Raw genomic sequence first — 277434 nt, 5'->3', positions numbered from 1 at the left:
ATGATTTAAGTGTAATATAGGTGTTCACTGAGCATATATAGGTATACATGAGCATACCCTTTGCCCCACCCCAGATATTGGATCCTTGGACAGATTTTTTTTTTGAGCTCATCTAGAAGTATGGTGGTCATTTACACATTGCCAAAGTGGATGAAATTTGTCACTCCCCCAAAGGACAAAGATAGATTTGCATGTGTTAATTTGCATTCCCTTTTGGGAAAGACCTTAGCTTAGTGGTAGAGCATCTGCTTTGCATGCAGAAGGTCCAAGGTCCAATCCTTGACATCTCTCCAGGTAGGCCTGGTAAAGATTCTCTGTCGGAAATCTTGGAGAGTTGATGCCAGTAAATGTAGACAATACTGGGTAGAGGGACTCATGGCCTGACTCAGCATAAGGCAGTTTCCTATGTAAATATATAAATAATTCCTATTATTTCAATAGAAATACAATGCACCCCACCATAATGAGGAAGGCTGTGGCCAGGTGGCCTGTGTGTGCCTGTTCAGTCTGCTGCCTGGGGGCTGTTGATGGGCAACTTCAACGCCCTCCTCCCTTCTTTCCCTGCTTTGTCTTCAAACTGGGCTTGGACTGGCCAGCCCACCCAACAGAGGATGCCTTCAAAGAGAGGAGTGTGAAAGGGCGCATGGGCAGCCTGTCTTGAAGAGAGATCTATATAAATGATGAATAATAATGAGAGCAATAAGTGTAATGTTTGCTGAAACCAACTGATGGCAGCGTCTCCAGATGAACAGGTCAAATAGCATCATGAACTGTAACTCACCTCCTGCTAGCAATTTCGTTGTGGTTCTTACCAGTACTTCCAGATAAGATAAACAACCAATCTTGCCTCCACACCTGCGTTTTTGAATCTTTGCCAGGCTAAGCTTGCATTTTTAACTCTTTGCCAGGCTAAGGAAGCTTCCCAACCCTTTCCCACCATCTCAAACCATCCCAAGTTCATCCGCCTGTTATTTGTGCCTCTACTTGAGTATCTCACCATCCTTAATGCTTTTCTCCTGGATGGTGACCTGTGAGACACTTGAAATCGTTCCTTTAATTCTATAGGTAGGAAATTGAGGACAGCAGAAAACACTATCTGGTGTATATTATAGATCCATGATCCTAATACAGCTGCAAACATATATCTCCCCACTAGACCATTCATGTTTCTCCAAGCCAAAGTTAGCTTTAATGGTGGGTTATATCTCAATCTAAGCATAGAAAATTTGACACTGGAGCTATCAGGTAAGAGTATTATCAACTTTTTTACAAAGAGAAAAGAGAGGCCTGGATCAGGTGGGAGCCTAGTAAGGCTTGGAATGCAAAAAATAAAAGAAGAAGAGTATTTTCTTTGTAATGATGCATTACTGAATAGCAAAACAAACTACAAACAACCCTCCCCCCCCTAAAAAACTAAAAAGGCAGCCATGCCAAGTCACCGCCTCCACTGCAGATTCCAATCTGCCCTTTCATCTCCATGTTTCCTTAACTGTCATGGCTGAATGACAGCCAGCCTCCACCCAAAGCCACCACGAGGCTAGTCCTTGCTTCTGACTTTCTCCTGCTGCCCAGTGCCTGAGGTTAACCTGAGCAGGGGCTCTGCAGGCCAGCAAGGGGAGGCTGTGGTGCATCCTAGGATTCCTCCATGTGATCTTCCATCAAGGAGCCATTCGGATAGAAACTGCACTTGCGGTCTCCTGGCTCTCATGTCTGCCTGATGTCCGTTTCTGTAGACAGCTTTATCTTCCTCAGGCTCTCTTTGACGAGGATGAACTCAGGCCGGCCATCTTGCTCGCCCTTCAAGACCAGCTCCCTTTCATACTGTAAAGGAGGGGAAATGTTCAACATCTTTTCATTGGTTCTAGCCAGAGAGACAATTCTGCACAAACATTGAGGCTGCAGCCTATTGCAAAACCAACGCCCCTATTGTTTGATTAAATGAAAGTCGTACACTCACACCTGAGCTTCATTGACACTGGATTTAGCAGCAATTTTGATAGGACTGAAAATGCTTGAGGGAGGCATTGCTCCCCATGGTTTACACACACGCACACACACACATACACAGCTTTTGTCCCATTGTCACTTCTTTTTTTTTATTTTATTTTTTGCATTTTCAAAAACAGCATATTTAACTCCCTCCCCTCCCCCTGTCCCACTTACGACGTGTGTGTGTGTGTGTGTGTGTGTGTGTGTGTGTACACACACACACACACACCATATGACTTCCCTTCCACCCTTTTCCTGGTTCCTTTGCTTTTCTACTACTCCGCTTAATCCGCATCTTTTTAATCATCCAATTTGTTATCTATTAAATACTCTATTTCAACTCTGCTGGATTTACTGGAGACCTGCTAAGCTATGTTTTTGCTTATATTGGTTCTTAACATATTCAGTAAACATTGTCCATTCCTCCTTGTATTCCTTATCTTCATTTTTTCTTATCCTGTTCGTCAGACCAGCCAGTTCAGCATATTTAAACGTTTTACACTTCCTTTCTTCCTTAGTGGGTTCTATACTTGCTCTCCACCTTTGTGTCCCATTGTCACTTCTGATTAAAACTGATTTGGTATGTTTTTGAAACAGTAAAAACACAGCAATATCTGCTTACCAGAAGGGAAGAGGTGCTTGGAGGACAGGGTCTGCGTAATATCAAAATTGTGTGTGTGTGTTTGGGCCTGGAAGGAGAACTGGCTATCTTTACTTCTGAAGATGAACGATGGAGAAGGAACTGAGAGAGGAGATGCTGGTCACACCTGAGGGGAAGGCTGCCACAAGGGAGAAGGGTTCTATACAATGTAGATACTACATCCCCTAATAATCCTGGGAACTGTAGTTTAAGGGTGCTGGGAATTGTATCTCTATGGGGGTAAAATGGATTCTTTGTGATTAGATGCTGTTTTTGCTAGGAAGACAAATAAGCCTTGATGAGCTGGGTGTGTGTTAGGGATTAATAATATGGACTGATCACAGTAGGATGAAGGAGGTTATAAGACAAACTTGATGTTGTGATACATCCACAAAAACTAACTGGGGAACGGATGGTAAAGACCTGGTCAAGCTTCTGCTGTCGTTTTCTTAGCTCTTCTTCCAGATCTGTCAAGGGCTTTTGGGTTTCTTCCTGCTGCTTCAGCTGCTTGATTCTTCTGGCTTCTAGAACTCTCTGAAGCTCGGGCTTGTGTTCTGGAAGGATCCCCCTACAGAAAGGACAACACAGCACAAAAGCAGAAGTTGATGAGCCTTTCTTCTCTTCCACAATGCCTGTTATTCTACACCCCCTCCTTCATCCCATTGACTTTCACCAGATTCCATGATAACCCAGGGTTCTCCTGACAAAATATTATATTTGGGCACATGCTTAACTTATGGGCTCTGTAAGAATTGGACTGTTATATTCCAAGCCCTCCTCCTCCAGTGCCCAGTCAAGTCGATTGGGAGTCCCAGTGTGGTTTCTCTCCTGTGTATTGGGCAAAAATCCCTTTCTTATTTGGCTTAGTGGATACCCCGAGTTGCCATACTAGATGCTAGATTTAAGTGCTTTTGAGAGATATCTCATGGGCCCACACCCAACAGAGATTGTGCTACTAAACCACAGAGCCTAGGGCTTCCCAATCGGAAGGTCGGCAGTTCGAATCCCCACGACGGGGTGAGCTCCCGTTGTTCGGTCCCAGCTCCTGCCAACCTAGAAGTTCGAAAGCACATCAAAGTACAAGTAGATAAATAGGTACTGCTCTGGCGGGAAGGTAAATGGCGTTTCCGTGCGCTGCTCTGGTTTGCCAGAAGTGCCTTAGTCATGCTGGCCACATGACCTGGATGCTGTCTGCGGACAAACGCCGGCTCTCTCGGCCTATAGAGCAAGATGAGCGTGCAACCTCAGAGTCGTCCACAACTGGACCTAACGGTCAGAGGTACCTTTACCTTTACTTATAACTATGACAACTCTACCCATGAAAAAGAGGACACATCCTGGAAAAAGAGGACATATGGCAACCCTCTGGAATCTCCTAGGTTCTACACCACCCTGGTATGATTCAGAGCAGCCCCTGCCCTCTGGCAGCCTTGGATTCTCACGCCAACGGTCATGTAAGATTGATTTGATTCGCCGCCTTGTTCCCAATGCAGATCTTCACTCAACTTTTCTTCCCTGGCCAGGGAGGCACCATTTTGTGGTACACCTCAGGGGCCAATGCATGGTATGTTCTCTGTTCAAAGCTTTAGTGCCTAAACTACTGCAATTCCTGGATTAAAGACACTCTCACCTCCTTTGAGTGAAAATCAGTTCCCGGTGCAACTCGCGATGGTGCTTGGACTCCCTCACTGGGTTTGGCAGTTTCTTAGGCTCAATGAGGCTCCTGTGGCTTTCAGATGCCTGGTAGGTGCCATGCTCAAAGCTTCTGCTGTCTCCTTCTGGAACATAATGGCATGACAACAGTTTTGAAGCCTTCAGAAAATTCATTACAAATTTTCCTCTCTGCTTTCATACTGTAAATTGGCTACAAAGCTGTTCAGCATCAATTTGTTGAAAGTATTTTTAACCTCTTCTTTAAGGGTTCCAGACTGGTGTAAAGTAGGACCTAATGTCAACAGCACTCTCCCCACAGAGAGTCATTCTCTCTTCCCCTCTGAATCCCTGGCCTCACCCACTGAAGTTGGGGGAGTCTGACCCCCAGCGTCATAACACCCTGAAGCTGCTCCCTCTCTGGTCCGTGGGTGGGGCTAGGTTGCTCTTCCATTTCTGAGATCCTTTAAGACAGGGTTGGCATTGTAATGCAAATGACACATCAGGTCAGTCACAGATGGTCCACCAAGACTTCTGTTATGTTAAGTCTTCCACACAGATTATTATTATACAAATGCACCCCCATGTGGCGAAACCACAAATTCCACCACTGAACATTTCAGTACCTGAAATCTATGGTTGCTACCTCTTTTTTCACCACTCCGGGGCACATTTATACCATTATTTAACCATGAAAACCTTGATAAACTGTTTATAACTCCATTAAAAAATGACCATGTGAATGACATTTAAAAGAGGAAATTTTATGTGGGTTTTAAAAAGGTTTCACAAGGTGATGGAAAAGCTGAACAGAACGGAATGAACACACGCAGTACTGGCAAGGACCTGGAAGAGAATCACCCAGCATTCCCTACCTCTAACAAGGCAGCCCCCCCCCACTAGCACAGAGCTAACAAGAAGCTAAATAAAGGGGCACACTTATTTTGATCATATGCAAAAACCCTTTAGACTCCAAAAGAGTACTTGGGGCAAGTTCCAATAGTCACAGGCTGAATAGACGCCATCCTTCTATGCATCATACAACAGACTTTTGCTGCTATGGCCAATTAATACATTCAGTGAGTAAGAGGAACACAACCCCCATTTTCCCACCCCCCAGGTCGTAATGCTTGCATAGTTTCTCCCCATATTTATAACTACTCCCTCTGCTTTTTGCTTAGGACTGTAGGACAGACAGCTGGCCCCCACCCATGCATAAAGGTAAACGCCACATGCACTTCACTGCCCACTTTTATCCTTGGCCACAGCCACCACTGGCATGCACTCCCCACATAAAAGAATGTAGCCCTTGGATTGAAGAAGGTACCCCCAGCCTGCTGTGAAATACTCTTACCTGGGTTCAGACTGCTCTTCTGAGTTCTGTATTCACCCTGGAACAGAAAAGGCAGCATTTCAAAAAGCAATGGATCAACAAATGCTTGCACTTCTGCTTTCACCACACTTGCGTCCCGGGAGTATAGTGCTCACCCTGGTTTGGTTTCCTTTGAAAGGAGATCATGGGAGGCTTATGACATTTTATAATATTGCAGTTTGTTTAAAAATATACAAGTGGAGGCAAACAGCTGAAACACTCCAGTTCCTGGTGCTCAATCTCCAGCTCTTTCACTGGCCAATGCATGAAGGTTTTATACCAAAGTCTCTGTGAAAAATAAAGCTCTTTGCCAATGTTACTAAAGTGCTGTGAAATTAGCAGGTGAAATGAGCCCGACAGAATAAAATGAAGCATATTTGGGCCAGTCACTATAACATACCCTCTAGCTGAACCCAAAATCATTAGAATAACCCTCATAATCACCTGCCTGCCTTCTATTGGAAAGGAGTCCAGATACTACAGTTCGCTTCTGGCTCTGGAATACCCACCTGCCGCTCACAGACCTTCCTTCCTTTGCAAATCAAGCTTTTCCGTCATCCACAGTGCTAATAGGCTGCCTTACGTCTGTTGCCTGTGCATTTTCCTAACCCCATGTTACTTTCTGTATGACATTAATTTGCCCAACTCTTCTATTTTGCTCTGATCATTCACACAGGATCATCTCAACCTGATGAAGCTATTATGGATCCCTCGGTCTCTCTGTGCAGCTTTGAAAGATTAGGTTTTCCATCTCCGATGAGATTTCCCTTTTAAGCCACTGCTGATTAGCCTGTCATCTGTCAGGCTCAGGTTTGTGGCCGCCTCATCCAAAGTAAACAATGCAAGACTATTATAATGGCATAGATGCCAGCAGGCCTACCCTGCCTGTTCCCAGGCATTTAATGGACACTGAGAAGATACTAACAACACATGGGGGGGCATTATACAAGAGCGTTCTGAGCTTCTGCCCAGGCATCCTCATTACTTTTCCCCTGCATGGTCTTACAGAGGAGCAAATGAGTACTTCTGTTAATGTACCTGCACATAGACTTTCAGCAGGTCAGACAAAACCAACCTCTATTTCTTCTACATCCTAATCATATGGAGCTGCGGGCAAAGCAGAACATCCCTAACACGTATCCTGGGCCCGTCCAATACATTTTGCTGCCTGAGGCAAAGGATATGATAACACAAACAATCTCCCCACCACATATTCCACCATAGAGAAGCTGACCAGACAGGCAGTCAAATCTTACTTCAACACTTGTGGTGAGGCAGTGTCCACCATTGAAACTGAGGGCAACAGGCTAGCTCAGAGCATGCTCTGTCCTCCAAAACCTTGCTGCTGCCTGTTCAGTCACTGCCCTGCCTGGTACCCATTTGCTGCCTGCTCAGACAAAGGATGCCTCAGCATCAGTCATGTGTGCCAAGAAATGCATTCACATACATAGTGCCTACTGGGGTGTGTAGCCTGGGCTGGCTGCCTCTCTTCCTGTTTGCTAGGTCAAGGCTCTGCACTGGGAGATAACTAGGTGAGACTGCTGGCCACTGCCAGTGTCAGTTCAGGAGGATGGAAGAAATGGCTGGGGGGGGGGTTCAGGAGCAATTGGGGGTGGGGCAGTTGCATTCACTACCTGAGACAGCTGCTTCCCTCCACCTAATCATAGGGTTGGCCCTGCCTGATCCTTACAGGTTTAAATCTCCAAAGACAAACAACACATTTGCTAGAGGAATGTACTGCAGCAGCAGCAGATTGAATGCATCATTCAGGGAAAAGACAAACATTCCTGTTAGGGATTTCTTAGATGCCAAGTTTTAGCAGTTATGCTGAAAGAATAGCATGTGCTGCTCCCCTTCACCTGATGTGGCTCTTTCCCTGGAAAACTAGCTCAGCTGCTTTAAAGTTGTCCTCAAAACCATCATCTCCATGCCTATGAAGTTCAGGAACATAAATGCAGCTTCATCAGTATTACTTCTGCCTTTAGACCCAATCTCTCCCCTTTTATTGAAATGTTGATCAGTGTTGCTTTGCTCTGCGCTGATTAAAAGCTCATCCATACTGTTGCTTTATGTGGATAATGTGCCCTCATTAATTCTCCATTGTCCATATGATGTTATCCTTCCCACACGTTCCCCTCCCTTGATCTGGATTTTTTCATACTCTCTCATTTTCAGAGCATTCCTATGAGCAAATCCAGGTTGAGGGAGGGGAACTTGTGGGAAGGAAGTGATACGGAGATAGTCCTATGGATGGTGGAGAATTCATGGAGGTACAGGAAACTTACTACCCACATTAAGCGACAGTTTGAGCAAGCCCTAAGAAGGACAAAGTTTCATCTTGCTTCAGCTGAAGTGTGAACAAACCATCTCTAAAAGTAGCCTTTCTGGCAGATCTACCTCATCCTTTTCAATTAGGATTTTGGTTAGGTGGCTGTGGAGAGGAAAGGGGATAGGTTCAGTAGATCAACTTAAGAGTGAAAATGATGACTAGACATAGAAGCAGGATTAAGTATAATCTAGGAGTTTATCCCTGCAGGAGGTTGTTTTGCGGGGGCAAGAACTGTTTCCTTCACCTGTATGTAACAGGACAGGTCTGACACAATTACTTTTTGCACCATAACAGCCCTGTGTTGAAGAGAGGTCACCAGAGGATTAACACAAAGCATGTGTATGATACTATGTCCATCTGCACTGTGGGTGAACAACAGTTCCCATCTTTTGCACTTCTGAGAAATATGACAGCACCATTTTCCAGTGTGTGAGATGCCACATCATCTACATAGTCCAGATGTAATGGAGGGTTTAGTCTTTCTGTGAGTAGCATAACAATTGAGCAATACGTTTATTCCCTATCTTGGCTTGTCAGTAAATGTAAGAGAAATGTGTGGTTCAGTGCTAGAGGAGGGTAAAGGTAAAGGACCCCTGGATGGTTAAGTCCAGTCAAAGGCGACTATGGGGTGCAGCACTCATGAGAGGGAGATACAGGAGACAGAGGAGGAGAGGAAATATAAAGAGAAATTGCTTCTGAGGCAGAAGCAGCCTTGTTGGTGCTCACATTTTTTTTAAAAAATGCCTTTGCTCCCACACTGTAGGACACCTGTGGGGGGAGTACTTAGCCCCTAATGAAGCTCGAATAGTGAAATGGTGCAGCTATAGGGAGTACAGACTGCCCTGTAGTCCATACGGTGCCTGTTCCATCCCCAGTAGTCAAGGAAGATTCAGTGGCCAGGCTGGGTGGCTGCTGTTCATGGAATAGAAGGGATGGCATCTTGTCCTTCACTTCAGGAAGCAAAATGACTTGGGCCAGCCCTGAGGTCTAATTTACAGTATATTGTTCATTTCAGATTTAAATTATTATATTTATTTAGTTAATTATTCATTCAGACTACACAAAGCCCATCCACTCATCAGTTTAGAAGCAGTCAAGATGAAACAATTAAGCCCAAATAAAAAGGTCATATAGTATTTCTTAAGAAAAGCTCAGGGTTAAGCTTCCAAGAGCCCCCAGCAGATGAATATTCCACAGTTGTCAGCCATCAGAAACACCTCTGCCTCTCAAGAGATTGCTTTATAGATTGCCGTATTGCCATGCTTCTGTTGTCATATAGACTTAGTTCAAAGACTGTATACGCAACAGAATGTGACAGACTGATCAAAAAGATCTCGTCATGATGTCAGGGATATGACAGACACAGGCTTCATCCCCTTTATCAGACCATCAACAAGAAAGCTACTCACCCGTTTTGACTGGGAGGCCCCCATGGCACTGACTGGAGGAAGCTTTTCCCTCCTCACTTTCCTTTCCTTTAAAGCTGTGGAACTTTGTCTCTGAAGTACTTACTGTGCCAGAACAGTTTAGCACTGGGCTTCACTTTCTTCTAGAAAAACACCTGTGAACTAAGTCCTCCTGTTGATTTTCTTGGCAGTGGAGACGGTAATGTGATTGTGGATGGGCCCTGCTTCTTTTAGCAGGCTCTTCACAAAACCTATTAAAGCCCTTAGACTAATCCCTGGGTGTGTTGTTGGATGTAAAAAAGAAAGGGGGGGGGGACAGGTGTCATGTGACCTGTTCCTTTAAGAACCTTTAGCTGATTAAGCAGAGGATGTCATTTTCCAAGTCTGGAACGCTGAAACATTTCCTAGGGTGTCAACAAGGTTCAGCAGAAAATGGATTATTGAATTATGTACCCTTTAGATTATTACAAATCAGATAAAGTTGTTTGGGCTAACATCTTAACAGAGCAACCCTAAACACCTATTACGTTGCTGGGTCTGATGATTTGCTATTACTGCTACAGCTCAGCTGAGAAAGGGGAGCACACATGAGTAGAAAATACAAAATTGGTGGGAACATGGCAGACATGCCCATAGCATCTCTAGAAGCTTCACCAGTGCTGCTGCCAATGCCCACCTGCTGCCCCCATACGGTGGCTACCAATTAACTCACTACGGACCTGACCCCAGTGCAGGAATTTTTTGTTCATGCCATTTATGAAGATTACATTCTGTTACACTGCATTTTGTGATTCTGTACCAGTGTATGAAAAATTGCCATTCCTAAATGAATCCAGAATCTTTGGAATTCTGGAACTGCTTCCAGTTTCTTTTCAACAAATAAAATTCTCAATAAAGAGAGGATGGGGAAGCAGCTTGTATAACCCACATATTTTATTTTATAGCACATTCCTATACACACCCACTCAAAAGTCACAGTAAGGCTGTAACCTTATTCACAAGGGGACTTCCTTCTGAGTTCTTATTGATAAGACTGGACACTCCATTAGTAGTTTTGTGCATGTGGTAGCATAGCAGTGTGACTAGAGATTAGAATGCTACTGCTACAGCACTATTTTTAGTGTTGTGGGGCGGGGGCGGGGGCGGGGGGAGGTGTCTGCTTACCATTTCCCTACCAGATGAGCCTTCTGTTTTGGCCAGATGGCTTAAATTGGAGATGCACAATTACCGGTACCCATCCCTCTAGTGAAAGCATAATTTCTATTGTGTCCATTATCCCTTCTCTTCTTTGTCCCACTAGTATTTGCCCTATCCATAGAACTTCTATGAGGAAAAGGTTTCACATGTTCTGAGCCCTTTACGCTACCCCATGAAGATAAGAAAGCAGCCTTGCCTAGTTAAAAACATCATTAAAAAAACCAGTCAATCTTGGAATGATGTGGATCCCTATTGACCTCTTTTAGAATGGTAAGAATGCACTGTATCTTCATACAAGTAAGCAGTGGATTTGGGGAATGGGGCTGACTGGATGGTTGAGATTGCTCTGAATCTTTGGAACTCCCTATTGATATTTAAGCTGACACACTTTATTGCTTTAGACACCTGCTGAAAATGTTTGTATTCCAGCAAGCCTACCCAGACATTACTGTGTGTGTGTCCTGATTTTGTTTTTTATTAGTAATTGCTTTTTATTATTCTTACACACTGCTTAATTTTTTTAATTAGTTTTATATTTTTTAAGTATCCCACCCTTTTATGCTGGTCTATGACGCGGGTGGCACTGTGGTCTAAACCACAGAGCCTAGGGCTTGCTGATCAGGTCGGTGGTTTGAATCCCCGCGACAGGGTGAGCTCCCGTTGCTCGGTCCTTGCTCCTGCCGACCTAGCAGTTCGAAAGCACGTCAAAGTGCAAGTAGATAAATAGGCACCGCTCCAGCGGGAAGGTAAACAACGTTTACGGGTGCTGCTCTGGTTCACCAGAAGCAGCTTAGTCATGCTGGCCACATGACCCAGAAGCTGTACACCGGCTCCCTCGGCCAATAAAGCAAGATGAGTGCTGCAACCCCAGAGTCGTCCGTGACTGGACCTAACAGTCAGAGGTCTCTTATGACCATAATAAAGATTTGTATTGTATTGTAAGTGGTTTATATATTTTTTGTTTTTGCTTTAATTGTATGTGAATATTGAGCAGCATTGCAGTCTGTTAGATTATTTCATCAGTAGTGCTCGATTAGGTGACAGCTCTTGGAAGTACAGTGTAAGTCCCTGTCTGAGGAACGATTATAATGCACTGTAACTCCTGTCTATAATATGGAGGTAAGTAGCACTGGACTACATGGCAGGGTTGTTGTAAGCGTCGCTCCCCGCATTAGCTATGAGAAAATTATAACAATATTGAGCAGTTTATTTTTCTGCTACTACAGAATCATCTGCATGGCGATTAAGAAAAAATAGCTAGAAGAAAGGTGAGCCCGCCCCATTCACATGTTCGCATCCCACAAGAAGATCGAGTTTAAAATACTCCCGTCCCCTTTTTTGTGTGTGTGGCTGCCAAACAGCACTTCAACAACACAGTTCCGGATTTCTGCACTTTTTTTTCAAACAAAAGACAGCACGAAAACAAAAGATAGCAGGAAATCCGGTCGCGAGACGCGCCCCTGACAAGCCAGGGCGCTCTCGAAACAAATCGACCAGCCGTCCTTCTGCTAGTGCTGCCTTGATGCCGCGACACGCGCACCCACCTTTCTAGGAAGAGGCGAACCATAGAGAGCGCTCCATCGCCGGAGCTCTATTGGCGGCACTGGAAGTTCCGGTGCCGCGCTGGCCGTTCGTTCATTCTGGGCGATGCGGTGACGAGACCTGGTCTGGGCCTTGCGGGTTTCCGTCATGGCTAACGGTGAGACGGGTGGGGTGGGGGTTTGCCTCAGCGGGGGCTGCCCCGCAAAGTGACCCTGCGCCTTGTTCCTCCTCCCTGACTAACTGCCACCCCCACCTTCCAGAGCGGGGCGGCGCCCTCGGGGCGAGGACCAGAGGCTGGCCTGGGGGCTTCTTCGCTAGACACCCCCCCCCCGCTGCCCGCCACCCTCAAGAGCCGGGAGGCCCTGACTCAAGACGGCCTCTCTCTCTCTCCTCCCTTGCAGTGTATTCGCTGGACGGGCTGCTGGTGTTCGGGTTGCTCTTCGTGTGCACCTGCGCCTACTTCCGGAAGGTGCCTCGGCTGAAAGTCTGGCTGCTCTCGGAGAAGAGGGGCGTCTGGGGGGTATTCTACAAAGGTAATCCTCTTGCTCTCAACCCCAGGGGTCAACCGGGAGGGAAGGCGAAATGGGTGGGGGGAAGTCTGGGCAGCCTTCACAAACTGCCAGGAGAGGAGGACGTTCTTTGCCTATTTCATGCCATAAAATGTTAAACGAACAAACAAACCTTCAAGGAAATGTTCCTGACAGTTGGTAGAATGGAGTTAAGCTTAGGAAGCGTCTGCATTGTGAGTTGGGATGCATCACAACAGGCTTGTTTATGCGATCGGTCGCTTCAGAGAGTGGGGGTTTGTTGATTGGTTCTATGGTGAGTTTTGATAGCTGGTTTTTTGAGGAACTTGGGGAACCACTTGTTCCTAGGATCTCTAGGTTACAACAGGACAAGTGCATAATAAATCTTGGTTCTCAGCTTCATTCTTTTAATTGCTTAAGAGCAAACAAAATTGTTAAAGCTGCTGTAAAAAAAATACTAACTTTAGTAGAACAGAACTTAGTAAGTGGTAAGCAACAAGTACTCAGTGAGGTAGAACTTCTTACTGTTTAATTCAGACAGAATTTGCATCTCTCCCCACCCCTATTAACCATTTCTAATATGGTCACTAGGCAATTACTTGGTGGGGAATTTGGATTTCCAGCATAGTTGAGTTTGATGCCCTTGCTTTAGTTTATGTGGTAATAAAGATGATCTAGTGCTTATGCTGAATTCTCACAAAAATTCTAAGAAGTAATGTGTGCTCTATACTGTTACAACTTGTAAATGTCTCTCTTGTTTTCCAGCGGCAGTGATTGGTACTAGACTCCATGCAGCAGTGGCAATATCCTGCATTGTAATGGCTTTTTATGTCCTCTTTATAAAATGAATCTCAGCACTTCAGATGGACAGTGTTGTTTGAATGAAGATGCTAAAGAAGGCATATCTCTTTTGCTTCAGAGGACAAAATATCTCTTAGAGGAACTGACACAGAACCCTGCACAGATGTCAAGGGGAAATTCTTCTATGACCAAGCCTTTTTTGAGACCAAGGGAGTGGCTTTTATAACAGCAACCATCGTCTGTGCTTCTAGTAAGCTTGAAAATGATCAACAAAGATTGTTTTATGTGCAGATTCTTAAAATCAATACTACAATTTGCAGAAGGAAAACCATCAAATGTTTGTGGCAAATGGAAGTGAATAATTATGTTTCCAGAGTCTGGCACAGTATAGAGGGGGGAAGGATTTGCATTCCTGGTGTTTTAAAGGGAATTGCTCTAAATCCCAAAAATGTAATAATGAACAGCAAAGTACAGGTGTGGATTTTGCTTTCATTGGCTTTTTTTCTTTTATTAATGCACTTTTAAGATTGGAGGATAAAGCTATCATAAAAATTAGTAACTGGATATGGTAAACTAGCTAGTAATAGAGTAAAATCTTTGCACAGTTCAAAGAAGTGTTTATGCACTTTTTACCCTTGAAGGAAAAAAACAATCTGAATCACAAAGGAAATGAAATGTTGTTTGGTGATATATTTGCACCACCTTGGCATAATTAACAGCCTTACCACCTCTTGCAAACAGCCAAGAATGGCTGAAATGCTGCAAGTTCTGTAGCACACAATTAACAATTGACAACAATTCAAACATACCCGGTTTTTGGATGTTGCTGTGTAGGAGGAAGCAATGGGGACATATGCTGTTACATAAGTTAATAGATGTTAAAATGTTTAAATTACATTTAAAGATCGTAACTTGTATATTTTGGAAAGTGTATAGACTTTAAAGATGAAAGATTTATGTTTGCTTTCTTTTTTTAATGATTCCCTTTTATGTTCTTTTTCTTCTTCACTGTCCTTATTTGAATTGTACTCCCTTTTAACCTTGTCCTTACATTATAGGAAGTCATCATCTAGAGTAGAAGCAGCTACAGTAGAAGCAGTAAAAGTGCATGTTTTATTTTCAGTGTTGAAAACACTTGATGGACAGAAATTCACAAGTAACTTCAGGACTGGGGCATTTTTTTTAAAATCCATAGTTTGCATAAAACTAAAAAGGCAAGTTTGTATGTCATCACAGACAGGAACTGTCTCTTACCGCATTTTTATAAATTGGCAAGAAGTACACTGGAACCCTAACTGGGCCTTTGGGTATTTCAGAAGTATGTGTGTGAATAAACCTGCCTTATTTTTCTTCCCCATACTTTGTATCTAATAGCCTCTTGACATTTTATTTCTTATTTTCATGGGTGGGAACTGAAGGAATATGAATAAATTCTACCAGCTGCATGTTCCAGGGAACTGAGAAAGCAAAAACCAAGTTTAGTGCTCACATAATGTTCAATTCCTGTTTAGAGTGGTATTTGATTTGAGAGTGGTTTTCTGATACTAAAATTAAGATTTTTTCAACTTCAAAATAAGTATAAAAGCACAGACTCAATGCAATACAGAACAAATAAAATTGTATCTAAAAAAGGTAAAGGACCCCTGACAGTTAAGTCCAGTTGCGGTGCTCATCTCGCTTTACAGGCTGAAGGAGCTGGCATTTGTCCGCAGACAGTTTTTCCAGGTCATGTGGCCAGCATGACTAAGCTGCTTCTGCACAACGGAACATCGAAACCAGAGCAGCGCACGGAAACACCGTTTACCTTCCCGCCGGAGCAGTACCTATTTATCTACTTGCACTTACGGCGTGCTCTCAAACTGCTAGGTTGGCAGGAGCTGGGACCGAGCAACGGGAGCTCACCCCGTTGCGGGGATTCGAACCGCTGACCTTCTGATCGGCAAGCCCAAGAGGCTCAGTGGTTTAGACCACAGTGCCACCCGTGTATAAATTGTATCTACCAATTGATAAAACAGTACTATTATCCAAACATTTCTGCTGCAGTTTAGGATGCAGTGCTGCAAATAAGGCAAGTTTTTTCTTTGCCTGCTAATCAATATTCTAATTTCTGCTATGTAAGCCAAATACCTATATTTATCTAGTGACTGGAGGAAAGATTTGGGCCTTAAGTCCTTGTAAAGATGATCATTTGCTTTCTAGTTCTGTTTTTTCCAAGGAATGTAAGTAACTTTACAAGAGATTGAGAACCCATAACAACAAGTTTAGTTAATGCGTACATGTTCTGGGGATGTGTAAATCACAACACCAACCAAAAATCTAACTAAGAAGCAAAGACTGCTGTTGGTGGGAGTGTTCCATAAATGTGCCAGGGACAAATCTGAAATATCCTGTCTTCCTTTACTTCTATTCTTTCCTTCTGAGAGGACATGAAGTGTAGGAATTGAACACAGCATTCAGCTTGTCAGGCTTTTAGAAAACAGTATTTTTATACTAATGGCGCTATATAATAATTTATGACATGTAAAAAAATGTAGTTTAATATTACATTAGAATTTACGTTTCCCAATATATTTCGTGTGTCCAACTTGAGAGAAACCATGCCAAAGGAGTCATGATGCCATGGGTTGTGGTTTTGGAAATGTTTTTATAAGGAAGAAAGCATAACTGTAATAGATCTGTTTGGTGCTCTTAAGAAAATGTAAAGTTTTGGTACTCTTTCAAAATTTATCCCTAGTAACAAAGTGTGATACTTTATGAACAAAGCCATGCTATGTACAAAATCATTTTGATCTGCTAACAGAAAGTGCTGTTGAGTTGTCAATATTGTGTGAGTTTCCAAGCAGTTAAAGTTACAGGAAAAATAGTCTTCCTAGCATACTGCTTTGATTCTAATTTTCGTTGCATAAAAATGCAAGAAAGGGAAATATAAATTGAAGAGCCACCTATCCAGTAAGCCTGCTTAAAGAGGTGCAGAATCTGTAAGGCAGGTGTTGGAATCATTTGGCCCTCCAAATGTTGCTGAACTTGGAGGAGCCATCTTGTGTCTGATGTGTCATGTGTGTGTGATGTCACATGCACAATGTATATCTGTGACGTCACATTGTTGGGAGGAGGCTGAGTGGGGAGCCCAGAGCAGCATGGCTTCCTCTCGTGTACTCAGGAGGAGCTAGCCATTGGACAGTGTTGCAGCCTGCTTCCTCAAACTTCCCAACATCAAGGGGGCCCTGCCAGCAAATATTGAGGGGGGTGAAGACTCCTCCACCCCTAGGTGTTGGCACACCTGGCTGAACTGCAACTCCCATCAAACCCAGCAAACATGGGCAATGACCAGGGATAATAAGAGTTGTAGTTCAGCAACATCTGGAGGGTTAAAGCTTCCCCAAATCTCTTTGGGGAATTGGCAAGGGGAAATTGGCATGCTTTGCCACTGTGTGAGAAGGTTATGTGCACAATTATACTGTAGGCATGTGTTTAGTGAACTGCTGGAAAAGTAAATATAAAATTATATAAAAATGGGAATAGATGGTGTTTTTCTGTTTTATTCACAGTGCACTAGCCTGTTCAGCTGCATCCGTATTTTCAGTTCAGTTTTCAACCAATATATCAGGAAAGCGTATTGGAATCTTTACTCATGAAAAAAATCTTCAAGAAATTCAAGACATGTTCACTTCAAGGGAGCATGAATTGATATAGCAGTGAGAGCATCCCTAAATATGTCTGTACTTTAAAAAAAAATCTCTTGGTTTTTATAGCTCAACATACTGAATTCTATCTAGTTAAATAGTCTTTAACACCTTAAAGACTAACAGTTGTATTATGGCTTAAGCTATAGTGTCATTCATGTTGTATAGTGTGGTTACTTGTAAAATCAGTATGAACTACTATGTATCTCTTTTATCAAATCTTTATTCTAGCCTTCCTCTATGAGCTCAGTATGGCAAGCATGTTCTCCACAAGAACCCTGCAATGTAGTTCAGGCTGGGAGAGTGGACCAAGATCATTGTGTGAGCCATTCTATTACTCTTGAAAAGCTTTTATTGCTTGACTTTATACTCCTGATTTCTTGTATGGAGTGGAATGTCAACTTCACACACAACCACACATTGAAAGGGCAGGACATAAGCTGGAACTAATTGTTAGCAAGAGAAGGTGGGTATGTAAAGGGTGTTAGGCAATTAAATGTGTACTACCTTAAAACTATTTCTAAACTTTTTTTTACTAAAATAATGCAGGAATATTGAGAAGAGACCTCAAATGTGCATTCGTGATGGTGGTAGCACATATTTTTGATCTTCTGGTTTGTTTGCTTTTACAAGCATAAAAGCTGCCTCTGAGAAAGTCAACAAGCTAGAAATATATTGGGCAAATAAACCATCCTCAGTTCACCATTGGAGGCCATCTGTTTATGTTCTTTATTTTGGTGTTATTCCATCTGCCCTTCCATTGAAAAGTTAGCACTGCATTGCAAAATTCTATGAGTTGTATCTAAAGATGTCCATGCACGATCAGAATGGACTCTACCTTTCTTTGCCCTTCTGACAGCCCTTTGTGTGCCCTCAAAATTTGTTCTGGAAAGTTTTAGCATTCCCAGAGGCAGATTTCAAGAGGAGGATATGGAATATCTTTTCGGAGTTTTGGAATATAATACTAAACCAGGGCTGCTAAATTTAGTAGAGTGAGTATAGTTAGAATTGTAACTCTAGTTATAGCAAATGAAATATTGCACTACATGCCATTTAAGTGTTCACTTACAGCCCCTCAGCTCTTTATGCAGTGGGTCTTTTTCCATTTCCCGTTGTGGATAATTGGAAAGTGATATTCTGCAGGAATGGATATGAAAACAGCTGTAGCTTCTAATATATTTTACTGTTATTACAGAGACTTCAGCCACAAGCCCAAGTACATTTATTATTAGAATTTACTAGGAAACCAATTTTATATAACATAAAGAGACTTTTGTTCTGATTATGTTTGTATCTCTTGTAATAGTGAAAGCAAGCCCAGTTCTTGCAGCTAAGGCAAACAATGGCTAAGTGAACAAGAGTGTGTGTGTGTGCTTGGAAATAAAATAGGGCTTTCTTGCTCCAGACAAACCATGGCCCATAGCCAAGATTTGTTCTTGGCTAACAGTGCGTTGTATGGGAGACGAATCACAAGCTGGTTTGGGATGCAAGGATAACTCAGACCATGGCTTTCCTCTCGGTACCATGGCAACGGACGAAGAAAAAGATTTCTAAAGTTTGCCCCCCGAGTCTTCAGTAAAAATGCAGGGCAGCGAATCTGCGGCTGACTAGCTTGTCTACCATAACTTTATTCCCATAAAGGTCAGTTGTTTTGCCCTCGGTGGTGACAGCAGCTGGCGAAGAGGGGGGGGGGAATCATTCTTTAAGCAGCACGAGCGCTTCCAAGTTTTACTGCTGTTTTGGGGGCTGGGAGGGAACACAAGCCGCTGCCCAGCCACAGATTACGCCACAATTCTGAATATCACCCCGATTTCCTTCAGGAAACTTCCCCACTTGCACCCCGGAATCTCCGGGGTTGGGGATACTTCCACAGGGAAACCTATAAACGAACAGGGTCTGCGAATCCACAAACCCCGCCCCTCTCTTGATAGTTGAGGGTGACTCGAAAGAGGCGGGGCACTCAGCAGGGACCGCGAGAATGCGATCTGCGCGGTTCCCATCATGCAACGGGGCAGGGGTATAAAAGCCGGAGGCGGGGCGCGAGCCGGTTCTTCAGAGAGTAGCCAGGGGCAGAGCGAGTGGGGGGGGCTGTGGTGGGGCGTGGAAGGTATGTGTGGGGATGCTAGGAGGTACGTGCGCTGCGTGAGGCGTGTGCGTGGGTTGAGTGGCGCGCGTGTGGAGCCCCTGCGCTACGGCACTTCTTTCCCTCATTTACACGTTGATCTTATTTGATCGGGCCGGGATGTTGCCGCCTCCCCAGGCCTGAGATGAGAAGAACCCTTCTCCCTGCGAAGCCCTCGGGCGCTGTGCAGTGAAGCAGGTGAAGCGAGCGGGCGGCCGTTTTAAGCCGGAGGTGATGAACTGATCAGATAGACGAGGCTGGAGGCTGCGGGGGGGGGGGTTCCCTTCCCCCTCCTCCTGGCCAATGTGTATCGGAGCGATTCTGATCCGGCTCGACCGCTCCTTTGTTCCTGCCTCAGGCGTCTTCCTTTGCTGCGACAACGCCTCCCGCTCTCCATCCCCGTCCCTCGCACAAGGCCGCTGGCTTTCTTAAAAAGGCCTTCCCAATAAATGCTAATGGAATGCGCGGTGCGAAAACAACTTGGAACAATTAATTCTGGCATGCTTCCCCCACCCCCCCGACTTCATTCCATCTAATGGACTGATGGTGAGATGGGTTGTAGTCCAAGAAAGCTCTTTGTTAAGTCCTTAAGGTGCCATAAGCCTCTTCCTTGTGCTATAAACGGACACTTGCAGGCTCTGTTCAAAGAGTTCATGATGCTTGCATGTTGCGTGGTTCCTTCTGTGGAGCCGTGCAATGTTTCCCAAGCTGTGCCCGTGTCTTATAGGGCTGCTGCTCAAATTATTGCCACCATGTGGAGGCTGATAATACAGTAACAATTAAAATGGCCTCTGGTGGTTAAAATTACAGAAAGCAGGCCTCCCCTATGACTCAAAATTTAAGTTCTCAAAATGACAAAGGGAATCTACAATTCCTTCTACCTGTCAGCATTTTCATGTGCTTTTGGAGTCGAGAGGAGGAAGACATACTTATGAAGATTGCTTGCTAGGCTAAATTGGGAAATAATTGGCATGTTCTCATTTGAGTGTATTTTTTCTTGAAAAATACTATTGGCTTTAATTCTGTAAGGGTTCAGCCCCTGGGCTTGTTTGCACAGCCAAGACTCACTAGTAATAAAGATGGGGATTCCTGTCCATATGGGCAGTACCTTTTTAAAACATAGTGAAACTAGCCAGCCGCCTGGATTAGTAGAGAAATGGCTTTTACAGCAGTTTAACCTTTGCATCTTTCATTGTGAGAGTGTACTGCCTGCCTAAAGTAATAGTTTCTAAATGCTATCCTTTTAGGACTTCATTTCAGATTAACTGATTCAATTCCTAACCAAAATCTCTGGATTTACTTGGCCTGATAACTTGGACTTTGCTCATAGGCAAGAAGCAGTTTATTCCTCTCAAGTACAGTACTGGGGAACAGTATAGATGTGCTGCTACTAGAATTCAGTGAAGCTGGGTGGTTTAATCAAGGATCCTAAAATGAAAGCAAACATTGAAGACTTAACTCAGGTACACGTAAACACAGACTGAAAGGACAGAAGCAGCATCATGGCCATGCAAAACTCTTAGTGGTAGAAGATCCCACCATTCTCTTTGCGTGAGTATCCACTGTTAGTGGCTGCAGTGTGATGAGACTCTGAAAAGACAAAAGTCACAGTCAACTTTCTGAGTATTCCATACACTGAGAAATTTTCCAATCAGAGCTCTAAATAGTACCACACATCAGTTTAAGAGGAAGCTCTTAATTTCTTGTGGTAAATTGAAAACCATCAATTCAAAAGTTTCCAGATGATGTTAAGCAGCATAACAGAAAAAAATGGAGATCTAAATGAATGCACAAAACCTACACGTGTTCTGCTTAGCTCTAAATTTCTTATCAATTAGTGGCCAACAATGTTTTTGAAGACTTTTCTCCAGTCTAGTTTAAAGTGTGATCCACACCATTCATTTCAGTGGTTTCTCAAGCAGAATATAAACGTAGAGGAGCTTTCATCGCCCTAATTTTAAAAGTATATCTACTCTGAATGAATTAGTTTTTAACACAGGGATAGGTTGAAGAATATGATTAGATAATGTAAATAAAAAAAGCTTGATATTCAAAATAATTAAAAAGGACCTGGGACAGTAGGGTATCTAGGTAGGAGTTAGATTTGCTGAACATGAGCTGGTCACTATGGATTTATGTTCTTACTCTTTAAAGGTAAAGGGACCCCTGACCATTAGGTCCAGTCGTGACCGACTCTGGGGTTGCTTTATTGGCCGAGGGAGCCGGCGTACAGCTTCTGGGTCATGTGGCCAGCATGACTAAGCCGCTCCTGGCGAACCAGAGCAATGCACGGAAACGCCATTTATCTTACCGCCTGGAGCGGTACCTATTTATCTACTTGCACTTTGACGTGCTTTCGAACTGCTAGGTTGGCAGGAGCAGGGACCGAGCAACGGGAGCTCACCCCGTTGCGGGGATTCAGGGTAATTCTTTAGGAGAGGTAAAATGAATGTCTACAACTTGTGCTTACCGATAGCTCCTTCAATGTTGTGGATTGACTCTCTTACTGGGTTGACCCAATGTCTCACAGATATACCCTTGGAAGTAGGATGCTGAATCAGAGATGCTGTGCGTTCCTTCACAGGCTCTAAACCCTTCAGTTGTCTCAAAAACAAGAGTGAGAACATGTGTTAACATGTAAGAAAGTAATAAATTCCAGGGCATCACTCCCATATTCTGTGCATTGGAGTATGGATTTTGTTTTGTATCTGTAAGCATTAAAGTGATTTAAGATCTGTAGGCGTGCTCTCACTGAGAAGCACCCTAAGACAATAGAGAGTGATAAGTAAGTAGAGACCCATATTTTGCCAAGGTAATATTCACTGGCTTGGGTTTCCAGTGTGCAGTGCAAAGTTGCTTGCTTCAGCATTGTCTGCACTTGCCTATTATTGCAAGTGCAGATGGATAAGATGGGATACCCATGCAATACAAGCCAAAGCAGAAGCACTTCCTGCATTGTTTTTGTGTTGTATACTGTGGCAGGAGATTGGTGTGTCTCATCTGCGCATAGATGAAGAAATGTTTTCAGTAAAGTACAGAAACAACCTGCCTCATAGCTACACATGTTGCACCTTTGGCTCATGCAAATTCTGTGGAGAGTCATGCTGTTTGCTGAATTCTACAAGAACAATGAATTCCACTTACCCATGGTCATCAAATAGGGTCTCCTTATGGAGAACTACCTTGCTCTTGTCTTTAAGCAGATCTTCGTGGTGATTGTACAGAGCACTGAGGTTAAAATCGAGACTGTCTTTGGAAACCTAGCCATGAGTTTAAGAAGGGATGGGGAAATCAGTATTGATGTTTTTATAAGTCTGCTTTAAGTACACAGTGCAACTACAGGTGTTGAGGGGTCAAAGTGTAGCCCATTTAAAAGCAAACCTGACAGTGTATTAAAGCCAACTTATTTCGATTGAGGGCAGAGCAAAAGAGCCTTGCAACACAAGCAGCAAAAGAGCCTTGCAACACAAGCAAAGGATGGTAGCATCAGATGAATATTTTTACCTCAGGTTCTGTATACCAAATTTCTCTTCTGATGCTTGCTAGCGTAGGTGTCCCATGTAGTCGATTCCAGGGGTCTCGTTGCTGTGCAAGATGGGTAGGAATACAGTATGGAGTTTTCTGGATCAATGAGAAGTATAAGAGACTTAAAGGAGTGATTGCAAACTTGTTCAGTCTGAGGAGATGGACCCTGCCAGCCAAGTTACTTGTGAGGTGGGCCAACCCTGTGCCAGTGCTATTTCAGAATGACCAATCTGAAACCAAAATGAGGCATTTTGCCTCATTGAGTACAGTAGTATAATTGTTCAAATTCTAAAGTCACACTTCCGCTTATGCCCCTTTCTCATAGTTACCCAGTGAGCAACTAAAGTAGTCGGGATGTGCATTTGGAGCTCTTGTTAAGTGCATATAGAAGCTGCTGTAGAAGAGGTGGTATATTGGGTGCTGCTTTTACCCCTTTCTCCCACTGCCTTTAGGACCCAGGCCCTACGCTGTTTTAGACATTTCTGTTTTCCACAAGTTCTTGGTATGGATGCTGTGTCTGTGTTCTGGGGAACTGATGCCACATTTGCTAATCTTCAGCCATCAGCAAATTTTGGGTAACAGTTGGTGCAGTTTAGCGCTCATTATCAGTATTTTTTCTGGGTGAACAGTAACCCATGCTCATTCGTAAAGCTTTGTGCAAGAGGGAACATGGCTGTGAGTAAGCTAAGTGTATAAAATCATATCTATAAAGCTAAAATTGATATGCCTGACACTGCTGCCTGTGCTAGATTAGGGTCCATGGGATGATTTACATGAGGTTAAAAATGTGTTGTTGTCTTCTGAACTGTAGCTAAAATGACCTTCCTCCTATCAACGAACACACTCCCAACCTGCTGGTTCTCATATTTTCAGAGCAGAGGACAGCTCATTGTCGGAAGAGGCAGCATCATGAGTTCTTTCACCTCACATCATTTCTCTTCTATACTCTGAGACGGGAACACAGGAAGCTACATTATATTAAATTAGACCCTCCGTCCATTTAGCTTAGCATTGCCTACATGGACTGGCAGAGGGTCTTCAGTGTTTTAGGCAGAGGTCTGTGTCTCTGTCTGGAAATTAAACCTGGGACCCTCTGCATGCAAAGCGGCTGGAGGAGTAGGACAGAGCAAGAGGGTGAAGGAACAACTGGGGAGGCTTTTTCCATCCTCTAGACACCCTGGGAAACTCAACAAACTTACTGTACCTGGAACTGGGGTGGAGAATGCAGCTGAAGGGGACACAGCTGTGGCAGTGGATGCTAGCCAGCCATCCTTTGTACACCGCTTAGATATATTTTAATATACTAAGCGGTAGAAATATTTTTAATATATTAAGTGGTATAGAAAACCAGTCAATCAATCAGAGTAGAATCTCTACCACTGAGCCACTGTTCTTCCTCAAAAGGAGTGAGCAAAGCCTGGCAAGACAGCCTTGGCATGGCAACAGGCTGCAGCAGATGGACCACGTGCTGTGGATTTGCTGCTGTGTGCAGGCCACCAGGAAGCAGTCTCTGCTTTAAAGAGAAAGGCGAGAAGTGTTTTAAGCGAGGAGCACTTATATATTGCTGAGGCTACATTTATTTGTAGAGAATAGTAGTCTTGTCGTCTAGAGTCTCCCAAGTTACTCTTAAAAGTACTTTTTCATAAAGTGCGTTTGTGTAAAATTAGTGGCTTCAGCAGTCCCAAAATATATTGTGGCACTTTGAGATTTTAGAACCATCCTTTGATAAAATTTGGTATTCTCTCTATTCCCACAATCTTCCTTGCAAGGTACTTACACTTTCTTCCATTATTGGAAAGAGTATAATGTATGGGGTAGGGAGCTTCTCTGGGCTCCCTCACCCAAGTTGTTGAAAGGGAATGGATGTGGTCCTTTATCTTGCTTGGAAAAGGAATGTATTGATAATGTGCATTCTTATCTGAGGTTACTGCATTGTGACAACATCTTCCAGTATTGCCTTCTGTCTTCCAAAGTGCCACCAGGCACTCAAAAGCCAGTTTAAATAGCTGCTTCCTTATGTTGATGTGCCCTCCAGTCAATCTGACCAGGAACATACAAGTCACGGCTGATTCACACCTGGAGCCAGCCGGTCAAACGTAACTGAGGTTAAGGTAGATTTGTGGGATAGGTGGGTCAGATGGGTTCTCTTAGATGTTCCCAGGACTACCAGTAATGTGCATCCTAATCTGAGGGTGCAGAGAGGTAGATTTATGATCACATGAAAATAGATTTCCTGGTGAGTGACAGTGGAGAAAAAGGAAAGTGCTGCCTGTGTCATTGGGCCACTTCTCCCAGCCCCCTTTTTTATTTTGCAGCAAATAAAGAGTGTGGAGGAAGAAAGTGGCTGCAGGCTCCTCTCTGGGAGCCTGCATTTTTGCGCAAAGACAAAGATTGGCTTAGTGTGGCCAGTGTTGTTGTTGTTTAGTCATGTCTGACTCTTCGTGACCCCATGGACCAGAGCACGCCAGGCACTCCTGTCTTCCACTGCCTCCCGCAGTTTGGTCAAACTCATGTTGGTAGCTTCAAGAACACTATCCAACCATCTCGTCCTCTGTCGTCCCCTTCTCCTTGTGCCCTCCATCTTTCCCAACATCAGGGTCTTTTCCAGGGAGTCTTCTCTTCTCATGAGGTGGCCAAAGTATTGGAGCCTCAGCTTCACAATCTGTCCTTCCAGTGAGCACTCAGGACTGATTTCCTTAAGAATGGATGCGTTTGATCTTCTTGCAGTCCATGGGACTCTCAAGAGTCTCCTCCAGCACCATAATTCAAAAGCATCAATTCTTTGGCAATCAGCCTTCTTTATGGTCCAGCTCTCACTTCCATACATCACTACTGGGAAAACCATAGCTTTTACTATACGGACCTTTGTTGGCAAGGTGATGTCTCTACTTTTTAAGATGCTTTAAGTGCGGCCAGTAAAGGTACCCCTGCCTGTGCGGGCCAGTCGTGACCGACTCGGGTTGCGCGCCCGTCTCGCTTAAGAGGCCAGGGGCCAGCACTGTCCGAAGACACTTCCGGGTCACGTGGCCAGCGTGACGAAGCTGCTCTGGCGAGCCTGCACCAGCGCAGCACACGGAAACGCTGTTTACCTTCCCGCTATAAAGCGGTACCTATTTATCTACTTGCACTTAAGGGTGCTTTCGAACTGCTAGGTGGGCAGGAGCTGGGACCGAACGACGGGAGCTCACCCCGCCGCGGGGATTCGAACCACCGACCATACGATCGGCAAGTCCTAGGTGCTGAGGTTTTACCCACAGCGCCACCCGCGTCCCACCAGTGCGGCTAGTAAACCAGGACAAATACTCCTTGGCAGGAGTAGGGAATCTTCTTTCTTAGCCCAAGGGACACATTCCCTTCTTTGCAACCTTCTGAGGGCCATATGCCAATGGTGGCTGGAGGCAGAGACAAAAGTAGGCAAAGCAACATATGCACATTTTACCTTTCTACAATAGGATGGTTTGCGCACACAAGCAAGCAAGAGGCATTATCAGAGTTCCAGGACAAACTGCAATCGGGAAAATGCTCAGGGAGCCAAGTAAGGGGGTGGCCCGTGAGAGGGGAGTGGCTTGAGGAGAGGTCCAAGGGCCAGTTAAATCTTTAAATGGGGGGGGGTCTTCTCTAGTTGCTTTCCAGATTATGGTGTATTGAAAGCATTTTATTATTGTTAGTCCTAATGGTTTTGGTGATTTGATCCTCAATGCCTTACTTTTGCATTGTCTGCATTTGTTTTGCCAAAATTTGTCTTTTTTTGTTTTGTTTTGTTCTCATTTGCTAATCACTCTGGCCTTATTTTGGATTTTGTGACGTCTTTCCTGATCTGCAGTATAAGTAGTAGCTCAGCTTCTATTACTGTAGTTTTGGATAACCCTTCCTCCCCCATTCCCAAGTGTTCTGAAGATATCTAACCCTCCTGCTTTGGCTTTCCCTCTCAGTTTCCTTTTTATCAATCTTTATTTTTTATAAGAAGTTTCCTCTACCCAGTGAAAGTTAAGCAGGACTATAACATTCCTCCCATTCAAAACCCTTTTAATCCAGGTTAATAGTTTGGTTGAACTTCAGCATAAATGGGCTCTTTTTGCATCCTTCCTTTGCATTTCTGTGAAAAACACCACAAGCGAAGAATGGCCTGGCCCAAATGTGTGTATAAATGCCTGGTTTGAAACTATTGTGTATCTCCCCCCCCTTTTTTGTTGTTGTTTTGTTTGTAAGCCTGAGTCTTGTGTCTCTTTAAAAATAATTCAAACACAACAAAAGGCCTTTTTCCATTGTGTTCTTGTCTATGGAATGCTGTTGCTAGGGAGAGATGCCTGCCACCATCTTCGTCAGTTTTTATTTATTTGTTTGTTACATAAAATTAGTACACTGCTTGACCGTAAAAAACCTCAAAGCAATTTACAAAAAAACCAAAGCAATAAAATCTGTTAGTTGCCAGGTTCAGACTTCTCTGCTAGTGTTTTTTCCTCTCTGCTTTTAAATAGTTTATACGTGCTGTATTTTATTGTCAAACTGTTTTGAGACTTTTTCTTCTGAAAGCTGCTGAGAAATGAAACAAACAATAGACCTGAGCTTCTTTAGGTGGCAATATTTGTCTGAAAAGCAGGATTAAAAAAATACAATCAAATAACATTTCTCACCTGACCGTAGAGCAATGAGGTCAGGTAGAAGCAAGAGTTGCATTAATGCCAAAGAGGTTCAATAGCATGAGTCCTCCGATGAGGATGACTTTAGGCACTTTGTTAATACAAATGTAAAGGGGTGCATTTAAAAATGTTTTTAAGTGGGTGAGGGCATTCTTAATAGCCCTCTTACCTGGGTACATCTGTTGTTGCCCGTGCAGGTCTCTTCATTTTCATAGTGTGGGAATGGAAAGGGGTCCCTGGTGGTTGGCATGCTCCAGAGGATGGGCGATCCAGTGGCGGCAGCAAAAGCAGATCGCGGGTTCCCTCTCGCCGCGTGTCAGGTTTGTTTAGGAACCGGCGGCGGTTGCTAAGCGACCGTCTTCCCGGGCTTTTAGAGCCCGCAGCACAGTCTCTAAGGCGCCCTCTAATGGCTGGAAATGGTAGCACAAAAAGCGGCGCAGGGAAGGAAACGTCAGAATTTTCCCGGAGGGATAAACAGCAGGAAAGGAGGACGGTGCAAATGGGAGGGCGCAAGGCTATTGGTCTTCTGAGAGAGCAACGTGTAATTAGCTGACTAGTCAGCACAGAGATCGGGAGAGGCGGGGGCGGGGAGGAGAGAAGATGCTCCAGATTTGACGCCGCGATCCCCAGAAATAAAAGACGGCGGATTATTATTTTATTTACCAAAATAGGTTTGGGTTTTTTTAGGATTTTATATAGCTGGTAGTTCAAGTGCACCGAATAGTTAATCTCGCTCTTAATTGTATATGTAGTTTTCCTATTTAAAGACTTGCAAGTGGGTTCCCTGTTAATAACGTTTGCGAGGAAAACCGGTTTATAACAGCCGCGTGGGTATGCTAAAAGCGGGAAGGAACATTTGCCCTCTTAAGTTTAAAACAACATCCCGGCCGCCTACCTCTCGGGAAAAGAAAGGAAGAGACATCAGGGAGGGCCTGGTGCAAAGACACGCGCCATTCCAAGCAGCACGCTCGTGCAACAGATGCACGCGGCCGTGCAATAGCATGAAGAGTTAGAAACGACGGGCTTTTGGTGAGACCCAAGAGACAGGACCTCCTCGCTGGCGGCAAATAGCAGCTGCATGGAAAATACTCTTCCAATATAGATACTTTCCCCCCCTAATTTGTGTTTATTTGTACTTTGTATTTGTAAAACCCAATAAAAATGATTTATGAAAAATAAATAAAAATGAAATACTTTTCCAATTCAGAGTGGTCAGGCTTTTTCCTTGCTGTTTTCCAGACAAAAACTGATTTTTAAAACACCCCCCCCCGCGCGCGCGCGCTTTCAATGTTCAGTTTCGCTGCTGTTTTAAACTGGCTTTCCGTGGTTTGCTGCTTTTCTGTGGTGCTCTCGAATAAACCACCAACTAGGGAAAGATCATGGTACATCTGCGCTGCAAATAGATCGGTACCCAGTTCTAAGCTTCCTACACCGAAAGCACCCCATTTATACCAACCACATCAGTGGGCATAGTCGTTCTGTAAACGTAGTTGGGAGGCCCCTTAGAACAGAAGAAGAGGAAAAATCTGAGCTGTCACAACAAACCTATAATATTCAAGGTCCTTTTAAGCCTAAAGAGCGGGAGTGTTTTGCCAGTGATTCACAGCAGATACCGTAGTTCCCAGGGGCCGGGCCCCGAGATTCCTTCGCCCTTTCCAATGAGATATTTGAGGGGGCTGAAGGGGGCTGGATTTAGGTTTGATGAGGCCCTAAGCTACTGAAGGTAATGGGGCCCTTTATACGTCCAGCTGTCCTTTGTCAACAACAAATTGTCGCTGTTTTTTGTGTTGAATATATGCTATATGGTAATTTATGGACCTAATAGGTATCTAAAGCCATTTGCACATAAAATATGTATTTAATCAAAGCAATTGTTGAACTGAAATACATTTAAGAAGTATATTAATAGTGAAATAATTATTAAGCTCTAACTTAAAATGATTGGGGGCCCATTGCTTGCATCATAGAAGCCTACACAACACGAAACACTTGCTGTATGTAGGTTTTATTTTATGTTTTTTATCTTATATTTTGGAAATGTACATCCAGTCCCCCCCCCTTTAAATATTTCGGGGGGGGGGGCAAGCTATATCTTATTTAGTTTATACATAAATCCGGCACTGGGAACGGCCCCCGCTGAGTTGATGTGCGTCGTCATTCAAATAGTGTGTATGCCATGTGATCGATTATGTGGGGTGGGGCTTGATCGCCCCCCTTCCAAATTCAAGTTGTTCGCCCCGTGGAGTGGTTTCAGCAGGTGGTGCGGCCTAGTCGTTCCCCGCGTCTACTCAGAAGCAACTCTTGCTGAATCCAGCGCGGCTGACTCCCAGGCCAACGACGTTAGGCTTGCACCCTAACCCTTGAACCTCTTTCCCTCAGGCTACGCCGTTTCCTATTGTTCAAAATTAGGCGGGCTTTTGTTTGTTATGGTCGCGCGGCCTGTCACGCGGCGGCGAGCGCGCCAAGAGGCTCTCGCGCCCTTCGAAAGACGCGCGCGCCAGCAGCAAACGGCCTCTGTCCCCCGGGCGCATCTTTCAAGCCGCCTCAGGTGCGCGGGAGCCGGAGGCTGGCGCGGCGGAGGCAGCTGCGGTTGCTAGGCAGCGAGGTGTAGGCGGTGCGAGGCGGGCAGGGGGCGGGGCTCCCGCATCCCATCTCCGCCTGAGAGCGCTGCTTGCTGCTTCTGCTGCTGCTGCTCCTCTTGCCGCCGCCGCTGCACCTGTGAGTCGGTGGCCGCCTCATCCAGACGCGCGGGGAAGCTGCTCAGTGCCGCTCCTGCGCCACGATGGCTGGGGCCGCTGGCGGTGTCCATCCTCCTCGGCCGGATACAGCTGGGTGCTGGCGGTGCCTCCCTGGTGCCGAGCTCGGGCGGAGGCGCCTGCCGCTTCTGCTGCTTTCTCTGCTGTTGCTGCTTTGGGCAGGCGCCGCTACTCCGGGAGAGGAGCTGCACGCCTGCAAAGAGGTACCGGCGGGGAAGAGCAGGGGGCTTTCATATCCTGGAGTAGAGGAGGGGGGGGTCTACATTTGAAATGCCTTAGAAAAAAACACTTGGCTTCAATCAAATCAAATTGTGTTGACTAGAATAAAACTCGACGCCAAAGTAGTCTGCGATGCTCGTGGAGCAAAAGGCACGCTAGAAGAGCATTGTTTCTTCGGCATCAATTAATGTTGTAGCCCCAGGAAGGGTTGGAGCAAGGCAGGCACACCTCAGAAGTGCACTTGGCTACCTTTTGCCTAGGGGGTCTTGTGGGGGCCAGTACACTACCTAGCCAGCATGTTAACAGCTTGCTGTGAGCAAAACCTCCTTGGAGGGCTGGCAGGCCATTTGTGGGAATGCTTAAATGGGGGCTGGAGAGGCTAACTTCAAGCCACCACCAGGGAAGGTGGAGGAAATCTCTAGTTTTCCTGGAACAGACTGAAGCCAGGGCAGTAGTATAGCGGGTAGTGATTTTCATTGTTGGATCATTATCCTCCATGTTTCCTATATGCTGGACATGATGCTCTTTTTGTTGTTGGTGCCTCTTAGTGACCCATTCCAGAGGGTAGCCTCTGTTGTAACAAAAAAAGGTACATTTATGGGATGAACACACTTGGCGTGCCATAGGCTTACACTTTGATCAGTTTTAGTCTTTAAAATACCACAGGATTATTATTTTAGTAGCTATCAAACCAGATTATCTGTTCTAACTAGTTCTAAACTGTCCCTTAGGGACTTCTAGCACCACCACCACCTGCATTTCGCTTTAACTAAAGAGTAACGATAAAGACACATCTCACAAACCTGAAGAAGAGTGTTTGTCTTTAAATTGGAGGATCAGGGCTGTCTAACCTTCTGGCACTGTAGTACTCCCTTTCCTGCACCCCCATTGACCGCTGACTGGAATCTACCTTGGGAAACTGACTGTTTGCTCCTCCCCCCCCTCCTATGTAACATGGCAGGTTGCCTGCAAGTCAGATCGCAGTAACTTTCTAGTATGTCAACAAAGAGTGACTTTAATTTCTCCTGTGCATGCCTGTTTTTCCTTAATGAAAACTGATATGAACAGTATAGACAATGGAAACAAAAATCAAAGGCAATGAAACAAAGCAGAGGAAAATTGCACATAAATAGCTGCCAGGTGCGTGGGTATTAATACTTTTTAATCTCTGGTCATTGTACAGACCATTGTTACATTCCATTGGCTGAAATGGGTGAGGTAGTTCACCACGCTTGTCATATACGGTACTTGCATTTGTGTGTTGTGTGTGCTTTTTAAAGATCTGGGAATGTCAAGGCTTTCCGAATTTAACTTGTAGTCTGTAAAAGTACATTTTCTCTCTTGCAATTTTGTTACTGGTTTATCCTTTTTTTTTTTTTGGTATCTTGTTACACCCGAAATTGCACCTGCAAAGAGCTGGTACAACAGCCAGAATGCTGTTTTTGTTCCATTTTTGTATGGCTTCTTGTACTGTATGTATGCTGTGGGTGTAACTACTGTATTTTTTGCACCATAACACTCACTTTTTTCCTCCTAGAAAGTAAGGGGAAATGTCTGTGCGTGTTATGGAGGGAATGCCTACGGGTGGCATGCCTACGGATTTTCCTCCTCTAAAAACTACGTGCGTGTTATGGTCGGGTGCGTGTTATAGAGCGAAAAATACGGTATATGTCTGAGCTCCACCCTTGATCGTTCTTTCTCAGTTAAGAACAAAGATGGCCTTATGGATCAAACCAAACATTTATCTAATGCCATCATCCTGTTTTCCCTGAGTGACCAAACAAATTCCTTCTGGAAACCAACCAGCAAGACCTGAAGGCAAGAGACCTCACAACTGATTGTCCCTCCAGCAACTGGTATTTCATGGCATATAGTCTCTGGACTTAGGAATTCCATTTCGGCTGTCATAGCCGTGGGTAGGGCTCTTCTTCATTCTAATTCCTTCTTCAAAATGACCAAGAAATACCATTTTGATGTTTTAATTGTAGCTTTTGTCTGTGCCAAAATGTAGCAACAATGGTGTTCTATTGGGGGTGCAGTGCTGTGCATAATTGTTTGTGCCTGCAGCTCCCAAGACTTAAACAATACAAACAAAATTGATTATTTTGGAACTCTTGAAAAAGAACTTGAGAAGAAACTAAAGCAGGCAATTTTAAGTTACCATTATTGAGCCATCTGTTATCAAAGTGAGCACCCCATAGGTGGCTGATTCCCCCAAATAACACCAGGAGCAGCAAACCTACCATCCAACAGTTCCCTCGGGGTCCAAGGGAGGCATAGGCCTCTGTCCTAAGTGGTCATTGGAGGTGAGGAGGATGAATGTTCTCCCCAATTCTTTCTCCTTCAGATTTAGGTAGAGTGAGAAGCACGTGACTTCAACTATGTGAAATGGCTGAATGATATATTTATAGGTGGCAAGCCGAGGTGTTCTTTGCACTTCCCCATCTCTTCACAAGCATGAATCTCAGGGAATGAATGCTGATTATGCATTCAAAAATGCCGCGTGGCCCATCCCTGCTAGAAGTCAATCTCATAGGTGTTGGTGGAACTTGCTCCAGCAGGAGGATTATTCTCACAGCCAAACAGTTAGAGACGAACCTGGCAATAACACTGCTTTAGGCCTGTCAGCCAATTAAATCATGTTTAGTTGATTAATCAACTGCCTTTTAACTGAAGGTTGAATCTAGTCATACTCAAGAGTAGACTCTTTGAAATCAAAGGATTTAAGTTAGTCTTGCTTAACCAATTACACGAAGAGTAAGCTGAATGATCCACTCAGCCAAAGGCAACCCAACAGCCAGATATTTGACTACCCTCACATTTTTGCCATCCCAGGCAGGTAGCAAAACATCCCTCTTCCTCGAGATGCAGTGGGGCTTATTTCACTTTATTCATTTGCTCATCTTTCCAGGAGGCCCACAGCTACCATTTTAAAGTATCATACCTTGAGGCAGTTTATCGCACTAGTACATTGCATATGTAGCACAGCCATGAAAAGAAACCTCACAAACACAAACTTGTCTAAACTTATATATAACACAACCCTTTCTGCAGTCCAGTTTCAGGCAGCTCTTGTGACTGAGGGGGGAAATCACCCAGGGGTGAGCTAAAACAAGATAACCTCTGGGTGTCCAGAGTAAAGATGGAGCAAGCAAGGTGGGAGCTTGTGACAGTTAGTTGCCACTCACGCATTCAGAGGCTGGAGTGTGGGTGGTGCTTTTTGCCTCCCTTCTCATAGAATGGAATTGTGGTGTTGAAGAGTTTGCAGCAGCAGTGGGAGATCTCTGGCTCATAGGCCTAATTATGCCCACCAGCCCATTTAGGGAAAAAACACGTCAGCCAGTTAATCACCTGGCATCATATGATTTGATGTGCTGCACAGGTAAAGTTGAGATGCCAGCTTGAAAAAGAAGACTTAGGAGTGCTCTCTTATGATTCTTCCTTCCCAGCGTCTGCTTGAATTGGGCACTCTCTGAATCCAGCACCCTTTTCTGTTGCCCTGCATAGCAACAGAAAGTGCCAGGTTCAAAAAGCGCCAAACTCAAGCTGACTAATTTCTCTATTTTTAACTTTTATTATTAATTCTGTGCATGTTTTATTTAAATGTATAATCTCCTGCAGCCCTCACTGGAGCAGTGTTTCTGGTTTTAATGTGCAGTGTTCTGGAGGAGAGAGAAGGAAGGAATAATAAATGTATTCAAGGGTAGAGTGTCGTTGAAGGTTTCCAGAATATCAGCAAAATTAGTTCTGCCTTAGAAGTGATACATTTCGGACAAACTGGAGATTGGCATCAGGTTTGCTGCCTAGGTTTTGAAAGAGCAACTCCTGAAAAGGAAGCTGTTATGCATCCCTGGTTGGTAGAACATGGAGTGATATGTGATGATTGAAATTAAATGTGGCTTCAGGTTTTAAATGTTAGTTCCCAACTTACCCAGGACCAGAGTCCAGAGCCGTGGGAGTGACTAATGGGGGTGGGGTCAGACAACCTTAGGAAAATTCCCTGCTAAAAGACTCATTGAATATAATGGACTGAACTGAACTGTGTGTGAAACTTAGTTGACTACCACCCTCTATTTTGTGTGTGTGTTAAGCAAGGATGGGAGGAGCCTTCAGCCCACTCATCTTATTGAGACATTATAATTGGGCTCCCATGCAGCTGCTATTTGCTGAAGTTTAATAAAACTGGGATTCTATTTCTGCATCTCGTCTGGTCTGCTTTGGCCCTAGGCATTTTGGGCAGGCTGTAGCCAACCATTTGACAGAGGAGGAGGTACAAAATAGTATGTAGCTAATTATAGGTAGTCTAAGAAATTCAAAATAAAGTTATGTCAGCTGTAATGCTGCATACACTTTCTTTGGACTAAGTCCCACTGAGCTCAGTGGGGCTTACTTTTGAGTAAACGTGCATAGGATTGGAGCATTCATTCAATTAGCATTTTAAAGATATTCCCATTTTAATATTAATAAGCATAAGTACCAAGAGCTTGTCAAATATCCCCAAAGCTTTTGCATTTATTGCTCAGGAGCCTGGAAGCAGTTTTTCTTCTTAATGAGCAATTTGGTAGAATACCGCATGTGAGTTTTTTTTGTTATCTCTCCTAAAAGTGAAAGGCCTGCTAAAGGCTTACAGTGTAACCCTACCCTTATCTATTTAGAAGTCCTGTTGAATTCAGTAGGACTTACTCCCATGTAAATGAGATTAGGGCTGCATCCTTAGTGTTTTTCTTCTTTCAATATGAAAGCCCAGCATCAAGGGAAAGGCCTTTGAACAGACAAAGCCTGACCATGGTTAGGGACTTGGGTAAGTTGTGAAATAACATTTAAAAAATGAGTTGGTATTTCATTCCAGTCATCATGTATAATTCCATGTCCCACCCCTGGGGTACATATGAAGTGCATTTTCATATATGCAAGTGTTGCTCTTTCAGACCCCACCCACCAGAAAATCATTTTCTAGAAATGACCAGTTCTCCCAGTGTGATCTTTGAGAGCACGGAGCATGCTGAAACTCCTTCATCTCTTTGCATTTGCTCACTGGGAACAGTAATAGCTGCAGAACAGAATAGCTGTATTTTTATTTAATTTATGCTGATATAGATCCTGACTATTGGCTCCAGGAGACTCATACCTGTTTTTTGCCTAAAGTAATTAGGATCAGTTGCTGCTGCTGCTCGGTACTTCTAGCTAGCAGTGTCGCATCTACGAATTTTGCCAAAGGGGGCAAAAGTCTGTACTGCCGCCCACCCCGGCAAGAAGGAAGCCTGCCTGGGGCCCCCTACACCTCAACTTGGCAGGCAGGTGGGACCTCAAGTGCTTCCCCAGCCTCATCCAGACAGTCTTGAAGGCAGCATCTTGCCCTCCTCCAACTCTTTGCAACACTGAGAAATGGTGGGTTGCTCTGTCATGGGAAATGGCATGCAGGGATTGGGGGTGAGCAAAGACCCCGATAGGCAGTGATCAATGGATGGAGGAGCTGGTTTGCTTGAGGCTCTTTTTCCTCCTCCCCCCCTTCCCTGTTTTTGTATGGTGGAACCTCAACACACACACACAAGCTGGGAAGCTCTGACTCTGAGCTTGTCCTGGTCTGCTGGCCAAGTTCAGGTTCAGCTTCCCTAGCAGGACTTGAGTAGCAGCAGAGGTGGATTTAGCCAAGCATGACTGGTTCACCTACACTGAATGTCGAAACAATGACTTAGAACAGAAGGCAAGAGGCTCTGTGTGTGTGTGCATGTGCTGAATTTCAGCATGGCACAGGGCACTGCTGAAATTTGAAAACCCAAAGTCTGCCACTGGCACCAGGCCCCTCTTTCTCCCCTTTGCGTCCCATCCTGCTTCAGCTTCTCACCTTCCTCTTCTTGGGGTGGGCAAGGAGGAAGGACTTTCTATAGCCACTCAGCAGTTTTTCCTCTCCGCTAACCTGCCACGCAGGGCATATGCTCCTTTTCACCACCCCGTTTGATTCAGGCTTGTCAGTTAATGCTTAGGCAGATGCTTATGATGGAACAAAAAAACCCAAACCCCTCAACCAATTCCTTTTTGTATTACTCAATAGTCCCACAGAGGTTTGCAAAGTACTCTTTTTATGTCTTTGCTATAGGCAGCAAGAAATGGGATAAAGCATATGTCCCTGTAGCTCAGAGGTAGAACACATGCCTTGCAACAGACCCTAGATTCAGACCCTGACATTTCCAGGTTAGGATGAGAAATACTCTTGTCTGAAGCCGCCTCTGTAGACCAGGGATGGGGCCCTTGTGCTCTTCAGATCTCATTGGACTCCATCAACCCCACCCAGCATAACCAGTGGTCAAGGACGATGGGAGCTGTAGTCGAACAACATTTAAAGGGTCACAGGTTCCCCTCCCTGGCCTAAGGCCAGATAAAACCTCAGACTAATTCCTATATTTCTGAATTAAGAGGACTCTTTTAAAGAAACAAAAATGGTTGTTTTTGCTTGCTTTTGTAGATCGTAAATATTGAGGTGAGACAAAAAGTGTCCTGTATTGGAAACACTGATAAAAGCTCCTGCTGATGTATAGGACAATTACATTGAGAAATATTTGATGCTGCATTTATAAGTCTTAATATCGCCCTTTTCACTGTACATCTTGTGCATCAATGAGTTTTCAGCTTCTCCTCACTCTTTTATAACCTTGGTCTAGTAAGGCAACTGTAATTGGTTATGTGCTACAGTTATCACCCGTACACTGATGACTGTGTGTTTCCTCTTACCGGAAGCCTGGACTTAGCTGTCCTTGCTTTACTAGATTTATTTGATATTCAGATAAACACCTGCATTTCCCACTCCACTCCCACCCCCATTAGCCTCACCACATGCTGTATGAGTAAACTCTTGAATATGTAAGTACAGTGGTACCTCGGTTTACGAACTTAATCCATTCTGGAAGTCCATTCTTAAACCAAAACCATTCTTAAACTGAGGCGCGCTTTCCCTAATGAGGCCTCCCGCTGCCGGTGCCCTTCCACCGTTCAGATTCTGTTCTTAGACTGAGGTAAAGTTCTCAAACCAAGACACTGTTTCCGGTTTTGCAGAGTTTGTAAACCAAATTGTTCTTAAACCGGACTGTTCTTAAACCGAGGTACCACTGTACTGTGACAGAGGAGCACTGGTCTCCTGCTTCTCTATTTCTGTGAGCAAAGCCCCCGCAGCTTCCCCACCCAGCTGGCTATCTCACAAGAGAAAGATTAAAACTGTCTGACGGAAAGTTGGGAAAATCTGGGTCTTAATTTAAACCCTAAACGACTCCTCAGCCTCTCACCTTACTCTGACAAAGTATCTCCCATTTACCTATAAAATGTGACTTGAGGTCTGATTGGTCATTGGGCAGGAATCCCATGAAAAGGTACGCTAGGATCATTCCCTTTGTTCTTGCTTCCCCACCTCGGGGCCTGTGACCTTTCTGCATCAGGGCCAGACAGCATTTTGCTATGCACTGGGAAGCTGACCATTCTTGCAGCTTACTCATAAGCAACTAGAAATACAGTGCTGACTGGTTAGATCAGTTAGGGGTTTGAGCCACCGGGCTCTCATTTTGTTTATAGTATTCTGTTGAACATTTGCCTACTCCCCTCTTTCTTTTATTCTTAATAGAGTTTCATAACTTGATCACTGAAGTGTGTGCATTTGCCGACCTCAGGATTCTAGTCATCCCCATGCATCCAGACTGCTTGGAAGTAATGCTACAAGGAATTTAGGATCAGAGTTCTTATAGACTAGTACATTAATCTATCCTCTGGGAGACACCAGGAGCAGGGGATTGGCTGGAGGCACAAGGTGCATTGGCCCGGGATCCCAGGATCTAATAGTTAATGGGGCATCCCCAGATCCCTCCTTGTTTGGGGTGGCAGGACAGGCTGCAGACTGAAATAGGTGGTGGCAACCATAAATCAAGAAGGCATAACTACTGGGCTGTTGAGTACCCACATACAAGGAAGGGGATCTGTTACATAGTGCTACTTCAGATTCTTGATCATGAGGTCAGTTTCTGTAGAGCTAAGAACATAGGAAGAGCCCTGCTGGATCAGGCTAAAGGTCCATCTACTCCAACATCCTGTTATCTCAGTGATGGTGCCTGTTGGAAAGTTTACAAGCAAGAAATGAGCACTAGAGCAATCTCTGCACTTATATTCCTCGGTGATGGGTATTCAGAGACATGGAAGTAGCATACAGCTTTCATGGCTGTTTGCCATGGATAGCCTTATCCACCATGAATTTATCAAATCACCCCTTTAAAGCTGGTTGCAGCCATCACCATCACCATACTCTATTTATCTGCTGTGCGAATAAGTATTTTATTTTGCTGTTCTGAAATTTCCAACGTGCATCATCATTGAGTGGCCCAAGGTTCTAGGAATATATTAGAGTGAGGAAAGCAAGGTAAAAAATTGTCGTCAAACATCAGGCTTATTAGTCTCATTCTGCCCCCACAATGCTTCATCAGCTCCCTTACCTGTTCACCCCTTTCCACTAATAGCCAGGCTTGTCTTTCAGTTGGAGTTGTGTTTTTTTCTGGTCATCATTTTTGATTGGCTGCTTGTCCCACCTGCTTCCTCCTTCTCAGCTCTCTTCCAGAAGTCCCTCTGCCCTGTGTAAACGTTTCTCCTACACAAACTGACATTTTACTTCCTTCACATAATTTGCTGCTCAATTGGAACCTGCAGAAGATAAATGATAGCAATTTATTTTCTAGGTAATGTGCCATTTTTCAAGCCATAATCCCAGCTACTTCCCTTTTGGAACTATGTATATCGCTGTATATTTACACTGCACCACCCTCTTCTGCTTTTTGAGATGACTCAGGTCCATATACCTCAATTAAAATCATTCCATTCTGTGGAAATCCTTATCCTCATTTATAAAAGAAGCAGGAGGTCCTGGGCGCTATACTCAGTTTTGCAGTGTGTGCTGCTTTTGGCTGCCAAAACATCCTGTACAACTGGATTTGGCTTGCTGTCCTCAAGTTTTAGGAATCTCTTTAGACAAGCCACACTGCAGCTTCCAAACTCTAAATAGGTAAGAGTCTTGGAGCCTCAGGGGACTGAAAACCCCCTGGTAATTTATTTTAAATAATACAGGTATTTCCTAATTTACATCATTTTTCTGCATAGATGTCAATCAGCAGTACTGTAGTGCTGATGTAACTTTCATGCTTTATGATTTTGTATTGCTGGCACATCTTTCCTAACATTTAAGTGCTGCTGGAGCTAGTCTTTAGATCAGGTGTTTTGGCATAAAGAAGCTGAACTGAAAAGGCTGCCAATCACCGTTGCTATACATGCAATGTTTTATAATTTGCAAGTCTTTGACTTTGTAATGAAGAGCAGCCATGTAGTGGCTGCTTTTAAATCCAGGCACATGAGTGCTGCTCCTTGTGGGTGAGCATCACGTGCAGTCCCCATTGTGTACCACGTTATTGCAAGACACAGAGGTGTGTAGCAGCCTGTAAGGCAAAGTGTTACAAATAACTGATGTGCCAACACTGGACATTCTGCATGAGACACCAGTTTAAAGTGCTCTCTATGTAATGTGTCTGCTTATCATTTGCATCCACGCTCAGAGCTTAGGTATGAAAAGGTATGGAGCCATAGCAAACCGGAGAATGGATCTTGCTGAATTCACTCTGTTGTGGCGTGTCATGGACAATAGCATGAACAGCCTAATTAGCACTCTTCTTTGTTTTACATATGTGCAATTATTGCCTGATTAATGAGGCACTGTCCTTTCCAGGATAATGTTTTATTGTTTGAGCTGAAGCCCCATAGCAATGAATGAACAATACAGATGACCAACTTATAATAATTATAATAATAATAATAATTTTTTATTTATACCCCGCCCTCCCCAGCCAAGGTCGGGCTCAGAGCGGCTTACAAGCAATAATAAAAAGAAGATGAATGATTACAACTTAAAAACAAAAATAAAATACAACATTAAAATAATGGAACATTAAAATATTAAAATGTAGCCTCATTGCAGGAGGAGAAGGAAAAGAAAAAAGAAAGAGAGGGAGGGAGGGAATCAAATTGGCTCCAAGCCAAAGGCCAGGTGGAACAACTCTGTCTTACAGGCCCTGCGGAATGAAATCAGATCCTACAGGGCCCTGGTCTCATGAGGCAGAGCGTTCCACCAGGCCGGAGCCAGAGTTGAAAAGGCCCTGGATCTGGTTGAGGCCAATCTAACTTCCTTAGGGCCTGGGACCACTAGGGTGTTGTTATTTATGGACCTTGAGGCTCTCCGTGGGGTATACCAGGAGAGGCAGTCCCATAGGTACGAGGGTCCTAGGCCGTGAAGGGCTTTAAAGGTCAAAAGCAGCACCTTAAATCTGACCCTGTACTCCACCGGGAGCCAGTGCAGCTTGAAAAGCACTGGGTGAATATGCTCCCATGGCAGAGACCACGTGAGGAGCCTCGCTGCAGCATTCTGTACCCGCTGGAGTTTCTGGGACAGCTTCAAGGGCAGCCCGGCGTAGAGCGAATTACAGTAGTCAAGCCTGGAGATGACCGTCGCATGGATCACTGTGGCCAGGTCGGGGCGGGAAAGGTAAGGGACCAACTGCTTGATGCGGCGAAGGTGGAAAAATGTCGCCTTGGCTGTTGCTGTAACTTGCGCCTCCATGGAAAGGGAGGCATCAAGGATTACACCCAAACTCTTAACGGAAGGCAATGGCACTAATTGGGCCCCCGCAAGAGAAGGGAGTTGGTCCCTCATCCCCATGCCATCCCGACCTAGCCATAGGACCTCTGTCTTTGAAGGATTTAGTTTCAATTGGCTCCCACAAAACCATCCAGCCACAGCTTCCAAGCATCTGGTCAGTGTGTTCGGGGCCGAGTCGGTGTGGCCATCCATCAGCAGATAGAGCTGAGTGTCATCAGCATATTGGTGACAGCCCAGCCCAAAGCTCCGGATAATCTGGGCAAGGGGGTGCATAAAGATGTTAAAAAGCATCGGGGAGAGAATTGCGCCCTGCGGCACTCCGCACACCAAGGAGTGGCGCGACGACATTTCCCTCCCTAGTGCCACCCTCTGTCCCCGACCAGAGATAAAAGAGCACAGCCAGTTACGGGCTATGCCCTGTATCCCCACGTCTGCGAGGCGGTGGTCCAGAAGATCATGATCGACCATGTCAAGGGCTGCTGACAAATCTAAAAGGATCAGCAGTCCTGACCCGCCTCGATCCAGTTGTCTACGGAGGTCATCTGTTAGGGCAACCAGAGCCGTCTCCGTCCCAAAACCAGGACGGAAACCGGACTGAAATGGATCTAATGCCGATGTTTCCTCCAGAAACCTACCAAGCTGTTCAGCAACCGCTCTCTCAATTACCTTACCCAGGTATGGAAGATTTGAAACTGGGCGGTAATTGGATAGGTCTAAGGGATCTAATGAAGTTTTCTTTAAGAGTGGACACACCACTGCTTCCTTCAGTGATTAATCAGGCAACTTAGCAACTGGCAAACGTGTGCAAGTTCGCCTGTTTCTTAAATGTTGTGCTGAAGTGCTACAATGGTTGGCTTGGTCTGCGGTAATTGTTGCTTCACCAGTAGATACTTATACATTCTGTGATATATCCACCTGCCCCACCTAGCCCCCTTGTTGCACAACACAGAGCTGTAACTTCTGTTTCTCACTTAAAAAAAAATTATCCACCCTGAAACACATTGTAGTAATCCTACCACTATGGAGTTAAATTTAGAACCATTTGTATCCACATTTAGATTTTTCTTTTCAGTTCCTTTCAGTTTCTGCCCTGTGTATTCCAGCAAAAATTAGTCATTTTTCCTTAAGCCCTATTCAGATGTTTAGAATGCATCAGGGCCCAAAGTGTGTGCATGACTGCATCTTCTCCTAACCTTTCTTTAGAGTGAATGCCTGAAGGGAGGATCCAGCTATATTCAACAGACACTAAACCTGTGGAGATTGGGAGTGAATATTGGGATAGGAGCAACACATGCTGTTTGGGCAGTGGCGGCGGCGGGGGGGGGGGTACAGTGTACACAGCCCAGCACATGGGTGCCAACTCTGTGAGGCCCTGGTCCCTTTGGTCCTCCAATAGAATATTTAGGGGGAGCTGAACCCTCCCTATTTTCCACAAGTTGGCACCTTCCTCCCTTGAACAGCCACCTCCCTTCTAGCTGGACACCACCCTCTTTTACAGGCTTGTGTCCTCATGGTGAAGGAAGGTGGTGTGGAGAGAGGGGAGAAGTGAGGAGAGGCACACCCCCACCCCAATATTTTCTTCAAGTTGGCATCTGTGACCAGCATCTTGTGCACCTATTCACCACAGACCCCCTTGCTAATTTCTTCTGGTAGAGACAAGAAAAGGGTGTTTTTGACCTTTGTAAAATCCAGTTTGCAAATATCTCAAGGTAGTGCATGCATTTTACACACACACACGCACACACACACACACACACACACACCACTGTGCTCGCACACGTTTTCAAAGTTGTTGCTACAGAGATGAAAAGCCATACTTTCAATCTCTTCAATTAAATGAAGAAGTGGTTTAGAGAGGAAACACATATAGAAAGAAAATGCTGGAAATTAGTGCTAGAAGAAAGCGAAGCGAAGAATCAACCTGATAAGGAGAGCAGGTGGTGAACACGCAATAAATGAAACTTAAAATGTTGATTTTGCCTTTTACAGGCTGCTGGTTTCAGAGGCTGAGTGGCGGTTTATGTGTACATGAAGTAAAACTGGAAAAACCAGTAGCTTGGAGGATTTGTAACGACAGGGGCCTAGGCTATCTAACATTGTGAGGCTCAGCTGAGTTGGAAAAGCCACTTTTAATCCATAAACGGTTGCCCAGGGGTTTCTGAGGATGTATGTGGAGAAATGAGTATAGTGGATGCCCTAGATATGTTTTGTACTATGTGGCCCAGAAAGTCCTAATCCTGCATCAGAAATGTTTCCCCGCTAGCAAAGCAAGAGAGGAGGGAACACAGGTTAATACTAAAGTACAAGCTTTGTGTGAAACAAGTATCTGGGTTTAGTCCCTGGCATCTGGGCTGGGAAGGACATGTGCCAGCCAGGATAGAGAATCCCAGCTTGCTTGGACCAGCAGTTTTATTTGCTGTTAAGCAGCATTCCATGAACTTGCTATTGTTCCATCTCAGACAGGGAAGTTAGTGAAGAGATCTGATTCTGATAATCGAGGGATGAGGAGAGTTGCCAGCAGAAGTACAGTGAAACCAGAAGATTGCAAACAAGATTGGGCTTCTAACACAGTTCCAGGAAACGGACCACTTTTGCTTCATAATAGGCATGTGTCTAATCTTCTCAAAGAATGTCTGCATGCCTCTTAAAGACAGATTGAATTGCTCATTTAAAAAAGCAAAATGTTCTGAGGAAATAGAACTTGTTTATATGGTCATCAGTGACAAAACCACTTGTAAAATCGTATTGAGAGCCACTGCAAACAGCAGAGATACTTTGGGCACGGGGGAGAAGGAAGTGGAGTTGGAATGGCAGGTACACTCCCAGTGCCAGATGGCAGCCTTGTTTGCTTCCTGGTTCAGAATGCCCGAAGGAGGAGTACATGGTGAATCCAGATAAGAACTCCTTGTTATTCCTTAGCTGCTTTTACAACCTGTTCCTTACAGAGGCAGCTGGACGGCTTTTAAGACTGGCCAATATTTCAACTATGCTTCAGTTATTATTATTCAGTACAAGGTTCTGGGTCCAGCTTTCTGGAGGTAGAATTATTCTGAGTGCATTGGAAGAATGCTGCAGTTTCCTGAAAATACCCATTTCCACATTTGTGATAAACTTAGCATTCCTTACAGCAGCTAAGTGACCTTTACTGGTATGAAAGCACTTTCTGCTTAAAAGGGTCTCTTTACTATTGATTGATCATCGCAGGTGGGAGAAAGCAGGGTCTGAGAACATGGAAAGCTGCCTTATACCAACCAACTCAGACCACTGTTCATCCAGCTCAGAGTCATCTACATTGTACACCAGGGGAGGGTGGTCTTGCAGGATCTACCATATTATTGTACTAGAACTCATGAGATCCCCCAACCAGAGCCAGGTGCAAAATAAATTTAGCTAAGGGCTTATCCACTTCCTGTTGTCCCACTGCTTTCCCCTGGGGAAAAAATGCTCTTTTGTTATCAGTCAGAACAAATGGCACAGGTTTTTCGTGAACTGCCATTTGTTCCAATTTAAAGCTAAAGAGCAGGTTTTTCTTGGGAAATGAGTGGGGCAAGGGGAAACTTGCTTAGACCCATGCTTTCTAGGCATGGGGCAAGCAGAAGTGTGGACAAGGCCTAAGAATTAAGGACAAGGTGCCCCTTAACATATGTTCAGCCTAGATTTCCCTGCAGGCTTTCTTTGTTTCAGCAGCCTAATTTAGGATTTGTGTGTGTGTGTGATATTTTATTTTTATTTTATTTATTTTTTTATTTATACCCCACCCATCTGGCTGGGTTGCCCCACCTATTTCTGGTGTTGCTATTACAGTGGTTCCTCGGGTTAAGAACTTAATTCGTTCTGGACATCCGTTCTTAACCTGAAACTGTTCTTAATCTGAGGTACCACTTTAGCTAATGGTGCTTCCTACTGCTGTCGCGCCGCTGGAGCATGATTTCTGTTCTCATCCTGAAGCAAAGTTCTTAACCTGAGGTACAATTTATGGGTTAGCGGAGTCTGTAACCTGAAGCGTCTGTAACCTGAAGCGTCTGTAACCCGAGGTACCACTGTACTAGACAGTTGGAATCCCTTACCAAGCTCCTGGAAATCACCCAGAGATCTGCCAGTAGTTTCCAATGTACCGCCACACCTGCTTGATACTGTCTGGCAGGGTTTCAGACAGAAGTCTTTCCCAGCTCTGCTTGGAGACACTGGGAGGGTTTTTTTTTAAAAAGCAACTGCACCAATTCCCCATTGTAAACCCCCCCCCCCAAAAATAGCAAAGGCTGAACAAACACAAAGCGTGCTTTACACTCTGTATCAATGGCAGTTTCTCCATAGGAGATACTAGTTCTTATAAATGAACCTTCACTATATGGTAGATGAGTCTGCCTTAGTTTGGTGACAGGTGCAAAAACAGGAATATTTTAAGAGTAACTACAAGGATAAAATGAAGTGTTACCTGCCAAAAGGTGAAGGTGAAGAAGAGGTGGTTCCCGCCCAAAAGAAGATGTTTTAATCTGGTTTGGGCAGTTTATTTTAAGTATGGAAATGGAGCACATTCTACCCTGATACAATTTGGGTACATGCTGTCCCTGACATTTCATGCCAATTAACTGCTTAATAAACACTTATGCCTCACATGTCTAATTTCCCCCTTTTTTTTCAAACTTCACATTATTAGTTGTCTAATGGTACAGTTTCCCCCCAACTCCTCATTTCTGTCCAACTGCACACTGAAGAAAAGGCTTTGACATAGGGGGTTGAATCTGGGACGTTTTGTATGTAAAACGTAGAGCCGAACAATAGCCCTTCCTCATTGTGTTAGACCAAATGTGTGTGTGTGTTTTAAATTTATCTACCATCTATTTTCTACAGAAGAAAAGTATCTTTTCTTTACATGACTGTTAATTATTTTTCATAATATACCCCTCATTTGTGTTTTAATTTTTTTTTCATATTTAGTATATGTTCTTGTCTGGAAAAGTGGTTTGTCAGTAGAATTCTTTTTACCGGTATTTCTCCCCCTTTTTCTGACTTACCTGCTATTCATTGCACTCGGGTAGGTTATCCTTACAATGTGCCAAATAAAGAACAGCTCAGGCAAGTGCCAGGAGCAAATGTCAGTCCCTTGCCAAGGAAAATAAATGGATATGTACAGTAAGCTTATGTCGAGGAGAATTGTCTTGAATCGCACAGAAGTTCTTGCTCATTAAAAGTGGAATTTCCTTAATAGCCTGGAAATGTCAGACTCTGTGCTAATCTATTGCTCTTGAGTGATGGGTGTGCACACATACTTGCAGATAGAGGGATCGTGAGCAGACAGAATCATGTATGCCTTACAGAAAATGGGAAGGCAATGACCAAGTTCAGATGTAACATTAGACTGTGGTTTAACACTGCATGAATCAGCCTCCTCTCTTCCTGAGCAACTCTGTTCCTCCCATACAGCCAAGAACATGAGTCCACAGGCTGTTCCTTTTTTGTAAATTGTGACTTTGTGTGCTATCTGAAGCAGGGATAATGTTTTCCCACTAACTGCACTTAGTTTTCAAACAAGTCAACTTCAAATTGTGAGTTATGAAGCTGTATTGATTTTATATAAAAACCCTAACCATAGTTAGTGTTAAACTACTATTCTCAGTTTTGACAACGCAGGAAGTCATAGTTTACTGAAAGCAAAGCAAGAGCTTATATGTTCCTTCTTTTAGCTGTGGGTAGGTGGGGAGAGCCCTGAAGGAAGGTAGACTCATTCACATTGCTTTTAAACAGTGGTTTAGTGTAACATCCAGACACGACTGAATATATGTGAGCTGCTAATGGCTTGTCCTTCGGTGTTTTGCCAGGTAAAAACATACATTTCTCTGCAATCAAAAAAGCACAGGTTGCAATCTCAGTTGGGTGTTTAAGTGACAGAATGCATGAAACTGAGTGCTTGACTTTGTGTTCCCACATATTTTTTACATCCAACAAACAGTTAGCTTTAAAAGCATTGTAGGCTGCTCTAGCTCCATATCTAATTCAAAATGCTGAATGCTGCTGCATATAAGACTGAAGCAAAAATTAAAGCAAACCCCGCCCCCCACAAAACCCCCTGGCATTCAAAGAGGCAAATTGATAGGTCTGGAGGATATTCTGACAATAGCTTGAATTAAGCAGACAGAGTGAAGGGTGGGAGGGAAGGCACTGTACCCATTAAACAAGTGCAGGTGGTTGGGATGCAGCGGTGCATCTCACTCAGCATCATTAACCGTGACTGGGAATTGCTCTCCCACAGAGGCCTTTCTCGGTCTTGGGGTGGCACGTTTGCAAAGCAAGTGCTCAGCAGCTGAGCCTCTGCAGGTTCAGTTAAAAGACGGTGGATCCAGCCTGGAAGCTCAACTTGTAGCTGTTACACTTGAGACCCCTTGGACTTGAATTTCATTACAGAAAAGTAGCACTTGTTGTAGCCCTTCTGAGCTTCATCTGGAATTGTACTTACTACGTAATTTTTCCTCCTTCAAGAATTTTACTATCCCAGTGAAATGTTTTAAAAATACTGGAAGCTGGCTGCCGGGAATTGCTTGCATAGGCTGAAAGAGAGCAATGCACTGCCCTGTTCTCTGCTTCAACCAGTAATGAGAATTCTGTGCCACTGTGCATACAGATAAGGGCAGGGATCTGGGCCAAATCTCTTGGGCTGAGCCCAAACGATTGCCTTTTGTTCCATGTTAGTTTGTTTTTTGTCCTTTTCCATTCTTGTATTTCTCTTTACATGTTTGCAGGGTACACGTGCAGACATCAGTACAGGGATGGAAAGGGACACGAGACATGACAAGGAGGGAAGCTTCCCTTTGATGCCAGTAGCACTTTCCCTCCTGGTTCAAATAGCAGCTTTTGGGGCACGGGGCAAGAACGATTTTTGCCAGGAACATGGCTGACAGACACTGTTAACTGCCCCTTGGTACAGGGTCCAAATCCTGATCACCCCTCGGCCACAAATTATAAGAAAGCTAGGCACATTAATTTCAACCATCCGTTGCCAAGTTTGGCCCCCAGCTTTGCACTGCTGACCATAGTTTCAAGCGCCACCTCCAAGTGACATTCTGCACATCTCTATTTGGAGGGTGATGTTTAGCCCTGTTGAGTGCCTGTGATTTGGAAGACTGGGGGTTCCACTCAGCATTGTTCCATGGGCAGATGTGCAGTCCACTTACACCACACAGAGCAAGTACTGAAAAAGTGTGTGTGTTTTTGTCACTGGGTCATGCATTTTCCATGGCTCTGCTCCTGAGTAGTTCACTCTCTAGGTTCAGCCTCTGTCCCTCTCCCTTCTTGAACACATTCATTAACCTTTTTCTATTATGTACGTTGTGATGGTAGACGTGATGAAACTAAAATGAAGCCAAGTACATAATCTCCAACACTTTTTGGTTGCGGGGACAGGGAGCAGAGTAGTGACATACTCCCTGCAGAAGTTTTACATGGCAAAAGTTTTGCAGTCCTTGGTGGTGCACATATTTGTATTTGGTTGAGGAAAATACTGGGTGCTTTTTTAAAAGCACAAAACCCATAGCATTTTCTCCTGTATTAAAATGCATTTTCTTCCAAAGTCTGATAGTTCTTCTGTGATCAAGTGGCATATACTGCTCTAGAAGAAAATGTGTGTGGCTGCACCTTTCTGTAAAAACTGGATGTGCTGAGAAAGATCAAGGGATTTCAAAAACCTTCCCTGTCAAACAGTCTTAATATAATAACTCTTGTCTTACCTTTTCCCTTCCCTGATATTCAAGTGCTGTGAAACTTCAAAGGCTTGGCTTGTTTTCAATTGCTATTTTGAACCACTTGCTGTTCATCAGCCTAGGAACAAAATCACTTTTTACACACTAGCTAGATCTAATTTAAATGGTGTTTGAGAAAGGCTCTATATTTTCATGAGCCCTTTGTCTCTTATTAGTTTAAGAAAATGCTAATAGAGTGCCAAAACATTGTTTAACATGTCACAAAACTCCAAAGCTTGTTCTGCAACAAAGCTAAATAAGCCTTCTGAATTTAAGTTAAGCAGGAGGAAAAATATATCATGTTTGCACTATAAATGAAGGTGCTGAAGAACTAAACTTTTTCCTTGAACAAGTTCAGCAAAATCCTTTGATTTACCGTACTCATTTTTTCTCTCCTTTTTGCTCTGTATAAAAGAAGAGCAAAACCCTCTCATGCTTGTTTATAGCCTTGCCAACAGAGTTGGAAAGGAGTGCCTGGCCTTTGCCAATGAAGAGTTCACCTGGGTGTGAGAATGAGTACCTCCTCTATGTAGAGAGCACTGATCTTGGGGAGGGCAAGACGGTTCAAACAAGACACAGTATTTATGTACTATGAAAGGCGTGGGGGAGACATGGGAGGCCGCTGCAACGGTTATACATTACAGGAAGGGTTTTTCTTTAACTTGCTTACCTGTGTGGGGTGCTGTGTCCTTGCATCTCCAGTTGTGGGAGCAGAAGGTAACTTGGCATTTGGGCCTGAAGTTCCAAGGTGAGATACTGTACCAGATAAGGTTCTGGGAAGAGAGGTGGAGGCTTCTGCCAAAGTCGAAAGCTGTCAAATCTTCAGTATGGGATTGCATCCTAATTAAATTGCAATTCATTATTTATGTTTGCTTACCATTTTTGAGCTTTTCTTTTGATATACTTCCATGCTTGTCTTTATCAGCGCTGAATTTCTCCTGCTGTTTTATTGTCTCTCTCACAGCCCTTTAAAGTTAGCTTCTTTGAGAAATCTTGCATCCTTTTGCCTGACTTGTGTGTGCTTTTGCCTCATTTGACAGCTCCCTTTCTGATTAATTTATGCTTATGTCAAACAGAGGCCCCATTATTTGCTTCAGATTCTTTCTTTCTGTCAGTTGCTTCATCAGATCTTTAAAAGATTTGATTCTCGTACCACTTCTTGGTTTTCATAGGAGCCTCTTAGTTTGGGAGCTCTGGGTTTGCATGTACAGATTGTGCAGAGGTCTGTGCATATTAAGTTGATTGCAAGCAAGCTTTTTTGCATACACTGCCTTAAGTCAAACATGTGGATGGCAGGTGGAACCAGCAGGTGCTCCATGAAGGGGATGGTGGTAATCCTGTTTGTCACTGTGCAGGCACTTTGAAGGTCTGCAGAGGACTGCAGTTTGACACTACACAGGCTGTAAGAACAAAAGCAGGGGTTTCTCAGCAACATCATTGCTCTTATGCAGCTGCCCTACGTGTCTTTGTTCAAATGCAGAGCTTTTTCTCAGGTATATAGATTTGGGTGTTAGAAATAATTAGGTGTTTTTTTTAAAAAAAAAGAAATAATGAGGAAATCTTAGAACCTTATTTCTAAACAGATTATAATCTATTCATTTCCTTACTATTTAAATTGGGGGGGGGGAGTGGGAAGATAAGGTGCTCAACTTGCAGCTTAACACAAAAGGTGATTTTTGCCAGGCTTTAAGGCTAACTCTTCCAGCCGGCTGCATTTGCTTTGAGCATTAGCTTAACTTCTGCATAAACATCCCTCCCTGGCCTCTGCACAGAGGAAGGTGTCAGGTTTTCAAGGTGATTAGCAGGGAACACTTTACCCATGTAGCAGCTGTTCCTCCATATGGATGTGTGGAACACAGTCAAAGATAAGTGAAGGGCAGGGCAGGAGGTGTCCACAGAAAGCAAAAAACCGGCTTTCATCAATCCTGATAAAATTAACATCTGGGAAACTTTTACAAAAGGCTGCCTTTTTGTTGCCGCTGTTTCACGTAGGGCTACTTCATGTATTACAAACAGAAAAGAGATTAATCTACATGTCAGGTGATGCGTGAGCAAACTGCCAACCTGGACCTAATCGCTGCGTGGAATTATGCTTAACACCAAAGCACCTTTGTCCACAAAATGGCACAGCCAACTCTGACCCTGAATGGTATGGGGATGGTGTGGTGCATTTTTTTTCCTTTCAAAGAAGCCTCCCTTCCCCACATTACCGTAAATGCTGGAATTCTGGGATGAACTGGGAATTGGGAGTGCACGCCTGGTTCTCTGACTCCAGTCCTCTACATTCCAAGATACTTTAATATTTTGAAGGGTCTTCCCTCCTATTATGCATTATTTTTTTACATTTATATCCCAACAGTCCAAAGAGTGGAAGGTGCTGTACATAGTTCTCCTCCCTCATTTTATCCTCACAACAACCCTGTGAGGTAGGTTAGGCAGCGACTGACCCCAAGGTCAGCACCCAGTGAGCTTCATAGCTGGGAGGGGGGGCATATTTGAACCCTGATTTCCCCGGTTTTCGTGCAACGCTCTCTCGACTACACTACATTGGCTCATAAATATTGCTGTATCCAAATAATGCAATCCCAAGCCAGAATGCGATTTTCTGGCTCGCTGTAGCTTTTAGAAGAATGCAGCTACAAATGAAATGAGTAGCATTAGATCACAAGGAAGGTAGTTGGGGACCAGAATCTGACGTTAGGCAGAGTGAGGCAGCCGCCTCAGGTAGCACATGCTGTGTGGGTGGTGGTGTGGCAGTGAGAAGCTGGAGGATAGAGGTAGGTGTGCACCACGTGGTCTACCCTGCATGCCCCATGGGATGTGGTGGAGCGCGCCATCTTTGCTAGTGTTGAAGTCAGATTCAAGAGACGGTCCAGTTGGCTTCTCTACATAGAATGGACAGCACCAGAGTGCCTTTTACCCCAGGCAGCAAAATGTCTTGGGCCAGCCCTTTCAGGGACAATAGAACACATTATAAAGAATTTTTTTATAAGAAAAACATATAAAAAGCATGTTAACCTAGCCACTCGGGGACTTAGCTGGAGATTGCATTTGCTATTAAGCAAATGTATGATATTAATTACATTTGTTCCTAAGAAAGTTAGCAATGCATTTGCAAGCAGGCCTTTGTTCTTGTCGGGGAGCAGAACAAGCTTCTCTCTTACAGCATCTAGATTCTGAAGCAAGATAGATCCTAAACAAGGTAGTTTGCTGTATTTTTGTCCCAAGCAAAAGTCAAGATTGTTTTTATGGGAAGGATTTTTGATTTATTTGATTTGTTTGCGTGTTGGCTGCTCTTCGGCCAAGGCTCTCAGAGCAGCTCATAAGAATTAAAACAATAATATACAATGACAGTGTGATAGCTCAGCCAGTAGAGCATGCAACTTAACCTCAGAGTTGTGGGTTCGAGCCCCACATTGGGCAAAAGATTCCTGCATCTCAGGGGGTTGGACAAGGTGACCCTCAGGGTCCCTTCCATCTCTACAAGTCTACGATTCTGTGAATATCAAACTGTACAATATGTTGCCAATAAAGAAGGCAACATTCCAGCATGATGAAACGCAAACAAGCTGAAAGACCTGGGCAAATAAAAAGGTCCTCACCTGGCACCAAACAGAAAACCAAGGCTAAGGCTGTGTACTACATACCACACATTTTAATGCATCTTACTACCTCTGAAGGAATAACTTTTTCTTTTTATAAATGAAAATTAGGTATATTTACTGTTTGAAGCTGGACACAAAAAGGAGAGTCGCTGTTAAGAGAGGAAGAAGAGCAGTTGCCCAGTAGGATTGATTAATCTTAATTAAGTTAGTTAATATTAGTGGCTAACAGCAGAACTGAATATGGTACATATGAAATGTATAGAATGAACACAGAGTCCATTAAACAGATTAAAAATATGACGTTTGCATTTTCTACTAAAATGAGAATGGCTACATCATAGCAAGTAGGAAATGCCAAAATAAATATATACCGGTAGATCAGCCTCAGAATAAATATGTAGAACAGCCCTGTATGCCTTCATCGCAAAGAAACAGAGAGCGCATTACTTGGTCAGGTGACTCATGAGAGAATTGGTGGACTTGGCTCATTTCCAGAACCGTTCTCTCTGGCCCTGGTCAAATACTCCAGTACTCCATATGTTTAGAGAACTAAAGAAATATTGTTTTGCCTTTTAGGCAACACTTTATATCCGGGTTTCTCCAGGAACCTGTTTAATGAACAACCAGTTTTGTTACACTAATCCCTAATAATGCTAGGATAAACATAGCTTTGTTTGCTAAATATTTAGAATCTAGAGGAGCCCTGAGAATTTAGAGCAGTTCTGAATAAATATGCTTCATAAAATCAACAACAACCACAACTACAACAGCAACCACAACAATCCCTGCCCCTGGATTCTACCACCTTGCTCTGCATAACTCAGAAATGATTCAGGGAGCAAAGGATGCCTTCCCTGCACCAGGCTTTGTGTGTGATCTCATGTTTTGCAAAGCCAAATCAAATAGGTATAGGAAGAGCACTCCCTATTTTCTCTCGCTTGAAAATGCCACCCAGCTAGCATTTCCCTTCTAAAGAAAACATGGGGTTGTGAATCCTGTGTTTTTTCTCCTAACATGTAGACCTGTGCCAGGAGTTGGGGAAATGGGATTTTGCTGCACGTAGTAAGGTAACTGGAGCTCTCATGTACCCTGGCTCTACTATGGATTTGGATAACATTTGTTCATACTCTGCACAACTACAGTACCAGCACAGTTTCTTTCTAGTGGCATAAACACCTTCTCTGGAAATGGGCTTGTGCTTAGTAAATGGAATCTCATCTGCTTTAAGGTCTGGCTTGTTATCAACAGAACAGTTATTCAAAACTGCCTTGATTCTGGAATTTGTAGGCATATGCATAGGATTATAAAAGTCCAGTTTATTCTCTCAGTATAAATTAGAAGTAGCTGCTCTAGAGAATAGAATTGCATGTGTCTATAGGATAGACCAGCCCGTGGCACGTTTAGTGTACTACCTTAATGTTGGGGCCACCAAATCTAGTTTACATGTTCCTATTGTGCAAAATTCTGCAGCTCTGAGCATAATAACGTGATGTCCTGTGGAGAGCCAATCTTCTATAATAAGTGGGAAAGCATCTATCATTGGTGCTAAATGCACACGGTGTTATTTCACCCCTGCACTTTCTCTTTCAGTCTGAATACCATTATGAATACACAGCATGTAACAGCCAAGGCTCCAGATGGAGAGTAGCTGTGCCGCACAACCCAGGACTCTGCACCGGCTTGCCAGACCCCATCAAAGGCACAAAATGCTGTAAGCTATGACTGCTGTCACCACACCTTCCCTTTACATGGTTTATTCCAGCCAACTGGAGGCTCCAGAGCCACGTTGAGCCGTGGGGCATGAGATGTCACATCATACAGTGTGTTAAAATGAGGTCTACCCCTGTTAATAGTTGAACATTCAGAAGAGAGAGATACCAATTTCATGCTTAGAATATCCTTGAATGCAGGCGGTGACCATTTTTCGTGCATCTGATTGCTGTGCAACCACCAATGCCTGTGTTGCTTTTGGCCCCAGGAGGGGATGGAACGGGCTTACTTGCAACTGCTGACACGTGCAATGACCTGGAATGCAACCCCCACACAGGAGAGTTGCCTGTATTTTGTGTATGTTAACTTCCCACACACAAAGTTAGCATTGGCATACGTGACTTGAAATTGACATGTTGCTGAAATTTTGTAATGATGCACTTAGATACAAATTTGGACACCCCCCCCAATGTTAATGGCTGGGGGAGTGGGAGGATGGTGCAGTATTGCCTCTCCATTGCTGATGGTGCTCTGCTATGCCAGAGGTCCTGAGCTTCTCTCTGACAAGTGGGAAGCTTCTGCTGGTGGGTTTTCCCATTGGCAATAAACCACAGAAAGCCTTGAAATGGGACATTGCAGGGCACCAGAGGCTGTGAGTCTGTTGGATCCAAAGCCCCACAGATTCCCACAGGGGCCAGATCCTATACTAGTTAATGAGCAAACCAGGATTAGGAACCATAGTTACATCTTGGTTTGTTCTCATTCAATGAATTTTAAGCAAACCACAATTCTTGGAGTCTGGATGTTGTAGGGAACTGTGGTTTGAAATTGTATAAGAAGCTACACCAGTGGTGAACTGGATGCGTATGGGAAACAGAAGAAGGACATGAGCACAGTAGGACTCTCCCAACTTGTGATTCTTATTAAGTGGCAACCCACAGATCCCCACAGTTCAGTCTGCCCAGGGCAAATGCATTGGGGCAGCATGTTATATAAATGCTAGAAATCACTCAAGAAAGTCTCTGTTTGGTTTTCATTTGTCCTTTTCCCCTGATCAGTTTTTCTCTTCCGCATTTCAGCATTTTCCTGCAAAGCTGGCGAATTCTTGGACATGAAGAACCAGTCATGCATGCCGTGTGCAGAGGGCACATATTCTCTGGGCACTGGCATCAGGTTCGACGAGTGGGATGAGCTGCCCCATGGTTTTGACAACAAAGCAACCAACCTTGAAATTGATTACAGCTACTCAGAGTCCTTGGGAAACTGCAGCATGTGAGTGAGCTTGTTGCTTTCATTTCTGCTAGAGCACATCATTATCACATAGACTGCTGATTCTAAAAGCTAAACACGTTGTTTAAGTGGGGGTGCTTGTGAATTTCTCCACAGATCCTGAGGGTCTGAATTACCCAGTCTTGTTTTTGGAGCAGTATCTTGCTAGTCTCCTGCCTTTGATTTCCAGACTGCTGCACGTGCTCAGTTGATGCCATTCTCAATTGTAGCTTCCCCTCCCTCCTCACAGCTAGGTGATTCACATCAGCATGTATGCATATGGATTAAATCTCTGTGCAAAAAAGGAATCCTGATGTGGTTGCATCAAGGTTCAATTTTAAACTATGATTTAATCAATATGTATATGTGCTGGTGTGCATTAGTCACTTAAGGGGGGGGGGAGGAAGAGCCATGAACGGCAAATTGAGCAATGTGCCAAGTAAAAAACTAACTTTAGAATTCTCCAAGCCAAACCAAAAGGCAGGCAAAGCAGGATGTGGAACAGAGCAACCCCAGAGAATAGCGATGGGATGGGATGGAAAAGGGAAATATTCTCTTCCCTAAGTTTGATCAGTTGCTGCACTGTGTCTATAGTAGGCCTGGCCCAAGGCGTTTTGGCATCGGAGGTGAACCACAAAATGGTGCTCCCCCATGCCAGGGAACAAGGGGGTGAGTGATTATCTACAGCAGGGGAGGGGGAGGGGTCTTGCATGAGGAAGGAGGCCCACTCTGAATCACATTGGGCCAGTACAGAGCCAGGAGATCCCAAAGGGCAGTCCCTGTCATTTTCTTCCTAGGGGTGGGAGGGCACCAACAGCACCTCCTATTTGCTGAGAGCATGCAGTAGAGGCAGTGTGGTGGTGCTGCTGAGGAGGAGGAGGAGGATGCAGATCCAGCATCCAAGTAGCCTGTCATAGCTGTTGCTGCCCCCATGGCAGCAGCAATGGACAATGCATTTTTTTGAGGCCGGATTTGCTGCATTTGTGGATCTTGCTGCCTGAGGTGGCTTCCTCACCTTACCTCATAGGTGGGCCAGCCCTGGTATATAGATGAAATGGTAAGTTCATGTGCACGAGCACCCTAGCATTTCTGACATTTGGCACTCTGTGTGTGAGTGAGAGTGTGTAAATTCTCCCAAAGTGACCAGAATTCTTCACCAGGGTTAAGTAAATTAAATACATATTGCATATATTTACTTACTGTGCATAATTCAGTTTGCTTCCCCTAATCATAAGAGACAAAGAGGATATATAATGCATTGAATCCCCATTTCCTGCCAGCTGAAATTCTGTTTCCCCTTTGCACCTGAGATTTCACTCATTTTGCAGCCATATAGACTAGACTCTCACTTTGGTTTGGTTTTTAAAAGGAAAGCCCGGGTTCCTGACTGGTATGGTCACACAGTGGTAAGATACAGACAGTTGATTAAGTTTTAATTGCAATAGCAGATTCTGTCATTGCTCCCACTGGGTTATTTTGACCTGCTAATTTTTACCCAGGGAACAGATATTGTGACTTTCTCATTTTTAAGTCCAGGGATTTGTTTGCTTACAAAACAGACAGCCACTTAATTTCTAAATAAAAAAGTACATTACTAGATTCTGACATTTTTATTGCTTTATGAATTATAGCCCCAGGAACAGTGCACAGCAGTATTGGGTTTTTAAAAACATTTAAAATTAAACAGACTTCACTGCAGAAATGTACCAGCATTATTTTTCAGTAATTTCCTAAAGTATTGTAATGTGGTTAGTTTGTAAAATCAGTTCAAACCAGTATTTAATAGCTTTATTTTCTATTCTAATTTCTCCCCCTTGGAAGTGACAAAACTATAGGGGGTAGGAAATCAATATTTTGCAAAATGGGTACAAAGTGCTAAAGGAAAAGGAATAATTTTAACATTAGATGCCTTTATGTAAAGGCAAATGTGTGCCAGGGGAGCTGTGTATTATTTCTTTCATTTAAAGGCCATCTTTGAAATTTCAGTTTTTCCTTCTTAGCAGTAAAAGAAGATGGAAAAATAACTTCTACTGCAGGTTTTTAATATGAATCTCCATTCAATTTTAATGAGCACATTATTTTTTCCCCAATTTCGCCTGTCACTTCTAGTTTGCATCTTTTTAATTATGAAGAATACTATTAGTCAAATAGTATATAGAGAAGATTTGTTGTCAGTTATTTTAATTTCTCTTGACATGCCTTGTTTTACGTTCTGCTCTGAGATCTCTGCTCAAGCAGTCCAGACCACTATATATCTCCCTGACTGGGAAAGGTTTGGATGAGACATAAGTAGGCCTCCCCCAGTGAAAAACTGCCTATATTGCTTGGGGGGGGGACTCCACACCAGCAGAAATACATCTGCCCACCCACAGATTGCTGGGCAGGTGAAAATGCACCCACCAGCAGCTAACCTTGTGGAGAACCCCAAAACTGGGGGCAGGATTACCCTCAGCAATAGAGACAGGAGGTGTGGTGGAAAGGGAGGGGAAAAACACCAACCTGGGGTGAAGGCAGGGACCCAAGCTCAATAGTGCTAGGAGAGAAACCAAATCCAGAGGTAATGGGAAGGAGGAAAACCAACACAGCAAACTGCAGGGAGCAGACCTCCGTGTTAGTGGGGGTAATGAGTGGGTTCACATCCAGGGGAGTAAGTGTTCTGGTGGGTGCCAGAGGGGCACCAAGCATTAGGAAACAGCAGCTGATGGAGCTAATAAAGGGATGAAAGATGTGGAACTGTGGTGGGAGCAAGTAGCTGGAGGAGGGGAGGAAGAGTTGCTGGGAGGGGCCCAGCCACAGGAAGAAAGGAGAAGTGGTGGAAAGCCACAGTGATTGATAGCTGGGGGTGCATTCAGAAGGCTGCAGAATTCCGCAGGATTTGCTAATGTTCTGGGCTGAAAAATCACTTGCCTGTGCAGCCTCCATCATCCTCCCATTCCATACCCTGCCAGGGGTTTCTGCCCAGCAACATCTTCTACCATGGGCAGCTTGTGATGGGTTGCACTGCTTTGGTGACTTTCTTATGGGATCAAGTCATGGAAGCACCAGTGTCTCATCTTCAGCTTTTTGAACACCCATTTGATCACCACATGGGTGGTACAGTGTGCCCTATAATTTTGCCTATCTGGAGTTACAGAGAAAGTGGCACATAAGTGCATTTGAGAGGATTGGCTCCCTCTGCCTCCACCATTGCATGACAGGTTCCACCTGCAAGCGATGGAATGACACCTTTGGTGCCATCAGGAAATGAGCCTGGGAACTAATCTGCTCTGGTGCGATATTAATGGAGGCTTTGAACAAAGCCTTGGGGGCAGGTAAGAAGATCCTTGCCCATACCCCATCAAAGACATGGACAACAGCCAGAGTGATGTCGGTAATGTATCAGTGGCCTCGATTCCCAGGGATCTTGCAGGGGAGGTGGTGGTGCAGTGCCAGCACCAGTGGAGGAAGGTGTGGCTGTGGCTGTGGCTATGGAGGCTGTCCAACCAGCTCAGCCTCTCCCCAATGTATCCCAGAGATGGGTGTGCATTCTCTTTGTGGATGAGTTGCATCCTTTCTGCACTCTGGTTTCAGTGAGTATGTCTCGGGAGAGTTGCCAGGCACAAAGATCAGCACCATGGACAGCACTTGAGCTGTCTTCTGCTCACATGCATGCTGCGCCTCTGAGGCCCAGTAGCCCTCATGGACATGGTGTTTGGCCTCCCCCTTGCTGCCTTGCTGGGCGCTGTGGCTGCCATTCAACAGGGTAGGTCTGCACAAGATCCTGAGATGCCACTGTCTCAACCACCCAACAGACCCAGACCAGCACTTATGCCACCTATGGACCTGGACCATAGGAGACTGAGGAGAGGATGACCCTCATATGGGAGTGAGAGAACAATGAAACTCCTAGCAGCTTGGGAGGGGGCAGGCCCAATCCAGGGAATGTTGGGGTGAATCATGGGGGCAGTACCCTCTCCAATGCTAAGGATTTGTCTTTGGAGGGCAGCAGCAGGGAGTAGAAAGGGGTGATCAGCAGTGACAGCAGGCTTCGTCTTGGGGATACTGCACTGTTGGTGGGTCATTGTCTGCTGGAGGTGAGGGATGCAGGAGGAATGGGAGGTGGCTTTGGAGGACGAGGCTATAGACAACTTATTTGGATGAATCAAGAGTGAACTAAGATGCTACAAACTTACAGATCAACTTCAAACAAGCATTCGATCAAGGAATTAAGCATATAAATCATGAAGCAGGGTTGTTAAGGTCTGGTGAATCTGTACAGATTTTTCTTTTCCTTACATGACCACCTTAAATGAAGTTTCTCCAGCTGTGTTTGTGTCCTCCCTGCAGAAACACATCTCCTCAAATGCAATATTCCTCTAACAATAATACCTCTCAAATTCCTTGTCACTATCCTGGAGTTTTGGTTGTTCCTTTCAGAACATGAAGCTTAAGAGGGCTGTTTTGCCTGACTTGCTTTTCAGCTGGAATGTAAAGCTTCAAATCTACACTCACCAAAATTCTTTCTACTTAATTGCATCTGCACCCCACCCTTTCCCCAAGGAGCTTAGGTTGGCATACATGGCTGTCCACCCCCATTTTATCCAGCTATCCCTTAAGGTCAAGACAGTGACTTGCGCAAGGTCCACCCAGGGAGCTTCATGGCTAAGTGTGACTTTGGACCTGGATTTCCCTGTTCCTGGTTGGATTTTTAACCACATTGGCTTTCAGTGCCTCTCTCCTGTGTTCTCTTCTGCACTGACAGTGATCCCACATTCACATAATTAGCACAAAGGTGCAAAGCCTTTTTAAAGATACTGTGTGTAATGTGGGTGTGCTAATGTCTGCATATGAGTAAGGTGACGCGGAGGAGGAACCTAACCCTTACCTTTTGTTTTGGAGCAGCCTGCCAGTGCATTTAATTAGCAACCATGCATCTTGGAAAATTCATGTAGTGTGCCTATATTCTTCCTTGCTGCTAGTCTGTTAATAGGAGGCAATGCAAACCTGCCCCTGTGTCTGTCTCCCCAGGTCAGGAAGGCTTAGAAGGGAACTGGTGTGGGGGCCTCCAGTTCTGAGGCAGGGATATCCAGAGCCAATGGCTCTTCATGGTCACTGGCAATGTGGAGATCTTCTGAAAGATGCTGGTCCTCTTTTGAAGAATCCAGGTCTGCGGTCTGGGCAGGGCTGACTCATGACTCCTCTCACACATTGCACTCTACAAAGATAGGCCTGTACTGTAGCTTTCTATGTTGTCAGTAGAACAGGAGTCTCTGTTCTGGTCCATTAGTGAAGATTGGAAGCCAACATACCACCTTGACCTCAATTTAGATAGCTGTCCTAGCTGCCACAGTAGCACTAGCTGATCTCTGCCATAGCCCAGTCGCCTGGAGTTGAGTCATTCCTGTTTTGAGATTACTTGTACTTTTTAATCCTGATAGGAAAATGGATGTTAAGCCTAAAACTGTTTTAGTGAGGGTATTTTGTGAAGCCTGGATTTGAAGGGGTACAGTGTGTTAGCTCTGCTTTACAAGCTCTGGGGCTTTAAGTCTGTCCATTGGCCTCAAATGCCCTGATGAGCGGAGCCAAGGACTGCCACCTTGTTTTCCTGCCTGGTGCTTTAATCATTTTGATGCTGAAGATAAGCTAGCTGAGACTCGTCAGGCAGGAGACGTCCTTTAAAGAGTGTTTTTTGCTAAAAAACTCAACACCATGGTGCTGAAAAGTGTTTGTGCAACTTGCAAATGTAACCTACTTCTCATATCACTTAAATTATTCATCAAACTTCTAAGCACAGTTGTAGAAGCAGAGGGGCAGATTATTACCATTGCTGGTTCGTCTCATTAAGTAAAGGTCTGTCTGGTTCCTCCAGTTTGCCTTAGATCCAGGATACCTTTCATGGAGTGGTGGCAACGATGCATGTGAAAGGTTCTGAGTTCCTCTTGCTGAAAAGAACAGGAGCAAGTGGCCTTTTTGTTTTCATAAATGTGTATGAAATCCCAAAGTATGCAGTTTATAGTATGTATTTTTAGCTTTTATCTCTCTTCTGCTGCAAAGTGAATAAGATCCTTGCATATTTTTTCAGACTGAAAATGATGAGCTGAGGGGAAGGAATGGGCTTCACAGGCTGTGGAACACATCTGATTGATCAGGAAGTGTAATTTTGGGGGGATGGAGGGTTGTCTTAAGTCTGGAAGAAAACAGGCAGGTATAATATGAGGGGGGGGGGGAGAACGGGGTTGAAGAAGAACAGATGGTAAGAGAGGCATGTGTAACTAGATGACAGTGAGGACCTCACAAATACACACACAGAGAGAAAGAGACTTATAGTTCTTTCCCCTCTCACCACCACCACCCACCGTGGTTTTCTCTCCTCTGCCCCTCCTTCATGCTTGTCATTTGTCAGAGAAGCTAAAGGCGCCTCTTACCTTTCATTTCCAGAAGTCTTTACAGCCACCTTCACCCCATTACTGTCTGCACATCAGCGCAGGGCAAATCAGCATCGCTACCCTTGGCCATGTTTTCCTGCTTCCACCTCCATCCAGTTTTATCACCCAAAGTGACACTGTTTGTCATTAGAAGCAAGCATGATGATAATCACCACAATTTCTTTTATTTCTTTCTGAATTAAGTAAACTGATGATGTGTGAAATTAAACCAAGTTTCCCTTAGGGCAGTATCATCAACCTTGAGATCCTGTCTGCCCCTCTAAAGTTTGAGACCCTGCATGTTCCTCCACCGACTGCTTTGCCTGTCCTTTCCCCTTCTTGCTATGATTCTGATTTTACTCCACAGTAGGCAGAGAAACAGGGTAGGGAAGAGAACTAGGACTGGGCTAAGAGGCACAAGAGATGCATCATCTGCCCCTGTCTTGGAGCATGTGAAGGATATAGATGGAAGTTTTGGGTTAACACCCGTCCACTTTGGTTCTTACCTCTGCTTGCTGCCTTTTCATTTTCCCACTCCCTTTAATGAGAGAATAAACCACATATCTCCAGCTTGTAAATTTGGGGTTTTCTATTTGAATGGCATGACAGGGACATTCAGCTATCCCCCCCCCCAAGGTTATAAGACCTGCCAAATTTCAACCAGATTGGCAAAGGGTCTCCATTTTAGTTAAGACCCCCGCATTCCTATTTCACCTTTGCCTTACATTACAACAGATGTAAAATAAGGGTGGGTGCATTTCTTTTTTCTTCTTCAGTTGCTTTAGAAATGATTGCACAAAACAGAACCTGTGCTTTGTCCCCTTGTAATTGCATCTATCATTCTGCAGCCTCATGCTGTGGCCTAGCATATAATGAGAGTGTGATATACAGGGAATATACTGACCATTGTGGAGTAGACTTGAATACGTCAGTATAAAATGCCAACATGGCTCAACTAAGTGCAGCCTGCTTAAGTGTTGTTGATCTCCAGATAAAATCAAACCTGGCACAGACTTATCTGGAGATCATGCAGTTTCTGGGCAATTTTGTATATTAGCTACAATGGTGGAACGAATCCTTCATAAATATTACACCCATATTTCAGTGGAGACGTAACATCTGGCATTTGTGCTTTTAGCTTTCTTACCCATCTCTCCTGTTAATGTAACTCTCTTGTAATGTTTAGGGAGTGTCTGTTCTCTGGAACTGTACAGTAGCACTCCCTTAACGGCTGGGCTTTTCTCTTTGTTCTGTTCCAGGTCAACGTGGAGTCTTAAGGGAGATTACATTGCCTCCAACACAGATGAGTGCACAGCCACTCTGGTGTATGCTGTTAATCTGAAGCAATCTGGCACCGTCTCCTTTGAGTATATCTACCAAGACAGCAGCATCGTCTTTGAGTTCTTTGTATGTTTCCTATAACTCAATCCACCTTGCTAATATTGCATGCAAAGTGAGGGAGGATTTCTTCTGGGCACTGTCTTTACCTATATGACCACCTCTGCACTAGTTTTCACTTTCTGGGCCTATCTGAAAAATGAATGTTGCATCTTGTTGCAGTCAAGGACAAGGATTCCTGGTATTTAAACCAGAAAACATGGAAGGAGGTTCGTTTTTGTGTTGCTGGCAATTCATTTAGCCTCCCACTGAACTGTTCCTTCTTGGACATCATCCGGTGACAAATGAATTTTGGCAGCAGTTATTTTTGCAGTCCTTTCAAGATACAGTGGTTTCCCTTCTTTAGCGCTTCAAAGATAATGATGCTCATTTAAAACCAACAGCATTATTACTTTGGCATCTCCTCTCCTCCCTATTCACTACAATACAGTAGCCAAGAAGACTTTCCCAACATTTATACCATCTCCAGGACCATTAACATATACCACTGTGTTCTTTAAAGTGCACTTCACATAACTTAACAACTCTGAAGTGTATTGAGGTGCATTTTACCACAATGTCTTTCATAGAAGTGGCTCTTCCTCTACATTGCTTTAAGAAAGTGGGTAGATACAGGAATGGTTGCCTTGAGTGCCAAAATGGACACAAAACCATTTAACTTCTTAAAAATCTCTGAACAATGTGCTCTAGGTTTGCTGCTGGAGGATTAGTTAGGGTACTTTCTCCATCTTGTACTTTGTAGGAGCCCAGAAAAACCTACAGCAGCCTATCTTTCCAGCCTTTAAAGCTATGCATACATTCTCTCTACAGCATTAGAACTTGGTCCTACAAAAGAGTTTTGCCCTCCAGCAGCAAAAATGTTAATTTTGCTGTGATATCTTAAGCTGACTGCTACACATCAACTTATTTACCCCGTGCATCCTCATCCCAGGTTCTCATTTGTTGCAGATTCAGAATGACCAGTGCCAGCCAACTGTAGAGGAGTCACGATGGATGAGAACCACAGAGAAAGGGTGGGAGACGCACACTGTAAGTGCACAGAGCTCCTTAACTGTGCTTATGGCCAGCAGGGCCTTGGAGAAGGAGACCTGTGTGTGTTTCTGGGACTCAGTACTGAAGTCCCAAATGGTACAGCCTTTCAGTATCAGCTGGGACTTGAACTGTCTGTGCTTTGAACATTTGCAGGTGGAGCTGAGTCAGGGCAACAATGTTCTGTTTTGGAGAACAACAGCCTTCTCTGTGTGGTCCAAAACTCCCAAGCCTGTGTTGGTGAGGAACATTGAGATTACAGGTTTGTGTTTGGTTGGTGCATGTCTCGGGTCTGATGCCACTATGCAAGCTGTCATTGTGCCCAGCAGTGGCTAAAAGGTTTTTTTCCCTCTCTTGCACTGCTATCCAACCTCACCCCTTTCCTCCCCCCTGTTCCCTAGGAGTAGCCTTCACTTCTGAATGCTTTCCCTGCAAGGCAGGCACCTACACAGCCAAATTAGGTTCTTCCTTCTGCCAGCCATGCCCAGCAAACTCCTACTCCAGCAAAACAGCTACTTCCTGCCACCAGTGCGAGCCAGCAATGTACTCAGGTAAGCACCTTAGCTAATTATTAGAAAACTTATGAAGGAGGCTGATTTATGACTTTGGAGTATAGGAAGCTGCTTTTATATGGAGTCCATCTTGCTCAATATTGTCTACACTGACTGGCAGTGGCTCTCCAGGGTTTCAGGCAGGAGTCTCTCCCAGCCCTACCTGGGGATGCTGGGGATTGAACTTGGGACCTTCTGTATGCAAGGCAGGGGCAGTACCACTGAGCTATGGTCTATTCCCATAGCTTTACTTAGCAAAAGTATCCCATATCCCCAGCTGTTTGCCCAGCTTCCAAGTTCAGTTGAATATGCTACCTAAACCTTCCTGCCAGCTTAGAACCCATTGCACCTGCTCCGACGAAGAAAAACTAATTGCTCTCCTTTCTCCTCTTCAAAAATGTAATTAATGTAGCCATGTTCTTTCCCCTGTTTCTGTAAGAGGCTAAGTCTGCAGTGTTGGGTACTGATTTTGCTATGGCTTGTAATGATTTGGCATCAACCCTCTGATCACACACACACACACACACACACCATTTTCTTTCTCCCAGTAACATTCACAAGCATGTGAAACTGAGGGGGAGAGGAGGGAGAACAGTAAGTGAAGATGAAACCAAAAGCCTGGGGTAGCCAGTGTAGTGCCCACCCAGATGAGCCTCAATCAGCCCAAACCAGCATAGACAGTGGGTCAAAGATGATGGGAGCTCCTGGGAGACAGCCCATTAGCTATCCTTGCCAAAAGCTATTTCTAAGCAGTTTCCATTAACACAAGCACCAAGACATATTGTTTTAACTTCCTCCTACCTTATTGATAGTGAGGCATTAAAAAGTGCAGTTATTTAAATTCCCTTCATCATTGGAGGGTGTTGGCATGCTTAGAAGCATTTATTATTGCAAGCTGGAAGCATAGAGAACCCCCCCCAGCTTTTCCATGCCCACTTGGGTGGCATTTTCCTTCTTCCCTGGGCATTTGATAAGTTTGAGAAAGTTGGGGGTGGGGGGTGGGGACTGGCAAGCAAGATTACTCGCAACGGTGGAGAAATTAGCCCAGGCTGGATCTGTATGAGCTTTGGAAAATTACTGGGGAAATCTTGAGCTTTTTCAGAGAATTCTCCAAATGAAAGTTTGGAAAGATCTAGCCCATTAAATGTAGGCACATTTTTATCCTCTCCATGGAAAGTAGGTCTAAGTCTCAAGCAGATTTTTGACCCATAGTTCTGTGTTTTTGGAGGAATTTTACACAGCTGGATTTGGGGCATCGTTCTCATGTATTGCTCTCTGCATAATGAGGGGTATGTTTTGTTAGGGCCTTCATGCTTTCAGCATAATTTGCTCAGTTCTATGGAACTCTGCCTTGCAGAAAGACTTGGAAAGTTACTTTCAAATTACAGGCTCATAGCAGTTTCATTCCTCTTTGTTGTTGCTTAGAATCACAGAATTGTAGAGTTTGAAGGGACCACAAGGGTCATTTAGTCCAACCCCCTGCAATGCAGCAATCTTTTGCCCAGCATGGGGCTTGAACCCATGACTCTTGAGATTAAGAGTCTCATGTTCTACCAACTTAGCTATCTCAGGCTTGCATCATATCTGGCGAGTGCAGTATCAGTGTTGTCTGTTCCCCTATAAGAAGTGGCAGCAGTTGGCACGTCAGACTGCGGCATTTTGATTGGTTGCTGTCATGCAGGAAGACTTTGACTTGATCAGCTTCAAAACCTTATGCTTGAAGCATTTTACCAGGCTGCTGGAAACTATAGGGGGAAACAATGGACCTTGGGTTTCCCCTTTCCTCCATGGGGAAGAGAGTATTCAACTTAAAGACAAAATGCTCCATCTTCAGGGCAAAATCCCTGCAATTTTCTCATCAATTGCTGCCACTTTTTCTTACCCTAAAAAGGCTGGGAACTGCCTGCTCCTTTAACATAATACAAAAACGTGTTCTTTGTTCCCATCAGATTCAATTGTCTTAAGCAAATACGAGGCAAATGACTTCTAACAATTTCTAGGAGAACAAATGTTGGAACTGAAGCCTGAAACGACCTGTACATCTGCACACATGCACAGACTGCCCTTCTCATTGCTCCAGTTAAATACACTGAATAGATTTATGGTAGCCGTGATTAGTACCTGCTACACAGAGATAAAATATGGGCATGTGTGTGAGATGGGCATGGCACCTTTCTGAAGTTCCTGCTGAGTTGTTGCTAGATTGATTCTTTCATTCTTTCACGTGGTTTTAACCATTGTTTCCTCTTTTCAATAAAGAACCAGGTTCAGCATCATGCAAGCCACGCCCAGCTTGCACAGATAAGGATTATTTTTATACTCATACAGCCTGTGATACCAATGGAGAGGTAATTCACCTTCTGGATTTCCTTGTTTGTGATGGTGGCATTTAAATAGTGAAAATTTCTTGTTTAGCTTTTTGACATAGAGCTTACCTTTAACGGAAAAGACCGTACTGCAAAGCATTGTACATGCCTTAATAAGCAGGGACATAAGGAGTAAGTGAGCACGCAGGAATATAAAGGAGCCAGGCCCTGAAGGTGGCATGGCCGGCTAAGCCTACCCACCTCTTTTCATAAGCAGAACCCACTGCTGCTGGGTTCTTCTTATTCGAAGAGGTGTGTGGCTCTGGAAAGGCCTCACCTCCTTGTCTACCTCAGGAAGAGAGAAGTGGCTACAGCGGGATGTGGCATGAACCTGCAGGCTTCCTTCTCTTGGTGGTGGTGTGTAGGGACGAAGGAGAGAAACTTGTTCTTCCCATCATCATGCCGCCACCACCAAGAGAAGGAAGCCGAAATGGGACACAAAGGGGAGAAACACTTTCTCCCCTTGTGTCCTCTCTCAGAGAATGAAGCCTGTGCAGGATTGCTTGCAGTGACAGACTTTGGGGTCTCCTGCCCTCTGGGGCAAAATGTATCACGCCGGCACTGGCACCTGGTCACTGTGAAAGCAGAATGTTGGGGTAGTTGGGTCAATTCAAGCAAGGCTCTTCTTATCACTGCTGTATGCAAAGAGCACCCCCATGTGGACCATTTCATACTGACAGTATATTACTAAACTTGGGGAGGGAACTCAGAACACCTGGGAGTAAGAGGAGGAGGAGCTAATATGTCGGGGCTTCTTTCCTGGAATATCCTCATAATGCTTTTTGCAGATGGGCAGAGAGCCTGTGTAATTGTTGTTCATGTAAAGAGATATCTAGGCATTGCACAGCTTTTTGTGGATTAAAGTGTAGAAATGTTTGCTCCTATCTCTTTCTTATATCAACAGACTCAGTTAATGTATAAGTGGGCCGAACCAAAGATCTGCAGCGAGGAGCTCCCCGGTTCTGTAGAATTGCCTGCTTCTGGCATAAAAACTACATGCCCACCTTGCAATCCTGGTTTTTTCAAGACAAACACCAGTTCCTGCGAGCCCTGCCCATACGGATCATATTCAAATGGGTCTGGTAATGCTGTTCTGTTCTTTCCTTCTTGGCTGGCCAAATTGTCACATGAATTACTTTCTTTAAAATGTTTCAATGAATAGGAACCTGTGCAGTGTCAGTGGGGATGCATACAGGGAACCTGAAGTTATTGATTTGGAGCTGATGCTATTTATGCTTACTGCGTTCAGAGGTGGCATAAAAAGGAGCCAAGTCTTTGTGTGAGCTCTTCATTTTCCTATTCTTTGTTGCTGCTGATAATTCCACATTCTTGCCAATGGCAACAGAGTTGTGAGGTGGGATACAGCTCATGGAACTGGCTGCTTTGTCCTTACACAGAAAGCTCCTCTTTGTCACTTACTTGATGAAAAACAGCAACAACAAAAATGCATGATATAGCACTCCCCTTCTATCAGGAAATTCATTGGTAATTTGCAGAGGCGGCTACCAGCCTATTCTTAGGGTTTGCTTACCCAACCACTTTTGCAAATGGAAGAATCAATATGCAATGACTCTCCTGGTAAAGGCCTGCAAGGTAATATTATCCTGTGGTAGCAGTATAAGTCCTGGAAAACACTTTTTTTCTAGCATATTTCAAGATACCGCAAAATAGTGGCTAGACCACACCGGGCCATTTTGCCACTTTAGTATCAAGTGGGAAAGCTCTGCCCAAGGGGATTTTTCCACCTGAAAAATGTGTGCAGTATATGTTCAGTAGGCATGTACATGTGCACACCTCTGAAGCATGTTGCTGCCAAGCCTGCCTCTATATAGGTTATTCTCATTCTTTGTTTCAGAAAGGGCTTCTAGCGCCCACCAGCCACCTAGTGACGGCCTTCCACATGGGAGTTCATTCCTCCTCCCGAGTTCCAGCATTGTAATGTTGCTTCCTTCTGTTCTCAGGTTGCATCAACTGCACTGTTGGGACTGAACCAGCTCTAGGCTTTGAATACAAATGGTGGAACACGCTGCCAGCAAACATGGAGACGACGGTTCTCAGTGGAACCAGTTTTGAATATAAGGGAATGGCAGGTATCTTCATGGGCACATATTAACCTGAGGTGTTGGGGCAGTTCTTGCATGGGTGGGCACTGTCATATTGTGAGGTCTCTTGCCCCTGCAAGCAGTGGGGAAGTTCACAGCACAGTGACTCTCATTCCACTCGTACTGTCAGATGTTGCCAGATCAAAGAGAGGGGAGACACGGGGCTGCCTGCTTTCAGCGGCCGTCATGCTAAATTGTCTAGTTCTGGCCTCAGGCAACTGGACTTCCCGTGTCTCTAAGAAGTATGTAAGCGTTTATAGAGCTGTGTATTTAATGATATCCAACTGAAGTAATGCCCTTTCACTGAATGGAGATGGTGTTCTGTTTGCTGTTTCAGGGTGGGAAGTAGCTGGTGACTACATCTACACAGCAGCAGGAGCCTCTGACAATGACTTCATGATACTGACACTGGTGATTCCTGGGTTCAGGTGAGTGTGTAGCTGAGCTGGCGATGGCAAGCCTATGCATCCAAAATGCAGTAGGAGCACTGAGTCCAAGCAGTGGGACCTTCTCCCCTTCAAGAGTGTGCTGCTTGCATTACTTCTTCCACAATACTTAACTCACCATTGGTGAACAATAACAGAAAGAATGAATGAGGGATTGAGTTGGCTTTTCAGTTTAACAAATTCTTGAAACATATATGAGCTCTCAGCAGCTGCCTGATTTTTGCCATGTCCTGGAAACAGCCATGCTTTCAATGTATGCCTGTGACTAGAGTGCTGATTTTATTGGACTGGCCATCCTCAGATTCTTCAAATGTGTTCTAAACAAGAGCATAAGCTGAGGGAAACTTTCAGATTCATGGCTTGCTGAAGTAAGCCTTGCTAATTGAGGTGGACTGTTTCCAGACATTCCTACTCCCATCTCCCGTCCTTGCTGTGTTTTCACCAAGACCTTGAGCAAATAGATACCCCCTGAGTTTTGCTTGCTCTCTTGCAGTTCCCCACAATCGGTGATGGAGGACTCTGAAAGTAAAGAGATTGCAAGAATCACATTCGTCTTTGAAACGATCTGCAGTATGAGTTGTGAGCTTTATTTCATGGTGGTAAGTTGATCCAGCTTCTTCTCTCTCCAAAGCAGATAAGCTTTCTCTTGCTTGATTTGCCTTGGGGTTTTGTGCTCCCAAGGCACAACAGGCTGTGGAAGCCACATTCCCCTCCTTCCTCTGTAGTTGATGCGTTTAGAAAAAGAGGCAAATCTCTTGGCAGTTTCCCAATTCTGGAAACTTTCACCTGAAATCAATATGTTCCTATGGGCATATTTTCAAAGGTACAATAGCCCACTTGCATCCTGTAGTTACACCTCTGTGAGGACTCTGTGTCAAAATGCCACCATGGCGGCGAGAAAAATAAATACCGTATTTTTCTCTCTATAACACACAGATTTTTTCTCCTAAAAAGGAAGGGGAAATGTCTGTGCGTGTTATTGAGCGAATGTGTGGTCCCTGGAGCCAACTAGGGCGAGCGCAGGAACAAAAATCAGGCAAAAATCAAATCGCCTGCGGAGAAGGGAAACCTGAAAAGAGGAAGTTGCTGCTTTCCTGCATTCTGCCTCAGGGTCTTACTGCCCACCCGCTTGTGTTTTGTTGCTGTGTTTGCTCTAACGGAACAAAGAGCAGGCAAATCCCCTCCCCTCCAGGCAAGCAGAGGGGAAAGCAGAGCGTCCTTCCTTCTAATTCCTCTCCCTGCTCCTCGCAGGCAGCCAGAAAACATGTAGGTGGGAGAGAGGGAGAGAGAGAGAGAGGGCTGGCTTGGGGGGGGGAACTTTTGCCTTTCTTTCCTCCCTCCCGTTAAATCTGTCTCCTGCATTCTTAGCCAGCTGCTTCTCTGCACACCCCTCTCATGCTCCTTGTCCCTTCTGTGTTTTTCCTTCCCTCCCCACTTAAAATGTAGTTACAAAGCATGGATCCACATGGATCCTCAGGATCTTTGCATTGGGTCACCCCAAATTCACCATCAGATCACATAGCATGTCCATGGCTACAGCCTGCTCCCCAAAAATCACGCACCCACTGTTGCCTGGGGCTGCAATGGTGCAAAAACGTGGTTAAAAAGCATGGATCCACATGGATCCTCAGGATCTTTGCATTGGGTCACCCCAAATTCACCATCAGATCACATAGCATGTCCATGGCTACAGCCTGCACCAAAAAAATCATGCACCCACTGTTGCCTGGGGCTCCAATGGTGCAAAAACGTGGTTAAAAAGCATGGATCCACATGGATCCTCAGGATCTTTGCATTGGGTCACCCCAAATTCACCATCAGATCACATAGCATGTCCATGGCTACAGCCTGCACCAAAAAAATCACGCACCCACTGTTGCCTGGGGCTGCAATGGTGCAAAAACGTGGTTACAAAGCATGGATCCACAGGGATTCTCAGGATTTTTGCATTGGGTCACCCCAAATTCACCATCAGATCACATGTCTGTGGCCACAGCATGAAGCACAAAAATGATACATCCACTGTTTCATTCAGAATTCCCCCCCCCTTGTTTTCCTCCTCTAAAAACGATGTGCGTGTTATGGTCAGGTGTGTGTTATAGAGCGAAAAATACGGTATAGGTATACCACCTGTTGGTATGTTAAAAAATCAGCATTATTGATAACGTTAATATTATTAATAAAAATAGTGTAAGAACTGGAAAACTATTCTAGGCACATTTTGTTCAGAGATACACTTTGGACAGGTAGCAAGGCCACTCATCAAGCACAGTGCAAAATGAAAAAGACTTGTGAAAATGTTAAAAAAATGAGTATTATTGGGTTTTGCAAATGATGCTCTGAATTTCCTGTGCTTTCTGATCTGCAGCCCACATCAGCTTCTCTTGAGCTACAATGGGCGCGAAAGAAAATCTCTCCTAGTCACTGTAGCCTCTCTTCCCCAATTTCAGTGTCATCTTTCCTCTTAACTGCTTCCTTCCCACTAATGCCCCACCTCCCCTTCTTTTCAGTTGGCTATTCCAAGGCTCTCACAATCTGCCTGGCATGATTTCCCTGCTTATACTCAAGTTACGGAAATATCTGTATCTGTAATAATAAAGAATTATTTAGGTAGAAAGCGTTGCTTGCTCTTTACTCACTAGGCCCATGCTTTATCTCTGGTAGGGTGTCAATTCCAGAACCAACACACCTGTGGAAACCTGGATTGGCTCGAAAGGAAAGCAATCCTACACCTACATCATTGAAAAGAACGCCACCATGAGCTTCACATGGGCCTTCCAAAGAACAGCATATCATGAGCCGGTAGGGACTATCACTTCCTGGGGAACCTTCTGTTCACAGCCAGCTCCTCAGTTATCCCTTTTATGGGGAGTTCCTTGCCAGGAATCAGAGATACTCTAGTGTCTTGCTAATCAAAGATGTCCCAGCAAGAAATAGGCACACCATCCTCATCTGCAGCATCCCACCTCCCCTTTATCAAATGCTTCTACCTCTCCAAGGCCCTATGGACACTTTCTGTGTTTCGTTCTAGGGAAGAAAATACACCAACGATGTTGCCAAGCTGTACTCTATCAATGTGACCAATGTCATTGAAGGCGTAGCATCATACTGCCGGGTGTGCGCTCTGGAATCCTCGGGCTCGTCCTGTACTTCCTGCCCACACGGCCACTACATCGACAGAAGCTCTGGGGGCTGCTACCCGTGTGCAGCAAACACGTACCTGAAAGCTCACCAGCCCTATGGCAGCCAGGCCTGCATCCCTTGTGGTCCCGGCACAAAAAACAACCCGGTAATATTGTCCTCCTTTCTGCCTATCGTTTCTGGCCAATTTGCAATGATCTACACTGTTAGCTAAATAAAAGCACCCCATTAAGTTTATAAATCATTTAGTTGGCAGAGGGCTTTCCATTATAAGCAGCAGTAGGGCAGTATCAGTATATTAGTACTAGTATACCGCCCCTCACCCAAAATTACAGACAGAATCTGCATGCACAAGAAATTGCAGACCTGTTGGCCGGAGAAGGTTCCACTTGAAGTGGCAGGCAAGATCCCACCCAGTTAGCAAAGCCTGCCCGCTGACATGATATGCATGAGGCCAGATCCTTAAAAAAGAAGATATATAACTGAAAACTTTGTCTTAACAAACTTTTGCATTTTTCTTATTGAAAATGTGGAACCTGTAGACTGAAAGGGATTTTTCCCTTACCAAATCATCCCAGAGTTTTGCTTTTAAAAAAACCCAAGCTTGTCTTTCCTCAGAAATATTAAGTTATTTCCTGCCAAAATGGAAATGGCACTAGAACAGCTAAGCGGTTCATCTCCACATACTCTGTTTTGTGTAATTATCCACATGGTTCCCTGGAGGAAATTGGCAAGTGAGATTCCTGTGAACAGAAGCTTATGGGATTCTGGAGCACTATAAACCTGGCCAGCTTGAGAATAATCAGCCACATTTGGGCTCCTTCCTCTCAGAGTAAACTTGGGTTTTACATGCTGCTGGAGACACTGACAATTTCTGAGCTCCTCTATGAGGAAATAAATTGACTGTAAAAAAATGTTCTGCTCCCCAGATCCATTCTCTTTGTTACAGTGACTGTCACCTCTCAGTCATCGCGGACGGCAGGACTCTGGAGTATGACTTCTCAGCACTGTCTAATAGCACATCATTTTTGGTGGGGCCCAGTTTTACCACCAAAGGGCTAAAGTATTTTCACCACTTCAACATCAGCCTCTGTGGGAATCATGTAAGTACGTGGCGAGGCTTCTGAGAAGCCCATCCTCTATGCAGGGCCCCAACATGTGAGAGTGGCTTATATGGTACAAATCACCCTTATGTGAAGAGAGTTTCTAGGCACCCATGCTCACCCCGGAGACGCAGAACGTTTCCTTAGCAGAATCCCATCCTCCTGGCTGCTCTAGCTGAACCACCGCAACAAAACAGCTCAAATTCTTGAAGGTCTCTTATCTGTAACTTAAGGGAAACGTTTTACTATCATGATGCAACTGCCCTTCTCTCCTGTGAAAGGATGGGTGTTAATAGATCCCTGTGCACTGAAAGTGTGTGTGTCACAGTATCATTGATTTATCCCCACCACCAATGACAGCTGGTGACCACACACCCTACCCATGCATACAGAACTCTTCGGAATAGGCTCTTTGTGTGTACATAGAGCTTCTCCATGCAAAGCAGGGTCCGTTTATCCCAGACTCCTCACCCCTGTTATATGTGGGAGCTCTACGCACATACATTGATACACAAATAGACGCCCTTCCAACATGCATGGGTAATGGAAAATGCGGTGATCAGAGGTGCTGGTGCTAGGCTTTGAAACCCTCCTCGTGCTTTCAGTGCAATAGGGTGGGTTCATCTGAGTCCTCTTACTATGGTTCCTTTAAAAAGAACTTCAGGATTTATAAAGACAAGGATCCAGCCAACACACACACACACACTCTCTCTCTCTCTCTCTCTCTCTCTCTCTCTCTCTCTCTCTCTCTCTCCCCCCCCCCCCTTGCAATTCTCTGAAGGGAAGGAAAATGGCAACCTGCACGGATAACGTCACAGACATGCACATCCTGGGCAAAGAGACAGAGTTCTCCAAATCAACTTCCTCCTATGTATGCCAGTCCATCATTGTCCCCTCTGATGTGATGGCTTACAAATCAGTGGTGTCTTCCCAACCCGTGAGCCTGGCAGACCGCTTTGTAGGTGAGAATTGCAGGGAGCATAAGTCTGTGCTTTGAACAGAGGACTCTGGTTGCTGTTTGATAGAGGCTTTTGGGGGAGTTGCATGTGCTGATTCAGGTGACAGGAACATCCCTGATTATGCCTTCTAGATAAGTCATAGAATCATAGAGCTGGAAGGTACCCAAAGGGTTGTCTAGCTCAACTCCCTGCAAAGCAGGAATTACAGCTAAGGAATCCCTGGCAGATGGCCATCCAACATCTGTTTAAAAACCTCCAATGAAGGAGAGTCCATCATGTTCCAAGGGAGTCCATTCCACTGTCAAACAACTGAATGGATAAGTAGTGAGTTCAGTGTGGCTCCTTCATCTAAAACAAAGTCAACTTTGATGAAAACCCTACACTGCTCAGTGCCACTAAACTTTAGTTCCCCACTCCTCAGCTGTGTTTTTTGCTTTCTGTCCAGGTCCCAGGAAAGCAAAGGAGGGAAAGTCATAGCAATTTCCCAATTTTTGCTGCTTCTTTTTTTAAAAAAAGTATATAGCTAGAGAAATACTTTTTTTTTTTTGCACTGGGTTCTGTTCTACCTCAAATCACTGGCACCACCTCCAGGCCCATAAAATAAAGTATATTTTATTTCCAGGAATTGGCAATCTACTTTTATTTTATATATTGTCATTTTATTTTTATTTTTTTCAAGACCTGGCAATCCAATAGCTAAACCTGGGTCACTCACACACACTAACAGAGCCTAACCAAAGGCACAACAGGCCTCACTTGTTTCTCTGACCCTGATCAGCATTTGTGAGGAAAGCAATGAACAAGACAAGCCTGTTTTCTGGAAGCAGTGAAGAGAGAATTGAAATGGGATTATCCTCTGTGAAGCTCTTTAGCACAGTCAGTTTTGGGAGAGGGGTGGTCCTGGGAATGTCCACTGTCTTCTCAGTGCACTGTCCTTCTCACTGGTTTGCTTCTAACTTGTAGGAGTAACAAGGGAGACCACTCTGGACAACATCACTTCTTTTCCTGACTATTTCCCTGCAGAGAATGTGGGCTTACCGGATGTGATATTTTTTTACAGGTAAGCTACAGGACTGCCAAACATAGGTGAAGGCAGTTTTAGCAGTCTTCTGTGGAAAACTCTGGGTTATTCCTGCATCTTGGAACATTTTTAGTATTTCAGCATCACAGGGAATTTGGGGGCTTTGGCATTCTGGAACCTTCCAAAGAGGATTGAACAAATTCATGAAGGGATAAAGCTATCAATGGCTACTAGTTGTGATGGCTGTGCTCTGCCTCCACAATCAGAGATAGTAGTGCTTCTGAATACCAGTTTCTAGAAACCACAGGAGGAGAGAGGGCTCTTGTGTCAAATCATTCTCTGGAAGGTCTTGGGTTCTGCTGCTTCTTGCTTGCTCATGAGGTACACAGTGATGATTTGCACATGAACCAGCCACAGTATTACTGCTGTTACCAGCAGGAGTGTCTTTGATTCTGCAGAACCAGTTTGGCATCCTTTCTCCCCGCCTTCTTCTCAGTTCTCCTCTAGCCTCTGGCAGGTGGGACTTGAATGTGTGAGAAGGAAGTTGGATCATTTTTTGGATGCTACTTTTCAGTGCATTCCTATGCTTAATTTGAAGGAACTTTTCAATAAATCTTTAGTATTCCCACACCCTGGGAAAATATATCCTTGTGATTTGTCCTCCCTTTTCCTTGGGCCAGATTTCCTTTTTTAGTGCCATTTGTACTGCTGTGCAGCAGTCCTTTGTATGAAAAAGAAAAAATGATACAGTACATGTGTCTTAAGCGTTTCCCACTTTTTAAAAGTTATGAAAACATGCTAGAAACAAGGGAGATACAGCATTGTGTTGCCCCCGAGTGACAACTGTATTAGTGAGAAATGCTAGTACTGTGAAGCCTTGTAAGTGACAGGGCCGTCAGCTTTAGCAGGGATTTCATAACATGCATATATGTTGCAGATCCAGTGATGTGACTCAGACTTGTAGTGCTGGGAGAGCTACTGCCATTAGAGTGAGATGTGATCCTCTAAAACCCCACTCTGGAGTGCTCTCTGTGCCGAGGTAAGTTCAAAGGTTAGTCAGTCTCAATAGCAGGTGCACCCTGTTAAAACTACATTCTGCTCCAAACTCTACAGTGGGGCAAAAACTGGAAAAACTGGTAGAGAAAAAAATTAAAATAAATGCTTTCGATGCTGTAAAAATAGCCGCACTGAGAACAGCACTTACTTTTGTATTGGGTGTACTTGCTTCCAATTCCAGTTGTAATTTATATTTCAGTTTTGTCCGCTCCTATGTTTCAAGCTGGCTGCTCATCTTGTTTATGCATTTTAATAGTTGCTTTTTTAAATGAGAACTAAGGAATAATGATTTAGCAAAGACTGTAGCTCAGTGGTAGAGCATCTGCTTTGCATGCCGAAGGTTTCTAGTTCATTCCCTGGCATCTCCTGATAGGGCTGAGAATGTCCCGTCTGAAATCCTGGAGAGCCTCTTCCAGACAACGTAAACAATACTGAGTAGCTGGAGGTCAGACATGGCATAGGGTAGCTTCCTGTGTTCACAACCCTTCTAAAGGCAAAACTAAAAGATGCATAAAAGCATCTCCACTGCTTAATGCTTTCTTTCCCCCCCCCGCCCCCGCCCAATATTAGCTATAACAGCTCCAGTCTGGGTCAGGCCTATAGCACAAGATGAAGTTGTGTTAACATTGACCCTTTCCACTCTGCACCATTTCCCCAATGGCACTCCACACCCCCCGCCAATAAAAGGCTACTGTTGCTGATGCAGGGGAAATGATAGAAATGTGCATATAATTTTCCTGCTGTGGAGTTATTTTCATGGGGGAAATGATACGGGGAGGAATACTAAAACTATTTTATTGTGCTGCACTATAGTCCCAGTCTGGTTTGGGAGGTGTAGCTATTTTTTTGGCAAAAAGCGTAAAGACACCAAGTTGCATTCATATGCCACCAACTTTATGTGACGTTTATCACTGTGACACGCTTCTGGAACCCAGTTCAGTCTCATTTACATTTACAGACCTAACCTATCAGCATAAGCTTTGCCATATCCGTTCCTTCACATACCAACACAACTTCTTTACCTCTTTAAAATGCAGAGGTCTACTGGGTATAGTCAAAGTAGAATGGTGGTGAAGTGGTCTAACAATGGAGCCTATCTCAACCTTGCAGGGTTTAAATTCTTTCATGAATGTCACCGGTCTCCAAGGGGTCTGTGTAACTCAGATACAGGAAATGCCTAAGACCTATTGACATCTATGAAAGAAATAGCATTTACAGCAAGAACAAGTGTTCCATGCAGCAGAGTTCATGCGCTACATACATGAGGCATAGCTTTGGTTCCCTGGAGTCACGGGTGACAGACTCTTTCATGGCAGGTCTGGGACAAGGGCAGGTCTTGACACCCACAACAGCTAGGTCATGAGGTGAGCCACTGAATAGATTCCATTTCAGATGGCACTTTATAATTTTTCAAACAGCAAGTGCCCTGAAGGAACCTGTGACGGATGCACTTTCCATTTCCTGTGGGAGACTGTTGAAGCCTGCCCCCTCTGTTCTGCAGATGACTACCATGCTATCATCAGCGCCTGTGTTGGAGGGATTCAGGTAGGGACTCAGAATGGCTTCTTTTGAGTTCTTATCTTCAGGGCCTGAGAGCTGCCCATTTTTGTGACTATTATATGAACATTAAAACAAGTCATCGACAGCTACGGCAGCCCAATGATCATTTAGTGAACATGCCGGTTAGGACAGGCAGAGACACCAAATTGAAATCCACTATTTTTTCCCCTGGAGTTGTCACAAAACCATACTTGTCTGATCTTAAACATGCTTACCTGAAGTCAGTTCCACTGATTTCACGACAATAAACCGCTTCAGCAGCAGGTTCAGCAATGATGTACCGATTTATTTTTGTTAAGAGGATTATGTCCCTTCAAGATCCCTCTAGAGTGGTGGTGGTGGTGGTGGTACAACTATTATGGTTGCTTCGAATCTATAAGGTGGCATCAACACTACATTTCTATATTGGTTTCAGTTTATTTCCCTGAAAACCATTTCTAGATAGCTTAGCGTAAAATCTCTCCTAAGTGCTACAGGGTAAAACAGAAATGTACAGTAAGACCATCAGCATCAAAAAGAGTACAAAAATGCAACATGAGCTGCGACTGCATGTGATTAAAAGAAGGCCATGCCTGCTTTTTCTTCCACAGAGAACCACGTATGTATGGAGGGAGCCCAAGCTGTGTTCGGGAGGCATTTCGCTCCCAGATCAAAAAGTCAGCATTTGCAAAGCCATGGACTTCTGGCTCAAAGTGGGCATCTCGGCGGGGACTTGTGCTGCTATCCTGCTGACTGCAATGACTTGCTACTTCTGGAAGAAAAACCAGAAGTGAGTAGCTGCTTCTGTTCCTGCCCATTATGCTTGCTTGCTTGCTTGCTTCATAGATGCCCAAGACCTTTTTCAAGGTTGCCCTTTAAATCAGATGGCAACCTTGAACAGCACAGCAGAAGCAAATAGGTGAGTCTGTGTTCAAAGATAGCAAGCTCTTCAGTAATATGTCACTCTTTTATACATTGTTACATGTCAGTGATGGCATTCTCGCCTTCCCCAGTTTGCCTTCTTATCATCCCATTCTCAACCCTGCCTATCCTTCCATGCCTAAAAAGCAAGAAAGACCCACCAAAAACAAAACAGTTTTTATTTTCCAGAAGCGTTAAGTGCATGCAACTTTAACACACTCACAAACAGTGCATCCATAGCCCTGTTCAGTAGCACCTTGTGAAAGGGGTGCAGCTTGTGAAATTAGACATCTTCATACGGGCAGTGATATATAGGGGAAGAACCCCCCCCCCAAAAAAAACTCTTTACTGGTGGGCAATATGAGACATAGGGCATCAGGTTAGCATTGTGTAGTTACAGGGTTGCTGACTGGCTAACTGCCTATGACTTTTCACAAGCCACAGCCCTTTATGAGTCACCCCTTGATCATATTGCTAAAAAAAAATTGCAGATGGATCCTGTGAATTAGTTTCCCAGCATATGCACTAGAAAAAGCTGGTGGCATTACCAGCAAATATTGAGTGGAGTTTGCTGAGCAGTGATCCAATTCCAGCTGTAGTTGTGATGAAACCTCTTCAATGAAGAGTGTTTCTTACCCATCAGTTTCTCAACAACTATAGGGGATCAGGTCTACTGTTGCTTGAATGTACCTGCTGCCAGTGGATTTATGCTATGATAAGTGTCCCCTTTGGATGCTTACATATGAAAGTATCTGCTGGCAGAGAGGATACCAGTCCCACTACCACTTGAAATAGAAGCCTTCGCAGCTTGCTTGTCTGCACCCAGGAAAGAGGTCTCCACTTCCAAGCAGCAGATGGGGCTCTGAAATGCTCGCTGGCAAAGATCAGCAGCTGAATATTCTGAGAAGAAGGGAGGCAGAATTGTTTCCTCTTTGGAGAAACTGAAATGCAAGCTCCTTTTGAATTTTCTCCAGGAGGGAAAATATCCCACCTTTGCAGTGCATGCATAGGATTAAGCTAATAAATCCTTTGGATTGTGAATGTGTATGACGGCGTGTGCTTGTTTGGGTGTACAAAACATTTCTTTTTCTACCTGTAACAGTCAGCTTTCACGTGGCCTGAAGCTGGGCTTAGCATCTCCAGATTTTAAAGTGATTCCCCCCCCCCCCGCAAGTGTCCCATTTTTGGGACCCAAACTCTATTCATCCATCATCCACCTGGCTTTCTCTATGTCTGTCTTATATCTTCGAAGGTTGGAGTATAAATATTCCAAGCTGGTGATGAATTCCAGTGCCAAGGACAGTGAGCTGCCAGCTGCTGACAGTTGTGCCATTATGGAGGGGGAAGACGCAGAGGATGACCTGATATTCACAAGCAAGAATTCTCTCTTTGGCAAAATAAGGGCTTTCACCACAAAGGTAAGGTGCTTTGTGAGACCCAGCCTGCATGTGTAATGTGCCAGAATGAAGCAAGAGAGGCCTTGGGCTTGGCTCCAGTGTTTATCTAACCTGACAGATGTCTAACATGTCATGTTGAACTTGTGAGGCCACATCTGAATAGACAGCTTCCCAATTCACTTAATATGTACAGTATCCCTGAGGTGTGTGTGTGTGCCTTTCTCTAGTAGTCGCTATCCTTTTATTTTTGAAGTAATGATTTCTAGCATGGGCTGCTGACTGTGCAAGACCCAGGCTGTAGTAGGGGTTTGGGGGGAGGGGAGGGAGAAGAGTGATTAAAGCTTCATTCTCCTCCTCTATCCTGTTAAAAATATTGACAGAGTAGCAAAAGGAAAAGGACATTTTCTCTCCGAACAAATACATCAAATACAGCTAACCTTCCAGGATGCTACAGGCTAGGGACCAATCAAAAGGCATGATTACAGTAATGTCCTCATCCTAGATCTGTGAGCTTTCTCCAGCCTCAGAGTCTATATTCACGTGCTGCTGTGTTTCCTATTCTACTGACTGATGTTCTGGTTAATGGTGCGCTGCTTTTATTTTTCATTTTATCCCTCCCCCCCTAATGTGGCTATTTGTTTTCCTGTAGGCTTCTCTTAGGTACAGTCAGGCATGGCAGGAGTCTGTGTGTAGGGCTGTTCTCAATAAGCTAAGAGGAGGAGTCTTCCAGGTAGATAGAGACCAAATGTAGATGGTATTGTCTTGTGTCCCCTGTGTCTAAAAACAAGCCAGCTGACTGAGGGCGTATAGTAACCAAATGGCATTGGATGGGATAACAATATGGCCTTGTGACATCTGACTGGTACCCAGCGCCGTATGGTATTCTTGGGAAATCCAAGCCACACTGCCAGCTTTCTACAGCTGCAGCCTCTCCTTTCCCAAAGGGGGACGGTGCCACAACCTTTATTTTGGAGGAGGAAGGCAAGGAGGCCCAATGTGTGCTGGAGACACACCAATGGGTGTTAATTCAGGCTGCAAGTATAGGATGCTAAACTGACCCAGAAAGGTCCTTGAGCCCTGGCTTGTCTCTGGAACAAGTAGCTGCTACTCGTTGTGCTGTCCAGAATCATCTATGACTGGCTCTGTGTCATATTTTGCTCAGTTTCATCTTTTGAGAGCCAGAGTCAGGGCTGCTCTGACTTGATGGAGCTGGGGAGAACCAAGGCAGAGCCATGGAAATCTGGGCCTGTGGGATTCAAATGCCATGTCTGGAATAAATTATGGGAACTGAACACTGTACACAGAATGTGGGTGGGTTTTCTCCACTCCCCTGCAAATTACAAGCAAACTGGGCCTTTCTGCTTGTGACCTAAAAGTTATTCCCGCCCCCACCCAGTAAATACATTCTGTTAAAATGTTGGCGAATTCTCATGTGTATGGGCTTGCTTTGCTTGAATTAGGGTCTTTAATCAAGAGGTTATGAATATTTAGCTGTTAGCATATATTTCTATTTGCAACATAATAGTTCCTTATCCACACAACCAGCCTGATGCAACTGCTGCGATCACTGTTATCCCCATTTTGCAGATGGAGGCTGAAATAATTATTTTACACAAAGCTGCTGGTGAGGTTATTGCAGAAGTGGAGTTTGAACCATGTCCAGCACCCTATCCACAGGGTGGATCCTTCTGAATTCAGTCCTCTCTGGGTGCTGGTTGCTGAGTGGCTCCCACAAGGCTCAGTGACAACCCTCACCTCTCCACCAACTGTCTCTTCTGAATGCACTGCTATCCAGCACAGGTTGCTTCCATGCTAAGGTCCTTAAGTACTCCAGAGACGTTGCTTTTTGCAGTCGGCTGGAAGTAGAACTAAACTGTGGTTCCATATAGCACTTACATAGCACTGTGTTTCCCGTAACACTCCTACAATAGTCATTCTGACAGGGTCAGAAGACCACGCATGGAGGCAGCTGGTTATCATAGTTTTGTGGGAGATGCCCTTGCACCCTACTGCCCTTTCATGAGCATAGGGTGCAGGATTGCACTCTCTGTTCTTTCCGTGTTACTAAATGCTGGGGTATGACATAATCTGGCTTACTTCAAATGAAAGGTGGGGGCTCTGAGAGATGCAAATGACATTTTATATAGTCCCACTCACACTTCGTTTTATGTTGTCTTTAGAGAACATCTGATGGCTTTGACTCGGTCCCACTGAAGACCTCCTCTGGCACCACTGACATGGATCTTTAGGAATGGATTGCCCACCTCCCATGCCTTTCCTGCAGGATGCTTTGGGAGTTCTCCTTGGTTAATCCCTGCACTTTGATGAACTTGCCATGTGGCCTTATTGGATACACTTTTAACTTCAGCTTCTTACTGTACTTTTTTAAAACCGAAAATTTTAACATTCCCTCCCGAAAGAAAACCATGCCAAATACAACTGTGCTTTTAAAATTATATGTAGATATATATTTGTATGTTTCCTGCGCTCCCTACCCACTCTTCTGTAATGCTTTTGGGTTTTACCTTTCAACAAAAGTTGTTCTATGCTGGTGACAATAGCTGCATTTCCTCTCTCCCCTAACACCAGAAATGTGTAAAATAGCCGAAGATATCATTGCCATTAATTAAGTCAGCCCATTGAGGCAGGCTCCTAAGGCTGCAATCCTTACCTGGGGGAAGTATATATGCACACAGCTGCTCTGTAAATGTTTGTTTCATTTTAACACCAACTTGACTTTCAAAATACTTTCTCTGTGTACTAAAGCAGCAGTGGTATTTTGTCAAACAGTAGTGAGGCTTGCCTGCCTCATTAAGAACCCTTCAGAAGAGATACAATGCATTGGGCTCAAATTGCAAAGTTCTGCACTCCGCCCACCAGTCTCACTTTTATAGGTTGACTGTTTCTTACGCCAGAGCAGTCTGCAATAACCTTGCAAGTGACAATTCCATTAAAGGCTCCCTAAATTCCATCATAGTAGAATCTGCATGTGGTCCAGTCTGGAAGGAGTATACTTCAATCATTTAGAAAGGGTATGACTTAAACATTGAAAGGATTATGGCCCAGAGTAGCTGGATTTTCCTCGTCTGTTTGTATAGCGATGACTTATGGAGAAATGCTGTGCAGTCTTGCATCTTGTTTGTTGACCTTTAGTTTTAAAACAATAAGGGAATCATTTATCCCTGTGCTGACTTTCTCCAATACTTGAAAACTCTGATCCTAGGATATTGGGGCAGGGGGTGTTATTTTTTATGTGACTTCAGAATTACCATCCAGGAAAATGTGTGCCTATTGTCCATGCCCCATTAGAACACTTTCCTTTGGAGAAGCAAAAGTATAATACTTTACACAATATCAAGAATCAGGCGGATCTTCCAGCACAATTATCCTGCATGAACACCAAAAGAATTAATACTTACTTCTTTTCAAGTTATATGAATTACAGGTGCTAGATCTGTGGCTGTGATTATCAAGTATGCCATGGCAAATAGAGGCCGGAGAATTACAGTCAATCATTTCCCTGTCAGGCCCAAGGATGAGTGGAAAAGCTTTTAGAAAAAAAACCCTGGACAGCCCTCTGTTGCTGTTTTTTTTACAATTCTTCCTCATGTAATTTTGTGCAGACCTAGGCATGCAGATTTTTTATTTGGCAAATAGTGAAGAAATAATTAGGTTTTGGTTTTAATAGCCAGTGTTATATCCAAACACAGCCACTGAATACATTACAAATGGCTGCTCCTGAATTCAGTCAACATTACTGACAACTGCCAAGCCAATGTTGACTGATTTCATCTCTCTGTTTGTTTTCGCAGGTTAAAATAGCCTTTAGTATAAAGCACTTCAATGAAGAAAAATACAGAAACCCAGCTCCTCCTCTCAGTCATTCAGTTTTAATTCCAATGACATTACTCTTGGTTCTGCTTTCAGTAACTTTCTCAATTTCCACACACTCTACTTTTCTATCTATATTGTACAAGTGTTAAACAACAACAACAACTTACCTTTAGAGCAGCTGGGAGGAATTTGTACAACTGCAGGTAAGGAGGGCTAACCTTGGCTTAGGTTGACTTTAGTTTATTGGGATTTGTAATTCTGTTGCTTTTCCTTCAAGAGAAGAAATTAAAGATGGCGGTGGGCAGTGTTATAGGTTATGGGAAATGGAGTAATTGAGGAGCTGCCATATATGGTGGATGGGCTGCATTTTACTTGGTGAGTTACCTTGCGGAGGCTTGTGGATGTTTTTCCCCTTAGCATAATGCTGCTTACATCAACAGTGAAATGTCACCGTACCATAAACTTTGATATATATCCATGTAGCTTTTTTACGGTCAGATTTCAGGCTATTCCTTGGAAGAGGAGTAGATTTATTTCTTCACCAGTGAATCCTGTGACAATGAAACCAATCCAGCAGCTAGCTTTCCCTAGTGCTAAATGCCACTGCTACCTGTTTTCAATCAGAAGGAAAATGGATTTATTTTACTTGGAAAGTACTCCAAAGCTATGGCCTAAGGAAGCCTGAGATGCTCATCAGAGGATGAGAAAACTGACCTCAAGAGACACGAAAGAGAAACTGGCCCCTTTTAATATATTGACACATCTGAAAATCTCTGGGCTCTGGTTCCATCGTTTTACACAAGAAAGATATATTCAGGGACAGCCAGGAATAGTTAAACTACTACTGTGGAAAGTTGCACCCTGTTGTCAAGACCCAGGATAGAGGAGAGGAGCTAGGATAATAAGCTGTTGATAAATTGCCAGTGGTGAAGAAGGTGTTGATGGATAGCTTCCCCATTGCTTACGACAATTAGGAAGAAAGGTTAAGAGAAACTCTGGGCTGTTTCCAAAACAAGTTCTTATGCAAACAGAACCAGAAGCACAGAGCTAGCACTAGGCAGAAAGAATACCATAAAGAGATGTGTAAGTCCAGAGTCTATTGCAGAGGTCAGCTTACCTAAGCATCTCACATCAAGCTGAAAAAGCTTATTTTCCCCCTCTGCTGTTTATGCTAAAGAGAAGAAACAAAAGCAGCAACAAATCCTTTGGGATGATTCTGCAGCTTTGTTAACACATAGACTTAATGTTTGTATGTCTGTCATTTGTTCAATAGTGTAAGGGGGGGAGAGAGAGACAAGGGGGAGGGGCACTTGCACCAGCCACAATCTAGATAGGGTGCAAAGTAGACCTTAAAGATCAGGAAACATTTTATTAAGAATGTAAGTGGTGCAAAAAGCCCCCACAAAATCTTTGGTTTGGAAAATTAGATGTTTTGTCGGAGTGGTAAAGGCAACAATTCACTTGGTTGGGCATGCAAACATAAGGGCAGTCCTGCTGGGTCAAGCCAAAGGCCCATCTCCTCCAGCTTCATGTTCTCATCATGGCCAAACCATAGGCTTCCAGGAAGCCTGCAAGCAGCACCTAAGCACAGCAACAACAGTTGTTTCCCAGCAACATGCAGCATCTGACAGTGGAGGTGGGACATGGAGAGCAGCTGGACATCCAGAATAACACATTTGCAACTTTTCCTTGGTTCTGTCCTGCAACATCACCTAGTCAAACACATTCAACCACTTCATACCACTGGGGCTGATGAAACGGGGAGTGGAGAAGATAATCATATGGTCAGGCAGTGGGTATTTTGTACCCCAACTTTTGAATAAATTCATGGTTGAGCAGTAAGCAGGAGGTGCAGCGAGGATGTGGAGTTTTAGCAGCAACACCTTTAAAAGATTCAGTGCCATTCTCACCCCAGATTGTATTACTTGCTCCCCAAAGGGGGCTAATCCAAGAGTAATGCTTGTTTTTATTTGTTTAACTCCTATACTTATTATTGAGGGTAGGAAGTATCCAGACTTTCTGACCTGTGCCATTTATATGAATTTACAGCAGTGGCCCTTCTCTAATTCTCTGGACTTGCTCTTAAATTTAATTCAGAGCATCAAGTGAAATCAGAAGGGTACTTTTGACGATTTCATAGAATCACTGCTTCTGTTTTTGTATGAAGTTGTGATTTATTATTCTGGCTTTTTGTCTTTGCAATATTTTGTATATGCTTGAAACTATTTATGGATTAAACCAATATCTGTAAGATTTGATTGACATACCAGATATGTTGTTGTCCTAGCGGCAATCTTCAAGGACTTTCATTGTTTGTGTGGACTAGGTTATAAGTGCTATTCAGGGACTACAATATGATACCTTTCTTACATGGATGACAATGATTTTTTGCAACTCTGTATGTTACAGAATTGATTGGATTATATTTATATAACTGTGTTTTTTCAGCTTTGTGACGATAAACTGCAGGTTAACTTGCTCTGTATGCAAAATGGGCTGGGTTCCTTTTATATATGATTTTAATAGAATTTAATAGTTTCTAGAGGCAAGAATTGCGTGTACATTTTTGCGGTTAAAAACAATAACACTTCTGAACTCGTCTGATCTCTCTCTTGCTTGGAGTGATATAAGGGAGATGAAGTAAAGGTGCAGCTCTCTCACTATTGCATCATTTATAACAATTAAACAGCATAAAAATTAAATAGGATCTGCTTTACATCAAGATGAATTAACCATCTAGCTCAATTTTAATGGGTCTGCTATTGATTTAAATGGGTCTACTATTGAGTATTTCTGGCTGTGCTAACTGGCAGCATGTTGTGGAATCTTAATTTTTTTCTGGCCCATCTATGTGAGATTGTGTTTAATGGAGAATACTGTACTGTGGTTTGAAGCTGGGACACTATTCTTATAAACCACATGCTCTGCCACTGTGTTATGGTCCCACCAAAAGATGCATCTATACTGCCAGTCCTTAAATGCCTCCTTTCTCTGTATTGTTAGTTCTGTTGGTCTCACAGAATAAGAAACATTTAAGTGAAACAAACAAACACAAAAAAGCATGGGGCATGAATTTGCTTAACCATTGCTTTTACAAGTGTGCTGTGTATTAGTATGCACCTTAAAGCTGAAGGGTCTTGAAATATTCTTTTATACTATTATGAATTTGGTCATGGTAATAGGCACTCTGGCATAACACACAAAAGCAACCAACAGGCCTCTTCTCATTGAAACCCACTCTGAACTTGCAACTTGGTTTTATTAGAAACATGAGAAGCTGTATTGTACCCAGTCAGGGCAACGTTCAACTGAGTCCAGTACTGTCTGCATGGATTGGCAGTGGGCTCAAGCACTACCCAAAGGAAGTCTTCTGCAGCCCTACTGAAGATACCAGGGATTGATATCTCTCCCCCTTTACATGACAAGCATATGTTCCACCAGTGAGCTACATCCCTTCTGCTAGTGGCGTATAAATATGGCAACTAACATTTAACCCACTGGTTTATTATGTATGCTGTACTCAACATCATTCTTGGAAATAGCTTTAAAGGTAGGTCTTCTATTTATACAAGTGGAAACAAGACCTTGTAACAGCTAATGGTTTGAGATATGGAAGAGAATTGTTTTATTGTGCACATCCAATAAAACAGTCAGGTCCTCTAGATAAAAAAAAGGGTCAAGAGCAATTAGCTTAAATGCTAGAACTGTTCCTTTTTATTAATGTTTGCCTGAACCATTAGGCTTCATAAAAGGCTGCTTTTTCAATGCTGTTGTGATTGTGGATGTTGTGCCTGCTACCATTTTACCTTTTTAAAAAATTAAACACATGTAGCACTTCTTGCTTTAGCAACAACCAAAGCTGCAAGTTGTACAAATTCAAAACAGTTGCAAGGCATCATTTGTAGCATCTTGAGACATGTCCTAAACGGGGAGGTGACAACCTGATGACTTTGGGTCCTTTTGGAAAGAAGGGCGGGATCACTGAGCTCCGTGAGATTGCTCTCCCTGAAACAGGGAGTGCAAGTATTATTAAAACAACTGTTGTCCATCCAGGCCAGCTATGTGTTGGAAAGCTTAGGATTATCAGATTATCGTTATTTATTTCATAGAATTGTAGAATTGAAAGGGATCCTAAGGGTTATCTAGTTGAATCCCCTCCAATGCAGGATCATATCTGACAAATGGCCACCCAACATCTGCTTAAAAACCTGAAAGGAAGGAGTTTTCCCTTGAGTGCCTTTGTAACAGATGTACAGTGTCTTTGTAACAGATGTATTTACCAATAGGGACTGGGACATGGTGGTGCTGTGGTCTATACCAGTGGTTCCGAATTAGCTAATTACTGATGACCCCTTATTTTAAAAAAGCCAAGTTATGGACCCCCTACTTTTGAAAAATTTGAAAACTATGGCAGTTACCTGTGCAAAGCAATTTTTTTGAAGAAAATGTGGGCTTCAGCAGAGAGGGAAAGCAGCGAAGTGGGAGGAGAAATGGAAGGGGCTCCGTTTCTCCTGCCGCTTCGCTGAAGGGATGCTGAGAAGAGGGGGAGATTTTTCTTCTTGTTCTCCCCCTCTAAAACAAAGTGAGTCCTATGTTTGGGTGCGTCCTATACAGCGAAAAATACGGCACTTGTAAGGAAGGCCCTGCTCGCTGACTCACAGTGCTCAAACCAGCCAGTTGGGGGTTTCCCAAGTCCTCACTGGGCTCTTACCTTCACATAGCTGTCAACGTTTCCCTTTTTTTAAGGGAAATTCCCTTATTCCGAATAGGATTCCTCACAAGAAAAGGGGAAAGTTGATAGCTATGTATCTTCAGCGTTAGCAATGGCTGCTGCAGTACAATGTTACCCAGCCCGCCCTAGAACTCTCCTTTTCTCTCTCTCTCTTCTGCGCTGTCTTGCTTTGTAACCCTGACGAGCCCTCACTGAGCACGGAAGCCTGCAAGGCTGCTCCTGTCCGGACCATCCCAGCTCCACTATGCAGAGGACCCGCAGCCCGCCTGCGCAAGCGCCACGTTTAGCGCGTGCCCTCCGGGCGGCGCTCTAAACACCCAACGCCCGCCCTGCGCGAGGCTCCTCCTCCTTTACGTCGGAATCTTCTGCGCACGCGCAGCGCCTTTCCCCCGCCCTTCCGCGCTCACAGTGCGCACGCGTGGCCTCGCCGGGCTCTTCTCCTGTCGCTTTGCGCCGGGCGGGCTAGCTGTCTGTCGAGCGTCTTCCTCCGTCCTGAGCCGGCGCCGCTCCCTCGCCCCTCGGCTTCCAGTCGCTGCCCTCCGGCGCCATGGTGCTCGACCTGGACCTCTTCCGCGCCGACAAAGGCGGAGACCCTGAGCTGGTGCGGGAGACGCAGCGGAAGCGCTTCAAGGACCCGGCGCTGGTGGACGCGCTGGTGGCCGCCGACGGGGCCTGGCGGAGATGTATGTGGGGCGATGGGTGGGGTGGAGGGGTCAGTGGGTGAGGTGTCGGATAAGGCTGTAGGGGTGTCGTTAGGAAAGGGGGAGAAGAGAAAGCGCGACGCCCCAGCAGTCAGCCTAAGGGGGCCTTTGCGACCCCGACACGTGTCTCCCCATCCTCACGTTTCTTCCTTGAACCTCTTTCACGCTGCCTCAGTGAGGAATCACGTTTGAACCCCTCGCCTCGGTGGCGTCCGGCGTGAGGCCCGTGAGAAGAAAGGGGCTCCCTACGGCCGTCTCTTCCCTCCCCGCCGTCGTGTGAATGGGCACACAGACCTCTCTCTCTCACTCCCCTCCGCCAGCCATGAGGTCCAACGGGGAGGGATGACCCTGCGGCCAGTCTTTGCTGCTGCCGCTTTATTTCTAGGTCCCGGTCGAAGGGCAGGTTTGGAGTGGCTCTTTTGAGACATCGGGGGAAGTCATCTCTTCAGAGGGCTTCAGGGCGCTCCCATCTGTCTTCTGGACAAACGCCCCCCCCCAAAAAAGGTGTAGGGTGTTGCTGTTTTAATTGTATTTCCCAATTAAGGTTTTCCTCTTCTCTTCGCCGGCTCTCTGGTGTTTCACAGCTGCATTGCCCTTTAAATGGACGGGCCTGCGATTTGGCAGGACGCTGTTCAAGCATTGGTGCTGCCTAGTCTGATGCAATCCTGCTGTAACCAGCATCATAGAAAGTGACTCTGGCGCGCTAGAGCTCATATCAGCCACAGCACTGCTTCATTTTCTGTGGGCATGTTTCCTTGCCAGCGATTTTGATAACTTGTGTTAAATGCCTTTTACATTGTGCTTTACATTGTGACAAAGCGTTGGTAATATTGCCTGCGGTGAAAGATGTGCTTTATTCCCTCTAACCAGAAAATGAGTGGGGGGAAATGGAATGGGCCTGTCACGTCAGGTGCCTGAGACCACTGCTACTTGTTTAGAATTGGATGGAGGTTCACCATATGATCCTATTCCCCAAACCATCTCTCCTAGACTTCATTTTCAATATTTCCACTATGCGGGTGGTGAAGAGTCTATGAAATGATATAGAATTCAAATTGTAATACAATGAAATACAAGATATAATAAATTAAAGAAGCCATCATTATAGAATTAAAAGTTATACAGCATATAGCAGAGTGTGTTTAAGTTGCTGTAGAAATCATTAAGTGATTTGCTAAGACCTTTAGCAGTTTTCAAGTAAAGCATTGCCATCAAGTACAGCGTTGCCTGCTGTTTGTATATGGAAATTCTGGAAGTAGGATGAGGAATACTTTGAAATATATATATCCAGCAACAATAACAACTAAAATAAAAATGAGATATTCAGTTTACGCTAAACTTCATTTTACTGTACCATGCAAAAATCATAATGAGTGTTCAGAATCAGAAGCTGCTTCCTTTGGTAGTGGGAGTGTTCTGTATTTGCAGGCCTCTGAATTGCATCTTGCTGAGATTAAATGAGAAAAAGTATATAATAATAATAATAAATTTTATTTATATCCCGCCCTCCCCAGCCGAAGCTGGGCTCAGGGCGGCTAACAACAATAAAACAATACAAAAGTACAACACAAACAACACTCTAAAATCATTCATTATAAAATTAATTTATAAATCATTCATTATAAAATTAATATGCCATCACTTCCCATAATACTTTACAAACTACTATCCTTTCTCAGAGGTTGCCTGGGTATTGTAACTTTTGCGCAGTATCATGCATAATAGAAGATAAAATCTTCAGTTTAACAGAATGAACGTATTTTAATCTGTGCTACACCCATAGTAGCAGCAGCAGCAGCAGCCAGATAGTTCAATAGACTTATGATTTTGTGTAGAAACTTATCCTTTAAATGTAGATGCCTCTTAGCATTTTTTCAAATGTTTTCCTTCCAGGCAGATTCCGTGCAGACAATCTGAACAAACTGAAGAACCTCTGCAGCAAAACTATAGGCGAGAAAATGAAGGTGCGATTTATTGGAATCACAGCTTCTGATTGGTTACCAAAACCACTATGATGTATGCCATTTTGTTTTGTGATTAACTGTGCTAGAAAACATGTAGAGTTCAATCAGTGGCATGAAAAACGCCATTAGGGAAATAAAAGGATTGACAGATTGGGAGCTGTCCAGAAGAAAAGTGATATGTCTGAGAGGATGATGATGAGGCAGCATGCTCAACTATACTATTAATTTTAATATTAAAGGTAAAGGGATCCCTGATCATTAGGTCCAGTCATGACCGACTCTGGGGTTGTGGCGCTCATCTCGCTTTATCGGCCGAGGGAGCCAGCGTACAGCTTCCGGGTCATGTGGCCAGCATGACTTAAGCCGCTTCTGGCGAACCAGAGCAGCGCACAGAAACGCCGTTTACCTTCCTGCCGGAGCGGTACCTATTGATCTACTTGCACTTTGATGTGCTTTCAAACTGCTAGGTTGGCAGGAGCTGGGACCAAGCAACGGGAGCTCACCCCGTCGAGGGGATTCGAACCGCCGACCTTCTGATCAGCAAGTCCTAGGCTCTGTGGTTTAACCCATAGTGCCACCCACATCCCATTTTAATATTACAGAACACTAAAGCACAAAGAAGTTATCAAGCTGAATTGAGCCCACTATCATCTTAGGATCACAGTCTGATTCCCTCCCACCAAGCAATGAGATAGAATCGCTTAGAACTGGGTGAGGGGAAAGCGAGTTTTATTTATTGACTGGCCTTTCAAACTGCCTTTCATACACAGAATCTGAGGGGAGTGTGCAAAATATATAAAAATACAATAAAATGACAAACCTATGGGCCCTCAGTAGCAGTTGTAAAATACAGATACTAAGACTTTAATCCTTGCAGCTAAATCCCTGAGAAGAGAATTGCATTTTAAGTCAAGAGTGGGATAACATTGCCTCTAATGAGAGGGAGTTCCACAAATGGGCATGTAATGATAGTGAGGTCTCACACGTGTTGGCAGGATCAGGAGACAGGCCTTCTTTTACTTATGAAGTGGATTTAGTATCTCCAAATTATTAATTTAACACTTCTGAAATAGTACTTTTCCAGTTTTATTTCCAATTGATACTGTGTTGAAAAAATAAAGGGTGATACCAGATTTGTTTGTTTACTGCAGGGGTGGCTACCCTCTTCTGCCCAAAGGCTGCATTACCTTTTGACCATGCCTGCAAGGCCAGCATGGCCAAAGTAAAAGTGGGTGTGGCTAAAATGGACATGTACACCACCATCCTTGCACAGGCATGCAGGACACACATACGGCACACACAGAGACCAATAACATCCATTGGAACTCTATTTCCTCCCCCACCCCCATCCTTTCTCCAGTTTTACTCAAGCTTTCAGGGCTTTAGAATGAAAATGATGGCATCAGAGGCTGCCTCTACACAAAGTTCTTTGCACTGCCATGAAGAGCAGATTGTAATATTCCACCTGTTTCAGAGCACTCTGATGGTGGCAAAAATGGAATTGTGTATATGAAGGAGGGCTTCCTTGCACAGCGCCCTTAGTTTAGTCATGACCAAATGGAACTTTGAAGGGGTCATTCTCTTCTCCTCACCCACATTAGAGCACTCCAAGAATTGCTGAGAGAGAACATGGCAATGATATGTATGATGGATATTTTATAATCTTTACGAGGAAATGGAAACCAGTGATCTAGGCAGGTTGTCCTTCAAGCTGCATTTGTAGAATAAAATTGCTTTTTATTTGCCAATTGATTGCTTTTTTGTTTTTGTATTTTTATATATATAGAAAAAAGAGCCAGTAGGAAATGATGACCACATACCAGAAAATGCACAAAATCTCGATGAACTTACAGCAGACATCTTAGCAGTAAGTTATTTTCAACTAGTTTCTTACTTGACCATTCACTGGTTTACAGTGTATTGTAATTGTGAAATATACTCTGGTGTTTGCTTTTCCCCTCACACATTTCACTTGTGCAGCTTCAGATTGGGTGAGGAGCGTGTTAATTGCATTCTGATTCTTTTGTTCCCTTGCGCTATATTAATTGTTCAGTTACCCACTGGTCTCTAATGTTGGAGCTGTGGTAATTCTCTCCCTATGCAGGCTAGCTAGTGGTTTTTAAATTGTGTTTTTTCACCTCTCTTATACCCTGAGCTGAAATACAATTTTGTGAGGAGGGGTGGATCTGTAATTTGCCCCTCACTCTGCTAGTTCATCCTTTTCTCATGGGCAAGAGAACTGTGAGGCTTGCCTGTTGTCCACTGCTCAGTCAAGAGGCTATGGATGTTGAGGTTTAGGAAGCTCCTCATCTCCCCTTCCTGCCGTAGAACAGAGGGGCGTGGCATGGCTGGTTCAGCTCTGTGTGGACCATTTGGCTTGGCAGCATTGGAGCCAAACTATTCCCAGCCTTCCTCCAAGTCTTGGAGCTAAGGAAGGGGTGGATTTGCTGCATAACTGCTGGGATGACCCTCACATGGCAACCTGGGAATAAAACTCGGGTCACTATACTTGCCAACAGTGACGGCTAATTTACCCCAGCATAGTGAGTGAAAATGTAGGAGCCTATGTTAGAGTAAGGACCAAACTAGATAAGATGTCAGGAGATCTGCAGTCGGGTCTCCTGATGCATTTTTTTGATCAAAGGAGTCTGTGGAAGGAATTTGATTGTGGAAACAATGCTAAAGAAAATTATTTAACCGTTTCCCTCTGCACCATTTCCTAACTAAATTCTTGCTCTCCTCCCCAAAGCTCCTACTTGCCCCAGGATGGAAAGTATATAGGTTCCCTGTATGAGTGTATGCACATACACCAGGAGCTTTGAATCTGTAGGAAAAAAGATTTTGGTTTTATTAATTGGCCTAGAAAAGTTTGTATTAATAGCTATATTGATGAATAACAAATTGTTTATTCAGGGCAGTTGTAGTTTAAAGAGAAGTATTGTGTCTTCCTTATGTTATTTAGGATTTGGCCCATTAAGGTTTTATTATGTATCAGAATGTTTGTATAGAAGATAATTACGTTGTAATAAATAAGTTTATAGTAAAAAAATTGAGGATTTTTGGAACATATTTATTCCTTAACTTTGTTTCTGACTGATTGAGGACTGAATCCGTTGTGTATACTATACTTCTGCTTCCATATATAGCCAGACACATTTTGTTGAACTGTTAACCTGTATTCAGTACAGTTGTTATGTTGGTGGTCCAGAGAAACCTAAAAATGTTTTTTGGGTGCCTCAAATTAATTCTAAAATTACATTGGAAAGATTTTGGATTATATTCGACTGTCATGTGAAAAGCACTTAAAGTGTGAGCACTGAGCTAAAAACAATGTCCTCTTATGCTACTGAAACAATTTATAGTGGGGTGACTTTGGGCCACCACTATCTCACAGTATAACCTACTTCATAGGGTTGTTTTGAATATAAAATGGTGAAGGAGAAACATGTACACCACCTGGTGGTCCTTAGAGAAAAGCTGGATATAAGTGTAACAGTATTTTTTTTAAAAGGGTGTGTGTTTACTATCAAGCAATAGATCATCACAGAGATTTCATACTTGCTATTGTCCCGGCAGCAGCTGCTTCTCTGGGTGTAGAATAAGCCAATGCAGAGATTCAGTAGGAAGCACAGCTTGTACTGTCTGTGCAGCTGTAGTTAAAAAAGAATATGAAGCTAAGCCTCCTGCCTTGCACAATCATTTGTCCAGACACCAGCTGCTGGGCATACATCTTCTGCCATTTTGATAACTCCACAAGTCACAGTAATTCTCCCTCACACTGCAGCCTTGCAGCTGCTACTACAGATACTATAAAAGCTGTATATCTGAGCCCTAGAACTTGCTTCCTCATTTTATTCCTTTCAGTGACAAGCCAAAATATTTTATACCTCTGGTTGGTTTTTTTTATAGGGTTGTTGTTTTGGATTGTTGTTTTTCTGCTGATATTTGTTGGTTACATTATTTTAATTATTGCTTTATTTTGCATTTGACTAGTAAGCCACCCTGACAACAGGAATAAAATGTGTTGGTAGCGGATTTTAATAAGTAAACTATTTGCCATGTTTCTTGTTGCATTACTCATTTTTCCATAAAAGCAGAAAAATGGTGAAGAAGATAGGTAGAGGGCTTCGTATGCCAATTGGCACCTTTTGTTAGCATGCACACTCTGAAGTGAGAAAGATCCTATATATACTAATAGCAAACATGCTTTCTGAGTGTAGGTACTTATACAGCCCAAACAGGATTGTCCATGCACAAGAGAGAAGCACCAGCAGGCTTTGGAAAACACCAAGGTTTCCAGATGTCTCAAAAAGTGAGGGCAGGGCAGGACGGGATGTATGGGAAGGAACCCCAGAGCATCCCAGTGAGGACCAAGCTTGTTCAGTGGGCACAAAATGCTGACAGTTAGCAGGGTGATGGTGGAATGGAGTATCTTGGAAAAAGACATGGCTGGCTTGCTGTGGTCCTGAACAGAAGCCCTCCACCGTATGGTATTTTATTGCGGAGCCCAATCTTATGTTATGATAATAAAATCTGAGCAGTAGCACAAAGCATTCTTGCATGGGATACTGTGCTGACATGAGTTTTGGATCAGAAACTGCATCAACCAACCATTGTCTTGTCCTTTGGCCCCCAATTTGTGCCAGTCTAAGACTTACATGTCTGTAATGCATAATGCAAAGCTAGTCCTTAATGAGGCTTTCCATGTGTGAGCCAAAGATCTTATCTGAGCTTCTGCTGGCAGTAAACTAGGTATTGCCTTTTACCCTGAGTCCCATAGAACCAACATTGGTTCTTGGTGATGCTAGACTACCGGCTGAAATGTGAAACTGAAGTTGATAGAATTATGGTTTCAAAAAAATGGATGTGTCTATTTTCACAAGATATTATTCTTTTCTTATATTTCTTATATTAGGCCCACTTTTGTGTTTCAGGGTCTTCAAGTAAGCCAAATAAAGAAAGTTCGTCTTCTAATCGATGAAGCAATACTGAACTGTGATGAGGAGCGCTTGAAGCTGGAGGCAGAGCGGTTTGAAAACCTCAGAGAAATTGGAAATCTCCTTCATCCCTCTGTGCCAATCAGTAATGATGAGGTAGGAGCAAATCCCACACTTTTATATAAATGTTCATGAGTGACAGTGTGTGGTTTGGTTGTCACAGCCTTGTGCATCACTATTAAACTGTCCTGCTGGTAGGGTGGGGAGACGGCAAGCTGAAGGTATAAAGTCCTGAGGGTGTGAGACAGTACATCCTAGGTGAGGAGGTTGAGAAGTTTATGCAATTTGTATTCTAAAACAGTGTTCCCCATAGAAAAGAAAGTCACAAATGGAAAAAAAAAAATCCCAAATAAGCACAAAACCCTGATCTTGTTTAGGAAATGTATGGGAAACAGACTTAGGCTGGAATTCAACATCATGGTATTACAAATGTCGCATCTGTGCAAGCATATCAACCTGCCAGGTGGAACAGTCTCCCCTCCCCCATGTGCTATTCTGGTGGTTCTCCTGACACCCATCAACCCCCTGAGACAATTTCGGGGGTGCAGGTCTCATGCAACAGGAAGGCCCGTTGTGCAAGTGAAAGTCCCTGCATTGGGCTTCCACTGACAGGGCCCCTTAGGTGAATCCTACCCATGATGTGTGGCTTGGATCCAACCATTTGTCCAACAAGACAATTTTTTTGTTTAATAATACTATTAAGTGAGTCTGATACAATACTGGGCTGGTTGGATTTTGCATTGGAATAATTGCCTAAGAGTGTTGCTATGGAGACGTCATACTCATTCCAGTTGTTGGCAAGTAGTAATTTTGAAAGCACTTAAGAGAGTTGCTGGGTGCTTCTGTGACAGCCCTGCAGGAGACTAAAAGACCATCAGATCTATTCCTTGCTTCCTCTGCATCTCAGCCCCTTCTCCAGGGCAGAGCAAACCCACACACCACCTTCTCTTCAACCAGCCTATAGGATGCAGATGGCAGCATGCCACAAGTAGAGAGCAAATGCAGTGCAGGAAGCTTCTGGCAATTGTAAGTGCTACCGTGCAAGCAAATACCAGCCAGGATTGTGCATGTGAAGACATACAATTAAATCATGGATGAGATAATTGGCTTGGATTGATATTGTTTCTATTGGGATGTTCAAAGGCCTAGAACAAAACTTTCTCCCTTTTTATCACATGGGTAGGATGCAGATAACAAAGTGGAGAGGCTATGGGGAGACTGCACAGTGAGGAAGAAGTATTCTCATGTGGACTTGGTTGTCATGGTGGATGGCTATGAGGGAGAAAAGGGAGCCATTGTTGCTGGAAGCAGAGGATACTTTCTAAAGGTGAGAACTTAACTTCTTAATCATTGCTATTTATAGGACTGGGAGAATTGGGATCCCAGAAGAAAACTTATTTATTTTGAAAATTGTACCTTGCTTTTCAAAGCCAAAGCACCACCTTCACAAAGTGGTTTGTTTAATATCTAAGCTGTAGAAGACTGTCAGAATATAACGTTCCTGCCAGTGCCGTTTCAAAATGTGGGTTCTCGGGAGCAGAATATTCACTTACCTACTTTCTTCTTTGTTGTTCTATAGGGTGCCCTGGTTTTTCTAGAGCAAGCTCTCATCCAGTATGCCCTGCAGACACTGCTTAGCAAAGGTTACACCCCTGTTTATACCCCTTTCTTCATGAGAAAAGAGGTGATGCAGGAAGTGGCCCAGCTAAGCCAGTTTGATGAAGAGCTCTACAAGGTAAGGTGGGAAGGGTAAAATTACTCTTTTAGTAGCAAACTATATAAGCTTCTAGAAAAGTTTTGTGTTGCTTCTCTTAATGTGTAATCACATTGTCCCTGGAGCCATGTGGAATTTTTCAAATTCTGCTGGTAAACTTTCAGTCGGATAATTGACTGTATTTCAATATTTGTCCTTCATTTCAAATTGCTGCACACTTCTTTAGGAAGCATTTCTACCATCAGCCACAGTCGGTGCTAATAATTTATGATAATGAAAAGGAATTTTGGGTTGATAGGTTAAAGGTTTTGTTAACATTGTTTCTAATCATCACAGGCATTGTGCCATGTCTTCCCCATTTTCTGAGCCACAAGTACTTAACGGTTTGTCATTAGGGGGTCAGAATGGTTAGTGATGTTTTCTAAGTTGTAGCTAAGCAACAACTTAGAAAAACAATCATAGAAGAAATTATATGATTCAGTGAACCAGTAATTTAGCCCACAAGGGCTTTCATTGGAATGGTCCACTGAAGCTTTGTCTATGTACATGACATCTTGCTGCACTGGTCTAATGGACTAACTTTTTCTACTTCTCAGGTACTTGGCAAAGGCAGTGAGAAGAGCGATGATAACACTATTGATGAGAAATACCTGATTGCTACATCTGAACAGCCAATTGCAGCATTGCACAGGGATGAATGGCTGAAGCCAGAGGACCTGCCCATCAAATATGCTGGGCTGTCTACCTGCTTCCGCCAGGAAGTTGGTTCACATGGCCGTGATACCAGAGGCATTTTCCGTGTGCACCAATTTGAAAAGGTATTGCAGTTGCAAAAGTTATTAATCCAGGGTTGTATTACTCATTTCACAAACGAGACAATTTCTGTTCACACAACAGAACTTCCCCTTCTTCTCTTCCTCCCCCAACCCCCGCTCCCCTCCAGATCAGATTTGAGGGTGGGGAAGGAGAAGGAAGGAAAGTTAAGTTGCCTCAACAGAAGTTGTTCCACTCACACAATGACTTAGCTTGAGTCAGTCCCCAGATAGTGTGAGTTTTTCAGCGATTTGCCGTTGAAGAAGTTTGCATTGTTGAAATGTATTGGGCAATTGAAATGAAATTGGTGTTCCTCTGTAACAGTTTATGGTAACTGAAAGTGTTGTTTATATTCAGTAGGAGACCGATAACTATTTTTCTCTGTCTCAGTAGTACTTAGAAGCTGGTTTATGCTTGGTAACTGAATGTTGTGTTTGGTTGCATTAGGCTGTTGAGTTACATTCACCTCCATTTTATGATTGTGTTCAGAAGTTTTATTTCATTGTTTTTTCTTGGTAAGGATATCTTTAGTAAAATTTGCAGGGTCCCCCCCCCCGACTTTTCATGCTGTCAAAAGCTTGGGAAATATTAGCATTGTTCCCAAAGGAACTGATTTTAGGGGTTGATGTTAAGTCACAGAAGACACAGAACAGTATAATTATTATATTCTGGGATTCAAATTCCTCTTTGTGTCTATGAAGGATTGCTACTTTCTTTTGTTTTTTGTTTCCTGCTCTGAAGTTTCTGCTTTTGACCCTTTCCAGATTGAGCAATTTGTCTACGCATCACCTCATGATAACAAGTCTTGGGAGATGTTTGATGAGATGATTGCAACTGCTGAAGAGTTCTATCAATCTCTGGGCATCCCTTACCATATTGTGAATATTGTCTCAGGTATGTATATACCCCCCAAATAATTTGCAGCCTAATCTATGTTTGGTTTCTCAAAATTAAATCTTTCAGTGTTCTGTGTGGCCTACACCCTAGAAAGTGTGCACACAATTGCACCTGACAGCCAGTAATCTCTGGTCGTTTGTATCAGGATTTATTTGCTCTAACTGTAAGACCTGTAGTATCTCAGCATGCAGCCATGTACTCATGTTTATTGTCCAGACTAACACACATTCTAATTGAGGGAAATGACCATAGATCTCCTTGTTACTCTTGGTTTCATTCTGTATCTCCAAAACTAGGGGTGAGAAAGGCACATCTTTCAGTTCTCATTATTAGAACACTGAATCAGTACCTAAATGCCTCCTCATGTTGTTACAGGTTCCTTGAATCATGCTGCCAGTAAAAAGTTGGACTTGGAGGCCTGGTTCCCAGGTTCAGGAGCGTTCCGTGAACTTGTTTCTTGCTCGAACTGCACTGACTACCAGGCACGTCGGCTGCGGATCCGTTATGGACAAACCAAGAAGATGATGGACAAAGTAGGCTGCTTTGTATATTTTACATATACAATTCTCCCAGTGCATCATTTACAACATACTGGTGTTCTAGTTAAATAATTATTTGGGTTCTTAAGAAGGTGCTGCTGTTTACCCACTGTAGCCTTCAGGAAAACAACTGCCTTTTTGCTTTAGTCTGATATGTTTTTTTCTATTCGCCATCTGAGTTGATTGTCCCAATAGGTTGCAACTTTGAGTCCTTGCTAGGGAGACAAGTTGGCAGTGATGTTGATTCTAGAGATCTAGCAAAAATTAGAAAGGCCCTGTTAATTTCCATAATTTCCCATAAAGATCCAGATTTTCTGCCTGTCATTTTGTCTCACTACTTCTTCTGTGATGCTGCCATGGAAGTGACCAGTTTGAGAATGGTCCACTTGCCAGTTGAGAATTACTGACTGCTGCCAAGGAGCCCTAGGATTGCTTTCTTGAAAAAAGTAAAAAATGTAATCCCTTAAAATTACGAAGAGTGTAGAAATGGAAACCTGAAGAATGAATAATCATTGGGCTTTCCTTTTCTTTTTTAGATCTGTTTTTAATTTGAAAGACAGAGGTTGTATCCAGTGAAGTCGAACAACCCCTAATAGTTACTTGGTGTTCAGATATTGGACATTAGTAAACAAACCAACATTCGTACAAACACATTTAAAGGCAAAGCTCAGTTATTTTCATACTCACATCACAGAAAAGGAGGATGTTATCTAGTTCAACTAACAGTGCAATCTACCTTGCTGCTTCTAAAATGTTTAGATAAGGAAGTCTGTTGCTGAGTGATTGGTAATAATAATAATAATAATAATAATAATAATAATAATAATAATTAATAATTTATTATTTGTACTCCGCCCATCTGGCTGGGTTTCCCCAGCCACTCTGGGCGGCTTCCATAGAAACCAAAAATACACTAAAATATCACAGATTAAAAACTTCCCTGAACAGGGCTGCCTTAAGATGTCTTCTGAATGTCAGGTTAAGCTAGAAAATGTTAGTTGTAGCATTCCTAAATTGGAACAACTCTTTATTAGACTGAAGGCTCTGTCTTTTCAGATGACTGAGTAACAGAATGACAGATTAGCTTTATTGGAATGGTTATTTTGGAGATGGTATTTATCCTCTTCAAAAATGTGTTTTCTTGCTGCTTCTTTTACTTGCTGGAGAATACTAAGAACATGAAATGTTCTGCCCTCAAAGGTGGAGTTTGTGCATATGCTCAATGCCACGATGTGTGCTACAACACGTGCTATATGTGCCATCCTTGAGAATTACCAGACAGAGGAAGGAATCATTGTACCAGAGAAATTAAGGGACTTCATGCCGCCAGGTAATAAAAGGAAAATGCTTGTTGCCCTCCCCCTCCCCATAGCCATCCATAATTGTGTATTTTATACTGTTTAATCGTCCTTGTTGTCTGAGCCTAACAACTCTTCTTAACTCATACAACAATTGTGACAATTTCCTCCTGTCTAGAGTAAAGGGTTATATCGCGTATGACTTGCATTGTTTCTTCTCTTGACACTAAACAAAGAGAATTCATTACAGTTGCTATTTTTACTGACCCATAACATTTCAAGAGTTCCGTCATACTTCTTTTGAGTGCTAGCTTTGTGCCCAAGAGCATCACCACCAGTTTAGGAGCAGTATGTAAGAGGATGCAGGTGGGTCTCTCTGGTCCTTGGCTGGAAAAGGGTGGGTAAGCTCAGATGTGCTGCCTACTTTACTTTGTTCAAGGACATTGAGTAAATTAATCAAGGTGACTTGGTGTGTAAGATTGGTGTGATGTGTGAGAACAGACGGAGGATTCTTGTTGATACTTCCTTTGTAGAAGTTTGGCCCTGGTGTGTTCACTCTGTTATCTTGCTCTTCCTTCTTCCTCCTTTTAGGCCTGAAAGAAATGATAAAATTTGTAAAACCTGCTCCTATTGATCAGGAACTTTCCAAGAAGCAGAAGAAACAGCATGAGGGAAGCAAAAAGAAATCGGCTGGTGGGGACTGTGCACTGGAAGGAAAGATGCAGAACATGGATGTGAACAGTCCCTAAAAGGGATCTATATGTTACTTTTTCTGAGATTGCACAGTTTAGTGCATAAAGGTGCAGGGGGTCCTGGATATGAATTCCTGCTTTGTCTCATCCCTCCTGTCACCATGGGCAAGTTACTTTTTTCCATCTCGGCTTCCACCCACTATAGCATGGGAAGATGTTTCTTCCCATCCTGGCTCTGAGGATCCACTGGTGTTTGTTTTCACACTGAATGTGGAAAGCACTAGAGGTGCTGACCAGTTCCCCAGAAGTCTGTATGTCTTACATTATGTTAATTATCCATGGAAACAGTTTCTATTCAAACCCCTAGTTGCAAATCCAAGCAGAGGGAACAAACTGCTATATCATGTTTATTTGCTGAAAATCTCTGCTGAGCAGAAGCAACACTGGGATAAAGCAAAGATCAAAAGGGAAAATAAGTATAGGCATGTGGCGTTTTACTGTAAAGACAGTCTTTGCTTAGTCATAGGATTTTACCTGATATGGTGGCACTCGGTGAATAAAGCAAGCATTGAAAAAAAATGATGCTTTTCTCAGTTGTATTTTATGACTTCTGTATTTCTTGGATTCCTTTAACAACATTCTTGTAGAAGCTAAACAAGCTATAGTTTAGACACACACGGAGGGGAGCTCCAAATCCAGGAAGACAGTGGAGCTAACGCAGAGAGGGAGAAAAAGAAAAGGGGGAAAGAAGAAGAAAAAGAAAGAAAAAGGAGCCCTAACTTTACTTTACTGCTGCCCCCATCTCTGCCGACAAAGAAGAGGGGAGGTAGGTGAGCACGGGAAGGCAAAAGAGGCTCCGAAAAAACACGTGGCTGAGCCTACCCCTCCATGCAAAGCCGCATGACAAAGGAGATCGCAGAAAGGAAGAAACTACCCCCTTCTTTTCTTCTTTCTTTTTTTAAAAATAATAATCCTTTTTTTAACCCCTTCCTACCCCTCTCCCTTTCCCCCCCTTTTTAAAAAAGAAATTCTTTTTTATTCCCCCCTCCCATATACCTACTTTTATCATTTTTCTTTTTAAAAGAGGGGCCACTGCTGCTGCAGCCACCCTTTATTTGAATCTTTATTGCTATCTTTTCTACACACTATTTAAAGACACACTTCTCCACACACACACACCCTCAATTTAAACCTCATTTTATTTTCACCTCAAACTCCCCTCTTAAGAATTAAAATGGCAGTACCCAGAAAACAGCCCTGAACCATCACAGGCCATTTCCTGGGACTGCCACTTCGCCCCAGACTTTCCACTCTCTTTTACCTATCCTCTTTTACCTATACTTTACTCATTTTTTTTTAAATAAAAAGCTCTATCTATCTATCTATCTATCTAAAGACAACACCCCTTTTTTTTACCTTTAATTCTCATTTTTATCTTTTACCCGTACATTTTTAATTACTTTTTTACAAACAAAAAATAATAACAATAATTAGGGGGAAATATTATTTTTTTTTATTTTTTTTTAAAAAACCACACATTTCCCCCCCTCTCTTTTTAAAGCCCTTTCTTTTCTATTTGTTGGCTTGTTCTTGAGGGGGGAATCTTTCGCCCCCAGCTACGACCTCCACTCTCTTTTAAAACAAAAATTTCCTCTATATCACTGCTATTGTTATTGATACTCTCCCCCTCAACTCCCCCCTTTTTATTTTTCTCTCCCTTTTTGCTCTCCCCTCTCTCTCTTCACCCCTCCTCATTTTTTCCCCTTATCCTACCTTTCATTTTCCATCCCCAATTTTGTTTTCTATCCCTTTTATTTTTTTAAATCAACCCCCCCTTTTTACCCTGTCCGTCAGTTTGTTTTTGAGAGGGGAGCCCTTTCCCCCACCCCCTCTTTTAAAATAAGACTTTCCCCCATACCATTGCAGCAGCTCACCCTCCCTCCCTCCTCCCCTCTCCCCCTCTCTTTTCTTCTCCTTCCCTCTCCCACCCTTCCCCCTCCCCCTCTCATTTTCTCTCCCTCCTCCCTCTCTCCATCCCCCCCTTCCCCTAAAGGAAACACATACACACATTCATATCACCCTATCATAATTTGCCCCCCCCTCATACTATAGCTAAAACTACTGCTGCAAACTAATACTGCTGATATTACTGTACTATCTCCCCTCTCTCTTTCAACTCTCTTTTTGTCTCTCTCTCTCTCTCTTCTCTTTTACTCCAATCTTCCCTCTCCCCCCCCGCCTCCCCCCTTCTTCTTTCTTTCTTTCTTCTTCTTCTTCCCTTTTCTCCCTCCACCCTTTACATATAGCCTATTTGTCTGTCTCTGTTTCTAAGCGCACTCCCAACCCCAATTTCCACCTTAACTGGACCCCAGTACCCCTTTTGGGTATATACAACCCCCTCCTAAACACATATTTCCCCTGGCCCCACCCCTCTAATCTCTTGCATCTCTACCTGCTAACCCCCCTCCCTTTATATGAACTGTCTGTCCATTAGTCTACCCATCTCTGCTTACCTGCCCTCCCCCCCAGCCTCGGCGGCATCGCTGAGGCAACTACAGAAAACCCAAGAGAAGTTCTTAAAACACAGGCTAGAAGTGACACAAATGACCACCTAATCCAAACGCTCTGTAAAAGCCACCAGCCAAAGCCTGATCAGCTCAGCAACCCAACAATACTCAGGAATCACCACTGCCACAACTCCTAACCACCACACGCCCTACCCCAAGTGGACGCCAAGCCAACCTCAAACCAAAACTATCAGGGAGACTGAGATGACACCAACCAGGGAGATGGCAAACAATGCTAATATGGTAACTCCCCTTCAAGATGATGACCACCCAATAACGAAACGAGATCTGAGGGAAATGGAAGCAAGATTAGAAGCACAATTAGAAGAAACACTGAAGGCCACAATGGCTCCCATGCAGGTACTAATCAACAATCTAACCTCCAAAGTGGAAGCTCTAGAGAACAAAAACCAAATGCAAGAAAGAATAATAGAGCAATACCGGGAGGAGAATGCACATGTGAACAAGAAACTGGACAAACTGGTAAACCAAATGGAAGCAGAACACAGAGAGATGAAAATTAAGCAAGCCGACCTTGAAGACCGCAATAGACATTGTAACATCCGCTTCCGCAACTTTCCTGAAAAAACAGGAGAAAAGCCCAGCAGACCTAATTATACGCTGGCTGAAAAACACAATCCCAAGCCTGAAACTTGAGGCAGATGACTTGGAGAGGGCTCACAGAGCCCTAAAACCTATGCCAAAACCCAGCGCCCCCCCAAGAGACATCATTGTATGCTTCACACGCTACAAAAAGAAGGAAGAGATATGGCACCACCTCAGAAACTCAAGCAACCTTCGATATGGAGAAACCCCCATTCTGGCCCTACACGACCTATCTCAGGATACCCTAAACCAGAGGAAAAGCCTGCGCCCATGCACCCAGCGTCTCCAACAAGCAGGGATCAAATACCGATGGGGCTTCCCCTTCCGCCTCATTGTAACAACCAATACAACACAACACATGGCTACCAACATACCTGAGGCCCTGCAACTACTAAAGAACCTTGAACTCGACCTCCCACCGGAATGGCAACCGACAAACCCACCAAGTGACAGCCCCAACCACGAGGAAACAACAGCAAACAACTGGACGACGGTACAGAAGAAAAAGAAACAACAGAAGCAGCACAACAACGCAAACCAATACAGGCAAGCATCATGCTCAGAACCGTCCCGCCGGCCATACGACACAAGAAACCAGACCAAGATTAACCAAACCAATTCATCGCAGATGGACAACCCTACAACAACAACAACCCCAGCTGAATGAAGCAACCAGGGAAAAACCACAAACTGAAGGACTGGTGATTCCCCCCCCCTTCCCCCTCTCCCCCCCAAAACATAGATTTAGTTAACACCATCAACATCCCCCCCAGCCCCGCACCCCCACAGAAATCCCCACCCCAACACCAGTCCCGACGACCTCAACCACATTCCCCATCACCCACACCTTCAACATCCTCATACTCCATACTAAGGAAAAACAACTCCAACCTTAATAACACAACCCACAATCAGGCTAAAATCTGATACCCAACCAGCACTATGGTGGCACCAGAGCGTACCAGCACCCACATCCCCACCCCAACACACCAACAATGTTGCTCATAACATTGGCAACATTGCTTACGAACCTTATACCTGACAGCGACGTTACATAGTCACTTCACACTGTCTCGCTGATTACCCCCTATCGCAGACAACAGGGGGGATGGCCTGTCCTTGAACATGGCCTTCCACACCAGCTGAGACCTAGGACCAACCGGCTAAATGCCAGATGGCCCAAAATACCCCAAACACCTATATGACTACATATAGGAAACTCCCTACAACTTACCCCCTACTCTTTAACCCAAATCTCACTCTAATCCCACTAGCCCCCCACCCACCACACCCTAGGTCAGCGCAACCCCACTGGTTCTTTAAACAACACGAAGAGAGAGACACAAGACAACCCGAACGGGTTGGCAGGGAATCGCCCCACATAATAGATAAGCAAGATGGCTAACCTAAAAGCAATCACATTAAATGTGAGGGGGCTGGGAAACCCCATCAAAAGAAAACGCATCACCTCATACATAAACACCATGAAACCACACATCACCTTCCTACAAGAAATACACAACCCACCCAAAGGCAGCAAACTCCTGAGCGACCCCCGCTTCAGTCAACAGTGGGTCGCACAAGGCTCAGGGAAAGCTCATGGTGTAGCCATAATACTCAGTAGAGACCTGAACTTCACTGCCACAACAGTCCTCAAGGACAAAAAAGGCAGATTCATTTTCGCTAAAGGGACAGTAGATGGCAAAATCAAACTGACAATCGGCTCCATATATGCCCCAAACACGAAACAACTAGAATTCTTCCAGAAGACACTAAACAAATTCCTCTCCTTCTCTGAAGGGGAAGCAATCCTAGGAGGGGACCTCAATCTAAATATGAAAGGTTTATCCCTGAAAGATATCCACCCCACAACCCCATGGGCAACCTTCCTCCGAAGGAAACCCCCAACAACTAGGAACTTTTACAAGTTACTAAAAATGCTAAAAAACGGGTCTCTACGACATTTGGGGTGAGCAAAACCCGGGAGACATCAGCCATACATTCCAATCGGGACGCCATGATACAATGTCCAGACTGGACAGCATTCTACTCACACAGGGTCTGATCCCCTCAGTAGAATCAACAAACATAGGTAACATTAAAATCACAGATCACGCCCCAGTAGAAGTCATCGTTAAAATAGGAGAAGGAACACAAACTACCCCATCATGGTCCTTCAGTCCCATCCTAACTACAAACAAACAAATTAGAGAGAGTCTCACAAAAACCCTCCAAAACTACTTCAAGGAAAACGATGTAAACAATATAACAACCCCCCCTCCTATAGGACGCAATGAAAGCGGTCACCAGAGGAGCTTGCATAAAAGAGAAAACATTCCTTAAAAAACAAACCTCCTCAAAAATTAGCAAAATAGAACAAGACATCACAGCCCTCTCATCACGCTACAAACAAACAGGATCTAAAAAACTCCTCAAACTTATAGAACAAAAAAGGAGAGAACTAGACTCCCTAGAAATTAACAAAACAATGATCAACATTCTATACTCTAAACAACATTTCTATGAATATGGAGGGGGAAACTCCAGATTACTAGCAAATAGATGTAGGAAAAAAGCACTCAAAACAAGAATACACTGCATCACCAAAAAAGACGGCAACATAACATTCTCCCCCGAAGAAATAACCTCAGAATTTGCAGAATTCTACTCCAACCTATACACCTCCCATAACCCACCAGAGAAGGAAATCAGAACATTTCTAGCAGGACTGACCATGCCTACCCTAACTGATGAGGAACAGGAATTCATGGACAGCCCTATCACCCCAGAGGAAATAGATGCGGTCCTCAAAAACCTGAAACCACACAAAGCCCCAGGCCCAGATGGCTTCACAGCAGAATTCTATAGGAAATTCAAAGAACCCTTGATGCCCTACATGACCCGCCTATTCAACGACATCATAAAAGGGGGCCCCATCCCCAAAACCTGGACCCACTCCAAAATAGTCTCCATCCCAAAACCACTAAAAGATAGCCTTAAAGTAGAATCATACCGCCCAATCTCATTAATAAACCAAGACTACAAGATATTCACATCAATCTTGGCCAACTGCCTAAAAATCTTCCTACACAAGTTAATAGCCCCAGACCAGACTGGCTTTGTCCCTGGCCGCAATATAACAGACCCCATCAGGAAACTACTGAACCTGATCGAACACAGCAAGGCAACCAAACTCCCATTGACAATTTTGTCCCTAGACATCCTCAAAGCCTTTGATTGCTTGGAGTGGAAATACATATTAGCAGTACTAACTAACATGAAATTTGGCCCCAACTTCCTACAAATCCTCAAACAAATATACTCCCAAGCCTCAGCAAAATGCAGAACAATATGTATTCTAATACTATAGCTATCCAAAGAGGCACGAAACAAGGATGCCCACTGTCTCCCTTCTTATTTATTCTGGCTCTGGAACCCCTAGCAATCCGCATCCGAGCAGCCACAGACATCAAGGGAGTGGAAATAAAAGGCAGAACCTATAAATTAGGGCTCTTTGCAGATGACCTAATGGTCACAACACCAGACCCCATAAGCACAGCAACCTCCCTAATCAGAGAACTCAACACATTTGCAATGGTGTCGGGCCTACAGGTAAATTTTACAAAGTCAGAAGCTATGTGCTTCAACACCCCTCCTCACACCCAAAAAGAACTCACGAAGGTCACCAAAATAAAACTTTGCCACACCAAGTTCAGATACCTAGGGGTACAAATAACCAGAAACCTCAATAAATTGTACCTCCACAACTACAAGCCCCTGTGGCGACAAATTAACAAAGACCTAAAGAGATGGAATAACATGAATTTCACTCTCTCAGACAAAATAGCCATGATCAAAATGATCACACTCCCAAAACTAACCTACCTATTCCAAACCCTCCCAACCTGGATCCCCTCAACCCAACTTCGCAGTTGGCAGAGAAAACTACACTCTTTCATCTTCTCACATAAAAAACCAAGAATAAGCCCCAAATACCTGCACCTCCCCACCTCAGAAGGAGGATGGGGAATCCCCAACATAGAAGCATATTACAATGCCAACCAAATACGCCATATAATCCCATACATACTAGAAGATGAGACAAAACAATGGGTACACCTAGAGAGGGACACAATTGAAAACACCTGCACCACAACATACCCACTCCTCCCAAACAAACTAAAGAAAATTCCCACAACACTTAACAGGTACACACAGACCATGCTCAAAGCATGGAAAACACAAATAGGCAAACTATCCCCAACCCCATCCCCACTAATCCCCCTGGCGTACCACCCATTATTCCACCATGCAGCACAAAACCTCCAGATAAAAACCTGGCGAACCAAAGGCTTATATTGCCTAATAGACTTTTATAAAAATAACAAACCCTTGTCAACACAAGAAATACAAGACAAACTAGAAGACACCCAAATGACCTGGTTAACACAACACCAACTACATGCCCTCTTAAACAACCCAACAGTAAAATCAGCAGCAACTAGGCCCCTGACAACCTTCGAAAACCTCCTCCTAACAACAAAGGGAAACGGTAAAGGGACGGTATCCGCAATATACAAAATACTACTCCAAAACCCCGCAAATCCTCTAGACGCAATCAAAAAACAATGGGAGAATGACATAGGCTATGAGATTAATCCCACTCAATGGACCAGAATGTGGTCTAAACCCCCCTTTAAATCCATATCAACGAAAAGAAAAGAACTCACACTGAAACTCACCTACAGGTGGTACCTAACACCAAGGAAACTAGCGCTAATACACCCAGGAACCTCACCAAAATGCTGGAGAGGGTGCACCTCCACAGGCACATACCTCCACATGTGGTGGGAGTGTCCCAAAATTCAACTATTCTGGACAACAGCCATACAAGAAATATGTAAAATAACTAAGCAAGTAATAGACATCACCACAGAATTGGCCCTACTAAACATCTTCCAAGACAACAATGCCCATTTACACCACAAAGAACTCATTACCCACCTGCTCTCAGCAGCCAGAAACACCATAACCAGACACTGGAGAGACCTGTCAGGAGTAAGCATGGACCAATGGTACCAAATAATATGGGAAACAGCCCTACTAGAAAAATTAACTAATAAACTGAAACTGACACAGGGACAAACAGAAGAAGACGCCTTCACCCCGGTATGGCTCCCCTTTATCACATACACAACCCAACAGGACAGTGACAATAATCCACCAACAGCATACAAATCAATATGGCTAACCTGATCCAAAACACACACACACCTCACTCACACACGAAAACAAAGATCACCACAGCCAATCACAAGCAAACAATCACACCCTAGGCCAACCCCAACCTCTCTCACCACCAAAGGAACACAAGTGAACAACACAAGCAACGCTGACACCAAACTCTACATACATTAAACATAATAGAAACACCGCCACCCGACCCCACCCCCATCCATCTTCCCTCTCTCCACCCCCCTTTCTTTTTTCTTTCTTTTTTCTTCTCCCCCTAATGCTTCAACAAATGAAATGGATTTGTAAAAATGTTACATGGAAGAAGAAGAAAAAATACGAGACACTACACTTCTGTAAAACAAGAAAATCCTTAATAAAAAATATTTTAAAAAAAACAAGCTATAGTTTAGGGCCCTACTCTCTTGGGGCCCTACATTTTTCTTAAAGGTGAGGAGATTTAGGTAGGTTTCTGACTTTGCTATAGACTTTGGTCTGTCGCTGCAAGGGGCATGGTAGGAATTTTTCCCAATTGGCGATTTACAGCCATTTGGTTTTTCGCCTACCTCGTAGCAACTCGTCACAACTCCTCGGCATTGGCGGTTAGGCATTGGTAAGAAGGGGATTAGAGGAAGTGGGGGGGGGAGGAACGCCATCACCTCCCCCCAGTGAACGAAGGGTGGTCCGATAAAGGACTCTTGGGCATGGCCCTGTCCGAAGCCTATGGAGGTGTGGGCCTAAGGCACGCCCCTGAGCTCCTAGTTGACGTGCCTCAGCAGGAGACTCCCCCTATGGTGTTAACCCTTCCTATGTCTCCAGCAAATGGGCTGGAGCCGGATAGCCGATAGGACCAATGCCTAAGCCAATGCCTCTCTTTCCTGAATTCAATAAAGTTGTGGCCTAATTCGCCCATTTAACCTTAAAAAAAATATATTCTTGTATCTGCTCACATATGAAGTGGACTGTTTTACACAGATGTGTAAGTGGCCATAGTTTGCAGATATGAAATGCAGGTTAATAGAACCCAACTTTTTGTTTTGTGTTAGTACTGGCCTATTAGCTGTATGCCTTCAAATACATTTGTGCAGTACTTCCATGTCAGCATAATAACTAGGCCTGTATCTTCCATTTACCTCAGTTATCTGTAATTTTCTGGATATTTAATTCATTCAAATTGTAACATTTAATAATATCTGTGGAATTTGCATAGCAAAAAGGAGTCCCATATCAGATGAAATATAGAAATTGAGAGGGCATGTCGCCAAGCTTTTAGCACCTAGGATGCAATTAATCTGGTCCTAAAGACTTGAACTCATCTAACATAGATGAGTATTTCCTGGCCAGCTCCTTATCAATCTGGAATTTCAATCCTACCCTCTTAACTGTTCAGGTTACCTATATGAGATTGCACAGGGTTCCTCTTTGGAAAGAAGACACAAAGATAAATAGGAGTTGAACAATTAGCTGACCAAACACTAAGCAGCTGTCTGGAGAAGGTGGAATGTCCAGGCATCTTCCATTCATATCAGAGGTGAAGAAACAGCATTTTACAAGCTTCAAACAGCAATTTCCTTGCTGGGAAAATTTCCTACCATCTTCAAACTTCCATTCCTTTTTGATGTGTCTTTGGGTTGTGTTGACCTATTCATATCTGACATCACTGGTGACCAACAAAACACTCCTTCCACTCCAGTGCACTTAAAAAAATCATCAAGGATTTCCTTTCCTTTAATGTAGCCTTTTCAATAACCTGAAAGAAGTTATCAGATCAACAGTAGGAGGGACCTTTTTAAGCTACCTAGGGGAAATTTGGTCCATTAATCCAATTATATCTACTCTGAGTATCTGAAGAAGTATCTGAAGAAGTATCTGAAGAAGTGTGCATGCACACAAAAGCTTATACCCAGAACAAACTTAGTTGATCTCGTAAGGTGCTACTGGACAATTTTTAATTTTTTCCCGACTGTGTCAGACCAACACGGCTACCTACCTGAGCAGAACATCGTTTGAGACAGCCCATGTCTTTTTAGGCAAGAGGCTGCAAAAGGGCCAGAATTTTCCCCTATAAGTAAGTTTGAGAGGCATGCTTTCGTCTTACCAGCTGGTGGCAATAGAGACACCATTTCTCCATCATTGGTGCTTTCCCTTTCATACAAAAGGCAAAGAAATCCCTGTTGGTTGATAAGGAGGGGAAACCTAGAGTCAGACAATTATGTTTATCAGGACCAACCAGTATGTCACAATATAGCTAGCTCTCCAATAACTCTCTATTAGACGAGCTGTTAAACTCATGCAGTGGGAGGGGAAAGGGTACCCCTGACTGATGTTGTACCCACAAAGTCTGCATTTAGTCTGGTCTTAAGATTGAGGTAAGAGGAAATACCAAAGTTTCAGTTTACTTGCTAAGTCCAACTTAATTCAGTAGGATTTCCTCCCAGGTAAATCAGTGTAGGATGCGGCCTGTTCGTGCCTAATCGTGCTGCTGATGAGCAGAAAAAATACAGTTTCTTAAATAGTTTCCTAGATTGAAAGAACAGAACAGAAATAGTGGAATCATAGAGTTGGAAGGTGTCCCAAGAGTCATCTAGTCCAACTCCCTGCAGTGCAGGAACCTCAGCTAAAGCATCCATGACAAATGACCCATCCAGCCTTTGCTTCAAAACCTCCAAGGAAGGTAGGGCCAAAAGCTCTTGAGGGAGACTGTTCCACTGTCAAACAGCTCTTAAATGGCAGAAAGTTTTTCCTCTCTTGTAACTTGAATCCATTGGTTTGAGTCCTGTCCTCCAAAGCAGGAGAAAACAAACTTGCTCCCTCTTCCATATGACAGCCCTCAAGATATTTGAAGATGGCTATAGATGTTAGGAAAAATTGAGGGCACAAGAAGAAGGGGACAACAGAGGACGAGATGATTGGACAGTGTTCTCAAAGCTACCAACATGAGTTTGACCAAACTGCCGGAGGCAGTGGAAGACAGGAGTGCCTGGCGTGCTCTGGTCCATGGGGTCACGAAGAGTCAGATACGATTAAACGACTAAACACAATAACAATAGTGAAACATCTCATTTCAGCATAGAAATTTAGCAGGAGAAGTGCAGCAGTTTTCCAGGCACAGTAGCATGCAGGTATATATGTTTGTATAATAACGTCTCTAAGGTAAGTGAGAGGTAGAGTGGAGCCTCTCTTGCGTGGGTTTATATGAAAGAATGGATAGTATATTTGACTGCAGTTAGTGAATGGAGTGCTGCAGTGTTGCTCAACAGCAAAATGAAATAGTTTGTGAATTTGCAAAGAGCTCTGTAGCAGAGATTGTTATACGCATATATGAGAGCGATTATAGTGCCTCATTGTGCCTATATTTATACCCAGTCTTTCTGGTTTTTCACCCTGGCTTATTATGATGTTTTATGGCGTTTCTTACTGTAGTTGCTTCATACTGTTTTATTGTTGGCTTTTATTTTTTTTTATACTGCTGTTTTTATTGTGTTTCACTACATGCATAAGCTGTCATGAACTATATAAGGAAAGGTGGGGGTGAATATTTTGAATAGCACTCACTATTTCTACTTTCTGAAAACCAAAGACGTTTTTGTTTTGAGAAGCCTTTTCAGCTGGATGAATTTTCTTTTTCTTTTTCTTTTTTAAAAGATACCTGTTAGAGAATTACTCTAAAACTGAATGTCCCCTTCTGCCATAGCTCCTACCCTCTGGGTACTTATAACTCTGCATTTGTTGCCTTACACCACACCACAAGCAAGAAAGTTGAAGTGAATTTGGATTATGGGTTACAACGGTGTGCCATTTTCTCATTATGTAAATATTTCTGGCTCCTCTACCTGGTTAGTATTTACCTGGGAAAGCCTCCTAAACAAATCTGCAAAGTATTACATTTAATTAAAAGAAAGATTCAGCCTGGCCTACAAGAAGGAGAAGCCTCTAGAGGATTTCTTACAAAGTTTCTTAAATGCTCATGTTCCTCAAAGTATTGATCTTATTAAATCTATAGCTGGTTTTGAACCTCTCCCCCTCTCCCCCCCAAAATGGACTTTTTTTTGCACATGAAAGAGCAGCTGGTACCCAGAGAGGCAGGAGCAGTCTTTCAATGGCCATGGGCCTTCCATCCATCTGACTGGGAGCACTTGCTCCCTGGCTTTCTTTGATCAGCCACACTGGAGAATAATACTAAATAGAAAGAGGAACAAAAGGAGCAGCTTGGAGAGGCTCCAATTTGTAATTCAAAAAAGGGGGTTGGAAATTCACATTCCTGCTTGCTGCAGCCCTGAGGGGGGAGGGGAGGGTAGGAGGGGTGGGGGACGTGATTTCATCACCCCTGATGATTGCCTGTTGTTTTCTTGCTGCTGCCACAGTCCTAGTGCAATAAGATGGGGGTTTGGGGGAGAGATACTCAGACAAAATCTACCCAATCATGGTAGACAAATTCCTTCTGTTTAATTCTGGAAGGTGGGTGGTGGTCTTTTAAACTGGCCCAGCCCAGCAAAACCAAGAATGAAAATCAGACGGCTTAGGTGGGTTAATCCAACACACTCCGCAGTGGGGTCCCAGTTAATCCAAACTTGGTAAATGTACCAGAGTTAACAGCAGTTTACAAACAAGATACCTCCCGAAAGGAGTGAGAAAAGATAGAGCTGAGTGTGCTAAGCTAACCGAGCATTTGTTTCTTGCATAGCGTTTGTTCAGTGCTGGGTGAGTTGCAAGGCACAGAGGCAGGCAGCCCAGACGTTCCTTTTCTCCTGCTATGAAAAGAGCAACCCTGCCGACAGCTTCGGAGTTCTCATCCAAATGACATGAAGATGCATGTAAAACAGGAGCCTAAGGTTGGACTGAGAAAGGAGAAGGAACAGAACCATGGTTCAAACTATTGCTCTCACCGCCTGGTCATCGTATACCCATTTTGCGGCCTTATCAATGGCAGCAAAAGTGTCGTGTTTGAAGGATTGATGTAACAAGTCATAATTTTGATCTGACTTGTGAGATTACTCCCAATGGCTGTGCTAAAGGTGAACTTGCCCCCATCTGCAGTTGGTCCACAGTGGGAGAAATTTGTGAAAACTTTGCATGTATCAGCATACAGTTGGGGTGATTCTGAGCCAATTAACTGATGGGTTTTGAAATAAGAGCAGCTGCAGTTCACTGTTCCACCCCCATTCTTCTCTAAACATGACAGCACTTGTATAGTTCTGCCTTCCCAGGTGTATGCATGCACACATGTGACCCTATCTTCAGATACTTGGATTGACTTCTGGCACATAACCTCCCTGCCTCCCAGAACAGAACAAGGAATGTATCACTACTGCATGCATTTGATAAGTTCGGAAAAGGAACTACAGTGGCTGTTTTGATTGCATCAAGAAGACAGGTGTGATGCAGTAAATGCAGTGTGGGCATTCACTATGTGAGACTGAAATCCCTACCGAAACAAGAAGTAATTTGGACAAGCTGCTTTGGACAAACCTGAACTATCTCAGAGTCCTGGTTTAAGTATAAGCAAGATAAAAAAAAATGTGAGTGAATAAAACCCCAAGGTGGTTGTCACCAATGGAAGCAAAGGCTCAGAAAAAGCTCAATATGGAGGCCAAATGGCCGAAATATTGGGAAATTTTGGAACAAGAAGGAGACAAATTGAAATTGCAGAGTTTTGAGAAATTAAAAGATAAAGTGTGAGGCTGGCTTCATTATTATCAAATAAGAGAGGCCTATAATTTGGACAAAAAAATTGGATTCCAGGTGGAAAAATCAAAATTGGAAACAGAACTGTTAGATCCCAAAACTAAGATACTCTCAAGAATGTATAACTTGCTGTTAAAATGGAATACGCAGGATGAAACGGTTAAATCTGCTATGATTAAATGGGCACAAGATGTTGGACATAACATTATGTTTGCTGACTGGAAACAGTTGTGGACCACCGGTATGAAATTCACGGCATGTAATGCCTTAAGAGAGAATATTATGAAAATGATATACAGGTGGTACATGACACCAGTCAAGCTTGCAAAAATATATCATCTGCCCGATAATAAATGTTGGAAATGTAAGGAAAATGAAGGTACATTCTTTCACCTTTGGTGGACGTGCCCGAAGATTAAGGCTTTCTGGGAGACGATGTATAATGAAATGAAAAAGGTATTTAAATATACCTTTCTGAAGAAACCAGAGGCTTTTCTCCTGGGCATAGTCGGCCAATTGGTGCCAAAGAAGGATAGAACATTCTTTATGTATGCAACAACAGCAGCAAGAATACTTATTGCAAAGTATTGGAAGACACAAGATTTACCCACCCTGGAAGAGTGGCAGATGAAGGTGATGGACTATATGGAATTGGCGGAAATGACTGGCAGAATCCGAGACCTGGGAGAAGAGTTGGTGGAAGAAGATTGGAAGAAATTTAAAGACTATTTGCAGAAACATTGTAAAATTAATGAATGTTAAAATGATGCTGGATTGAAAATAAGTGGTATTAGCTATAAAGTTAATAAGAATATGCAAAAATGGATTGATAATGGATGAAAATATATAGTTATAATATGTTAAGATATAGAGTTAAGATAAATAAAAGAGGGTAAGGATTTGCTGATTTGATTATGTAAATGGGGATACAAAAAGGGGAGGCGTGAGGAGGTCAAGGAAACAAGCAAATGAGTTTAAAGATATAAAAAAATGGATTTGTTTTTAATTCCTTTTTTTACCTAATTGCTTTTTGTATTTTGTATTTTTATTTTTCTTCTTTCTTTTTTCTTCTCTATGTATTTTTGTATGTTTTTTCTTATTTTTTTTCTTTTTATATGCTTTCTTTTAATTCTGTAAATCTTTGTTTTTTGTAAAATTTCAATAAATATTTTATGAAAAAAAAATGTGAGTGGTCTCTTGGAATATGCTTTCTAGACCAGAATGCCAACAGGAGTAGAATCCAGAGGTCAATTATAGATGTCTGCTTTAGACATGAGACTGCTATACTGTACATGGGGTGGTGAGAAATACTGTATTTTTCCATCTATAAGGCACCCCCATGTATAAGACACCCCCTATTTTGGGGGACTCATATTTAAGAAAATGGGGGGAGATGTATCTGTGTATAAGATGCCCCCTAATTTTTGACATTATTTATTAGGAAAAAAACCTAGTCTTATACAGTCTTATACATGGAAAAATATGGTATGTGGTGGTTGTTTTTTTGTAGTGAAACTTGGTAGAGTGATGATCTGACTGGCTCAACCATGCAATTCCCCACCACCACCACTTTAAATCGGAAGCTCCTCTTCTCCTGTACCTTTTAATGCTCTGGATGCACAGCGCCAGCTCAGCTTCCCTTTAAAAGTCACCAGTAAAATGAAGCTACTCATTAAGTTCAAAGGATGAAGCAAGCACAGGGCAGATGTTTCTTTTGGCCCCTGGCTGGGGAGGCAGCCACCCAAACCCTCCAGGTGCCAAGGGTCGATTCACGTAATGCCGTATCTGCCCACGCAACCATCCCCAGGCGGGTACAATGAGAGATAAACAAAGGTGGTGACTTCCCAGCTGCAACAATTACAGGAGCGGTTGCTGGTTGGGTCCGTAATTACTCTGTGCATGCTTTGCATTTGTCCGCATGAGCTGTGTGAGTAGAAACCATACAGTGAACCAGCCACAACCCTCTGGGGCCTCTTGCTATATGAAGGCCAGTCACCTCCTGGAGCATTGCCCACCAGCTCCATGCCTCCCGTTCAGTGGTGGTTGCTGCCCATTGGGGCAGGTAGGGCCCAACAGTCAGTGTCACCACAGAGAATGCCAGGCAGAGCCAACTACTTCTAATGTTGCCCCCATCCTCCTCCCTGGTGACTTGTGCAATGGCAGTGCTGAGACTGAGGAGACTGAGGAAGCTGACGGTAAGACCCAGCTCCTGGACTGGTTGTAAACGAAGAAGGCAGGCAGGTGGGGTCAGGATGAGGCTAGTGGGGCAGCAAAGGAACATGCCACCAGGCCACAGGGAAGGAAGGGTGCTTGAGAGTCTGCCCAGCACCCCACACACCTGTCTGGGAGGAGGCCAGCTAGTAGCTGGCCAGGGTGCTATCACCATTTCCTTCTTGAGGTTCTCAGCCGATCACATCCCCCTTCCTCCCACTAGGGGGTGCCCTTTTCCCTTCTTTGTCCTCCCTCCAGAACAGAGTCCACAATACAGAAGGGTTCCCTTTATTGTCAATGTGATGATTTAGCAGTTCCCTGGGGACCACACCCGGCCACTCTTGACATTGCCTCTTTTCCAATACTTGTTTGACTTGTTCTCAATCTGTGTGCTTCACTTGCCGCCTTAGGGCTATGCTCTGTTCGTTTGTACAAAGTGGGGGGTGGGGGAAGAATCCAGGTCTTTCCCCAAGAAGTGGGAGCTGCTGCTGAGATGTCTTCACTTCAACAGTAAAAAATATATGAAGAGGCAGGACTGCAAGCTTGGCCTGTGAGCAGCAGCACCAGCTTCCTCAGCTGTGCAGCAGCCGCTTTGACTCCCCCATTAAATCCTGGTCAATATCTTCCTGCCCTGGTGCCTCTGAACCCGTTTCTCAGATCAGTGGCTCAGGCAACAAGCCCAGATGCATGCAGCCGTCTCCTGCATCACCCTCCATAACCAATCAATTGGCAATGCAGTGCTGCTGAATTAGCAGTTCCTCATCTCCTCCAGGGCTAGCATTCACAGGGCCCCAAATTCCCCATTAAATGTGTGTTCTCCTTACTTCATCTGGATGGCCTGAGCCAGGTGGACCAAGCACAGAGCGATCATTGCCATTATCATCACTCCCCAGAGCAGTTTAATTCATGCTGCTCTTTGTGGCTGCAACTGCCAGCTCTTCCAAGTGCTCGAATGCTAAATAATAGACTTCTCAGGAAGATAATAAGCCCTGATTTACAGATCTTCTGAAATTAATCACTTAGCTAGCAGAACCCACACAACTCTTTGGGGTCCTTGCAGCAAGGGTCTTTTGTTCCATGCTTAAAGCATATTGGCAGCATTTGTATGTCACACAGTAAAGCCTAGCTAATGGTTTGCCATGACTGTACAGATGGTTCCCACGCAGCTCCTCTCCTTGCATGTGGGAGCAGCAACCCACATTCCCCATCTTAGTGTTACATCCAAACCAGCAATCCCTAATAATTGGTTAGGCAATATTTTCTTAAGTGAAGTGAAGCCTGATCCTTGGGTCAGGAAGAATTCTAAACCAAGAATTATAGTTTGCTGCTCCTGTTCACCAAAATGGGAGCCATCTTTGTGTTCACAGGAAGCCATTAACAATGGTGTGCTGTAATGTACGAACTGGGCCAATTATTTTGTTATTTCCGCCACATTACCATAATGGTGGTGTTGCCATGAGGATACCTGAGTCAGCAAGGAGGAGATTCTCACCTAGAACAATCTGAAGTGGTTCCATTGCTCACTGAATGTACAGTATTTTCCCAATTGATACCATTCTATTTTACAGGTTCATACAATCTGTAGCTAAAAGCCATTACACAACCTTGACCATCTTTGATAACAGCCATAAAATCCTGTATTCTGCTTTTGCTTTGCAAAAGGCTTTCCCTCAAATCCTGAATGAAAAGTGCTTGAATAAAATATCTCCTAAACTTTTTAGACTGAGGTTATCATAATAGATCTAGTTGTTGCACACAATTGAGAGAACAGGGTATTCTCAACTTGGATTCAGATTGATTTAAAAAGACATTAAAATGATGTAAGCCTTTAATTCCTTGCTGCTATTTTTTAAAGATATATAGCCAGTTTCCACTTCCTAGTAATTTTATTTTTACTGTTTCCATGGCAAAGACCCATCCAAATAGCATGGAGAAATCAGCCCTCTGGGGATCCAGCTCATTGCAGAAGCCTAATTGAGTATTCATGAAATAATGAATGAACAATTACAAATAAGTACAGCCCACCCATTTACTCCCGGTGCCATCCTAGACAGAGTGCTGGAAACTAGCCTCTCCTCACAACTCTTTCTCTACTTCTGAATTCATAGCAGAAACAGCTGGAGTCTAGCAAGCCTGAGTTTTCCTTATGGGCAGAGCCTCAGATCTGCCACCAAATCAAGTCGAATGTGCCAGACATCCTGCAGACATCATGTGTGTGTTCAAAAGAGAAAAAAACCCGTGTGTGATGGTTGCATGTTACAGTGCGCTTGCTTGTTTCCTATTCCTTCCCACACAGATGTGCCCTTGCACATGGCTTTTGTAACTTGCAGTGCCGTCAGCCAGCACCACACCTCCCTCCCTGCCCCATTTTTCTGCATTCCTTTCTTATCAGAGTGCATGCATCAATAACGCTCATATCCCAAGGTGCTTTTGGAGACTTCACAATGGGTATCTGAGTTCGATTCCAACCTTATTCGGCTCTTGCCCTGGATGGTGTTGGGCTCCTTCGCATGCCTTGCAGGATGGGTCCTAAATCCAGGGTGTAATTAATTGATGGCCATTCTCCTCCTGAATGGCACTGTCTAACTTGTTTGTTTTCACTCAGTAGGCTAGGAGGAGAGGCAACATTCCTCCCTGTATCCTTGGGAGCCATTGGTTGCTCCAGCCTGTCTGCCTGCCTGATTGGCTTGCAGCTAGAGAACTGCTTGGCCCTTAGCAGCAGAGACAGGAGTTTAAGAGAAACTTGGCCTAATTTGCCTCTAGTTATGCCATGTCAATGTACAGGGAGCTGTGTGTTCCAGTTTAGCATCTTTGATGCTGGGTTTTCTGCACCTGCTTTGTTCTAGGCTGGTTGGTTGTCTACATCCAGTTCAAAACAAGTTATCTATTGCTAAGGAGTTTGTCTTGGCAGGGCAGAGAGGTTTCGTTTTGTTATTATAAGTCAGGATGCAGATAGTCACCCAAAGGATGATGGGTGCTGTTGAATAGACTTGGGCTGCAGTCCTGTACTGATTAATCTGGAAGTAAGCCCCATTGAACTCTGCAAGCCTTACTTCTGAGTAGGTGTGTATAGGATTTTGTGCTACAAAAAATGATGAAAAGGCATAATTTTTATATTTTATTGGCTCAGCCATTTTGCAAGTTTTCTAACCACCAGCGATCCATCATCAGCCATAGGTTTACACAGCAGAACATTAAAATAGATTTGGTCATTTGCCCAGGGTGATGGTGCTTGGCTACTCTGCTCTGAGGACAAAAGAAAAACCCTTTGTTCTCAGGGTAAAAACGCCCAGGTAGAGAACCATTTTCTTGGAGCTCCTGCCAGTGAATACATTTTAGATCTATTGTCGTTGTTGTGAACAAACACCTGTACAATATACCTGTTCAGCCCCCTGACTAGTTAAAGAGGCAACAATGTTAACTGTCTTAAAAAAAATAAAATCCTAGTTATTTCAACCATGGTCCACCAGCATGCATTGCTTCTGTTTAACTTCAGTTCATTTCAGTTGGGTTTGAATGGAGTCCCCATTCATAATCCAAGGATGTACAGCTGTGGTTTCTGTCAAATTGCTTCCTTTATATTCTGAGTTGAGTGAGTAATAGTCCAGTCAAGAGATTAGCAGTACGATCCGAGACATCCATCCGTTTTAGATTTTCCTTCAGATGTGAACCCACAAGGTGCATCAGGCTAGCGCTTACCTCTCAGCTCCCGCATCTGCAATAGCAGGGTGGAGACATACATTATGGGCCTATTGTGTAACAAGTATTTGGATAATGTATAGGAAGTGCTTCTAAATTGCTATATCAATGCAAATTATTATTATTGATTCACTTATAGCTGTAGTGTTTAAATGCTAACGCTTTCCGTTATGCAACTGTTTAAAAAACAAAAATACATAACAGACACTTCCAGTCTCTGAGAGTGCAATCCTAGGCATGTCTGTTAAAAAGTGATCCCCAGTGAGTTCAGTAAGACTAACTCCCAAGTAACTCTGTACAGGATTGCAGCCTGATGTACATAAACTCTTTCTCTCTCCCCCCCCCTCAGTTTCTTTTTGTGTATCTAATAGCATAAGAGTGTATTGCTGTTGTTGTTTTCATTGGAAAGAGGATCTGAACTTGTGTCTATGTGAGTCATAATGAGTTCCAAATCAAAGAACTGAAGTTCTGATTATATAGTGGGCGCACTACCTAAGTGGGGAATACAGCAGCACCACTAGCAGTTTTATTATTATTATGAATCAGTCCAAAGAAAGGGACGTGTCTGAGGTTCTGTGCACCTGCAGTGAGCGAGGCTGTGATAAAGCTGGCGGCATTGCCCTTTTAAGAAGCACCATTCCTGGAGCGACAAGCCTTGAGCAAGCAGGTTCCTTGTACATGCAAAAACGTACACAAGCAAAATGTGCTGCAAAAGTTGGTGTAAAAGGAAAGGAGGTGGAAGGGAAAGGAAGCACCCGGGCTCCAGCCAGTGAATGATTGGCGCTGGCCCACCCATTGGAGAAGTCAATTGGGGCGGGGGGGGGGGAGAGAAGGTTTCAGCCAGGGTATCTGGCCCAGGCTGCTGTCCAGCGTAGCCTATGCAGTTCTGTTTGTCTGACTAGCACAGGCTTCTTCCTTCAGTTCATCACAACGAAGATTTGCACTGATTGAACAGAGTCACCCCACCCCACTCCACCCATGGTCGTCTTGTAAACTGGCTCGAAGAAGAGATGGAACCCCAATTTCTTTCTTTTACAAAATATTTCACAGGCTACAGAAGTCCTGAATTCTGCTCTTAGGAACATAGGGAACTGAATCTGAATCTGAATCTGAACACTGAATCTGAACATTGACCCATGTGATCCATAATCGTCTATATCGACCTGCGGCAGCTTATCCCGGGTTGCAGCCCTAACTGGAGATGACAAGAATTGGGAACCTCTGTGTGCAAGGCAAACGCTCCAGTCCTTCCCCATTTTATAAACAAGATGCTACTTAGTCCAGCATCCTGGTCTTACAGTGGCTGACTAGATGCCGGTGGGAAACCCACAAGCAGGATTCAAGCACAGGAGCCCCCTCCCCTCCGGTGGTTTCCAGCAACTAGTATTCAGAAACATACTCTCTCTGAGCATGGAGGCAGAGCACAGCCATCATGGCTAGTGGACCCTGGTTGCCTTATCCTCCACGAATGCATTTAATCCTTTTTTTAAAGCCATCCAAATTGGTGGCCACCACTGCCTCTTGTGGCAGTGAGTTCCACAGTCAAGGATAGGTGAGAAATCTAATAAATAGATTAAGGACGCCTGCCTGAAACCTTGCCAATCATTGCTGACAGCAGTGAGCTAGATGGACTAAACGGTCTGATCCGGTACGAGGCAGCCTCTTATCAAGTCCTGTCCACACTTGTTATTGAAATTCAACACAGAGTTTGGCTGCTTAATTCCCACTTTGAGTGGGAGTTGAACTGCTTCTGTGCAGAAATCCATCCAGAATGTTTGCCTACACAGTCGGCGTTTTTGTGCATGTTTATACAAGGACAGCATACAAGTAGTATTTCTGTGGTGTCACTTTCTCAATAGACTGCGTAACAGCAAAATGAAAATTATGGGCATTTGAACAGCTGCTGAGAATGAATAGCATGCCATGGCAAAAAAACAGAAACACTCTTCTTTCAGCTCCCCAAACCTTGGTACTAGCCATTATAGCCACATCAACTTTGTGTTGTAGTTTAAAATTAAAAATGCAGAATGGGTCTACGCATCCAAATGCACCAGGCACAGAAGTTCCATTGTGTGTATTTACAATACATTATAAATTGGCTTTTTAAAAGGATTTAACTGTTGGGGTTTCCCCAAATGGAATTTCTCATGTTGCGAGAGAGCCCCAGTGTTCAGGACACCAGAAGCCGTTCCTCCAGTCCCAGATATATGGAAGCTGGCTGCAATTCCCCAAGGGGGGCATAGCCAATGTGGTTTCTCCCCCCCCCAATTCTTTTTATTGGTTTTCACAATATTATAAACAAACAAACAAACAAACAAACAAACACACAAGACAAACAAACATAACAACTTGTTGGATTGCAGCTCCCATGGATAATTGCCAGCATGGCCAAAGGTGTGTGGGATGATGAGAGCTGTAGTCCAGCAACATTTGAAGGGCACTATGTGGGCAACTCCTGCTCTAAGATGTGAAGAAAAAGGTACTCTGTGCATGCTCATTACTGGTTCATTTCTTTCAGGGCTAAGCTTTGGCACTGAACATTAAGCCCCAGAGAGCCCTGATCACAGTTTACAAATTCTCTGGGAGGGATGCCTTGCAGTAGTAATAATAGTAATAGTAATAGTAATAGTAATGAGAGCCATTGTGGTGTAATGGTTCAGAGAGTTGGGACTAGGACCTGGGAGACCAGGATACGAATCCCTACTCAGCCACGAAGCTCACTGGATGACCTTGGGCCAGCCACCTTCTCTTAGTACCTCACAAGGTTGTTGCAGTGATGAAATGGGGGTGGGCAGGAGAGCCATAGTCAGTAAACTCTTCATCTCAACGTCATGGGTTTGAGCCCCACATTGGACAAACGATATCCGCACTCGATATCGTAGAGTTGTAAGGGACCCCAAGGGTCATCTTGCAATGCAGGAATTTCACTAAAGCATCCACGACCCTTCCTGTTCCCTTCCAATTCTATGCTTCATGTACACCCCCAGAAGAAAAGACGGCATATAAACGTCAGAAATAAATAAATCAAAGCCAGTCCAGATGGGCAGAGGCTGCCTGCGGACATGAGCAAGCCGAGGCCCTGCTGCACTCTGTACACGCTCAATGCCACCACCTGTTATTCCCGGGTTGCTCCTAAGGCCCGGCCATCGGCCAACAGGAGCCCGGCGGACCTCTCTAGCAGCCCTGCCGCCGCCGCCGCTGGGGGAGAAAGTGGCGGTATAACTCCGGGGAGGGCCCCACCGCGCGGCTGCCTCTCCTCTCCAGCAGCCGGGGCTGCCGCGGCTCCTTTAAGAGCCGCAGGTCTATGGAAATGAGCGTCGGCGAGCTGCTGCCGCAGCGGAGCCTTGCCGGGCTGGTTGGCAGGCGGAGAGACCTTCGCGGGCTGCGAGCAAGAGCGCACGCGGCGGCGGCGGACCTGCTGGGGCTGATCGGCGGAGCCGGCGGGCGCCTCGGCCCGGATCCTCCGCTGGGCATGAAGCGCAGCTGCTGAGCGACGCGCGGACGGACGGAGCGAGAGGAAGCCGGAGTGCGGGCGGCGGCGGGAGATGGGCGGCGGCTGCGGCTGCTGCGCCCCCGGCCGGGCTGTGCTGCTGCTGCTGGCGGCGCTGGGGATCCCTCGCTCGGCCGCAGCCCGGAGCCCCCCGGGGCCGCCCTGCGCCCCCTTCAGCGGACCGGCCTGGCCGCCGCCGCCGGAGCCGGAGCTGCTCCCCGCTTGCGCCGCGCCGCCGCTCTCGTGGCGCTGCCCGGCCGCGCGTCCTGCCCGCGGCCTCTGGGCGCACCTGCTCGGGCCGCGCTGCGGCGGCGGCGGCGGCGGCGGCGACGCGGCTGAGGACGGCGACTTGGTGCTGCTGAGCCGGCTCCTGCTGGCCCCGGAGCCGGGCCCGCGGTTCCGCAGGGGGCGCAGGCGGGCGCTGTGCATGGAGCCGGGCGCGCGCGTCCCCCTGCCGCCGGCCAGCTCGCGGGGAGGCTGCCGGCTGCGCTGTCGGTTGCGAGGCGACAGCGGCGGGAGCGAGCCGTCGGACCACCTCCAGGAGGACTTGATGCTGCCCCCTCGGGCCAGGTGCCTCCGCTCCGGGCACCCGCTGCGCCTGGAGCTCCTGTGCGACCTCTGTGAGGAGGAGGAGGGAGAGACCTTTGTCCTGTGGAGCATCGGCCTGGGCTCTTCTCAACAGCAGATGGAGAAGCTGTGGCAATCCGAGGGGGCCCCCCGAGGTGGCGCGGGGAGCAGCCGCTCCAAGAGGAACGTCAACGCCAGCCCTCAGTTCCAGATGCCAGCCTACCAGGCTTCAGTGCCGGAGAACAGGCCGGCGGGGACCCCCGTGATCATGCTGCGGGCCTTGGACCCCGATGAGGGCGAATGGGGCCGCTTGGACTACTCCATGGATGCCCTCTACGACAGCCGCTCCAACAGCTTTTTTGCCATCGATGCCCAGACGGGGGCCGTGACGACGGCTGAGGAGCTGGACCGGGAGACCAAGAGCACCCACGTGTTCCGGGTGACGGCCACGGACCACGGCGTGCCACGCCGCACCGCCTTGGCCACCCTCATGATCACGGTGAGCGACACCAATGACCACGACCCGGTCTTTGAGCAGCAGGAGTACAAGGAGAGCATGCGGGAGAACCTGGAGGTGGGCTACGAAGTGCTGACTGTGAGGGCCACGGATGGGGATGCCAGCCCCAACGCCAACATCCTCTACCGCATCCTGAATGGGAACGGCTCCAACCGGATCTTTGAGATTGACCCCAAGTCCGGCGTCATCCGTACCAATGGCCTGGTGGACCGGGAAGCGGTTGAGGCCTACCAGCTGATGGTGGAGGCCAACGACCAAGGCAAAGACCCAGGGCCACGCAGCACCACAGCCACGATCCACATCACGGTGGAGGATGATAACGACAACTCGCCGCAGTTCAGTGAGAAACGCTACGTGGTGCAGGTGCCCGAGAACGTGGCCTCCAACACTCACATCCTGCGGGTCAATGCGACCGACCGGGACAAAGGTAGCAATGCTCTGGTGCATTACAGCATCATGAGTGGCAACACCCGCGGCCAGTTCTACATCGATGCCCAGACAGGTAACATTGATGTGGTCAGCCAGCTTGACTATGAGATGAACAAGGAATACACCCTCCGCATTAGGGCCCAGGATGGAGGAAGGCCCCCTCTTTCCAACATCAGTGGGCTGGTGACCATCCAGGTGTTGGATGTCAATGACAACGCCCCCATATTTGTCAGCACCCCTTTTCAGTCCACGGTACTGGAGAATGTCCCTGTGGGCTACTCGGTCATCCACATCCAAGCCATTGATGCGGATTCTGGGGAGAACGCTCGGCTGGAGTATGCTCTGGTTGACACAAGCTCTGATTTCCCCTTCACCATCAATAACAACACAGGCTGGATTGTGGTGGCCTCTGAATTGGACCGTGAAGCTGTGGACTTCTACAACTTTGGTGTTGAGGCCCGAGACCACGGTAGCCCCCCCATGACCTCCTCGGCCAGCGTCAGCATCACCGTCCTGGACGTCAATGATAACAATCCTGAGTTTACTCAAAAGGAATATACCATGAGGCTCAATGAAGACGCTGCTGTGGGCACCAGTGTCCTTACAGTCTCTGCCATTGACCGGGATGTCAACAGCGTCATCACCTACCAGATCACTAATGGGAACACCCGCAATCGCTTCTCCATAACCAGCCAGAGTGGTGGGGGTCTCATCACCCTGGCCCTACCCTTGGATTACAAATTAGAGCGTCAGTACCTGCTTACCATTACTGCTTCCGATGGCACACGACTTGACACGGCCCAGGTTTTTGTGAATGTGACAGATGCCAACACACACCGACCAGTCTTCCAAAGCTCCCACTACACCGTGAACATCAATGAGGACAGGCCAGTGGGTACCACTGTAGTTATTATTAGTGCTACGGATGAGGACACCGGGGAGAATGCCCGCATCACTTACTTCATGGAAGACAGTATCCCTCAGTTCAAGATAGATATGGATACTGGTGCTGTCACCACTCAGATGGAGCTGGACTATGAGGATCAGGTGTCCTACACATTGGCAATTACAGCCCGGGACAATGGCATCCCCCAGAAATCAGATACTACCTACCTGGAGATCCTAGTCAACGATGTAAATGACAACGCACCTCAGTTCTTAAGGGATAACTACCAGGGTTCTGTATATGAGGATGTGCCAGCTTTCACGAGTGTCCTGCAGGTTTCCGCCACCGACAGAGACTCTGGACTGAATGGGAGGGTGTTCTATACCTTCCAGGGTGGGGACGATGGGGATGGAGACTTCATAATTGAATCCACATCGGGCATTGTTAGGACACTGCGCAGGCTGGACAGGGAGAATGTCCCATTGTATGAGCTTAGGGCATATGCCGTCGATAAGGGCATGCCAGCCATGAGGACCCCTATTGATGTCTATATCACTGTTCTTGACGTCAACGACAACCCCCCTGTCTTTGAACAGGATGAGTTTGACATTTTTGTTGAGGAGAACAGCCCCATTGGTTTAGTGGTGGCCCGGATCACTGCCAGCGACCCAGATGAGGGCACCAATGCCCAGATCATGTATCAGATAGTGGAAGGCAACATTCCCGAGGTCTTTCAACTCGACATCTTCTCCGGAGAGCTGACGGCACTGATGGATTTGGATTATGAAGCCAAGTCTGAGTATGTCATTGTGGTCCAGGCTACTTCAGCCCCACTCGTCAGCCGGGCCACTGTGCACGTCCGTCTGCTGGATAAGAACGACAACATCCCTGTCTTGAAGAATTTTGAGATCCTCTTCAATAACTATATCACCAACAAGTCCAGCAGTTTCCCCACGGGTGTGATTGGCAGAATCCCAGCCTATGACCCGGATGTCTCCGATACGCTTACCTACAGCTTTGAGCAAGGCAACGAACTGAGGCTGGTGCTCCTGAACCACAGCACTGGAGAGCTACGTCTGAGCAGGGCCTTGGATAACAACAGGCCTTTGGAAGCGATCATGAGAGTATCTGTGTCAGGTAAGGTGGCAAATGCATTCCTGTGCATGTGGGTTTGGATCTCAAGTTTTGGGGGGAGGAGAAGCTTTTGGAGCAATCTAGTTCAACTCTGCATGCCTACCTCATGCTCTCCTAACCTTGTGGCTAATCTCAAATGGCATCATAGAATCTTAGAGTTGGAAGGGACCCAAGGGTCATCTAGTCCAACCCCCTGCAATGCAGAAATCTCAGCTAAAGCATCCATGACAGATGGCCATCCAACCTCTGCTTAAAAACATCCAAGGAAGCTTTTAAAGAAAGGGCGTCTGATCACACCAGAAAACTTTGGCTAAATAACCATTCTGAATATGTGGTATATGGCCACACTGTTTTCCCCAGCCTGGTGCCCTGGACTGCAACTCCCACCATCCCTGAATTTTGGCCATGCTGGCTTGGGCTTCTGGGAGTTGTAGTCCAAAACATCTTTACACTTGCTTTTGACACTTGAGATGTACGTTTTTAGGACCTACCTCATTTCTACGATTGTTAGTTGTTTTAATCTGTTTTAATATTGTGTTTGAACTGTTGTAACCCACCCTGGGACCTTAGGGTAATGGGTGGGTAATTTATAATAATAATAATGATAATAATAATAATCATCATCATCATCATCATCTGCAGAGCACCATGTCAGGGGAGGCTGGCTTAATCTGTTGTTTGCAATTAGGAAGCATTTAGCTGATCATTGCAAAGGTGCAGCAGCAGCAGCAAAGTAGAACTGCTTTTTTGGAATTGGTGGAGGTTGCATAACAGCCAAATGGCAATCCAGGATTCTGTGCGCTGCTCCAGTTGGCTGCCCCAGTCTTTGCTCTGAGAGAAGAGCTGAAGCTGCAGAGTTTCTCTCCCCCCCCCCCGCCATCTCTTCCACAGGCTCCCAGTATCCCAGCCAAAGAATCTTCTTCCCCCTGCCCTTCTTTTCTATTCCCTTTGAATGGAACCAACCACTTGGGGCTAATTCCATATAAAATTGACTTTCCTTGCATGCGAGCTGAATGCATGATGATTTGATGCCACCAATAGTGGCTTTTGGTGTTTGGGGCAGGGTGGATGAGGCAGGAGGAGTGCAAGATGGGTCTGTTCTGTGATCATTCATTCAGAAGATGGAGCTGATCTTCCTCTGAGCTCTGAGATTCTGTTTATCAGTGTCTGGAAGACGAGGGAGAATGCTGGGAGATATTTGGCTGTCCTATAAGGAAACCTTTAGCATGTCAGTGTCATTGCTACCAGACATGGTCCCACAACAAACATGGGCTCTTTTCTCCCAGAGCTTATACTCCTGTATGCTTTTTATTCCTCAATATGCCACAATACTTTTTGGGTGGTATGCCGCTAAGTTTTACACAGACCCACTGAAATTGATGACCTCCATTCTTTGCAGTGGGTCTACTCTCAGTGAAAGGTAGTCAAATTCCACCGCTTGTTGCATTTTTGCTGCAACCGAGAAATGAACGCAGCTACTCTTCCACAACACAGACGTGGAATTTGTGTTCCTGAGATGGGTGTAGTATGTGAGGAAATGTGTCACTGGAGTAGAATAGCTGTTTTGTTCCAGGAGAAGGATGCAGTCCCTTTAATTAGCCAGATAGTCTCCTTTTCCTACACTGCCACTTTATTACAATGCCCGGTGTCTGTGCTTTGCAATTACATTAAATTAAATGCCACTGTCCCAGTGCAGAACTTTGCAGGGTAAGCAGAGAGGCAAGCATCAGCAGAGATGGTTGTTGTTTGTAGGATATAAACTGATGCAGGGATGGGGAACCTGTGGCCTTGCAAAGGTTGCTGAGCTACAACTCCCATCATTCCTGAACATCAGCCATACTGACTGGGGCTGATAGGAGTTGATTTATTGATTTATTAAATTTGTATAGCGGCCTTCATCCAAAGAGGGCAGGGTACTCCAGCATCACTTGGAGGGTCACAGGCATTCCATCCCTGAGTTAATGTTAAAGCTACAGCTAACTCATCTTCAGGGTGTCAAGGGCTTACAGAAGGACCAGTGCCAAAATCTCAGCATAGAGGTACCACAGGTACCAAGGCGACATGGTAACTTATGGCAAGCATAAGAAGAGCCATCAGGCTAAAGCTCAACTAGTCTAGCATTCTGTTCTCATAGCAGCTAACAAGATGCCTGTGGGAAGCCTGCATGCAGGACCCAAGTTCAACAAGGGTCTCCCAACTCCCTGCTCCCCTCCAAATAGTGGGGGATTTACAAAAAGTTGACTGTGAACTGCATAATTTGAATTTGCTTTAGCCTCTTGGAACAGGGATGCGGAGCCTGTGGACCTAGTGATGTTGCTGGACTCCAACTCCCATCTGCCTCAGCCTGCATGGCCAACAGCCAGGGATGCTGGGAGTTGTAGTTCAACAGCATATGGAAGTCTACAGGTTCCCTTTCCTTTTTCTGGAATTCTGGTGACATCAGGAAGAGAGAGGTCCTGCTCAGGAATGGCTTAGTCATCCAAGGCTGGCTTACATGTAGCCTCATCCAGGAGGCAGTTCCTGATCCCAAAGTGTGTGTTTCTGACCATTTCCAGCAACTTTTAAAAGAGACTATGGCTATGCCATAATGTCAGTGGGTTGTATTCAGTGCTTTGCCAACAGGGTTCCATGGGTACAATGGGAGTTGTGTTTCCTCTCCTACTCCCATTCTAGATGGTTCCTCCCGCAACCTTCTAGAGCCGATTTTAAGGGCACATGGAAGGGTGGAGGGGGAAAGAAGTTCCATTGTGTACCCAGAAGACCCTTCCACACAACGGAGCTGCAGCTATTGCCCTGCTGTCTTCAAATATGCTACTGAAAATGGTTGGAGAACACATTTTTCAGATGGGCTCTTGTGTTTCATTGGTGGGTGAGCATTGTCAATATATAATGTTGTAGACTAGTGTGTGCTGAACACATGTCTGAATGGATAGATGAGCTAAGGCCGGCAGGGTATATACAGCTTACTAAGGATTTTCCCATGGAGAAGACCCTGCTGCACCTTCACAACTTGTTCCAGGTTCCAGGGGCAAAGTGTCCTTTAGTGAGCTTCCTCCTCTGTCGACATGCTGTGGTGGGCTTACTGAGTCGACTGTGGTGCTCAGAGCTGTGTCTGTTTGCCATTTAATTTCCCACAATGTCTCTGGTGTAGCATTGCTTTTGGGCGTTGTGGGAAATACCCACCTATCTGGCACTGCTTAGAGTGCCAGAGCAGATTTGTTTAGAAAGGGGCAGAGGTGGGTCCTTCCCAGTTGCCGGGGCTATGGACTCTGCCCAAGAATAGCAGGGGCTGATCCTGGCTCTAATGACTGCCCTCCTCCCCACTATGGCCGCAAAGGACTGGGCTGTGAGTGAGGAACATGTGGTGGTCGTGGGCGTTGTTGGAGGAAGGGAGAGAAGCCACTTGGGCAAACAGGATAGAGCTTACACGCCTTACATCCCCCCCCCCCGCATTCATGTTAAATCTCATGAATCAGGATGTTGTTGACTCACTTCTGCAAAGCCTCCCACTCTGTGCTGGAGCGAATTCAACCTGGCAGATGCTCCTTTTCCTAACTTAGATCTGGTGGCTTGATAGCACACATCCCTCTTTTATCCGGAGTTCGAGGCCTGCACCCTATTTGTCCAGCAGGAATTGGAGGCTTTGGAGAGGATGGGCTATGACTACAAAACTTTGGGCTCCTCACTTCTTCGCAACCCAGCCTCTTTGCCTCTATAGGCAGTAATTTCCTCAAGGCAAAATCACGCCAGGTGTGGTTGGTGCCTCGCCTGCACCTGATCCTTAGTGAAACTGAATCATTGTGTGCGCGAATCTGGCAACTTTCATTGGCCCTAGAGTCATCCCTACCAGGGATGGGAAGTATCTGCTGGTGGAACTCCTTGGATGAACGTAGCCTGGCCTAGCCTGGCCAGCATCTACAATTGCTCTCCGCCTTCAAGTAACTAGTTATTACTTGCCTATTACTCTCCTGGGTCTTTGTAGCAGCACCTGTTCGACAAGGTTTTCGCCAGGAATTAGAGCTGAATTTATGGTCCAAATTCTGCTTGTGATGCAGTTGGCATCTGCCTTCAGGGAGGGCTAATAACAGATTGTTACAGCACGCACAAAGTGAAGTGAAACCTGCCAACTGCCATTGGCAATTTGACTAGGCTGCTTTCGCAGGGCGACGGGGCAGGAGATTTTTGTGGCGGGGTAGGAATGGGTGGTAGATGTATCTGAGTTCTGGGGAAAGGCCAGATCTTAGTGATAGAGCATCTGTCTTAAATGCGGGGGGGGGGGGGGGTCCTGGGTTCAGCCCCTAGCATCTCCCAGTTGGAACAGGAATACACCAATCTGAAACTCTGGAGAGTTACTGCTAGTCAGTGTAGACAATACTGAACTACATGGACCAAGTCTGATTCAGTATAAGCTATATTTCAAGTTGGCAGGGGCACCAAAGATCATGTAGTCCAAATCCTTACCACAGCTAGTGTTTTCTCTACCTAAACAGCAGAAATAAATGTTAACGTGTCCTCTTTAAAACAACAATGACCAAAACTTCAAAGGGGGATGATTTCATGAGATCCTAGGCAAATAATTTTGTTGCTCAGTTGCTGTTGCAGCCAAGTTCTTCCTATTTTGTAGAATGACTGTTGTTTACCTGCAAGTTAAACCCCACAGACTCCTGTCCTCCTTTTAGTGGCAAAAGGAATTGCTTGCTTTCAGTTTGATTTATGGCAAGGCCATATATAAGTTACTTAGCTGTCTTTTCTGTCAGCTGCATAATTCCCTGGTCGTCACTCTTTCTTCACATCATAATCTTGCATTTTAATCCCTGCATTTTCTTTTCTTTTCTTCCTCCGCTCCGACGGCATTCTTGGGCTTGTGTATATATTCTCTTTCATGTATGGCGTCCACATTGGGCACGACACGTCCTGCTAAAGCCAACCCCAAATCGTTATTGATTAAAAATGGCACCATCATTATCATGTGAGCATTGGGTATCTCCCCATGCAGACTTTAAAAAAACAAAACCCAACCAAAACCAAAACCCTTTTTTGTGGTGAAGCTGCTGAGGTTGGAGTTCTGGCAAAATACACAGTCTCTGATGCTGTCTGCTGTCAGAGATTTGACACGCCAAGTCAGGACTTGCAAAGTTGTTAATGTTTTTAGTCTATCCCTTCCTAAGAGGGGTGGCATACTTTTCTCCCATCCCAGCTCACAAGTTCAGTATTCTGGATGATCACAAACATTGTCAAAAAGCTAAGGGGAGAGATTGTGTTTGTATGTGTAGAAGGTCCCAGGAGCATCGCTGAACATTACCCCCTTATTAATGCTGCCCTCCATAGCATGGAAGACGATGGCAGGCCTTCCTGCCGGAGACCAATTTGGAGATGCTTAAGAGCAGCTGTCCCTGAGTCTCGGCAATTAAACTCTCAGCATGGTGGCTGCCGGTCGCACCTGCTCTGTGGGGATAGGAATACAGGGACTAGGGAATACTGTACAGTGGATAGATTGGAGTGCCGATAATACACATAGCCCCTGGCTGTCATTGGAGCCCCACTGAATGGTATTCCTGGCTTCTGATGCAGGGGGAATCCAAGCCGCTGGGGTTTATTGGGAAATTGCTGCAGCTGGCACTCCAGAGCTGGTGACTGCAGAATTAGAGGGAGGGTTTTGTCCTGGTGTGGCCAGTCAAAGCAAGAGAACAAATGCCCAGTTGTATTTCCAGCTGGTGGGTAGATGGTAATAATTTATTTCATAAAGAATTATATTCTGCTTGATTGACAGAAAGAATAGGACAATGAAATTGTCGGCAAAAACAGTAAGAAACAACTATTTAAATATTCAGAAATAATTAAAATCAACAATAAACTAAAAACCCACTTAAAACACATGTAAACATTCTACATATCTGGGTAGGCTGGCCTAAACAAAAAGTTTTTAGCACGTACAGTCGTACCTTGGAAGTCAAACGCCTTGCATATTGAATGTTTTGGCTCCTGAACACCGCAAACCTGGAAGTGAGTGTTCTGGTTTGCAAACATTTTTTGGAACTGAGCGTCCAATGCTGCTTCCACGGCTTCTGATTGGCTGCAGGAGCTTCCTGCAGCCAGTCGGAAGCTGTGCCTTGGTTTCCAAACATTTTGGAAGTCAAACGGACTTCTGGAATGGATTCCGTTCGACTTCCAAGGTATGACTGTGCAGTGAAGGTGTCTGCCAGTAGTCAGGGGGTTCCAAACTGTGGGTGCTGCTGCACTAAAAGAGTGATTTATTGCAGATGAGGAATGAGTATTATGTGGCACCTGTAACCGTGCCAGTTCTGCAGATTTGCTGTGACTATGCTCTTCTGCAATGAATCCCCCCAAAGGCTTTGAAGTAGAGTCAGGACCTATGTCACTGGGGGCCATACTACACAATGCATGCAAGTGGACATCATGGTAGTCCAGCAGCTTCTTTTGTAGTCCAGCTCCAGAGGAGGTGGCTGGGAATGGAAGAATGGCAAGAGTCACCATTGCTTGTGCCAAAGCCTTCATGGAAAAAGTGTATGTGAAGAGACTCTTCCTAACTCAGGCAGGGAGATGAGATGCTTATGTAAAATATTTGTACAGTATTGAGTGCAAGAACACTTATATAGTGCCATCCACATACACCCTGCTTAAAAAGAATGAGAGAATATTTTGGGGGGAAGACCCCGGCCCATCTCACGCAGCATTCCCAGTTGGTTAGAGTATGTTGCTGATATTGCCAAGGTTGCAGGTTCAATCCCTGTATGGGACAGCTGCATATTCCAGCATTGCAGGGGGTTGGACTAGATAGTACCCATGGTCCCTTCCAACTCTACAGTTCTATGATTTTAATTTGTTAACCAGATGCCTATGGGAAGTCCGTAAACAGGACATGAGCACAATAGCCCTCTCCCATTCTCAGTGCCCAGCAACTGGCATTTGGAGACATATTGCTAGAAGTACATGGCTGGCTGTGTTTGGACATAATGCCAAATATAACCATGGTGTGGCTTTATGGGAACAAGCTGCAGTGAGCCTTGGGCTTGCACATTCCTCCCTTCCTGCTTCTGGTGCAACTGCAAGGAAATTGGAGCCTTCCACTTCTGTTTTAGTCTACTCATGATTTAGTGTGCCATCGGAACCCTAAACCGTGGTTAAGCTTAACTGTGGTCTGTTGAAACAATCCAGCTTCAAAATCATTTGAAATTGGCTTGTTTGAGCAAGCTGTAGGTAAGATTACTCATAATTTGTCTAGGGTCAGATGTTATGACAAGCTGTGATTAATCTCTAAAATGAAAGTGGAGGAGCGCAGGAGCCGATGGCTTGCAGTAGTCCTTTCTCATAACACTAAACCTTGATTTAGCTGCACACCTGAATGCAGCCATTGCGTCAGATGTTGAGAATTGCTGCCCTCCCTCCTCGCCTTGGCAGAAAAAGAGACTGTGAGGAGTGCAAAGCGCAACACAGCTGCATAGCAAGATGTGAATCTTTCCTTGCTGGAGATGGCCTGACAGCAAACTTGCTCCTACTGATGGACTCTAGGCCTGCAAAAAGACTAATTACAAATAACACATGACAAAGATGCCCCAGGGGCAGGAAAATTGTTCAGAACATTCGCTTTCCCCAATGACTTCTGCTTTTTCAAACCAATAATGTTATTCATCAGAGCTTGCTGTTCACACCTAGAGAAGGGCTTTTATGTAAATGCATTTCCAGATACTGCCAACGGCATGTGTAGATGGCAGGGAGAATAACATGCCGTGATTAGAGCAATGTGTTTGTGGTCAAGCACAACTGAAGATATTATTCATTAAGTTTTCTGTTGTCCATTTATACAAGGTTGGTAGGCAAAGATCCCTAAGGAATCTGATTAGCAGCAGCCTTTGGCTATTGGACTCTGAAAAGATTCCCCCTCCCCAACACCTTCCATTTAGCCAGATTATGTGTGTTGTATACAACTGCAATGTTTGCAATAGCTTCTGGAAAAAATCCGCAAGCTACATTTTCCCTGCCACTGATTGGAGGATGCAATATTATCCCGGTGAAACAAGGTCTCAGGATTATAGTCATGCTTTTTATTAATTTCAGGAAATGTGTATCTTTTAAAATGTGTACAGATGATACACCTGAAAACATGTATTGTACATGTATACTACTAGCTGAATTTGGCTACCGTTTGATAATGAATGTCCTTTTGGTGGCAAATATTGACTTATCTCTAAGGGGCAGTGTAGTATAGTGGTTAGAGTGCTGGACTAGGACCTGGGAGACCAGGGTTTGAATCCCTGCTCACCTATGAAGCTCATTAGATGACCTTGGTCCAGTCACTCTCTTTTAGCCTAGTCTACCTCACAGGGTTGTTTTGAGGTTGTTTTGAGGTGGGAAACCATGTATGCCTCATTGAGTTCCTTGGAGGACAGGTAGATGATGATGATGATGATGATGATAATGATGTGTGAAATGGCCCCAAGTGTATGGAGTCTGGTGAGGTGGCTGTGCTTTCTCTGCAGTTCTTTCTGGCAGGCCAGACAGAGTTAAGACTTGCTATTAGTAACCTTCCTGCATCTTCCACTACACACAACTTTGGTCCTGATTCCCATTGTGCTTCTTCTGCTTGCGTGGGGTTTTTATAATTTATTTTCATTTATTTTGTTGATTGAATTCCTACACCACCCTTCACCCAAGGATCACAGGATGGGTTCCATTATAAAAACACAAAGATGTGCAACATAATAACAAACAGAAATAATACCCCTCCATTTTTTAAAGGCTTTAGATTCTTTAGTTAGCCTGGGAAAAGAGCAATCTTTTTGCCTGGTGACTAAATGGTGAATGATGAACAACTCAGTATATGGGAGTTTTCTCTTAATTAGCTCTAGATTAGGTCTCCTGATCATGTGAGTTTGGTAGTACAGATTTAAGGGATCCTCTGCGAAAACCCTGGAATCCCACTAAAACCACTTGCATTAGTGACTTGAAGGTAAACCAAGACCCTACATGGCTTCCCCCGAGTTGTGGAGAAAATGTGCTGCAGATGCTGAAAAACAACCAGTCCTGAACTATGTTGAACTTGGCTTGTTACATTTTTACTTGGTTTGTTTATAAAAACATTTATATTTCCATTTAAAAGAAAATGCTTAGATTGGCTAACAGCACAGCATCAAAACACAGCACTATTAAATACAATATGTACTTAACAAAAGTAACAGGAAACAAGAAACTAAACAAAGCACGTACACAAATCACGGCAAAACAGTTGATCAACACCTGATATGGCACGTGAATTTGCCCATTCTAAGGGATCAGTCATATACTTCCAACTCTGTGGGGGTAAAAGTCTGATGAAAAAGGTAGATGTTGAGCAAGCAGTGGACAGGTCATGTCAACGCCATCTCCTTCTGTCTGTGTCCATCAATTTTGATTTTAATTAATTTTTATAATGTTTTTATAATGTTGCACTATTTTAATGTTGTTAGCCGCCCTGAGCCCGGCTTCGGCTGGGGAGGGCGGGATATAAATAAAATTTATTATTATTATTATTATTATTATGTCCCAGTTCAAACTGTAACTGCAGCTGCCTTCAGTTGTCTCCCTGCTCATCACTCAAACGCTGATAGGCGTCACGTTCTGAAGGCTGGGGAGAATGATTTCCAGCTATCATGGGACATAATTCTTTCATTAAATCCCTCACCAGGCAAAAAAAACCCAAAACCAAAAACACCCCTGGCACGAGGCCCATTCATGCTAATCAAGACAGGCCAACCTCCTAACACCCGTGGTTAAAGATTGAAAGGTGGAAGAGAGGCTAGGCAGGGACATTTCATCAAGCTTGTTATGGTTATGAGCAGGGGAAGAAACATGTTTCAAAAGTGTGCAGGGACTCAAGCTTGATAGGAGATTGAAACCTTGTGTATAACAAACCGTGGTGTGTGGGGCTTCCGCTGGAAGCTAAAGTTGAAGCAGTAGAAATGGTCATTTCTGTTGGCAACCTTTGCGCCAATCCTGCTTAATGCCAGCTGATATCTGCCACATAAGAAAAGCCTGCTGGATCAGACCAATAGCCTATCTTGTCCAGCATCCTGTTCTTACCCATATCTGTCTGGGGAAAACATGCAAGCAGAACCTTAGCAGAAGAGCAGCTTGCCCTCCTGTGGTTTCCTGTAACAGGTATTCAGGAGCTAGCATCCTTTCTCATTCCTGGATGGATCTTCTCATTCACTGGTACATCATCCCCCAGAGGGGTTTTTCTTCCTGTTCTTCCAGTTCCCCACAATCCTGACTTACAGCCTTTTGCTTTGAATTGCCACCCACCTGTGTAAGACAAGGTGTTCTGAGCTGTGAGGCTGAGTCTTCCGGGGTTAACGTCAGGAGGAGTCTAGCTATCTTGGCGGGAGTGAAAATCCCAGAGCAGGCTGGGCAGCTGCTAAGATCCCTCCATTGCAGGGCAACCTAGGATAGTGTGGAGGTGGGGGCTGACTGCAGATAATGCACTCAAGCCATCTGCTCCATCCTTGGACCTTTGAGAGCAGGCTCCCTTTGATCTGGGCTCCGTGGGAGAGGCTACCCTTTTAACATTTCATGCAGCCCCTCAACTGCGTCTGTGATGTTTAGCATGGAGGATGATGCTGATTTAAAGGTGCAGAGATGTGATGGATTTGGGGGGCGGTTTAGAAGCCAAGGGATTAAGCATTCCTTACTACAAGGGGATTAGGGTGGTGGGATAGCGGAGGCGGATGAGATGAGACACAAAATGGGAAGGAGCAGATCATTGGCAGTAAGCTGTTGGGGAGACATTAACTAGGTCAGAGGCTCCGAGGGCGGCAGGTCCTCTTGAGCTTTATGCTCTAGAATAGGGATGGAGAACCTGTGGCCCTCCAGATGTTGTTGAATTATTATTATCTATTATTAACTTGGTTTCTTACTTGCCCTTCACCACAGGGTCCCAGGGCAGGTTACAGCAATCCAGAAGACTGTATTGAAACCAGTTTAAAACAAATACAATGGAAAAGAACAGGATGGGTCTTAAAAATAGGTATCTCAGGTGTCAAAGGTCAGGGTAAAGAGGTACAGTACATCTTCAGCATATGATCTTGCAGACATGACACCTCTGTGGGGAGGATATTCTGTAACTTAGGTCTGCCGTAGAGAATGTCCTCTTCTGAGCTGCCACACCCTGAATATCTGAGGGTGGTGGAGCTTCCAAGAGGGCCTCCTCTGTTGATCAGAACATAGGAGATCCATGGGAAAGGAGGCAGTCTTTCAGATATTTGGGGCCTAAGTTGTTTAGGGATTTAAATACTAATGTGAGCACCTTGAATCAGATCTGGAAATCAATGGGCAACAAGTGTGACTGTTTTGAAACAGGGGCCTTATGAGCTCTAAACAGAACCCTATCTGCCTGCTGCATTTTGGACAAGTTGAAGTTTCAGAGTCGTCTTCAAGGTTAGCCCCATGTTGGAAGAGTACATTGTAATAATCAAGCCTGGAAGTTACAATAGCATGGAGTATGGTGTCCAAGTTATCTCTGAGAGCCAGTGTGGTGTAGTGTTTAAGAGCGATAGACTCGCAATCTGGGGAACCACTCCTCCGCTCCTCCACATGCAGCTGCTGGGTGACCTTGGGCTAGTCACACTTCTTTGAAGTCTCTCAGCCCCACTCACTTCCCAGAGTGTTTGTTGTGGGGGAGGAAGGGAAAGGAGAATGTTAGTCGCTTTGAGACCTCTTTGGGTAGTGATAAAGCGGGATATCAAATCCAAACTCTTCTTCTTCTGTCCAAAGGTAGCTGTAGCTTCAAAATGCAGCTCTCATCTTGCCTGGGTGTTGGCCAAGCTGGCTGGGGTTGATGAGAGTTGGAGTCCAACAGCATCTAGAGGACCACAGCTTTCCTGTCCATTGTCTAGGAAAACAGAAGCATTCTCCATGCAGGCGGATTGGAATGATACATGAAAAACCCCTATGGGTTTTTTTGGGTGCAGATGCCAGAGCACAAGATGCACTTACCTCACATCAGTTGTGGGTTGTTCATGTGCACTTAAATGGCTTCATTTCTTGGAAACATACACAGAAGTAGGAAGTTGATGGTATCCCAGCCAACACTTCTGTGCATTTTGCCGAGGAAAAGTCTGTATTGTTGAACTTGGATACATGTTCTTGACTGCAAAAAAGCATAGAGGAAATGGCTTCTAGCCAGTCTCTGAGCCATGTTTTGCCCCCTTGCAGAAAAAACTTTTGACCTAAAATTCCAAGGGCACGTTCCAGAAGTGGGATAGTCTGCAGTCCTCCATTCTGTGCTTAGCTCCTTTGCTCTTTTCAGGCACGTTTGCATAGCAGGACTATGCTGATGGACACACATTAAAGGCATGCAGCTCTTATTAAGGGGATTGGATGCGATGCTGGATGTGATCCCAGTTTAACACATGTGCACCGTATTTCAGCCAGCACTTATCCTCCTGCAGCCCACATGGCTGATGAGGACCACTGTGGGCTGTGCACTTTGCACTTTTCAACTTTGGCTGCCTGCTCTACTCAATATGCCATGTCTTATGTTCCGACATGGTTGCCTAGTAATTAAAAAGTACATTCAGAGTGGTTGATGCCAAGGAAGACTCTGATGTCAAACTGGCTATTGCAGTCAATGAGAAGGGTGTCCCATGGAAAAAGGACCTTTCTTTTCCAGAGACCTGTCACATACTTCTGCTTGGATGACTCTCTGAGAGTGCAGCACCTAGATAAACAGCTTGGTTTCTTGTATCCCAGGTAGATACATGTTTAAACAACTGCTTTAGGGGTAATTTGTGCAAACAAATTGCTATGCCGAGTGTGTGGCATGGGTGCATTGAGTTCAGCACATGTTGAAATTGGCATGTTACTGTTTTGCCACGCACTCTGCTCACAATTCGATCCATGTTTCCTGTGCCACCTAGCTCTGCCAAATCTGTCATGGCATGACAAATTTGGTTAGGTTGTAAACTGCGCGTGGTGATGACAGCTTTGTCTCATTCTAATGTCTCCATCTATGGGCTGCTCATTTTGTATGTGTCTATTGGCCCTTTGTCCCAAACAGTTCCAAACAGTCTTGCTTTTACACCTTAATCAATGGCACTGGCCAAATAATTGATTTATTCTATCCTTTAAAAAGAGGAGATTTTGCCTAACTTGAGGTAGATATCGTATCTGCCCTGCCCTTGAAGGTGTGCTGCAAATAAATTTGATATATATATTGTAGGATCTTTAATAGCTCTCTTTATTCCACTGCCTCTGAATGACTTATTTTCCCTAAAGCTTTCTACTACTAGGCTTTGAGTTACTGGTCAGCTGTCTTTTGCTATTTGTTCTGCTGTTTCTTCATAAGCTCTACATGAACTGTTGTAATTCATGTTCCCGTCTGCTGATTTCCCATGTCCTGTATTTGACAGTTAGCCATCTCTTGGGGCCAATTCTCACTGTTGCTTCCTCTCTCCTCCCCAGGAGAGAACAATAACTGTGTGGAAAAGAGTACTGTATGCAAAATATAAGGCGAAAATGGTGGCATGAGTACAGTGGTACCTCGGGTTACAGACGCTTCAGGTTACAGATGCTTCAGGTTACAGACTCCGCTAACCCAGAAATATTACCTTGGGTTAAGAACTTTGCTTCAGGATGAGAATAGAAATTGTGCGGTGGTGGCGCAGTGGCAGCAGGAGGCCCCATTAACTAAAGTGGTACCTCAGGTTAAGAACAGTTTCAGGTTAAGAATGGACCTCCAGAACGAATTAAGTTCTTAACCCGAGGTACCACTGTAATTCATTTCTTCTTCTTTACACTTGTTCTAGGGAGCTGATAGATTCCTTAGATCTGAGTCACGCGTACAAGGAGGAGAAAATGGACTTGGTGGTGCTCATTCGCCTATTAGGTTTTATTTGCTGCTTCCTCTATTTATACAGATTAATCTGTGTTGGGAAAACTTTAGCTTCCTATTTGGGAAAGTGAAGCAAGCAGAGGGTATCACTTGCAGGTTCTTGTCTTCTGAATCTGAGCAGTTGCTTTTCTCACTTCAGGGCAGTGGCAAGCAATGTTGTGACAGGTTCAAAAGGGTCCAAGAGCGGCTGGTTGCCTTTCCCTGCACTTGAGCGCTTTTCTTTATGTCTTTCGGGCAGCTCATAAAACATGGACTGGATTCCTGGATTTCTTTTCTTCTTTTAAGACCCTCCTTTCCAGTAATGACTCCCACTTTATTTTGTTGCAAAGCTTCTCTCCTTTGTGGTCCTTTTGATTACAGAGCTGGCTAAGATGCTGTCAAAGGTGCAGGCCCTGTATCATGAAGAGATTGTGCAAAATGCAAATCTCCTTTTCCATCACTCCTCATTTACAAGCCCAGTTTTGTATCTAACAAAATTATATGCAGAGCAGGCTCCTTGGCATTGATGAACCGTACCTTAGTCACGTCCATTGATTTCAGCAAGTCTACTTTGCATGTGACTGACTTGGCTACAACCTCCAGACTCCCCCCCAGTTTGAACCCTTTGGAGATAATCAGAACCTGTGGTTATTTTGTAGACATTTGCTTTGGGCCTGGCAAAGAGGACTCAGCCTGGCTCATTGGCTGCCTCATACTGCAAACTCAGACCCTCCAAGTGTCCCTATTTTCCAGGGATGCCCCTGATTTAGAGAAGCTGTCCCGGTTTCTGATTTGATCCAGGAATGTCCCACTTTTCCTTAGGATGTCCCTATTTTCAGTGGAGAAATGTTGGAGGCTATGGAGTTATCCAACCCTTGAGTGGTCTGAAGGCAATCCTGTACAGTGGTACCTCCGTATAAGTCCACCCCATCCAGCGTCCATTTCGGCGGAGGTCTGCAGCAAACCCAGAAATACCGAAATGAGTTACTTCTGGGTTTGCCACTCGCGCATGCGCACGAAGTGGCGCTTTGTTGAGCATCCTTTTCGTCGAGCGTCTGGGGCTCCGGAACGGATCCTGGACTCAAAACAAGGTATCACTGTATAGGGAAGTTTTTTAAAAAAGTTTAATGTTTATTATGTATTTATATATGCTGGAAACTTCCCTGAATGGCTGGGGCAACGCAACAGTTAGATGTGTGAAGTATAAATAGTAAAATTATCATTATGGAATGGGACACCCCTGTTTTCATCACTGAAATGTTGGAGGGTATGCAAACTGTTATTGTGCCCTTTATTCAAATAAGAAGCAAATTAACCCTTAGGAATGGGACCTGGAACACATTTGCAAACTCTTAAAGTGCAGTGATAAGGCTTCTGCTGTGCATGGTGTCACATTCTGTGTGGGGGAAAAATAATTGTGTGAAGATCATCTGGTGTTCTGGGAAGGAGCTCTCAGGGTCAAACTAAACATGAGTTAAGCACAGGTTGGAATTGTTTCTCTTTACAAAAATCCTGGTCTGGATCAGGACCATGGAGCCATTTTCCTGCTAGAACTCCCCCTTGAAGCTATTTGCCCTTATTTAATTCCCGCCCCACCCCCAGTTGGAGTAAATAGCAGCTGGGGGTGATTTCTCTGCAGGAAAATGGTGCAGGAGGTTAAGTCCCTTTCTCCCATGTCGTGTTACTGATCCCAATGGGTAGGGGGGCATTTTAGAGAAAGGAATACGGTCAATTTCAACCGCCTGCCTTAAAGAGAGGCTTAAAGTCACCTCTAGTTTGAGCCATACGTGCGTCCATGCCTAAAAGAGAGGAGGTAAACGTTTGAGCTTGCCTACCTGCTTTCTGTTTTCTGCCATATGCACATAAGACGGAGCCATCTACGTTTGCAGACAGAAGATGGCATGCAGGGAAGCCGATTCTACCCCTGCCATCCTCTGTCAGCTGGCTGACCCTGTGTGTTGGTTGTTCATCCATCCTGTTGCTCTTGTGCTCCTTTCTTGGTTGGCTCACAATGAAGCTTTCGTGCTTTTTTGGGGGGGGGTCGTCAGAGTACCTGCTCTGCCTCCTAGAAGTTCCTGCCCTTTGTGCTGACCTCCTAGAGATAGGAAGCCAGGGAAGAGTCGGAGCCACCTGTGACTTAGAAGGAGAAGCAGTGTGGATGTGCACTCTCTGAGGCAAGCCGCACAGTTGTTCCTTGTAGCTATTTCTCTGCGACAGTTGACCTAGTGCTAAGTCCTTAGCCCTCTTGCCCCCACCCCCAATTCTAATTCAGTCCACTGCTGAAATCTGTCTGGATAGCAGTAAGAAAACTCAATGCCGAAGGGATTTGCACGTTGCGTTGTTTCTACCATATGTTTGTATTCGCTTAATGCGATGTGGGATTGGCCATGCACCCTTTCCCCAGAGCGGGGAGTTAAGCTGCTCAGACAGTACCGTTCCATTGGGGCTGCCCCACTCTTTGTCACCCAGGAGTTGCCAGTGAGGCAGCTTCCCTCTGCCCAGCTTCTTTGATTCATGGAGTCAAATGATTCCACAGCAAATAACTTGCTCCAGTTCAATTTGCACAGTGGCAAGATCCTGCCAGTCAATGGCTTGCGCAAATAAAGCTGGCTTCCCATCCATTGCTGTGTTTGCCATGTACCTAATAACTTCCTGCCATTTCACTCTTACCCATTCCATCCCTATAGCTTTCTAGCAACTCCTTAGTTAATGCTATATTGAAAATTTGTCCCATTTTTTTATAAAAAAAATTCTACATCAGTTAATGAGAAAAGCAAATGCGTTTGCAAATTAACAGAAAGGAGAGAAATGTTTGGTGCAACAGTATGTTAAGCTGAAAACCCTGCAGCCTCTGAAATTCTAAAGACATTCTCAAGTGACCTGAGAGAGAGGCAGAACGGAAGCCTCTTAAGCAGGAGAAGAAAACTTTCAAAGAACTGGGGGGCAGGTTTTGGCAAGGGCAATGGCTGCAGAAGAACGAGGCCAGTGGAAAGCAAAGCTCCTCAATTCTCACCAGAAGAAGAACTCTGCCACTGATTTTCTGCGGGTAGTTTTGGCAAGTTTCAGTAGCTTACCTCTCCCTCAACCCTGCTTAAAAGTAAAATAAAAAGGGCTTTGAGACAATGTTATCCAAACACTGATGCCTGGAAAGTCACCAAAGACTGCCAGTGATGCCAGTTTAGGATTCCAGGAACCTCACGTATGCCTTCAGTGTTGGATGAATGTAGGAAGGGTGTGGGTGTGGGTGTGCATGGGGCCAGAGAGCTGGACTTGCCAGGCAGTAGAATTGCCTAATTTTGTACATGATGGGCCTCCTGCATACTATTAATAGGGGGATTTTTGCAGTGTGTAATTTCTTCCCACCAGCCCTGCACTGTTGGGAGAAGCCCCACCTCTCCAAATGTTTTCCTCTGCAGCAATCACACAGAATTGCTCTTGTGGCACAGAATTGTTGTTGTGTATTGATTATTTCAATCTTCCTAAGTAATCAAAAACTATTCTCCGCCCTCTGAGCCATGGCTGTTGTTTTGCCATCTGAAGGATCGCTCAGACAGATTTGTCTCCCCATGTATGTGCTTCTGCCATTCTTGCTTTTACAGACCCCATTTGTGGACTAATCTTAATTGCTTCTGCTGACTCCCTTTGAACCTAGATCCCTAATTAACCCATGTCTGTGCCGGGACGCATCTTGCAAATTCTGCAACCCTCTATCTCCCTGGATTTCATGCTTTGCTCTTCTAATGGGATTCTGCCTCCCCCGCACCCAGTAGCAAATCCCCTTGATTTTCCCACAGTTTCTCCAGACAATTACAGGGTAGCATCTGGGGAAGCTGGCTTATCAACAGTGCCTTAGTGGCATGCAGTTTTCTTGGTGTCGTGGCACGGAAAGAGTCCAGCAGCACACCAGAGTCATGGAACATGAATAGAGAAGGCTCTCAGTCAGTTGTGGGATGGGTTCTAGGGTTCATCTATCTTTGGTCCCCTATGTGAGGCCGATGTTTTCTCGGCAGCTCCAGACCTCCCCTTCAGAGTTATAGGGGTAAGGAAGAAGAGGGTTGCTCTCAGAACATAGTGCATCTCATCAGTGATGCTGATCTGGATTCAGGAGGCCAGATGGCAACTGGGGGAAGGGGGGAGGCCATTCAGGATTGCCATGGGCTTGATGGAAGGACTGGAATTGGTGCCCTATATATGCTGCGATGAGGTGATTGATAGATAACAAACATAATAGATAGAATGTCTTGAATGTGTTAGGACAACGTTCTGGGACTTTTGGGCTGGATTCAACTCACCAAGGACTCCTGCTAGCACAGTAGAGTCACTGGGGGAGGAAGGTGGGGGAGGTCCGTCCCGGGTGTCATCCCTGGGATGTGTGTGTGACATTGCTGCCCTGCCCCCCCCGGGACGCTCACCGCTCACCCTGCCCCCGTGGGCAGCTAGCCCCACCCCTGGGTGCACAGCAGCTAGCTCCTTCTCTCTCCTCCCCCAATCTGCTGTGGAGGGTCAGGAAAACTCCCACAACAGAATGGTGGGAAGAGATGGGAGATGGTCCCACCTCACAAGCAGAAATGCTTACAATGGCAGAACTATCACCTTATAGTGTGATGTCGAATTCCACCCTCAATTTTCCACTATCCTGGTATTGACTCCTGTCCACCAAAACCACCCTCCAACCATCTCTCTGATTCTTCCTTTACTTAGCTGTAAGTTTGGCATGAAAGGCTTTCCTTCTTCCAACAAGGTGTACACCTTTTGGCAGAAACAAACCGGGAAAGAGAGAACAAGGTTGCCGGAATCTCAGCTAAGGCCCAAGAGCGGCCTGGAGAGCCTCTTCTCCTGGCTTGGAATGCGTTTTAGGTGGGCAGCAGAAGGGCTCTCTCCCAAAGGAAAGCATCGCCCAGGACCTCTGCCAAAGAGCATGGCTTTTCCTTCATGCCTGACAGGCAAGCTGGGCTCCAGCCGTTGCCATGGCAGCTAGTACCCTTCACCAAACAATGTGGGGAAACCACATGTAGATTTTCTGCTGGAGTTTTGACTGCAGCCAGGCAGATGGCTGGGGGTCTCTTGGGCGGATGCCACCCAAACCCGCATCGCAGCTACATTGACACTTTGGCCTTGGGCTTCCTGTATATATTCCCACCCTCCCTCAGAAGTGCAGCCCCTGAGCTCTCTTCTCTCACACCTCTCACCCCTCTAATCCTCTGTGTTTCGGTTCATTTTCTCCTGGCAGCTTGAACAAGGCAGAGTGTAAGGGGCACAAAAGTTTCCCGTCGAAAGAGAAGGGATTATCAGCCACTCCTGTCTCTAGTATTTGAGGCACGCATTCTCCAGCTCCTCAAGAGCCCTTTAGCTGCTACAAGAACAGCACTCCTGAGTCCGCTGTTTGCAGATATTCATGGGGTCCTTTGCAGGATCAAGATGATGGGGAGCAAAAAAGGGGGGTCCTCCAGGTTAATCTAAAGGTATAGTGTGTGTGTGTGTGTGAGAGAGAGAGAGAGAGAGGGAGAGAGAGGGAGAGAGAGGGAGAGGTGGCGGCAGTAGTAAGGGAGCTATCAGAGGTGAGCTAAGAGCCGAGTGCCTAAAGGCTCCTTCAGACTGGTGTTTTTTGTGGGTGGGTGAATGTGCCCTAAAGGCTCATCCACACATACTTTCTTTTTCTGCTCATTTCTAGGCATAGGTCTGTGCTTTGAAGCTCTTGTGGGGGTGTTCATTGATGTAAAAATTGTGCATTAGTGAGGGGATTTATACTGGACTGCTCACACATCACTCTGGTTAGTTCTGTGATGCTTCACCAATACTATTCCATTATTGATATCTGGGGAAGAGGGCACTCTTGCACTTTGTTGTTGTTTAGTCATTTAGTCGTGTCTGACTCTTCGTGACCCCATGGACCAGAGCACGCCAGCCAACAAAAGTGGGACAAAAAATATAAAAAGCTTAAGGATTTTAGCGGGAAGTTACAGGATGTCCACTGACCGGTAACAAAGCAGCATGACTGTCCTGAAACTTTTGCAGGTGCAAACAGTATTGAAAGTGAGGCCTTGATACCTTCATGACCATAGATTACAATGACTTCACAGTCAAAAGGACATTGGGAGGGACCCTAAACCAGGAAATCAGAGCTGAGTGGTGTATCAGAGCCAGGAAGATTTTGTGGCTCAGGCAATGCCTCTGTCCAGAGAAGGAAGCTCCTGTCCAGGAGAACCCGTTTACCAGTTTGGATGACTGAGATCTGGCCACAGCCTGAGAATATTTTACTGCCTGTAAAGCTTTCCTATGCCACAGTTCTGATAGCTCACCATGCAGGGCTTCTGCGCAAAGAACCAAATGTTCCTGGTTTGACCCCCCCCCCAACAAATCTCTTCCACATTTCCTCTTGTCCTGCTGCTTTACCCTGGGGAAAACCACTCTTTAGCGCTCAATCAGAGCAAATGGCAATTTGGGTTTCTTCTGGATTGCTTTTTGTTTCAGTTTAGAGCTAAAGAGCAAGTTTTTCCTGAGAAAGGAGCAGGGCAGGGGAGAAACCGCTTTGACCCATGCTTTCTAAGCACAGGACACGTAGAAGTATGAATGAGCCCTAAGGGCTCATAGACACTTACATTTGCTCCTCATTTGTAGGCACAGGTCTGCACTTTAACACTCCTTGTCTGAGTGCTTTTTTTTTTTTACCCCCAGCACTTTCTCCACGAAAACCTGCTCTTTACCTCTAAATCGGAGCAAATGGCAGTCTGCAGGAAACCTGAATTACCGTTTGTTCCGATTCAGTATTAAAGAATAGGTTTTCCTGTGGCATTTTTTATTTTTTAAAAAGTGCCCGGACCCTGACTGGGAAAACGCATACCTGTGCCTAGAAAGCTTGAGTAGGTGTGGATGAGCAGAACCATATTTATGATTCTTTGAAAGTGACTTTCCAAAACACGAGCCAAATGCCATTGAAAAGAATTTTGGCTTGCATTCTCTAATCTTGGCAGAATTTGTATATCACGTACCAGATCAATGGGTATCTGTTCTGGATACTGATTTTCATGCTATACGCTACAATTCTATGATTTTTTCCCCTGCAGATATGGTGCTGAGGCTCTTGTCCTCTTCCTAGCCTAGCTGGCATCCTGCACAGATGGGGAGCTAGCCCGATCAGCATCTAGGATGTCATGAGACAATGGAGGGATGTAGCGGTGGCTCATCATCCTCCACTTTCCCCTCACTTTTGTCTCTCGCCCCTGACAGCATCCGATATGCATTTAAGTTCAGCTGCCATGTGATGGCCGGGGTGGGTGGGTTCAACTTAGTGTTGGCAAGGGTGGGGATCCTCAGGCTCAGAGGCTTGACTATTGCCTCCTGCCAGCCTATCTGGCACTTGGGATTCATCACAGGCAACCCAATCCTATATCCTCCTCAAGAGCTTCTGCCTATCCAGAACGTTTCCTTGATTAGTGGCAATGCCTCTTGCTTGTCTGGACAGAGGTGTGGGGAACCGCTGTAGCTCAGTGGTAGGGCATCTGCCTTGCATTCAGAAGGTCCCAAGTTCCATCCCTGACATCCCCAGGTAGGGCTGGGAGAAGACTCCCTGCCTGAAACCCTGGAGAGCCATTGCTAGCAGTGTACTGAGAAAGGTGAACCAATGGTCTCATGTAGCATAAAGCATCTTCCTCTTCTGTGTGTGTGTATGTGTGAAGAAGCCTCCTGATTTGTGGTATGTCTGGAATGTAAAGGGAAAGGGACCCCTGACCATTAGGTCCAGTCGTGGCCGACTCTGGGGTTGCGGTGCTCATCTCGCTTTATTGGCTGAGGGAGCCGGCGTACAGCTTCCGGGTCATGTGGCCAGCATGACTAAGCCGCTTCTGGCGGACCAGAGCAGCACACGGAAACGCCATTTACCTTCCCGCCGGAGTGGTACCTATTTATCTACTTGCACTTTGACGTGCTTTCGAACTGCTAGGTTGGCAGGAGTAGGGACCGAGCAACGGGAGCTCACCCCGTTGTGGGGATTCGAACCGCCGACCTTCTGATTGGCAAGTCCTAGGCTCTGTGGTTTAACCCACAGCGCCACCCGCATCTGGAATGTAGCCTACTGTAAAAAAAGAAGGAGGTAAGGGTAGTCTCTGTTGCCCTGCCCACTTTTGCCCTTGGAGCCCCTAGAAGCTTGCCCATGAGGGAATGTGACCCTTGGGCTGCAAAATGTGTCCCAGGGTCACCTTTAGAGTGGGAAGGGACCCCAAGGGTCATCTAGTCCCACCCCTGCAAAGCAGGAATATTCCACCCAGTTTAGGGCTCGAACCCACAGCCCTGAGATTAGGAGTCCCATGCTCTACCACCTGAGCTATCTATGGTCCTACTTCGGATTTAGGGAAATGGATTGCTTAGATTCATAATCTGTTTTTTTAAGGGGAGAGCTGTGTCACTGGTGATGTTGGCAACTTCGGAGCTTGTGGTTCTATCCAATTTTAGTTGTTCTCAGGATACTGAGAGTATTAATTATTGAAATAAATGCGCATGACGAATATAGGCCCATCAATTTCAAAGGGTCTGTGTTGAGTAAGACATAGTTGGAAACAACCCCATGCCATCGCAGGAGCTGGAGTAAACCAAGTATTTGAAACAAAACCAGGATTTCCCTTTTTAAAGAAAAATATAGCAGAGTGCTTTTAAGAAGGTTCAGTTTCCTTTGAGTAAATGAACTCTGCTGTGAACAACTCTCATGACTCAAATAATTCACAGTTAATCATTCAAGAATCTATAACTCATTAATTTGTTAATGTGCAATTAATTCACCGCGTTTGAATTTGTAATGCAGAACTCCTTTCACTTCAATGCAGCCTTTAATGTCTTTGAGTCCTTTGCATTGGGAAGTCATGAATTACGAACGAGTAGCTTACAAAACGCTCTGCGGGCACCTTTTCCACTGGGTACCTGCCCTTTGCTTGTGACATACTATGTTCTCAATTGCATTGCCCATCTTGCAGATGCCAGTACGTAGGTGGGGGAACTTTACTTTGGGGGCAGGACCTTTGGGGTCTGTGGCCTTTTGGCTCCCATCATCTCTGTTTCTGTGAAATAAATTTATCAGGTGTGTGCTGCTTGACACAGCTTATAGAATATGAGCTTGAATATCTCAAAATGTGTGGTGCTTTGAAGCTTATGTTATGGAGGGAACACATGCCCTAGTGAGTCAGGACATTGTGTTGTTTACTCATGAACAGAGCTACCTCCATCCATGTATTATTAGCTCGGTACACAAGGGGATTCAGACTTGGGGCATCTTTAAGGGGTCTGCTCCCTTCTAGTAACCAAGCACCTTAGGTCTGAGCAGCCAGTCCACAGGGGAGACTGTGTGCAGGCAAAGCTCTTTCATCCATTTCAGGTTTGGAATTCAAGATATTTATTAATTGATTCAAGGCAGATCAGCAATTGCATAAAAATAAATTAAATGGCAATTTTTAGCTAGTTCTAACTCTGATACATCTCCAAGGTTTGTTCCAGCAACTTAAATAGTAGGGAGTATCATGGAACATAAAGTATGAATTCATGGGACCCATCATCTTGAATAAGGATGGGGAACTACAACTGCCATCATCTCTGATCATTGGCCATTTGGTTGAGGCTGATGGAAGTTGTGTTTCAGCACCATGTTTGCTACCCTTACTCTGGGCAAGTGAAGTTTTAGAAAAAGACTGAGAAGGAGGGACATGATAGAGGTGTTTAAAATTATACATGATGTGAAGAAAATAGATCTCTTTCTCTCTCTCTCTCTCTCTGTCTCTCTGTCATAATACTAGGACCCAGGGGCATCTATTGATGCTGAAAGTTGGAAAATTCAGGGCAAACAAAAGGAAACTCCCCCCCCCCACAGCACAAAATTAAACTATGCTATTTGCTTCAGAAGATGGAGTGATGGCCCCCAACTTGGACAGCTTTAAAAGGGGATTAGACACATTCATATCAATGGCTACTAGTCATGAGATACTTTCAGTGGCTCATACTTGTCAGATGGGCTCAGATGCCCATGCTCAGTAAATACTTCTGGTGCATCTGAATAGCACTAAGATAAACGCTGGTGTAAATTAAGAGCTCCCAGTAAGTTCTAAATGCATTAATTCCATCAAACACATTGCTGTCTTCTGTTTTGCATCAAGGTTTAAAGGAGCCAATTGCCTTTGACTTGCTGTCATCACTTTGCCTCTCTTCATTTTCTCCCATTTGTCTCTGATCTCATGGATATGTTTTTGAATTGGATACCTTGCATTTATCAAATAGGAAATGTTCCTTAAGTTTGTAGTGGAGAGCCAGTGACCCTCCATATATTGTTGGACTCCAGATCTCATCGGCCCCAGCCAGCATTGCCAGTTGTCAGGAATTATGGGAACTGGAGTCCAACAATGGCTCTGTGTCTGATAGAGTAGTCACCCCTCATTTATAGAGCTGAAGCTTTCACAGTTCTAGGCAGGGTGTAATGACTTGAGACAAAGTAGTTAAGAGTGGCAATTCAATGATCCTCATTAGTCTTCAGAGTGACATCATTGAGTTAGAATAAGTCCCATTAAACACAGCTAGCCTTGCTTTTGAGATAACATACATAGGATCACACTCTTAGACACATAATAGTGTGCATTGGATCTGAAGTGTTAAATAACTTGTGACTAGGCTGCTGTGTTTTTGTAGCTTAAATATTTGATGTGTTATTTTACTTAAGCTGAGGACCAGCAACCTGTTCATTCCGCTTGATAGCAAAGAAAGTTTGCTGCCAGAAGTCAGTCTGGCGAAAGACATCACCTTGTCTCTTTCCCCCCCTCTTATTCTTGAAGATGACAACTAGCTTCTTAAAACAATGCTTATAATCATAGCTGTCAACGTTTCCCCTTTTTAAAGGGAAATTCCCTTATTCCGAATAGGATTCCTCGCAAGAAAAGGGACAAGTTGACAGCTATGCTTATAATGGAAGAGAAGTAATAGTTCATGGTGTAGTGTAGCGGGAATGCAGGCAAGAGACGGGCAGGAATGTGCAGCTCTGGGACTTTTCTCAGAGCAGGAGTGATGCTGCCATCTGCCAGGGTAATTCATAGGTCCTCCTGGCTCTGGGAAGCAACTGAGGTGATAATGAGGCTTTCAAGTTTTGCTGTTGTTTGTGACAGTTTGGCTCTGTCATAGAGGAAGTTGGAGAATGATGAAAATAATCAGACAGATGCTGCATACTTCTTTCCTACTTCATGCTAGCAGTTTAAATTTTTCTTTGAAAGCTTGTTTGCATTTCTAATAGAAAGCCGAAGGCTGTATTTGAGCCAGCTGCAGATCTTTTGTTACAGCTCAGTGTACAAATTTAACTTACGCAACTAGAAGTGTTCAGTGGTGCTTATTCCGGGTTGACTGTGCATAGGATTGCAGACATGCCACGTGGCTGATTGGAGGTATGAAACCAGGTCTCCCAGCCAAATTCCAACACACTAAATCACAACACCACCCTTTGCTAGGTCACTATTCTACGCACTTCAGCCCCCAGCTTCTCAGGACTGACCCATTCTCCTCAATGGAAGCAGCAGCATGAGAATAGTCAAATAACTGGACTAACAAGCATACTGCACAGAAGAAAGAACATTGGGTATTGCAGTAATTGATACAAATAACGTATGTTGTTTTGTATTTTCAGTATTGTTTCTACAGGGGTAGCTGTGTTAGTCTCTTGCAGCAAAAACAACAAATATGTCAGCAGCTTTTGTGGACTACAGTCCACTTCTTCAGATGCATGGAGTGAGATCCTTTGCATTATCCAGTGCAGCATTAAGTAACTGTTCTGTTGGTGCAATTATTTCCATTTGTGCCACGGGACTTTTTCTCCTCTCGCTAAGCATCCCTTTTGCCTTCTTCAAGTTGGCTCTGGAGGATTTTGGGAACCCCTGGAACAAATTTAAGGGGTGTGCAAGAGGAAGGGGCTGGGAATCTCGTTGCACAAGTGGACACCCTTGCACTGATGGGACGGTTATTTAGTGCTGCGTTAGACAAAAGCCTTAGTTGTCAGGTACATAATGTGAAAGGGCTGAATTGCAATACATGAAGAGGTTCAATGTGAGCACTTGTGGACTGAACTGAGACAAATGCTCTTTTTTTGCACATTATATGTGTTAATTGGCTTACCAGTTCCAGGATGCCTGTTTTTTTGTGAATTATGTAATTATCACAGTCTGTACTTTCCTGTCTTTTATTTCCTCCTGACCTCAGTGTTTACATTCCCCCCCCTCCAGCCCAGCTGAACCATGTATATACCTGAATTGAGGACCTCACTGCATGCATCTGATGATGTATTCCATGAAAATTTAAGCCATAATAAAATCACTAGTCCTTAAGGTGTCACAAGAGCCTTCACTGTTTTCATTATCACTGTCACCATGTTTGCTGTTTATTCGTTTGTTCAGTCACAAAATGCAATTTTAAAAAGAAGAGGAAGCTTTTACGTAGCCCTGTTGTCAGCTGACAGGTAGGCTGCAGTGTCCCTTGTCCTCTCTGAGCTGGGAACACCATCTTTGTCAGGGGAGGTGCTGAGTGTAGCATTGCCAAGTCTGCCTCTTTCCCTTTCTGTGTCTCAAGGAAAAAGTCCAGCCCCTCTAGATGCCTTGTTTAGTAGTTGTTGCCATGGAGACCCTGAAGCTATGGTGAAGCAGCCATCTTTTCCTGGAAGGTGGGCGGGCTGTGGGGCTGCGGGAAGAAGCGTAGTGGGAGAGAATTCAACTTCACCTTTGTTCTCTGACAGGAGGGTCTCAGTTTACATGACAATTCAGCAAAGGCGAATATTGTGGACTGTCAGCAGAAGAGTCCTCCCATGTTCTGACAACTGTGAGGGGACAGTGGCTCAGAGTGGTTTGCCGTGAGGCTGTTTTGAGATATTCCTAGGGTGAGGAAATCAGAAAGCTCATTTTTGCATCCAAGTGGAAATCTGTCCTCGGAGGTCATAGGTGCCTTATGCTAGGCAGTTTGATTAGCTGTCAGGTGGATCTTAGGAAGTATCATGGGTCTGTCTCTCTGGATGGCCTGCCTGCAGTTGAAGGAATTGAAGCACAAAAACTCCAGGAAATGGATAGTGTCGTATTAATTCTTGTCTGCCTAACAATTCTTAAGTCTTGTTTAGATGAGGATATGAGCCAAGAAGAAATCTCTGGACAGTTTAAGAACTACCATAAATCATCCATGGTTGATCAGGCCACACATAGGATAGGTAAAGCCACCCCACACATCAGTAGGGAGGGCATTATAGAGCCTCCTGTGTATCAAGGAAGGGGTTGTCTGTGAGGCAGGGAGCTCCCAGGAGCACTCAAGTGCATAGTTAGCATTAAGCAACCACAAAAACCATTCTTCTTGAGGATCTAGGGCAGGGGTAGGGAACCTATGGACCACCCCATGTTGCTGAACTACAACTCCCATCATCCCTGACCATTGGCAATGCAGGCTAGGGCTGATGGAAGTTGGATGCTAACACCATTTGGAGTGCCATAGGTTCTGGACCCCAATCCAAACTACTGCTTTTTTGCATGTCCCAGGAGGCCAAGGGAATCACCCATTTCACTGAAAGGATGCAATCTGGCTTTCCAGTGTAGGTTGTGAAATAGGCAATCTAGGAGTTGCTGGAGAATGAGGGGAGTTTCTCATTTCCGCCCAGTTTTACATTTTCTGAACTGGATGGGAAATAGACTCCTTATCTGCTTAGCAGGAATATTCACTAAACACCACAAGGAGGCTGTTTTCAGAGGGAAATAGAGCTTAATTACTGTTGGTGTTGTAGTTATTATTATAATTAACTCCAGTTGACTCAGCATAGTCATTACACTGTTAAGTATTTATGCACCAACCAAAATTCCCTGGTGGTGTTCTCTTATTACTGGGGTGTTGGTCATGTGTATACAGTTGCAAGGTGAGGGGGGGGGCAGAGATTCAGGTGCTGCCTGCACAAGGCATTGCTTCCAGAGAGGAAGGCTGAGGCCCTATGCATGGAGCAAACAGAACCAAAGTACAGAACAGCCATGCACCAGGTCTAGGATGAGGCAGTTTGAGGGCTGGTCATTGAAAATGACTATATTCCAGTGTGATCTATGGGTGGGCGAGAGGGATTAATCTTGCTTTAGAGTTGGAGTGGGCAACCTGTGGCTCTCCAGATGTTCTTGAATGACGACCCCCATCATTTCTGACCATTGGCCATGTTGGCCGGGGCTGATGGAGTTCTGCAAGCTGTGAAGGGGCACAGATCCCACGTCTGCCACGGGTTCTATTCCTTTTATCGGTTTCAAGGAAAGACTCCTGAATCAATCAGAGATGTGTTCATAGATAGGAAGAACACAGCAGTTCTTTACTCTTGGGGGTGGGTGTCACCTCATTTGAATTGATCAGTGCTCACTTTCCAATGGGGTGTCCTAGACAAAATATTTAATCCCTCTTTCCTCCATTCACCATGACCTGTAGGTCCTTGCCATGGCTTGTCATTGTGCTCCAAGTGAGTTCCTTCGCTTTGCTGGCTATCAGGCTGTGGCTTTCTGCTGGAGAGCCTTTGCTCCCTCCCTCGCCCGTTCCTCAGCATTTCTGTGAATTCCAAGCTGTGATTCCCCCCCCCCCCCCATGCGAATGTATTTCTTTGTATATAATGTATGACTTACTGAGCGCTGTCCCTGCAAAGTGCTGCCCCAGGCAGCTGTTCAGATGCATCTTATCATAATGCTGAATCTAGACTAGACTCTTAACAGCCCAGGGCCCTCTCAGCTTTGGGCTTGTTAATCCTAGTGACCCACAGTTCTAGCCCATTCTGACATCTTATCCCACCCCACTCCTACAAATATATCTTTCCATTTTTGTCATGGAAGCTTGTTAGCGTCTTTTAATTTTGCTTTTGCTTTTGACATTTTGAAGTTCCTTCAACTGTCATGATGGTGACAAATATCCTTTAAAAAACAACAGCTCCCATCCCTGATAGTCACATCTCCAGAAGCCTAAAATCAGGAAGGAAACATTACAGAATTGACAGTTAACTAGAGTGCAGTACCAACATTAGGAGAGGTGGAAGAGAGCAAGTAGTACATATTCATTCCAATTTTCTTGGAAGTGCCTTGATATCATTCCAGTAGCTGACTCAAGAGAAGTAATATTAGTGTAAGAAGGGCATAGATAGATGGATAGATAGATATCCTAAGGTCCAGGGCACTAGCCATGTTATCTGTCTCAGTGAAAACAACAAAGAGTCTTGTGACACCTTTAAGACTAACAGATTTATTGTATTATAAACTTTCATGGGCTAAAGCCCATTTCTTCAGATGCAGGAAGGTATTGTGCAACAGATAGAAACTTGGACCTTTCCTGGATTATAAAGCTTTACAGAACTGTTTGGAACTGCCTTACCAGCCAGTTACTGTCTCCCTTGCCAAGTAGCAGCTCTCTGTGGTTTCAAGGAGTCAGTGTGGCATAGTGCTTGGAGACTAGAGTTCAAATCCCCACTCAGCCATGAAGCCCACTGGATGATTTTGGGCCAGTCACTGCCTCTCAGCCTAACCTGTGGGTGAACTGGATTACTAATGCCCTTCCCCCATGCCTAAGGAGGCTTGTGCAACATCCTTCATTGTCTTCCAAAACAGATTTTAAAAGTTTCTAAACTCCAAATCCCCTAACTCCCCTCCCCAGATTACAGTGCTACAAGCAGCAACCATCTGGAGGTTAGTTCCCACAGAGGAAATTGAATCAGTTTTGAGACAGACAGGAACACATGAATTTCAGCAGGAAATCAGAGATGAGAGACGATGCCACTTCCGAAATGCACGAAAGCATTCAAGAAGGACAGCCTCATCAGTTGGCACTTTGCAACACATATGGGTGTGTAACGAAAAACAGGCTTATCTCTCGTAGATGGTTCTTCCTGACTTCTGCAGCTTCAGTGGCAGAGCTCTGTGTTTAAACCTTGATTTGCCACAAGGAGAAGCCGGGATGTCTGTGTGTCCCCTGTCCCCAGCAAAAAGGGCACACGAATGAGTGCAGAACCCTCTGCAGCTTGCTTCTGCTTCTGAAAACTGGGCTCATTTCCAGTATCAGAGCCTGGCTATCAAGACACGGCCTGGGGGAGTTTGATGCCCCTCACCCCACCCACTTCCGTATTAAAATGAGACCCTTTAACCTTCATTCTATGCAATTGTGGCAGACCTTGGTTTATACACACGTGTCTGCTTCTGCCACACATTGTTTGGCCCTCCACCCCCTTCCCTCCTGGAATTTTGTTAGCAGCATGTAGCTAAATAATTGCAGGGTTTCATCCACATTCAGTTTGTAAGGCAGAAGCTGGTGGAATGGGCCTCAGCAGCCTTAAGATTCATTTGATGGATGGCATTAAGAAGTTGCCAGGTAGAGGCTGCCAGCCGGCAGGATTCTGAAGCTTCTGCCTTGACAGATTCTTCCATCTTTTCTCTTGGACTAAATAGCTGGATTCTTTTAGTTCTGCGGATCTTCATTTCCTTGTTGGAAACATTTTTTAACAGAAAAAGTTCTCTTTCTCCTCCTTTCCAGAAGTTCTGGCTCCAAGACCCTTGGTTTTCCTCCCCCGAAGGTAAAGCAGTAGTATTATTTTCATCTGTGGATCAAAAGTTTAGGCAAGAGGTGGGCAAACCTCAGGCTTGCCTGGTTTTCCTATAACCCAAAGATCTACCAACCAGAGCCAGGTGCAACACTTAGAATTAGAAAACCCCGAAAACAGAAATTAGAAAAAACGAAACGAGGTGCTAGAAAATGGTTTCCAATACCAGAGCTGGACTGATCCCATAGTCCTTCCGCACAAAAGTCCATCCCTGATTCTCTTTCTTCATTTCAGCAGTGTAATTAAGATGGGGAAAGTCATTTTGCTATTCCTCCTGAGAATTGGAAGTCCTTGTTGATCCACTGCAAATCACCCAGACATCTACCAGTAGATCCCAATCTACCTTCTGGCCACCCTACTGGAAATGGGATCAGCATCTTAACCCCAGGCTACAGTGCTGTAGTGAGACACTTGGGAGCAAGTCTTATTGAGCTAGGTGGGACTTCTGAGTAAACATGTATGGAATTGTGCTGCAAAAGTGCCTCAGGTGTGGATATTTTCCTGGATCTAAAAAACCCACATCATGAGCACTCGCTGCAAAGAATGCTCAGTGCAGAGACTGTTTCCCTTCCCACAGCACAATTCTGCCGCAGCTTCGCTATATCTCTAGTCCAGGCTTTGAGAGCCGCTGCTCTGGGCTCCTCTTCTCTTTGTGCCACGCACAGTAAAATCTGAAATACAACTGAAGTGTCTCTAATCGAAACCGGATGGGGGTTGAGACACTTTCCCAAGGGAATTCTTCAGTGTGTGTGCAGGGGAGGCAGGTTTCCAGGGATAGTTATAGCTCCTGGCATCTACTCAACCAGTGGATTCCTGCCATAGCTGAGATTAAAGCAGTTAATTATTGACAGTATTTGATTAAACTGGAGGGCTGGACAGACCAACTGCATCCTGCTTTGAAAGCGAGAAGGGAGGGAGAAGCCTTTCTACTATGGTCTAGCCCAATACCCTGATTTTTCTCTCACCTGCTGCAGGGCAGGAAGCAGTGGTAGCTACCTGGTTTTACCTGGGCATTTCCTCTCCTTGTTTCTGGCAAGCAGCTGGTCTCCAGCGATCTTTGCTTTTGGTTTCATATGCTAGGAGGTGGAATGGATTGAACAGATGAGATGGGAGACATCCCCCCCCACCCGTGGCATCTGTATGTGTGAGAGAGGGGAGACGTTGCATTCATTACTGCTTAATTGGGCATGGGAATTGATAGTCCTGAAATTGTATATCTTCTGGAGAAACAGCTTTATGCCATCTTGTACTCACCATGTCTTTGATTTGATAGTGGGTAGTCATTGCTATTGTTGTTATAATTATTTTGTGTTTTATTTCCCCCCCAACGTCATCTATGTGCTTAGCACTTTACAAAATTGCATAAGCAAAAAAAGGCCCCAGCTATATGTGTGTGGTTAGGGTGGTGTTGTACCTCAGTGTGTGGAATGCTGTTACCTGGTGACTTGCCAGTTCAGCTCAGTATCACAGAACACCTTCAGTTCCCAGTTGTGGTTGCCAGGTGGCTCCAGCCCTTTGGCTAACAACAGGATGGCCTGAGTTTCCTCCCCTGCTTCCTGACCATGCAGCTCATTTGTTTTTCCTCCCCTCCCCTTGTTTCCCTTTGCTTGAGCCAAGCACTGGAGGGACAGAAACAAGGATCATCCTTCCTGCCGTTTTGTTTGCTCTGAGCTACCTGTTCCACTCTTATGAAGGATGCATCATTTTCAATGCCTCGCTTTTCATTGGCCCCTTCTGCGTGCTTTATTGAGCCTCATCAGTACCAAAATGCTACCTTTGATTTCCCAGATACAAACCCACTTTTTCTGCTGTAGTACAGCAAACTCCCTTCTATTTAGGCACACTGGAGGGATATGGATTTCATTCACACTAGAGATGGATCTGGAACACAGAAGGACAAAACATTAGTAGAGGGATGATATAGCCATGTCCCTCTCGGAGAAGGATAAGAAAACTTTTACTATATTTTACTGTAGTATTTTGTCTGTGCAGGCAGAGCTTGCTGTGATTATCTTACAATGGTCATCCATTTATATCCTTTTGTATTCCTAAGAGTTTGTGCATCTTTTTATTAGTATCCTGTTCGATACACCTAGTATTAGAGATTCAAATATGCAAACCCAATCCTACAAGAGGAGAATGTGAACCTGTTCAGAATAGGTTGAATAGGTTCCTAGACTGGACCACCAATCAACCGCTCAGTCTTGTTGGGAGTGAGTTTCAGTTTAGCTGCCTGCATCCAGCACCCTGTTGCTTCTGAGCACCATTCCACAGCTGATTCCAGTGCTTTTTTCCCTTAAAAAATGTTTAGGGGTACTGTCATTTTGACTCAAGAAAATCACCATTTCATAGTTCAAATTGGGAAAAATAAATACAGTAAATGGACAAAAGTACAAAGATTCGAAAAATGTTTAGGGGTATGCGTCCCCCCAGAAAAAAAGCACTGGCTGAGTCAGGATCATCAGCATTCCTTCCCCAAACCCTTGAAATAATCTCCTCTATGGATCTTATGCACACAAAAAGTATGGGGGATGAGATGGCACCATGTGGCACTCCACAGGCATCTGCTGCAAGGTGGGGCAGTAAACCCCCAGCACTGTTTTGTGCCATCTCACTACTGGGCAGGCCAAGCAGTGGCCCCAATATCCATCACTTACAGTTGGCTCAGAAGGAGACTATGATTGATAGATGTAAATGCAGCCAATAGGTATAGGAGAAAGATTCGGGGCTCGTCCACACTTCCACTCACCCTGTGGCTAGAAACCATGGGGCCAAGTGATTTCCCCCTTGCCCCTCTCCTTTCGCAGGGTGAACTATTCTTTAGCTCTAAATCGGAACTAATAGCAATCCACGGAAAACCCGATTGCTGTTTGCTCCGATTGAGCGCTAAAGAGTGGTTTTCCCCAGGGGAAAGAGGAAGTGTGGATAAACCCTTACTCTATCCACCCAGTAAAAATTTATGCAGATGCATGGCCAAGGCCATTTCTGATCCACAGGTGGGTCTGTAACTTGACTTGACTTTAAAAGCAGATCTTTCAGGACAACTTAAGAAGGTTCTAGCCATAAATGGGGAAATCATGCCTAGAACTTTCCTCTTGGCAGAGAAGCTCTGAGAGAAAACCTCTGCTCCTCACCTCAGTGCCCTGTTAATGACTCTGACCTCTTGCAGAGGGTAGGGGGCCCTCTGCTCCTTTAGCAGGAGGAGTTTCATTAATGAGATGGCAGTTGGATAATGGAAGCAGGTCACAACATCAGGAATTGTGGAGCGAGGAGGGTCTTTAAAGGGATGGGAGGAGTGGGAGACGATAACTGCTCGCAGACATAATTTACTGCAATGTCACATCTAGCTCAGTGCGGCTGCAAACAGTAAATACTGACTGCAATAATTAGAAAGGACTTCTTGGATAATTTGGCGTATTTTGATTTTTTTTATGCTGGTTTTCTGAGAGTTGCTTCATGCTGCGTTACGATTAAAGGTGGGCCCCCACATTTCTGCCTATCGGCATTTCTCAAATATTCCTCTCAGAAAGATGGCGCCACATGTTTAATAATTTTAGACAAGTATTCATTTGTGTAAAAATATGTCACACCATGCTCCTGAGAGGAAAGGCTGCCTGGGGCTTCTGGGAACTCACTTCAAAATAAATTCTTCTCTGCTTTTTGGGCAAAGCCCTGTTTCCTGGATGTTTTCGTATATTTGGTGCCCTTCCAGTGCCTACAGAAGAATCCCAGGGTAGAAGCTTGTTTGTCACCTTCTCTGTTTGGAACAGGTGAAGTGCCTCTGAGGGTAGAAGCGGATGCGAAATGTGTCTTGCTCCCTTGTAAGATCAGGTACAACATTATGTGTGACATTACATCATTGCTTTCTCTCTTTCCACTACCAGCAGCTGACGATGAAGCACAAAAGTGTGATGGGATCACATCACACATCATATTTGGTCCTGGTCTGCACATGCAGCCAAATGAGGTGATAATGAGCTGGAGGAGTCCTGAGGTGGTGGAACAGACTTGAGGGAGTCCTGACATTTTTGAGTGCTTCCCTTTAAAAAAATAAAATAACTTATCAGGGATGGTATAGTAGTGGTTTTCCTCTATCGGCAGGGGATTCGAAGGTTTGGTTTTTATTTGCAAGAAACTCGGTACATGGGGAAACAATTCAATATTACAAGGTCTGTCCCACCCAAAATGGCAGTCTGGAGTAGAACAGTTGACTCTATTACCTCAGGAAAAAACATCTGATTCTGCTGCATTCTGTCGCAAAAAGAGAGCTTTTTTGGTGGTGGGTCTCCCACAGATGGGATGCTTTCTGTTGGGAAGCTTGGCATTGTTGTCTTTTTGGCACAAAGTTAAGGCTTTTCTGTTCTCCTAGGTCTTTTAAGATCTGGATTTACATCCTTACAGTATGGATGGTAGTTTTAGTGTATTTATTTGATGGCTGTTTTAGTTCTGTCTTGTATAGTATATCCTATCATGCTGGTTTTGTATATTTATATACAGTACATACTGGCTGGTTTTATATTTGTATTCCCCCCCCCCCGGTTGTGTCTGTGGTTTTATTGTAGTATGTTTTTATTGTGTTTCCTTTTTATGCTATATGACACCTAGATAATTTATTTTATGAGGCACCTCATAAACGTAAGAAATAAATGAAACAGACAGTGGCATTGTAACTGGACATCCACTGTCAGAGGGGAGAAAGTAATGTGCAAACTCCGTGAGCTCGAGGTCTCTTTGAAATGTTGTTTCTGCCCTAAGAATCTAGATTGTTTTTTATTATATTTACATTCTGCTTTTCTTCCATGATGAAACCCAAGATGGCATGCATGCTATTTGGCCATGCCTGAAATGCCCCTGAATGTAGCTAACGGGTGCCTGATCTGATACTGGTAGTTATCAGGTAGTGAGAGATAGAAAGGAAAATGCAGGCAGTCCTGGAATTCCTTAAGGGGCTGAAAATATTCCTCCAGGTCGCTGTTCAGGTGAATGTAATGGACAGCTGAAAGGAGGCGGCTTTTCAAATATCCTGATCTTGATCTCTTTAAGGCTTTACTGGTGTTTTTAAAAAACAAACAAACAAACAAAGAAAGAAAGAAAGAAAGAAAGAAAGAAACAAACAAACACAACAACCCGTAGCGCATTAGGTTGCACCCAGAAATAAACAGACTATAAGCCAGTGTAGAAAAAACGAAATTGGATCATAGAAACATAAATTGGATCACAGAAACATAAAGTTGGGAGGGTCCTCAAAGCCTCCCCCTATGCAGCACCCCATGGCCTCCAGGGGGTTGGGAGACACCCCCCCCCAAACAGTGTGCTGTGGAAGGAGAAATTGCAAAAATGCTTTCATTGAGAACAGAGCAGTCTCCTTAGCGCTATGTTGAAGTCCACCCTTGGTCTCCAGTGGTCATCCAGACATTGGTCTCTTCCTCTTCCTTGCTGATGAGGGTAGAGCCAATTCCTTGATGGACCAGAGTAGCCGGGTTGAAGCCATGAGACTTATCCTATACAGAAGCAGCAGAGCAGTCTGTGTTGTGCTCTTTGTTTTGGCAATGGTGAGTGCCAGAACTCCTCTGTCTCCACTCCTGTCACATGGCACGAACTGGTTTCTCTGCTTGAACCCTCTGCACCTTCCTCTGTGCTGAACAAGCAGCATTAACTCTTTCCTCTTCTCGCTTTCCTACAGATGGGATCCACAGTGTGGCAGCCCAGTGCACTCTCCAGGTGACCATCATCACTGACGAGATGCTGACCAACAGCATCACTCTGCGGTTGGAAAACATGTCCCAGGAGCGCTTCCTCTCCCCGCTGCTGGCCCTCTTCCTGGAAGGGGTGGCGGCCGTGCTGTCTGCTTCCCGCGACCACGTCGTCCTTTTCAACATCCAGAACGACACGGATGTGCAGGCCACCCAAATCCTTAACGTCAGCCTCTCCGTGCTGCTGCCGGACGGGGCCCACGGCGGGCGCTACATCCCCTCTGAGGACCTGCAGGAGCGGCTGTACCTCAACCGCACACTCCTGGCCGCCATCTCGGAGCAACGAGTCCTGCCCTTTGACGACAACATTTGCCTGCGGGAGCCTTGCGAGAATTACATGCGCTGCGTCTCGGTGCTAAAGTTTGACAGCTCGGCGCCCTTCATTGCCTCTGACACCATTCTTTTCCGTCCCATCCACCCAGTCAACGGCCTTCGCTGCCGCTGCCCGCTTGGCTTCACCGGCGACTACTGCGAGACCGAGATTGACCTCTGCTATTCCAACCCCTGTGGTAGCAACGGGCACTGCCGGAGCCGCGAGGGAGGATATACCTGCGAGTGCCAAGAGGGCTACACAGGTGAGTGTTGGCTGTACTTTTCTCATGCAGTATAAACAATCCGTCCCATTGCACAATTTATTGCTTCCTTCTCTCTTTCACCTTCTGGTTTTTCCTTCTGTTCTCTGCTTATTTATTTATTTTCTTTCTTTTTTGTGTATGTAATCACTGTTCAAATTAAAAAAAAAAGAGAGAAAAAGAAAGATCAGTACCACAGTACAGTGGTACCTCTGTATGCGAACGGGATCTGTTCCGGAGCCCCATTCGCATCCTGAAGCGAACGCAACTCGTGACCACGCGTCTGTGCGTGCCGCGATTCACCGCTTCCGTGCATGTGCATGATGTCATTTTGAGTGTCTGCGCATGCATGAGCAGCGAAACCCGGAAGTAACACGCTCTGTTACTTCCGGGTCACTGCGGAGCGCAACCCAAAAATATTCATCCTGAAGCTACTTCAACCTGAGGTATGACTGTAACTTAAATTCTGCTCTTAGAAAACATGGATTTTCCAGACTGTGTCAGTTTAGTAAATTGAGCCCTGCTGCACCTCTTTAATAGCATTGCATAGCTTATTCTATTCCTCTTAAGTGCTAGGGGCTGGGTTCACACTCCTGTTTACTGAGCACTCACTGCTTTTCAGATTTTTAATGTGTGTTCACACGACCCACGTTATTCAAAATGCTTTATTATCCCGCGCTTTGTTATAAGTTACTCCTGTTTGATGCCAGCTTCACACTGATAGGAGTCCTTGAGATGTTTTAATTAGACTTTAGGCAAGGTGAGAAAACGTTTGCATAGGGAAAAGACATCCCTGGCCTGTTGATGGCTTGCCAACACCTGTGTAGCGTACACAAACAGGAACGAATTTAAGCTGTGCTCATGTGAACAGCTGGCAGGAAAGAGTTGTGTGAAACATACCAGAAAATGAAACAGAAACCCAACTTCTAGGGCAGTAATGGGAGCACTCCCTTCATCTCCTGGCCACTATGGATGCCACTCAACCTCACCTCACCTGACTCCTCCTGGCTTCTAAGATCTCACCAGGTATTGGACTTAAGTTTTCAAACCTGCCTTTGCAGCTCTAACACCCAAGGAGAGATGCTGACTTCTGCCCCTGCCGAATTGTGTCTTCTTATGTGGAATGGTAGAACTCAAAGAAATCTCCCTTTGCTTTTCTCTCTTTATATGCCTTGATTCTTGCAGAGTCCATTGCCTTACTGCACTTTGCTTGGGAGCAGATATGTTTCTCTGAAGGGCAGTTAATGAGGGATGCGAAAGTGATACCCACGCTACTTGTTGTCTGGAGCTGGGCTATATTAGGAACACATTTTGGGGGTGGGGAGGGCAGCAAGTTTCCCTGAGATGGTTCTCTGCTTTAGATCACAGGAAGATGACCTCTCCATGATGGCGTAATGTTAGCTGGGATGGACCTTTTCTTTTCTGGGGCTGGCCTGCTTAACATAGTGGGGGCCTGCCTTGGCCCCGGGGTGTCGCTCCTATTTGCATTCCTGCTGCTCTGTTGTGTTTGTGATACAACAGATGCAGCGGCCGGGATATGAATGGCCCCTTGTTTGTGCCCCAGTTCAGCCGGATTTCTTTGCACAAAGGGCTGGACAATGGCAGGCTGGCTACAGATTCCCCGATAGCTTTCCCAGTACGGACAATGAGCAGTTCTCCTCTCCTGACCCCTTGCATATTGCTGAGAGATAAAAGCAATAGGAAACGAGTCTTGTGTGGGTGTGCATGTGTTTGCCTGTCTGTGTGTGCCTCTCAGTCACTTGGCTGGCATGCTTGGTATGCTCAGAACTTGTGATTCCCATTACCTATTGGTGTAGCAGCTTCTCCCAGTTAAATAGTCTGTTTAAGAAATGGGCCTTCCTGCCTCCAGTCTATAATGTATCTCAGTCTATAATACAGTAGTACCTCAGGTTAAGTACTTAATTCGTTCTGGAGGTCTGTTCTTAACCTGAAACTGTTCTTAACCTGAAGCACCACTTTAGCTAATGGGGCCTCCTGCTGTTGCTGCGCCACCACTGCACGACTTCTGTTCTCATCCTGAAGCAAAGTTCTTAACCTGAGGTACTATTTCTGGGTTAGTGGAGTCTGTAACCTGAAGAGTATGTAACCTGAAGTGTATGTAACCCGAGGTACCACTGTATATACAAAATTAACTTCATGCCACATCAGGGAATTATCCAAATTTAATCCACCCCCCTTTCTATTTGGGCTACAGCATGTGGGGAAATTTAACCAACCCCTCTCCAGCTAGGACTTCAATTGCCATCTGGCCTTTCCCCCCTAAGTGCAGCGTGTGGGTGCTTGGGGGGCGGGATTTTTGCCAGGACTGGGGAGGCTCATAGGTTCACAAGAGATGGATCGCCTCTCTTCCTACCTGCAGTTGCAGTGGTCCTCTTCTGCTTCCATGCCCTCAGAGGCGGATTTAGGGGAGTGTGACCAGTTCGGTCTCACTGGGTGCCAAGCCTCAAGGGTGCTGCAGTGCACACCAAAACTATGATTTAGAATGGAGCGGGAGAAGCGGTGGGTGGGCATCTAATTTTGGCATTGCACAGGGTTCCGCTAAAATTGGAGACTCCAAGGTCTGCCACTGATGCCGTGAAGGCAGAAAGGGGGAAGAGAGCATCTTTTTACATGGCTCCGCATAGCAGGAGCCTTAGAGGTCTGAGGGCAAAGCCTAGCTGAAAATATTGGAGACAGGGAGGTGCATTGTCTTGGGTCTGTTGCAGCAAGCGGTGATCCAGGAAAGGTACAGGTGCCCCCTCCCATGCCACAAAGAGGATGTCTGTGTGACTTTGGTGGCCTGCTGCCTGCCATTGGGTTATCCCAAGGATATGAACACAGCCTAAATTCTCAAGTACAATGTCAAGTGATCAGCTTGGTTCTGTGCCGTGGTATGTTTATTTTGCAAGTCAAACGGGAAGGGCTTGGATCACAAGTTGCAGTTGTGTGTGGTTGTTGCACCCACAACTATGAAGAATGCAGCAGGAAGGGAAGGACAACTGCTGCGAGGTTGGCTAGGTCCCCAGCACCAATAGAAACCCCAGTTTTGGCGCTAATCCTCTGCATGATGTGTGTCAAAAAATCCCATGTCCACCCCCTTGTCTGTGCTAATCACCTAGAGTGAAATCTTCTCCCACGCCTGCTCCTACAGATCATCTGGCCCACCCACTCAAATTGCTTGGCCTTCCCTGGGATTCTTGCAGGCTTTTTGTCAGAGTCTCTGTCCAGTCATCTCAGGTCTCGCATCATTTCTCTTGGATGATCTGATCCGCTTTTTTTGAAAGGCCTCCAAATTCTGTGCCACCCTTTGCCTGGACTGGGATTTGGGCCTGACCATCTGCTTAGCGGTTTTTGTCACTGGTAGAAGTGAAGCTTGCATGCTGTCCATTACTTTTTCCACCTTTATGTTCCCGGCCACAAGGAAACATGTGTTTTGTTTACTGTTGATTATTAACTTGTTCTGTTTATTTAAACCACCTCTAGGAATTTGAACCCTTCAATTAAATAAATGCACTATCCCACCCTAACAGCAAGGTAGATGGGCTGGTTGGGGTGGGGTGAGGGGCTGATCTGGAATGTTGACTTTGAATAACAAGGCTGAGAAACTTAGGATACACCTAAAGAGCCACTGCAGCAGAAACACCTTACAAGCACTCCCGCTTGCACAATGCCCCCGTCCCGCTTGCACCCCCAAAATTGGCTTGTGGGGAGGGGTCAGGAGAAACCCCAGAGCAGCATTCAGGGAGGAGAGGGGAGTCGTTCTGTCTAGAAAGCATAGGTTCTTGTGCATATGGAACATTAATCATAGTGCGATGCTGAATTCCATCCTTAATCTCGATTATGGAAATAAATCTTAGATGAATTAATGTAGTGGTATTACTAAATATGCAACAAAGCATAAATAAAATAAGTACAGATGATATATATATATCATTCCCTCACATTCAAAGACAGACATAGCTTTTGCATCTGGCATAAGGATGAGCAGCTTAAACTCTTTTGTTCTGAATGCAGCCGAGTCCACTTGCCCCCCAGCTATGATACAGCGTTGGAAAAATCTTTCTTTTATTATTGTTGTTGCTTTGTATACCTGCACCTGGTGAAATCTTTGCTTTTCTTTTTCAACAGTTAGAGTTGATGCATTAAAGTATGCCCTCTAGAACACGTCTTTATCTCTTGCTCTCTTGACACCTACACAGCAGCAGTTGTCTGCGTAAAACTAGGAATGGTACACTGTCATCAACTTCCCACAATCTTGGTTCCAAAAACCAAAACCAACCAGAGAAGCTGAAAACAGTAGTGGTGGTGGCCTGTTTGACCCTTTCCTTTCTGTCCATTCTCTTGTTTGAAATCTTACCCCGGCTGCTTTTCTCCCCATAAGCGAAAAGTTATAAGCACCTGTATACTATCCCCCACGGGATGAAAAGTATCAGATAAGTTAACAAGGAGTTATTAGTAGCACGAAAGGATAGTAGCTGGTGTGACTAGAGGACTAACAGTGAATTCCTGTTAACATCCCGCTGAACAATATATTCCACAGAATGCCATTGCAACTAATGTTAACCAGAACTCACTTTTAGGTCCCCAGGTCTTAATAACAGCCAGCTGCTGCCCTCATTCTATTTCAGTCTTCCCCAAACTGGTGCCATCCAGATGTTTCTGACTACAACCCACCTCCAGCCCCAGCCAACATGGCTGGCTGGCAGCATCTACAGGGTACCAGGTTGGGGCAGGTTGCTCTATTTATTGTGGAGAATCATTATGCAAAAATAGTTGCAGTATTAGCCACACTGAAAATGCATGTAAGGTAATGGAATCCAGTGTTATTGCCCATGCTGACCAGAGCGATGTTGAGCAATAGGGCATGACCCCTGCTTCCTGTGTCACAAACAAAGCTCCTCAACCTGTTTCCTTTTGTCCCTGAGCAGTGGTGGCTGGTAGCCCCTGGACCTGGTCAGGGAGCCTGTGGCCAAAGGGGCTAATAAGGTCACATGGTCAGGGCCAAGTTGTTCTGGTTTTCTTTCCAATCTCCCTTGCATAAGCATTGCAGTTGTGTAAAGTGCTCAGTGGTTAACTAAACTGAAAAGTGTCTCACCTTGGTTTAGAAGGGGTCTCTGCCATCACAATTGCTAGCGTGGATTAATGTCACAATAACCATGCGTTACTTAGAAGTAATCCCCAATAATTTACATGGCGATAGCTTCCAACTTGGTTTGGAACCGGAATTGTTTATGTAGTCTTAAATGCCACACAGTTAACAAGGTCTCCTCTCCCCCCCAACTTTCAGCTCTATAGAAAAAGATTCGCCCCACCCCACCTTTTCCCACTTCTTTTCCTTCTTTCCAGAATGTGGAGGGATATTGAAGTTTGTGAGGATAAAAATGTGGAAGAGGAGAATTATGAAGGCCACCATAGGTGGGACAGAACCAATATGTTCTCTGCAGAGGAGATATGTACCCAAAGAATTTAGAAGAAATTACAAGCTGGACACCAACAATTAAAGCGTTGCCTTGTTATAAACCATTGGTCCGTCTAACTCAGTGTTGTCTGCACTGACTGGCAGGGGCTCTTCAGGACTTCAGGCAGGGTTCTCTCCCAGCCCTACCTGGACACCCTGGGACCTTCTGCATGCAAAGCAGACGTCCCACCACTGAGCCTTTCCTCTAAAAGCCAGCATGACATCAAGGGCCCAAGGAGATGGGCTCTCCATAGAGAGGCTAGTTAAGTTCTTTCCCCAAAGAATCTCTTGTTCCTGCAGGGTCTCCAGGAAAGGCAAATTCCCTTGTCCATGAAACACCCAGTAGGGGTGATGTTTCTCTGCCCAATGTGTATGAGGGACCCTGAATAGATTGGCTGGGCAGAGAGGGAACTGGGATTCTCATTGGATGGCCGCATGCCCCCAACCACCATTCCCTGATGTTGCTCTTTATTTCTGCTGTGGTTGTTCCTTGCATTGATGCTGACTCTCCCTCTGCAGGTGGAGGGGGAAGAAGGAGGCAGACAGCGTTGGGGGGGGGGGAGGGGGAACAGGGGCTTTGTCTGCTCAAGATTGGGGAGGGGCGCTGTGGGAGAAGGTTGGTTTCCTTGGCAACCAAAGCTGGTCACTAGGGTGAGGGAACCAGAAAGAGGCTGGGAATAAATCTTCTATTCAGAAAAACCTTACAGGGTTGGAGATGGGGGGGAGAGAGGAGATGCTTGTCAAGGGTGTGAGGAAGGGGCTGGGGGAGTAGGGGGAGGGGCAGAGCAGAGAAAGGAAAAGCTTTGATTAGAGAATGGGATGCGACAGAAGAATGAGCCCTATGAAAGGGAAGGAAGTGTAGTCATGCCTTTACTCGGGAGGCTTTTGGAGTGGGTGGGGTTTGGGGGAGGTACAGTGAAGTTAAAATGTCCTGTACCAATTGTACCTCGGACAGTCCCAGCACTTTCTATGACAAGCAGTGATGCAACACAGAGTTTCCAAAACCTTGTAGTAATATTATTATTATTTTACTTGTACCCTGCCCATCTGGCTGGGCTGCCCCAGCCACTCTGGGAGGCTTCCAGCAGAGTATAAAAAAAACCCAACACAACGAAACACCAGACATTTTAAAGCTTCCCTTCAGATGTTCTGCAGCCAAGGGCAATGGTAATCTTATTAACCTGCTTATTGCATTTATGTACCGCCTTTTTTGCCAAGGCATCTCACCAAAAGCTTGTGAGTGTCCCTGAAGTGATCCACCCTGTTAGTAAAAATTGCTTGTTGCCAGTCGCAGCTTCCGTTCCTAGGCTGAGTGGCAGCTTTGCCAGATGATTTTCAGTGGGGCCATGGTGCAGACTAAGTGTATGTGAGAGAAAAGATCAACTCCTTTCCTATGTACTGCAGTTTTGCTTCTGATCAGGCTCTCCTGGGGCTAGAACAAAGTACGTGAATTGCAATCATGCATTTTGTGCTTCGTCGAAGTTTGGCTGGGGTGGGTATGCATCTCCAAAAAAAGAAATGCATTATCCCATCCCAAAGACAAAAGAGGGTGCATACCTGCATATAATTTGTATAGATGCAAATATAGAAAAATTTACTACAATTTAATAGAAATGCAGGATATCTCATCATAGTGAAGAAGATTAGGCCCTGGTGACCTTTGTGCCTTCCCCAGTCTGCTGTCCAGGTGCTGAGTTTTGATGGGCATCTTAAAAGCTCTTGCTCTCTCTAATTATGTTTATGTTTATTTTTTTAAAAATGTTTAAATTGCTTTGGAGAAGAGAAGACTTCAAACTGAATCAGGGCACATGGCCACCTTCACTTTGGCCCTTACTACAGACTAACTCTGTTGCCAAAGTGTATATTTGGCTCAAGTCCTGTGGCTTCTATGATTCCAACAAGCGTCTGCTTCTTGCTTTGGTTGGAGTGTATTAATAGCAGGGAGATCTCTGTGCCCATGCTCTGTCTCTTTTCCATGCTTTGGTTTCCTGTATATAACATGAAGAAAAGGGCACAGAATATCATCTCAGAAGCACATACATTGCATGAGAAATCTTTTAGCTAATGCTTCAAAAAAAGGGGGCTTCTAAATTATTCCTGCAGGTAAGTGGCAGGAAGAGGTGTGAGCAACTTGGATGGGCTTTTTCAGCCTCAATTCAGGGGGCACCATCCACCATGGACAAGGTAATGTCAGAGGTTGTCCTCTCTGGTAGTCACCATAACTCCTGAATCCCTATGCACAAGTCTTTGATGCCTGGCATTGGAGAGGTTTGTAGCACTGCTGCCTTTAGCCATGCACTACTGGGAGGAACTTTCCCAGCTTAGCTCCTTTTGCAGCAAATGCTTCTTTTGATAAAAAGTCATGTGATTAAAAAGTTGGGTGGCGCTGTGGGTTAAACCACAGAGCCTAGGACTTGCCGATCAGAAGGTCGGCGGTTCAAATCCCCACAACGGGGTGAGCTCCTGTTGCTCAGTCCCAGCTCCTGCCAACCTTGCATTTTGAAAGCACGTCAAAGTGCAAGTAGATAAATAGGTACCACTCCGGCAGGAAGGTAAATGGCGTTTCCGTGCACTGCTCTGGTTCGCCAGAAGCAGCTTAGTCATGCTGGCCACATGACCCGGAAGCTGTACGCCGGCTCCCTCGGCTAATAAAGCGAGATGAGCGTTGCAACCCCAGAGTCGGCCATGACTGGACCTAATGGTCAGGGGTCCCTTTACCTTTACCATGTTTATTACTTGCAAAAACAGCATTCAGGAGGGAGGGTGGTGAGCAGATCTACAAGTAATGTTGTAATCCCTGTCCTCCACACACTTTCTTTGCATCTCGGGTCGCAGCAAGGGGGCCAATTAATATACCTTGTAGGACTGAATTTGGCCAGGAGGCCTCCAGTTGCTGATCCCTCTCCTTTAACATGAACACAAGCTGTTGCTCCACTTAGTGTAGATTTTTGTAGCAACTCCTTTTCTTTTTCCTAAGCAGGAATTTGACCCCTTCCTTCCTTCCTTGCAAAATGCCCATGCAGCTTAACAATGTGCCTTTGGGATGGAACAGCAGGATCTCCAAGTTTCTATTAAATTATCCCCGCAAGCCAGCCTGGGGTTTTGCAGACCAGCAACAAGATGCTGTCTCTGCAGTCTGTCGGTCTGTTGCGTCACATAATCAGAAACCTTTAGAAGAGCTCCTAGAAACTCCCTTTAAGGCTTGCTTCCACTTCAGGTGCTCCCTGTTCATTTTGCGCTTCAAGGAGATTTCATAACTTTTATCTGGAGGCCTGAGCGCATGTATGCCTGAGTACGTTCCAGTGATTTCATCAGGACCAAGTGATGATACTGCATTTTCTGGATCTCAGCCAAAGTTATTCATTATGTGCATGCTGTGCGTCTCTGGACGTACTGCAGCCATAGAAGATACATTTGCAGGTCTCCCAGTGTTCGGGTGGAACATTTGCTCTCTTTGCCCAACCCAGGTGAGGTGTGTAGCTTCTTCAGCAAAGGCATGGAACTTGCCAATCTCTGAAACAATACAATGACTTTTGAAAGCTCTGCTCCATAGTGTGTACATAATGAAGCTGGGTTCCTGTGACCACTCCCAAATTGGTAATTCATCACTAACTGTAGATAGCACTGCACTCACCCTCAGCGATGTTTGGATGATCTTATCTCAGTTTATTAAGCTCAGATGTGCACAAGATCCTTGCTTATGCAAGCAGCTTCTTTGCTCCTCCCTTTGGCAGGAGGGCAGATTAAACCTGGAAGTCTTTAATTAACCGCAGTTTCCTATTTCATTCAAACTGGGAAACTGTGGTTTACCAGCTTCAGAGCAAATCTGGATATTATACCACAGTGTAAAGTTATTTTAATATAATAGCTTGATGCTCTAACCCTAGTTCTCCACTTTGAACTTTGGGAAACTATGATTAATTAGAGGCTTCCTGTATTGATTGTAATGCACATGAAGGGTGCGGTGAAGAGGCTTCACAAACAAGCAAAAGGCTCATGCATGCTTTGACTTAATAAGCCAAGATAAGATTGAAGCAGTTCATTGTAGTCCACAGATCACACTGATTTACTCATATATTCTCTTAAGGGCATTGGCTATTACCTACAGTGGGTTGCACCCTGATGTAAGGTGGGTTGCACCAGTAGCATCATCACTGGGGGTTTTTTTTTGTGTGTATGCAAGTTTTCTTTTTAAAAGAGAAAGTTGATAAGGAGAGATCAGAGGCCAATGGGGAGAGAGCTCATTTCACTTTAACAGGCATTGAGGAAAAGGAATACCGGTAGTTGTTTGCTACAGCTTGCAATATAGCAAGGAGAGAAGCTGCAACACTCAAAATCCTCTCTTCTATGCATCAGTTAAAGATGCAAGAGCTCTGTCCTTCTTTGGATCTGATCACAAATAGAGGGGAAATTTGGACATATAAATTAAAAAAACAAACGATGGTCCCAGGTTGGTCCGATGACATCTGATAGAGGATTTTGGAGTGTGACAGAAGCCTAGTGACAAAAGGTGGGATGTTGGCATGGGGATTCCCTTACCACTGCAGTATTACAATGTCTCTTGGGAATCTTGCCTAAATTGCAAACCCGTATTAAAGCATGTAATCCTAGGCACACTGATTTGGGAATATATCCCAAGTCCCCATTCAGCTGAGTGGAACTTAAAGCCAAGTATATATGCATAGGCTCAGACTAAAACACAGGACTTTAAGACCTGTGCAAACATGTCCTTCTCGATGGGAGTCAGTGGGCAACCTCCATTCAGAAGAACCCAGCTTCTCTTCATTCCTCCCTCACTTGTTGGAGTCGTCTTCTCTGGTCTGAACACAGCAGTAAAAGAGAGGGAAAGGGAGATGTTGACAAACTGGAAGGGATTTAAAAGAAAGCTTTGAAGATTACAGAGAGTCTTAACAGGCAAATCATATTTAAAGAGACGGCTGAAGGGAAGGGTGTACCCTCAGGAGAAACAAATGATTAGCAGAAAGCGTGTTGGAATTCTCAGATATTGTAAAAAAAGGATCCAAGAAGGAAGAGTGGGAGAGAACAAATGCTCTCTAGACTTGCTGTGGATGTGACAAAGAACAATGGGTGCAGATGATAGGAAATGATAATTAAGTTATCATTTAGGAAGTGGTGAATCTGAGTCTATTTTGCGATGCCACACTATTCAGCATTCGGGGTGGGGTGGGGGACGACTTAACCTTACTTAGAAGAAAAATTGGGGGGAGAGTTTCAGCCCTTATGGCTACATAGCTAGGCTTGACAGTGTGTGGGCAATGCCTAATGAAATCCCAGAAGCTGGAGGAGGGGGCTCAATTTCAGATTTCGTCTACAGGTTGTGAGGCTTTGGTGCCAGGCTCAGCTGCCTGTTCCCCCACCTCCGCTTGTAGAAGCAGAATGAACTATGCAAATTAAACAAAGATATGCAAAGTAGCTTAATCTATACAGACTAATCTGAATTGTGGTTACTGTTATGGCTTATGTGGCAGTGGCAAATCAATGAATACAAAAGTATGAATGCCTGCTATCTATGTGCAGAATCTTCTGATTCCTCCTCCTCACTCTTGGGAAAAATCTTTTTAAGATTTGTGGTTTGCAAATTATAAGTTTGGCTTGCTTGGCACTATACCATGAAAGTCTGTCCCCTTCTAATTTCAGCTTTTGCCCTCTTCTGCTGCCAGGCCTTGCTTTTTAACCCCATGGTCTCCTGCAGTATCTCCAAACCACCCCTTGCCCTGGGAACCTGGAAATGAGTGTAAACCACATTAAAATAAGAAGCTGCCTAATATATCAGTCCTCTTTATTGCCAGCAACACAGGGGAAGAGGGTTTTCTTTCCAATAACACATGATTTGGAAGTGAGCATTGTTTCTTTGAAGATGTGATCCCACTGTTAAGCAGTTTCCACGATTATCAAAGCAGGCTGCATGTGTGCTGGTGGGGCATCTTTGTTCTTTTCAATCAGAGCCGGCTACATTTGCAAACCTTTTGACTAGTCAACGTTTTCACCAAAGCAGGCGGGATTTTCCAGAACTCTGGGAAATTAGACTGAGCGGTGCTAACTCAGCTTGCTGTCCAAGGTTTACATTCTTACAATTCAGGCCCAAACCTGAATTTGTGGACAAAGTGAGGTCAGAAAAGGACAGTTCCGTTTATAAAATCATTTTTATAACCCCTTTCATTCCTAAGAATGGCTCCCAAGAAAGGAGATGGAGAAAATAGAACATTTAAAGATACTTCCCATAATATGTATGCATATGAATATATGTGTGTTTGCACACAGAACACTTTGTCAAAAGGCGGGGACTATATATTTCTGTCCAGATGGTGTTAAGATGAGCTTCTAATTTGTCTGCTAATTTTTCATTTTGCTTTAGTGATAAGTTCCAGCCACAACCAAACTCAGGTTAGCCTCTGGGATAAAGTATAAACTGATATCAAAACTGTTAACTTCAAGAATCATAGAGTTGTAGAGTTGGAAGGAACTACGAGGGTCCTCTAGTCCAACTCCCTGCAATGCAGGAATCTTTTGCCCAACAGGGGGCTCAAACCCACAACCCTGAGATTAAGAGTTCCAAGCTGAGCTAGTTCTTAAGATCTTTGATACTGTCCTAAAGAACTCCAGCCCTTGGGCTCACAAGCCCTTGTATGATTTTAGCCATTCTGGCTATAGAGAAGAGTTAAATAATGAAAAGAATATAGTGTTGTGGTTTGAGTGTTGAATTATTTCCTGGGAGACCAGAGTTCAAATCCCCCTCAGCTGTGAAGCTCTTTGGATGACCTTGGGCCAGCCAAGTCTCTCTCAGCTTGACCTACCTCACAGGACTGTTGTGTTAAAATTGGAGTGTGGGAAGAGCCATGTATGTTGCTTTCGCTAACTTGGAGAAAAGTTGGAACATCAATGCAATAGTAAAACAAAATAGCAAAGTAAATATGTCAGCACTGGATAGCTCAGTAGGTTAGAGCATGGTGATAATGCCAAGGTTGCAAGTTTGATCCCCATACGGGACATATTCCTGCATTGCTGGGGGTTTGACTGGATGATACAATTCTATGATTACATGTTAACATTTGTCATTAGAGTAACCAACTTCAATAACAACACAGAGAGGGTGGGAGAAGGAGATGGGGGTGCTAGCATTGCCCTGTCTCCCTCCTTGAGTTCAGGTGGGAAGCACCTGCAGTGGAGAGCCTGCTCCATTTGTTTTGTGTTCCTGTGCGTTGCCCCCCCAACTTGTGAAGGGCAGTGGGGGGCAGAGCTAGCACGCTTCTCTCAAACTTTCCCATTGTATGTTGCTTTAACCAGGAAGATAGATGCCTCAACAGGGCTATGAATGATGTACACATCCACATTTTGTGATGGCTTCATCCTGAGGCCAACACCTATTGTTTTGCTGATTTGAATCACAGGTTTAGATTTGAGGACAGGACCATGGCCTTGAGCTTTTGGGGGGCCTCCCTGCATAATTGCTGTATTAAAAGCTTTGACAGGTGAATTAATTAAAAAGGAAGAATAACCACCTGAGTGCTTGGCTGTCATCTCTCATCAGCCCATGAGCATCTTTGTTGCAACACCAAAGCTGTTGCATCTCAGATTATTTTTTATTGCCAGCAGTTGAAAGGTTTGATCTGGTTCTTCGCAATTGCCCCTTATAGGGACAAACCCCTCAACTTACCATACTTCTTTCCCTATCTCCAAAGGCACGGTTAAACACCCAGTTGCCTGTATTAGACAACCCCAGTGATACCAGAAGCTTCTTGTATTGAAGGTTTCAAAATCATACATACTGTGATTCAGTGATACGTGTCCTATTTCACAGGTACTTTCCAGCAAATCCCTACTTTTGGTTTTCTCTTTCTCCTCAGCCTTCTCTTATGTAAAAAATGCTGCCTCCTGCAGCATCTGTCTTTGGGGAAACTTTTTCTCCCTCCCAAAGCTTTATTAACTATGAACCCCCAAAATTTGGGATCCCTCCCATTTAGGACGTAAGCAAACATGACATCAGGAAACTCATGACCGTTTCCTTCTGGAATTGTATTGTTTTGTATTGTTTTATTGTTGTTAGCTGCCCTGAACCCAGCTTCGGCTGGGGAGGGCGGGATATAAATAAAATTTATTATTATTATTATTATTATTGGAATAAGACTGGGCAATATCTGGTTTTCAACATTGTGGTATATCACCAGCTAAACATTGCAAAGTACAATATATCACAATGTCTGAAATAAGGATGGAGCCATGTAGAGGCATTGGCTGGCTTCATGGTTTTCCTGCATCGTGATTTTTGCTCTTGTGATTTGCTGTCCCTGCAGGAGGCAGGGAAGAGCAGAGCTGGAAGAATTAACAGGGGCTGCAGGAATCGATAGAAGCACTGGACGGCTTCACGGTTTTCTTAATTGTGATTTTTGCATTGCTCACCCACACCCACATCATGATTCGCGATATATTGCCAGGTCAAAAATTCTGAAACCGATATCATGATATGGACTTCAAAATGGTTTTGGGTGATAAATCAATATTTTGGCCAGCCCTGTTCTGGGGCAAACAGTGGCTGGAGAGGCTGTGGTGAGGAGGGATAATGTATTTCTCAATGATGCGCTCAGATGCAGAGCATAATCCTGAGCATCTTGACTGAGAAATGAGCCCCAGCAAGCTCAGTGGGCTTCATAGCAAGTCTGGTTAAGAGTGCAGCTCTAGAGGGCAACCCTAAGCATTCTTACTTAGAAGTCAGTCCCACAGCTTTCAGTGCTGCATAGGATAACACCATTAAACTCTTCCTGGTCATGCTCTCGCTGAGTCTCTTCCCTGCTGCTCCTTATTTCTGTCTGGATGCTTCTGCTGCCCCCTTTGTGCAGCTCTGCCTGCTGCCTCTGCTGCTCATCTTGCAAGTTGGTGGAGCATTTGGTGGACTGGCCCTCTGGAGACGGGCCGGCTTCAAATCCCTGCTGAGCCATGAAATGCATTGATTGGCCTTGGGAACTTATCCTCTTAGTCTCTTAGTTCCCAGTATGTGAAATGGGAATATTAATGACCCATCCCATGGGGCTCTGGTGACGATGAATAAAGATAAGGTTTTAAAGCATGTTGCACTTCAGCAGTTTTTTATGAGTTACCTAGCAAGGGTCTGTCCATAGGCAGCCTGTGAGCATCAACGCACATCCTTCCAGAGGGCCCTGCACTGCATCCCTCAATGTTGGTTGGCCTGGAGCTGCTTTGAACTGTTTCCTTTCCTGTCCATGAGAAGGTTGGGGCCTGCGTGGTGAAGCTCCTGTATATTTGTGTTGAAGCTACTGATGGGTGCTCTCTGCTTCTGCTGCAGGGGAGAACTGCGAGGTGAACTCCCGCCTGGGTCGCTGCACCCCGGGGGTCTGCAAGAACGGCGGCACCTGCGTCAATCTCCTGGTGGGCGGGTTCAAGTGTGACTGCCTGTCAGGAGACTATGAGAAGCCCTACTGCCAGATGAGCACCCGCAGCTTCCCAGCCCACTCCTTCCTCACCTTCAAGGGACTGCGACAGCGATTCCATTTCACCATCGCCCTCACGTAAGTAGCACTTGGCTTTGGGGCCGGGGGTCTGGGGCGGAGTCCAGGGCAGAAGCTGCCATGTCCCCAAACATCATTTTGCTCTTTGTAGCACTCTGGATTAGGAGGCATTGGGACACCTCTGCTGCATTTATTGCTACCAGTTATTTTTTTTAATCTATTTTATTTTGACATTTAGAAACCCACACATGTCATATAGCGTAGGCATAACTACACAGGGAGTAACTTGACTCACATCACCTACTGAGTGAGATCGTGGCAGAGGCAAGATTCAAATGGGATTTCCTGATTTGCGCCCCTGTTTGCCACTATTCTATGCAAGTTTTCTTTTTCTTATTCTTTAAAAAAGCAAAACTAAAATAAATGTATTCAGGAAAATCCCAGGGAAGAAGACTGGGGGCTCATCTACACTTTTACTTGACCTGTATTTTGATTGAACCATGTACCAATTAATTCCCCCGGGTCTGAGAGCTTTTATTGTTGTTCTGTGGCTGCACCTTGCAAAAATCCTCTCCTACCCCCTGAATCAGCTCTTATCCGATGCACAGAAAATATGAAGAGAGATTTTGCTTAACTGAGCTTCAAGTTCAGTGGGTAAGATTAGATTTTTACAAGGAATACCACAGAACAAAGAAAAAAAGCTCGCAGATCTGGGGAACAAATCAGTACACAGTATGATCAAAATACAGATTAGGTGAAAGTGTGGGTGCTCGCTAAGGCTGTGTGTACATTAGCAGCTTAAAACACTGCAAGCTTGTTCACCACCGCGCTGCATTTGAAATCTCGTTTGGACATCATTGTACATAGCAATATGGCTGGATGTGTCCCCAAGTCTGCAGCTGTCTGTCCACGCCAGTGGGAAGAGAAGGCATGGATGTCTTCATATGGTTTATGTTTTCAGATGGGATTGAAGCTGGTTGATGGATTGATTATTGATTATTTAATTTCTATACCGCTTAAAATATAAGAAATACCTCTAATCAGGGTACAAAAAAACTGAAGCAGACAACTTAAACAAAATATTTCAAAAATGCAGAGTTACATATAAAAGGGTTACATTAATACAAAGTTACTAATATATAAAAATCAATAACAATTCATTTCCCTTCTGATGTACCCTTCCCTCTCTGCCTCCAGGTTCTCACCCAGGGTCCAACAAACTCCCAGGTCACCCACAAAAGTCCCACAATGGGAAGAGCCCCTGGACATCAACCCAGGCCCCCACCCCAGGCACACCCCTCATGGGCAGGCCCAAAATGGATGACATTTCCTCAGGCTGCCCGCAGCTGTGTCCCACCCAGCCACAACCTCCACACCCATCTCCAGGCACAATAGGTTTGTTGAGTTTCCCAGGGGGCCCAAAGGATGGGGAAAGGGCTCCTTCTTCACCCTCTGCCCTCTCCTCCCCCAGCTCCAGAGTATAGATGGTTTAGGGCAAAATGCATCAAACAGCAGCATTTCTCAAGATACTACAGGATAGGTCTGGAATACGGCTGACACTGCTTCACAAACCGGTGGTGGGAGTGCACTAGATTCAGAGTAAAGGGGAGTGTGTGTGCACAGCCTAAGAGGAAGAAGACCTACCGCCGCCACCCGGTATCTTCAGAGCTCCTAATCATTGTAGAAAGAGGATTCCTTCCTCTTGGGTGTGCATGCAAACAGTTTTCCTTTTCTGGGAAATTGATAATTTAAAAGGCTCCCACCCTACCTGTAATTCATATTTCTCTGCTGAAGCCGAAAAGTACCTTTAATTAATATTTATCTGCTGAAGCTGGAAAGTAATCTCCAGAGTCTGTTTTCTGGCGACAAGTCAGGCAAAATCTGACAAGGCAAGCCATCCATCACCAAGTCTGAATTCTGCCAAACAGTTCTTTGAATAAACAGCCTGTGGTGAAACAGGTTGTATGTTTCAGTTTTGCCCGGTGAAGGAAATTCCAGTCAGGTTCAAATTTCAAGTTGCTAGGTCTCAATGAGAAAAACATTCGCACTCCTTCTCTCATCTGACAACTAAAAATACCAGTACTCTCACTGCTGCCAGCATGGAACAATTAACCTGCTCTCTATGGAGACAGCAGAGTCTCCTCTGGCCCCAGGCTTCTCCCTCAGAAAAAAACTTCCCCATTTGATTATGAACCAGATGTTCTGACTCCTCTAAGCTGAAAATAATAACACAGAAGGTTTTCCCCTTCATCCTTTTTACTGTACAGCAGTGTGGTATGTGGGTATTACTGAATGAAGAAAAACTAAATCGCACAAGCTGGATTTTTCTTTAAAAAGAATAATTGATGCTTCCAAATCTACAAAAATCAAGCAGGCAAGAATTCTCTTTTGCATGCCATGAACAAGGATGGAACAGGAGATTTTTCAATAACGCTCCATCTGTCCCTTTGCTATATGTATCCCAGATCATGGGGAGGACAGGCTTTCATAGAATTGTAAAGTTGGAAGTGACCATGAGTTGGTCATCTAGTCCAATCCTCTGCAGTGCTCAGTAATCCTTTGCCCAATGTTGGACACAAACTCACAGTCCTGAGTCTCATGCTTCACCAACTGAACTATCCCAGCTTTGGGTTAAGGTAAAGAACCATGTAATCAGGGAAGCCATCATGAACCTTAGTCCAACCCCCTGCAATGCAGGGATATGCAGCTGCCCCGAACCTGCAACCTTGGCGTGGTCAGCACCACACGCTAACCAACTGAGCTATCCAGCTCTTCCTTAAAGTTGCAGTTAGAGCCCTTATGAAGGCATCTCTTGGACAGAGGCTGAAGGGGCTGAAGAGAGGCCTCCTTGTGCACCTCCATGCTCTTGCTTCTCTTCAGCGTCTCAGGAGGTGACGTGGGTAGAGCCAGAAGCAAGGGAGGCAAAGAGATAGAGAGATGATAGATAGATATCGATAGATAGATATCTTACACACCTATATGCCTCCACCTCCTATCTTTTTGAAAACCCAAGGATTTGGGTGAGGTAGCCATTGCTTATGTGACTTCTGTTGTGTAAGCAGGGAAAGATAGTAACCAAGGCTATCATCATCATCATTATTTGAAGAGGTACACTGCTTGTGTTCAGGCTATGTGTTGACCTCGCTGAAATTGACCTTGGAATGTGCTTTCAGATAAGCTAGCTCCAGAGTGTAGACAGAATGCAAATCCAAAGCTTGTGAGCAGCAGAATGAAAGTGTCTCACATTTGTTTATGGGGTGTGACATTAAATCCCACCCAATAAGTACAGTGGTACCTCGAGTTAAGAACTTAATTCGTTCCGGAGGTCCGTTCTTAACCTGAAACTGTTCTTAACCTGAGGTACCACATTAGCTAATGGGGCCTCCCGCTGCCGCCGCGCCGCCGAAGCATCTGTAACCCGAGGTACCACTGTAATTAAAATCAACAAAGGAATCATCCTTGCAGTGCTTATTCACCAACTCTTCACCTTGCTCAGAAATTTTAATAATGGTTTACTCTTAACTTTAAATTTTTGTCCTAAACATACGCCTTCCCTACTATTCTGATTCTTTTCAACATTGGATGCCTGCCTTCTTCTGTTGCATCCAGTGCTTTTTTTCTGGGGGGACGCAGGGGGACGCATACCCCTAAACATTTTGTGAATCTAAGATTGGCTTCATTGAGGGGCAGTATTTCAATATGAGTAGGAAAACGAGAGTACCCCTAAACATTTTTTTTAGGAAAAAAAGAGCACAGGTTGCATCTGTTTTAGATTCAGTATTGGTCGCATGATCTTTTGATTTATTTTTTTAATCAGAAACTTCTAATTTCTGCTTAGTACTTTGCTCCAGAGGTTTAATCTCAGGAAGAAAAATATCTTTCCATTTTGCGAGAGACAAAGATGGAATATCCTCCGCCTGATTGTTATTATCACCTCCTACAGCCAAATTATTTGTGGCTTCTGTGAGACATGGTATGGTGCTGCTCCTTCTTCTTTTCTTTTTCCCCTCCCATGCTAATATGCAATTAGTGCTAATTGTTTATTAGAATGGGAGGGGAAAGAAGATGAAGAAGCTGTATTGTACAATATTATAGAGTGTAAAGCAAAAATAATTCCAGTGATTACAAAATAATTACACAACAAATAACTTACTTACACTGAACGGAGAACCAAACCTATTCCATAGGCAGTCGCTGGGAGCAACATTAGGTGATTTGAGGCATAGTGTCATCAGGATGCTGTTGACATCCAGCTATACTTCCTTCTTGCTTCTGAAGCAGGAGAGCCTGTGACTTTTTTGAACCAGTGCCTGGATCCATTGGTGGTCTGGACAAGAGTAAGATAGAGACTGTGGGTGAGTGGTTCTCAGTTCCAGGAGTTGGGGAATTCATCGGTTCTTGAGAGGAGTGCACTCCTTGTGAAGGAACAGACACATACTTGGGGGCCATTCCTAGATCCATCTTTGTCACTTGAGGCTCAGGTAACCTCTGTGGTGAGGAACAGCTGTTGCTAGCTGAGGTTGGTACACCAACGGCATCCTTTTCCTGGCCACTGAGATTCATGAATTGGTTACCTCACAACTGGACTGCTGCAATGTGCTCTGTGTGGAGCTTTTCTTGGGAATGATCTAGATCAGGCTTCCTCAACCTCGGCCCTCCAGATGTTTTGAGACTACAATTCCCACCATCCCTGACCACTGGTCCTGCTAGCTAGGGATCATGGGAGTTGTAGGTTGAGGAAGCCTGATCTAGAATGCTGCATCATATTATACCTGTGCAGAACGCACTTCTCTGGCTGCTGATCAGCTACGTTTGTTCCAGATCATGTTTAACATATAAAGACCTGAACAACCCAGGACCAGGTTCCTTGAAAAACCACGTGGCCCTGTATAGAGCTGTAGGACCACTTAGATCACCTGGGATCATTCTGCCTGTGGCACTGCACCCTACAGAATACCATAGGGCGGAGAACAGAGACCCCTGCCTACCCTTGATCCCACCCTGACATGCCTGCAGTCTGCCCCCTTTTTGCCTTTACCACCGCTGGAGCTCTGACATTGGTTGGGGTCAGGAGAACTCAAGAACAGTGTGCAGGGGAAGGAGAGGGGTGGATTGTTCTGTCTGGCAAGTGGAAATGCTTGTGCTGTGACAGAACAATTGCTCTAGCTCCATGTTGAATTCCTCCCACCATCTTTAACAATGGAGATTCAAATTAAAAGTTTCTTTCCATTGTTCATGCAGAGAGCAGATTTAAAAAGAAACAGGTTGAAGTTCCAATTCAAACATGAAGCTAGCAATAATAATCTGGAATACCTCTGGGCACAAGGTGTGCAAAACCTGTCACTTTACTTCTGTAGGGTTTTCCATTATGCTTTTCCATGAAAAGTCCGTAGAGTTTCTTTGATCTAGTTTTTCCAAATAACTGCTGATCACGTGGGGTTCCTGTCCCTCTGCTCCTGCAGTGGAAACACTTGCAACAAACTGATGTGAACTATGGCTGGCTGTATCACAATTTCGATTTTATATTGCCTTGCTCTTTTTTCAGTTTTGTTTAGTTTCGTATTTCTGTGCTGCTTTTCTGCTAAGATTAGTGGCGTATGGCACGAAATGAAGTGCACCAGAGTACAAATCAATTATATCAGTAAAACAGCGGCAGTGAAAATATGGTAAAGACCACAGTACAAAACTCCATAAGCTTGCATTAAAAGTTTTTAAAATGCATTTAAATTTGGCTAGAATTTTAAAAAAGTCTTTTAAACTTTTAACACCAGGAGGGTTGTTGTGTAGACCATACAGCAGACGATTCTGTAGTTGCGCATGTGCAGTTGTGGATGGCAATGCGTGCGCAACTGTACATCAGAGTGCTCATTCCATTGAGACTATGCATCATGCTAGCAGATGCCCCCACACTGAGAGGTATGCTCCTGCATGCAATGCAACCCCTGCTTCCCCTCCACATCCGCCACCCAACTTGTACAAGGATTTGCACACCTAGTTGCCATTCCCTGCCCTCCGACGGAATGTAAATTTGACAATCTAACAAAAGCCAGGAGGAGATAATTGTCTGCACCAGCAAAACAACTGTATCTGTGTCAAGAGCTGAACTTGGCAGATTGCCTTGGCATCCCTTCTTCCTGGGAAGCATGTGCCCTTGAATGGAAGAGCAGGGAGAAGAGTTGTTTCCCCTTTATTATTTGAGGGAGGGCATGCATGTTTGGTGCTGAGGGTTAAACCACAGAGCCTAGGACCTGCCGATCAGAAGGTTGGCGGTTCGAAACCCCGCAACGGGGTGAGCTCCCATTGCTCGGTCCCTGCTGCCAACCTAGCAGTTCAAAAGCACGTCAAAGTGCAAGTAGATAAATAGGTACTGCTCCAGTGGGAAGGTAAACGGCATTTCCGTGCGCTGCTCTGGTTCGCCAGAAGTGACTTAGTCATGCTAGCCACATGACCCGGAAACTGTACGCCGGCTCCCTCGGCCAATAAAGCGAGATGAGCGCCGCAACCCCAGAGTCACGACTGGACCCAATGGTCAGGGGTCCCTTTACCTTTACCTATGCATGTTAACACGCGTGTGCCTGCCTCACTGTGAAAGCGTATCAAAGGGACTGGGATGAAAGAATGGAAGAGAGGAGCACCTGTTCCTCAGGGACATCTCATACACACAAGAGTCATTTCCTGATGTTAAATTTCTTGATGTTACATTACGTAGCGCATACATGCCAGGGATGCATGGCCCCTTGCCTTAGGCTCCTACCTATCCACATGAAGATGGTTATATTGCCCATAGTTGTGGAACTGTTTGCACAGCCAGCCTCATCATGACAGTGAAGGGCAGGTCTGGCCTCTGTACAAAGGTAGCTACTTTCCCCAGGATTAGTCTAGCTTTGTGATAAAGTGCTGACCTGGGGAGCTGCCACACATCTTTTATTTGCTGCCAGGGGTTGTGGGGATCCCACCGCTCACTTTCCAGCACCTGATCACTTTAGAACTTTTCCAGACCTCTAGTGCAGGCTGGAAACAAGGGACACAGCAGTCACTGCCCAGTGTTTTCCTCTCCTATCATCAACATCTCTCTACTAACAACACCCGGAAAGGAACCTCCTCCAGGGGGAAGCCCAGCAAAGGTTTTATCATTGGTAAGCCTCATTTCCCATTCTTTTTTCCATAGATAGGATGTTTCTTGGCAAAGGGTTTTATCCAGGCAGCATGCACTTGGGTTATGCTGATGGTAACACAGAGCGTTCCCTCCTTTTTCGCGGCTTTGCCCAGTCCATAATCCCTGCAGCTCCATCCCTATTGTTAGCCAAGCACAAAAGAGCCAGCCAGCCAAGGCCTCTTTGTCCCTGGACAAGGGTTAGTTGGAGCTCCCCGATTTGCTCTGCATACTTGTCACACTACTGTGATGGGGGACGGGGGGGGGGGGCTGCCAAGTGCTGACAGCCTGTAATGAAATCAGCCCACAAGAGCAACACAGAGTATAGTCACCAGGGAGGGGAAGGCCTGCCGTGCTCAGACGAGAAGCCAATTTTGCGGCCCTGATAAGGAGCAGTGGCCAATGGCCCTATCATTTAAGAGAAAAGAGGCGGCGTGGTAGAAATTTATAAAATTATTCATGGCGTAGAGAATGTGGATAGATAGAGAAGTTTTTCTCCCTCTCTCATAACATTAGAACTCATGAAAATCCTATGAAACTGAATGTCAGAAGATTCAGGACAGATAAGAGAAAGTGCTTCATCACACAGTTAAAGTATGGAACTTGCTCTCCCAGGAGGTAGTGATGCCCCCAACTTTGATAGCTTCAAAAGAGAATTGGGCAAATTCATGGACGGCAGGGCTGTCAATGGCTGCCAGCCACGGTGGCCATGCTCTGCCTCACACAGTTGGCGGCAGAAATGCTTCCAAATACCAGATGCTGGAAACCACAGGAGGGGAGAGGGCTGGTGGCTGACTCCTGCTTGCGGATTCCCCACAGGCATCTAGTCTTGTCACTGTGAGAACAGGGTGCTGGACTAGGTGGGCTATTGGTCTGATCCAGCAGGCAATTCTTGTGTTCTTATTCCCCACCTAGTTTCTTGACTTGCACCGAATTCAGTTAAGTTCAAATATAGATGATTGGCAAGATGGAGGTAAGCACATGAGAAGATGCTTGCTGGGTTGGGCCTGCTCCCACAGTGGCCCTTCTTTCCTCACAGCTGCTGCCACAGGAGCATCTGAGGTGCTGCCATTTTGCCCTGGATGAAGTGAGAAGAAACTGTGGCAGCTTTTTCTAAGCAAACAAGTTGTCTTTTCTGTACTGTAGTAACTTAACCCCCCCCCCCCACGATTATGCCTTTTGCTGTAATAATCTTATGTAAACTGCTTTGTGAGGTCTGCCTGAAAAATGGTGTACAGGAAAAAGAAAAAAAATGGCACAAAAATAAATAAGTAAGTAAGTAAATAAATAAATAAATAAATAAATGTTAGGTGAGGTTCGTTGAATGTGTGAATCACTTCCTACAACAAAAAGTCCCGGAGCAATTTCAAGAACAAGACTAAAATACAGCAATAAAAATACATAAAAACATTGAGTAACAACATCTAATTATTGGTGCTGCCCAAATGCCCAGGAAAACATCCATTTCTTGCTGCCTTTCCTCCTAGGGGAGCTGCTCCATCATTTAAGTTGCCCCTTTCTGACCCTTTTCCAGGAAGCAGCAGAGTTCCCAAAATATGAGGGAAGATGACACAATTTCCCTTTAGCAATTTGGCAGCAGAAAGAGGAAGGAGCTGTGTGGCACCTACGAATGGGATCAGGCTTGTTTATCAAGACCTTTTAATTCCCCTATTCCATTTTTCCATCGCTCTCCATTCCTGACCTGAAGACATGAAGCTATATAGCACAATACCAGCAACTGCATTACTTTTGCTCCACCAGGAAGGTTGGCAGGAAGCTAGAAGGAAAGGAAGCTCTGGCTGCAGAGAATCAGTATGTCAGGTTGTAGTTCTTCAGTTAAAGGAACGCAGGACTGAGCTTAGCTCTGCTGGGACTGAAAATAAATTTCTGAGTTGAGCATTTGCTCAGAGGTGCCCTGTTCCTTAGTTCTGTGTTCCACCAGCCATTGTTTTGGTTGGTGGAAATCAGGTTCTAGGGGGGAGGAAACAAAGTAGACCCTCAAGTCCAAAGTCTGCCCACCCCTGCGCTACAATTTGTAAGTCCGGAATTTGTGTTTTGGGAGGAGTTGATGGAGTTCTTGTAATTATGTGCAGACGCCCATCATCTGACAACAGTGGCTATTTGAAATTCCACACGGGCATCTTCCTGATGGGTCTATAGAGCTGCACGGTGGAAGAACTGCTTTTGTATGCTCAGCCTCCACACTTAGCCCCTTGCTCTCGTCCCTGGCTCTGTTTACTCACAGAGCCACATGCAGCCAAAAGGAATGAATGGAGGGTTGAGGAGGGGGAAGGGTGCCAGGATGAATCACGGTTGAGCCAGCCTACTTGGGCGCTCCTTTGTGTGAGGGAGCCGCACACCTAATCACAAAGGAATGCCTTTGTTAGGCTAGGCTTACTTGCTTGGGGAAATCATTGGCAACCTAGCAACACACAGCTCAGGGTCAGGGTGACTTCACACATGGCAGATTCCTTCACCAGGTATTCCATGTGCAATTCCTGCATGTTGCTTGTCACATGCAGGTCTGTTTACAGCAGCACGCACACATGCAGGAAGAGCTCCCAGCTGCTTGGTGCCTATGATCTGCCTCTGTGTGTGAATGCATGCAGAGGATAAAAGTTTAGGGTCCCAGGATCCAGTTCCCCATGTCGTATATACAGCTGTACTGTGTGTGAGTCTGAAGGAATCAAAAGGTCTTTGCTTTCCTAAACTCTCCCCCTCACAATCCATAAAGAATCTTGTGTTACCTTAAAGACTAACAGATTTATTAAGGTATACACTTTCATGGGGGCTTCATCAGATGCAGGATGTATTATTCTGAATTGACATGCATGGTTGCAGGTGAGGTGGTTGAGAATGCAAACAGTAAAGTCAGAAGGCAATGAAATACAAAAAGTACCGAGACAGTGATCATTACATGATTAACAGTGGCCATTGACAAAACACTTGATGTTAGCACAGACACCCTACCACTGGCACATCAATAGTGTGATAAAAACCCATTGTCCTGATTCAGTCCATGACTGCTAACATTGAACTTCATCAATTGTAATCCAGCAGTTTTACATTGCAGTCTTCCTCTGAAGTTCCTTTGTTCAAATATAGACAAACTAAGGTCAATTGAAGAGTGTCCTGGGAGGTTGAAAACTTCCCCCACTAGTTTTTTTGGGGGGGCAGTTTCTGATGTTAGATTTGTATCCATTAATTTTAGAGAGACTGGACTGTTAGTCCTGTGTAGAATGCAGAAGGCCATCACGGGCTAGATGATGGCATATGCCAGGGGTGGAAGGACATCTGGCCTGTGTGCTACACTTGGCTCGCCGGGGGTTCAGAGTTGACCCACAAGGCCGTTTACCCCAAACCACACCATATGTAGCTTCAGGGGTAGGGCAGATAGAGACGTGGCTTCCAGCGCACAATTACGAGCCTTGATTGTTCATTTGCAAGGGAAAGCAGGCCTTGCTTAGCTCTACTGCCCATCCACTGATGTGTGGTAGAGCTGAAGCCTTCTGGATTGGGTGTGTGTGGTGGCACCTGATGTCATTGTGGTGTCAGGTGAATGACAGATAGGCAACCCCAACCACTTGCCAAATTCAGCCTGCAAGGCTAGATCCCAATAAGGAACTGGCCTGCTGAGCCAAAAACATATCCTCCAAAATGTTGGGTCCCAAAACCGGGATGTGTATCTTCCCATCTGTGCTCCCGCACAAGATCACAGAGCCTAAAAGATGTGCTGGGGGTGGGGTGGGCCTGTGTACCGGAAAAAAATGTGTTTGTGCTGCTGTACTCTTGTGGGGGGAAATTGGATGTCCGGTTTTTCTGGGTCACTGTGCAAAAGGGTTCTCCACTCATGGACTATAGATTCTGTCCAGACAGGCATTATATTTGTTGCCTTCCCATCAATCACGTGAGCTCTGTCTACTGCCTTGTCTTGAGATGCTGGATCCTGGGTACAGGGGCTCACCATTCTCTTCTGTTTGGCAGGTTTGCCACTAAGGAACGGGATGGGCTACTCCTCTACAACGGGCGCTTCAATGAGCGACATGATTTTGTCGCCCTGGAGATTGTCCAGGAGCAAGTTCAGCTGACTTTCTCAGCAGGTATGGTTTCTCTCCAACCCCCTTGGCTTTTCTGCTTCTGCTCATCCCACCTTACGTCCCAGCAGTGTTGAAATTCCCTTGCCAGGCCTTGTTTTCCTAACCCATCAGCCTCTGCTTCTTACCCCGTTATCTCCAAGCCTTCCCATCTCTTCTTCACCTCTGCTGCAGGATTTTACCTGCCCCAGTGCTGCGACTGTTAGCGTAGGTGCTCCTCCTTCAGAGCCCTTATGGGAAATGGTGGCAAGGAGAGGCATTCTCTTCTCAAGAGTCTTTCCTCCCTCTCTGAGTTGTGCTTCATCTCTTCCTCAGGAGAGGCAACAAGCACAGTAGCCCCGTTCATCCCTGGGGGCGTGAGTGATGGGCAGTGGCACACCGTCCACCTGCACTACTACAACAAGGTAAGTCTCACTGGATAGCTCAGTCGGTAGAGCATGAAACTCTTAATCTCAGGGTTGTGGGTTCGAGCGCCATGTTGGGCAAAAGATTCCTGCATTTGCAGGGGGTTGAACTAGAGGGCGCTCGTAATTCCTTCCAACTCTACAATTCTATGAGTATAAAACTCTTTCATCCTGAACAGGCCTGCTGGTGCTGTGCCCAGCTCATCTCCCCCCTCACTTTTAATTCAGGGCCATCTTCATACATGGCGCTTTACAGAGAAGAAGGTTGACAGGTCCCTGCCCCAAGGCACTTACAGCCAAACATGGGTGCACTGGAGGAAGCATGTGGCAGGCAGTGAAATCATGAGCAGGCAGAGAGGAATATGGGATTATTTCAAGCCCATGTACTTTGACTATTAAAATAAGGGACCAGGCCAAGCATGGGGAGCCTTTGGCCCTCCAGATGTTGCCAAACTGCAACGCTCATCAGCCCTAGCAAGCGTAGTCAATGGCCAGGAATGATGGGAGCTACATCTGGAGGGCCAAAGGGTTCCCATGCCTGGACTAGGAAAATGATCCAACGGCTTCCCGAAAAAGGTGAGGTTTGAGGAGGGAGATGGTTTCATGGAGGCATTCCAAGAAGCAGTTCCAGGGATAACAAGGGGAAATGGAGAGAGTCATTTTGAGGGTCAGGGGACCTTTGGATGGTGAGGGTGGTGGAGCTGATCAAGCAAAGGTCACAGGAAGGGATGTGCTGGGAAATAAGCACAGAGAGAGGATGGAGGGGCAGGGTCACTGGGTACCAGAAGCTTGTGAGGGATCTGAGAGTAGGCAGGAAGCCAAGGTAGGGATTTAAAGATGGAAGTCACATGGTCAGAGCAGCAACAGAGGTGAATATTTTTGGCAGCAGAGGTCTGGATGCATGTGAGTGGGAGAAGGTGAGACAATGGAACACCAGTGAGATGATTCCTAGTGTTGTGCCAAAAATGTCTTCTGCTTCTTTTTACTGTTTTTCAGCAATGAATCAGAAAATAAGTTGCATTTGAAAATTATCACAGGGGAGGGAAAATATCAGCAAAATATGCAGGGTTGGTTTTTTTTTTACACTTCTTGTTTTCAAGGTGGCCCATGGATGTGTGTGAGTGTCCTTTTTTTCATTCTACAAATCATCTCTTTGATGGGCTGCCCTCTGCAGCCTTCTTGGGTACCTATGCTTCCTGAAACCCCCATAATATCCTCAGCTGGACTTTCTAGCAGCCTCAGGAACACGGGGAAGCTGCTTGTTGATGACAGCTGTTCGTCTTTTTCAAGTTTAAAGAAATTGGCATGGAAATTTTTTTAAAGCTATCTGGAAGCACTTCCCTTAAAAACAAAACAAGCAAATATGCCAATATCAGGCTCTTGGTGGTTAGCCTCCCCAGCTCAGGGGAAGCAGTGACTTATGCTTCAGGACTTTTTCAGATCAGAAAGTGCAGGCAGCCTGAGAGGCTGGGAAATGCTGGGAAAATGTTTAATGGAGCTAAAACAGGTTTTCACTGAAGGGACAGACAGCCGGGTCTGTATTTTTGTAATATTGTATAGGGAGAAGTGACATGCAGTGGAGGATGATCCATTAGGTCAAATGGGGCGCTTCAGTAGTAACCTAATTCTGGCCTCCACCAGCCTCTGCCAGCCTGCTTTATAACTCACAGCCAGTCCAGGGTGTGCCACTGCCTGTCCCCTTCCTCCTCCTTTATCCCACTATTGCTCTTTTAAAACTCAGCAGGGGATAAAACCAGAATTAGCTGCCTCTGGCTCCCCCTACTGTTGGCCTCCTTGCCATCTGCCCTACCAGCCCCGACTGATGATGTGACTTAGCAATGGATTCAATTTGCCCTGAACAACAGGGCAGATGGTGGCATTGTCAGCACCAGCCCATGACAGCCTGTAGAGGATTCCTGCCAGCTTTCCCCATGTTTAGAGAGATGGGCAATTTCTGTTGTTCCCTGCAGTAAGAGACCTTCCCTGCTTTATAGGGTGAGGGTGGCTTCTGGGGCCATGAAATATTCAAAGACCAGCAGGAGCTTTTGGTAACGGGGTTGCTGCCTCCAATTCCTGGCTCCTTTGGGCTCGAGAAGATCCCCGCCATTAGCATTCATAGTGCCCTCAGCGCAGGGACTTTTGTGCGGGGTGGGGAGGAGGACGGAGGGTTGGTGGTCTCAGCATGATGAAGTCCCAAAAAGCTAGTCTCTAATGAGGAGGCTGCTGACAGGGGGCAGGAGGAGGTGAGCAGCTGGTGCAATTGTCGCAAAGCAGCTGCTTGCTTCCAGTTAATATGCTTGGGGCAGCCCAGGGGACTGGAACGGCGCAGGGGTCAGGAGTTGCTGTCTCACCGATTTGGAGGTGGGGAACAAGGCGGTGGCCAGAAATTGCCATGCAACCTCTCACGAGAAGCCCTTCCCTGCCGTGCCCACTTGCTGTGCCCTTGTGTGCTTGCCTAGTCCTCCGTTCCCCGGGGGGGGGGGGAATTATGGCTCATTTGGTTTCCCGTTCCATTTTCTTCCTCCCAAACTCTGAAGGAGCTTAGCCTGACAAAGAGTCCCCCGGCCTGGATCCACAGTCAGTCCTCTGAACAGCTAGCCTAGACCACCAGCAGCCCCACTTGATATAAGGAATCACTTCATAGGCACCAAAGTGCAGTACTGCTGGGTTTGTCATTGTCTCCTGGGCAGAGAAACTTAACCAAAGTTGTACATAGAAAGATGGTGAACTGAGGTCTCACCTTCCTGGGACTCAAACAGGGCCCCAGTCTTCCAATCCTTCCCTGAGAACTCTGTCAGGCCAATCAGTTGGTCATCTGGTTACCACATGATTAAAATTTTGGGTACTGTACTAGTGTCCTTCTTTGAGGTACGCAGTAATGACCACACAAGGCTGTGCTGCACAGGAACTGGATGTACACACAAGGGAATCAGATAACTAGAGCTTAACACATTTAGCACCAGCACTGTGTTACACTCAGAGGTGGGGAACCACAGGAATGCAAGCCAAATTTGGCCTGGCTCAGGTGCTTCTACTTAGCACACCCACTGGCCCCACGCCTGACAACCTTGTGACAAAATGTGGAGCATGTAGAGATGCAGCTGGGTTGGCTTGTGAGGAACTTGATTATGCAGCTGATTTCCTCAGAAAGCCAGTTTGAAGTCACTTCCCAGCTGCTGAGGGATGGTGAGTTCAGGCCTGCTGGATTGGTGACACGGTTGTGTTGCCTATCAAGAACCCTGTTGTGCAGCCAATCGCTGCAGAAATCAGCTTTACTAACTTTGTCCTCGATACTTTGCAGAGCACAGGACTGGCAAAGTCCCCCACGCTACAGTTCCCAAGCACCTGGCACCCAGGGCTTGGAAAGCACTGCGCTGGGGACTTTGACAGGTGGGCAGGACGACCCATCTGCCAATCACTCACCGTGGGGTGGGGACAGATAAGGATCTGGCCCACTAGGCCCAAAAGGTTCCCCACCCCTGTATTAGACAGATGATAAATGTGAGGCTGCACAATTAGTCTCCTGTTCCTTCAAGTTGCCAACTCCTCCCCCCACTAATTAGAGGGAGTTAATGAGTGGGAGAGAGATAGTGAGCCCTTTGCTGTGGGTGTGCATCCCTGAGCAGCCGGGCTGGAGGCCCCTGCAGGAGTCCAGGGGAGTCCGGCTGCATGCTCCCGCTTGACAGCCCTTTAGTTGGGACAGGGTGTTGGCCCTCCCACTCCTGGGAATGTTCCTGGAGACTGGCGTCAGTACCGATGAGCTGGATTGCCTGCAGCAGCTTCACCCAGGCACTCTGTCTCTGTGCCAGCAGACAATTTACTTCCTGCTATCTCACGTGGCGGGGGGCCAGATTCCCGGTGCCTGCAGCCAGTGCTGCACATAGACAGCTCCTGACCCCAGAGCTCTCCATCCTGCTGCTTTCAATGGGGTAGGCGCCCCACAAGCAACCAAAGGACAAATGTGGGTTTCAGGCCTCTGGCATAGCTTGCACGTGCATAGAGTGCCAAGGAAGAATGAGTTAAATGCAACAGAATTGGAGGAAAGTGAGCTGAAATGCTGTGGCCGGTTTGGTGGCCTGGAGGGCAGGATCCTGAGCTGGAACTCCAGGGCAAGAGGGAAGATGTGGCACCACCATGCCACACACAGCACTGTGTTCCTCCAAGTTGCACCCACACTAGCCCTCACCTGAGTTCATTTGCGGAAATATTGCCACAGACTTTCTTTCCCTGCCAAACAGAGGCTATCCTGGTAATTAAGAGCAGCTAAGTACACCTATTGAAGCTAATGGGCCTATTTATTTATTTATTTAAATTGTAGACCACCTTGCCTCTGAGGATCGCAGGGCGGTTTACAATATGGTTCCGGCATGCGAGCGACAGCCCAACGCAGCCAGCCACCCACAGCTCCACTCCTAGGTCAAGCAGGGACGGAGAGGAGGAGAGGCGGAGGCAGCATTGCTGCGCCTCTCCTCTGCTGGGCTGTGGCACACAAGGGCCTGAGTGTGCCCTTGAAGCAGTGGCTGGGCACCTCCCTGGGTTCCTCCCTGCTCTGCCCATCCCCAGATGCTCCACTGCTGTTTATGCCCCTTTAGGTTCTAGGTAAGGCAAGCAGTCTCTGGGTTTCGTTCCCTCTCTGTTGTTCGTATCGGAGAAAGAAGCACAGCACATAAAAACCAATGTGAATCCCTGGCGAGGCATGTGAGGGCCTGCCTAGCTCCTGAGGGTGCCTTGCCTCCTCCGCTGAACTGCAGGAGCTGGGATGCCTGGGAAGTGAGGTCTTTCTTTCCACAAATGGGCTGCTTCTTCATGGAGGAAGAGCAGCGTGCTGCTTCCTCCAACTGTCCCCATTAAATGATGGTAGGGGAGCCCATGGTTTGCCTGAGGCCAGTTAAGTTCCCTTGTTCCCACTTTGGGAATTTCCAGGCGTTCTAGCACATCTCATTCCATGCAGCCAGTTGGATGGAATTGAGCACATGTACATGGGAGGTAAAAGTTGCAGAGGCCGCTGTGGTGGAAAGACACAGTGGGGTTGGGGGTGGTGATCGGAAGCAGAACGATTCACATCCTGCCCTTCAAAAGCAGGATAGCCATGAGATTCACCAGGAACTGGCAAGGGGATGATTCGAGCTGGGGCTGCATTGTTGGAGTGAGAAACAGAAAGAATGAGGCGGAGGCAGCCAAGCCCATTGGTTGCACTGTGGTCAGAAGTGCCGGCCAACACAGTGGCTAATAATATTGGGCTTGAAATGGGGAAATCCAGGTCCAAATGCCCTCTCAGCTGTGAATTTCTCAACCCAAAGGTTCATTCTCCCTCATTGATGCTAACCTGAGAGTACAGAAGGCCAAAGTACAGATGTAGCAGACATTGCAGCTATGGTTCCATGACAGGCATGTGCTTTGAGATGGGGTGTGGAGTCTTTCTGAGCAGGGCTATGGCTAGGAGCCTGTGTAGTGTGGGATCTGTTTAGGCACTGGAAGGAGTTGCTGCTGCAGCCTGGACCGGGGGCACAGCGAAGGATGGCCCTGGTGAACAGGAGCATTTCTCTAAATTAAATGTGACGTTAAATGCATTTAATGGGCATGGTGCTTTAAAATGCAAATAGCCACAGCAGTGGGACTTGAACAGGATTAGGACTGTCGCAGGCAGGGAGGGAGACCCCCACTCCTGCCTTGATCCTGATGAAAATCGCCAGCTCTTCCAGTGCTGTTATTTTGCATTAGGTGGAAAACTCCACTTAGCTCTTCCCAAAGATGGAGAGTATTAATTAGGATCTAAGCATGTGGGGAAGGGTTAAGCTCCACATCGTCACCTTATGCAAAATGCATAAGACAATGCAAAAAACACATTTAAAGTCACATTTCATTTGGCCCTTAGCTGCCCAGTGGGAGTAGGGAAGATGAACTGATATTTGAAGCCAGTTTTTATCCCCGGCTAAAGTTCCACGCTATGCCCATTGATTCATCTTGCAGTTTGTCCTGTTTCACCCAACCCAACATGAGCTTTGTGCAGTCGTGGTTCACACAAATGAGGGCAAAACTGCCCTTCTGCAATCCTGGATCTTTGCCGCTAACTTTGTGTTGTTGAATTTTCCTGGGGGCTGAGCTGCACTCTGATTACAAGTAGTGATGGGAAGTGAGGCATCTTCTTCCAGACTGGTGTTTCTGAGGGTTTGTTTTGTGGGTGTGGGTATACTCTGTAACATGTCATTGATGCAATAATAGTGCATTAAGGTAAAGGTACCCCTGCCCGTACGGGCCAGTCTTGCCAGACTCTGGGGTTGTGCGCCCATCTCACTCAAGAGGCCGGGGGCCAGCGCTGTCCGGAGACACTTCCGGGTCACATGGCCAGCGTGACATTGCTGCTCTGGCGAGCCAGAGCCGCACACAGAAACGCCGTTTACCTTCCCGCTAGAAAGCGGTCCCTATTTATCTACTTGCACCCGGGGGTGCTTTCGAACTGCTAGGTTGGCAGGCGCTGGGACCGAGCAACGGGAGCGCACCCCGCCGCGGGGATTCGAACCGCCGACCTTTTGATCGGCAAGCCCTAGGCGCTGAGGCTTTTACCCACAGCGCCACCCGCGTCCCTAATAGTGCATTAGTGGGTGGTTTATATTGGATCGTCCACACTTCATAAGTCATTCTACAGTGCTTCTGCAATGTTGCCGCATTATTGCCATCCGGAAGGGCTCTGTTGCACTATAGCAATGAAAACTTACAGGATTTTACCCTATGCCCCTATTGTGAGTGAAGCAGTATGACACCCCAAAAACTTTTGAATGCTCAAGAGGCATTGAAGGCTTGATTGCATATAACTTCCCTGGTTATATTATGGGTACAAATAACAATGAATGCTCAATAAAATGAATGCTCAATAAAAAGAAGAATAGTTTTGGAGGGATCCTAAGCGCAGCATTTCTCTGTCCTGCGTGGCTTCAAAGAAAAAAGAAAAAGGGTGTGTCTTGTGACTTCTTTGGTGGTGAGTTTACCTGAGGACTTGTCACTCTGCTACGAAACTGGCTTTCTGGCTAGAAGGGAGAAGTTCATTTCCAAGGCTTGTAAGTCCTTAGATTTCAGGGCATTTCTGGCATAAACTTATTCCAGGCTTGTAAATAGCTTCTCATCTGGTTCTTTGTTGCATGTAAAAAAAAAAAAAAATTCCTCCAGGCAAACAGATGGGGGGGGGATAATACTTTTCATACTTGGGAACTTGTTTCTCAGCACAAAATACACATTATGGGTGCTGTTCATGTGTGGTACCTTGGTTTTCGAACGTAATCCGTTCCAGAAGACCGTTCGACTTCTGAAATGTTTGAAAACCGAGGATCAATGGGCTGCCTGCAAAGTCGATGGGGAAAAAAGGAAAAGCCTTTCGACTTCCGAGGCGCGTTGGAAAACAAAAGCAATTACTTCTGGGTTTTCAGCATTCGGTTTCCAAATTGTTCGGCTTCCAAGACGCTCAAAAACCGAGGTTCCAGAGTATTATGCATGGTGCTTGCAGTTTTTGTGCAAAAGAGAGACCTTAATCCTTTCTCAGGCCACCCTCGCTACTTATCCTGTACCAAGTTCCATGCAGTAACATGAAAAGTATTCCAGCTCTGGGGAACTTTCCTGGCTGATCCTGGTGCTGAGGCAAGGGCTGTGTTTTGAGCTGTTTTCTCCCCCCCCCCCATTTGTTTTACATGTTCTGAGGAAGGAGTGGCACAAAAGCTGAGGGAAGGCTTGGGCTGTCTGCCAGTCCCTTGGTGCTGTGCTGTGACCTGTTGCCATGGCCACACCCTCCCCTCCTTCTCCCCCAGCTGCATTTCCTTTTGTTTGGAGCTGTCATGTTTCCTTGCCACAGCCTTTGAATCGCTCTCGAGATTCTACGGTCCAGCCCCGCACGCCAAAAAAGAGAGTCACCAATGACCTGTGATTTTCTCCCGCCAGGCGTGGGGTTGGGGGGCTTAGGCTGAACGCCAGCCCAGTGGGCAAACACAAAAGAGGTCCAGGACAGAAGCTCACACTCTCTGTCACTTGCTGGCTAAAGTGACATGCAGTTATCTTCGTAGAGAGTTTCGCAAAATTCACAGAGGTATATAATCACGTTATTTCAAAAAGTTCCCCACAAATAAATATTCCAACCACTGCCACCAGTGAAAAGCTAGTGGAACATAGACGTGCTTATTTAAATAAGCACTCATATACCTTTTGTGCCTGATGAAATGGAAAAGAAACAGCAGTAGGAAAATCACAAAAGGGAACAACATGTGGCCAAATGTGGGGTTAATTTTGGGATTATCCTTTAATAGGCACCTGCACACAGATATAATCTCCAGTGGAACATATTTTTTCATCTGATTGTGCACACTCTTCACCAGTTCCCACCCCCCAAGAGAGACCCCTCTTAGGCTTTGATTACTTTCTCGCCTGATTTTGCACATGCTTGCTTATTTCACACTAGCAGTCTCTTTCGTGATATGGCTTGGGAATTCTATGAAATCAAGAAATCAATGCCGTTTTGAACTTTGTGGTTAAAACCAGTGCAGTTTTGAAAGGTTCACTCTACCACTACCTTGCTTCAAAATGGTGTCCCGTTGTATCCAAACATAGACAGAAACCTGCTCCTTGATATCGGGGACCATCATGCAAAAGTTGTTTACAATATCTTAAGAAGTGTCAAAATTCGTAGCCATCAGACAAACAACTTTCCAAAATTTATGGTAGATTCTCCTCCAGTTTTCCCCTTGCTCAATTTTTGTGTATAAAAGGGGAGAAGCTATTGACAGATATTTGCACTTTGTTCCTCACTTAGCAAAATACGTTAAGTCAATAAGAATGAACATGTCATCTGTACAACACTCTCTGCACATTGGCAGCTCTGTGGAAATCTGAAAAATCTAATGGTGTTAATTGCTTTGGAGGCTCTTTCCTGCAATGGTTGGGGAACCTGTGGCCCTCCAGATGCTGTTGGACTACAACTCCCGTCATCCCTGATCATTGGCTAGGCTGACTAAGGACTAATAGGAGCGGGAGTCCAACAACGTCCTTTGGGGCACATGTTCCCCAACTCCTGCCTTACTATAACTAATATGATGTGGTGTACATTTTCTGCTGTATTTATTTCCTTAATCTTTTCAGTGGGGCTGGGAAATTGTAACATTATGAAAGTGTGAACTATGGTCAAACTATTCAGTAGGTCGATAAATTGATTTTTTTAAAAAAGGAATCTGACTTTGGTTGCCTATGCATTTGGCGTAAGTCAAAAAGATTAAAACAACACTGCCCTCGGAATGCATTAAGTGACCTAGTTCACGTGGGAGAGCGAAGTAGGTGTGCACTAAATGTGTGTGTGTTTGTGCATGCGCAAGCATGCACGCACAAACATTACATATATGCAAACTCTTTAGGAACAGTAAGAACAATATACAAGAAAAGAAAGTGTTGCATTTAAAATGCACTGGTACAGATAGAGGCACTGCCTAAGATCAAAGGTCCATCACACCTCTGTAGTCTTTTGCAAGATGATTCCTCTCCTTTGTGTTGTGATTACATAGTGCTTTTTAAAACAGGGGTCACGTATGTGTTTCTGTGTGTTCTGTGGCAGAATTAGGCATCACAAGAATCTCCGGTCTCCCTTTTTTTACAGTGAGCCTTTTCATCCTTCTTGCTGCTGAGAGATACTTATTGGAAGCAGCTGGGCATTGTCTGCTGCTAGATCAATATGGGACACTGTATTTGTGTCCTGGATCTATACCTATAGATCAGATTGTTCAGCTCTCCTCAGGGGAGCATACACACAGAGAACCGTCTTTTATGGTAGATTCATTAATCTAGAGCAAATTCTGGCCCCCGGTTCTCTCCCTACAACTGTTAAATGCCGGGTGATAATAGGGTGGAATTTTGCCCTGTGAAGTTTTACGGCATGTTTACATGTGAAACAATGATTCTAATATGCTATGTTAGAATCACTGCTTCGCACATAAACATGAGGTGAAACTGCAAGGGGAAGAATTCCACTCGCTTGTTGAGTGCTCAGTATTCCAGATGTGTGGAGGGCTTTGCAAGTGTCTGCCCCAGACATTCAGCTCCTTGAAGATCCTTCCAGAACTGCTGCCTGCATCGCTGCTTTTCTATTGGCCTGCCTTGGTCTAAGGCAGCTTCCTCTCCTCCTACGTTTAGTTCAAGAGATGCTGGGAGAGAGCTTTCACCTGCTCTGGCATCTCTTAGACTAGAGATGGGGAACCTGTGGCCCTCCAGGTGTTGTTGCAGTCCAGTTCCCATCAGCGCCAGCCAGCGCAGCCAATAGATGATGGGAGTTATAGTCCCACAACACGTGTCTAGACAATACCTTGCTCTCCCTGGCTTGCCCTTTGATTGTGCTGCCATGGCCATTACTTGGCTGCATCAGGATTCTGCTTTTTCTCCACAGCCCATCGTGGGGATGTCTGGAGTTCCTCAGGGGCCCTCTGACCAGAAGGTAGCTGTGGTGACAGTGGATGACTGTGACACTTCCGTGGCCTTGAAATTTGGTTCCATGCTGGGAAACTATTCTTGCTCAGCTCAAGGGACACAGTCAGGCACCAAGAAGTAAGAATTTTATGTGCGCTATAAACACAACTAATGAGCCTGGAGAAATGAAGAACGAGCAGACATAGCTAGAGCCAGGCTGGCTCCACTGTGCTTATTGTTCACTGGGGAAATTCCTATTAGGATCATGCCCTGTGGGATAGCGTTCACCTGTTCTAGCTTTCACAATCCACCTTCATCCTGCAGTTGGAGGTCTCAGTAGAGCAATTGGGGAAGTTTGACCTCTGCACTTAATGACCTTTCAGCTGATGGAGTGGAGATTGAAGATTGGGGACTAAAAGTGAAGGATGGGGAGACTAGTGAAGGCTAGTCAGCCATGTGATATTGACTGATCAGTGGTCCTGCCCAGCTGATACATTTGGCCCTAGAGGGTAAGGATAAGGATCCTGGTCCTGGAGCCAGTGGCGTAGCGTGGGGGGTGCAGGGGGGCCCAGCCGCACCGGGCGCAACATCTGGGGGTTAGGGTTAGGGGGCGCAAATCCACGGGTTAGGGGGCGCAAATTACTTGCCTTGCCCCGGGTGCTGACAACCCACGCTACGCCACTGCCTGGAGCCAAAAAGGTTCACCACTCTGACCTCCAGGGTCAAATAATTGCTGTACAGTTGTACCTTGGAAGTCAAACGGAATCCATTCCAGAAGTCCGTTCAACTTCCAAAATGTTCAGAAACCAAGGCGTGGTTTCCGATTGGCTGCAGGAAGGTCCCACGGAACCTGCGTTGGATGTTTGGGTTCCAAAGAACGTTCACAAGCCAGAACATTCACTTCTGCGTTTGCGGTGTTCAGGAGCCAAAACGTTCAACTTGCAAGGTATTCGAGTTCCCAGGTACGACTGTATTCTGGGCAGCACTATTTTTCACTGTTGAGCTATTGGACATCTTTGTCTTCACCAGCTACCTTCTGCTACTACAACTTTACACAGACAGAGACAAGTCTAGGCTAAAAGCTTTGCTACCCCATTGTGGGACTCTTCCAAGCTCCTTGCATATCTAGGTACCTATAGCTCTGATGATGTCAATCACTTGACCTGAAAGACCACAGTGATGCCAGCCATGATTGGGTCAGAAGATGTATTTTAATCTGCCATTCCCTCTGTTGAGCTTGACCTCCTGAGTTACTCCTGTCTTGGCTTCCCAGGTCCCTGGATTTGACAGGTCCACTGTTGTTAGGTGGCGTTCCTGACCTGCCCGAGAGCTTCCCAGTACGGAACCGGCACTTTGTAGGCTGTATTCGGGACTTCCTGATTGATAACCGAGAGGTGGACATGGCTGACTTCATTGCCAACAATGGGACGGTGCCAGGTATGGCTTATGTTATATCTAGTGGATGGATCCAATTGATACAAGGGATGCAAAACTGGCAAGAAAAGTGCAGTACTGACTGTTTTTAAAATATTGCTGGGTGTGTCATTGTGTGTGTGTGTGTGTGTGTGTGTGTGTGTGTTGTGGTGTAGTGATGGGTCTTTGTAAAAGGGCTTCAGTCCTGTCCCTGATTACTCTCATCAGTTGCCTCCTCTCTTGCCTGCCTTGACACTCCATTCCTAACCCCTGGAGCATCTTCTGCTGCCTTTATCCTTTCCAATGCCGTCTCACTTTTCTCCTCTAGGCTGTTCAGCCAAGAAGAACGTTTGTGACAGCAACACTTGCCACAATGGCGGCACGTGTGTCAACCAGTGGAACACCTTCAGCTGCGAATGTCCCCTGGGTTTTGGAGGCAAGGACTGCAAGCAAGGTAAAGAAGGGAGGCTATGGGGACATGGTAGCTCTGATAAGGCAGCTTGAATGGTCCCTGGGAGATGGAAGGCCAAATTACATATATAATTGATCACGTATTTTGAGCGCAGAATTTTCCCTTGCAGAAATAGTGAGTGGGGTTGGCCATGATCCAGATTGGGACCCCAGTGTAGGGGTGGGGCGGGCAGGGGGCTTCTCATTCTCCTCAGTGGTGGTCCCAATCCAGAGCCATCCCCATCTCCAGTGCCTGTAATTTGCATAGGGGGAAGTTTCTGAACCACTCCAACTGGGCTGCGCTCAAGAGTAAACCACATGATTCATGTTGCATATAGTTGGGCAGCAAGGATGTTGGGGCTTTTTGCTGCCTTTTTCTTCTGAGGATAAGGGGTGGAATGTTAACAGACTATCTCTGTCCAGTCTCAATCCCTATGTGTGGGGCTGGGGTAGCAGGGAGGACATAACATCCATTTAAGTTAATGAGCTTCAGAAGATTTTGCTGCCGTTGTCAACATAATCCAACAGTAGTCCAGAAAATGTTGGATGCCGGGTTGTAGTGATAATAACTTCTGGGTGTCAGAGTGAGAGGTAGCTCACACGCTCCTGTTAAGGCCTGGTAGTGTAAGTAAACAGGAGCTGTTTACTCAGCTGCGTAGGACACAGTTGCCTCAAATGCCATTGTGCTGAAGGTGGTGTCTAGTCCTTCAGTATAAGCAGGAAAAGATCAAGGGGGTGGTGTCTAGGCCAGTGATGGGGAACCTCTAACTCAGCCTTTCTCAACCTGTGGGTCCCCAGATGTTGTTGAACTCCCATCACCCCTACCTAGCAAGGCCAGAGCTCAGGAATGATGGGAGTTGTAGTCCAATAACATCTGGGGACCCACAGGTTGAGAAGTACTTCACCTGTCAGATATTGTAGAGCTTCACCTCCCAACAGTTCCAGCCAGCCATCCTGGCCAATGGTCAGGGGTGAAGGGAGCAGAAGTCCAATAGCCTCTGCAGGGCCACAGGTTCCCCATGCCTGGGACAGGCCCTGCTTTAGGGATGGAGGCAAACCAGGCATAGGCAAACTCGGCCCTCGAGATGTTTTGGGACTACAACTCCCATCATCCCTAGCTAGCAGGACCAATGGTCAGGGATGATGGGAGTTGTAGTCCCAAAACATCTGGAGGGCCGAGTTTGCCTTTGCCTGTCCCAAACCCATAGAATGCCTGGCAATAAAGATGGGGGGGGGTTCAGACCCCACCTGCTAGCATTCCCCCTCATCCCCTCCCCTTCCTATACTGTTTATCCCACAGTGTTCCAAACATCCTACACTGGAGGGGTCAGGAGATGGATTAATACAACTCTAGTATGTTTGTCCTTACACTTGTGGCAGTCTAGTGACTGCTTCCACTGGTTCCAGCATTCACTAAGGGTTGAGCATATCACCTTTTCTCTCATTCCCTCTCATTTACACACACACACACACACACACACAGAGAGAGAGAGAGAGAGAGAGAGAGAGAGAGAGAGAGAGAGAAAGGATTAACAAAGGCCTTCTGCTGTACCCATAAGTTTCATCCCTGCCTCAGATGCACTCATTTGACATGCATTTGACATGCCAGTCAGATGATGCACTGCTTAAGCTGTGTAGACATTGTTTACTCCTATGGCCACCTCCTTGGAAGGAAAAAAGCACTCTGTGTTTGGTGCCAATGCAGAGTTTCTCCTCCACATTGCTCCCCCCCCCCCCCGGAATTTCTCCTCTGCTTCTGAATTGTCACCAGAACATTATTCTAGGCCCAGGAGGGAAGCTACAGCATAAATGCACATTTAGTACTCCATTGTGCCCCGGAGAGAAAAGTAATAGGATCTTATAACTTGCTGTCTTACTCCATGAGAATGATTTCAAAAGGCCGTAATAATATGTCTGCATCAAGAGGAAAGTTCACCCTGCAATGATTGTTCTGAGTTGCATAAAAAGAAAAGAAGGTTGTATGTATCAGCCTGCCATATTTCCAAGCCTCTCTGTAACCCTGAAGGCTAGAACCTTCTTTTATTACTGTTTTTTTTAAAGCAAAAGTGGAGCTGGGAGTTCCAGAGTTGCACAAGCATGCCTCAGGAGGCGCATACAGCCTTTCAGACTTGTGCTGGCAGCCTTGTTGCAGGGTGTGACTGGAAATCTGTGGCTTACATGCATGCAGGACCCATATTCCGGCGATTGCTCTGCTGTGTAGCAATGCCTGCTTTTGCTGACTTGTGTCTCCCACCATGCAGAAATGGCAAACCCCCAGCGCTTCCTGGGCAACAGCATGGTCATCTGGAACAACTTGGCCTTGGTCATCACCCTTCCATGGCACATTGGACTCATGTTCCGTACTCGGCAGAGCAACGGCGTCCTCCTGCATGCGGCAGCCGGGCAGCATTCTACCATCACCTTGTGGGTAAGTCTCCAAGCTAGGGCAGGAGCACCCTGTGGATCGGTGGCCTGGAGAAGACCGCCTTCACCTACAAGCAAGAAGTAGAGAGGTTGGAGCTGATGCGGGTTCTCTGCTCCACAAGCTTATCAGGAGCAGGCGCAATTGATGCACTGCTCTCAATAGTGAGAATGCCAGCTCACCTGCTTCTTACTTCTTTCCCAGCTGAGTGAAGGGAATGTGCTGATGACTGTGTACCGTGCCAACAGCCGGGTCTCCGCCCTGCGGCTGCACCAGGTGAAGGTGAACGATGGGGACTGGCATCACATGCAACTGGAGCTGCGCAGCAGCAGGGACAACCCAGAAGCCCAGTGCTTAGCCACAATGGCCTTTGACTACGGCTTGCATCAGGTATGGGGAGTGAGTTGACTTCACCCTCAGATTCTTTCTCGACAACAGCTTTGTGACTTCTCTCCCAGGCTGTTCTAACACTGGACTCGCTTTCCCATAAGCTCTGCTCATGTCCCTCCCTGCTCCGAATCAACCAACATGCACTGTTGTTTTAGTTCCAGCCCCTTCCTACCTTCCAGTGGCCTGCACCCCTGACCTCTACCCAATGCTGTTTTTCTAGAAAAAGAGGTGCTGCCACTCACCACTCCCTTGTTCTTTTAGAATGGCAATGGCACTCACCTGAGAGGTGCCTGAACCCACCTGAGAGGTGCTGGAACTGAATTCCCCCAAGTTCCTTCTGGAAAAAAAGCCCTGCCTCTATTCCCTTGCCCCTTCAAGTGTTGTGGCCTCTTCAAAATATCAGGGGAAAGCAATGCCAGATGGCTGCTTTGTCTCTTACCTGTCCTCCAGGTGGCAATCAACATCAGCAGCGAGCTGCATGGACTCAAAATGCGGAACCTGAGTGTTGGCGGCATTCCTGGGGAGCAGGGTGAAGTGCAGCAAGGCTTCCGTGGCTGCATGCAGGTAAGCAGGGTGAGGAGCCAGCATCAGTGGCCCCATTCTGGGCTGTAGGTAATGCCCAGGTCCACGTTGAGCCAGGCGCAGGCACTGCCTCTTCTCCCATTAGCTTTCCTCCCAGGGACATATTTCTCAGGCTAATTAGCCCAAGCAGATTTTTGTGTGTCATGTGTTCTCTGTGCATCTGTGTGTCTGGTGGTCCATGCCTGTCTGGCTGGCTGCATCTCTCTCTCTCTCTCTCTCTCTCTCTCTCTCTCTCTCTCTCTCTCTCTCTCTCTCTCTCTCCCTGTGTGTGTGTGTGTGTGTGCATATGCACAAAGTTAGAAGCTGCCACAAATCCCCACCTGGAAAGTTGCAGTCAGGACAACCATCATTTCAGGGGCTGGAATAGATGACCTGTTGGGTATCTTCCAGCTGTACAATTCAACAATCATTTGATTATACGCTCTCACCCTCCAACCCTATGTGGTTGGAACAGTGTGGCTGAAGCAGGCCTGCTGATTGGTTGTAGATTGCATTTGTATAATACATTTATCACTCTCTTTTTGTTGTCAGGAGGAAAGGAGGGTGTAACTGATGGTCCCTTTTAAAATAAGATCACCAGCAATCTCAGAGCAGCACTATTTTTTATTGCTCCCCACTTTTTCAGACGCCCACATTTGGTTTTGCCTGCCATGCAGATGGATATGGGTCGAGTGTGTGGTACCTCAGATAAGATGCATGTTGGAACAAATCGAATCGCTATCAGATTTGTGCAACTCTCCCAAGTGCAAACTCTGACCTTACTCATTCTGTGCAACTTTATTGCAGGGAGCACAGCGCCATCTAGGGGCTGCAGTTCTCCAGTGGTTCATGTCTAACTTACTTATTTCTGTGATATGTTTTTTTGCTCCCAATAAGGGGGCCATTTAGGCTGCTTCCAGACAACCTGTTTATAATGCGCATTCAGACCAATTTGTCTGCAGAGAGATTAGGTGCCACGAACTATTTAATGAGTATTTGTAGACAATGTTGCACCAAGCCAATGTTATCCATTACTTTCCTGTTTGCAAAAAGTTTGATCTTTTGGAGAAGTTGATTTGCTTTGCAGGAGCTCATCCAACTCAGCTTTAATTGCACAGCCTGAATTTGCTGGGATGTGATCGAATCCCACTCAGAAATAGTGCCAGTCTGAAAGTGCCGTTAGTTCACACATAACCAACAGCCAGCAAATTCCGACCAGGAAATGCAAGTGTTCTGGTGTCTGCCCTTCTAAGAGCCGGATCTCTGTGGTGCTGCAACCTGACCCCCCCACCCCACCCCCCATGTTCTCTTTATTCCCAGGGTGTAAGGATGGGTGAGACATCAGCCAGTGCTGTGGCCCTGAATGTGAACCAGGCTGAGAAAGTGAACGTGGAACGTGGCTGCAGTATCCCAGATCCCTGTGACTCCAACCCCTGCCCTGTCAACAGTTACTGCAATGACGATTGGGACAGCTACTCCTGCAGCTGTGACCCAGGTCAGTTGAGGAGTGGGCAGAGAAGGGGCGATGGAAGAGCTGTTGCTGCTGCTCTTCCCCAAGAAGTACTGGAGAGATTCCACTCTGGTACCCTCCAAAGTTTAGCACTGTGTGATACAGGGTGAGTTAAGCCATTAGGGTTAACTAGGTACACAGGGTGCCTGTACGAAGCAAAATAAAAAAAAAATCCTTCCAGCAGCACCTTAGAGACCATCGAAGTTTGTCATTGGTATGAGCTTTTGTGTGCATGCACACTTCTGCAGATACTGCAGAGATGGAGCCTCGTTTTCATTGTATCAGAGCTAGCTGTGATTCCACCTGAACTTCTGAACAACAACACCCTGGCCATTGGCTCTACATGCTGGAGATGATGGGAGTTGTACTTCAGGCATATCTGGAGGTCCACATGTTCCTCACCTCTAATGACCTCAGAGACCGTGCAATCCAGGCTTAGGGATGAATCCCAGCCTGCTTCCCCTCTCTCCAGCCATCCCTCTCATCTGCAGCTGTTACTCTTTACTGCACCTTGAGGGGTGGTGTCAGGCATCAGGGAATCTGACCCCCCCCCCCAACGGCAGGCTGCCAGAAATAGACAAGGAAGCTCTTACCATTGTCTTTTGCTCAATATTCACACAGAGAGAGGCTTAGAAATGTTGCCTCTTGGAGTAATAGCATTCCTCTGAGTAATCTCCACCCCCTTTCTCTCCTCAGTTGTCACCACACCACCCACCTTACAGTGGCCGCTTAAGGCCATTTGCCTCCTAGCTCTTTGCTCTCCTACTTTCAATGCTTTCCGGGTTATGGGAGAAGGGGGGTCTGGAATGCTTTCTAGTGATGACGTGTCAGCCAGCTGCTCCAGCTCTGCTTTCCCCTCCTCTTCTTCTCCCATTATTTCCCAACTTTGTCCCTTATCTACCTCTGAGCTGTGACGTTCTGCAAACCACTGTTGTAAATCTATACTGTCTTCCTCTTCTCTGGAAGGTTCAGGAGGAGGGGAGGAGGTTTCCACCATCCCTCCTCAGTCCAGTCCCTGACAGGTGGTTCCCTTCCTTCTGTGCCCAGCCGGAAACTCTTGTTTGGGGTGTCCTCCATTCACCCTTATGCTGGAGTTTCTGGCCAGAGTTACACTGGTGAGGATGACATAGGGCTCAAGGTTTTCCCCTTGCTGCTTCAGGCTACTACGGTGACAGTTGTGCCAATGTCTGCTCACTCAACCCTTGTGAGCATCAAGCCGTATGCGCCCGCAAGCCCAGCTCCTCCCATGGCTACACCTGCGAGTGTCCGGACAACTACTTTGGGCCATACTGCGAGAACAAGTGAGTTGCCTCCTGCTGCTCTGCGAAAGGGCATCTGGTGGGTGTGCATGGGTGGGTGTGCGACTGTTTTGATAGGTGTGTACAACTCCCAGCGTGCATGTCTAAATGGATCCTTGAAGAGCTGCAGGTGTGGGGGGGAGGATATTGATATATGTCTCTGTACCTGAAAGTGCTGTGAATAAGCAGTTGTAGTCGGAGGGGGCATATTTCTAAATTAGTCTGTGCCAACGGGTTTCTCTGAAAGATCAACCCAATGGAGAGTCTTTTTAAAAGAACTGTTTTTGTTGAATTTTTGAGAAATCAACAAACACATTTAACAAAATGCAACTAGATGGTTGTTCCATTGACAGGGAAATGTCATAAAGCATAACAAATCAATGATTTCACTCTCGTTAAGTCTCTCCAAAGATTGTGATTGCAGTGGTCTTCGAGTTTGGTTGTCCTTATGTATGTACAAGATAAAAGGTTGCCAGGTTACAAAGAACGATAATGGGTCCAGTTTCCCTTTGGCACCACGAAGTTGACACGTCAATTTTTCCCACTAACCCAACAATCCATACACACATATACCAGGAGCCCCACACCTAATTTCCAACATTTTGCTATTTCCGGTGCTGCTACTGGTAGAGAGTGCACCCACTGTTATTGTGTATATTTGCTTCTATGTTCTCAGTCTGGGAAGGTAGTAGATGCAGTAAGGGCTTTTTGGGTATGAAAAGCAGGAGACCGTCTTGCCATGCGTTTAGGTGGTGAGTGCAGAAGGTACGCATAGCTGACAGTGCAATTTGTGCATCTATGCAAGACAGGGAGGTTGCTTTGCATAGTATGATGCAACAACAAAAGACTCTATATAAGCAAATATGTTGAAATCCTACATACATTGAGCCATAAACTCTTCATCAACGACAACTGTCGTCATCCACATGGGAGCAGAAGATTTAAAGAATGGTGCCTGAAAGAGGCAACACCACACATCGTAACCCCCTGAAGTCTGTCCCTCAAAGCACAATTAGTTTCCAAGACTTTTCTCAAAGTAGGCTTTTCAGTATTGGATGCATATTTGTTTTTGTCCTTGGCAGCGCTCTCTCTCTCTCTCTCTCTCTCTCTCTCTCTCTCTCTCGTCTGTTCTCCCCCACATATATGGTGCTGCTGCCTGGACTTGTTCTTATTTTTGTTGTGTGATTGTAACAGGCCCTGTGCTCTCTCTCTGACAGGCTTGCTCAGCCCTGCCCACGGGGGTGGTGGGGGCACCCTATATGCGGACCCTGCAATTGTGATGTCGGCAAAGGATTTGACCCTGACTGCAACAAAACCAACGGAGAGTGTCGCTGCAAGGTGGGCCTTGCCTAACTTGATGGTCCCGGTTGGGGTTAGAGCTGCAAGCAGGGGTTTAAGGAGGACTGAAGAGGGATCGGAGCTGTTGGCAGGGCAGTTGTTCCATCCATGGGCAGAAAATGACTATTTAGTTCGGAGAGTGGCTTTTCAATATTCTTCCTTCAGAAATCTTTCCAAATAAACTTGTCTGCTGAGGAACTCCAGCATATTGCACAAGATTCTGGCACACAGTATGTGGGCTTCAGGCAATGTTTATTGGGCCTCAGGTGTTAGCATTCTTGAATTGAGAGAGTTTGACTTAGAAGACACCCAACTTCCCCTTACAATTGCACACTGTAGGACAGAGGGGATGAGGAACCTGTGGCTCTCCAGGTGTTGATGAACTACAACTCCCTTCACCATTGGCCAGACTGGTTGGAGCTGATGGAAGTTAGATTTCAACAACATATGGAGACCACAGGTTCCCCATCTCTGCTGAAGGGGGTGAGCAGTTGTGGTGACCCAGTTGTCTTGCATGGATCATTGCCCAGCACGACTGGCAATTCTAATTGAGAAATCCTGATAATCTTCCAAGCTACTCTGGAGTTCCCTTGAATGTGGTATGAAAACCACTAAATTAAGAGATAGGGGACAGGAGCTGGTTCCTGCTTCAAGAAGCTAATTCTGTGGTCCTAGGTAAACCACTCCCCCCCCCTTTCTCTCTCTCTCCCTGTCAGCCTAACATAGCTCACAGAATTGTTAGGAGGGTGAGTTAGATTAGAAATGACTGGTAGCAGTGCTTTTTTTCTTTAAAAATGTTTAGGGGCACTCTCAATTTGACTCAAGAAAACCACCATTTTATAGTTCTAATCGGGAAAAATAAATACAGTAATTGGACAAAAGTACAAAGATTCACAAAATGTTTAGGGGTATGCATCCCCCTGCACCCCCCCCAAAAAAAAGTGCTGACTGGTAGTAATCATAACAGTACCTTGGGAATTTCCATCCTTGGTGAGTGTATGTGAATTGTGTTAGTGAACTATTTTAATGGGAAGCAAAATTTATTGCAGGAAGTAAGGTAAAGGTAAAGGTACCCCTGCCCGTACGGGCCAGTCTTGACAGACTCTGGGGTTGTGCGCCCATCTCACTTAAGAGGCCAGGGGCCAGCGCTGTCCGGAGACACTTCCGGGTCACGTGGCCAGCGTGGCAAAGCTGCATCTGGCAAGCCAGTTGGAGAATAATTAGCTTCAGCTTATATGTTTTCAAAAAAAAAGAAGTGGTTACCTTTGTTTTTAAAGTTTTATTGGGTTTATCTTCATTTGTTTTTTAATTGGTTTGTAGATTTTAGCTGTATTCTGTCTGCAGTTTTATTTGCATACTGCTTAGAGAGCTCTTTGATCCAGTGGATTATAAATATGCTAAATAAAATAAAATAAACTGCTGTTGACTCTAAAGAGGTTTTGGGAGAGGGATTAGGTGCTGGGTTAGCCAGGAGATTTGTAGACTGCTCTTGAGCTACAGAGAATCTTCTACCCTGCTCCTTGGGACTTACATGCCTTCTTGTTGTTCCGTAGGAGAACCACTATCGACCAGGGGACAGTGGCATGTGCTTGCTCTGTGAATGCTACGCCACAGGCTCTCTCTCTCGCACTTGTGACGCTGAGACTGGGCAGTGCTCCTGCAAACCGGGCGTGATTGGGCGCCGATGTGACCGCTGCGACAACCCCTTTGCAGAAGTCTCCACCAATGGCTGTGAAGGTCAGCAGTAACTCCTTGAGCACGGGCTGAGTAGAGCGGAATTCCGTTGCTGAGCTGAAGCAGGGAAGAGGTTGCTAAGCCAAATCTCTGGCCATGTTGTGGGACTGGACAAGTGATGTTACTTATCCGTCTGCCTTCCGTGAAAGGTGTTCCCTGGCTGCTGTTCATTGAGTGACTGGGGCAATGAGGGGGAACCTGTGATCATCCACTCCTAAATGTTGTTGGACTCCAGCTTCCATCAGCCCCAGGCAGCACTGCCAGTGGTCAGCAATGGTGGAAGTTGCAATCCAAGAATACCTGGAGGGCTACAGGTTAGCCACCCCTTCGGCTAAGGGCTGCCTGGATGAAGTGAGGAGATGGATTCAGCTCTAGTTCTACAAGGTCATTGTCATTTTTCATTGCCTCCAGTTTTCATCATCATTATCACATTCTGCCCTAATCTTCTCTTGATGCACTCAGATTCAATACAAACAAACAATTTGCTCTAAACATGACAATTCATTAACACAGTAAGGAATCGCAGCACAATCAATTATCTCAGAAGTGGGTTGTTATTTCCTTAATGACCCAGGATTCCTCGTTGCTCATGCTTCTCTGCCCCAAACATATGAGCGCCCCAAACATTTGCAAGAGTATGACGTCCAGACTATCTCCTACATGCTTCATTGAAGAGCCACAGTGAGTTTGCATGGAAAGGAAATCCCTGCTCACAAATTATTGCTTTCCCCCTTTGCAGTGAATTATGATAGCTGCCCACGTGCCATCGAAGCAAACATTTGGTGGCCACGCACCCGCTTTGGCTTGCCTGCAGCTGCACCTTGCCCCAGAGGATCTGTCGGTAATGAAGCACCTTTGATACGTATATTGTGTGGATGTGGGGTGGGCAGTTTGAGTTCCGCATAAGCCTTGCATGAACCAAGCACCCTTCGGCACCAAGGAGGTCTGTGTTGCTTCTGGTCAAGGGTTCCCTGTGTGCCACATGCTTAGCTTAAAAAAGGAAGAAAGAAAGAACCAGCCTGTCTGCTTAGATACAAAAGAGTGTTTGCAAATTTCAGAGGTGTAGCTGCGTTCGTCTATAGTAGCAAAGCAACAGCAAAGAGTCCGATGGCCCCTTAGAAGCAAACAAATGTATTGTGACATGTGGGCCAGAGTCCTCTGTGTTGGATGTGCACAACTCACCCTTCCCTCCTGCTGCCCCATAGGCACTGCTGTGCGCCACTGCGATGAACACAAGGGCTGGCTGGCACCCAACCTCTTCAACTGCACCTCGCTGACTTTTGCAGCTCTCAAGGGTTTTGTAAGTGTGCTTTCCTCCCTCTACATTTTCTTTGCTCTCGCAACCACCAGAATTGCATATGCTCTGCAGGCAAATGCACCTACCAACTCTCTAACCTGTACCAAGCTAGCACATATCTGAGGCCTGAGCAAATTAAGCAAGGTAACCCACTGTAACATGTTTTTCCACATTGCGAAAAGCTATAGCAAAATTTACAATGGGTATATGCTTACATCTTTGGCATAACTGATTCTAATTCTCTTCGATTTTGTGAAGGTTTAGGACCTATGTAGAGCACTGATGCTCCACCTCCTGACCACAGCAAGCCCCTTCTAGCTTTGGAGGTTTCACCCTGCATCATCCTCTAATTTCCATGCTTATCTTACAGCCAAAAGAGCTAAAATCTTGAAAGCACAGGTTTCTGGGATGCTGAATGGTGTGACAAGCGCTTCATTCAGTGCTTGGAGTGACACAGTGTCAGCCCAGCCTGGACAACCACCCTACAGGGTTATGGTTCTCACTATCTCTTGCACTTAGGAGCTGAGATTGAAGTAGCCTGGGGACTGCATTTGGTCTGTGATCCGGTTTCTGAGTGCCTTTCTCTTCCTTGCTGAGTAGGCCCAGAGGTTGTGGCGGAACGAGTCCATCTTGGACACGGAGCAGTCTCAGCGGGTGGCTCTCCAGCTTCGCAACGCCACGCAGAACACGGCCAGCTTCTTTGGCAGTGACATCAAGGTGGCCTATCAACTCTCAGCTCAGCTCCTGAAGCATGAAAGCACCCAAGAAGGCTTTGGCTTGGCTGCAACACAGGACGTGCACTTCACAGAGGTAAACCCATAGGCTCAAGTTCCCACGAGGCTATAACTGTGAAAGTCACGGCAAAGGGACACACAAGATCAGAAAGGACAGGCAAAACACGGAATAGGTTTTGTTGTAGTTGCTGCAGTGCCAGAAAGCTGCTGTGATGGTGCCTGCCTGGTCTATCAAGGGCATCTAGGCAGGATGGCTGTGCTCTGCCTTCATGGCTGCAGTCAGTGATGCTTCTAAGTACCACTTTCTGCAATCTGCAGGAGGGGAAAGTGCTCTTGTGCTCATGTCCTGCTCACAGGCTTCCCACAGGCCTCTGGGTGGCCACTGTGAGTGAATAGGGTGCTGGACTAGATGGGCCATTGGCCTGATCCAGCAGGCTCTTCTTGAGAAGGGGCTCCCAAAGCAAGCGGGTCAGCAGATGACGAGTATCCTGCTGCACCTTTGGGAGAACCAAGTTGCTCAGTGTTGCACTTGGAAAATGCTGGAGAAGGTCAGTTCAGCTTGGATGAAATGTGACTCTTTGCATCATTTGAGTTTGGAGCAACCTGCTCTTACCTATGACCCCATGGCTTTCATATGTCATAATCAAGACCGAGAATTACACTGGCCTGCATCTCAGCTGGCAAGGGGTGCAATATGGGGCAATCCCAAGCAGATCCAGTTGCAAAGCCAAATCCTCAGGTGAGCAGGGGAGGCTGATGCTTATGGGCAATTGAGGTACTGTTCCACCAAACTCAATTTTCCCTCACTAGCACCCACCCACCTACCTATCTTCTTATTTTTTACCAGTCCATGAGATGACACTGGCCGTCCTCCTCGGTCTTTGTGTTGCCTTTGTAGAACTCAGCAGGGTAAAGCATGAGGACAAAGCTGGAATCATTGGCTCTGTCTGTCATTAGCTTCTGGCTTCACTGAGTGTTGACTTTCCTGTTTTATGCCCTACCAGTCCCAGTGGGCATCAGCTGCCACTGCAGGTGAAGATCACTTTCTTGGTTCCACTAGGCTCTCAAAGGCCACAAACATTGTGAGCACCAAGACAGCTGCTTGTCCCTTGGCATGGGAATCCCAGGAACGGGCAAGCTGCCCTGTGATGGTGCTCTTGCAGCTGCTTGGCCGCGGTCAATCCTCCGTCCTGCCCACAGAAGGAACTACACACCACTTTTGCAGCTCTCATTGTGCTTTCCTTTGGCCCTGCAGAACCTGCTCAAGGTGGGAAGCACCCTGCTGGACAATGGCAACAAGCGCCACTGGGAGCTGATCCAGCAGTCAGAGGGTGGCACGGCACAGCTGCTCAAGAATTTTGAAGATTACGCCAGCACTCTGGCCCAGAACATGCGCAAGACGTACCTGAACCCCTTCACCATAATCACACCCAACATCGGTGAGAGCATGATAGCCATTAGGGCTGTTTCCCAATGAAAGGAATCTTTGCAAATCGACTAATTGTATGCATTTCAGTTGATGAGGCCATCAGTTAAGTATGCATACATTTGCAGGTGAATAAGGAAGTGCTACTGAATAATTGTACAGTACTTGTGATGATGTTTGCGTGTGGCAGGCAGACTTTTAGAAGAGGCATTTCCCTCTGTGTGAGAGAGGGAATGCTTACTTTAAGACAGAGATGTAGCACCTGTACCCCTCTTGTTGTTGTTGTTGTTTAGTCGTTTAGTCGTGTCCGACTCTTCGTGACCCCATGGACCAGAGCACGCCAGGCACCTCTGTCCTCCACTACCTCCCGCAGTTTAGTCAAAACTTTTATATGCCTGTTGTCTTTGTCCATGGAGTTTTCTTGGCAAGGATACTGGAGTGGCTTGCCGGTTCCTCCTCCAGGTGGATCACGTTTGGTCAAAACTCTCCACTATGACCTGTTCATCTTGGGTGCCCTGCTCGGCATAGTTCATAGCTTCTCTGAGTTCTTCAAGCCCCTTCGCCACGGCAAGGCAGTGATCCATGAAGGGGTGTACCCCTCTAGGCGCCATCAACCAACAGCTCACACCATCCCTAACCATTGGGCATGTTGTTTGGGGCGGATGAGTTGTTGCTGTCCATCACCAGCAGAAAGGCCACAAGCTCCCCATCTCTCTTGTAAGAAGATACTTGCTTGTAACCATTTCTGTGCATTCTTCTATTGAAAAAGCCGATCATTATTATTATTTTTAAGATGTTTCCTGTTGAATAAAGGATACCTTTTTTGTTTTTTTAATCAATTCACCTAATCAGTGAATCAACTAAATATTGCGACCCTAACACCAATGCAAATATGCAACAGACTTTGAGCCAAACAGGTTTTTGTAAACATTAATTCAAAATGAGGTCACAGTAAGCAAAACAACGTAACTATAACCGCTCTAATCTCCACCTGTTCCAGCTGCCAGCTACACAGCTTGGCCTCCTAGCTCCCTTATACATTCATTTAACATGTGAGGTGGTTTCAGAGAGAGCCCTGTTGTTAGCCACTGTTACTATGAACAGACACTCTGATTATGTGCTTTACTTCTTGTCTTATGGTTTGAAATCTTATGATTTTTTTGGCCCAAAGTCTAGAGTTGGTACTCATGGGAAAATTTGTTGGGGCTCGTGTGAAATGTTGGGAGTAATAGGTCAGTAGTCATAAATTTGGGGTTGGAAGGAAGGAAGATGCCTGCATCTCCAGCCTAAGCTGCAAATTGACATTCAGCTGGCTTGCCTAATGATAAGAAGCTTTTGCATTTTTTTTTGGCAGTTATTTCTGTGGTGAGGCTGGAGAAGATGAACTTTGCTGGCGCCAAGCTGCCTCACTATGAGGCACTCCGAGGTGAGAAACCTGCAGACCTAGAGACTACAGTCATCCTGCCTGAAAGTGTCTTCAAAGCTCCAGAGAGCAAACGTAAGTTATAGGCTTGGGAACAAACATTTCTTGGCTTTCTAGAAAGGGTTGGGGACAGTGGGCCATTTGTAGGGCTTTCTTTAACAGGACATCCCTTTTCGACAGGCGGTGGTGAGTCCAGTAAGTCCATGGAAGATTCCCCTCAAGATAACTAGAGCTCTTCTTTGGGTGATTTTGTGCAGAAAAGCAGTCTATAAATTCTGGAAATAAAATATAGAGGATCCAGCCTGACTTGGCCTGCTTCTGAGGCAAAGTTAATATCTCACTCAATGTCTCATGCTCACTTTCCAGAACCTTCTATGGCCAATGCCAAGCATCTCCCTGGTGAGGAAGAAGAACCTGCCCTGATGACAAGACAGAAGAGGCACCCAGATCTGAACGAGGGACAGGCCATTGCCAGTGTGATCATCTATCGCACACTGGCTGGTCTGCTTCCAGAGCAGTATGACACAGATAAACGGAGCCTGAGGTAACATATACTGCCAACTAAGCACGAAGGTGGGAAACCTCAGTCCCAGGGGTCAAATGTGGCTCTCCAGGCCTCTCTCTTGGGCCCTTGGCACTCTCTTCAGGGCACACCTTCTCCTCAGCCATTCCCACTCTTGCTAGGCCAGACGCCCTCACTGGCCCTGCATCACACTCTCTTTGAGTATTTTTGCCTGACGGGAATGTGTCACTGAACTCTGATAATGCCTCTTACTTGCATGGTTGGAGGGGAGATGGATTTCTGTGATTTCTCTCTCTCTCTGGCCCCCAGAAGGTTGTCTGGATGAGAATGCGACCCTCAGTAAGATAAATGTCTCCCACCTCTGACCATGCAGATGATTTCCAGTGCTTGTGGTTTAAATAGGGAGCAGGGCTCTCACACTGTTTTTGTTGTTATTTTGTATTATGGGCCACTTCACAGGCCCATGTAGGAAACAGGGATGTGGTTCAATGTGTGCCATGTGTCCTCACAGAGTCCCCAAGCGGCCCATCATCAACACCCCAGTGGTGAGCATCAGCATCCATGACAACGATGCCCTGATGCAGCGGGCGCTTGAGAAGCCCATCACGGTGCAGTTCCGGCTGCTGGAAACTGAGGAGCGGACCAAACCTATCTGCGTCTTCTGGAACCACTCCATTCTGTGAGTCCCACTGCCCAGACAACAAGGCCTGGGTGATGAAGGATGTCGGGCTGGGGGTGGGGGTTGGGGGAGAGGCACTCAGTGACACCCTAAGGCTGGCGGCTTGACCCTGACTTTTCTGTTTTCCCAGGGTCAGTGGGACTGGTGGCTGGTCAGCCAAAGGCTGTGAGGTTGTCTTCAGGAACGAGACCCATGTCAGCTGCCAGTGTAACCACATGACCAGCTTTGCTGTGCTGATGGACATTTCTCGCAGAGAGGTGAGAGAGGCAATCATGGGCTCATCTCCAGGAGATGACCTGAAGGAAGAGGGGTGGGATTGTGATGGGGATAAGGCTCCTGCCTCACAAGGGTGGTAGAACATGATCTCATTGCTAAATCATCTTTCTTATGTGTCCATTGAGACCCACTCCCTCTCTCTCTCCCCCCCAGAATGGTGAGATCCTGCCCCTGAAGACCATAACCTACGCCTCCATTGCTGTGACGCTGGGCAGCCTCTTGCTCACGTTCCTCTTCCTGGCTGGCCTGCGGTCCCTGCGATCCAACCAGCAAAGCATTCGCAAGAACCTTGTGGTGGCCCTGTTCCTCTCTGAGCTCATCTTCCTGCTTGGCATCAATCAGGCTGACCTGCCAGTGAGCTCCTGGGGTGGGGTGGGGTGGGAAGCTGTGGGGGCAAGAAGAAGCTCAGCTCAATAGGCCAGAGCCATGATTCCGGTCGCTGCCATAGGTGTGATCTCCATCGTGGGTGGGGAGCCCACTGTTAATGGCTGCTGGTGCCAACCTGGTGTCTCCTAACCGCTTTCCCTTCTCTCTTCCCTTGCCAGTTTGCCTGCACAGTCATTGCCATCCTGCTGCACTTCTTGTACATGTGCACCTTTGCCTGGGCGCTGCTGGAAGCGCTGCACATCTACCGCATGCTGAGCGAGGTGCGCGATATCAACTACGGCCCCATGCGCTTCTACTACATGGTTGGATGGGGCGTGCCAGCATTCATCACAGGTGGGGCGCAAAGCAGACACAACATCTCTTAGCTCAGGGCCATCCTGACCACTCCGAGGCCTCAGCATCCCTTTGTGAAGCCTTAGTTTGGAAAGCAGGAGGTGGGGGCAAGTGGCTCTGCCCTGCCCGCTCTGCGGTGAGCAGCTGAGGCCAGATCATAGCCAGAGAAGCCTGGCCTAAAACAGGGTTAGGGCTGAGATGGACTGGCTGCAGGCCGAGCTGTATTGGTGCATTTCAGTTCTAGTTCCTGCTATTTTGGCTGTGAGCTATTTATCTGACTGTGATTAAATGCTTCCTCTTACTCTTCTGATGGTTCTGCATGGCATCCTTGCTTAGGACTTGCTGTGGGCCTGGACCCTGAAGGCTATGGGAACCCAGACTTCTGCTGGCTCTCCATCTATGATACACTGATTTGGAGCTTCGCTGGACCCATTGTTTTTGCTGTTGCGGTGAGTAGAGAGAGATACAAGGGGCTGGTGGAGGGAAAAGCAAATGTAAATATACCATCAAAGAGAAGTTGCCTGACCTTACGGGGGCAAGTATAGGACCATTCTGATGCTCTGGGAAAAGGACTAAATCACTGTTGCAGAACCTGTGGACCCTAATTAGGGAGGGCTGTAAATTGACCCACTTTTCCCAAGCCTCTCCCACCCCATGCCCCACACCTGATGTCAGATGTGGTGTCAAATGTGAGGGCAGTTATAGACCTGGCTGCACAGGAATGGTTTTGTGTGTGTTCCTGGTTGCTCCTTGACCAGCTTGCATTTGGTGCCTTGTAAATGTGGAATTGAATGCAAGCCCCCACTGGGATTGGTTCCACTCAGGGGCTCCCAGCTGAGTTCCACACTGGAGCTGATCCCTGCCCATAGCTAAGTTTTGCAGGCACCTCCAATCAGCTGACCAGCAGTACCTGCTTCAAACTCTGTTTGGGAAGGGCACTTCCTTTGCTGTCTAGCTTCGTAACAGCAGGTGACTGACAGGTGGACGATGCTCAGCTGTCAGTGTCTGGCTTGCCAGCCACATACCGTTCCCCACCCCTCCTGTAAATAGAGAAAAAGAGGAGCTGGAGGAGGTGGGATCCAGATCCTCCAATCTGTGTTTAGTTTTGCCCCAGCCATGGGTAGAGAGGCTGTCTAGTTTTATAATCCTCTTTCCCCTTTGGAGATGTCCCCCCACCCACCCCCAGCACCATCATACAGGGAGAGAGCTAATCTTTGCAAAACGGGGAAGCCCAGAGCATTCTCAAGAAATGGAGCTGATCCTGATTCTAATGGCATGGGAATAGTCCGGGTTTGAGGGAGGACCTTGGATTGGCTGGAAAGAGAGCTGGTGCTAACCTTTCCCCTCTCTCTCCTCACAGATGAGTGTCTTCCTCTACATCCTGGCCACCAAGGCCACTTGTGCTGCTCAGCAACAGGGTTTTGAGAAGAAGGGGACAGTGTGAGTCTTAGCATTGCTCTTGCTCCACCACAATAAAGGCACATCACCATCTTCCTGTGTGTCTCCTGCACTGTCTTGCCACTTGATTCCATTGCTTGGTCATCTCTGCTGCTTCTGCTGCCATGTGCTTTCCCCCCACTGCTGTGCCATGTCCGCTGCTGCCTTCGCCACACTGCTTTCTCCCAGCTGCAAAATCCTGTTCCCCCTTCCTCATCCTCTGCATACAGCACTTTGTGCCGCCCTTTCACTTCCTACAGAACTCTGGCCAAGTCATTTCCCCCCTTTGTTGACGGCCACCCACTGTCACACCCAACCCAGCCTTGATACTTCCAGTATTCTTGAGAGCACTGCATAATCCTTCTCCATAAAGCCTAGAACTGATATGGCAAAGCCAAGAGTGCCCCACAGCTTTTGGCACATGGGATCCCTGTGAAGAGCATGTTGCTGGGGACCAGGGATGGCATGTGGCCGTGGACATAGTCCCATGGGGGCTGTGTGGGAGAGACCCCACTGACTGTGCTCCTTCTTCATTGCAGCTCCGGCCTGCGCTCAGGCTTTGTCTCCCTGCTGCTGATCAGCATCACCTGGCTGCTGGCCCTGCTGTCTGTCAACAGCGATGCCATCCTTTTCCACTACCTCTTTGCTGGCTTCAACTGCCTCCAGGTATGGTGGGCACCAGGCAGAGACTCGGGGGGGGGGGGAGGAGCTGGTGGGAAATCTCCCAAGATCAGTCATGTTGGTCCAGTGGTATTACTAGATTCCACGCACACACTAGAAATCACTTCTGTTGTGCTTAAGTCATGAGGAAGATGCTAGCTTGGAATATGATCTTTCACCCAAAGGACTGATCTCTAGCTTTGCTTAAAGTAGATTTTTTTTTTCCGCATTTCCCCCTCCAAGCTAACACATGAATTATATAAATGAGGTGCTATTTAAGAAAAACAGCAATAATTATCCGTATAGAAATTGTTTACATCTGTATTGATTCATCCATATCGGCCTAATGAAACCCTGACTGGATTTTGTGGCGTCCAGTGCAAACTTTGGATATCATGCTTTTGAGCATGTTTTTGAAGGAAAGTGCTACTCTTTGCTTTTGTGAGTCAGAAGAAACAGATGGGAAGAGAACAGCGATGCCATTTGGGATGGAAGGTGGGAATAAGTGACGGGCTTCCCCTTGATGCTGTTGATGCTTGCCTGAATGCAGGCTGGGATATTCCAGGATAAGACAGTCAAGACTTGTGATCTGTTTGGTTTCTTCCACAGGGGCCCTTAATCTTCATCCTCTGTGTCCTCTTGTGCAAAGAAGTGAGGAAGGCTCTCAAATCTAGTTGTGGCAAGAAGCATGGCACAGACCCCACATTCACCACCAAATCTACCTTGACAGCGGTGAGTGTTTGAGGAAGTGGCAACCCAGTAGCCGTTTAAGCAAGGAACAGTGAAAATCAGTATGTATGACCAGGCAGTGTTCTATAGCATGCATTTGGACATCATAATAAACTGTGGTTTAGCTTGATGGGAGGAATCCTAGGCAAACCTCAGGCTTACACACTTATCCCCTCTTCTCCTCTAGTACATCCACAAGGAGCAAATTTGAAGCTTTCATTTACAGTTTCAATTAATCATTGACTAACCCTAAATTTTGACTAATCTTAGTTCATGGTTTGTGGCTGATTTGTTTTAAACAAACCAAAGTTAAGATAGCCGGTTTGTTGGGTTTGGAAGAAGCCACAAACTACAGAAGTAAACACTTTGTCATTCCTCATTGTGGCTGTACTGAAGAAGGAGAGGGCAGAATGCATAGGCCCAGGTTGGGAGGGCACTAGGCTTATTATTCCTATCATGATCAAACCACGGTTTATCATACCAGGCAAATGCAGCCATGCTAGTTGTGTGTTCTGTTATTAAAAGAAAAAGTGAATCAGATTCCAATTCTATGCCAAGAAAAGAAGCTGGATTTGGCAACCTACATGAATCAATGCAATTAAGTAAATGTGAAGGTATTTGCTTGCTTTGCCGGATTTATTCTGCTATTGCTAGCCATGTAGAAGAAGTGTGAGTGATATACGGCACTGCCACTGGAAATTGTACACAACCTCCAGTCCACAGACTTCTGAGGTTTTCACCAGGCATCACCTTTCATCCCTGTCTTCACAGTTTTAAGGGTTGGCCCTTTTAAGAGCTGACACCTGAAGCAGAAATCCTCACATGGGCCTCTTCCCTTCCCTGACAGCAAGCATACTATTCAAAAGCAACAATGTGCTGGCCTTTCAGCTGTCTGCGGTGGCCACCTCACTCTGCCTAATGATAGGGGCAGCACAGGTGGGGGAAAAGACTCCCAGCTCTGGAATGCATTTGCTGAGAAGAAAGGAGATATATACAAGGGGAGGCAGTTCCTGCCTCTCTGCTGCTCTTAGGGTTTTCTCTCCTCTGATCACAGTGTTCTCTCACCAGGCTTATAACTGCAACAGCACCTATGTTGATGGGCAGCTGTACCACACGCCCTTTGGAGACTCCACTGGTTCCTTGCACAGCACTGTCCGCTCCGGCAAGAGTCAGCACAGCTACATCCCTTTTGTGCTCAGGTAATTCCACTTCCAGGGCCCTTCATTGCACAATGGATATGTGAAAATAGGGTGGGAAGAATTAATATTGGGCAGAGGCGGTAGGTAGTATGCCTGTTGCCATTTCAGAGCAACAGTTCGTGAGATGTTACCTTCCTAGAACTACTCACTAAACTGAATTCTTATGACCTCAAGGAGAGTTTCTGCTGAGGCTTGCCTCTTCCTTGCTCTTTTGAGGCTTGCCTCTCTGTCTCTCTTTTTGCTGTACTAAGGATTTTAGTTTGAGGCTGTTTCTTGATGTTGATCACTCAGGGGAGAACAGAGCAAATAGTGTTCCTTCTGGATTGCTGAAGTCAGAATAAGGGACAGCCACTTGAGAACTCCTTTTCTGAACCGCTTGTCACTGACATGAGCAAAGGCATGCCTCGAGGGCCTTTTGCTTTTTTATAATGTTGATGATGCAAGTCTTTCTTGCCCTCAAGGTGAATATGCTCAACACTCACAGGAACATGGTGTACAGAGAATTTATAACAGCTTTTCTGCCTGGCATAAGGCTTGCCCCTCTGCACTCTAGGAGCTCCGAGCAGCTATAATCTCTCCTGCATTATCCTTACAGGGAGGAATCTGGCTTGAACAACAGCCAGGTGCACATTGGGCCTCCAGATCCCAGTTCACTTTTCCTGGAAGCTAAGGATCCGAGCAACGGTAAGGAGATGAGAACTGGGCAACCTCTAAGCAAAACTGCAGAACTGTATGAATCTGTATTCAAAAATAGCCTTTTAAACTATGGCATGTGCTGTGATACAGTTCTTAATGTCACAGGAGATTTTCAAGATGAAGGGGAAGGGAGGGTGAGGGAGATGACTGGAATTGTTGTTGTGTCTCAGTGCTTTTTTCACAGTGTGGATATCTTGCTGAGGATCTGTGTCATTCACGGATAGACAAAGATTTTAAATGTTTTGTTTCCAATAAGGCTTTTAAACTAAAACTGACTGGGGAAGTTGGCTACTTAATAATGGACAATTGGTAATAGTCACAGTACTCTGTAAATAGTGAAAAATGTAGGAATATAATTATATCTGTTATGTAAGAGGTGATCATGCCATTTTCAGGAGGACTGAACACAATAGTGTTGTTTCCATAAATCGCCATACTGGGCTGAGATAAAACAAATTGAATGAAAGGCAAATTGCGATGGACAGAATTTGAGCAATGATAACATGATCAAAGACAAACAGGTACAAAACAGTGAGCTTCATTTCTCGTGCTTGGTGGTCCCTGGACTAAACAACATTGGACGATCCAAGATGCATGTGTTTAGACCCTTTACATCAAGTCACACATAACTTGGATGTCCAATATTGTTTAGTTTCTGTAGAAGTAATGTGGGGGCTGTTTTTACTTTTATTTTTTTTTTTAAATATTTATTAGCATTTTCAAAAAACACACAACAGACAAAAACAAGAAATAAATGAACCAAAAAACAAACAAACACAAAAATACATAATATTCAAAACTAAACAAAAAATAGAAAAAACACATAAAGTTTCTGATACTTATTATTCTTAACCTTATTTCTCAGACCTCCTCACACCTCCCCTTCTTGTATTCCAATTTAAATTGTCTGTTCAGCAAGTCCTTAACTTATTTCTTTACCTTAACTTAAACATTTGTTCTAACATACTATTGTTTTGCTTTACTTCTTTTTTCCATTTCCTCAATTTATTTTTAACAGCCTTATTTTCAATTAATTTAAAAAGAGAGAAAAAAAAACCAGTTTTACCCTATTAATATCACACATCAATACTTATACCCCATTAATTATTCTTAAACCTTTTTCCTAAAGTCGACCAAAATTTCCCTTCCACGATTTACCCAATTTCCTTACCATTAACAAAATATAAAAAGCAAATTATCCTTATGTACCCTTTGGATTCCCAACCTCCACCCACCCTTTTCCCGGTTCCAGTCCCCAACCAATATCCATCAGTCTTTATATTATTAATTTAGCCTGGAGATCTCACGTCCGAGGCCCTTGTATCTCTCTCAGTTCCTTTCTGCCGGTCTCTTTGATAGTCCTTGATGTTAAGCCCCAAGTCTCGGAGGGGCTCCGGCCCAACAGAATCCATGTTGCTTCCAGCCAGTCCTCCATACTTAAAAGCAAAGCCTATGGGGTGCTCCAACTCTTGTTTCAAATTTCTTTCAAATCCAAATGTCCCCAAAGCTCCAGCTTTCACCTTCAACAAATTTGTAATCCTCAGGTCTTCAGATCTCCTCCAAAGGGGATCTCTCCATTTTCCAAACTCCCATTCAGACCAGGCTTTCCACATCCAGTTTTTATTGTCCTTTTTTATCATCATGTCAGGCCTCATATTGTAACTCTCCTTTAACTCCTGCAAATCTCCTGCTCCTCCTTCATTTTCTTCAAAAACAGCATATTGCTCCATCATATCTGCACTTTCAGTTTCATTTATTTGTTCAGTTGAACAGGCTTCCTGTTTCAAGTCCTTATCAGGCTCTAAACTGTTGTTTACTGTCCAGTATAGTAGTGATACCTTTGTAGACAAAGCATTGTATTCATCTTGCAAGTTTCCCAAGAGAACGAGTGCTCTGTCCAATTCTGCTTGGAATTTACATACTCCAACCATTTTTGTGATGTAATGTCCCTATTACCCCTCTAGGGGGATTTTAGATCCTTAATGTTCCTTTCAACTCAAAACCAAAAGTCCAGTTATTTTGTATCAGCCCTCCTTATTTTCAACAAGTTATACCAAGTAAACCAGCAAAAACGGTAGAAACAATGTTCTCTTTTTCCAGCTGACAACTAGCTGACTAGCAGCTCACTTGACAGCTGTCAAAATCTTCAATGCAACAGGCTTTCTCATAGGACGTTCCCGGGTCTCGGGGGGGGGGGTGAAATTTCAGCTCCCAAAATTCTTTTTATCCTCCAGTAAATCTTCTTATAGTGTCAAAACCGTGAAGTCAGGATCTTTCATTGAAAAACAAGAAACAGATTCTCTCGACCTTAGCTGCCCAGTCCTTTGCTTTAAATTGTTTACAAAGAGGGGGGGGTGGACTTCCTTTTTAGCCCCTTCCCGCTCGTTCCAAATCCAGAATTAGAAATTTTTAAAGTTCCAATCTCCGTATTACTCACGGGTTTATGTTTTGGAGTCCAATCGGTCTTGGAAGAAGTTGGCGCTCTCTGTCAATGGCTTGCGGCTTCACTCCGTAGGCGAGGGAGTACTCTCAGCACCACGCCTCACCCTGCTTCCGTTCCGAAGCCTTTAAAAAGGCTCCGTCGCGGATTGGGGGGGCGCAAATGGTGCCCGCCGAGTCTCTGTGTTCACAGGCATCCGCGCCTGTGATTTTAAGGGTCTCCGCTTCGCCGCAGCGGGCAGACCCAGACGCTACGGAGCCGATTCCCTCCGGAGCTCGGAGGGAATCCGCCATTAAACAATGGCGCCAACCCGGAAGTCGTGTTTTTACTTTTAAAACAGGCACAAGAAGCTCATGCTTTGGTGATTATAGCAGTGTTGTGGAAGGGGGTGCTTAACCCTTTCTGCTCACACTGTTTCCCTGATCACTCCCCCCCCCACTTTCTCCTGGATGCTGATAAGAACTTGGGGGAGGTTTGGCATAGGAGGGAGAGGTTAAAACCACCTCTCCTAGTTCTGCTGATATCAAATTTTGTGCCTGTTTGATGGTTTATTAAAAAGTCATGTGATCCATTTACAGATCTCCTGCATTGCATGTAGTTTGGACCCCCAAAACACAGACACCACTAGAATTTGTTTTTGTTCCTATAAAATTATCCAAATATTTATCAGAGGTATTTCACACAATCAGACTGACAGAGACTGTGAGAGAGGAATAGATTCTGAGCTAAGACGGGCACTTGCTGAAGCAGTTGTGTGATTGCCAAGAGGAATGCCACATACATGCACAGCTCGAAACTCCTCATTTATGCTGTCACCAGAATGTCGCTTCGATGGAAGCGTAATAAATGTAGGTCACTGTGAACTGGGCCTTCAGGGAAGCGAATGCACAAAAGAATTGCTTCCACACATGTCGAAAATCAGCTGATTTGGTTCGTAAGGACTGCTCCAATTCACCATCAGGACCCTTGCAAATTTGAGATTAAAACCAACTTGAGTTAGGGATACCAGGCGTTTGTGTGTGGCACCAGTTGGGAAAAGACTGGATGCAACAGGGATGGTTCTTAGACTGAAAGCCCCCTCCGCCTAGGTAGAGTGATGAACACACTCTCTCTAACCACCCCTCTCCTTTGGACACAGAGCGTGACACTGACTCAGACAGCGACCTCTCCCTGGAGGATGACCAGAGTGGCTCGTACGCTTCCACCCATTCCTCTGACAGTGAGGAGGATGAAGAATTTCCTAGGGAGCCCTGCTGGGAAAACTTGCTGTGCCCCAACAATGAGAAGCTGCCAGCACACAGCACTCCAAAGGGTAATGCTGGGGACGGCTTATTATCATTATTTATTTATTTTATTCATTTATATAGACCCTGACCCACCTGCCAACCATAAGCTCTTTGGGTTCTCTACAACATAAAAACAAAAGAAACTATTGGGGGGGGGGAAGCAGATTTAAAACACAGCTTCTGGCAGCTCCAGGGATATCTGAGCCCTCCTACCTGTGGACTGGTGGGACGGGGTCAGAATTTGCAGACCTTGTGTTCAAACCTAGGTTTATTTTCTCTCTTTCCCCCAGTGGACAACCTCACTGGCCCTGGGAAACCTTACTGGCCAGGTGACTTTGTGACCACCGCTAGCGAGAGCGATGGGCATGTTGGCTCAGAGAAGCTGCGCGTGGAGCCCATGGGAAAGAATGACCGGCTGGGGCTCACAGAGGAGATGCCCAGAGAGAATGGAGAGACACAGACCAGGGACGGCATCTTGGGCTCGCTGCCTCACCCCACAGCCCAGCCCCAGAAAGGTAAGGTTTGACTGTGGGAGACCCCAACGCCCACTCACCTGCTCACCCATGAAATCTTAGAAGGGAGCCCCTCCATCTGAGGTACCTTGCAGAATTGCGTCCTGGAATCCCAGTCCTATTCATCATATCAGTTGCAGAATTCAGCATCCTAAAGCCTCAGCCCAGAAACAGGATTCAAAGCAGTTAGTTACCTGGTGAAATTTCATGGGGCTGAATATGATTTGTGGGGTTCAGGGTGTGGTCAGTACACTGCATAGCTCCTTGCCCCTTGGCGTGACTGGAAGCTGCTCACACACTTTTTCTTGATTGACATCATAAATGTGGGTGGCAGAAGCACTTTTTTATGTGGTGCAGAATAGGGATCCTGTGTCTGGAGTGCTGAGCATACTGAAGCCTCATGCCAGGACTGTGGAACCTGTGGCCCTCCAGATATTGTTTGACAGCTAATGGTGCAGCAATAAAACTGCTAGCACATTGGCAAAGCTAAGCAGCATCTAGTCTGGTTTCAAATTGGATGGGGGACCACGTGCTGAGATTCCTGCATTGCAGGGGGTTGGACTAGATGCCCCTTGGGATCCCTTCAATTCTGTGATTCTACAACTCCAACTTCCACCAGCCCCCGTTGATGTGGCCAATGGTCAGGAATGATGGGGAATGTTCTCCCGCAACATCGATTCCCCGCCCCTCCATTGCCCATAGCCGGCTCCAGAAAGCCAGGATTGGCCAATTCCCCGTTCCATATTGGCAACCTTGCTACCTGGTGAGGACATTTCCCTTGACCCCAGAACCTTGTGCCCTCCTCAGGCATCCTCAAGAAGAAGTGCTTGCCGCCCATCAGCGAGAAGAACAGCATCCAGCGGATCCACAACAAGCTCTCCAGCTGCCGCTCAGGGATGGTGTCATCGCACGGCTCTTCGGGGAGCGACGGCAGCCGTGGGGGAGGGCCCCCGCGCCCCCGCCAGACGCTACAGGAGCAGCTCAATGGCCTTACGCCCATCACCATGAGCATAAAGACTGGCACAGTGGATGAGGACTCTTCGGGCTCCGAGTGAGTATGGCTGAGCCTTCTCCCTGGGGGGGCGATGCCCTCCACAGCCCACTCGCCTGAGCCCGCCGCCTCTGTGGAGCCCCCTCGCCCACACCATGCCTGGTGCATCGGATCCTCCGGGCTGCGACTCCGCTGTGTCTCACCTGTCCCCAGGCTGTGCCTCTCTCAAAACGTCTCCCTGTCTGCTGCCTTGTAGCTCCTTAGATCCTTTGTAGCTTTCGCTAAACGTTCTTGCCGTTCCACTGGACCTTATTTTCACACGGGCTTGCTAAGAATCTCTACTTCTATTTCCTTTGCCTTTTCCACTCATGGGCTAGATCCTGACCTGGCACATGGCCAGGAGTGTACCTGTTTCTTCAGGAGCCACCCCATGCCCCACATCCCAATTTGGAAAAGGTGTCAAGGCAGCCTTAAAAAACAGGCTGTGTCAGCCGTCCCTTTGCCGCCCCTCGTAGGCTGGGAGGGGGGAGATTTATTGGAATGTGTGAGGAGCATGGGAACCAGTTTGCCCAGTGGGATATTGGGAGAAGATAGCATCCCGGGGCTGAGGCTAGAAGCTATAGATGAGGCATCCTTTCCTCTGGGCAATGGGCTCTGATCCTCTCAAATGCCATGTCTTTTCCTGTGTTCTTGTAAGATGCTCAGGGACTGGGCACAAGCCTGCCTTGCAGATCCTGACTTGAGCAAGTGGGTTGGGCTAGGAGCCATCCTGACCCTGGGCAGGGCTGGGTGGATGTGTGTGTGGGGGACGACGACGCTGTCCTATTCTAACTTCTTCCTCAGCTCTCTGGCACTAACCCAGCCTCTCCTCCCTTCTCTGTCTTTCTCTCGTTCTCCCCTCTCGCTTCAATCTCGCCCAGATTTCTGTTTTTTAATTTCCTCCATTAACACGCGAGCCCCGGGGGGGTGCTTTGCTCAAACCTGCTCACGACCATGCTCATGTGTTTGTGTCCCCCCCCCGTCCCCCCGTCTCGCTTTGTGTTTGATCACTGAGCAGGAGCGATGAAACCTCAATCTGACGCCAACGCCTGCACCAGGCTGTTTCCCTTGTGCTTTGGCCAGTCCGGGAGCCAGGATTGCTCTCAAACCGCAGCGAGGAATGTTGTCTCCTTCAGCCCAGCCCGGCCCAGGGAGCTGGACCCACCATACCTAGTGCCAAATGAAAACCGAGCTGCCGCCCCGGCACCTGGGGGGGAGGGGAACAGCAGGTCCCAGGAGGCGGACCTACTTGAACCGATGCACTTTGGATCATTGTGAAAACAGACAAACAAGAAACACAAACTCAACCACCTCCACGTCTTCAGGGATTTTCATGCTTTGTTGCCCAGTCTGGAACTGCTGTGTGTCTGGAATATTTTTCTCTCTTTCTTATCTATCAGAATTGGGCTGGGGGAGCCTCAGCAGTAACCACGTGCCCAGGCTTCTTGGAAATGCATTACCTGTGAAGATGCTTGCATATCTGACAATGGGGATGAGCTAGGAGCCTGTGCACTTGAAGATGGCTGCCGCCAGGGGGCACTGAAAACTGTAGGTTTTAGCATGCGAGGCAAATGTAGATGGCATCTTCCTCCTCAAATGGTAACTTGTAATTAAAGCCTGAGGGCGTGACAGACTTGGCCATGCGGGAGGGACCTGCATGAGACCTATGCTACGTGCCGCTTGGAGAAAGTAGGCAGGCTTTGCATTGAAGCTGACTCCTTCGGAGGCTCTAAGACCTCAGATGCATATAAACAAAACCAGGAGAGAGCCCTCATCCCCCTGCTCTGCAGTGTGTGTGTGTGTGTGTATCATAATCATGCTTTTTATGACCCAGTAGCATGGGCTTAAGCACACCTCCCAAGGTGCAACTAAGGCACGTTAAAACAATGTGCAGGTCAGTCTCTGGCTATATGGCACATAGGAAAGTTCGGAGCCCAAGATCTTGGTTGTGCCATGTCAATCAAACATAGAACTGAGAAGGAAAGGATCGTCTAAATAGCTTTCCCTGGACTCTGTAGACATACACTAGCGCTCCCTGCAGGTGCGCAGTACCACCTCGTCTCAAGGAAAATAAAAGGCTTTTCCTGATCTGACAGTTTTAACAGAGTGGTTGGATTGTTACAGAAACCCTGAGCCATTGTCGCAGGACGCGAATCGCCATGATGCTACCTACAGCCGTGGACTGGACAGATTTGCTGGGTCTGCTGTGGATCTAGCCCCTTCCCTGGGCCAGCCTCAGTGCCCCAGACTGCGCAGTGAGACCAGGGGCTTAGGACCTCCTCAGTGGGCCACTGTTGGCATCCGTGGAAATGCTCCATCCTGGACCAGGGCTAACATCCTTTTCAACCGTCTTTTGGTTGCGACAGCCACTCCTCTCCAAGCTCAGCCTGCCAATCCAGTGACTCGGCCCCGTGGGGATGCTCTGAGAGGCAGCCCACCAAGGTGCTGAGCGCCGTGGGTGTGGCCTGCTGAGCCGTCAGCCCATGCTGCAATTATTTTCGTAGACAATGACAAAAAGAAAAAAGTCCCACCTCCCTGCTCCTCTCAGCCAATCAGCACCTGGTCCACGTGCTGCCAGGCTGGAGCCGGGATGCTGCCTTGATGTCTCTCAATAGCGCCTGGCTCTCATGCCAACAGGGTGCTGCCTTTCTGCCTCAGAAGCCTTCATTTTTCTACACTCAGCCAAGCCTGATGCCTGCTCATAATGGGGATTTTCATGCTGGGTCCTTTTGGAAAGTACTTTTTTATAACGTTCCTTGGGGTGGGGGTGGGGGGAGAAGAGAGATTTTTCTGATAAGGGAGTTGGGGGAAGGGGGGGCGGCCGGGGGAAGAGGGGTGAAGGCACTGTTTATTTTGATGTTGTGGGTTTTTTTAAAAAAAATAATTGACCACTGCTGAAGGATGTTCTAATTTAAAAGAGATGGAAAGCCCCTTAGGGGGCTACATCTTTAGATCCGTAGCAATGTTAAGTCTCATTAGCCGGGGCTAATGCGCTTGAACTGACTTGGTCGAGGTTTGCACAATGAGGAGTTAATTGAGACTTGACCATTGCTATGGTCTGGCTTGTCAAAGGATATGGTTCCAAAAAACACACCCCAAGGCTTCTGTGTTCGTCGCCTCTAGGAATCTTGGCCATTGCCGTCAGGCCTTTTTAGTGGCCTCTGTCCTTGCCAATTCCTATCCTTTTCCTGGAATGTTTTAACATGGATGTGATTCTCATGAACCTGTGTAATGTCAGCCTGGCACTTTAGCAGCAGCCGCCCACAATGCTAAGCAGACAAGGGGGCTCCGTTCCAGCCTCTTTAATACATGGATTATCCAGAGTCTTGCTTCCAACTAGTGTCCCCGGTAAGCCCATTTAAGTGAAAGGAGAAACTGGTGTTTCCCTCGCTTCTCTATCCAAAACAATAGTATCTAATTTCCACCTGCAAGTCTATGCTGTCTTTGACATCCAGCCCCACCTGGGACAAGTTATTCTCATATCTAAAGCAAAGTGGAGACCTGTATTGAAATGAGGGTGGTCCAGACAGCAAGGGCCCACAATTCCCATTGTGTGATGCTATCTGATGGGTATTCCAGCACTAAACACAGATCAAGCAATCTCTGGACTTCCTGTCTCCTCCCGTAGGTGACCGAGGCTTCTGAGCACAGGGAACTGGGTGCAGCCCTTGGTCCTTGCTGGTTTACCAAATCATCTAGAACAAAAGCTGCATGTGCTGATCAACTTTAGACACACGGAACAATCAGAACCAATTCAGAAATGGACTAGGAGAGGCAACAAGAGGAGCTTACCCTCTCAGACTTTGCATTGCTAACTCCAAGCGAGAGCAAGCAATGTCCCGGATCTCTAGACTCCAGTGAAGTACCTGCAGAAGTCGAGGAATACCTTCTGTGGTGCTGAATTATGGCTTGGAGGGAGGACCAACAGTTACTGTTACCATGTCTTCCATAACACCGCCCCCTCCTACAGGAAAAGCTGGATGCATCTCTTCCTGCCAGCATTTGCCAAATATTTTCTCTTTCAAGGTTGCAAGACAAGCAGCTAGCTAGCAGGTGCAGCCATTCCTATTACTGAAGCTGCATGCTAGGAAAAGCTTCACCTGCTACCTTTTTCGCTTGCCATGAGACCAGGAAAGACACAGGAGTTGTACTAGGGGGGAGCTTCCAACCTGCTCCCCACCCCAATCCCTACAGTACCTCTAACCTAAGGTTTTAGCCTGCAACCCCCCTGCACAGAATAGTCTACCGTACCTTCCTATGCAAGCTCTTTCTCACGTGGAGAAAGCGCTAACTGAACAGATCTGAAAAGCAGTATTGAGGAAAGAATTATTCAGCACAAGCTCTCTCGAAGCAGCTGTTAACTTCTAGAACAAACTGTCTTCTGCCCCATTACTCTGTCCAAGACGGGGCAGAATTGGAGCGGCGAGGGCATGTCCCTCCATTTGTGACCAAGTGTTAATGAAACCTTTAAAAGCACCAGAGATTGAGGAGGCAGCAGCTCCTAGACGAAGCACCATGCAAGAACTCAGCTTCTGCTCCATTACTGCAATTTGCAAAATCTTTTTGAGTCTTAAACCTGCCGTCCGCAGAGAACCAGTTTCGCCCATCTATAGAATTTATGTGTTTGGCGTGTCTGCATTTTAATTTATTTTTTTTTACTGTTATCTTTTTGATGTGTATTCTTATATTTACTGGCAACTATCTGCCTGCTGCTGTGCCATCCTAGGGGAAGGGCTGGGACAAATTAGAGAGTCAGGGGGGTGAGAGGGGGTGGAGAAAATACCACCCTCTAAGTCCTTTGAACCAGAAGTGTTAAGTTAAAAGGTATGTGAAGTCGGGAAACGTCTAGGGAAGTACATGGAGAAGCAGCCTACTCCTGGTTAATCATCTTAAGCTGCATCCTATAGAAGGCACAGCCCGTCACATGGATCTTCCACCTGGGAGGTTAGGTAGATCGGCTGACCCTGTGGCACTCAGTCAGGGAGGGATGGGGAACCAGTGACTCTACAGATGCCACTGGACTCTGCCTCATCCCTTACCATTGGCCATGCTGGCTGGGGCTGGTGGGAGCTGGAGCCCAGCAACATCCCTGTTCCTGCACTAAATGGACCATATAATAGGAGTCGAGAGTCTGAATGAACTGGCACCTGCAGTGAAGTTGCATTTGCTGCAGACTTTGGCTCTGCTCCTTTGCACAGCTCACCACATCCTTCACTTCACAGCCACCACCGTCCCCACCTGAGCACATGTCCTTGTGGACTCAGTGTGTCAATATTAGCTCCAAAGCAGCCGACTTGTCAATCCACCACCTTCCTCTGCAATAGCCAATGGGGTCATTTTCAGCAGAGCTCAACCAGAGCCAGATACAGTTGCCTCCTTTTGCTGGTAGGGCACCAGTGCCTTGGATTGCTGCACGACAGACAGCAATTCAACAGACTTCTTTTCTGTTATTGTATCTTCAGGCTGGAAGAAGTGAATGCTACACCTGTTGGATTTCTGCCTGCCAGGTAGCTATTGAAGGTGCTGAAGTGTTACCAGGAAAGAATGGCAACTCTACTTTTCCCTAAGAAGCCTAGCTCTTCTCCCTTTTAGCAAGCCAGGGTGTAGGGGGGAGATCAGAGGGGGGAAATGTGGTGGTTTCACCTTTTGGAGGAACAAAATGTTTTAACGACTGCTGTGATGCTGGCTCTTCCCTGGAAACAAAATAGTTGAAGTGTACAGGTAGGGTTGTTAATGTAAATACTGTAGGGTTCATTCCCCTTACCTACTAAACAATAAAACCATAGTTCTGTGCAGGTGACTTCATTTCAGTTCCACACCCACACCTTGTGCTAGAGAATTGTGTCTTGGGGAAAACCAATAAGCAAGATTTGGCAGAGCTGAAGCTCTTGAGTTTTCTTACTGCTTGGGTGGATGGGGAGGAGGCAGACCAATACTGGTCTAATCTTCCAGGAGGAAACGCTGCAACACACTTTAAATATTGGGAGGCCATTGCCAAGCTCTGGTGCTAGCATGACCACTGGTAACTCACAAGAAATTCTTCAGCTCCTTGAAAACACAGCAGGTTCCTTAACTGAGCCAGTTTGTCCAGTAGGCTCCATCTGCAAAACCCACCAGTTCCAGGAAAGGCTGTATGGATAGTTCATCCATACACTCACACCCAGAGGAAGGAGGCAGCTGTTGTTACCTAGACAACAATAATATACATTCTCACCTCCCAGCACATTGCTTGACTAAGGCGGTAATAGATTTTCTGTTCCATTACTTGTGTCTCAGATCCACACATTTGTCTGATAGCTGTTCACATTACAGTATTCCATGTTCAGATTGGTTTCCTCATTGGTTTTATTTTAAAAAAGCATATTTTGTTTTATTAGAAAAGTATATATTTTAACAAAAATCAGTACAGTACAGACAGACATACCTAATCATATAGCAGAGATTCTACAAGGCTGACCTGTAGTCCCTCCAGGTAATCGTTTTGACTCCCAGTTCCCACCAGCCCTCAGCCAGTGATCATGGAGGTGTGGTTCTCTCTGTCAGCAAAGCCTTGGCCAAGTCTCCGAGGCTGCAGCTCCTCCTTCACCATGCAAGTTTGGGCCATACGTTAAAAGCACCCAGGAATGTCGTTAAAAGGGAAAGAGCAGGCAATGCTCCGTGGGTTCACACTCATCCAGCCCCAGATCTGTTCACTGCAAGGCTGAAACATAACAAAAAACAAAAACATGAACCCAGGCCCTGACAGTGATGGAGGAGATCTATGGTAGAAGCCCAGCAGGTATAAGCAGCCTCTGAAAAGAGCCTCACCTCGACTTGCCAGAGGTTGCCTTCTTGGGCAGTCGCAGCCTGCTGTTCTGGGAAGTGCCAGAAGGGACTGTCTGTTGAAATGCAGGCGCTTTAGGGGGGAGAGAAATTCAAGAGATCGGCATGTAGGAGGTCAGAACAACTGTGATGCTTTGGAAAAGGCCCATGTCCCAATAGTAGAACTACTGCATGCAAAAGGTCCCAGGTTGAATCTCCAACATCTAGAGGTAGGACTGGGAAGGACCTCTGTCTGAAACTCATCCCCAGTGCAGGCGGTTCTGAGTTAAATGGGCCAATAGGCAGTTCCTAAAAGAAGTGGGATGCGGGTGGCACTGTGGGTTAAACCACAGAGCCTAGGACTTGCCGATCAGAAGGTCGGTGGTTCAAATCCCCATGACGGGTTGAGCTCCCGTTGTTTGGTCCCTGCTCCTGCCAACCTACCAGTTCGAAAGCACGTCAAAGTGCAAGTAGATAAATAGGTACCACTCTGGCGGGAAAGTAAATGGCGTTTCCGTGCGCTGCTCTGGTTCACCAGAAGCGGCTTAGTCATGCTGGCCACATGACCCGGAAGCTGTATGCCGGCTCCCTCGGCCAATAAAGCGAGATGAGCGCCGCAACCCCAGAGTCGGCCACAACTGGACCTAATGGTCAGGGGTCCCTTTACCTTTACCTTTTGAAAGAAGTGTGCACTTGCCAGGACAATTTTAGTTCAGCCATTTCACTCTGTGTTTCCCGGCTTGGTTTGGGGGTTTGTTCATGGTTTCCAGGGATGGAAACGGCTTGGAACAAAGTTGGAAATTGCAGCTGAAGTTGTTTAGTTGAAACCTGAATGATCTGAAGGTGTGTACACACCCACACACCAAGTGATGGCACCTTGAGAGCCAGTCGTAAATAAATATGCAAATAATGGGAGGAAGGGAACACAGTCCAGAGGCAGAGCAGTGTACTGATACAGGTCATGCTAATGGACCTATATCCGATTGAGCACCAGCATTTGCTCCACAGGAGTCCAGCCATATTATTCACAGCTGAGGGACGCTTGGGTGTCCTGCCTTCCTAGAAGCACCTTTGCAAACAGGACCACTAGGAAAGGGCCACAGCAGAGCATCTACCTTGCATGCAGGTTGCCCCAGGTTCAATCCCTGTCACATCCAGGTAGCCTTGGGAAAGATGCCTGGAATCCTAGAGAGCTGCTTCCATTCACTCTAGGCTGTACTGAGCTAGAAGGACCAGCAGTCTGACTGCATAAGGCAGGTTCCTATTTTCCCACCAGCTTCCTTCAAAACCCTGTCAGTGTTTTCTTCCCTTTCCTCCCAGATGATCCTTCCTGCCAGATCCCACTTCCAAATCCAGTGACTTAAGCTGCCTGGGTCATTCTGGAACTGCATGCTTACTGTTAGAGTTTAACACCGGCAGTCTGCTTGCCAGCCCAGACTTGGCCGTGTTCCTGGTTCGAATCTCACGACAACTGCTGTGAGGCTTGTAGCTGGCCTGCAATTGTGGGGCGCTGCCACCCATACTTGTCACCTGACCTGCAGAGAAAAAGAGAAAGCAGGCATAAACAGATATGTTGATAAGGAGCGACCAGCAGAGGTTGGGCACTTAGCAGTTGTGGGAGAAGAGACAGAAGTGTCTTACGGCACACATAGACTTTCTGAACAAGCATGAAACAAAAGTCAGACAGTTTTCACAGCAGGGGCAAACAAGCTATGGGAGCCCTCTAAGAATCTGCACAGGGACCAAATCACACATTTCCAAATAAGTTAAATAGTATCTTCTGCTGCAGACACGAAGCCTTCAAGACCAGACGTTTAAGTACTAAGCACCTGGTAAATAATGGGTGTGCCAGGTTAAGAACTGAATTTTATAATTTTACTGCACGTTACTATACATATATACTCAGAAGTCAGTCCTATTGGGCCTCATTCAAGTGACGAAGTTCCACTAGGAGAAGCTAAAACAACAGGGTTCTCCCCTGTGCCTCCCAAAATTGGCTGGCAGCTTTGGGGAAACCCAAGAACAGCACATGGCGGACCATTCTGCCCAGCAAGCTGAAAAGCTTGCACTGGCAGAATTATTGCCATAGCACTACTTTGAATCGAATTCCTCCCAATGGGTTCAATGGGACTTACTGCCAGGTAAGGGTGAATAGGATTGCAAGCTCAGTCTGCATCAGCAAGGCAACTCTTACGCCCAATTCTGTGCTCTGGTGTCTTCATACTGGGCACTGACCTTTCATGGGAGTGGGAGGGAGAAGAAGACTAAATCCAAATGATGCACCGTCTACCACAACTTACTTGCATTTGCCTTTGGGAGATGCGCCACCTTTTCTGGAGCAACAGAGGCCTTCTTCACAGGACCAGTCTTCAGCGGATCCAGCCTGGGGCCCAGCCTTGCTTTTGCATATGGTACTGGTTTTTTACCTTTGCTAGGTGGATCCTGAAGGCCAAGCTAATGCAGCAAGATTTTTAAAAGAAGAGCAAGCTATGTCAAAAGCAGCCACCACTATGGTTATTTCTCCCTAGTCAAGTGGGGAGAATGCAAAAAAGGAAATGGAATGCTTAACATTAACAGCAGTTGCACTGGAGTACATCAGGCCTCGCTGCAATGGCTGCATGTGTGTGGACAAACTGAGTTGCACAAGTAACATGCAGGAGTTCCATTTCCAGGATGTACATTCACATTAACAAAGGTAAACAGTGCTAGGCACGCCTGTAGAGGTTAGTTTAGGGAACCTATATTCTGCATACTGTTAAAGAACATAAGAACCCTCCTAGATGAGGCCAATGGCCCACCTAGTCCAGCATCCTGCTCTCATCACAGCCAACTTGTGGGAAGACACAAAGCAGGACCTGAGCACAACAGCGCCCTCCCTGCCTGCGATTCCCAACCACTGACATGCAGAGACCAGTGTTTGAAACTCCCATTGTTCCAGGTGCATTTTGCGACAGGGAATTTCATTAGCATGAGCAGTTTCTGAGCTCTGGGTGCAGTACTGAGCCTAAGATTTCAGATTAAAACTGCAAAGTAGAAGGAAAGGAGGACCTTTTTCTACCTCCCCACTTCCAGGTACTCTCTGAAGACTGGAGAAGAGACCCTCTCAAGAATATTAGGGGGGTGGACAGGGGAAGGACTAGAGCATGTGAAAAATGAACTCTGGCTGCAGTTCATTCATTTTCAGCTTTGTATTCTTGTTATAAAAAAGCACGCCTAGATATTCCGTTGTTGCGCCCCTAACCTAGATTTAAGGAGCCATTTTGCTCCTAGCTTTCATATCTCGGTTTCATTGGAGGTGGAATCCTAGCCATTGTGGTTAGCAGCCATTAACAGTCCCACCCCTCCACTAATTTGTTAAAGACATCCAAGCAGGTGGGGATCACTACCTCGTGTGGGAGTGAATAGTTCAACTATGCACAGTGTGAAGAAGTGCTTTGTCCTGAATATTTTTGCACTGAAAGACATGCCTAATTCTACCCTGCCTGCTGTGTGTGCCACTCCTTGGTACTGCCCATCAGAAATACCTGGGATCCCTCCGAAGAAGAGGCCTTGCCAGAAGATTTCTCTGTTTCCCTCCAAGGTCCCTGCCTGTTGGTTTGAAGGGGAGGCCTCAGACTTGGCAGGGGCTTCTTATTTTGCGTGGGAAGGGTGGGTGGAGTTGATCTTTCCTTCCTGCTGCACCTGGTAGTTGTCTGCGACAAAAGACACAAGAAACAGGCTGGAGCTTTGGAAAAGAAGTGGGAACAAGCTATACACCTCTGAGAAGGACAACTTGGAACCCTGGAGCCTTCTGCGTGAAGGTGCCCTTTTACATTCCTCTGCTCCCAGGCTGTTTCTCAGCCCTGGGAAATTACTCAACAGAACGTGGGTTGGAGATCAGATTCAGGAGAAGATCCCTCATCAAATGCAAGTGTAAACAGCATGATTCATAGGGCATTTGCAGCTACAGAAACTGACTGTGTGTCTTATTAGAAACAAGTCCCATTTAGTTCACTGGGAATTATGCCAAGCTAAGTGGGCACAGAGTTGCAGACTGAGTCACAGCTAAGAGTAATTGGCACATGCAAGCTCAGGAAGAGAATTGGGATCAAAGCCAGGGATTCCCCGAGCACACACTTTGTGCTCCAAATGAAATTTGCATTGGTCCTGCTCCTGCCACTGTACCTTTTTAATGTCCAGAGATTTCGTTGCTGCCAGTGACTTGAGTGGCTGATTGGGTCTGGATTTCTTGGGGAGCTGGTTGTTGGGGATGCAGGCATTTGATTTATTCTGGCGTCTTTTGGGAACAGGTGGGTCTGCAACACAGGAAGTAGGACTTCCCATCTCTGGAAGCGGAGCTTTGGGGGAACCTACAGAACAGCAGCTTTCGGGTCCAACGGTTGGCAGCAGGGCTTGCAAAGGGCTGTTGCTCACGTTGAATGTCCTTCGTCTGGCGGCCCTGGAGTCCTTCCTCACCGCATGCAAAGATTCAATGGAGGGCAAAGGCTCAAAATCTGGAACCATCTCAAGCCTCGTCTCAGAGGTGCCGTTCTCCTTCTCCAGCAGCTCACACCCCTCCATCAGTGCAGCCAGCCTGTTGGCTTCGCTCATCATCTCCTCTAGCTTTTCGGGACTCAGAGGGCTCCACAGCAAGGCCTTGCCTTCACTCTCCCCCCCAAAAATGTTCGTGTCAATTGACTGGGCAGCACACGTTTCACTGGATTCTGTGGGGCAAATGCCAGAGACCTCTTCCTCCTCCTCTTGTCTGAAGCAAGAAAGTCAAGAATCAACAGGGAACCGCATTGGGCAAAATATACAAGCACTGTGCAAAAAGGAATGCAATGAGAGAGGCTTCCCATCCCACAGAAGAATTCAAAGCATTGGTTTTGGCATAAAATCTGAATAAAGCTTGAGAACGGTAGTGCTTCTTCTTCCTTTTTTTAAATTCCTTTTTATTAAATTTTCCACTTTAACAATCCAATCAAGTCACATTAAATATTCCAAATTATACATATACATATCAAATAATCTGAATATTCTGCCAAATTACAAATTTTTAATAGGACTTCCCATGCTTCAAGTTCGGAGGGTTCTGATCATCTCATACTTCTGAACGCTAGTGCTTCAAATGACTAGTCTTTGATTTCTGATTAGAAATGTATTATTTTATTAACACAGCAATCTGCAGGAGGTTGGACTAGATGACCCTCGAGTCCCTTCCAACTCTACAATTCTATGATTCTATGGCACTGGAAGGTTTGGATGTGGCCGGGGTGTCCTTCTGCCTAGCCCCAGCCAGCTGGCCTCAGCCTCTGCTGCTGGGAGAAGCCCCATCCAAGTGGGGAAGAGAAGCTGCCACCAGCTGCACCCCCCAAAGCCAGCACAAATCCCCAAAGCAGGGAGTTTCTGGAGCAGGACTGGGCTGGCACAGGGTCTGCTGGTTCCTGTTGGCAACAGACCTGATCCAGCCTCTTTGCTGAGTCAGCTGGCACAGCAAGCAGGCATTCTTTCCTCTCCCTTTCACCCTGGCTGGCGGAAGCAGCAGGGCTGTGGAAGTGGCAATGACTGAGTCACTCCATCAAGCCCCACCGCTGTGGGCCAGGATCTTGGACTGGCCCCTTACTGAGAAACAAAACTTATAGACTGCCCTTCACTTCAAAGTAATCACAGGGTGGTTGCCAACCAGGGTGGATAAAAATCAATGATTTTTAAAAAAATAATAATAATAAAAATCAGAGTTTTTAAATATTTAAATCGGATTATTTTTTTAAAATCAGATTTTTAAAATGATTTTTGGACGAAAAATCTTTCTAAAGATAGTTTTCTATTTAATTTATATTATAGTCCAAAGGCTCATCAGGAAATAAGGATTTGTTTTAAGTTTTTCATGTGTGCAGAAATAAGTATGTTTCAACCAGGCATTGCAAGCTTCTCCAGGGAGAAGAGTGTTCTAAAGCAGGAAAGTGACTACAGTGGTACTGTGGTTCCCAAATGGCTTGGCTCCTGAACAAATCAGCTCCCGAACGTCGCAAACCCAGAAGTATTGTTCTGGCTTGCAAACGTTTTTGGGAAGCCAAACGTCTGTTTCGGCTGTCAGCATTGTTTCCAGGGTCAATCAGAAGCAACACCTTGGTTTGCAAACGTTTTGGAAGTCGAACAGACTTCCAGAACGGATTGAGTTCGGGAACCAAGGTACCACTGCACAGCAAAAGGATGCTGCACATTACATTTGGACCTACAGAAATTGTTTCCATCAGAACCTGCTTACAGCTGTGCCACGTCATTCTGTTCCAGTGTCTCCCTACAAAAGGAATGGGGCAGGTCTTTCTACGCAGGCGATTGATCCATTGATACATACTAGCAGTGCAGACAGACTTTAAGCAAGCACTGCAGCCTTGCTACAGATTCTGACAGACCTGCTTAATGAAGCCTTACAGTAGCTATTTACAGATTTGGGGGTGGGACAGAAGTCGCCTGTGTACTGCCACATACCCCAATTTATATCACCAGGGATTAGATTTGTCAATGAACCTTACCCGTCAAAAGAAGAAGACTGACTAAAATCCAGTCTCTCATCAATAATAAATTTTATATCTGGAGAAAAAGAATAAATCATTATTATTACAAGTACTCACTGAGCCCTGACTACCTACCTGCTCATATTACCAACTTTATGCAGGAATCACCACAATTACCACCTCCATACAAGCCGGAATCCTCCCAGTGAAAGGTAATTCCTGGCTTGCAGTAGAACTGAGATTTTCTCAGTTAAAATGCTTGGGTATTGAAGATGCCATCCCCAAAACTGTGTGGGGAATATTTTGCAGAACAGGGAATTAAAACACGTGTATATTCTTGACCCACTTCCCATGAATATGTACTGAGAATGGTAGAAAGTCAGAATACCGATGCTAAGGGAAGCTGAACTTGTACAACTAACAGCCTGGCCCTATGCAGAATTAGATGCACCCAAGTTAACTGAAATCACTGGATTAGGTCACCTAGTTCTATAGAAGATCTGGCAGCAAGATGTGCTCTAAATATCGCATGACATAAAAATAATAAAACTCCACTTCCTCAAAATATTTCAGTTTACATGCAGCCCCTGTGTGCATAATTTATATATATATATGTGTGTGTATATATATATATATATATATATATATATATATATATATATATATTGGGGTAGGGAGAAGATTGTTGATATAAAATTCAGAAATGAGTTGCTTTGGACCTAAGTAGTATACACTGAACTAGTCAGAAACCAAAATCAATGCATCCAGTTAGAAAGTTGTGAGTAGCAATTCACACACACACACACACACACAAACTAGGCCAAACCATGACTTAGCATGAATGAGCAAACATGAGCTGTTCCTTCAGTTCTGCTGCTCTGGGCTAAACCATACTTTGGCTTAGCATTACATTCAAACCTTGAACAAAAGTTATAGCTCATGCTTTGTCTGGAGTGATACAAACTATGAGCTTGGATTCATACCTAGTGTTAAGCCAAACCATAGCTTAGCCCTAAATTGGTGGCAGCAGCAGGACCAGGGAAGAGGTGAAGCAGCTGTGATCTTTGCTACAGGAACCCACACATTTGCTTGTTTGTAGTAAGTCATGGTTTGCCTTAATGTTACATATGAATCATGTCATAGAGTGCAACGGATATTCCAGTGCTCACCTTCGTTTGGCCACTCCATGTTTTTCAGGAACCATCCTACATGAAAATAGCATGAATTTGGGTTTGGCTTGATAAGTTTTGGGTTTGATTTGGTTTGTGAAATTTATGCTGCGAATTGGTTACCAGAAAGTGTTGACAAACAGTGAAAGAAAGACAAATACAACATTTTGCTGTAGTTCATTACTAGAAACCTAATTTGGTACATTTTTTTAGTAGAAGCTGCAGATTTGTATTTTTCTCTCTGCATTTTCTCACCTGCTGTTCCTCTCCCTCCACTCCCCCTACTTCCCATATCCTATTTCCATTTGTAACCTACTTAGAAACAGCTTTCTGAATTGTAGCTAGGCTAGCCTGCTTAGCAGCAATAAAGGTCCTTATGGGATATAAGGTAGCTGTACCTCCGATACGCCTCTCTCCTCCGTCTCGAATCACCAGTGGCTTTTCTGGTTTTAAAGGGAGAGCAATCACCGGGCGTTCACTCCAACATTAAGTATGCAAAAGCACCTCCCATTGCCGCTGCAAATAAAGCCTTTTCCGGTCCTCTCTCCCCGCGGGTTTGCTTTTTTGTGAGAAGTCTTAAAAAGATGAATTCCAAAGCATGCTCACTGTATGGTGGCTTTGAAGCTAGTCGTAATTAAAGGTATCCTGGATCCTTCCCGCCCCAACTGAATAAAATGCAGATAGCAGTGTTGACATGAGTCCGGACGGGGCAACCAGCAATATCCGCTCATTTTTCCTTCTCCATTAATTCTGCAATGCAGCCCCATTGCCCGTGAGTCTAAGGTAGACGCCAGCATTCAGACTAACCAGACTTGTTTTAGAAGTGCATTCATCACTTATCTGCCCTAAGTTTGGTAGCGAGGGATGTTTGGGGCTTCTCCCGCTCATTGCCATAATGTTTATAAACACTGGCAAATGCTTCTGTGTCGGGACCGATGTCTCTGATCTTCTCTCTTGCCTTAGTCAAACCACTGACGGGAGTTTGCTTTCTCCAAGGCACGCTTCATGGAAAGGTGCAAGGCGCTGCTGGCATTGCGCCGATGACTAAAGATGTGTTTCTTTGCTCAGAGGATTTAGGAGCCTCTGCTATTTGAATACCCGGTTTTACTGCTTCGTGGATGTTAACATGACATTTGGGTTGCTTTATTCTGTCGTGCATAGCATTCCTATCGTTTTAAGTAAATGAGTCGAACGTTTTCTCTAAATAAGCCCCTCTGCGTTCAGTGAGGACTTCAGTTCCTAGATAAACGTGCATCGGATAGCAGCCCTAACTCCTGAGTAAAGTAAACATGCTTTTAGGACTGGGCTGTTAAGGGGGAAAGAAAAAAAGACGCAGCTGCTGATGGGCGTGTTAGTTTTGCCCGAAAGCGGTTACAGGCAAGAATTCCGAATTGCGAGCCCCCCCCCCGCTCCGGCCGCAGGGAAATCCAGCGCCGCAGAACCCATTCACGTGCGGGCCCAGCCGCCATGCGACATGCAACCCCTTCCCGCCGGCGCGGGCATTTCCTCCCGCTCGCTCTCACCGCGAAGCTCCGGCGCTTTGGCAAGCGTTCAGAAGAGAAGCATAAACAAATTCGAATTTCCCCTCCCGCCTCGACGTCACAAAGACCAGCTTCGTTCCTGCGCGCTGATTGGCCCGAGGCTTGCGGGAACTTGTCCGCCGCGCCTCGGCCTTCGTTTCCCCGAGAGCGAGGGGACGGCATACGCAGCTGCACCGGAAGTGTGCTCTGCCAGCTTGGTTCCCCCGGCGGGAAGGTGTGTCCGGCGTGGGGGAAGCATGGCTGCGGTGCCCCCCGATACGTGGCAGCCGCCCACTGTTTCTTTGGAGACTACGTGAGTGAGGGAAGGGCCCCGGCTCAGTGGTAAAGTAACGTCGCCCGGTAGGGCTGGGGAAGAGTCTGGGACCCCGGAAGGCCAGTTAGCACAGATGACGCTGAGTCGGAGGGACCCATGGTCTGACCCGGCACGAGGCAAGGCTGGTGTTTACATCAGCTGTCAAAAAGCTTATTTGCCTTCAGTTGATTTTTTTCCCCCGGCCCGCCACTGAGAACTGATTTCCACATTGGCTAATTATATACTAGCTACCAAATTCTGCTTAATTCCTGCTTTCTCTCTCTCTCCAGAAACCTGTGTGTGTTTCAACAAAGGGAAAATCAATTACAAATATGTATTTAAAAAGGGATGGTGACAAAGCTGGGTGAACAGCCAGTTCTTGTGCTTGGAAAGATACAGAAACATATTGTTATGCTTCTTATTCCCCACATATGTACAAATCTCATAATCTCTGATCACTGGCCAGGCAGCCATGGGGCTGATAGGAGTTGGAATCCGTGTCTGGAGACCTATAGGCTCCCTATTTCTCCTTTTTATGCTCCTCTGCCTTTAGTATCTTTATGACGGGCAGAAGCTCAACATATGCAGCTTTGCCTATTATGAAGATGCAGAAATACAATATGTTGTGAAACACACAAGGATGGAGGTGAGATGGGATAGGTAGGATGGCAAGCCTATTCACATTAAATAGTGTATTACGGCTAAAAGCAAATGCTTAACAAGGAACAGGCAATCTTCAGTCACCCTTGGGTAACCGTCAGATTAGATCACCGTAGTGGATTATAATTGGGGCTGCCACTGAAGATGATTGAGAAACTGGTGAAAGTTCAGAATACGGCTACAAGATTGCTACTGAGACCAGGCTTTGTGATCATGTTACATTCCTGCTTTGTCAACTGCACTGACTCCTTATAGGCTCAGTTCAAAATGCAGGTTTTGACTTTAAACACCTTCATGGTACCTGAATGATTGTCTGTCTCTGTGTTTCTGACCAGCCAGTGCAGCTACAGCAGCACCCTGGTCCACTTCCCACACCCAGAGTCAGAAGCCACTGCACTCAAAGAAGCCACTTGGCAAGCCGAGCAGGTGGAGCTGGGGCTGGAGCCACCCTAGAGGAAGTCAGGCTGGTGGGTCTGACCAAGGATATTTTGTCAGTTCACACAGAGGAGGAGGAACAGGACTACATGGACTGTTTCTGCCAGAGGGCCCTACTGTCCCTATCAAAAGTGCAGTTCCTGTGTCATCTAGGGTGTGGCTGGTGGATACCAATAGTGGCAGCTGACCTGTATTTTTTCCCCCTGAATAGGGTGATCTTAGTGCCCTCCTTGATATCATTTCAGTACTATGCAAAGACCTCCCACTTTTACAGTTTTTAAAAAATCTAAGCTGTTTATCTTCATCAGGTTTTAAAGCAGCTATTCTTAATGTTTTGCATCTTGATTAGAAAACAAACCTGATAAAATTGATAGATTGTAATATGAAGACACACTCTTGTGGTTTTTCACCTCGATGTCACTGAATCAATGTGATGTAACAAATGTGTTTGGAATCCTCCGTTGCCTGTGTTTTGCAGAATGGGCGTCATTGTTGTGGAGCTATACTGGAAACATGCACCAAAAACTTGTAAAAATTTTGCTGAACTGGCCAGACGAGGTTACTACAATGGCACAAAGTTTCATCGGATAATCAAGGACTTCATGATTCAAGGGGGTGATCCAACAGGAACTGGTAAGAATATATTCAAAGTGCCTGCTTCAGATACTGTGTTAATCAGTGCTGATGCAAACTAATGTGAATAGTAAAGGTGATGTTAGGATAGTAGATCTTGCAATCATCACCATCATCATCATCCCCCCAAATCCTGCATAGTGCTCTTCTTATGTTCTGCAAGAATAGGAGAACACATTTATCACACTTGGTGAGGCCAAATGACCCCCTGCTGTAAGATAACATAAAGATTTCTGACTTAACGGATGGCTACTCTCCCTTTACTCAGAAGCATTATGATGATATCCATTAATAGTCAGCACTTCCTCTCTTACCAGTAAAATAAAAGGAGATCTTGGTGGGCTGGTACTGCACATTCACAAGGAACTTTCAGTATACCTCTGTCCCATCTGTGACTTTGCAGATTGATTTACCTGGTCTTGTTCTATGACAGGAAGAGGAGGTGCATCCATTTATGGCAAGCAATTTGAAGATGAACTCCATCCAGAACTAAAGTTTACAGGTAGGTAATCTTTTCAGAGGTGCTTCGAGTTCTTCTCTTGCTTTCTGTGCAAGAGCTTCAGGGTCATGGTGGTTGGCAGAATGGATTCCCCTATTCTCTAGCCCCCTTCCCACACTCCCATAATCTGCTCTGGAAGATTGGGGGAGTGCAGGAGACTTGTGTGGGGAGGAGAGGAACAGAGAGTGCTCTTGTGCAGGCAGAAATCTACTTGCAGTGTTAGATATTGCCCTCAGGAGCCATAAGCCTGGCTTGAATCTTAAGTCAGTAAAACTTGGCATCTAAATTTGTTAACTGCTTATGCTCTATAATCATGTATCATTAGATTTCCACTTTGTATATGAAAAATCATTTTTCAAAAAAAATCATTTAGTTATTGGTTAGTATACAGGAGCAGGAAGGAGATTAAACTGTCCTCATCACAGAGTACAGCTTACATTCTCTTCCCATATTGTTGTAAGAAATGGGCTTCTATGTTCAAGTTTATACACCTTACACACACACCATATACATTTCCTAGCAGCCTTAGTTTAGAAGTGAAATCTTCATCCAAATGGATTTTCCAAGGAAAGTGAATAGGTGGACAGTGGTGTGTATGTTGGGGCAGGGGAGACAGGAACCATCTGAGCCAGCTGGGTTGCATGAGCAGTCTTGCATTCACTATAGAGAAGTTCCATTGATCTCATAGAGCAGAGGTGGCTAACCTATGGCACTCCAGATGTTGTTGGATCATCTTCCATTAGTCCTAGCCAGCATGGCCAGTGCTCAGGCATGCTAGAAGTTGCAGTACAGCAATACCTGGAGGTGTGGAGGTTAGGCACCTCTGTCACAAAGTCCTGATCACTTCTAAGGACTGGTGTAGCATTTTAAAAACCAAGGTTTTCCCATTTACTTTGTCTGTATTTAGGTACCTTTAGACTCCCAAGCCAATTTTAACATAAGATTTTCTTCTCTAGGTGCAGGAATTCTTGCTATGGCAAATGCAGGCCCTGACACCAACGGAAGCCAATTCTTTATCACGTTAGCACCAACTCAGTGGCTTGATGGGAAGCACACTATATTTGGACGTATTTGCCAAGGAATTGGCATAGTCAACCGAGTGGGCATGGTGGAAACCAATGCACAAGATCGTCCAGTGGATGATGTCAAGCTCTTGAAGGTTTTCCCATCAGGCTAAACGAGATTTGAGAATTTTGTGCTGAATCTAATGGTGTTCCATTGTGTTCGGTCTCTTAAGATGATAATTGTTTTGTTCTGAAAGATACTTGCTAGTTTTTTAGGTGCAGGATACTCCTGTATTAAAATGTGTCTTCTAAAATTATCGTTAACATTTCTTTAAAAATGTAAAGCTAAATTTATCAAGAAATGATTTGACAGGGCCTGTACCACCAAATTACAGTGCTGTTGCTTTCTAAGCTTTATTCTGTCTCCCCGCCCCCAGCGTCCACTTGGAGTGCAGCAAGCCATCTGTATTGTAAACAAACCACCTTAAATGCACCAGAAATAAGACAATATCTAGTATTTTGTAAGTCATCAGAATTGCATATTGGGTCATGGGTGTCTGTGTGGGTCTCAAGGCAGCGCTGCCCTATACTTCCACGTATGCCTTTTACAAGTTGCATAATTGAAAATCTGTGCCTAAACAAATAACCCCCCTCTTCCACATGACTATTAAAGTATAAGCACTCTAATGTTGAAAAGCCACCTTTTCCTATTATAGTGTTTGAACTTCATGAACTACAAATCCCAAAATTTGGGATCCCCTCCAAACCAGTGCCAAAGTTTTGCAGTCATTTTGCATCACAAACCCCATTTGCGGAAGCGCCCCTCAAACTGAGTAATTGATACATCAAACTGGGGTTCCTTGCAAAACAACTGCACCAGTTTGGAGGGAACCCAAAATTTCAGGGTTAGTGTTTGTTCTCAAGATAATACTGAGGGCAGAATCCAGCACTGCTCCTGTGGACTTTCATGGGTGTAGATGGACTTCACCTTTTCTTCCTGCCATGCAACCCCAAAATCTACTCTTTCCAGAGCCAAATTTGAGGGTGTAGGGAACTGCAGGGGGAGAAGAGTAAGGTGGAGTCCTGTTGTATGAGTAGAAGTCTCTTCCATTTGTGCACGGACAACATTAGATACAACCTAACCAAACCTTTCAATTTATTCTGGCAAAAAGTAGCTCCAAGTAGTGCATTTTCTAGCATAGATTTGTGGCAGTGAAGTTCCGACTTCAAATCATACTTGGTACCGTCAGTTTCAACAGGCACAAAATTGTTTTTCTAAAGTTATAACAGCTATGTAGAGGGCAGTGCTAACTGATTCTAAAGTATTGCTCTATATAATTATGATACTTTAGGAAAACCTTACTCCTTTCTCAGCACCTAGCAATTGTATGCAGCTCCCTGAATATGCTCTCAATTCCTCAAGAGCTCCACGGTTGGTGTCTTCTCTCATTTCTGCAGAAAACTTTTATTTAGAAGCTTCACACAGGGAATCTTTCGCATGGGCCTGTTCATCCAGGAATTCTGTTCAGTATGGAAGAATCCCGGCTTGGGGGGTGAGATTGATGGATGCAGCTGTCCCATATCCAGTCAATTGCCAGGAGAGAAAACAGATACATTCCCTTTACATTCCGAATGAAGGCGATTTTTTTTTTCAGGCTAGGAAGATCAAAGTAATCCATGGAGCTCAGTTCCTCCCTGGAGCTGGATTAGCCCATGTCAGCACACAGTTTCTGTGGCACCCTGATGCCTTCAAAGGCAGAAGGCTCTGGGTTACATCTGCCTGTGTTTCTTTAATGAGAGCTTGGGAGTACGATTTAGCATTTTATGATCTGCACACAAATTAACTCTGTTCAAGGGCAGCAACATGAACTTAGGGTAGGACAAAAGGATGCAAACAGCCCCACCAATATAACTTCCATGATTCCAGCTGCTCTGGCATTATGAGTAGGGCGCATTCCTTTGGCTGCTAGCAGCCCTTTTTCTGGAGCCCATGGCTTCCTACTTAATTGGCACTGTCAGAGCTGCTTTTGAACATAACCTTGTTTTCAGGCATTGGGTTTCTTTGGCCCAGTTCTAGGTGGCTAGATGCAGTTGTATGCCCTTGATCTTGGTATGTGAGCAATTTTCCCACAGTAGACAACATCAAGCAACTTCAAGAGCCAGAGTCGCTATGTGATTGGAATAGTAGTGTAATGAGGCATATAGCTTACTTAGTTTTCTGAGAATGGGGCAAAGCAGAACACTTAACCCATGGCTGTTGCGGCTGCTCAGGGCACAAAGAGTCGGCTAGTGAGGGGGTGGGACTTTGTCTATGAAAGCCCCATAATATATGCAAGAATGCCATTCTAACCACTAGCACATGTTAGGCAACTGAGTTGCTGTTGTTCTATTACATGGCCCCTCCCAAAATGATTTCAGCAGATCACATAACCATTATATACCCATGTGCAAAACACAGAAGGCTGTAAATGGTCATTCTTTTCCTAGTTATCAGATTCCCAGGAATCAGATTCACATCGTTGGCAATCATTTATTACATGTTTAAAAGGCTTGAAAAATGCCATAAAATTGTTTCTCAAAAAAGGCAAGATTTCACGCCTTCATGGAAAAGTCCAGTGGTTATGTTGCATCGTTGACCTGGGAAGCAGACTTTCATGAGCAATATTAATGAACTGATTTATACTGCCATCAATGCATCTCTTGATCTAAAGAAGGTATGCCTTGTTTAAATGTTTTGTGTCCTACACAATAAATTTGATCCCTGCCAGTTCTTTAGGGGCTGCTTCTGGCAACTCAAGTGTTATTTGAATGCATTTTTATAACCAAATAAAATATTTTGTAAGTATTTATACATCCATCTCAGTTCTGTTTTTTTATTATCATTATTTTAAAGTGCAATTGTTAATCTATATTTGAGTGGGGATTTGAACCCTGGTCTCCCAGGTCCTAGCCCAACTCTCTAACCACTACACCACACAGGCTCTCTGTAGCACCCCCTTTCCCAGAGGTTTCATGCTCCCCAGCTCCCCATGTACCTTGGTTACATTTTCTAGAATTCTACTTCCTCTAGCATATAATAAATGCTAATTATTAGTAATTGGTGGGACATTATGTATAATCTTTGCAGCTTTCTTCTCAATCATCTCCGGTATTCTTCTGAGGATTATGAGAATCTTCTTACGGCTTCTGCCTGAGAAGGCTAAACATTTCACGATGCTGGTTGAACTTTTCCCACCTGCCAGCAACATGAGCTTGGTGGCTCATGAACTTCACTGTCAGATTAAGCAGACCAGTTGGCACAATTTGAGGCAAGCCAGCTTGGGTGCCCTGCGCTCAGTTTCCAAGTCAGTATCAGAGTTAGGCTGTATTAAGTTTGCTTGCTGCTGCTAGGTGCTGTTAACTTCCCTGAGGCCCTGGGATTGATATCCTTCGATAGAGAAAATAATTGGGTTTCATGGTAGTGCCTGTGGTGGCAAGCAGCAGGGGTCAGGGGGAACACTCTGGGCAAAGATCCCCTACCCCACATCAGGTTCCCAGAGAAAGAGGGGACCTTCCACCCCACTAAGCACTTTCAGCCGTTACTCAGCTACAATCTCTGCTTCGAAACACACATGCATTTGTTCACCTACCTTACATCACTTAAGTTGGGATAGGAGAAGTTACCATCAATGCTCTTCCAGCCTACCTATGAGATAATCTCTGTAGGGGAAACCTATTGCTGAAGAATGTTGCCTGTTGAGCAGATGGGTCAATTGGTTTGTATGATTCTTCCTCCTTGCTTATTGGCACATCCTCAAGGGTATTGCATTCTCAAGGGCTTTTGGTTTGCTTTCAAGTCTTGATTTGCTGTTTGTGCTTCAGGGATGAATGCTAGCAGGCTGTGAGAGGATCTGCTTTTGGGCTGGCTGAAAGCTGAGTGCTTGCCAGCAGTAGGACAGCAAGATTAATTAACTATACTAGCTCCGTCTGTTAGCTTAAGGTCACCTGGCAGGTGATGTACCATCCCTCACACTACCGCAGCAATTGCTTCTAGAACAGGTGTGAGACATTTGGATACCAGGCCAGTCAGGACTAAGGGTCTAAGGTACATAAATCTCTCTGATGGATCTGACTTTTGAGCTTCAACATCAACCCAGACCAGGAGGGTGCTGTGTACTGGGCAGTCAGAGTCTGCTCTCATTCCCTGGAGCTCCTGATAACTGAAGGGGCGAGTATTTTATCTTGTTTATACTATGTTATTCTGCTTAAAGACAGCTTTTCATTCTGCGTTCAAGCCTGATACTTATAAAAGTACTGAACTTCTCTCCACTAGGGTTATTAATGCAACAGAATCCAAAAGAACTATTGCATTTTGCAAAAAAAATATTTAGCTATTTCCCAACCATTAGCTTCCATTAATGAAATGTATACCAATCTGGGCTATTAACAATCTTGCTTTAGAAGGGGTGGGTTGCCCAATAACTGCAATAGTATTTTGTGCTTATTTTAACAGTATGTTGTGTTTAGTTCCCGTCGTTCTGCATTGGTGATATGTAGAAGAAACTCCCCACCATACCTATCCTGGTGTTGCGACATCTTTAGCCGGCCTCTAGGCGGCAGTGTTATTCCACAGCTATTCTTCCAAATGGACTGGCAAGATAATGCTGGATATTTTACTAGTGGCCGTCATGTGGAGCTAGAACTATGCAAGCAGGTGCTCAGGAAGGAGGAAATGCAAGCAGATTCACTGAATGGTTCAGGGCTGAAGCGGTTAAAGGTTTAAATCGGACTGCCTTGGCATTTCAAAAGGTATATAGGCAGGGCCGACCCAAGACATGGTGGCACTTGAAGTGAACCACAAAATGGCACATGCCCTCCCCACCAGGGAATGAGTGAAGATCTGCATCGGGCATAAGATCTGCATTGGCATCTGATGCCCCTGTGGAATCTGCTGCCCAAGCTGGTCGCCTCACCTTACCTCCTGCGTGAGCTGGCCCTGGGTATAGGCAGAACCTCTCCAGAATTTAATTTACAGTACTTTTAAAAAAACTGATGTGAGGTGTATCAGCACTGCCTGGTAATCAAAGGCTTTTCACATTATGTCTTCACATTATGCACCTGAAAATCTCCAATTACTCCCCTCCCCCCAAAATAAATTAATCTCAGATTTAAAGGTTAAAATCTTCATAATTCATTACACAGAAGTGCAGCATCTCTTTCAGGTCATTCCTGGGTTTCACATATGCATCAGTGGACTGATTCAAAATGCTCTAATTTCCCAGATCATACACCTACACCCATGGCTAGGGACGACGGAGAAATTCCATTTTGTTTGCGTTTTAATGAGAAACTATCTAATTCACGCTTCTTGAAACAGTATGCCAACCGAAACACAATTATCCTTAGGAATGTGCACTTCTCCGAATTTTGTGATGAAGTTTTCCAACCAACCAGGGATCGTTCCATCAGGGAAAGGGTCTTGGCTTGTCAGATGAAGCCAACCCTCCCCTCTTTCCCCCACATTCTGTTCTGGAGGTTCCCCTGAGCCTCCATTGCAGAAGAGAAAATCCTTCTGAAGGGCTTCCGCTGACAGGAGTCATTAGTTGGATCATACGCAATGTGTGTGGAAATAATATATGAGGGGAAATGTGTGTACAAAAAAGCACGTTAGTGAAAATATTAAAATCTGCATCATATTAGGAAGAAAAGCTTGCAAATATTGGGAGAAATTTGCACTAAAATGATATTCTTTTCTTAAAAAAACTTCACAAAATGCAGAAAAACAAATGTGGAAAAATGAGAAATGGAAAGAAACCGAAATTGGCAGACTCAATTTGATGACAGTATATTATTTTATTATATTTAATTATCACATTTATATCCCACTTTTTTCTCCAAGGAGCTTGGGGTGGTATAAAATGTTCTCCCTCTCCTTATTTAATCCCTATAGCACTGCTGTGAGGTAGGTTAGACTGACTGCTCCAAAGTCACCCAGTGACTTCATAGCCGAGAGGATTTGAACCCTCATCTACCAAGTCCTGCTCCTGCCACTATATCACATTGGCTTGGTTCTTTGGGATGAATTGTGAATTCAGGGTGGGGGGGGAGAGCTTAATAGAGAGAACAAGAGGGAAAATAAAGCTTTCTGAAAATCGTGTTTCATTTTTCTCAAGTTACCCCTTCACTCTTCCAGATGTTTTATTACATTCTTCAGTGTGATGAGCTGGGAGGAAACGTTATTTTTTAACACGGTTTGTTTTCTCCTTCCCTAAGAAAAACTTTTGAGGGGCTGCACTGATCTTTTCAGATAATCAATCTGCAATCGGTTTTAAAAGAAAAAAGCAATCTTAAAGTTTACCTGAAAGCAGCTTGGTTAGTGTATGGATGGAGCTGGCTGCCTAGTAACTGTGGGGTTACTGTGGCTTTGTTTTCCTGGTGCATAAGGCATACTGTAACTTAAAAGAGGCAGCTCCCTTGAGTTTTCTTGACTACTTGAGTTTTCCAGGATTGACTGATCACAAAATGGGCAACTTCTCCACCCTTATTCGCTGTGGGATGAAATAAGGTTCACCCAATTTTGCCACCTGAAGCAAAACAGGAAGGTATCCCCCACCCCCCCACCCCCCGTGAAGGAAAGGAAATACCGTATTTTTCGCTCTATAACACGCACCCGACCATAACACGCACGTAGTTTTTAGAGGAGGAAAATCTATAGGCATGCCATCCATAGGCATTCCCTCCATAACACGCACAGACATTTCCCCTTACTTTCTAGGAGGAAAAAAGTGAGTGTTATGGTGCAAAAAATACGGTAAACATCTATCTGACTTTTAGTCATCTGTACAGGGAGTTTTTAATGTTTGAGGTTTTATTGTGTTTTTCATATTTTGTTGGGAACCACCCAGAGTGGCTGGGGCAACCCAGTCAGGTGGGCAGCAATAATAAAATTGTTGTTGTTGAGATCTCACTGGAACCCAGAACCCGCTACTCCTTCTACTAGTTTCTCTGATAGGGATGGGTAGGGGCACAAGGGGCACCTGTGGGGGCACCACCCTATGGATTCCACCGCCCCAGGAGACTGTCTCAGTCTACCTTATAGGTAGGCTGTCCCTGCTTTGCTTCAGTAGGTTTGGTGGGAGACACTTTAAGATTCCTCAGGGACTCTGGGAAATGTAGCACTGGTCTAAGCAATAGGAGGGGATATATAATGCCAGCTCCTGGACTGATGTAGCCATCGGCCTTTTTCGGAAGCTGTGGGGTGGGTGATGCTCATCAAAGAAAGCACATAAGATTTAGGGGGTCGCAACTGGTTCAGTCGCACTGGGCATGGAGCCGGGGGGGGGGGACTATGATTTACAATGGACCATGAGAGGGGGAGTGTTGCTGAATTTTGGCGTCACATTGGGGCACCACTGAAATTTGAGACCCCAAGATCCTTCTCTGAGGAGAGAGAAGGCTTAGGATCTTGTGCATGCGTTACCATTCCTGGAACACCATCTGTTTGTTTGTTTTTGGCCCACTGCTGGCGGAGCCCCTCTGCACCAGGAAAGCCTCCAGGGACAGATCTTTTGCTCCACTGGCGGAGAGAGAGGTCTTCTGTATCAAATGCCCCTTCAGCTGTTCCCTTACTGATATCTTCAGATGGTCCATGTTGTTCTTAAGGCAATTGACTGAGGAACCTTTAAAGATCAATTTGATTGTTGGACTTTTTTTTAAGGATTAGATTTTAGTGTATTTTTCTGAACACACTGCTGCATTCCATGCAAACAGGACTTAATTGCTGTTTTTACTTCTACTGAGAGCAAATAATATATATGCACACCATCTGAAAATAGTTTTGCTTAGACATTTCTTGCCTTATTTTCCAAATCAGTTGCTTGCTGAATGCATTTGTCGTGTCATCCCTTGCACCGTATAATAGAAACTCGTTTCGGAAACAATTGTGTATCCCCTCACAATAAATCCCCGTGCTAAAATCACCATATCCTGGTCTTATCAAGCTGACTCAAATTAAATGCAAAAGAATTCCAGAAGCCCACTTCTACCGCCACACAATAGTTATTAATTTATTTTTTTTTTTTTAATTTTTAAACTGTCTCCGTCTCCAGTGCTGATTCCTCTCACTCCCCATGGCTGCTTCTTGTTACAAAGGTCTTCATCATGTTTACTTAATGTAATGTGCAGTTTGGTCCATACTGCTAAACCCCATTTAACTCGGTGGGTCTTACTTTTGAATTAATGAGCCCACAATCAGACTGTGAATCTTGGACGAGTAATATAATGTTTTCCTTGCACGCTGGATGCGCTATAATCAGTGTCCTTATAATGTAACACAGGAGCTTACCAATAGCTTTTGAACTGAGTGCAAATTACACTATAATTATAATTGCCTCTTATTGGCTTCACAGTGACAATGTCTTACAGGAAATGTAATCAGCATCTAATTGCCAATTAACCATAGAAACGCAGCGTCCCCAGCCCAGCAAACACTTACTAGCCATACAGCTCCAGAAAGCAGCTAACATGTTACGAACAAGGACTTCTTGAGGGGGGCTGGGGAGAACCCTGCAATTCCGATATTCATTCCTCAAGTCTATCAGTAGAGCTTATATTTCATTATCTTACATTTATCAACTTCCCCCGAGGGTTTTCAGCTACTCTGTACAGAAGTGAGATTGCTGTTGTTAATGGGAGGGTGGTAAGATTTATGGCTGAAATGACACAATTTGAGTGTCAGTATCTCAAAGATGTTTCCTGACACTTGTCAGCTTGTACAGAGGTATATATAGGAGTGGGCATGTGTGGCGACAAGATGGGCATTGATTGGCATTGTGGGCGGTTGTTACTGCCCATGCAGATATTTCTGAGGAAAGAAGGCATTTTGAAGGAGGAAAGAGGAGGAAGGGAAAAGTGTGCAAAGGAATATGGAAAATTGTGTGTGGCAGTGGCTCTGGGTTGGATCCAGACTAAGACATTTGCAGTTTAAAATACAGCAATGTCACTTTTATCTGCTGCATTGCAAGTCGCATGTTTACATTGTTGTACACCATAGATAGGGCACAGAGATATCTTCAGCTGATCTGCATTGCAGGATTTGTTTCTCTGCGCCGGCAACATCCACAAACTCCTCTTCACTGAAGCTGTTGTCTGCACATGTGGAACAGCTATTTCAAAGGTACACACCTCAGCTTAACTGGTGCTGAGGCTGGTTTGAGGGAAAGCACCTTGAACAGCAGTATTTCTCGGGAAGCGACGGTGTGCAGGGACTGTGGTTAATGTCATGTGTGCTTGACTTTGTACACTAAAGCTGGGAGTGCCCTGGAGGCAGAGTAAACAGTAATATGTACACAGCCCGAATTAGTTGAACTTGGGTCCACATGAAATCGGTGGGATTAAAGTCAATTTATGCTTAACTTGTCAGATAACTTGGGATACAACCTGATACATTCTGAGGTGTTCCTAGGGCAAAAATGGAGAACCTGTGCCCCGGCAGATGTTTCTGGACTCCCACCAGCCCCAGCCAGCATGGGCAGTGTTCAGGGATGGGGGGGTAATACTCCAGTACCATCTGAGTCAGCAGGGTAGGCACAGATTTTCCAAACCTATCCTAGAAACAAGGGTGCATTAAGGGTGCCTCTAGAGACTGCCATTGCCATTGTTGGGGCTGCCCAACAATGTGGGCAGTGTGGGGACTTCCGGGTTGGCGCCATTGTTTAATGGCGGATTCCCTCCGAGCTCCGGAGGGAATCGGCTCCGTAGCGTCTGGGTCTGGCCGCTGCGGCGAAGCGGGGACCCTTAAAATCACAGGCGCGGATGCCTGTGAACACAGAGACTCGGCGGGCACCATTTGCGCCCCCCCAATCCGCGCCGGAGCCTTTTTAAAGGCTTCGGAACGGAGGCAGGGTGAGGCGTGGTGCTGAGAGTACTCCCTCGCCTACGGAGTGAAGCCGCAAGCCATAGACAGAGAGCGCCAACTTCTTCCAAGACCGACTGGACTCTAAAATATAAACCCGTGAGTAATACGGAGATTGGAACGTTAAAAAACTTAATTCTGGATTTGGAACGAGCGGGAAGGGGCTAAAAAGGAAGTCACCCCCCCTCTTTGTAAACAATTTAAAGCAAAGGACTGGGCAACTAAGGTCGAGAGAACCTGTTTTTTAGTGAAAAGATCTTGATTTCACGGTTTTGACACTATAAGGATTTACTGGAGGATAAAAAGAATTTGGGGACTGAAATTTCACCCCCCCCCGAGACCCGGGAACGTCCTAAGAGAAAGTCTGTTGCATGGAAGATTTTGACAGCTGTCAAGAGAGCTGCGAGTCAGCTAGTTGCCAGCTGGAAAAAGAGAACATTGTCTCTGCTGTTTTTGTTGTTTTATTTGAAAATAACGAGGGTTGATACAAATTAACTGGACTTTTGGTTTTGAGCTGAAAGGAATATTAAGGAACTAAAATCCCCCTAGAGGGGTAATAGGGATACTACATTACAAAAATGGCTGGAGTACGTAAATTTCAAGCAGAACTGGATAGAACACTCGCTCTCTTGGGAAACTTGAAAGATGAATACAATGTTATGTCTACAAAGATATCACTACTACACTGGACAGTGAACAACAGTTTTGAGCCTGATAAGGACTTGAAACAGGAAGCCTACTTAACTGAACAAGTAAATGAAACTGAAAGTGCAGAAATGATGGAGCAAGGTGCTGTCTTTGAAGAAAATGAAGGAGAAGCAGGAGATGTGCAGGAGTTAAAGGAGAGTTACAATATGAGGCCTGACATGATGATAAAAAAGGACAATAAAAATTGGATGTGGAAAGCCTGGTCTGAATGGGAGATTATAAATCTGCGGAAGGTGAAAGCTGGAGCCTTGGGGACATCTGGATCTGTAAGAAATTTGAAACAAGAGTTGGAGCCCCCCATAGGCTTTGCGTTCAAGTATGGATGACTGGCTGGAAGCAACAAGGATTCTGCTGGGCCGGAGCCCCTCCGAGACTTGGGGTTTAACATTAAGGACCATCAAAGAGACCGGCAGAAAGGAACTGAGAGAGATAAAAGGGCCTCGGACGTGAGGTCTCCAGGCTAAATTAATAATATAAAGACTGATGGATATTGGTTGGGGACTGGAACCGGGAAAAAGGGCGGGTGGAGGTTGGGAATCCAAAGGGTACATAAGGATAATTTGTTTTTCTTTTCATTTTTAATTAGTGGTAAGGAAATTGGGTAAATCGTGGAAGGGAAATTTTGGTCGACTTTAGGAAAAAGGTTTAAGAACAATTAATGAGGTATAAGTATTGATGTGTGTTTTTAATAAGGTAAAATTGGTTTCTTCTTTTTTAAATTAATTGAAAATAAGATTGTAAAAAATAAATGGAGGAAATGGAAAAAAGAAGCAAAGTAAAATAATGGTATGTTAGAATAAATGTATAAATTAAGGTAAAGAAATAAGTTAAGGACTTGCTGAACTGATAATTTAAATTGGAATACAAGAAGGGGAGGTGTGAGGAGGTCTGAGAAATAAGGTTAAGAACAATAAGTATGAATAATTTTATGTGTTTCTTTTCTATTTTTTCTTTTTTTGTTGTTTAATTTTGTTATGTATTTTTGTATCTTTTTTTTGTTTTGTTTATTTTTTGCTCTTGTTTAATTCTTGAAAATGCTAATAAATATTTAATAAAAAAAAAAAACAATGTGGGCAGTGTGGTGTAGTGGTTAAGAGCAGTAGTCTCGTAATCTGGGGAACCGGGTTCGCGTCTCCGCTCCTCCACATGCAGCTGCTGGGTGACCTTGGGCTAGTCACACTTCTCTGAAGTCTCTCAGCCCCACTCACCCCACAGAGTGTTTGTTGTGGTGGAGGAAGGGAAAGGAGATTGTTAGCCGCTTTGAGACTCCTTCGGGTAGTGATAAAGCGGGATAGCAAATCCAAACTACTACTACTACTACTACTACTACTACTACTACTACTACTACGCTGCTTCTTCTTCTTCTTCTTCTTCTTCTTCTTCTTCTTCTTCTTCTTCTTCTTCTTCTTCTTCTGTTCTCAAATGGCCACACTCTGGGGTAGTGTATCAATTTGCAGTGAGCTTTTATTTTCAGAAGAAACCCTTTTCAGGGGCAAAAAATATGCAATGAATCTTGATTTCGTGTGGATGACATAGACAAAGATATTAATTGTTAGTATCCATTGATTCTACGATAAAATGCCACGTGTATGCAATCAATGACATCTTACTACACAATTCCACATTCTCTTCCCATATGTTGTTTGAAGAGATTATGCAAGTCAGGTGTATATAACAGATGCTTCAAATCAGCACTTGTGGTAAACAGCAAACACAGATGTGCCCTTACAATGTCCCTGTGCCTAAATCCTCATATACACATGCAATTATATAAATTTATAAGCCAGGTAATTTCAGGTCTGCTGTGCAGATTGGAGCTCTGGGGAACAGTTTTATAGAGCCACCTCTGCCCTGCGTCTCTTGGGATATCGAAGTTAAGCTTTGTCGCCTTTCAATATGCAAAAGTTACATCTTGGCTCCATCCAAGCGGCAAAGCTCTCATTAAGTGTGATGGAAGCAAGACTGTTTTTGCAAAGATAGCAAAGGGCTGTGATTTAATTTTTTTAGGATTTTTTGCCACCTTAGAAAGCCAGAATTATTCCATTCTTGCTTTGCTATCTTGTGCTCACTGTCTGCTTTTGAACTGTTTGGGTTTGAAGAGACTGTCAGATTGTCACTTGGCTCACTGGCAACAGACCAAGGCTCAGTTCAGAATAATATATCGCCAGAACTATCAATGAGTGTGTGCATTTTGGCTCAGCTTTGATAAGCCAATGAAGATGAACAAAAGCGTGTTCCGTTGGAGCGGCTGTATGTCTGAGTGTGAACAGAAAAGGAACAGAACACACAATTTGCCTTGAAACATCATTTTCCACCAATGCCGCAACACTGGCCATCGTGCAAAATGCAGGGGCAACAGCAGCACAGGGCTGCCTCCGCTCCCTAACCCCAATTTAATCATCATTTTGCTGGCAGAATATGTCAGGCGCAATAGGCAGGCAGTGACAGGGAGTGATGCCCTGCATAGAAATGAATCAGGCCTTGCTTATTCAGCAGCGCTGGCTGGCTGGCTTGGGGGGGGGGGGAGAGAGAGCGCGTCTACCTGTAAGGTAATTAGGACTGAGAGGGAAATTCAGAATTGGAAAGAGGCAAAAAAGGACACCTTTGAAAGGGATGCAGCACAGGCCAATATTTCCTATCTGACTTGAGCAGCCGAAGAAACCTGTCTTGACGTGAGTTATTTAGGGAGGCAGATGTGAGGTGTTGTTACTTTGAAAAATGGGGCATTTGTGGCCATTTGGAAGCCTTGAGACTGCCTAGGCTAAACATAAAGAAACAGTTCATTGCTAATGAAGAACAGTGAATTGGGGTGTAGAAGAAGAAGAAGAAGAAGAAGAAGAAGAAGAAGAAGAAGAAGAAGAAGAGGAGTTTGGATTTGATATCCCGCCTTTCACTCCCTTTAAGGAGTCTCAAAGCGGCTAACATTCTCCTTTCCCTTCCTCCCCCACAACAAACACTCTGTGAGGTGAGTGGGGCTGAGAGACTTCAAAGAAGAGTGACTGGCCCAAGGTCACCCAGCAGCTGCATGTGGAGGAGCGGAGACACGAACCCGGTTCCCCAGATTACGAGACTACCGCTCTTAACCACTACACCACACTGGCTCCCACAGTCTGGCTTTAACTCTTTTGTAAAGAAGGGAGAGCGGGGAACCCCTTCTAAATAGCCACAGTTCTCATAGGTGTGCTCTTGGTTCTGAAGGCATGGTTCATTGGAGCCAATGGAAGTGTCATTCTGGTGTCTTATAGTAGGGATGTGTGAGAGATTTTCATCAGGACTGCAGATCCTCCAAGTTTTCCTATTTTCCAGGGAAATTCCTGAATTTACAGAAGTCTTCCTGTTTTCTGGTTTGATCCCAGAATACCCTGCTTTTCCTTAGGGCATCCCTCTTTCCACTGGAGAAATGTTGGAGGGTAAACAGTTATCCGACACCCAAACCATCTGATGGCAGCCCTGTATAGGGAAGTCTTTAAATGTTTAATATTTTATTATGTTTTTATATATGTTGGAAGCTTCCCAGAGTAGCTAGGGCAACCCAGTCAGATGGGCAGGGTATTATTATTATTAATTATTATTATTATTGAATAGGCTGTCCCTATTTTCATCAGAGAAATGTTGGAGGGTATGGGATTGCAGTGAGGGGAAAGGGTTAACATCACCTCCCTGGACACCATGAGCTAGGTACTCAAAGGGGACCCCTGCAACTGCTATTTGAACTTTACAAAACAAAGTACATTAATGGCATTCACACCATTAACATAATGTGGGGCTTGACCCTTAGACTTGATGCTCCTAATGTAAAACACTCTTAATGTAAAAGACCCCCCCATCTTCTTCCCAGCAGCAAAAAATGCCCACATTGACACCTACTGATTTAGATAGCTGCTGATGCACCTGCTGCATGTCACTCAAACACATTCAGATTGTTTGATATTCAGTGCAGGTTTTCGGGGAAATAAAACATAATAACCATCATCTGTAATTGACCGTTGCTCTTGAAGGCTTTGCAAACACACTGAGTCCTCTGCACAGCTCTCTTTGGTATATAGCTCTTGTATTGTGCTCTGTCTTTGTGAATGTTGATAAGGCAGCATGTTAATTTCAAGCCCCTCTACAAACAGGGGATAGGGACACCAGCAGCCATCCGTATTTGCCCAGCTGAAAATGGCCAGGAATTTCAGGTGCTTGAAAGGGGTACCCCACACCTCCAATTAGTTAGATTTAGTATCTGGCACATGATGAGCTTCTTTACGGCCAATGGCAATAATGATGATTTCAGAAGCCTGCACAGGATAGAGAAAGTGGGCCAGGATTTTTGAACCAGCTGGATTGTTAAAGCAGAAATCATCTATGTAAGCTAAATATAACAGCTAGTACCTCTTTGTAAATAATAAATTGAGCAGTCTCATCCACATCTTTCTGCTCCACCACAGCAACCATGCTAGGAATCTCCACTCTGATCAAATGGTAAGTGCAAGCAGTGCTGAATTTCTAAAAAGGAGAAGAGAGGGAGTTGAGGACTCTATGCTGGGCCAGTCCTACCGTTAGATAGGATAAGGCAGCCTGCTTCAGGTGGCAAATCTGGGATGGAGGAGACGACCCATTATTGAAGGCAGAATCCAGTGTTGCCTTCCATTCATGCAGAGGGACTTTACCTTCCTCTCCTCCCCTCATACCCCTTCACATGCCCCCCCCCCGCTCTGGAACATATTTTTAAGGGCATATGGGAAGCTGGTAGAGAAGCAAAAAAACAGACTATTTGCAGTAAGGAAAGTGATGGGGAAAACACACTTCCCCACAAACAAATCACAGTGAATGTTCATTAAATAGCCAGCATCATCTAATCTCCTTGCAAACAAAACAGGCTGAATTCTCAATAAGCAGGTTGTCTGTAAGTGCCTTGATTTTCAAGTTGCCCGGTCCTAACTGCAATTCACTTGAATGCTATCTATGTATATGATGAGAGCAATGGGGAGATTGCCTTCATGTTAAACATAATGGCATTTATCATTTGCTTTAGCTTCTTTCTGGTTTAAAATTAGCCTTTAGCATCTTTGATTCTAAGGATGCTTCTCTTCTGCTCTGCAATTCCACTCCAGGTCCTCCAAGGACATGTGCTTTTCTCTTGCTTTGCATTTTTATTGGATGCCATATATGACAAATGTAAATAATCAAAGTATATAAAGAGAGAGAAGGGAGGCCTTTTCTATGGAACAGCCAGCTCTTTTTAAATTTTAATGTAGGCACAACCAAGAAGATAAGAAGGATTTCCAAAATCTGTCTTGTGGCCGGCGGTCTCATCAATAGGCTATGCTCCTAGTGAGGAAATAAGTCCCATTGACTTCAAAATGAATTCCAAGCGCACACACACTTAGGATCAGGCTGTAAAAAAATATCAGCACTAATTTAAAATGCTAACTTTTCTTTTATACACACACACATACTTTAGTTTGTCTGTGCATGCTGAGTGCTTTTTAGTTTTTAATGCATCCAGAGTCATGAAGATGAAATCACCCCAAACTTTCAATGCACGCTCATAAAGTGGGTTTTCAAATCCATGTTAGTTTAGGGTGCTTGCAGCTATTTTGCATTGACTAAAACAGGGTCGTGACTGTATTTCAGGAACAGCAAGAATGTGGAGCCTTTCCCCTTATTACCAGAGTCCTGGAGGGCTTGTGTATTGCTTGCTGGGAGCATAGGCGTAGCCAGGATTTATGTTGGGAGGGGAGGGGCAGAGCCTCAGTTACAACATAACCTGTTCCTACTGATTACAAAAAAAATAATCAGTGGCCAAAGGTGCCACGAACCCCCACCCTTAGTGTCTGGACGAAAGAATTGACCCCTTCAGCAAGTCATGGCAAGGTTGAGAAGGTTCCAGCTTTTGGTTCCTTGTGAACTGTTTCTGGGGAGAAGGCATTTTTAGATAAACTAGCCTGGGTTTAAAACATGCTTCCTGCTCCTGAATAATTGACTGAAATAATCAAGACAAAAATATTCTGCTCCGAGTGAGCTTGACTTTCTGCAGCTCCACGCCAAATGCTCTTTACTTTGCTGGGAAGGTGCAGAGATGCTGCAGAATTAGATAACGTGCCCTACTTTTAACATCTTTGCCATGGAAGAGAATAATTGCCCTATTAATAAACACACTGTATGTATCATTAACAGTTCGTTATTATGTAATATTTTATATTTGTTTTAAGCCCCCATTGCTTTTTAAACTGTGCGGAGCTTTTAAAGGTAACTACTGTTTGGTGTTCTTCGCTGCAGATACTGACTAATAAGGCACTTGGAGAAAAGGAGAAAGAGACTAGCTGTGTATGTAACTTGGATGCATGCTCCGCCTGCAGCATCCTGCTGTATTAAATTTACTGAAGCTACTACTTTCATTGAGGGAAAGGGGGTGGGGGTGGTACCACCCCCCCTTTTATTTTTATTTTTATAATATTTTTATTCAAAAAGTTTTCCATATAAACATAACATACATAAACATACATAAACATACAAAAACAGAAACAAAAACAAAACAAAAAACATGTACCATTTCATATCCTAATTTCTTATACCTTCCTTCCCCGACTTCCTCATGCCTCCCTTTTCTGTATTCCAAATTCTTATCAATTACTCAGCAAATCTTCCCTTATTTTAATTTAAGTTTAAACTAACCTTCCTTATTCTCCTTGTCTTAACCATTACTAATAGTAACCATTTACTTTCAGTCCATCATCATTCTAACTTTCATTAACTTTGTGGTATTTCTTTAAATAGTCCTTGAATTTTTTCCATTCTTCTTGCGCTGTTTCTCTTCCCTGGTTTCGGATTCTGCTCGTCATTTCTGCCAAGCCCATGTAGTCTATCACCTTCATCTGCCATTCTTCCAGTGTGGGTAGATCTTTCGTCTTCCAGTACTTCGCAATAAGTATTCTAGCTGCTGTTGTAGCATACATAAAAAAAGTTATATCTGTCTTTAACACCCCCTGGCCAACAATACCCAAGAGAAAGGCCTCTGGTTTCTTGGTGAAAGTATATTTAAATACCTTTTTAAGTTCATTATAGATCATTTCCCAGAATGCCTTAATCTTCGGGCACGTCCACCAAAGGTGAAAAAATGTACCTTCCTTTTCTTTACATTTCCAACATTTATTGTCAGGCAAATGGTAAATCTTTGCAAGCTTGACTGGGGTTATGTACCACCTATAGATCATTTTCATAATATTTTCTCTTAAGGCATTACATGCCGTAAATTTCATCCCGGTGGTCCACAACTTTTCCCAATCAGCAAACAAAATGTTATGACCAATGTCCTGAGCCCATTTAATCATAGCTGATTTAACCGTTTCATCTTCTGTATTCCATTTCAGCAGCAAATTATACATCTTTGACAAATTCTTAGTACTGGGTTCTAGCAGTTCTGTCTCCAATTTTGATTTTTCCACCTGAAAGCCAATTTTACTGTCCACTTTAAACGCTTCATTTATTTGATGATAGTGCAACCAATCTCTCACCTTCCCTTTTAATTTCTCAAAACTCTGCAATCTCAGTTTATCCCCTTCCTTTTCCAAAATTTCCCAATATCTTGGCCACTTAGACTCCATATTTAACTTTTTAACTGCCTTAGCTTCCATTGGCGACAGCCACCTTGGAGTTTTACTTTCCAGCAAATCTTTATATCTGACCCAGACATTTAATAATGCTTTCCTGACAATATGGTTTTTAAAACTTTTGTGTGCTTTAACCTTGTCATACCACAAATATGCATGCCACCCAAAAATATTATTAAAACCTTCCAAATCCAAAATGTCTGTGTTTTCAAGAAGCAGCCATTCTTTCAGCCAGCAGAAAGCTGCCGCTTCATAATACAGTTTAAAATCTGGCAGGGCAAACCCCCCTCTTTCCTTTGAGTCCGTTAATATCTTAAATTTAATTCTGGGCTTTTTGCCCTGCCAGACAAATTTAGATATGTCTTTTTGCCACTTCTTGAAACAGTCCATTTTATCCACTATTTGCAATGCTTGAAACAAAAACAACATTCTTGGCAATACATTCATCTTTATAACTGCAATTCGACCTAACAAGGAAAGCTTAAGATTTGACCAAATCTCCAAGTCCTTTTTCACTTCTGTCCAAGTTTTTTCATAGTTATCTTTAAATAAATTCACATTCTTAGCTGTCATATTTATCCCCAAATATTTCACTTTTTTAACCACAGACAACCCCGTCTCATTCTGAAACCTTTCTTTTTCGATCTGTGTTAGATTTTTCTCCAATACCTTAGTCTTTAACTTATTCAATTTAAATCCTGCCAATTGACCAAACTCTTGGATTATTTCTAAAACTCTTTTCGTGCTAGCTTCTGGCTCCTGTAATGTAAGTACCAGGTCATCTGCAAATGCTCTCAATTTGTATTGTTTGACTCCGACCTGAATGCCTTTAACCAACTGGTCCCTCCTAATCATATTAAGCAAAACCTCAAGGACCGATATAAAAAGTAATGGGGAAATAGGGCACCCCTGTCGTGTCCCTTTTTCAATCTTAAACTCTTCTGTTACAACATTATTTACAATCAATTTTGCTTTCTGTTCAGAATATATTGCACCTATACCATTTTCAAACCCTTGGCCTACCCCCATCCCCCGGAGGTTCTTCAACATAAAACTCCAAGAAATGTTGTCAAAGGCTTTCTCGGCATCCACAAATATCAAAACAGCCTTAGTGTTTATATTCACTTCCAGCTTCTCCAAAATGTCAATTATATTCCTTACATTGTCCGACAAATGCCTTTTCGGGAGAAAGCCCGCTTGGTCCCCATGAATCTCCTCCATCAAAACTCTTTTCAGTCTCTTTGCTAAAACATCAGCAAAGATTTTGTAATCCACATTTAGTAAGGAGATGGGTCGGTAGTTCTTAAGTTGGGTCTTTTCAGTCTCTGTCTTTGGTATAAGTGTAATGTAGGCCTCTCTCCACGTATCGGGTGCCCTTTTCCCCTTCATGATCTCATTACAGACTTCCTTCAAAGGTTGTATAAGTCCTTCCTTCAAAACTTTGTAATATTTGGAAGTCAGTCCATCCGGTCCAGGTGATTTGCCCAACGTCATATTTTGAATGGCATCTTCTATTTCCTGTGCTGTTATCTCCTGGTTCAAAATTGTCTTACTTTCCTGCGAAATCTTTTTCAGCCCATTTTTCTCGAGGAATTGTTGTATATCTGTTTCTTTTTGCGGCCCTTGTGTGTAAAGTTGTCTAAAGTAGTTCTGAAAACAGTTTCTAATTTCAGCTGGGTTGCTTATATTCTTTCCTTCCACTTCTATGTTTGTTACCGTGTTGAGTTTTTGTCTCTTCTTTATTTGCCAAGCCAGTAGCTTGCCACATTTATCAGCAGATTCAAAAGTCTTTTGTCTCATTTGCTTAATTTTCCACTCTAGTTCTTGATTCGTCAGTTCCATATATTTTGTTTGATAAAATTTAATTTCTCTTAGAATCTCTTGTGATTTTGGCTTCAATCTTAGTTTCTTTTCCCCTTCTCTTATCTTTTCCAAGATTTTTTCCTTCCTCTCGTTTTGTTTTCTTTTCTTCAGTGTATTTTGTTGTATCAGAAACCCTCTCATCACGGCTTTGCTTGCGTCCCATACTATTCTTTTTTCTACTTTAGTCCTGAGGTTAATTTCAAAATAGTCTTTCAAAGTTTTTTGGGCCTTCTTGCAAATCTCCTCATCTCTAAGTAAGGTGTCATTCATTCTCCATCTAAAGGAGCCAGTTGTTGTTTGCCTCATCACCATCTTTACTGCATTATGGTCGGAGAAAGTTTTTGTGCAGATTTCCACTCTCTTTATGTTCTGCGCCATATTGCTAGTCACCCAAATTTGGTCGATCCTTGTCCATGTCATTTTGGCTTCAGAAAAGAAGGTTCCCTCTCTTTCTAATGGGTGTTTTGTTCTCCATATATCGATCAAGTCCATATTGTCAGTCATTTCAAAAAAGGTCTTTGGTAGTCTTCCATCTTTTGTTACAACCTGTCTTTGTGCTTTATCCATATTTGTTGAAACTACTCCATTCATGTCTCCCATCATGATTAGTTTGTAATCCATATAATCCATCAAAATCTCATGCAGCTTCTTAAAAAATTCAGCTTTCCCTTCATTTGGTGCATAAATTCCCACTATCAAATACTTCTCTCCTTGAAATTGAATTTCAATTGCCAAATATCTTCCTTGATCATCTTTAAAAATTTGTTTCGGTTGCAGCTTCTCCTTTGCATAAATCACCACTCCTCTCTTTTTTACTCTGTCTGAAGAAATAAATTCTTGTCCCAATCTTTTATTTATTAATAACTTTCTATGAGCTCTTGTCACATGGGTCTCCTGTAAACAAATTAGGTCCAATTGGTCTTTCTTCAAAGCATGAAATATATTTTTTCTCTTTCTAGGGATGTTCAAACCGTTACAATTCCAGGTAAGAAGCTGCAGGTCCATGATGGGGTTATTTGCTCTTTCCTCCTACAGCTCCCAATTTTTGTTCTTCGTTTGTCGGTGGTTCCGTATCCGTATCTAATGAAGGATGCCCTTGTCCTGGATGCGTCTCTTTCTGTAGGTCTTCTTCGTGTTCTCCCAAGAACTTGTCTTTATCACTCACAGTCTTTATTCTTCTCTTCTTCCCCTTATATTTAAAAGACAGGCCTTGGGGGAACTCCCACCTGAATGGTATGTAGTTCCTTCTCAGCAGTATCACCAAGTCCTTGTAGTGTCCTCTTGCGTCCAAGATACTCTTAGGAATGTCTTTGAAGATCTCAATGTGAAAATCTTCAATTCGAAGGGTTGTTTGGTAATGCAGGTTCAATATTTTGTCTCGCTCCTCCTTTGATCTTAGAGTTATAAGACAATCTCTGGGTCGATTCTTCCTCTGCCTTGCTCCCAGTCTGAAAGCGCTTTCTATCTTAAATGCTTCTTTATCCAGCTCCTGCTTCCAAAAGTCAGAAAATTCTTTTGTCAGATAGTCCACCAGGTTGTCTTCTTCCTTTTCCGGCACAAGTCTGATCCTTAAATTCCTCTCCTTGCGTTGCATATCCTGCATAGAAAATGCCAGTTCATATTCGTCTAGTTTCTTAAACACTGGTGGAAATTTTCCTTCAGCAGCAGTTGCAATTTCTTTAGCTTCCTCAGCTATCTTTCTTGTTGTAGATGATTCTTCCAGTATTTTCCCAATTGCTTCTGCATTTGAGTTCACTTTATTCCCAAGGTCAGTTATACTTTTTGTATTTGAATCAATTTTCCCAGAGATTTCTTCAATTTTCTTATTTGTTTCAGCAACTTGTATTTTAGTTTCAGCCACTTGTGCTTTAGTTTCTGCACCTTGCTTTTTTAGTTCCTCCAAAGAGTCATTTATCTTCTCCAGTACCTTGGCAAATGATTCTTCTGTAGACATTGTTTTCACTCTTGCCTTTGGAGCAGCTGTAGTTCCAGAGGCTCCTGATACAGAAGCCCTTCTCTGCATGAAAGAGTCAATTTTATATTGTTTGCCAGATCTCAGAGTTGTTTCTTGTAAGTCCCCTTTGTCTTTACCATCTGCCATAACAAAGTCTTTTAGTCAAGGTCATTCCCACACTCTTAAACTGTCAAACAAAAGTTCTCAAATTTCACACTTCACTTGTTGCTGTAACAATTTGTAAATCCTCTAGAGGGCGCAGAGTCAATTTTTTACTTCTCCAAATAGTCCCACATTCTCTTAAAAATAAACAAAAGTTTTCCTAGTCCCTTCCAATTGTTCTTTTCTCTTTCTAAGGGATCCAAGTCAATAATGTCCAATAAGTAACTTTACAATGCAACAAAATAAATATTTCAAGTTGAGAGTAACCAAAGTCAATTAAAGATACTTTTTAACCTTCTTATAGCAACAGTCCTTAGCCGGTACCTTCCCTCCGGCAGTCCGATCCCAGGTATAAGAACAGCGATATTTAACTCAGTTCTTTAAAAATTGGCAGAGAAACACTTTAAAGTCTTCTTCCCCCCCCTTCTGCCTTCGGGGAGGGAGTTCTTTGCTTTGGTGGTGGATTTCTTAATTTCCGCAAATTTCCTCTCAAGCAGTTACAGCTAGAGTGCCTTTCGCTTTGATCTTGCTACAGAACGGAAAGCAGACTTCCTTTTTAGTGCTTATCCGTCTCGGTACCCAATTTCTTTAATTTTAATGTCCAATTGTATTTTAGCGGTCAATCCTACTCACGGATAGTTGTTTTTTTGATCCAATTTTCGCCGGAAGAAATCAGCGCTCTCCGCTAATGGCGACGCGGCTTCGCTTCGCAGGCTGGGTGAAGACGACTCTCAGCACCGCTCCTCACACCCTCCGCTGATCCGCAGCCTTTAAAAAGGCTATTTCACAGCGTCGGGGGGGCGCAAAGGTGCCCGCCGAGTCTCCGGTTCACAGGCAACACGCCTGTGATTTTTGAGGGTCCCCGCTCCGCCGTAGCTGACAGGACCCGAACCTACGAAGCAGACCTCTCCCGGAGCTCCGGGTGAGATCCGCCATTAAGCGCTGGCGCTAACCGGAAGTCCTCTACCACCCCCCCTTTTAAATTAGGGACTAAGTGAGGTGAGATAGTTTCACAGGTGCTCTGGAGAGGGCATACTCCTTTGTTTCCCTGAAACGTCATCCTTCCCTGTAGAAGAGATAAGCAAAGAGGGTTGTAAAATATGGTTACCAGATTTTTTCAATGAATCTGGGGACATTTTTTATTTTTATTTTTGAAGCTGAGTAGCAACAGGGAGTCAGTAGTGGGCTTGGTGAGGCAAAAGACCCTGGGCCCAAGCACACATGCATATTGTATAAAGGTGCCAAGCCCTTCTTTCACACCCTGTGAAACATAAATGCGCAGAGTTTTTAAAAAACTGGGCAACGGCACACCACCCGCCCATGACTCCCGAGCCTCCCCCAATCAGTCAAAACAAAGGGGGAAGGGGAGAGGAGATTGGGGAAGGCTAGGGAGCCACGGGCGGGAGGCACGCCATTGCCCAGGAGGGGTGCAAGGTGCGCGGTTTCTCTGCTGGGCAAGGTGCAAAGCCCTTCTTTCACACCCTGCGAAACATAAATGTGCAGAGTTTTTTAAAAATGGCAATGGCGCGCTGCCTGCCCGTGACTCCCAAGCCTCCCCTGATCTCCTTCCCCCTTCCCCCTTTGGTTTGACTGATCAGGGGAGGCTCGGGAGTTGCGGCCGGCCGGCCGTTGTCCAGTTTTTCAAAAACTGTGCATGTGTTTCACAGGGTGTGAAAGGAGGGCTTTGCACCTTGTGTAGCAGAGAAACCATGCACCTTGCACCCTCCTGGGCAACAGCCGCCTGCCCGTAACTCCCAAGCCTCCCCTGATCTGTCAAAACAAAGGGGGAAGGAGGCAGGAGATCTGTACCGCTGGAAATCCCCGGTTCCCCTTCGGCAGTGGCAGCGAGCAGCTCCTGAAGCCAGCCAGAGCCAACTGCGCTACCAGGCTGGCTCCGGGCTGCTGAGGCTGCCGCTGCCACGTTACCCAGGGACAGATTTGCAAATCTGGGGACTGTCCCCGGGAACCGGGGACGTCTGGTAACCCTATTGTAAAAAAGAATCAAATGTTGTCTGGATGCCAGGTCCACCTGAGATAGACAGCAGGTCTACCCACAGAAAAAGAAACAGTGGAGGGGTAGACCTGGCATACAAGTTTCTCAGGCCAGGTCTATCCAGGTCTTGCTACCATTCAGGAACCAGATCTACCAAGCATGGTAGACTCGTTATGCTCATTTATTTATTTGGAGTATTTAGTTTGTCCCCTTCTTTGGAAAAAATCCCACAGGTGCCCATGTCCTTTTATAAGCGAGTAAAAGAAGCTCTTCACAACTGCATCAGACAACAATAAGATGTAAAAGGTAAAGGACCCCTGGATGGTTAAGTCCAGTCAAAGGCAACTATGGGGTTGTGGAGCTCATCTTGCTTTCAGGCTGAGGGAGCTGGTGTTTGCCCACAGGCAGCTTTCCAGCTCATGTGGCCAGCATGACTAAACTGCTTCTGGTGCAACGGAACACTGTGACAGAAACCAGAGCTCACGGAAATGCTGTTTACGTTCTAGCTGCAGTGATACCTATTTAACTACTTGCACTGGTGTGCTTTTGAACTGCTAGGTTGACAGAAGCTGGGAGAGAGCCAGAGGCATAGGAAGGTCAGGTGGTACCCAGTGCGGAAAATTTATTGGCACCCCCCCCATTGATTTTTATTTTTATTCTTGCCTGCAAAAATGGTTTTACGTTATTTCATATTTTCTTACAAAGGAATGTGGATTCTGAGCCTCTGATAACAAGTAGGCAACTATGGACATACATACTTAAATCTACAGGATGGATTGTGTTTTGGCTTGTGTTGTTTTATTTATATTTATTGTTTAATTATTTAATATAATTTATTTTTAAAAAACCTGCAAAGTGGTTTACCAAAACAAAAAACAAAAAAAACCACAGCAGTAAAATCAAGAAAAATTAACAATCCTACTTTAAAACATACAAAAGCTAAAATATTAAGATTAAAATTGCTTCAGCTTCCTAAGCATCTAGGTATGCTTGCCTAAAGAATGCTTTTAGCAGGTGCCTGAAAAGAATCTAGCAAAGGCATGTGCTTTGTTGAAATTTCAGCCTTCACGACATAGGAAAACGGCCAAGTACAGTGGTGCCTCGCAAGACAAAATTAATTCGTTCCGCAAGTTTTTTCTTCTTGCGAGTTTTTCGTCTTGCGAAGCACGGTTTCCCATAGGAATGCATTGAAAATCAATTAATGCGTTCCTATGGAGACCGCTTGCCAGGCTGGCGGTGCGGAGAAGGGCTTTTCTCCCCACCGCAAGCCTTCAGGACAGGTACGGGAACAGAGGGGAAGGCGCACAGCGCTTCTCCTCTGTTCCCGGGGCTTGCGGTGGGAGGAGGGTTTTTCCTCCCCACCGCCAACATTCAGAACAGCATTCTGAATGTTGGCAGTGGGAAGGAAAACCCTCCTCCACCGCAAGTCTTCAGGACAGCCTTCCGAAGGCTGGCGGCGGGAGAAGGTCTCTCCGCCCCACCGGCAGCCTTCGGAGCAGCCATCCGAAGGCTGCCAGTGGGGCGGAGAGACCTCCTCCCGCCGCCAGCCTTTGGAGCAGCCTTCCGAAGGCTGCCGGTGGGGCGGAGAGACCTCCTCCCGCCGCCAGCCTTCGGAGCAGCCTTCTGAAGGCTGGCAGCGGGAGGAGGTCTCTCCGCCCCACCGCCAGCCTTCGGAGGAGGTCCGAGGACAGTGGGGAAGACGCGCTGCGCTTCCCCGCTGTCCCGGAGATTTCCCT

At 45.3% G+C, this 277434-nt stretch overlaps 8 protein-coding genes and 1 non-coding gene across 24 annotated transcripts; 6 read left to right on the top strand and 3 right to left on the bottom strand.

Moving 5' to 3' along the window:
* Positions 1-1166: 1166 nt before the first annotated feature.
* LOC128415966 (protein FAM107B-like) lies at positions 1167-12274 on the bottom strand. Of its 3 annotated transcripts, XM_053392880.1 has the most exons (6): positions 10806-11150; positions 9390-10774; positions 5634-5670; positions 4260-4407; positions 3053-3197; positions 1167-1821 (listed from the first exon to the last, which is right to left on the bottom strand). In XM_053392880.1, exons 2-6 carry the CDS (start codon positions 9411-9413, stop codon positions 1705-1707), a joined length of 471 nt encoding a protein of 156 aa, XP_053248855.1. In that variant the 5' UTR covers positions 9414-10774; positions 10806-11150; the 3' UTR covers positions 1167-1704. The 3 variants fall into 3 exon arrangements, with proteins under 3 accessions (XP_053248855.1, XP_053248853.1, XP_053248854.1); XM_053392878.1 differs by lacking the exons at positions 9390-10774; positions 10806-11150 and adding an exon at positions 12128-12274; XM_053392879.1 differs by having other exon boundaries at positions 9390-11150.
* TMEM167B (transmembrane protein 167B) lies at positions 12174-14812 on the top strand. Its single transcript, XM_053392884.1, has 3 exons — positions 12174-12282; positions 12527-12658; positions 13418-14812. Exons 1-3 carry the CDS (start codon positions 12273-12275, stop codon positions 13498-13500), a joined length of 225 nt encoding a protein of 74 aa, XP_053248859.1. The 5' UTR covers positions 12174-12272; the 3' UTR covers positions 13501-14812.
* Positions 14813-19183: 4371 nt separating this feature from the next.
* Positions 19184-19588, top strand: LOC128416766 (small Cajal body-specific RNA 2). The gene has a single exon (XR_008331288.1). It is a non-coding gene; the product is annotated as a small Cajal body-specific RNA 2 (non-coding RNA).
* Positions 19191-83276, top strand: ELAPOR1 (endosome-lysosome associated apoptosis and autophagy regulator 1). Of its 3 annotated transcripts, none has more exons than XM_053392875.1 (23): positions 19191-19489; positions 53999-54119; positions 55198-55390; positions 63051-63198; positions 64138-64218; positions 64375-64480; positions 64620-64769; positions 67029-67117; positions 68040-68217; positions 69097-69225; positions 69575-69665; positions 70177-70282; positions 72348-72485; positions 72715-72972; positions 73754-73927; positions 74709-74889; positions 75850-75946; positions 76845-76946; positions 78382-78508; positions 79114-79292; positions 80676-80841; positions 81470-81550; positions 83001-83276. In XM_053392875.1, the coding sequence occupies exons 3-23, from the start codon at positions 55230-55232 to the stop codon at positions 83067-83069; spliced, it is 2811 nt and encodes a 936-aa protein (XP_053248850.1). In that variant the 5' UTR covers positions 19191-19489; positions 53999-54119; positions 55198-55229; the 3' UTR covers positions 83070-83276. The 3 variants fall into 3 exon arrangements, with proteins under 3 accessions (XP_053248850.1, XP_053248848.1, XP_053248849.1); XM_053392873.1 differs by lacking the exon at positions 19191-19489 and adding an exon at positions 30068-30382; XM_053392874.1 differs by lacking the exons at positions 19191-19489; positions 81470-81550 and adding an exon at positions 30068-30382.
* On the bottom strand, positions 20655-27809 carry CFAP276 (cilia and flagella associated protein 276). Of its 2 annotated transcripts, none has more exons than XM_053392882.1 (5): positions 27593-27809; positions 22763-22879; positions 22403-22518; positions 21729-21862; positions 20655-20848 (listed from the first exon to the last, which is right to left on the bottom strand). In XM_053392882.1, exons 1-5 carry the CDS (start codon positions 27671-27673, stop codon positions 20778-20780), a joined length of 519 nt encoding a protein of 172 aa, XP_053248857.1. In that variant the 5' UTR covers positions 27674-27809; the 3' UTR covers positions 20655-20777. The 2 variants fall into 2 exon arrangements, with proteins under 2 accessions (XP_053248857.1, XP_053248858.1); XM_053392883.1 differs by lacking the exon at positions 27593-27809 and adding an exon at positions 24561-24674.
* A 6557-nt stretch (positions 83277-89833) lies between the features above and the next one.
* Positions 89834-103600, top strand: SARS1 (seryl-tRNA synthetase 1). Of its 2 annotated transcripts, none has more exons than XM_053392876.1 (11): positions 89834-90069; positions 91981-92051; positions 93838-93918; positions 96986-97144; positions 98232-98375; positions 98628-98783; positions 99359-99580; positions 100340-100469; positions 100848-101005; positions 102212-102341; positions 102901-103600. In XM_053392876.1, exons 1-11 carry the CDS (start codon positions 89934-89936, stop codon positions 103056-103058), a joined length of 1545 nt encoding a protein of 514 aa, XP_053248851.1. In that variant the 5' UTR covers positions 89834-89933; the 3' UTR covers positions 103059-103600. The 2 variants fall into 2 exon arrangements, with proteins under 2 accessions (XP_053248851.1, XP_053248852.1); XM_053392877.1 differs by having other exon boundaries at positions 89965-90069; positions 91985-92051.
* Positions 103601-126880: 23280 nt separating this feature from the next.
* Positions 126881-237793, top strand: CELSR2 (cadherin EGF LAG seven-pass G-type receptor 2). Of its 2 annotated transcripts, none has more exons than XM_053392861.1 (35): positions 126881-130027; positions 166157-166801; positions 181576-181798; positions 192876-192991; positions 193301-193389; positions 203798-203955; positions 205091-205254; positions 205559-205684; positions 207942-208108; positions 208307-208492; positions 208943-209056; positions 210374-210548; positions 211723-211864; positions 213079-213199; positions 214753-214936; positions 215673-215774; positions 216139-216233; positions 216831-217040; positions 218220-218403; positions 219745-219888; positions 220180-220357; positions 220848-221015; positions 221146-221272; positions 221445-221645; positions 221837-222011; positions 222348-222460; positions 223372-223451; positions 223988-224114; positions 224718-224840; positions 225906-226036; positions 226632-226720; positions 230311-230484; positions 230749-230973; positions 231778-232021; positions 233019-237793. In XM_053392861.1, exons 1-35 carry the CDS (start codon positions 126919-126921, stop codon positions 233038-233040), a joined length of 8631 nt encoding a protein of 2876 aa, XP_053248836.1. In that variant the 5' UTR covers positions 126881-126918; the 3' UTR covers positions 233041-237793. The 2 variants fall into 2 exon arrangements, with proteins under 2 accessions (XP_053248836.1, XP_053248835.1); XM_053392860.1 differs by having other exon boundaries at positions 232882-237793.
* A 536-nt stretch (positions 237794-238329) lies between these two features.
* On the bottom strand, positions 238330-248135 carry PSRC1 (proline and serine rich coiled-coil 1). Of its 8 annotated transcripts, none has more exons than XM_053392864.1 (9): positions 247991-248135; positions 246468-246503; positions 245317-245374; positions 242966-243545; positions 242326-242493; positions 241102-241255; positions 240199-240336; positions 238808-238895; positions 238330-238700 (listed from the first exon to the last, which is right to left on the bottom strand). In XM_053392864.1, exons 2-9 carry the CDS (start codon positions 246484-246486, stop codon positions 238670-238672), a joined length of 1236 nt encoding a protein of 411 aa, XP_053248839.1. In that variant the 5' UTR covers positions 246487-246503; positions 247991-248135; the 3' UTR covers positions 238330-238669. The 8 variants fall into 8 exon arrangements, with proteins under 8 accessions (XP_053248839.1, XP_053248837.1, XP_053248838.1 ...); XM_053392862.1 differs by having other exon boundaries at positions 246468-246575; positions 247991-248127; XM_053392863.1 differs by lacking the exon at positions 247991-248135 and adding an exon at positions 246866-247271 and having other exon boundaries at positions 246468-246575.
* A 50-nt stretch (positions 248136-248185) lies between these two features.
* Positions 248186-251848, top strand: PPIL1 (peptidylprolyl isomerase like 1). 2 transcript variants are annotated; one of them, XM_053392871.1, is made up of 4 exons: positions 248186-248300; positions 249874-250028; positions 250462-250530; positions 251484-251848. In XM_053392871.1, the coding sequence occupies exons 1-4, from the start codon at positions 248245-248247 to the stop codon at positions 251702-251704; spliced, it is 501 nt and encodes a 166-aa protein (XP_053248846.1). In that variant the 5' UTR covers positions 248186-248244; the 3' UTR covers positions 251705-251848. The 2 variants fall into 2 exon arrangements, with proteins under 2 accessions (XP_053248846.1, XP_053248847.1); XM_053392872.1 differs by having other exon boundaries at positions 248238-248329.
* The last annotated feature ends 25586 nt before the right edge of the window (positions 251849-277434 follow it).

The sequence above is a fragment of the Podarcis raffonei genome, chromosome 6 (assembly GCF_027172205.1).
Source record: "Podarcis raffonei isolate rPodRaf1 chromosome 6, rPodRaf1.pri, whole genome shotgun sequence".
Taxonomy (NCBI): domain Eukaryota; kingdom Metazoa; phylum Chordata; class Lepidosauria; order Squamata; family Lacertidae; genus Podarcis; species Podarcis raffonei.
This window is presented reverse-complemented; position numbering and strand designations above follow the sequence as displayed.

What these genes read in the sequence shown, in the direction of transcription:
- TMEM167B (XM_053392884.1), top strand. An exon ending in CTGGGGGGTATTCTACAAAG is followed by an intron (nt 12,659 to 13,417) that starts GTAATCCTCTTG and finishes CTTGTTTTCCAG; the next exon opens with CGGCAGTGATTGGTACTAGA.
- PPIL1 (XM_053392871.1), top strand. Translation starts at nt 248,245, where the DNA reads ATGGCTGCGGTGCCCCCCGATACGTGGCAGCCGCCCACTGTTTCTTTG. An exon ending in ACTGTTTCTTTGGAGACTAC is followed by an intron (nt 248,301 to 249,873) that starts GTGAGTGAGGGA and finishes TGTGTTTTGCAG; the next exon opens with AATGGGCGTCATTGTTGTGG. An exon ending in TCCAGAACTAAAGTTTACAG is followed by an intron (nt 250,531 to 251,483) that starts GTAGGTAATCTT and finishes TTTCTTCTCTAG; the next exon opens with GTGCAGGAATTCTTGCTATG.
- PSRC1 (XM_053392864.1), bottom strand. An exon ending in CTTCTTCGGAGGGATCCCAG is followed by an intron (nt 241,256 to 242,325) that starts GTATTTCTGATG and finishes TTGCTGCATTAG; the next exon opens with CTTGGCCTTCAGGATCCACC. An exon ending in TCTCCCAAAGGCAAATGCAA is followed by an intron (nt 240,337 to 241,101) that starts GTAAGTTGTGGT and finishes TTTTCTCTGCAG; the next exon opens with GTCAGGTGACAAGTATGGGT.
- LOC128415966 (XM_053392878.1), bottom strand. Translation starts at nt 12,274, where the DNA reads ATGACGGAAACCCGCAAGGCCCAGACCAGGTCTCGTCACCGCATCGCC. An exon ending in GTTCGCCTCTTCCTAGAAAG is followed by an intron (nt 5,671 to 12,127) that starts GTGGGTGCGCGT and finishes TTTCTGTTCCAG; the next exon opens with GGTGAATACAGAACTCAGAA. An exon ending in GACAGCAGAAGCTTGACCAG is followed by an intron (nt 1,822 to 3,052) that starts GTCTTTACCATC and finishes CCTCCTTTACAG; the next exon opens with TATGAAAGGGAGCTGGTCTT.
- SARS1 (XM_053392876.1), top strand. Translation starts at nt 89,934, where the DNA reads ATGGTGCTCGACCTGGACCTCTTCCGCGCCGACAAAGGCGGAGACCCT. An exon ending in CGACGGGGCCTGGCGGAGAT is followed by an intron (nt 90,070 to 91,980) that starts GTATGTGGGGCG and finishes TTTTCCTTCCAG; the next exon opens with GCAGATTCCGTGCAGACAAT. An exon ending in TATTGTGAATATTGTCTCAG is followed by an intron (nt 100,470 to 100,847) that starts GTATGTATATAC and finishes ATGTTGTTACAG; the next exon opens with GTTCCTTGAATCATGCTGCC.
- CELSR2 (XM_053392860.1), top strand. Translation starts at nt 126,919, where the DNA reads ATGGAGCCGGGCGCGCGCGTCCCCCTGCCGCCGGCCAGCTCGCGGGGA. An exon ending in TGGACATTTCTCGCAGAGAG is followed by an intron (nt 221,273 to 221,444) that starts GTGAGAGAGGCA and finishes TCTCCCCCCCAG; the next exon opens with AATGGTGAGATCCTGCCCCT. An exon ending in CGTGCCAGCATTCATCACAG is followed by an intron (nt 222,012 to 222,347) that starts GTGGGGCGCAAA and finishes ATCCTTGCTTAG; the next exon opens with GACTTGCTGTGGGCCTGGAC.
- ELAPOR1 (XM_053392873.1), top strand. Translation starts at nt 30,206, where the DNA reads ATGGCTGGGGCCGCTGGCGGTGTCCATCCTCCTCGGCCGGATACAGCT. An exon ending in AGCTGCACGCCTGCAAAGAG is followed by an intron (nt 30,383 to 53,998) that starts GTACCGGCGGGG and finishes TTTCTCTTTCAG; the next exon opens with TCTGAATACCATTATGAATA. An exon ending in CATCAAAGGCACAAAATGCT is followed by an intron (nt 54,120 to 55,197) that starts GTAAGCTATGAC and finishes TCCGCATTTCAG; the next exon opens with CATTTTCCTGCAAAGCTGGC.
- CFAP276 (XM_053392882.1), bottom strand. Translation starts at nt 27,673, where the DNA reads ATGCCAACCACCAGGGACCCCTTTCCATTCCCACACTATGAAAATGAA. An exon ending in ACCCTATTTGATGACCATGG is followed by an intron (nt 21,863 to 22,402) that starts GTAAGTGGAATT and finishes CTTGTTTTTGAG; the next exon opens with ACAACTGAAGGGTTTAGAGC. An exon ending in CAACATTGAAGGAGCTATCG is followed by an intron (nt 20,849 to 21,728) that starts GTAAGCACAAGT and finishes TTGTCTTTTCAG; the next exon opens with AGTCTCATCACACTGCAGCC.